Source organism: Leopardus geoffroyi, chromosome A1, assembly GCF_018350155.1.
Source record: "Leopardus geoffroyi isolate Oge1 chromosome A1, O.geoffroyi_Oge1_pat1.0, whole genome shotgun sequence".
NCBI lineage: Eukaryota > Metazoa > Chordata > Mammalia > Carnivora > Felidae > Leopardus > Leopardus geoffroyi.
The window spans coordinates 29396311-29661266 of record NC_059326.1 but is presented as its reverse complement, the minus strand read 5'-3'; the positions used below and the strand labels follow the sequence as shown (position 1 = coordinate 29661266).

At 37.4% G+C, this 264956-nt stretch overlaps 3 protein-coding genes, 1 non-coding gene and 1 pseudogene across 12 annotated transcripts; 1 reads left to right on the top strand and 4 right to left on the bottom strand.

Moving 5' to 3' along the window:
- Positions 1-22315: 22315 nt before the first annotated feature.
- SUGT1 (SGT1 homolog, MIS12 kinetochore complex assembly cochaperone) lies at positions 22316-67990 on the bottom strand. Its single transcript, XM_045478241.1, has 13 exons — positions 67449-67990; positions 67299-67356; positions 59425-59515; positions 58674-58743; positions 57898-57968; positions 53875-53928; positions 53480-53496; positions 50401-50435; positions 48710-48806; positions 47833-47940; positions 37847-37937; positions 33106-33287; positions 22316-22441 (listed from the first exon to the last, which is right to left on the bottom strand). Exons 1-13 carry the CDS (start codon positions 67484-67486, stop codon positions 22340-22342), a joined length of 1014 nt encoding a protein of 337 aa, XP_045334197.1. The 5' UTR covers positions 67487-67990; the 3' UTR covers positions 22316-22339.
- A 7595-nt stretch (positions 67991-75585) lies between these two features.
- ELF1 (E74 like ETS transcription factor 1) lies at positions 75586-184436 on the bottom strand. Of its 8 annotated transcripts, XM_045478152.1 has the most exons (10): positions 159792-159918; positions 138592-138771; positions 128402-128701; positions 107102-107282; positions 94757-94864; positions 92960-93127; positions 87526-87609; positions 86751-86943; positions 84131-84580; positions 75586-77626 (listed from the first exon to the last, which is right to left on the bottom strand). In XM_045478152.1, exons 3-10 carry the CDS (start codon positions 128471-128473, stop codon positions 77023-77025), a joined length of 1860 nt encoding a protein of 619 aa, XP_045334108.1. In that variant the 5' UTR covers positions 128474-128701; positions 138592-138771; positions 159792-159918; the 3' UTR covers positions 75586-77022. The 8 variants fall into 8 exon arrangements, with proteins under 8 accessions (XP_045334108.1, XP_045334099.1, XP_045334132.1 ...); XM_045478143.1 differs by lacking the exons at positions 138592-138771; positions 159792-159918 and adding an exon at positions 184299-184436; XM_045478176.1 differs by lacking the exons at positions 138592-138771; positions 159792-159918 and adding an exon at positions 184299-184436 and having other exon boundaries at positions 87532-87609.
- Positions 121266-123958, bottom strand: LOC123598206 (annotated as a pseudogene).
- Positions 184197-184268, bottom strand: TRNAE-UUC. The gene has a single exon. It is a non-coding gene; the product is annotated as a tRNA-Glu (tRNA).
- Positions 184437-184463: 27 nt separating the features above from the next.
- WBP4 (WW domain binding protein 4) lies at positions 184464-250763 on the top strand. Of its 2 annotated transcripts, none has more exons than XM_045478225.1 (10): positions 184464-184575; positions 186058-186130; positions 188485-188547; positions 188637-188760; positions 192378-192545; positions 196230-196276; positions 196748-196823; positions 198721-198914; positions 203673-203836; positions 250401-250763. In XM_045478225.1, exons 4-10 carry the CDS (start codon positions 188700-188702, stop codon positions 250609-250611), a joined length of 921 nt encoding a protein of 306 aa, XP_045334181.1. In that variant the 5' UTR covers positions 184464-184575; positions 186058-186130; positions 188485-188547; positions 188637-188699; the 3' UTR covers positions 250612-250763. The 2 variants fall into 2 exon arrangements, with proteins under 2 accessions (XP_045334181.1, XP_045334170.1); XM_045478214.1 differs by lacking the exon at positions 184464-184575 and adding an exon at positions 185007-185113.
- Positions 250764-264956: the final 14193 nt, after the last annotated feature.

The following is a 264956-nucleotide window of genomic DNA, read 5'->3' as shown; positions in this document are numbered from 1 at the left end:
TTATCATCAGATAGATAATGGGACCGGAAATAGTATAAGTTATAACTAAGTCCTTACATTAAAATACCAAATTATTAAAAAAACATTTAAGTTCCTTGTATAGGCTTAGTAATAACGCCACAGTTGTTCTGTGTCATAGTCCTGTTGTCTCTGTGCCTACTCCTTTACAAAAATTCTCTTCCCATCAAATTCCTGCAATTAGAATGCTAGAAAGTTCAACCTCTTTTTTTCTCATCTATAGACAGGCTACAAAAATTTTAGCAGCAATGCTTGAAAGAAATAACCCCTAAATACTTTTTTAAAGCTAGTATTGGATTTGCAAATTTACTTGCAATTACTTAAAAAAACAAACAAACATGATATTGGTGGCTTCCTGTCCTTCAGACTTCCAAGGTGTGGATTATTTCCTTGCAAAAAATTCTCTTCCCAACTGTTATATTCCATTAACCGAGACTATTATACATTTTATGTAATGAATTAGCTTTATACTGACATAGCCAAAGACTTGGAATAAACTAGTCAAGTATGAACTTTTAGCAGAACATAATGCTTTTAAAAGCAAGTGGTTTCTTTTCAATTAAAACCACATTCCTGCCTGTTAGTTACGGGGTTAACTATACAACTACACAGTAAAAAAGATCTCCACAGGCTATACCCTAACACACATTCTACTCAACCTATTCAGCCAGCCCAGTAATTTTTAATATTCACTTAGCACCTATGCATAATCAGACAGGCAGCATCTGAGAACATTCCAGTTGCTAAAGAAGAAATAGTGCTTCATTATACACTAGTACTATGCCAGGGCTCTCCATGAATACTGAGCATTCTAATATTCTCTGTTTCAGTTTTAGTAATATCTCAGCAGTGATAAGCTAGCATCTTGTCCAAATAGTCTAAATTTGTTTCAGTTTGAAACACATTTTCTTTCATCATGTGCAATAACACACAGTTACATAGATTCCATTAGTTTACCATAATGACCCTAAGTTCTAATGACAGAGGAACAAAAATAATCAGTGAGCTTCTCTCCTGTGCCTTTACATCCATGTAAGAGGGAAAAAATTCTTCAAAGGAACAACCCAAGTAGCTTTTTATTCTTTTCTGAAACTTACAGGAAATAAGGCATTAGAGATTAGTATTAACATCACTTCTTTAGTTTCTCCTTTACCCCTTGAAATAGGTGTTTTTTTAAAGGCAGTGCCCCAGGTCACACACTTCAGAATCACCAGGTCATTAAAAACACAGATTTTCCCAGCCCTATTCCAAACCTACTGATCCAAAATCTCAGGAGGGTAGCCAAGAAAGCCTACATATGAAAAAACAAGCCTCCCAGGTGAGGCATATTCAACATTAAGTTTGAGAACCACTACCCAATACATTATACAGAATATCTGACTAATGCTCTAATTTTTAGTTGCCTGATATTTGGGGTCAGTACATGTTAGGGGAAATAAAGTTTTAGGTGAGTTAGAATCTGATTCTTTCACCAACTATGTATGGGAGTTTATGTTCAAGAAAGGTTATGAAGAAAACAGTATTATGAGTGTACTCTAGAAAAAATGCACCTGTAAAACCAAAAATTTGGACTAGATAGCATTTAAGATTCATTCTAGCTCTAAAATTCTGATTTTATTTTTGTTTTGTCTCCTCATATTGACAGGGGAGTAAAATGCAAATACATGTTTAAGGGAGTAATAGGTACCAAAGCTATTTCTAGTCTTGGCAGATGGGCCATAAAAACATGCCCTGCTGATATGATTTTTACAATTCTATTAAACATAAAACCCCATATCACACTTATTCTTAAGTCCCTGTTCACAACCAGTCATTCTATTTAATTCAATTTTGACTCCGTATCTCTTCTGCTATAAACTGTACTTATATTCCAGACAAGAAATAGCTTTGCTAAACAAAGACTACACTAAAATGTGATACTCCTGTAATTTAATGTGTGAGGAGGAAAGGGCAGACGTAAGGCGAGAACTGAGACTGAGGGCTTCCCATTTACCCATGAAGTCCTGTACCAGAAATGAAATTCATTCACCTCAATACTTTCAGGTATTCAGAGTAAAACTCCATAACAATCCGTATTAGATTTATAAAGTAAATTTGACTTGACTGTATATATATTTGATAAAAATTAGAAAATTTTCAAAAAGACTGACAACTGATAGAATTTTGAGTGAGGACAACAGGGTTTTATATTCAGCTACAACAAGCTCTAGCCTGGCAACCATGATCTCATCTGTATTCCCTGAAGGCCCTACATGATCCAGACTCCCCCACTCTCCTCTCCCACCAGTAATCTCAACCCCTCCCACATCAGGGCTTCACATTCACCATTCCTTCTGTGGGGAGCACTCTTTCTCAAGTATCTGCACCATTCCCTTCTTTGCTTCCTTCAAGTCTGTATTCAAATGTCACCTGCTGTCTGAGGTCTTACTTGATCTTCTATCTCAAATCTGTCCTCTTCAAACATTTAGTTTTCTTCCTTAGCACTAACATCATTTAACATACACTTTGATTATTTCTCTCATGAGCTAATATCTATAAAGGCAGGCAGTTTTTGGTTGCTCACCAGTGTATTCCTAGTGTTTAAAACAGTGTCTGGCACATACTTAGCACTCAATAAATGAATGAATGGGTGTATCATGAATTACGTATTTTTCACTCACCTATATTTTTCTAATATCTATATTAAAGTGAAAACTCAAAAAAAAAAGTACATAGCTTTTGGCAGAAAGACCTCAAGGATGTTCACACTGCTAAAAAAATAAAGTACGCAACCCTCACCAAAGAGGATCATGGGGTATTCAAAATCTCAAAACTTCTTGGGAGGTTTTTAAAAAAAGGTACTAGAAAGTAGTTCAAATTTTTGCATCCAAAGATTAGTATGATTATTATTTTTAGAAATCGGTATGCTTATAAACGAAAATGCTGGACTCACCCACTCTTGGTTTCCAAACCTTTCCATATGTCCAAACCAATTCCATTCCTGGCTTTTTAAATCTCTGGCCTCTTTCACTCTCCCCAAGTTCCCTGGGCTCAAGAATTCTTCTGGAAGAATCACTATGCTAGTTAGAAAGTAAACTTTAGTCCCTTCTTTATGAAAACACACACATTTTGGTTTTAAAACAATTAGGACAAAAGAAAGAAATCTGAAAATTAAATAACAGAACAAAAAAACACTTGGATATCACAATGGTTTCGATTACTTATATAACTGCTATTCCCTCTAGTAATGTAGATAAATTAAGAACAAATCAGATTTAGCTCTCAAGGCCATGGGTTACAAATACTGATGAATAAATGAACAATTTCAGGGGCATGATAGAAAAAACAAAGTAAACTTTAAAAAAACTAGTTTGGGAAAAGTAACCCAACTCTTCCAATACTTGAATATCTATGTGAAAGGCACAGAGCTCTGCATAAAAAATCCAAAGCTAAGTAATCAACACTGTAACTGAGAAGGACCCACAAGGTAAAAAAGAGAACTGCAGCTAACCCTACACCCAGTGAAACTGTAAGAGGTGTCATAAGAGGCCTGAACAAGGCACTTCCACATCACAGCTGGAGTGGCAAGGAATTCCTGTAGAGAACATGGAATGGAGGGGTTCATTAAGAGTCCTAATATTCTCAATGGGCTCACTTAAAGAATACACGGAAGCAAATAAAGACATTCTATGCAGCAGTAAGCCCACAAGCAAATGCAACCATCATCAAACAAATTCTGTGGGCCTATTCCCTACATACCAGGTACTGCAGATACAAAGTTGGAAGCTACCACCCACATCCCCTAACCCAAGCAACTGTCACATGGGGGATGAAATGGGTCATTTGTAGCCACTTGATAAAGAAAGAACAGAGCTGATTCAAACATATTTGTGAGACAGTCGAATGGAGTAAGACTGAGGCCTATATAAAGAAGCCAAATAAACCCATGCATGATTACTGCAGCCAATTCCAAACTGTTTTTAGAGAAAATTCTAGTCTTCCTTTAAGTGCTGAATTCATCTGGGTAGCCTTTAATTCTGTTCATTAATGGACTGAACCAGGATCTTCCTCTTCTAGTTAAAAGGACCAGGACGGAATGGGAAACTATGTCCACTCCAGATTTAGTTAATTTAGTAAGCCAGCTCCCTTGCACCCTAGATCATTCAACTAAAAGGAACACCACTAAAATCCCTGACTTTCAGCTCCAACAAATGGAGGCCCCTAAACAAACAAACAAACCCACAACTCCTGGTCTCTGCCATTATTGTAAAAAGCCAGGACACTGGAAGAAAGACTGTTGCAGACTTCAGGGCTCCAGGCACTTTCATCTCTCTAACCATCCTTTCCAGTGCCCTGCCAATCCCTAATGTCAGAACTGCAAGGAACGACAGACGTTTTTCCCAATCCTTCCCTTTAACCGGCTTAGAGAAACCACTCTCCAGATTGGGAACGAATGCCTCTCTATCCTAATGGACACTGAAGTTATACTCAGTGCTCAACCCCACCATTATTAAACAGCGCCTGCTGTAGAGTATTAAAACAATTAAAATAGTATGGGTCTCCAATAAAACTCAACAGGTTCCTAGCTCTAAACCTGTTCTCTTTTGGTTAGGCCAAGAGATATCCACCCTTTTCCCTGTAGCTCTTTCATCCCTATTGACTGGACTGACATTTCTTGGAAAAATATGTTGGAATTTCTTTCTCCTGAAAGGGGAAAATAATTCTAGAATTTGAAAACAGCAACCAAAATAGCCAAATAAGTGAATTGAATGATCTTCAATAGGTTTTATTTGTTCTGTCTCTGATGGCACTAGAGCTAATTACAAGGACATTGATCATTTGTCTCTATTGAACCAGCTACCACTCTTCTTATGGGCAGAACCTTGAACTGTTATTGGCAGAATCCACAGTGTACCTCCTATTAAGATACAACAAGGTCTCTCAAAGCCTCTCCCTAGAATTAATCAATACCCTACAAATGAGGAGGCCCTTCTGGGCATTAAGCCCACAACGGAAGACTATAAGGCCTAAGACCTCCTTATCCCCTGTACCAGTCCCTGCAACAGCCCTAACTTTACCAGATAAAAACAAACAAACAAACAAAATGAAAAACAAAACAGCTACAGACCTCCCAAGTCATAAACAGCATTGTCATCTTTCACAGCTCCATTGTTCCCAATCTCCATACTTTGTTGGCCTCTATCCCTACTGAAAGCAAATTTTTCACCATGGTTGCTCTATGTATATAGAGTGTCTTCCTTAGTATTCCAGTGGATAAGGCAAGACACTATCTCTTTGCCTTCACTTGGGAAGGACAATACACCTGGACTGGACTGCCCCGAAGTGCTACCGTAAATCCTTCATACTTTCCACAAATCTTAAAAGCGGATCTAGATCATATAAAATTTCCTAGAAGTTCTATTCTATTACAATATGGAGATGACTTGCTTCCCTGCTCCTTTTTCAAGCCTCTTCACAAGAAGACAGCATCCACCTATTAAAACTTTTAGCCTTACAGGGACATAAAGCCTCCAAGGAAAAATTGCAGTTCGTTCAAACTCAGTTTGCTATTTAGAGCACCTAATTTTGGAACAAGGTTTATGTTTCAATCTAAACAGGCATCATGGCATCCTCAACTTTTCAAAAAGCACATCTAAGCATCAATTAACAAGGTTCTCTTCGGCTGCCTCATTATTAAAATTCTATTCCAAGCTTCTCATTTTTTGAGAGAAAGCACACACATGTGAGCAGGGGAAGAGTAGACAAGAAGGGAAAGAGAAACCTTACATTGGTTCCACACCCAGCCTAGAACCCAACGCAAGGCACGATCTCATGACTGGGAGATCATGACCTGAGCTGAAATCACGAGTTGGACGCGCAACCAACGGAGCCACCCACGTGCCCCCTCAAACTCTTCTCCTATGGCCCAATCTCTGTATGCTTACTAAAAATCAACAAACCTGAAACCCTGTTATTTACTAAGATCAAGACAACTTAGTCTTTAAAGTCTTAAATGAAAATCGAATAAATCCCCCTGGTCTTGAACATCTCAATTATCAACTTCCCATTTTCCTTTGTGTGTAATGAAAAAGAGAAGAATGCCCTTGGGGTACTCACTCCCAAACCTGGGAACCATCATTGGCCCATAGGGTATTATAGCCAACATCTAGACCCTGTGGCACAAGAGCACTCCCCACCCTCTGCCTCAGAGCCATTCCTGCCACTGTTCTTTGAGACAAGGTGCCTGAAGAAATAACCATGGGAATCCCTTCTAACTTATACCTTATTCAGTAGAAACCTTTCTAAACTCTCATCATATTCAACTCCTGTCAGTTATTTGCCTCACCTCCTATGAAATCTTCTTGCTAACCAATCCTCATACAGTACTGCCCCTTACCCATGGTTTCACTTCCAGTAGAACTGAAGTTGATTTAAAGAGACAAGATACTATCCAAAGCCAAGTCTTCTACTGCAATGAAACTGGGCTCTTCTGAAAGAAGATATCCAATAGAACCTACATGAATAAAAGTGCAAAGGAAGCACCACAGCATAACACATGTTACAATAATGCAGGGCATATGATAAATAAAGCCTGGTATAGTGTACAGAGCAAAGAATCCAAGTGCTTGCAAAAACAAAAAGAAATGATCTGCCTGCATTCTGGTAACATAATCAGAAAGCATGGGTGATACTCATCTTGTTTATGGGAAAGTTCCACCAATGCTTCATCTCCAAAGAGAAAAAATATTCAAGAGTAAGGGTTGAAATTTAAAGTCCTATTAGTAATAGACAATGCACTTAACCATCCTGAGTCTGTTTGCTATGTACAAGAAAATGTTGGGGTTGTAGTCTTATAACCTCACCGCTTCAGCCTCTTGACCAGGGCATCATTTGGTTTGTCAAGGTGACATACATGTGCCTTGTATTTGATCACATTCAATCGGCAATTGATACAGACACTAATCTGGACAAAATGCAGTGCTGGAAATCATTCGCTACTACTGATGTAATAACATTCATCAAAGCTGCAATGAATGAATTAAAACGAGAATCTGTACATGACTGCTGGAAGAACTTATAGAGTGAAGACATGAATGATTTTAAAGGCTTCCCAGGGATTGATGGAGAAGAAATTCTTCACACAGCAAGATAAGTTAGTGGATATGGACTGGCCAAGCTTTTTGATGAGTAAATTGAAGAATATACTGAAGAACACCTAAAGTGTTAACAAGTGAGGAACCGAAAGAACTTGAGTCATTTACAAAGGAAGAAGATGAAAAAGAAACAAACAGAAAATAAAGCAGAACCAGCAAAGTGGACATTAGCAAAATTTGCGAAAGTGTTTTGAACCGCACAGACATTAAGGGGCAAAATTGTGGAATATGATCCTCAAATGGAACACAGGATTAAAGTCACCTATATAATCCCTGAAGGATTACAACCTCTGCAGCAACACTCTGTTAAAAAGAAAGAGACAACAAATTCCAATTACCATGTTTTTCCAAAGTTTTAGGGAAAAAAAACCTTCAACATTCAAGGATCCCCAATTATTGACACTGTCATGGGCTTAATGATCCAGGATCACCTGAAGCAGAAGATTATCCTTCTGGATTTGTCGGAAAGTCTGCCACAAGGTCAACAGTGCCTAACACTGTCACAATACCTACATCACTCATTTCATCTCATCACATAGGCATCATATCGTCTCATCTCACATCATCACAAGAAGTAGTACAGTATACAGTACAGATATTGTGAAAGAGAAAAAACAATCACGTAACATTTATCACAGTATAGCATTGTAAGTAGTATTATTGCCATTAGCTTTATATATTTTCAACTTTATCACAGGTATGTATACACAGAAAAAACATAGTATAGATAGGCTTCAGTACTATCTGCTGTTTCAGGCAACCACTGGTGGTCCTGGAAAGTATCCGATGTGGATAAGGGATGGGGCGGGGCAGGAAGCAACTACTACATAAATCTTTCTCACTGTAACAACCTTAACTACTGCTAACTCTTCTCCCCTCTACTGATAAACTTCTCATGACTGCTTACTATGAATGGACTCCCTCCATGAGGACTGATAGCAAAATCCTTTAGATAACGCTGACTTCCAGGGTTTACTGATGGTTCTAATTTAAAAGTGAAAATGGTAAATACTGTGCCGGCTATGTATTTCCAACTTCCCTTGAAGTTATTGAGGTGGCACTTTTACCTTTGGCTACCTGAGCCCAATAGGCTAAACTGTATGGTCTTACTCAGGCCTGCATTTTAGCCACGGAAAAACTGCAAATATAAGTAGACCTCGTTTTACTGCACTTCACAGATACTAGAGAGTTTGTGGCAAGCCGGCATCCAGTAGTAAGTCTACAGGTTCCAGTATTTTTCCAACAGCATTTGTTCATTTTGTGTCTCTGTGTCACATTTTGGAAATTCCCACAATATTTCAAACTTTTACATTACTACTGTACTTGTTACAATGATGTGTGACCAGTTACCTTTAATATTACTAGTATAGTTTTGGGGTGCCACAGACCACACCCAAGTAAGACAGCAAACTTAACTGCTAACTGCATATTCTGACTGCTCCACTGGCCACTCCCCCAAACTCTTTTTCTTCAGGCCTCCCTATTCCCTGAGATACAACAACATTGAAATTAGACCAATGGCCTCTAAATGTTCAGGTGAAAGAAAGAGTCACATATCTTACTTTAAATAAAAAGCTAGAAATTATTAAGCCTAGTAAGAAAGGCATGTTAAAAGCCAAGACAGGCTGAAAGTTAGACTTGTGCCAGTCAACCAAGTTGTGAATACAAATGAAAAGTTCTTGAAGGAAATTAAAAGTGCTATTCCAGTGAACACGTAAATGATGAGAAAGTAAAACAGCCTTACTAATGATGTAAAAAGAATTTAAGTGATCTGGATAGATGATCAAACCTGCCACAACATTCCCTTAAGCTAAAGCCTAATCCAGAGCAAGACCCTAACTCTCTTGAATTCTATGAATGCTGATGAGGGTGAGGAAACTGAAGAAAAGTTCAGAGGCCGGTTCAGGAGATTTAAGGAAACAAGCCATCCTCACAACTTAAAAGTGCAAGGTGAAGCAGCAAGTACCGATGTAAAAGTTGGATCAAGTTATCCAGAAGATCCAGCTAAGATAATTAATGAAGGTGGCTACACCAAGCGAAGCACTTTTTTTTCCCTTAATTTTAAGTAGTCTGCTCAGTGTGGGGCCTGAACTCATGACCCTCAGACCAGGAGTCATATGCTGTATTGACTGAGCCAGCCAGGTGCCCCACAAAGCATTTTCAATGTACATTTCATCCTTGAACAACACAGATTTGAACTGTGTGGGTCCACTTATACTCACATTTTTTTTCAATAAATATAGTGGAAAATCTGGGGGGGGGGGGGGGGGGGGGGAGGGGATTTGCAACAATTTGAAAAAAATGTCCAAATTGCACAGCCTAGAGATACTGAAAAGATTAAAAGGTCTATCATGAATGCATAAACTATACATAGTTACTAATTTATCATTTACTATCATAAAATATACACAAATTATAAAAAGTTAAAATTTATTGAAATGTATGTAGCATATGCTAAACAGCATGCTACTAAGCAATGAATGGATCAACCAAGAAAGCAAAGATGAAATAAAACACATGAAGACAGGGGTGGCTGGGTGACTCAGTCGGCTGGGTGCCCAGCTCTTGATTTCAGCTCAGGTCGTCATCTCATGGTTTATAAGTTCAAGCCCTGCAACGGGCTCTGTGTTGACAAGCATGCAGCCTGCTTGGGATATCCATCCATCCTCTCTCTCTCTCTCCCTCCCTCCCTCTATCCCACCCTCCCTCACTCCCCCTGCTCATACTCTATCTCAAAAATAAACAAATATTTTAAAAAATACATGAAGACAAATGAAAATAAAAACACAAATCCAAAATATCTAGGACACAAGGAAAGCAGTTCTAAAGGAAAAGTTTTAACAATACAGGTCTCCCTCAAGAAAAAAAAAAACTCAAACAATCTAACCTCACACCTAAAGGAACTAGAAAAAGAATAAGCAAAGCCCAAAGTTAATAGAAGGAAATAAATAATAAAGATCAAAGCAGATACAAATGAAATAGAGATAGAAAAAAAGAACCCAAAAGATCAATAAAACCAAGAGCTGGTTCTTTGAGAAGATAAACAAAATTAATAACCCTTTAGCCTGACTCCTCAAGAAAAAGAGAGAGGATCCAAATAATAAAAAACGAAACATGAAAAGTAACATTCGACACCACAGGAACACAAAAGATTATAAAATATTATTAAAAGTTATATGCCAACAAACTGGACAACCTAGAAGAAATGGGATAAATTCTTAAAAACATTAAATCTTCCAACACTTAAGAAGAAACAAAAACTGAACAGACCAATTACTAGTAACAAAACTGAACTGGTAATCAAAAACTCCCAACAAATAAAAGTCCAGGACCAAAAGGATTCACAGGTGAATTCTAACAAATATTTAAAGAAGAGTTAATACCTACTCTCTTCAAGCTATTCCAAAAAATGGAAAAGAAAACTTCCAAATTCATTCTATGAGGCTAACATTACCCAACACCACAACCAAACACATCACAAAAAAACTAACTACAAGCCAATAACCCTGATGAATATGTAAAAATTCTCAACCATTATTAGCAAAATGATTCAACAATACACTAAAAGGATCATGTATACCATTCAAGGAGGACTTATTTTAGAGATGGTTCAATGCTGCAAGGATGGTTCAATATTCACAATGTGATACACCACATTAACAAAATGAAAAATAAAAATCACATGGTCATTTCAACACAGAAAAAACATCTGAAAGAATTCAACTTCAGTTCATGATCAAAATTCTCAACAAAATGGATTTAAAGGGAACATACGTCAACATAATAAAGGCCATATATGAAAAACCAGGAGCTAACATTATATTTAATGGTGAAAAACTGAAAGTTTTCCCTCCAAGATCAGGAACAAGATGACTGCCCACTCTCAACGCTTTTTAAGAAGTTGTTTTTTTTTAATGTTTATTTATTTTTTAAAAGAGAGAGAGAGACAGAGTGTGAGCAGGGGAGGGGCAGAGAGGGAGGGAAACACAGAATCCAAAGCAGTTACTGCCAAGTGTGGAAATCCCTGCGATTCTGTACTTGTGCTATACTGATATGATGAAGTTAAACCTCATTATAGTTGGAGCTTTTAAGCTGGTCCTTCCTTCCAGAAGCTTTAAAGGTTTGGTTAAGAATATTGCCCAGGGCACAGAGATACTGAAGAAATTGATGACAACATATAAGATTCAGAGTAGCATTTACATGTGATTCCAGAGGTTGTTTTGTATGGTGTATTATTACCCACCCATTCCTTTAAGGGGAACAGAGTGTCCCATCCCGCCTGCTCCTTTAAGGGGAGCAGTGTGTCCCATTTTGTTGGTTCCTTTTTTTCCAAGGGGGTCATTTGAGTGTTCAAACAGAATAAACTTATTTTAAATTCATTGTAGAAAAAAAAAAAAAAAAAAACAAAACAAAAAACCTGTCAACACAGAACCTGACACAGGGCTCAAACTCATGGACTGCAAGATCATGACCCAAGCCAAAGTCAGACGCTTAACCAACTGAGCCACCCAGGCACCCCCACTCTCAACACTTTTATTCAACATGCTACTGGAAGTTCCAGCCACAGTAATAAGACAAGAAAATGGAATAAAAGGCATCCAAATTAGTAAGGAAAAAGTTGAACCAACACTATTTGCAGATGACATAATATTATACACAGAAAACTCTAAAAACTCTACCAAAAAACTACAAGAATAATAAATCCAGTAAAGTTACAGAATATAAAATCAATACCCAGAAACTGGTTACATTTCCATAAACAAATAATGAAGTAGCAGAAAGAGAAATTAAGAAAGCAAGTCCATTTACAACTGCACCATAAAGAAATGCAATACCTAGGAATAAACTTAACCAAGCAGGTGAAAAGACTCATACTCTGAAAACTATAAAACACTGGTGAAAGAAACTAAAGATGACACAAATAAAAAGACATCACATTCATGGATTGGAAAAATATTGCTAAAATGTCTATACTACCCACAGCAATCCACATATTTAATGCTATCCCTATCAAAATACCAACCACATTTTCCACAGAACTAAAACAAACAATACTACAAGTTATATGAAACCACAAAACACCCCAGGCAGCCAAAGAAATACTGAAAAAGAACAGGGGCACCTTGGTGGCTCAGTCCTCAGACTTCGGCTCAGGTCATGATCTCACAGTTTATGAGTTCAAGCCCCGTGTTGGGGTCTGTGCTAACCCCTTGGAGCCTGAAGCCTGCTTCAGATTCTGGGTCTCCCTCTCTCTGTCCCTTCCCTGCTCACAACTCTGTCTCTCTAAAATAAACATTTAAAAAAAAAAAAAAAAAGAACAAAGCTGGAGACACCACAATCCCAGATTTCAATACATACTACAAAACTGCAGTAATAAAAACAGTATGGTATCAGCACCAAAAACAGACACATAGATCAATGAGAACACAATAGACAGCTCAGAAATTAACTAATGCTTCTATGGTCAATTAATCTATGATAAAGGAGGCAAGAATACACAACAGGGAAAAGACGATCTCTTCAATAAATGGTGCTAGGTAACACTGAACAGCTATAGGCAAAAGAATGAAACTGAACCACTGCTTTTTTGTACTATACACAAAAACAAACTCAAGATGGATTAAAGACCTAAATGTGAGACCTGAAACCATAAAGCTCCTACAAGAAACATAGGTAGTGATTTCTTTGACATCAGCCTTAGCAGCATTTTTCTAGATGTCTCCTCAGGCAAGGGAAACAAAAGCAATATTAAACTAGGAATTATATCAAAATAAAAAGCTTTTGCACAGCGAAGGAAACCATCAAGAAAAGGAAAAGGCAACCTCCTAAATAGGAGAAAGTATCTGGAAACAATATATTCAATAAAGGGTTAATATCCAAATATATAAAGAACTTATACAACACAATATCCATTCTACACTTCATAGATCAAGGCATAATTTTGACTTTCAAGTCTTATCATTTAAGAAATGTATTTCATAAGGCTATCGATGCCATCTATAGATAGTAATTCCTTTGATGGATCTGGGAAAAGTAAGTTGAAAACCTTCTGGAAAGGATTCACCATTTTAGATGCCAGTAAGAACATCTGTGATTCATGGGAAGAGGTCAAAATATCACCATTAACAGGAGTTTGGGAAAAGTCAATTCCAACCCTCATGGAAGACTCTTGAGTGGTTCAAAATTTCAATGCAGAAAGTAACTGCAGATTTGATGGAAATAACAAGAGAGCTAGAATTAGAAGTGGAGCCAGATGTGACTGAATTGTTGCAATCTCATGATGAAACTTTAATGAATAAAGACGTGCTCCTTACAGTTGAGCAAAGAAAGTGGCTTCCTGAGATGAAATCTACTTCTGGTGAAGACGCTGTTAAGAATGTTGAAATGACAACAAAGGACTTACAACATTATATAAACGTAGCTGACAAAGCAGCACCAGGGTTCGAGAGGACTGAATCCAATTCTGAAAGAAGTTCTGGGTGTAACAAAACAGCATCACGATACAGAGAAATCGTTTACAAGTCAATTCACACAGCAAACTTCACTGCTGTCTTAAGAAATTGCCACAACCACCTGACCTTCAGCAACCACCACCCTGATGGGTCAGCAGCCATCAACATCGAGGCAAAACCCTTCACCAGCAAAAAGATGGACTTGCTGAAAGCTCAGAAAATGGTTATTAGTATTTTCAGCGATAAAGTACTTTTTAATTAAGATATATGTATATAGTTGCAGACATAATGCTATTACACACTTAACTGCCTACAATATAGTGTAAACATAAATTTTATATGCACTGGGAAACCTCTATAATGTTTCTCCCAAATGATAATATAGAAAAATTAACTAGCAATACTCAACAATTGACCCCAGAAAAGGAAAACTAAAATCAGATATCTAATAACTGTCAGTTCAATAAAAGAACTGTGGTTTGGCCAAACAGTACAAACCCAGTCATACCAGAGGCCTTAAAATTTGCATACTGTATATGCTTTCAAATATAGCTCTTCTGATGAAATAACTTTTATGAACCAGTACTGGTAGGGAACTATCAATACAGATGCAAAAAGTACCTACTTTGCCTGTTCCACTTGCTCCAAATACAAACCAAGGAAAGTGACCTGTACTGTTCCTGGATACTTTAAATTGCCTAATGGACAATTCAAAGTCTGGCAAATGGATTTCAATCAACCTCTCCCCTACCCCCAGTTTCATAGATAGAAATGTGTTTTAGTCATGGTTTGTATGTTTTCTCACTGGACTGAAGCTTTCCCTTATTAGGCAAGCTACTGCCTTTTCTGTGGCTAAAATACCATTAGAGGGGCACCTGGGTGGCGCAGTCGGTTAAGCGTCCGACTTCAGCCAGGTCACGATCTTGCAGTCTGTGAGTTCGAGCCCCGCATCGGGCTCTGGGCTGATGGCTCAGAGCCTGGAGCCTGTTTCCGATTCTGTGTCTCCCTCTCTCTCTGCCCCTCCCCCGTTCATGCTCTGTCTCTCTCTGTCCCAAAAATAAATAAACGTTGAAAAAAAAAAAATTTAAAATACCATTAGAAAAGACTGTCTCTACCTGGGGAATCCCCTTGAACTTCATAATGACCAGGGAACTTAGTTCCCTGGTCAAGGGTTTTAAAGACCTGTGCTTATTAGCCATTCTACAACACTTGCATTGTGCTGACCATCCTCAATCCTCAGCTAATCAAATACACACTAATGGCATCATTAAGGCTCAAGTGGCAAAATTTGTAGAGACCCTTTTAAATACTCAGGCCAAGGGGCACCTGGGTGGCTCAGTCAGTTAAGCATCTGACTTCAGCTCAGGTCATGATCTCATGATTCATGAGCACAAGTCCTGCATGGGGTGAGCTCAAGCCCCGTGCTGACAGGACGGAGCCTATGTGGGATTCTCTCTCCGTCTCTCTCTGCCCCTCATGGGATTCACTTTCCCTGTCTGCCCCTCACTCACTTGTGCCCACTCTCTAAAAAATAAAGTCGTAAGATGTCATTAACACTGCATTTTTAGAATACATACATACATACATACCCAGGCCAAAAGCACCGCCATTAGTCTTTCAGAATCCAGAAACTCTCCCTCAAGGCATCCAATCCATATGGCTCCTGCTTCTTTGATTCACAGTCAAGAAAAGGAAATATACTTTAATACTGTAAAGGTCTAATTACTTCTGTTGAAAATAACCATGCTCTGGTAGAACAGTCTTTCAACAGTGCACTCCTGGGAGACAAAGACCTCAAGGATCACTTCTTGTAACTCAGATTTAATCTATTGGAAATGACATCTCTAGAAAGATTCTTCAACTCTGTTAGAAAGGCTCAATTTTTCTACCAAAGAGATTTTTGGATCCATGTATCACTTCCAAACAAAGCACCAAACCCGAACTGGACTTGTGCACCAACAGGTGACCTGAAAGAAAGTATTTCCCAAGCAGGTGGCTTTCTGGGATGACTGCACCTATATACCTTCTTTCCCTTGCTTGTTCTCCCGTTTTCTTCTCCCTTTTTCATGGAAGGGTAATACTTCTGTCATCATTTCCCAGTATCTTGCAAAAAGGGTAAGCTGCTCCAATTACTGGATTTGTTATCAGAAACCACTATCTGTCCATGACCCCTTAGTTTACCATGTAAGTAATTCTGTTGGAATCCCAGATGTAACTGTATGCCTGAATTGTTCCACAGGTTCTTTTCACAAAATTGAAATACTAAATCCACATACCACCAATCCCTGCCTCAATTTAATCCAACCCTAGGATGGGAGAATGTGATCCATCAAATACAGATTTGAAAGATACTGCACAGCAGTCACCATAAATCAGACCATTGCAGATTTGCTGTCAAACCCATGTATCTGGGTGGTCTTTCAATATAGAATACAGCATTTGAGTCTTGGCTGAATGATGCAAACACCTCTATATGGACCAAAGGGTCCATAACTACTACTACTTATGAGGAAATCATATATATACACATTCCAGCTACTCCTTCACATGTGGTGGTTTTGGCAAATTGCCCCTATGCTTAGGTAACTTATCATCTTAATTAAGCTGGACAATGAAAGGGCAGTGTGCTCTTACTGTAATTACTGTTCTGTCGTCATAACAATGAGAATCCTCCTACAAAGTCCAGCCCATTAAGCCTCCACAGTCACCTTGAACAGGAACTTCCTTGAGGCAAATAGGACTCCGGGTTTGCTTCCATAGAGATAGCCTTTCTCTCTTAGGCCAGAATAAGTGCTAATGACTGCATGATCAGAAAGCTAGCCAACTTTGTAGCCAAGGCAACAAGCAGCGTACCAACAATGACTTGACTCACTGGCTAGAGCAGTTCTAGCTAATTGTATAGCCCTTGATTGTATACTTAATGAACAAGGAGGTATCTGTGTGACTGCCAATACTTCCTGTTGCACATGGATAAATTCCTCTGGGAAAGCAGAAATTCAACTGCACAAAATTAGGAAATTAGCACATTTCACCTAACAATCCATGGTCCTTTGATCACTTCAGCTGGTTACCTTCAGGTCTGGCCTTCTGGTTTAGAATCATTGAACTGGACTTGTCATTATTACTTTTAATTTTGCTTTGTAGAACTGTTATTAAGCTTTGTACCCATGGCCACCAACCCTTTGTAAAAAACAATATGCCCAACAGGGTAATCTTAGCTCAACATTTTGAACTGATCTCCCCACCCTTACAACACTTACAAGATATAGACTTCAAGTGGGAAATGCCCGAATTCCCCCTCCTACCCTTCCTTTTTACTCAAATGTGGCCTAAACGGTTTCCAACCTGGGTACTTTCTCTCCACTGTGAGACGTGACAACCAAAAAAGGTCCTTCCTGGTACTGAGGAACAAAATCACTAAATGCAGAAAACCTGAGTCCTGGTCATCCAATGAGAAACCGCCACATCTCAGCCAATGAGAAGTAACCACAAGCCTGAATTCTTCTCCTCCTCCAAACTTCCCTTCAAACTCTCCCTCCCAACCTCTTCCTTTCCTCTATAAAAGCAAGCCCCTCTCCTTCATTCCTAGAGTTGCCTATGGTTTGCCATAGTTTTCATGTTTCAAATTGCATTTCTTCTGCTATTCCCAAATTAACTCATTTTGGTGGTAAAATAACTCTTTTATTTTTAAGGCTGACATTCCCCATTCTTTGGTGAGAAAATAGGATTGATGAACTCTTGTAAAAACGTCAGCTTCTCTACACTCATGGAACTAATGGGACAGAATTCATAGTTTATAAGTGGCGTGATTTTGCAACTTGTTTTTATAAATCCTAACAGTTTTACTCCGTTTTGACATTTAAATTAAAATGGAATTAAAACTACAAAACTTCTGAAAAGAAGTCCCTTAACATTCTACAAGTCTTTTAAAAATACTGCTGACAACGTCTACATATTTAAGCTCTGCTTAATTAAAATAACTACCCATTCAAATTAAAGACTCTTTCTATGAACTCTTATGCTTCGAAAGTATGAAGTTTAAAAATTATACTAACAATTTTCAATTAACTGATACTTTCCTCAGACAGAATCTTGAATTTTACAGGACTGAACTTGTAACAAAAAGGCTTTCTATAGGATTTAAGCCTCTCAGCCTAAACGCGTATAAAATAATCTGACATTATCTATAATATTAAGCACTGCGCTTTGCACTTTATATATACAGGTACATAATTCTTTCAAAACCCTTGGAGTCAGATGTGTTTCTCAATTCAGAATTTTGGGTTTTAGAATACAATACAGATACAGCATTTATTTTTTAACATCAGCAGGATTTGTGCTAGTATTCTGTAATTAAACATATTAATATTTCTACATCAAAATAGGACTTCATATTGTAAGTTCACACACAAATTTAGTTTTTAGAGCCCTCTGGATTAAAATAAACTCCTTTAACTCCTAACAGCCTACAAGGTGCATATCATTATTATCCCAAGAAGTGATCAGCATGAGGTGCCAGTCTTCCTATACTTGTAATAGTTGTTAAGTGTATCTCATTTGTCTGTAATTGCTGGATTTAAAAAAAAAACAACACAGCACCTTCAACACAAATCAAGACAACCTGCTTACAATACCTTCTATTAAGAAGAGGTCTGTATTCCCAATAGGCTTTCCTACTTAAGAAATTGTTAATATTCTGACCTTTTTAAGAATATGCTTTCCCGGCCCACATACAAGTAGAATCAAACAGTTCAACAACTTGCACATTTTCTGCTTGTCAGACAGGTGATTAATAAAAATCACTCACTGCACACCCAACTCATAAACCTGAAGAGGCAGTTACAGCATGGCAGTGGAGTCTCACAGGCCTAGGTTCAAATCCCTGCTCTGTCACTTATCAGTGGAGTAAATTTGGGCAAGGAACTTAACTTTGACTTCATTTTTCTGAGATATAGTAAGATGTTATCACTACTTCACAAGGCTGTTACAAATGAGGTAGTGTATGTATAACAGTGACACCTGGCCACATTTGTGTGGCCACATTTGTGTACCACAAAATGTACAGAATGGCTACCACTGTTACTGCCCTAATGGATTGGCAACATATATAGGATTTTAGCTGATTTGGGGGGCAGGAAGTAGGTAGGCAGAGGTAGGAAGAGAGGCTAAGAGTTAATTTCAGAAACAATTTACAAGGATGGTCCAAACAGTAACAGTTGTGCGTAAATCAGTATTTCCAATTTGCCCACAAGTTCCCAGACATTTCCAAGATCACATCTCTTGGTGTAAAATGAATCCACAATAGAATATGCATAGTTGCAGACAAAGGAACCAGATCAATGCTGATGATCTCTTACATACAACTACTTATAACTCTTTCTGGCACAGACACCATTATTTTGTCCTTTTAAGCTCTTACTATCTTCTCTCCTTGGTTCCTCTGAGCGACGGATAACTGAAATCCATATTCTTATGAGACTATGTAAGAGCAGGTATGAATGGCTAAAGGTAAACTTCTTTAGAACTGGTTACAATGAAAAGTAGCTCTCCTAACAAACCACTCAGCCATCCAGAAATTTTCTGAATTATTTTTGGAAATGTCAGTAATAGCTACAAGTCAGAGAGATGCACACTAATCTGGACAAGGAAGATACCAATACAATTAGATCTGCATTAGGCAGATCAGATGGTAAATAGGCAATACTGCTCTGAATCAGTGATATATCACAGAGATCAATGACGTAATCTGATATGTAGATAACTGGGGAAGGAGAAAAGGAAAGTAAAATGGGTAAGGGTAGTCAAACAATATTTAGGTTATTGAACTAAATTAAAATTTCTACGTATTCACGTTAACATAGTAACATATCCTCATTTTAAATATTTGAAATTTATAAAACTTATAGATACATTTTTATAAGACAGTCCAATTTTCTCCCTTGTTCTACATAGTTAGCCTCAGGAAAACAGTATCATTCAATATTCTGAAGTTAGTGAATACCATATGTTTTTAAAAATGTAGTTATCAATGCAAACCATCCTTTCTCTCCATTTCCATATAAAGAAAAAGAAAACCAATTATTTTTTAAAGTGGCCTGTAATTACCATGTTGAAGACTGAACTTTGTTATAGCTGGCAACCAAATCTGAAGGAGTTAGGACACAGACAGAAAATTATCAAAATTGACTCTGATGTTTAAACTGTGGTACAGCCATCTAAAGAGATTACTTGATAGAAGAGTTCAAAGGAGTAGATTATCCCATTCAAAATTCTTTGAGGATAATGTGAGAATTCTGGGAAGTCATCAAGGTGCAAATGATTATAAAAATCAGGAGAACAGATGAAGAATCTAAGGTTAAGAAAAATATGTATTCCAGGACTAATCCTTAGAAAAGAAAATAAGAAATACTAAGAGAAAAAAAAAATGTATCTTCTGAACAAAAAGTTAACCAGAAAACTAAGAAAACCAAATTTAAGAACTGAAAATGGAAATCTAGAAAGAAAGCGAGACCAATTAATAGCTGAGAATATAGAGGATAAGGATAAAGAGATTTTTAATTGAAATGGAGGGTTGCTGTTGTTTTTTAACTTCCTGGAGGCTTATAAATTCTCATTATCTAGAATGGTGAAAGAGAAACAGTACTCCAGAGTGGTACCTTATGCAGCAGTCTAATCCACTTCTCAAAAGTCCCTTCTTTACCCATAAATCTAGTGTACTTGTTTGAACCACATCCATTTTATAATATAGTCATGTATATTAGGAACTCCATTTGGCTCAGCAAAATCCTGAATCCCAAACATTAAGCAAATCTAGTCAATAGACAAGCATACTTTAGATACAGTCAGTATACCGTTTTAAAGTACAAGCAAAACTAGTACTAGAATTCTATTTTAAAACAGCCTCTATTACAACAGTGTCCTTGCTAAGAAAGAAAAAAGTTGCCCTTTAGTGGCAAAAATGTTTCTTATTTAGAATCATGGACTTTTAACTCTAAGACGCTAAAGATTATTTACAAATAATGAAGACAAAGACAGGCTAAACCTATTGAAGATTATAAAGCGACTTGACAGAGATTTGCTGGAGCTAGGATTCTTGTCTCTGGTGTAGTGCTGTATGGCCAACTTACGACATCCGTAGCAAAGCCTCCCTACCCCTTAGAACTAATGGTATACTGAGAAACTCTGACATACAGAATACTAAAACTACTATCAAGTTTCCTCAAGATGAAAATGTTATAAATTCATGCAAGCAAGAACTTAATTTTACCTTTCCTTCAATATTGAAGAACAAAAAAAGTAGTCTGTAGCTGTAAGTGGGCTGAAGGACAAGTAAAAATTCCCAGGTGCTTACATAAGCTTGTGTAAGGTTTGGGCAAGGCTGGTTTATCACACCACCACCGTCCTCATGAATCCCGCTACATTTCAGGTCAAACAATTAGATGGAAGGGACTGAATTCCCCCTCTTCTGAAAGTTGAACCAGTGGTTGATTTGCCTCCTGTTCACCCTATCCTCAGCTATGAGGGCCCAGTAATGCCTTGTGCCACACTGTGAGACCTGAGAGACACCAACCTCTATGGCATTATAGTTAACAATTATGGTCAGAAAGCAAAGTTAGACCTACATGTCACCAATGGCCTACACTCTGTAACAGCTTAGACTGCAAAGTATTTTAATCATAAAACACTATTTTTCTGTCTCAAAACTATTTATAATGAGTTCCATAATTCTTTCATCAATAATTTTCTCTGTGCTAGATTATAAGCTCTTTGAAGTTAATGATCATGTCTTTACCTTTTGTATTCTCATGGTATCTATTTACTCTAGAAACAGAGTACATACTAAATGTATACCTGTTAATTTACTCTCTCAGCAGCTACCCTAAACCACAGAAACCAAAGTAACCATGGGGACATGAGAAAGACTAATAAAGAAAAAAACTACACAAAAACAAAAAAAACAAAACCCCAAACCAAACCAAACTACCAGTTATTTCAGGACTCCTGATGTGGCAGGAAAAAAAAAAAAAAAAACCAGCAAGAAGGTAAGTTGGGCTTTCCTAAATCACTATTTGGCCCAATTTCACAGATTATCCTTCAACACAGATAAATTCGCAGCATGTTAAACTCAGGTGTCTATGTTTTAGACAGGAATTTGGAAAGTAAGGACCAAAATCCCAGTGTAATTACAAATATTTCGCATATAACCAAACAGGAATTCCCTGTGATAATTTCTCAAAGTTCTCATTAAAAAAACTTAAGAAAAAGGTAAATAAACCAAACAACTTCATAGAAAAATTGTATTTACAACTCCATCCAAAAGCAGTTTTTAAAAGCAAACAATGTAACACTTGAAAAAAATCTATGCTCACCCAAAATTGCCAAGTCTAATAAATATTAACGTAATACTTCATCAAAAATAAGGCAATAACCCAAGATATTCATTAATGATTTCTCCACCTTCCATAACTAGGTAGAACTACTCTATCTAGTAGCAAATGATACTTCATTCCATTTCAGCATGTCTGAAATCCTTAAGGACAAAAGTGATAAAATAGGATCTTCATTCTTCATTAGACTCTTAGAACACTTGAAGGAAAATAATTTCTAAAGCACAAAGAGGTAAAGAGGTAAAACCTTTCAAAAAGATACTCAGTGTTCAAAATTCAAGAATGCAATATTAATACACAATGGGCATTAGGTGAATATATGCAATACAGTGATAGCAAATTAATTTATTTAGTACTTTTTCCATTCCATATCATCAGGAGGATTGATTTCAACTTTCCTTTTACCTACATCAGACCAGTTGGTACTCAAAACTGTACCACCAGACTCCATCTGCAATAAGAAATAAAAATAGATTAATCTCTGGACCATATAATCAAAATAGTATTTTTCTAAAAATGTTCCAAGCATAGAGTTCCAAATATAAGCTATGTTTGTCTCAATATAAACACAAGATATCATTTTGATTTAATCTTATGCTTTTCAGAGAAGTTAACCATGTTCTCTACAACCTAGGAAGGAAACTCTAGAGTAAGGTAGAAGCCATCATGTTCATACACACTGTCTTATTTCCTTCTGCTAATCAGCACTGAGGCGTAATGTGGAAAATCTACCTTCTGATGAAAATACAATTGGCTCCCAAAGAAAATTCTTAATCTCTTTCATTAAAGATAGTAGAGACCAGGAAAAGTAAACTCTTTCGATAGTAGCTGAACAGAACTTTAAGAGACCCTTCTTAAAGCTCTGTGACAATATATACCAGGGAACATGGAATTTTTTTCAAATCACACACAGGTACTTAATATCAGTATCTCAGTAGAGGACCAGTTATCGATTTACCATCTACAGAATATACCTCCTAACAACCCTAGCATATTCATAAATACATTTTAAAAAACTTCTAGACATTTGATATCTTAATGGAATAAAAATTCATCGACTTGGATCATAGCAAAAAACGTGAATTATTAAAATCTAAACATTTTTACAAAATCAGCTGTGTTGCTAGCAAATGTATAAAGTTATACAATTACACTGGAACCTTGATATAACCCCATGCCCCACACTCTCTGTCAAGCTCTCTTACATGGGTTCCTTTGCATGGGATATTCTCCATGCCAGTTTTCTTTCTATTCTTTAGTTACCCTCTAAACATGACCTATCACCATTTCTCTGTGGCCTCATTTGACCCTAATCAGGACTCTACCCTTGTAGGTTTTGTACTCTGCATGAAAATAGTTACCATTAATATAATACACATCCCACTACTGTTAGAATTTTAAGGATCTGATTTCTTTTATACCTGCTTCCCACCCTTGGTTCCAACTAAAGATGAGAGCTCCTACAAAGCAAGAAAACTATCTTACCAACACTTATATACTAGATCTAAGCACAATCGTTGAGCACATGGTAGGCTTCAAATAAAATACTGATACCTATGTTTGTAAATGGTATGTTTGTAAATGGTCTGCATGTGGGAACAGACCTATACTTGAATCAAACTACATGGTGTATAATGCGTATTTCAAATAATGCCTTCTTTCATTAAAATGTAAGTGCTTGTAAACATATGTTAGCAGCATATGGGAAGAGCCCTGTGCTTATCTCACTAAACTACACTGTGTATAAACTGTTGTTCAAGTAACATCTTCTCTCATTAACACAAACTCACTAACACCCTAAATCCCAATCCTAACCCCTAAACCTAACCCTAAAACCCAAACCCTAAACCTAACTCTAACCCTAAATCAAACCCTCTGGAGAGTTCTCTAAACTTCAGGATATAAGGAACATACTCTCACACTGCCATAAACCCTAACCTAACCCTACATCTGAGGAAAAAAAAAAAAGAGAAAGTAGTGGTATATATACAATGGAGTATTACTAAGCCATAAAAAAAAGAATGAAATCTTGCCATTAACAATGACACGATGGAGCTAGAGAGTAATATGCTAACTGAAATAAGTCAGAGACAAATACCACATGATTTCACTCATTATGTGAAATTTAAGAAACGAACCAAAGAGCAAAGGGGAGAAGAAGAAAAAAAAAGAGAGAGAGAGGCAAACCAAGAAAACAGCCCCTTAACTATAGAGAACTAACGGTTACCAGAGGGAGGTGGGTGGGGGCATGTGTTAAACGGGTGGTAAGGATTAAGGAAGGCACTTGTGATGAGTACCAGGTGTTGAACAGAAGTGCTGAATCTCTATTTTGTAAACCTGAAATTAATATTGCATGTATGGTAACTGAAATTTAAATAAAAACTTAAAAAAATAAATACAAACTTTATTTTATTTTTTTTTTTATTTTTGAGACAGAGAGAGACAGAGCATGAATGGGGGGAGGGTCAGACAGAGAGGGAGACACAGAATCGGAAGCAGGCTCCAGGCTCAAAGCTGTCAGCACGAGCCCGATGCGGGGCTCGAACTCGTGAACCATGAGATCATGACCTGAGCCGAAGTCGGACACTTAACTGACTGAGCCACCCAGGCACCCCGTTAAATACAAACTTTAAAAAGAAACAAACTACTCCTAAAAAGACTACAGAAAGATTTAATTTGAAATTTGATATTTACTCAAGACATCTGTTTCCCCAATTTAGCATTTCCCTCTGAGTATTTTATACATGTTGGTCTTTTTGTCCCAATTAGACTGGGAGATCAGAGTCTATTTTGTTTGTTTTCCCACAGCACGTGGTATGTTCTAGGTCAATGCTGACAAAGGGTGGCTTGTTTTATGGGTGTAGATGGTTCAATTACTACTAGCAAAGCCTCTGTATGAAAATGGACGCAGATTCTATAATCTTTGAAATTTTACACACTATTCTGTCCAGCACACTCTTAAAAAAGTCAATATTGAAACTGACTTCTCTTCCTGGGGACACAAGGTAGATGTACTTTAGCCAACTCTTCCCATAAAGTACTATTAAAAATCTGTGACATTATACATATGTAAACAGACATAAGAAAACTCTAAAAGATGAAGGGAAGTAAACAAATCAGCTAGCGACCTTGGGAGCCAGGGAACAACATAATATGGTGGTAAGTCTCTGGGTTTTCTTTTTTGTCTCATGTCTTACAGTTGCTGCCGAAGAAGCTGGAAACACCTAAGAGGCACAAATAAAGCTCCAACAAAAACCTGATTTCTCTAGCAAAAAAATTAGACAAAAAGACCACTTAGGAAGACAGAAAAGTTTTAGACTATAATCACTCCACTGCAGCTAAACACCACAGATAAAAACTATGGTTCCATTCCCACCCAAGGCCACCAAAGGCTGAGTGGGAAGCCTAGACTTCCATCCATGCTGGGCTACCATGAACCCACCTCCTCTGCCACCTGTGGTGCCAGTGCAAATCACATAGATATAGTATCTATCCCATTGCCAACAGTAACAAGGGGATGCCTGAGATGTATAAGGAGGCTGATTAGGGTATCTGGATTTCTACTTCCATCTAGCAATAATGAAGGAATGCCCTCCCTTCCTCTTGCAGAGCGGCTGGGCAAGAAAGCCAACTGAGATGGAGGGGTGAAATAAGATCCAGTCGCACAGCAGAACATGAAAATGTCCAGGTTTCAAATGAAAATCACTTGTTGTTGGTAAAAAAAAAACACCAAGAACCAGGAAACTTTCATACTTTTTTTTCTAAAGACAATCAATAGATGCTAATGTTGAGATGACAGAAATGTTAAAATTATCTGATAAAGATTTTAAAGTAGTCATAGTAAAAATGCTTTAACTGAGAATTATGAAGTTACTTGAAAAAAATAGATAGAAAAACTCAGCAAAGAAAAAAAGACACAAAAAACAGTCAAACGGGGGGCGCCTGGGTGGCTCAGTCGGTTAAGCGTCCGACTTCGGCTCAGGTCATGATCTCACGGTCCGTGAGTTCGAGCCCCGCGTCGGGCTCTGTGCTGACAGCTCAGAGCCTGGAGCCTGTTTCAGTCTGTGTCTCCCTCTCTCTCTCTGACCCTCCCCCGTTCATGCTCTATCTGTCCCTGTCTCAAAAATAAATAAAATGTTAAAAAAAAAAATTAAAAAAAAAAAAACAAACAGTCAAACGGAAAGTTTTAGAATTAAAACTACAATTGAAATAAAAAGGTAAGCAGGTAGGCTAAAGAACAGATAGGCTAAAGAATACAAGGGATAGGGAAAAGAATCAGTGATCTTGAAACCAGGACAATACAGATCACTTAATCTGCACAACAAAGAGAGAAAAGAGATAAAATGAAGATAGTCCCAGGGATGTGCAAAAATTGTAACAAAGTATTTAACATTTATATCATCAGGTTCCAGGAAGGAGACAAAGGAGGCAGAACTGAAAAATTACTCAACAAAATAATGGCTGAAAATTTCCCAAATTTGTCAAGACACCTAAACCTACAGATTCAACAAACCCCAATCAGCATAAACCCAAAGAAATCCTTGCTGACAGAAAATCTGTCATGAGCAGATCTAAAAGAATGATTAAAGAAAGTTCTCTAAAGTAAGGAAGAACAAATGACAGAATCTTAAAACATTACAAATGAAAAAAGGTTAACAATATAGGTAAATATAATAGAATTTGTTTTTTCTCTTGAGCTTTCTAAACTACGTTTGATGGTTAAGTGAAAATATAACACTGTATGATGTGGTTCTAAATGTACGTAGAGGAAATATTTGTGAAAATTATAAAGGGTAAAGAACATAGAGGGAGGTCTGGTTTCTATACTTCACTCAAACTGACAAGAAAAATGACACCAGTAAACTATGATAAGCTATATATAATATGGCTACTATAATATCCAGAGCTACCACTAAAAATGCTATACAAGTAAGACACACTAAAAAATACACATAAATCAGAATGAAATTAAAAAATAATCAAAAGTACTCACAGGAAGATAGGAAAAACAAAATCAAAATACAGAACAAAAATAAAATGGTACACTTAAACTCCTAACATACCAAAATTAAATGTAAATGATCTAAATACATCAATTAAAAGACAGTGACTGACAGAAGAGATTAAAAAACATAACCCAACCATTTGCTGTCTCCAAGAAATTCCCTTTAAAATAGTAGGAATCAATCAATTTAAACATGATATATAGATAGGTTGGAAATAAAAGAATGGACAAGATACATCATGCAAACAATCAAAAAACAGAAGAATTGACTATATTAATATCAGAGCAAAGAAAATTACCAGAGCTAAAGAATGACATATACATATGTTAAAAAAGGCCAATCCACCATGAAGATACAGCAATCCTAAATGCATATGCACCAAACAGAGCTGCAAAATATGTGAAGCAAAAATTGACAGTTCAATAAGACAAAATCAGCAAGGATACAGATTTCACAAGAATATCAAGATAAACCAAAAATTAAAAGATCCAAAAAACTGCTAGAATTGATCCATGAATTCAGCAAAGTTTCAGGAAATAAAATCAACGCACAGAAATCGGTTGCATTCCTATATACCAACAATAAAGCAACAGAAAGAGAAATCAAGGAATTGATCCCATTTACAGTTACACCAAAAACCATAAAATACCTAGGAATAAATCTAACCAAAGAGGTGAAAAATCTATATACTGAAAACTACAGAAAGCTTATGAAAGAAATTGAAGAAAACACAAAAAAATGGAAAGATTCCATGCTCCTGGAAATGAAAAATACTGTTAAAATGTCGATACTCCCCAAAGCAATCTACATAGTCAATGCAATCCCTATCAAAGTAACACCAGCATTCTTCACAGAGCTAGAACAAACAATCCTAAAACATGTATGGAACCAGAAAAGACCCCGAATACCCAAAGCGATCTTGAAAAAGAAAACCAAAGCTGGAGGCATCACAATCCTGGACTTTAAGATGTATTAGAAAGCTGTAATCATCAAGACAGTATGGTACTGGCGCAAGACCAGACACTCAGACCAATGGAACAGAATAGAGAACCCAGAAATAGACCCACAAACGTATGGCCAACTCATCTTTGACAAAGCAGGAAAGAATATCCAATGGAATAAAGATAGTCTCTTCACCAAGTGGTGCTGGGAAAACTGGACAGCGACATGCAGAAGAATGAACATAGACCACTTTCTTACACCATACACAAAAATAAACTCAAAATGGATGAAAGACCTCAACATAAGACAGGAAGCCATCAAAATCCTCGAGGAGAAAGCAGGCAAAAACCTCTTTGACCTTGGCCACAGCAATTTCTTACTCAACACATCTCCGGAGGCAAGGGAAACAAAAGCAAAAATGAACTACTGGGACCTCATCAAAATAAAAAGCTTCTTTCTGCACAGCAAAGGAAACAACCAGCAAAACTAAAAGGCAACCGACAGAATGGGAGAAGATACTTGCAAATGACATGCCAGATAAAGGGTTAATATACAAAATCTATAAAGAACTTATCAAACTCAACACCCAAAAAACAAATAATCCAGTGAAGAAATGGACAAAAGACATGAATAGACACTTCTCCAAAGAAGACATCCAGATGGCCAACCGACACATGAAAAAATGCTCACCATCACTCATCACCAGGGAAATACAAATCAAAACCACAATGAGATACCACCTCACACCTGTCAGAATGGCTAACATTAACAACTCAGGCAACAACAGATGTTGGCAAGGATGTGGAGAAAGAGGATCTTTTTTGCACTGTTGGTGGCAATGCAAGCTGGTGCAGCCACTCTGGAAAACAGTATGGAGGTTCCTCAAAAAACTAAAAATAGTGGGGCGCGTGGGTGGCTCAGTCGGTTAAGCGGCTGACTTCGGCTCAGGTCATGATCTCGCAGTCCGTGAGTTCGAGACCCACGTCGAGCTCTGTGCTGACAGCTCAGAGCCTGGAGCCTGTTTCAGATTCTGTGTCTCCCTCTCTCTGACCCTCCCCCATTCATGCTCTGTCTCTCTCTGTCTCAAAAATAAATAAACGTTAAAAAAAAAAACTAAAAACTAAAAATAGAACTACCCTATGATCCAGCAATTGCACTATTAGGCATTTCTCCATGGGACACAGGTGTGCTGTTTCGAAGGGACACATGCACCCCCATGTTTATAGCAGCACTACCAACAATAGCCAAAGTATGGAAAGAGCCCAAATGTCCACTGATGGATGAATGGATAAAGAAGATGTGGTATATACATACAATGGAGTATTACTCGGCAATCAAAAAGAATGAAATCTTGCCATTTGCAGCTACGTGGATGGAACTGGAGGGTTATTATACTAAGTGAAATTAGTCAGAGAAACACAAAAATCATGACTTCACTCATATGAGGACTTTAAGAGACAAAACAGATGAACATAAGGGAAGGGAAACAAAACTAATATAAAAACAGGGAGGGGGACAAAACATAAGTGACTCATAAATATGGCGAACAAACTGAGGGTCACTGGAGGGGTTGTGGGAGAGGGGATGGGCTAAATGGGTAAGGGGCACTAAGGAATCTACTCCTGAAATCATTGTTGCACTATATGCTAACTAATTTGGATGTAAGTTTTAAAAAATAAAATTAAAAAATAGAAAAAATAAAAATAAAAAGATAAAATTGATACTTCTACAACACTCCTCCCAACAACAAAATATACCTTCTTTTCAAGTGAAACATACACTTGAAATAGACTGAACGCTGGGCAATAAAACAAAGAATGTAAATCATAAAGTACATGGTCTCAAATCACGATGGAATAAAATTAGAAACCAGTAATAATATGATAACATGGAAATCTCCAAACACTTGGAAACTGAACAACATACTTCTAAACAACCCATGTGATCATGTCTCAAATGAAATCAAAATACATATAAAACTGAATGAAAATATAACATTAGAATTTGTGAGAGAGCTAAAACCCTAAGAAGGAAGTTTACAGCATAAACACACACAAAAGAAAACACAGTATCAAATCAATAATCTAAACTCACATCTGAACAACCTAAAAAAAAATAGCAAAATAAACCCAGAGCAAGCAGATAGGAGAAAATAGCAGAAATGAATGATATTTATAATAAAAAGTTGAAAAAACATGAAGTAAACAAAGAGTTGATTCTTTGAAAAAAATTCACTAACATTGACAAACCTCTACATCAAGACTGGGGGGAGAAAAAAAGACAAATTCCCATCACAGGAATGAAATGGAGTATCACTAAAGACTCCGCACATATCACTACAGCTTAGATAAAACAGAATAAATGCTCAAAAACACAAACTGCCACAAGACACTCAATATGAAATAGATAATCTGAACAGTCCTATTAACTATTAAATTGTATTGTAATTTAAAATCACACCAAAAGAAGAAATGCGCAGGCCTACATGGTTTCACTAAAGAAAAAATTAACACCAATTCTACACAATCTCTTCTAAAACACCGAAGAGGATAGAGCACTTTCTAATTCATTTATGAAGTTGGTATTACACTGATACCAAAACCAGACAAAGGCAGTATAAAAAAAGAATACTACAGACCAATATCCCTCATGATACAGATACAAAAATCCTTAACAAGGTATCTGAAAATAGAATTGAACAACACATAAAAGGAATTACACACTATGACCAGGTGAGGCTTATCCAAAGGATGCAAGGCTGGTTCTAGTTGAAATCAGTCACATTAATCATACAAAATCACCACTGTTAACAGGTTAAAGAAGAAAAATTACATAATCATATTGATCATTGCAGAAAAAAAAGCATTCAAATTCAAAAAGCCAACAGCCAACAGCTGTGCAGTGTTGGTGGTATAGTGGTGAGCCTAACTGCTACCTTCCAAAAAGTCAACAGCCACTCACGATAAAAATCTCACACAAGGAATACAGAACTTTTAACCTGATATAGCATCTACAAAAAACCTACTGCTAACCTACTTAATGGTGAAGGAATGAATGGTTTTCCCTTAAGCTGGGGAACAAAGCATAAATATCCACTCTCACCACTCTTACTCAACACAGTGCCGCAAATTCTAGCCACTGCAATATGGAGAGAAAAGGAGAGAAAAGCCACAAATATCGGGAGGGGAAAAAAAAGTCCCTATTTGAAAATATGACTGTCTACCTAGAAAACTGCAAGCAATTTACCAAAAAATCTCCCAGAATAAGTGAGTTCAACAAGGTCAGAATATAAGATAAACCAAAAAAAAAAAACAAACAAACCTGTATTTCTAAATACTAGCACATAGACACCAAAGTTAAATCTACAATACCATTTACAATCACTCAAAACAAGAATTAAATATTTAGGTATATCTTGCAAAACATGTACAGGATGTGCTGAAAATTGCACAATACTGATGAAGAAATCAAAGATTGGACTGGAAAATTCAACACAGTAAAAATGTCAATCTCTCCAAATTTATATACTGTTCAACAGGATTTTTTGGTACCTACAGACAAAACATTCTAAAGCTTATGTGGAAACACAAAGGAACTAGAATACCTAAAACAATTTTGAAAATGAAGAATAAAGTAGAAGGAATGACTTCCTGGTTTCAAAAGTTACATAGCTAAAATAATCAAGACTAGTATTAACAGAGGGATAGACATGCAGATCAATGAAACAGAGAATCCAGAAATAAACTGAGACAAATATGCTCAACTGATTTTCGAGCAACACAAAAACAGTTCAAGGGAAGAAAGACAGCTTTTTCAACAAGCAGTCTAGAGCAAATGAACACACATACCAAAAACAACCCCCCCCCCCCTCCAAAAACCTCAACCTACATCTCTGCTTTATATAAAAATTACCTCAAAATAGATCATGGACTTCAATGTAATAAGTGAAAGTATAAAAGTTTTATTGAAAGGAAAAACACAGCAGAAATCTTTCAGATCTAGAACCAGGCAAAGAGTTCTTACACTTGATACTAAAAGCATGATCCAAAGAAGAAAAAACTGATAAACTGGATTTCATCGAAATTAAATACTTTAGCTCTGCAAAAGACCATCAAGAAAATAAGAAGACAAACTACAGGCTGAGAGAAAATATTTGCAAACTATGTATCTCCCAAAGACTTGCCAAATTAGTAGTGGTACAGTTTAAAGAGGGGAATGGGTGGAAGGAAGTGGGTATGGCTATAAAATGACACGAACAAAGGAATCCTATGGCAGTGGAAATGTTCTCTGTCCTATCAATAACATGGTTGTGATACTGTACTGTAGTTTTACAAGGAGATTCCACTAGGGGTAACTATGTAAAGGATACAAGGGACCTCTCTATATTATTTCTTATAACTGCATATGAATCCACAATTATCTCAAAGTAAGAAATTTAATTAAAAGAAAACCTTTTTAAGTCAACAGTGAAAAGCTGAATCATGACAAGTTATGACATAGTAACTTATGTGGAATATCTGAGTTTCTAAGACATTAACTAAATGCTAATTTGAATATCCCTTGAAGAGTGACATTTCCAAAGCTACTGGTAAAAGTCAAAGGATTACATCTTCAAGCAAAATAATCAATACAGTTCTACAGTGAGGACTTGTCATTAAAATTCCAAATTCCAAATTAAAATTCCACTTGAGGCCTAATTAGGTGGTATCTGTAGTCTGGCAAAGGCTTAAATTTTCTTATTCAATAGACAAAATTATTAACAAACCAATGAATAATTAACATGCACCTTCTACTTGCCAAACACTGTTCTGGAAGTTTCCCCTCTATGTTCTTCATCTCTGACACTGAGGCTATACATGGTTCTAATGGAAGCGCCTTCAGCTACCGTGATAAATCCAACTACCATAATTAGAGTATTTCTTAAGCTTTCCAAGTTCTAACTTAATGACTAAAACATATTTATTTGGAATAAACCACTTACTTCTCAACTACCCCACAAGTTTCCAACTTCCTCAATAATTAGTCTAAGTTTAGAGCGGGAAGAAATGTTCAGATGAAGCCTATTCAAAACCACAGTACATGCAATTTTGTTTAAAATTGCCTAATTTCTTTTAAATTTTCTGAAATTTACTACTAAAGTATGCTTTTTTCAAGCGTATGTTCTTACAAATGATTTGTTCATGGCACGTTTCACTTCATCAGAACCATCTGAATAGATCTGCTGAAATAATTTGTTTAAAGCTGCATCTCCCTCCAACTTCTCATTTTTTTCTTCTTCTTTGATCTCACCGACCAATTTATCCCAATTTCTTGTATAATGAGATGATGATGGATATAAGTTCTTTACATCTATGGAGTAAAAAAGATAGAAGTGATTAATCAACACGTGATGACTATGTCAAAAATATGTAAACTTTGTGACCGTGGTATAAAGAATATTGTAACAGTTTATAGTTCACTGAATTTCATATTTATAACAAATGTCTTTTTGGATAAAGTTTATTAATTTTCAGGGGGGGAGAGACAGTGTTTTATTTATCTATTTATTTATGAGAGGCCTGGGGAGGGGCACAGAGAGCAAGAGAGACAGAATCCCAAGCAGGATTGTCACGCTGTCACGCTGTCAGCATCGAGCCTGACGCGGGCTCTATCTCGCAAAATGTGAGATCATGATCTGAGCTGAAATCAAGAATCAAGACACTTAACTAAGCCACCCAGGCACCCCTCTAATAAATATCTTTCTGATATATACATCAACAATCAGACTTACACTTATCAAAACTGAATCAGTTAGTATAATGTAAAATCTGGGAATGTTTTTTGAGCAAAATAAAGTGTACATTTTTGGTACATTATCCAAGATTAGATTAAAAACAGACTCTTTGTGTTAATAATGGGGGGGACTGGGTGAGAAGTGTACTGGAATTTTTATATTTATAGAAAAGTTGCAAAAATAGTACAAATAATAAAAGATAATAAATAATAATAGTGTTTGTATTTATTTTTTTATTATGAAATTTATTGTCAAATTGGTTTCCATACAACACCCAGTGCTCATCCCAACAGGTGCCCTCCTCAATGCCCATCACCCACTTTCCCCTCCCTCCCATCCCCCTAAATAGTGTTTTTTAAAATGATGCTTAAGAAATTTCTCTTATTAAGATTTTAATAAATGTTAAAAATGTGGCTTTTCCTTGGGGTGCTTGGATGGCTCAGTTGGTTAAGCATCTCTCTTGATTTTGGCTGAAATCATAATTTCATGGCTTCATGAGTTTGAGCCCTGTGTCAGGATCCGCAAACTGATCATGCAGAGCCTGTTTGGGATTCTGTCTCTCTCTCTCTGCCCTTCACCTGCTCATGTGCTCTCTCAAAACAAATAAACTTTAAATAAAAAATGTGGCTTAGTTTTTCTGAGGTACTCCCGTATCTTTCAGAGTAAGTATAAACTGAAAATATAATTGTCCATACAATTAGACAGTGAGTTAAGACTCCATCCTCTCCCCACGTTAAAATGTTTGATTACTTCGATAGGAAATAATTCTTCTTCTTGAATGATGAAAAATACACCAGGCAATAATCCAGAGCTCAATGTCCACTAACGCACACATAGAAAACATTAGTATCTGTACGGCGCGTTGAAGTTAATGGAAGCTGCTTGCAGCCAGACAGGCTACTGACTAGCCCAGGGGCTCAGGGCACTGCCAAGACTACCCTAAAGACTAATGGAATCAAGAGCCCCCCCACCCCACCCCCACACACACAAATAATTAAAAACTAATCTACATAGTAGCTATAAGAGCAGTGCTGTTTACTCTCCAATGGAAATACAATGCAGGCACAAATGTGAGCCACATACATAATTTAAAAATTTCTAGTAGCCACATTACTAAAAAGAATCAGATGAAATGCATTTTAATATTTAACCTAATATATTCAAAACTGTATCAACCTCAACACAAAATCAATATAAATATATTAAGATATGTTGTAATTTTCCTTTCATAAGATCTTCAAAATCTGTATTTTATACTTCCAGCATAACTCAATCCAGACTAGTCATTTCAAATGCTCAGTACGTACAGTGGCGACTATACTGGAAAGTGTAGCTACAAAGCTTTAAAAAACACCCGATTCAAAGTTTCTCTATTAATATATTACGACACACTAAAAAAAACTATATAGGGGTGCCTGGGTGGCGCAGTTGGTTAAGGGTCCGACATGATCTCATGGCTTGTGAGTTCGAGCCCTAGGTCAGGCTCTGTGCTGACAGCTCAGAGCCTGGAGCCTGCTTCAGATTCTGTGTCCCTCCCTGGCTCTGCCCCTCCCTCGCTCATGCACTCTCTCAAAAATAAATGTTAAAAAAATATATATATATATTTATTATTTATTATAAATATATTAGGACACACTGAATGTCCCTTTTCCACTACTGCCTCTCTATCTCCCATTCCTCAAAATAGTTCAGAAATGAGAAACCACTAACTGTTCATTTTGTTGTTCCATCCTTTCTCTTCGCCTATAAACCAACTTTCTCCCTATCTATCTCCCAGCAAAACTAAACCAAACCATAATACCTCACACAGTTTTATTTAGGTTAAGCATATGGTTTTCCAACCTACTCTTCCTCTACCAGTAATCCCCTCTTGATCTATGTACATTTTCACTAGTAGCCAAAGAAAACAAACAAACAAAACAATGCAGGTTACAGTAAATTAAGAGCCTAAAAAAACATGGGTTTAATTAATCCTAATGCTGACTCCCCAGAGAATGAAAACACAGATTCTAACTTCCACTTTACACACAAGAAAACTGGCTCAAACGTGTTAAGCAACTTGCCCTTATCTGCAGTCTCCAGCTTGCAGGACACAGGAATCTGACAAGCATATTAATTCCTTACAAAAATATACCAGGACAGGAGGAATAACATCTGAAATATCCAAGGCACTGTGTTTAGAAAAACTCTGCAACTGTAACACTAAAAATCTTTAGATTTAATCTCAGAAAAATTTTAACACCTGTAGATGAAAGATAAACTACTGAGGGATGGTAACCTAACTTCCTTGCTCATTCATTATAATATCAAACAATTGCAAAGATACTCATGTCAGCAGATTTTCCACTGTTAGAAGATGCAGCAACAACCAGTATCACATACAGAGTTTATGTAAGAACCAGACCCAGATCCTGAAGACCAGGGTTTAGTCCCCGACAATGAAAATTGCCAGGTGATCTTAAGCAATCTGCTTCTTCTCTGAGCCTATAAAACAGGGCTGCCTAATTCAGAGGGCTGTTGTTAGAATTCAGTGATATACGACATTTAAAGTGTTTCTTTAAAAAAAATACTTGAACTATATATATAAACCTCAGCCCCCAAATCCCAGAGTCAGCCCCAAAAGAACTACATAGCATCTTTCCTATGTCTTTCAAATAAAGTGTGAAAGCAGAAGCTTAAGAGCTTAAATACCAACTTCAAATACTTCAATATAAAAACTATCTGTTGGTGTCAATTTCCTGGTTTTGCTAATTACACTATAGACTAGTTATGATGCTCTCATGCAGGGAAGCCAGGTGAAGGGCACATGAAAACTCTTAGTATTTCTGCAACTTTCAAAATAAAACTAAAATAAAATAAATGATCTATTGGCTAACTCAGGGTTTTCTAAAAGGTGCCACAAGGAAATGTGTTTTCTGTTACAGAAGAAGGCAGTGAAAAATCTAAAAGTGGCTGAAACACAATGTTAGCTCATTTTGGTCATCAAATTGGAACATTAATCAAAAAGAAATTTTTCTCCTCCCATTAATGAGGCCAATGCTGTAAAATACACTCGTAGACTGTAGTTCTAGGAGTGTCTAGCAGATTAAATATTCCATTAGAAAAATACCTGTCTATTGCATATACTTAAAACTGACCCAATGTAATATATATATAATGGAGTATTACTCAGCAATCAAAAAGAATGAAATCTTGCCATTTGCAACTACATGGATGGAACTAGAGGGTATTACACTAAGCGAAATTAGTCAGAGAGATAAATATAGGACTTCGCTCATATGAGGACTTTAAGACACAGAACAGATGAACACAAGGGAAGGGAAGCAAAAATAATATAAACAGGGAGGGGGACAAAACATAAAAGACTCTTAAATATGGAGAACAAACAGAGGGTTACTGGAGGGGTTGTGGGAGGGGGGATGGGCTAAATGGGTAAATCACTGTTGCACTAAATGCTAACTAACTTGGATGTAAATTTAAAAAATTAAATTACATTTAAAAAATTTTTTAAAAATAGAAAGAAAAAAAAATTGACCCAATATAAAGTAGCCTGTCCCTTAAAGGGTTAAAAACAATAGACCCTAGTTTTCTACTCTTCTCCTGGGTTTTTCTGTCTTCATGACCTATTTATGAGCACTTGTACTAAAAGAGCAATATAGTGAAATGGGTTAGATACTTTATACTGTCAAGCCCTGAAATTCCAGGAAATTAGAGTTGACGATATATTCTATATTATTCTATAAGAAGAAAGAGAAAGAAAAGAAATAAAAGGGAAAGGGAAGAAGAGAGACTATTTCAGGAGAATAAACCACTAATTCACTTGCAACCCAAAAAGAAGTAATAGGAAAGGGCAACACACAAAAACAACCCCCAAATGATATCCTACATTAACTTGGTAAACAATAAATCCCAACTCCCTCAGGGTTTTTGTCCCCATTCATTTGTATTGAGTTTAAGAAGTTAGAACCTTCACATGAAAAGCTAGTTTGTATTCATTACAGAGCAATCTTCTTACACTCATTGTATTTTACCTTGGGAACATAAATAATGTAGGCAGAAAGAAAGTCCATTACTATTTAACTTCAACTATATAACACGATATGAATTTAAAGCTCATCAAGGCCAGAAAACAAACCTGCTACAAACTGTTTTGGAGTAGGCACATTTCCTTGCCCCTCTAGTTTTTCCCATCTCACAGCTTCTGTCTTTTTCATTTTAATTTCAATCTGGAAGAAAACACCAAACAAAATTTATTATTCAATGTAAAATGTACAAAACATTAAAAAAATGCAATTTCCTCAAGTCATAAACTTTTATAAGAATTAATAGAACCCTTGAGATCATTTCCTTAAATTATTCAAGGTTAAATTTCAAGAACTTGGAAACATTTATTTTTCTACTTAAAAGCCACCCTTCAAAAACAACATACATACACACTATAAGCTACAATTAAGAAGAGTCTTGGGGCACCTGGGTGGCTCAATCGGTAAAGATCTGACTTCAGCTCAGGTCATGATCTCATTGTTCATAAGTTCAAGCCCTGCATAGGGCTCCACGCTGGCGGTGCAGAGCCTGCCTGGGATTCTCACGCTCTCCTCTCTCTGCCCTCCCTGATTCATGCTTTCTCTCTCAGAAATAAATATGTAAACTTAAAAAAAAAAAAAAAAGTCTTGAAATCCATGTTTTTTTCTTCCAATGCAGTGTTCTCAACCAGAGGTGATTCTGCCTCCCAGTGGAATTTGGCAATGTTTATGGATATTGTTGGTCATCACACCCGGGGTGGGGGTTAGGGATGCATAAAGGGCAACCTTCCCAAAACAAAGATTTATACAGCCCCAAATGTCAACAGTGCCCCCTTTGAGAAACCCTGTTCTAATAGAATCACTACATTTGCGTGCACATTAACCTGTTTGAGAGTGGAAAACACTACCATTATATAAACATATTACAACTGGGGCACCCGGGTGGCTCAGCTGGTTGAGCATTTAACTCTTGATTTCAGCTTGCACTGTGATCTCATGGTTTGTGGGATCAAGCCTCACATCGGGCTCTGCACTAACAGCACAGAGCCTGCTGGGGATTTTTTCTCCCTCGCTTTCTGTCCGTTCCCTGCTCACTTGTGCACACATGCTCTCTCAAAATAAATAAACATTAAAAAATACAACTAATGCTACCATTTTTATAATCATTCACTAATTATTAAACATACAATATGAACAAGCTGTAATTCTCACAGATGTGGTGGACTTTTTTAAATAGTAAAAACAAGTTCCTGACCATCTTGAAGTATGTGAGATACAAGATACTACAATAAAGTTGACCATGAGGCAAATAAATGTTCTAATAGCTCAGCAGAGATCACACCTGGGTGTAAAAACAAAGAGTTTTAGCACACCTTGCAGAGCTTTGAGGGGTAGGAGCATTTACAATGGTGGAAAGAGGAGGTCTCTGGAGACAAAAGGAACTGCCTAAAACGAGCCCTGAGGTTTGAAAGGACACAAAGCATCAGGGAGTATGGACAAGACCAATTTGCCACAAGTCCAAGATTTATGTTAGAAAAGTAAAAAACTACAGATGGAAAAGGTGTAAGGCAAATTATGAAGAGCTTATGAATGCTAGACTAGCTTCACTTATTAAAATGAAATTTACTGGGGCGCCTGGGTGGCTCAGTCGGCTGAGCGTCCGACTTCAGCTCAGGTCATGATCTCGTGGTTTGTTACTTCGAGCCCCGCATCGGGCCCTGTGATGAAAGTTTGGAGCCTGCAGCCTGCTTCGGATTCTGTGTCTCCCTCTCTCTCTGCCCCTCCCCTCCTCATGCTCTGTCTCTCCCTCTCTCTCAAAAATAAATAAACATAAAAAAAAATTTTTTTTCAAATGAAATTTATCTTTAATCCTCTAATCAAGGTCGATCCCCTAGGGTCTATTCTTAACCCTAACATACACTCACATAACACTTTCATCTATCTTGTTTTCCTTATATTTTAATTTTTTTCTAAGAAAAGAATTACTACTTTTGTAAATATGAAAAAAAATTATACAAAGTTTAACAAAAAGAAAAGCCTATTCACACTGGTTCTTTGACTCCTTTAGATCCGATAAATCATTTAAACTAGCAATTACTGGTAATCTTTCTACCATCTGCACTTAGTGATAGAATCCTTAAAATCTGCATTTCATAATAACTTAAAACACTGAGAAATCTGCCAATATTTTTAACGAGACATGAAGTGATGGTATGGAAAGGGTTGTGGTCTCTGAGGATTTGTACTTTCTTTAGGACAGAAATGTAACCAAAAACTATTTTTATAATGAGAAAAACATGAAATGTCACTGGGAAAGAGACCAAAAGTGCACTATCTAAAAAAAAAAATTTTTTAAGTTTATTTATTTTGAGAGACAGAGAGAGAGAGCATGAGTGGGGAAGGGACAGCGAAAGGGAGAGAGAACACAGCACAGAGCCTAACACTGGGCTTGAAGCCATGAACTGTGAGATTATGACCTCAAAAATCAAAGAGGCAAAATCAAGAGTCGGACACCCAACTGACTGAGCCACCCAGGCAACCCAAAAGTACAGTATTTTTAACATAATTTATGTGTTTAAATTCTACATAAATAGGGGCGCCTGGGTGGCGCAGACGGTTAAGCGTCCGACTTCAGCCAAGTCACGATCTCGCGGTCCGTGAGTTCGAGCCCCGCATCAGGCTCTGGGTTGATGGCTCGGAGCCTGGAGCCTGTTTCCAATTCTGTGTCTCCCTCTCTCTCTGCACCTCCCCCGTTCATGCTCTGTCTCTCTCCGTCCCAAAAATAAAAATAATAAAACGTTGAAAAAAAAAAAATTTTTAAATAAATAAATAAATAAATTCTACATAAAAAAATAAACTCTACATAAATAAAAACAATTTTATAAGAATCTCTACAGTTCTCTAAAATGATGACTAATTTTTATAAAGTAAAATGCTATCAATATTTTCTCATATACAATATTAAGTGACAGTAATATTAGTGACAGTATTTTAAAAGTTATCACTGCTGGAATAATTATCAAAAAGGGGCAAAAATCTAGTAGCTGGCAATGACACAGCAATAGTTACTGAAAAGAGCTATTATCCTAAAATTTAAAAAGTCATTTTGCTTCTTTAATTTTCAACTCATCTGGAAGTGAAGACCTGGCAAGCAGTGTATACATCAACACTACTATACTTAACTAACCTCTGCCACAGAGCACCCTATATTCACACCTCACGTTCCTGCACTTACGCAGGGTCTATAAAAAAGTTCCTCGTTTCACCTAAAGAGCAGCACACACTACCATTCACGTCTACTAAAAACAACCATAACCTGAGGAATTGTGTAGTATGAACAAAGAGGCCTTTATAAGGCCAAAGTCAAAGCCCTTAGTAACAACCTGTATCAAGTAAGACATGCTGACCTGAACTTGAAACTGTACTTAATCCATTCACCAAAATAGCTGCACATAATAAACCACTTAAAGCAGCTTTTTGAAAAGACAAAAGTGAGGAGGAATACTAATTTTCTGTGAATTCTTTTTTACACGTATTTCACTTTCAATGTTTATATATGCTTTTTAAATTGAAGTGTTAAGGGGCGCCTGGGTGGCGCAGTCGGTTAAGCGTCCGACTTCAGCCAGGTCACGATCTCACGGTCCGTGAGTTCGAGCCCCGCGTCAGGCTCTGGGCTGATGGCTCATGATGGCTCAGAGCCTGGAGCCTGTTTCCGATTCTGTGTCTCCCTCTCTCTCTCTCTGACCCTCCCCCGTTCATGCTCTGTCTCTCTCTGTCCCAAAAATAAACGTTGAAAAAAAAAAAAAAAAAAATTGAAGTGTTAAGTCTTAATGATTCTGGCAGGTACCTCCAGAGTTACCACCAGCCCAACTTCAGGTACTTTTACTGTGACTATTAAGAAGCTATTCTATTTTCATTTAAGTCAAAAATAATTTAAAAGTTAACTTAAAACTTTGGTAGTGTGCTTGAATGCTGCTCTCATATGCACAAGGAAGGCTTTCAAGAATGTCCCAAAGCAGTATTCACAGATTACTAATGAGAATCCCTGCTGTTCCAAACTGTCAGTTCTCAAGATTTTGTATACTATCACCCACCTCTAAAGTCTTCTCTGCACAGTTTAATTTTTTCCAATGAAAGGACTTCAGATTTAAAGGGAAGCCATTACTTCAAAAGGGTCATGACATCCAGATACCACCTTAAGAGGAGGTTAAGCTCCTACTTCCTGCTAAAGAGGGACAGTGAAGGCATCTTTCTCAGACACTATGAGTTGTGGCAGTTTACTGCTGAACTTTCTTTTTCTGGTAGTTTTGACAACCACCTGTTTCAAGGCTGTAGTCATTAAATAATTGTTCCCGACCTTCAGAATGTAATTTTTCCCAACATTCTATTAAACATTTAATTGCTGTATCTAACCCCTTCATCTGATAATAAACTCAAGTCTTCCTGAAGTCATACTGCACAACTACCATCTTTATTTTTACACTCAAATCATTTTTTTTAAGTTTATTATTTCAGAGAGAAAGAGGAAGAGAGAGAAAGGGGGCGCACAAGCAGGGGAGGGGCAGAGAGAGAGGGAGACACAGAATCTGAAGCAGGCTCCAGGCTCTGAGCTGTCAGCACAGAACCTGATGCGGGACTCAAACCCATGAACTGTGAGATCATGACCTAAGCCAAAGTCACATGCTTAACTGACTGAGCCACCTAGGTGCCCCTACATTCAAATCATTTTATAATCATTTTTTTAAATGCAAAGAACAGTAATTAATGACAAGAAACTGAAAAATCTTCTCCAAAGTTCAACAAGTTTTTTTAAATGTTTTTATTTTTGAGAGAGTGCGTACGAGTACTGAGTTGGGGAGGGGCAGAGAGAGACGGGGACAGGGGATCCAAAAAGGGCCCTGTGCTCGATGCGATGCGGTGCTTGAGCTTGAGATCATGACCTGAGTTTGAAGTGGGACGCTTAACCTACTGAGCCACCCATGCGTTCCTCTTCCTCAAAGTTCTAATCGCACAATTCAAATATCTGCTTTGTGTCTACTCGGGCCAGGCACTGTATTAGTACAAAAGGTCACAGTCTCTATTCTCCTTGAAGAAATTATTCAAGAAGCGATATTCCCATAAAAAAAAATTCCAGCAGGTATCACCTCTAGTGAAAGATCTAAATATAGGGAAATAGTCCAGTTTCCTGGAAAGAAGTATGCCAAAATATCATCAACAGTGAGACTGAGTAATTACTTTCTCTGCTCCTTTACGTTTTTCCAAATTTCCTATGATACACATTTATTGCTTTTACAATCTGAATAAAAATCTAAATAATCTGGATAAAATAACTATAGCAGTAACATTTCTTGAGCACTATTACATACCGTGTGTTTCATATATATCATCTCAGTTAAAAGAACAACCCTATAAAAGGAGATTACCATCCATATTTTAGAGATGAGGCAACCAAGATAGACAACTTGCTGGAAGTGTCTTCTGCTAGAAGTTTTACTTACTTCCTCACAAATAAACAGAGGTTGAAAATAAGACAACTATCAGTTTTAGAGAAGAGTCATAGATAGATACTACCTGCTGGAAATATGGCCATGAGCAAGTAACTAATCTCACTGAGCCTCAGCTTCTCCTGTAAAAAGGGATTAATAGGGTCTACCTCATTTAGGGTTCTTATGGGGATTAAATGAGCCCATGCATGAAAAGAATAGAGCACTGTATCTGGCAAATAACTGAATGTTCTTATCATTATCTTTATCATCATTATAATCAGCTAAAAAATCTGTGCAAAGTATTTAACATCTCTGGATTCAGTTTATACCTGTAAATAGGTGATAAAAATACCTATATCATACAGTAATTGTTAGGATTCCATGTGTAGATAATACACAGCATTCAAAATAGTTACCTACTATAATTCTACACAGGTCAAACAGATAGGACTGACTAAATAAGCTACAATAGATGCACGCAATGAAATACTTTCCTGTAAAACATTTAAGGGCATGAAAAAAATATCCATAATATATGGCTAAATTTAAAAAGATAGCTACAGACAGTATTTACAGTAAAGTCCTTTTCTTTTGAAAATACATGAATATGCATTAGAAAAGGTGGAAAGAATACACTTCAAAAACAATTTGTGCATTATCAGCAACTAATTATTTAAAAACATAATTACCACCACCACTGTTAACAAAAAGACATAAAACAACAATCCAAAAGTCTCTACATCCTGCCCAGACATCCCCAACTCCATCACATCATCATTAGGATTCTTCTATGAATATTAAGAAAAGGAATTCACTCTGAAACTTCTCAAATTTTAGTAAGTTAAGGGAGCCATGGTCTGTCTCAAAATAAAGACCCACATTTTTACCTCCCACAATTCCAGTCAAAAGCCTTCATATTTTATAGACATAATACAAAAAATTGCTCTGACTAGAAATAGGAATAGAATTTTTTTAAAAAAATTTTATTTTTAAGTAATCTCTACACCCAATGCGGGACTCGAACCCACAACCCCAAGATCAAAGGTCTCACACTTCACTGAATGAGACAGCCAGGTACCCCAAAGAATATTTCTACAAAGCATTTTGAAAATTCTCACTTTTTTAGGAGGAGTGAATATTAACCTTTAATATGAGTATTTCACAGCACAGCTGACACTTAAGTTATAAGCCTGTGATTGTGAGCAGAGAATACTGTCATGAAATTAGTAAGATGGAACAAAAGAAACACTACAGTTTCTTAATAAATAAAATGAATTAATAGGCAGATAGGAAAGCTTGGATTCAATAAAAGGGAGAAATAACTGTCAGAGGTACTGAAAAAAATGAATTCTGACTTGGAAAAATCTAGGTAGGACACTGTAAAATATTTAGTTAAAAATGCTATTTCACTGATTGAAGGGTGCTACCTCTCTTATTTTCATTGCAAATTATATTTCCCTTGAATTAATAACACTTAACCAAAGATTATACAAGAATATGCAACATTTCTTCACCCTTGAAGGTGGAAAAGAAAAAAACCGAATTCCCAAAGAAATCACCCCTTTAAAGTACCCATTTTACAGAATCTCTAATTTTAAGCAGTTTCTTGTGACCAGAAGCATTCTTTTCTCAACTCACATAAACGATTCAAGATACCTGAATTCATATGAAAACCATGTGATTTCATTATTGTCTTCGTGTCATCACTAAATAAACCTCAGTAACCCACAGAAAGATTTGATTTTCGGTATTTAACAGTCTCCCTCTGCTGTATGAAAAAAGATTCTATATTTTCATTTCCCTTAAGATATAATTAAGTACAATTATTTCAATTTGTTTCCCATAATATACAGCTTAAAAGTTGGTGGTCTAACAAAACTAATATATGTTACTTTTGGCTAGGAAAAGAAAAGTCATCTTCTTTACACATCTTTAGAATGGTAATTCTTTAATCTAGAACTTAGAAAAACCTAAGCAAAGAAGCACTAGCTTTCCAGAAATGAAAGTATTTCCCCTGGGCCAAGATGGATAATTTAGTAACTATGTAAACTTGGGGAAAGCTTTTAAAGTCCATGAACCTCGGTTTCATCCATAAAACTAAGAATAAAAATAATCTAACAACTTCAAAGGGTTAACATCAGAATCCATTTTATTTTATTTTTTTATTTTTTTTTTCAACGTTTATTTATTTTTGGGACAGAGAGAGACAGAGCATGAACGGGGGAGGGGCAGAGAGAGAGGGAGACACAGAATCGGAAACAGGCTCCAGGCTCTGAGCCATCAGCCCAGAGCCCGACGCGGGGCTCAAACTCACGGACCGCGAGATCGTGACCTGGCTGAAGTCGGACGCTTAACCGACTGCGCCACCCAGGCGCCCCTCAAGATCCATTTTAAATTAATTCACTGAGGGGCATCTGGGTGGCTCAGCTGGTTAAGCATCTGACTCTTAGAGTTTGGGCTCAGGTCATGATCTCACAGTTCATGAGTTCGAGCCCCATGTCAGGCTCCCTACTGCTGGTGGAGAACCTCCTTAGGATTTTCTCTCTCTCCCTTTCTGCCCTGTCCCCTCCCCCTTCTTTCTACCCCATCTAACCCCCTGCCCAAAATAAATAAACTTTAAAAAATTAAATGAATGTATTCACTGAACAATTATTGAGCAGCCCTATATACAACACATAGGGCTAGGGTTGACAAATTTAGCAAATGGAATATACTTACACTAAAAAATTATTCAGTTTGTAAAATTAATGGGGCATCCTATACTTTATGAGCCAATCTTACCTGGAGCATATACAAAGACATAAATATGACATGCTTCTTATGCTCACAGACTAAATGCAAGGGAAATAAAACGTATACATAAACTACTGCACAAAAAAGAAAAATAGTTATGTAGCATTTAAAGAAAGAGGAAAGGCACAAAAAAGGTAACTGGGAACACAGCAGGAGCACTGCAAAATGGTCAGATTCAAGAAGTACTCAAGACTCAAAGGAAAATAAAGAATAAGAGATGACGGTGCTTCATTAACATCCTCAATTCTAGCCACACAGACTTCTGTGTTTATTATCACAAATACTATTCTTCCATAAGTTACATGAGGTGACCCACTAACACAAGTTTTTAAGTCATTTACGCCATCTATTCACACAAGTCAGCTTCCATTTAAACTACTTCAAAAGAATATGCATTAACAACCTGTTGATAAAAATACCATATGTAGGAAAATGCCTAATTCGTAATTTTCTCAACTGTCCCCCTCCCAAATCTAGCCATAGTTTTGTGGTTGATTACTTACCCACCTTTTACTAAACAAATTCTACACTATGTGGATAGGGTCAATAGGACTACAATCTTGGTAAGATTTCATTCCTTTTTCCCACCTACTTTCTATCTTCCAAACAACTGTTTCTTCTCTCCCCCTCATAATTTAACAGCTTTGTACTTTGTAATCTTTAAATAAATTAGTGGGTAAATCATTTCTAACTAGATGCAAAAAATGACCACTTCTTTATTTTGCACTTTTGCTCAAATGCTCGGCAGATACCCTCTTCTTTCCGCAAAGCCAGTTACCATATTCTCCCTGACACTAGCTGACCTGATTCTACTCTAGGATATGAAAATTCACCCAGCCTTAGAACTTAAACTCAATAATTAACAACACAGCATGTTGCAGGACATGTTTGTAAAGAAGGTGTAGCAATGGAAAAAATCTACTTCTATCATTTATTGTCATTAACTCATTACATATCTCCATACAATTTTATAGATGAAAAAATTTCAACACTCATTGAGTCCATATCTCTCATTTATACAGTGAAAATTTACACCTACAATAATTTTGTGACAATGTAAATTCACAGAGCAAAGAACCAGAGTCAGATTTTTTTGATTTTTCAGTTCAGTACCTGTCCTGTTAAATTATACTACCTACATCTTTTGATTGATATCTAAAACAATATATGAATTTTAATTCCATTGCATACTTTTTGAAAATATAAAGAAATCTAAAAATTACATAATTACTCAAACCACAGTTTGAATTACTCAGTATTCGCTTGTTAACAAAGTATTCTAAAATTCAACTTAATTAAAAAACAGGAAAAAAACCAGGCAGATTCATCTTCACAGTAGTATTTTTAACTGCATAAAACAGGGTGAGAAAGTATTTGTACATCAAAACAGACAAGTTCAAGAGAAGAGATACTCACTGTCAGTATCAAATCTTAAATAGAGGCTGATAATTGCTTTTTAAAAAACCTCTTTAAGAACTATTATACCAATCTTAATAAATATATAAACACTACTGAGGTTAAATTGATTTTTACATTCCACTGTCCTAGAATTTTGGGAGGGGAAAATTGTTACTCAAAAATTATTGTTTTTAATTGGAAGACATGTGCCTGAAAGGATCTATAAACTTAAAATCACATGGGTGAGTAGTTGACCAATATTTCTAGATTTTGAAAACATCACTACTGACAACTATTTTATTTTTAAGTAATATCTACACCCAATGTGGGGTTTGAACTCACAACCCCAAGATCAAGAGTTGCATGCTCTTCTGACAGCTAGCCAGGTGCTCCCACTAACAACCCTTTTAAAATTGTCTTACCTTTGTTGAAAGTACTTTAAATGTGCTCTGTTCTGGTATTATAAGATGAAGAAGTCTCAGTTTCAAATTATAATCCTCTCCAGAAGGAAGTTTCACCAAAGCAGACAACTAATGAATACAAAATTAGCAGTACATTTTATAATTTATATAATGAAGGATCACTTAAACTGAATATAAGAACAGAATTTCAATGCTGCTACAGATTGTTTTAAATAATTTATATAGAGTACCAGATTTAAGAAACTCAAAATAATCCTTTTTTTCTATCGGGTACCCTTTACATGGATTCTCACATACATCATTAAATAACAGAAAATAGTATGTTTCAAACAAATATTTAACATTTAAATCTCCAGAAAACTCAAGAGCAAAATATAGTATGAAACAAAAGTATTCATATGCAAGACATCTACTTCTACCACTAACTTAAATATCATTAAAGTTTTCTAGTAAATGCTAGCAAACCAAATGATTAGAGGCCATACTAATTTCACGTGGTTAGCAAATTCTAAGACATATAAATCACCCAACAAATAAGTAGATCTTTTTCACAAAAGTGTATCACACAAATGTACCAAATCACATCTTACTAATTAATGTCTTTTATTATTTGTCAACCAGATTCTACTGTGAATTTCAAATCTAAAGGAAAATTATGTACATCTAGCTGTACCCTACAGTATAAACACTTTTGTCTCAAAATTTAAAACCACTCAAACTGAGAAGCAATGCTTTAGATTTTTATCAGCATTTTCCACATCTCAGGAAGAAATGACGTATCTGATAAACTGCTATAGGTTATTCTGCAATATACTATTTTGCAAATAAAAGTACATTGTAATCTCAAAATAAAAGATAGTTCAAGGACAGTAATAACCTCTTTTTCTGAAAATTCCACATTTACATTATTCTTCTGAACATTCTTGATCATGAGTGTAATGATTACTTGAGATTCTGTTTGATACCAGTCATACCTATTAAAAGAGAAAAAAAAACCTCAGAACATCTAATATTCTCAAAGTTGTTGCTTCTTTATTGTTTTGTCAAGATAAAAACTACAATATGATAAACAAGAGCTCCACCTTGAGGAAGAAAATAGAAAAGCAGCTGGTGATTCACAAACAATTTTATATAACTGCTTTTCCTTTGATCTGTACTAATGAACAGTGAGGTATAATCCCTAAAACGTTTCCAGGAGACTTAAACACTTACATGATTTTCGGGGTTCTGACGTACATCTGTATTACTGTTATGCTTAATCTAATGTTGAAAACAAAACTGATTCTAAACAACAAACCATTATTACATACCATCAATAGTTTTACACTTCCGTTTCAATCTAATACGAAGAAAAAGCACTCTATCCCTATTTTACAGATGAAAAAATATAAGCCCAGAAGGGTGAAGCAATAAGCCAGTCAGTGGTAGGTGTTACACTGGACCCACATCAACCTGACTTCATACTCCAAAATCTCTTAACTGAAGCTGGGGGCAACAGCCCTGAACACAATGAGCAGAAGCAAATGAGCTAAAAATTAAAATAACTTAAAAGTTTAACCCATCCTACCAAACACAACATTAAATACAGTATCTTCCTTCAGTCTCAAGGTACATGGGAAAACTAGTGGGCCTAGAAATTCTAATTATGTGTATCTTTCCCACAGAAGGCTCTAAAACTGTAGGGATCCTCACTTTCAAATTAGATTAGATTAGATTATAAACTCCATGAGGGCAGAGCTATTTATCTATCCTGCCACTATTATATTCCTAAGACTGAGCACAGTGCCTGGTAATATGAAATCAATGTCAGATTATCTTACATTCTAACATCATAGTTATTATTCGATGTTTGTGTTATACTCTTGATGCTGCCACCAAGCTAGTCAAATTTCCCTGTCTACTTGGTACTTGGAGACTCATCCTAAATCTCACCAGAAAGAACATGAATTGTTTTAACATTTTCAAGCAATTTTAGGTAATTAAAATGCACCTTGATTAAAGACATATACTTTAAAAGTCTCAGTTTCCTGCTGAAATTCAGTGAGGATGCAAGGCTCCAGATCAATGCCTTGTGTTTCTGTTACAGTCCTAAGAATACGAGTTGTACACATGGCTAACGAATAATTAAAAATAAATTCAAATACTTGCTAGATGCTTAATTCATCATTGTAACTGTTGCCCTGAGCAACAGTAACTTTCAACTCATGCAGAATTATCCTATGAAAAATATACTCTAAAATATAAAAGGCACAATTCTGTCAAGCCTACTAACTTATTTACCTGTGTAATAACACCTAAAGAGGCTCTTGTCATCTCAAGGTGACATAATATGGAACCAGAAAAAGCAAGTTTAAAGTGAAGTGATTTTAATTTGCCCTTAATCATAAAGACTAACAGGAATCAGCAAACAGCTCGAGAATTTGTTTTCTCGGGCTAAGCACTATTTCTAAAAAAACTAAAAAATACTTAAATTCACAAAGTAAGGACTTGCTCATTACTATTAAACAATAGGATTTTTCCCTTTAGACATATATATCATGCATTATTTCATGAAAAAGAAACACTTACTTGATTTTTGACTGATGAGTCCTCTGGGATGCAGACTGATTTTGGCAAGTCGAAAGAGAAAAATTTTTAAAAACTGGTTTAGCAACTGTATATTAAAACGCACATATTATTAATTTACCCAGTGCTACGGTTACTTTGATATGGAGTAACTACATGAAAACGTCCTCAAAGACAAAGCATAATATTCATAATTGTTAAGTAACACTAGTCATCTCAAAAAATTAGAATATTCAGTATTTTTATAATTTTAAGATTTTTTTTTCTAAAATAAAAGCATAGGGGCGCCTGGGTGGCGCAGTCGGTTAAGCGTCCGACTTCAGCCAGGTCACGATCTCGCGGTCCGTGAGTTTGAGCCCCGCGTCGGGCTCTGGGCTGATGGCTCAGAGCCTGGAGCCTGTTTCCGATTCTGTGTCTCCCTCTCTCTCTGCCCCTCCCCCGTTCATGCTCTGTCTCTCTCTGTCCCAAAAAAAATAAATAAACGTTGAAAAAAAAAAATTTAAAAAAAAATAAAATAAAATAAAAGCATAAAACCCAAAATACTTTCTAAAGGTATGATTGGAAAAGCTTACATCTAAAATGTTCAGTACTAACTCTTTAAAATGAAAATAACAGGGGCGCCTGGGTGGCTCAGTCGGTTAAGCGTCCGACTTCGGCTCAGGTCATGATCTCACGGTCCGTGAGTTCGAGCCCCGCGTCGGGCTCTGTGTTGACCGCTCAGAGCCTGGAGCCTGTTTCAGATTCTGTGTCTCCCTCTCTCTCTGCCCCTCCCCTGTTCATGCTGTCTCTCTCTGTCTCAAAAATAAATAAACGTTAAAAAAAAAAAATTTTTTAAATAAAATGAAAATAACAATGACATTTAAAAAACCATTTTTCAGAAATAGTGTAACTTGGGTCGCCTGGGTGGCTCAGTCGGTTAGGCATTGGACTTGGGCTCAGGTCACTATCTTACGGTTTGGGAGTTTGAGCCCCTCACAGGGCTCTGCATTGATGTTACAGAGCCTGCCTGGGATTCTCTGTCTCCCTCTCTCTCTGCCCCTCCCCAACTTGCGCATGCACTTCTCTCTCAAAATAAATAAACTTTAAAAATTAAAAAAAAAACAACAAAAAAAAAAGAAATTAGTATAAACTTCATGCTTAACAATGGCATCAAACATGGCTCTGGAACATATGAAGGGAACATTTTCATGGTACCTTCCAGATAACAGCTTACTCCATTTATGGTCTCTCAATAACAAACATTCTAAACTGCCCATCAAAAAACAAAGTGACTCTTGATCAATCCATACTTTCCTAAACTACATGTGTGCCAGTTAAAACTATGTAAATCTGAAAAACTTGCCCTGGGTCGTAAGTGACCTCTAAGTTGCCCCTAAATGATAAGCGAAGTGATGGGGTTTGAAGGAAGAAAATAAAACCCCTCTACAGATCTGAGTCTAACTCAGAATTACCCTCCAGCATTAACTATTGACAAATACTCAATCTAGATATCAGATGGAGATAATGACTAGAACAGATGATTCCAGTTCACCTCGGTATAAAGATAAAACTACACTGGTGTCAACTACAGCAGCGACAAAATGCACTGTGACTATACAGCAATTTGTGTTACCAGACGAAGTATTATCCAAATGCTACTCTGTTGTTTTCAGGACTAGTTCCAATCCCCAAAATAGTAAGCCATAAACAAAAATACCAGCGGTGTGAAAGAAGCCAACTTTTAAATACTTCCCTCACCTATCATACTTAGGAATATACACAAGCCTTGGGGGTATAGGGATAACCAGACAGGGTTCACTTTTGGTGATGTTCAAAACTCCAGTCACTACATATGCACATACCTGGCCTCATGCTCACAACCTGTCTAAAGCAGATTAACTCTAGCAGACCCGGTTTACAAATGAAGAAAACCCAGAGAATAAAATATTTTCTCAGTGTCACAATGTAATTCTGGAAGACAAAGATGTACATTTTCATTCAGATTTGAAGAAAGAGACCCAAAAAGGTTAAGTAACTGCCCTTAGAGTTAAGACCACACACGTTTCCTAAATCCTTGTCATTTTATTGCCTAAATTGTAGATGATCACTGCTAAAAAACCACTAGCCGTAATTTATGCGTGTTATTTATAAACATTGTAGTTAAAAAAAGTCAAATAATTTTCAACTCCACCACAATTTTAATTTTTTTTAAATGTTTATTTTTGAAAGAGGGACAGAGTGCGAGCTGGTGGAGGGGCAGAGACACACAACCCAAAGCAGGTTCCAGGCTCTGAGGTGTCAGTACAGAGCCAGACATGGGCTCAGACTCACAAACCGTGAGATCATGACCTGAGCCGAAGTCGGACACCTAACCAACTGAGCCACCCAGGCATCTCTCAACTCCATCATAATTTTTAATTTTTCAGTTTTAAAAGACTTGAAAGTCTTCATGTCCAAACACCAAATATGAAACTAAATTAGACAGATAAACATTTCCAAATTCTAGTTAACTTTTGTGTGGGGGGTTTTTTTTTAATATTTATTTTGTGAGAGAGGGCAAGCGAGCGAGCATGTGCACATGAGGGACGAAGAGAGAGAGAGTATATATATCCCAAGCAGGTTCCGTGCTCTCAGTGCAGAGCTGGATGCAGGGCTCAAACTCACAAACTATGACACCATGACCTGAGCTGAAACCAAGAGTTGGACGCTCAACCAACTAAGCCATCCAGGCGCCTCTGACTTTTGTGCTCCTATTACACCACCATAAACCCTGCAAGTGCTTCCAAGGCAGCAGCTGTTCAACCTAAATGTGAGGATGTTTCAGCAAGGAAAAGAAAAAAAAATAACCACCCTGACCATACTAAAACATACCAAATCAACTTGACTCATTACATTAAATGAGCCCAATAATTTTCATGGCTACAAACCTCTATATTTATTTCATCAAACCAAAATGTATTATTTCAGTTACTAAAGGAAAAAGTATTTGCATCAAATTGCTTAAGATATAACTAAAAGAAAGATCGGTCTGAGTCCTGTCTCAAATATGCATGGCAAAATTATAATTAAGTAAAAACACGAAGGAGAAAAACTTTGTACTTACCACCTCAGATTGTGATCCTATTAAAAACATAAAAACATCTCCGGTTAACAATACACTTATAGACAAAGTTATACACATAATTTCTATGGTGCAAACATACTGACTGATTGCATAAATCAATTTACCATACATCCCAAATAAAAGAAAGTGGTTTAATTTTGCATTCTGGAGTCACTTTAGACTTCTTAGTAATTTCTTACCGGTAATATAATGATACAAATCTATCTAAATCATCCTTTCAATATAACAGTACCTTAGAAATCCCTATCTGAGGGAACTAGTTAAATTTATGATGTATAAAGTTATAAAGTTACAAATAAATTTGTTTAAATCCAAAAATGTCAAACATTTACTTCTTTGTAAACTGAAAGACCTTTAGAAACCTACATGCTTACCATCCTGAGCTTCTTGACACCTTTTAATCCAGACAGTGAAATCAGGATCTGCACCTAGAAAAAAACAGAGTGTAACATCACTCATCTGCACCATCTAACATATCCATTCAACAAATACTTACTGAATATCTACTATGTTCCAAGCAGTGCTTTAGGCACTTGGGGATTCAGCAGTAAATTAGACAGAAACCCTTGTAGTACCACAGTTTATAGCAAGCGTAAAATTACAGCTACAAATATACCAATAGGTTTAACATCTAGACATTCATCCTGAAGAATTTAAAAAAAAAAATTGCTTTTAACCAGTCAACCTTACTGGTTCCCAGATACACAGAATCTCTATTTCCCCTCACCCTCTTCTGTTAAAGGAGCTTCCTCTAGCACAACGAAATCAGATCTGAATTAGAGTCCCTACACACCATCATTTAGTGTGGAGTGGAAGCCTAGTAACAGACAGCTGGACCGGGATCTAAAGGCCTCTCCTGACCCAGGTTTGTTCTCCAAAGCAGCTACCTACCTATCCTGTCTACTATTCTCTCAGTGGCCTTCTTGTTACCATGCCATTCCTACCAAGGGCAAAAAAACACCTCTGGGGCGCCTGCGTGGCTCAGTTAAGCGGCCAACCTCAGTTCAGGTCATGATCTCACAGTTCATGGGTTTGAGGCCCGCGTTGGGCTCTGTGCTGACAGCTCAGAGCTTGGAGCCTGCTTCAGATTTGGTGTCTCCCTCTCTCTCTCTCTCAAAAATGAATAAACATTTAAAAAAAATTTTTAAAAATCCACTTCTGTACTTTGTGTAGTTGTCGAATCTCCAGATTCCACGGGAGCCAACAGATGACAGATGGTGAACTATACACTTAAAAGACGGCAATGCAAACGTGTATGTAAGCAAATTATTACAAGACTTAGAACAATGATGATATCTAAACAGTACAGGGTCTAATGAAATATAATGTTTAAAATTATTAAATGTATTCTAAATAAAAGTTTACACACTCAATCTAATTACAAGCAAGATTATTTTGAAAAATAAAAATTTCTTAAAATGGGGTGCCTGAGTGGCTCAGTTGGTTAAGCATCCAATATGGGCTCAGGTCATGATCTCGCGGTTTGTGGGTTCAAGCCGTGCATTGGGCTCTGTGCTGACAGCTCAGAGACTGGAGCCTGCTTTGGATTCTGTGTCTCCCTCTCTGTCTCTCCCCCACTTGTGTTTTCTTTCTCTCAAAATTAAACATCAAAAAAATTGTTTTAATTTCTTAATATGAAATTTCCTAATACATTAATTTATAAGTGAAATTCAACTACACAGGCCTTAACTAATACCTACATACACGTACATACATATTCATTTTAGTGGGCGAAACAATTACATCAAAATCTTTGATTTGAATAACCTATTATTCAAATTAATCAGTAAATAAAAACCAAGCTTTCTACCATACCAAAGGAAAAAAAAAGTAATATTCTGAGTTATAAATTTTTTACCTTGTCTAATAAGGGAACCCTAACAATTTAACATAAATTTTCCCTAAAATTAAAAAAGCAAATCTGTTTTTAAATTAAATATCCTCAACAGCAATTTTACCAAAAACCAGACACCTTCATTTGAGGCAGACTGAAGTAATTCTAAGATAAAAGTCCATGGCAAGAAGGTATTAAAAAAGAAAAATTTTAGATGGGGAACTTTTGCTCTAAAAAAAGAAATAAAATAGGGCTTTGAAGTCTAGAAAGGGGAATGATTCATGTCTCTTCAGGATTTTCATATATGTATCATACAAGAAAACTGGACTCTAGAATTTGCTAGGAGTGGTGGTACACTGGCTTGCTAAGCGAGTAACCTAATGGTTCACATACTACCACTCTTTCCTAATTTGTAGGTTCCGATTGCAAAGTTGGGCGCGCTGTTCTCTCCTGAGCAGGTATACAGAAGAATAGCAAATAATCAAAACAATACAACAGTAAATTTTTAGAAATATAAAAACACAGTCATGCAATACTTTAAAGTAGAGATTCACAACCTCAACACTACTGATATTTTGGACGAGATACTTCTCTCTGTTCTGGGAAATAATCCTGTAAAACATAGAATGTTTACCAGTATCCCTGGCCTCTACTCACTAGATGTCAATAGCACATCCCCCATCCATCAGTCATGGTCATCAAAAATCTCTTCAGACATTATCAAATGTCCCCAAGGGAGTAAAATCATCCCTAGTTAGGAACCACTGCTCTAGAGAACTGTGAAAAGACTCTATCATTAGAGGAAGATAAAATGACAGTACACAATACACAATAAGAATTCTGTAGTCTACGATTATCTATGAGATTACTTACAACTTTTGTCTGCCAGTATTTTGCAGACTTTTCTGGTTTTTTTGGCTCTTACAATTTCTATACATGTGCACAGATATCCATACTACTAATTTTCACATACTTCTCTGAAGCTGACATTAAAAACTCACAGTACTTTCAAAGCTCCAAGTTTCTTCCTATCACAATTTACCCAAACTGACACTACACTTCCCTATAAAAATCTCTGCTGTAAGGGAATTAAAAGCAAAAGTGAATTACTGGGACCTTATGAAGATAAAAAGCTTCTGCACAGCAAAGAAAACAACCAACAAAACTAAAAGGCAACCAACGGAATGGGAAAAGATATTTGCAAATGACATATCGGACAAAGGGCTAGTATCCAAAATCTATAAAGAGCTCACCAAACTCCACACCCAAAAAACAAATAACCCAGTGAAGAAATGGGCAGAAAACATGAATAGACACTTCTCTAAAGAAGACATCCGGATGGCCAACAGGCACATGAAAAGATGTTCAACGTCGCTCCTTATCAGGGAAATACAAATCAAAACCACACTCAGATACCACCTTACGCCAGTCAGAGTGGCCAAAATGAACAAATCAGGAGACTATAGATGCTGGAGAGGATGTGGAAAAACGGGAACCCTCTTGCACTGTTGGTGGGAATGCAAATTGGTGCAGCCGCTCTGGAAAGCAGTGTGGAGGTTCCTCAGAAAATTAAAAATAGACCTACCCTATGACCCAGCAAAAGCACTGCTAGGAATTTACCCAAGGGATACAGGAATGCTGATGCATAGGGGCACTTGTACCCCAAAGTTTATAGCAGCACTCTCAACAATAGCCATATTGTGGAAAGAGCCTAAATGTCCATCAACTGATGAATGGATAAAGAAATTGTGGTTTATATACACAATGGAATACTACGTGGCAATGAGAAAGAATGAAATATGGCCTTTTGTAGCAACGTGGATGGAACTGGAGAGTGTGATGCTAAGTAAAATAAGCCATACAGAGAAAGACAGATACCATATGGTTTCACTCTTATGTGGATCTTGAGAAACTTAACAGAAACCCATGGGGGAGGGGAAGGAAAAAAAAAAAAAAGAGGTTAGAGTGGGAGAGAGCCAAAGCATGAGAGACTGTTAAAAACTGAGAACAAACTGAGGGTTGATGGGGGGTGGGAGGGAGGGGAGGGTGGGTAATGGGTATTGAGGAGGGCACCTTTTGGGATGAGCACTGGGTGTTGTATGGAAACCAATTTGACAATAAATTTCATATATTGAAAAAAAAAAAAGAAAAAAAAAGAAAAAAAAAATCTCTGCTGTGAAACTTCCCATCTCAGCTACCTGAATAATAACTTAAACTGAATAGACTTCTGAAAAAAGAGCAAATGAAACTTTCACTTGTCTATCAGAAAAATATAAAGCCAGGCTAAGTAAAGGGAGCACAGTGAGTCTTTATATACAGTTTTTAACTTCTAATGGCAAAGTTTACCTGTGATTTAAATGCTAAAGAAAGGACAATTTAATCAATTTTAAGTAAACTCAAATTTTGCAAACAACAGGAAATGTCAGTAAGAAAAGAAAAAAAGATGTTGGGTTTCTACAATGAACTTGAGATGAATTTGAGATTACACTAACAAAATTGAGCTGTGGTATTTAAAATACAGAAATAGTGGGTTAGTTTATTAACATACAATTCCAATACTTACTATCTAATTTCTGTCCTCCTACAAAAGTTTCTAGAGCAGCAGCAAAGTTTTTTTCATGGTATTCACATATCCTGCATGAGCATATTAAAAACAAATACCACACACACGTGAGATCATGAAAAAAGGCTTTCTTTCTAATTAAATATCTTAGCATGCTCTACTGGTAAAAGAAATATTTTAAGTATATGTTAATAAGCCAAGAAGTTTTCTAATATACTGTAACATTAAGTATATCTCCCATTAAAACCCTATTTTGGAACTCATTTCAGAAGGAATTTCTTGATTTTAATTATGTACACTTGCTTATTCCAAAATATAGTTACACTAAGAAATTAAAGAAGTTTCTTAAGAATAAAGTTACACTTAACAGAAACAAGCTGGGATATAAAGTACACAGATACAGCGCTTTCACAGCATTAAATGTAGCCTGTCTAGCTTGGTTGAGAAATATATTCTCTAGTCACTTAAATATAGTAAATCCCAAACAATGAACAAAAACGGATATGAAATCCATCAGTTTCATCTATACCTTCCAATTACTCCAATCATTGCTATTTTAAAAAACACTAGTTATATATCTCCTATCACATACTAACTAGTTATGGAAGTATAAAATTATATTTAAAATTAAATCCTATTTCAGCTGTAAAATGTATTAATAAAATGTATAAATACAGAATTTACTATTTACATAAAACTTAAAATTAATTCATTCAACAAACTAAACACCTACTATCTATAGTCCAGATTCAATAAGAAGAGTGGTTATTGCATACCCTTTTCTCAGCATAGCAATGGAATTATTTGGATTAAGTTCAAGAGATTTCCTTGCATCAGCAACAGCATCTATATACAAAAAAAAAAAAAAAAAAATGGGGTTTTCAGTCAGTTATTTGTGGATCCTAACAAGTTACATACAGAACTTGAATCAGCCTTAGATTTTTAAGTTTTCAAGTTTGAAAATGGACAAATGCTTCTAAATTAGGAAAAGCTAATCCAAGATATAATTCAAAAAACTTTACCCTCATACCTTATGAGCCTAATATTTAGCTTCCTTTTTAAAGCTATTCAGTCTATGAATAAAGCTCTGTGATAAAGTTCATCTAATTTTCTCATTAACATCATTTATGTAATTTGTCTCAAGGTATTTAATTTTTCCCTACCCAGATTCTCTATCCAGAATAAAGTTACACAATACAGAAAGGTATTCTTTTTTATAAAAATTGCAAATAAGAACATTTCATTTAAATACTCTGTGAAATAGTAAATGTAATGCTATTTTTTGTTAGCATATAAAATAACTACAAATGAAATCCATATAAATTGTCCACCCACTGAAGGAAGAAAAGACACCCAGAACATCTGTTTGGGTGTTGCTCAACAAGTTTGTCATGTTTCAGCTACTTTACACCTTGTATGAAAGACCAATTTAAAAATCCTCAAAGATAATCTCTACTGTGTATGATTCACTGTATCTTTGGCAAAATTTACAACTTAAGAAAAAATACAGTCAGTAAGAAAAGTTACCACAGTAATTCCCAAGAAGAATGTAACAATAAGCTCTTTGACAATAATATTCCGCATCATCTGGTTTCTGTTCCAAAGCCTTAGTCAGCTCCTAAAATATAAACATGTTGACTGTTAGTACATGTTTTTTTATTTTTTTTATTTTTTATTTTTTATTTTTTTATTTTTTTTTTCAACGTTTATTTATTTTTGGGACAGAGAGAGACAGAGCATGAACGGGGGAAGGGCAGAGAGAGAGGGAGACACAGAATCGGAAGCAGGCTCCAGGCTCTGAGCCATCAGCCCAGAGCCTGACGCGGGGCTTGAACTCACGGACCGCGAGATCGTGACCTGGCTGAAGTCGGACGCTTAACCGACTGCGCCACCCAGGCGCCCCAGTACATGTTTTTTTAAAAGCAACTGAATTCTAATTAAACATGATTTTTAATCAAATAACCTATTATCATAAGCTATTTGGAGAAAAGATAACAGGGAATTAAAATAAGTCTGGAGCTTTTCTTTGCAAGAGAGTCGGTATCTCCCCTTCTCCGCTCTCCCCCACCAAACCCACAATCTAATGTAGTATCTTAGCACAATTCCTGGCCTACAGTAGAAACTCAATAAATGTTAATTATTATCACCTCATTTATTCTGAACAATTTAGATGATATACATTGACCATCACAGATTTTCTCCTAATTTGGAAAAGACTCAAAGATCATGTAGAAGTTGACATGCTTAGAAAATGCAAAGCTGTCCAATAAAAACAAAGAAACAAACACAAAACCTAGAGGTTAAATCTAGAGTTCAGGGAAGTTAACAGAATCAATAAAGACACAATCAAGCCCATCCTGTCAATGGCAGGCAACCCTAAGAAATTACAGCATTCTGTTTAAAACCCAGATACAATATCTCATAGAAAGCTACTATCAATTGATCAAGATTTAACATCAGATTAAAAGTTTGCCACCCTGGGCAGTCAAAAAAGTATGTTAGGTGGTAGCTGAAACAATGATGCAAGAAGACACAACACGATCACAATTGGCCAACGACAAATATAGGCCAACAGGAATGCTTTCATTCTCTACCCAGTGCTCCCACATCCTAGGGATTTGGTAGTGTTCTTAAAAGGTAAAATCATTTCAAAAGCCACACATCATTAATTTTGCTTTAACCCAGTAGTGTGGTTCTCACAAAGCAATGTATACTATACATGGTAATCATTTACCCAAAATCCAACACACCTAAGATCCACACCATTTTTTACTATCTTCACCTCTACCATCCTGATTCAAGCAATAATGAAAATCAAGATCTGGTTTACATCAATAGGCATAAAATGCTCCAATGTCTTTCACTGACTCAGGACAAAGGCCCAAGTTCGCCCAGTGACCTGCAAGGCCCTCCCTGATACTACCCTCTGCTAGCTTTTCAACCTCCTCTCTTACTACTCTTCCCCTTGTTCGTCTACCCTAAGCAAATTGGCCTCCTTGCTGTTCTTCAAACACCTTAGGACTCTGCACCTGCTGTTTCTCTCACTGGAAAGCTCTTTCCCCCAGACATGCACAGAAGATCCATTCCTTTACTTTCTAGTTAGTGATGAGGCTGTGCCAGAGACAGGATTCAAATCCAGTCTGCCTGACTCCAAATATGGTTTTAAACACTGCCTCTTGGTAATGTTGTTCCAAGTATCTTTCACACACCAATGACATTTTATTAATGTGTTTTCCTAACACTTTAAAATTCCTAAGTTAAATGATACCATCTTGCACTAAACTTTCAACAATTTTGAGAAGAGCTAATAGCTTCTTACCTATCTACTCAAATATATCTTCAAACCAAATTTCTAGCCTCTCCTAAGCAAGAAAACAGGTACATTTCAGGTCAAAAAAGCTACTATAAATTATATTAATATCTGGATCATCTAATTGTTTTATTTTTAACGCTTATTTAAGAGTGCGAGAGAGGGGGGAGAGGCAGAGAGATAAGGAGAGAGAGAATCCCAAGCAGGCTCCAGGCTGTCAGTGCAGAGCCCGACACAGGGCTTGATCTCACAAACCATGAGATCATGACCTAAGCCGAAATCAAGAGTCAGACGCTTAACCGACTGAGCCACCCAGGCACCCCGGGATTATTAACTTAGAAAGCATTTTTAAACATATGTTACATAACAAATCCAGGCCAGACACTGGGGGTACAAAGATAATTAAAATTAAAATGGAGTCAAGTAAAAACTTCTGAATTTCAAAGAACCAACTTGCAAATAACCTTTAAAAGCACAAACTAGGGGCGCCTGGGTGGCGCAGTCGGTTAAGCGTCCGACTTCAGCCAGGTCACGATCTCGCGGTCCGTGAGTTCGAGCCCCGCGTCAGGCTCTGGGCTGATGGCTCAGAGCCCGGAGCCTGTTTCCGATTCTGTGTCTCCCTCTCTCTCTGCCCCTCCCCCGTTCATGCTCTGTCTCTCTCTGTCCCAAAAATAAATAAACGTTAAATTCCCCTTTAAAAAAAAATAAATAAATAAAAGCACAAACTAACTGGTTAAGGAGAAACAGTTACGTGATTCAGTTAAATAAAGCAACTTACTTGTTAGGCTGTTATCTTTGAAAAGTTACCAAGGGACAGAGCACAAACTGAACATTATGACACAAATTTAAATCATAAACTACAATAACCAATTTACTTTGAATAAGCAATACACAGTATAATAAAACCAGAAAAAGTGAAGTTAAAACAATAATTTGTGGTTGTATGAACTACAACAGACTTGTGGCATGTTTTGAGAGTTCTACTGTTTCCGTGACAACAGTTGTTCACTGCTGGAGTACAAAGGGACTGAAGAAAGGTATCTCAGAAGGCAAGGACTTTAGTGCCAACATTTGAATCACAGTGGCAAAAGGCCATTATGTAATGCAGACCAATGGGAAACATACTGTGAACATGTCCAAAGATATATACTTCCATAAAATGGGTTATGCTATGGTCAAGCAATTTATAGTTCTAAAAATAAAGAAACTCAGTGAACTCTAAAGTATAATTACACTGAAATCTTTACCAAGATAATGACAAAGGAAATACCCTGATAATCCAGAAAAAATAAGGGGAAAAAAACTCCTTTTAAGGCATTAAAATTGTTTAAAATTTGGACCTGAGAAAATGAATTTCTAAATCTTTCCAGTTTTAGGCTTTGTAAAAATGCTACTCAACAAGATAACTTGTTGTTAAGGTTAAAAGCTAAAGCAGACTGCTCAGAGGGACCTAACTGCTGAAGGTATGTAGCTCTAGGTATCTCAATTTGACTCCATTTCCCTTTTTCTTCTAGCCACGCTAATCCCCAATCACAGATAATAAACAAGAGTGTCAACCCTTCTCCTTTCCTAAACTATCTAGCACTGCTGAAAACAAAAACCACACAACCATGCACAACTGGTAACATTGCACATTTATGCTAACCAGCTACACTCTCAACAAAGCTATCAATGGTCAGCATCTTTAAAGTCAGCTACCAAACCTCTAATTACATTATACATCCCTAGACCTACCTCCTCCTCCAGAGGATGACCTTGATGCCTTGAACCCAGAGACTTATCACTTCTCAACTATATAACCTTGAGCAAGTTAATCTCTTTGGCCTCAGCTTCCTTGTGAGTAAAATGCAAATACCCACCTCAACTGTTCGAAGAATTATGGGGGGGGGGGGGTGCGCAGAGGGTGCCTGGTGGCTCAGTTAAGCATCTGACTTCGGCTCAGGTCATGATCTCATGGCTCGTGGGTTCGAGCACCGCATTGGGCTCTGTGCTGACAGCTCAGAGCCTGGAGCCTGCTTCAGATTCTGTGTCTCCCTCTCTCTCTGCCCCTCACCTGCTCATGCTTTGTCTCTCCTAAAAATGAATAAACGTTTAAAAAAAAAAAAGATGCACAAAACCCCTGCCACCTTAAAGTTTACAATGGGGCCCACTTTAGATAGGATGGTCTTGGAAAAAAAGCTGAGATGACATTTCAGCTGAAATCTCAATAGGTCTTATCTAGTCCCACTTCACAGGAAACCTGATCCAGAGTGACAAGAGGAATTTTCCTGAGGTTATGGATTTATTATGAAACCAGGATTTTGGATCCAAGCACTCTAATTCCAGAGCCTTTGCTTTTTTCTTTTTTTTTTTTTTTTTTTTTTTTAATTAAACTTTACCCCCAGTGTGGAGCTCAAACTCATGACCTGAAGATCAAGAGTCACGTGTTCTACCAACTAAGCCAGCCAGGCACCCCCAAAGCCCATGCTCTTAACTGTTTATACTGGGTCTCAAAAGATCTCATAATCCATACATATGTTTTCTCTCCCTAGTGAGCTGAGACATCCTGTTCAAGTGTTTGACTACCCTAGTTAGTCTCTGCTATGTTCTCAGTGTACTTCATACACCACTCCATTAGAATATTTACCTTATATTTTACTAATCTGTTGATTTGTCTCTGTCTCCACTACAATGCAAACTTCCTCAATGCAGTCTTTTCATCTTTAGATACCTGACTCCCAGCACAAAATTCACCAGTAATGTATATTGTATACCGAATGAATGAAAAAGGTGAATCAGCTTGATACATTTCCCCTTTAATCCTAATTGGATAGTCTTATATAAAAATGTAACATTTTAGGGGCTCCAGGGTGGCTCAATTGAACATCGGGCTCTTAATCTCAACTCAAGTCATGATCTTGCAGTTTGTGAAATCAAGCCCCACATAGGGTTCTGTGCTGACAGCTTGGAGCCTGGGGATTCTACCTCTCCCTCTGCCTCTGCCCCTCCCCCACTGGTTCCTGCACTCTCTCTCAAAATAAACGTAAAAAAAAAAGTTAACATTTTAATTGATATAACATCAAGTGTCCTGAATTTCAAAATGACTAGTTGACTCTTGAACAATGAGGTGTGTTAGGGGCACTGAGCCTCACACAGTCAAAAATCCAATCTAACTTTTAACTCCCCAAAAACTTAATCCATAGATTTCTATTGACCAGAAGCCTGACTAATAACATAAACAGTCAACTGACACATATCCTGAATGTTGTATGTATTATATACTATATTCCTACAATAAAGCTAGAGGAAAAAAATTAAGAAAATCACAAGGGAAAAGCATTTACAGAATGGTATGTGCTGGGACACATCCATGTATAAGTGGGCCAATGCAAACCCATGTTGTTCAGGGGTCAACGGTACTGCTAAACCAGCCCTTGAGAAAGTCTAGAGAGAAACAGCCTCTCATCAAGGTTCCAGGCTTACTTATCATTACCAATTACTTAGTAACTAACATTTACCTGTTCATCTTTATGAGAAGGTCTTCTCAAGCTTTAAAAAGAACACTTCCTCTTAAAACAACTGGTTCTCCCCACTCCCAGTTTCTGACTCAGGTAGGTGGAGTGGGTCCTGAGAATGTGCATTTCTAGCAAGTTCCCAGGTAATGCTGCTACAGGTGGTCTGGGGAGGATACTTTTGAGAATTACTTTCTACAACACTAGACTCAGTGTGGAAATTTGTGTCCTGAGGGCCCCATTCTGCCTCTAATTGGCTATATACATCTTTGTGACAGATCATTTGGATTTCTTTGGGTCTGTTTTCTTCTGTAAAATGGAAGGGTAAGTACTAGACCACATGAGGTGTAAGAACTTTGAGTCCATCTGAGGTGGGGCCCGAGCATGTGCATTTCTAATAAATTCCCAAGTGACGCTGATGCTTCTGGTTCAAAAGCCACAGTTTAAGAACCAAGGTACTAAAGCTAACCACATGCCTATTCTATGCAATTTCGTTCTTAGGTATATACCCCCAAAACAAAGTGCACGTGTTCACCAAGGTACACGTACAAGGAAATTCACAGTGGCTTTACTCATACTAGCTAATAACTGGAAATAACCTAAACATCTACTGTTAGTATAAACTGTTTTTGTTTTTTTGTTTTTTTTGAGAGCACACATGTGCGTGAGTGGGGGAGAGCCAGAGGGAGAGGGAGAGGGAGAAAGACTCTTAAGCAGACTCCATGCTGAGCACGGAGCTGGAGGTGGGACTCAATCCCATGACCCTGGGATCATGACCTGAATCAACCGAGCCACGCACGTGCCCCTGTGCTGTATTTTTAAACAATGTAATACTACACAACAGTGAAAAAAATAACTACTTCACACAATATGGACATATCTCACATGTTTAAAGCAAGACACAGTACCAAACTCAACTGGGTAACTAGTCTATTATTCCGTTTATAGGAAGTACAAGAGAAAGCAAAATTAATGGTGACAGAGGTCAAAATGGGAGTTTTCCTGGTGGGTAAGGGGAATTATTGGCTGGGAAGAAGGATGAGGGAGCTCTCAGGATGGAAGTGTTCTCCATCTTGATCTGGGGGGTATACGCATGTGTAAAACTACAACTTCAGTAGCTGCAGACTTACGATGTTATACACACAACCTCAAAAAAATGTTCTTAAATAAAACAAGGGAGATGAGAAGTGACAACGAAATTCATTGCAACAATATCCTTTAAAAGCAACCCATATAAGCTATATTTCCAATGAAGGCAGTGGGGCTAAGACGACCACAACAAATGTAGCTTCTGAAATGAACAGTTGTCTAGATGACCTACTGAATTATGGAGAAAAATGCTCAGTGCCTCCTGTAACACTATTCTAATCCTGATCCCAGAAGCTTCGCTGGGAAACAGAGCACAACAGATGAACCAACCATTTTATCCGAGGGCCTTCATATCTAGACCCAAAAAAACACACCCCAACTTAAAAGGCTCTAAAGGACCTGGCCCCTGGCTTCCTCCTGGCACCATCACTCACTCCTCTTTCATCCCCCTCTAGTGAAATGGGCCTTTTTGTTGCTCCTTGAGTTGGACAGCCTCATGACTTTGCATTGGCTCTTTTCCTGCCTGGAATGCTCTTTCCCCAGAGCTTCACATCACCCTCTCTCAGGTCTCTGTTCAAACATCACCTCTTCAGAGAGACTCTACTACCCATGTGGCAAATTTCGTTTAGCAGTCCTAGCTAGAAAAAAAAAAACATCTTTTGCCTCAAACTGCTAACCTTACCTGTATTAGATATAACAACTGGACAAGGTTTGGTTTCCTCTTTCCCTCCTACTTCAAACCAAGAAAGCCCTTGCTGTATTTTGCGACCAATTGCATCATGTATCCCTCGCTTGGGCTCTCTTTATTATTTTTAATTATTACTTAAATCTTGCTCTTTGGACTTCTATTTCTACCTTTATAGTCTTTCACTTCACACAAATACAAAGTGTCCTGTAAATACAAATGCAAGACATAATACAAGACTTTAATCCATAGCGATCACTGACTTGTACAAAGCAACTCCAAAAAAAAGTTCTGATATATGAGTGGATAATGAACAGTGACAGGACATCTGGAAATATTTAGGAACACGGTAAAAGGTTTTTGTTCCAGCAGTCTGCACTTTTTAGCACAGCACCTGGTATGTACGGATGGCAAGAATTATCATCAAGTGGAAAACCGAATTAACAAATATAATCAAGCCTAGATTTCACTTTTTCTCCTACTCACAAATGCCATTAAAAAAAAAACAAAAACAAAAACAAAACTGTTTCCAGGCCAACTATGAAGGTTAACTACGCCCCCAAGAAATAAAGAAGGCATTCCTAAGCAGCTACAAGGATGCAGTAACGGTCTACAACTGGGAGGGGACATGAACAAGGGTCTGGAGTAACTGGGCCACTGTGGAACCGAGGACAGACGGACACTGTCAGGATTAAGGATGATACACAACATCAACAGTAACCCCGATCCCAGGAAGGCAGTGCTGAGAAAAGGCGGGGTCCGCTGGAACCCGTGGGGGCCGCGCTCTCCCAAGAAGAGTGGAGGAAGCGGAGACTGATTCTCTCACCTCTAACGCCGCCTGGGGGTCCTCGTCGATCAGAGCATCTGAGAAGCTCCGGAAAAACCTGCCAGCGAAAACAACGACATGCTCACTAAGGAGAGGGTGAGTGGGAGGGGGAGATAAAAAATAATTAGCGAAAAGAATAAAAACACGCACTTCTGGGCTGTTGCAGGTTCTGCTGCAGCTGCCGCCATCCCTAATAATCGCTGTTGCTGTTAGAGCTGCTACCACCGAGGTTACGAGCTGCGCCGCCGCCCAAGGGGGAAACTTCTGGAGAAACACAAACTGAGCTTCCGTCCTAAGTAGCCAACGAGCAGCCACGCAGCGTGCGGCGGGGGGAGGGGAAACGAAAAGCGAGCGCAGGGCGGGCTGGGACCGTGGAGGACTGAGTCTCGGGGCCGGCCGCGTCCCGTGACCAACACTCCCAGTCCCCGCCCTTCGCAGCCATGGTTACGGACGCGTGGGCTATTCACGTCTCCGCACTCCAACAGAGCCTTCGGGGATAGTAGTTCAAAAGCATTTTTGTACCATACTGTTATTCCCCAGGAGCGTGTGACGCTTGGGAAAGTTTTGCACGTCTATTAATAATAAGCCACATCGCGCTCCATTTTCACCACAGCTCACCATAATTCTTATCATGGCTCCCCGAGGCAGCCGAGGCTTTCATGACCTGTGACGTCATTCTGCACTACGTGTCTTTTCCGGGAGCGTAGTTCCGGCCTGTGCGTAGTTCCTGGGATTTATGCGCTGGGAATCCTAACGGACAAGGACTTGCCGGAAATCGTCCTGCCCTTGCAGATGCCAGACTGAAGGATGCACTTTGGTTCCGGTTCCCGTGTACTATTCCATTACCCAGGACTCCACAGCCGCAGGCTTTTTTCCTAGCTGGCTTCCCCGAGTGAGAAGAAAACTTGTTACATCTAAAGGCACCAAAGGGAGGAAGGTGGCCTAATATTGTGTCAGTACTGTTTTACTTTTCCAATCTAGTCAGGTCCTGTCCTCTCTCACCGCCCTTTGACACACGAAGATCTGATGGAAGCTTCTAGCAAGTTCCATGGACTAGGGGTGGAGAAAGGAGGAGGAAGTGGGAGCGAGCTGCCCAGTCAGTAGACGTTAAACAAGTAAATAAACTTGAGTGTCTACTACCTCCAAAATCTAAACTAAGCCCTGGGATTCAAAGATGTTAATATCCTCTCCAGAAATTTAAACTCATTGTTTTAAATGCTAACGTGAATGGGAATAGCCATAATAGCAAGGACAGGCACTCAGCCCAAAAAAAGGTATAAGGATGGATTTCTCAAAGGTGTGATACCCGAGCCCCAGCCTCAAAAGCTAAATTATAATTAGGACAGACAAGAACATGTGTTAGAAAAACGATGCTATGAACTCTAAAATTGGTAGAGCCAAAATTCAAGTCAGGTGAAATGCCAGGTCATAAACGGCTAGATGTGGTCTTCTGAGGAGCTTGGATGTGATGCTCTTAACGATGCTAACCCATTACAGGATTTCTAACTTAAACAGGCCTTAACAGTCACATTTGCATTTTTAAAAGTATGTTATTGTCTCTGTGCTATGGAAGAATGGTTAAAGGGAAAAGAACAGTTGTTGGGCACAACTGCTGTGTTTCAAGCCAAAGTGACCCTCTTACATAGGTCAGTAATTGTAGGGATGGACAGAAAGGTAAGAGCAGAAATATGTGAGGTAAAACTGGCTGGGTTTGCTGATCTTTTAGGATCAGTGCTTTTTGTGTCATATTAATAAGGCTTCACCTACTCCAAGGGCATGAGGCTATTCTGTGTTCTCTTCTAGATGCTTTATTAATTTAGGTTTGACATCCAAGACTATGATTTATCTCGTTAATTTTTGAGGAAGGTATGAGCCTGAGATCAAAGCTCTTTTCCCCCAATACGGATATCTGAGTGACCCAGCCCTACTTACTGAAAATGCTGTCATTTATTATTTCGCCCATTAAATTCTTTTTTTTTAATGTTTTATTTATATATTTTGAGAGATAGAAAGCACGTGCACACGTGGGGAAGGGGCATAAAGAGAGGTGGGGGGAGAGAGAATCCCAGGCAGTTTCCATGCTGTCTGTGCACAGCCTGATGCGGGCTTGATCCTGTGAATTGTGAGATCATGACCTGAGCAGAAATCCAGAGTTGAACCCTCAGTTACCACCCAAGTGCCCCCACCCCCACCCCACTAAATTCTTAAGGTACTTTTGTTGTCAAGTAGAAGACCATGTGTATGTGCGTCTATGTGTCTAACCTTGTACCAGTACCACACTATCATAATTAATGTAGCTTTATAATGGATCTTGAGGTCCTAGAACTTTTCAAGTTTGCCTTGGCTATTCCAAATCCTCTGTATTGCCATTATTTTATACATCTTATACAATTTATTTCCACTTAGTTACAAATTTTAGAATGAGATTGTCAACTTAAAAAAAAAAAAAAAAAAGCCTGCTGGGATTTTAATTGGACTTGCATTGGATCTGTAGATCTGTTTGGAGAAAACGGACTTCTTAATATTGAGACATAAGTATCATTCATACACCCTCCATTTGTTTAAGTGCTCTTTAATTTCCCTCAGCAGTTTTGTAAATTTCAGTGTAGAGGTATCACATATCTTTCATTAGATTTATACTTGGGTATTCGGCTTTAAAACAAAACTTTTATTTATTTATTTTGAGAGAGAGAGAGACAGGTTGGGGGAAGAGTGAGCAAGGGAGAGGCAGAGAGGGAGAGAATTCCAGGTGGGCTCCACGCTGTCAGCACAGAGCCCTGTGTAGAGCTCAAGAACTGTGAGATCATAACCTGAGCCAAAATCAAGAGTCAGACACTTAACCAACTGAGCCACCCAGGCCCTCCAGTTATTTGTTTTTTTTAATGCTATTTTAAATGACATTTTAAAAGTTTTATATTTAGGGATGACTGGGTGGCTCAGTCGGTTAAGCATCCAACTTCAGCTCAGGTCAAGATCTTGCGATCCATGAATTCAAGCCCTGCATCTGGCTCTGTGCTGACAGCTCAGAGCTTGGAGCCTGCCTCATTCTGTGTCTCCCTTTCTCTCTGCCCCTCTCCAGCTTGCACTCTGTCTCTCTCACTCTCTCTCAAAAAATAAATAAACGTTAAAAAAGATAAAAGTCTTATATTCTACTTCTTTGTTTTTAATACGTAGAAACAGTATTTTTACATATTGACCTTCTATTTCTTTTTTTTTTTTTAACATTTATTATTGAGAGACAGAGCATGAGCAGGGGAGGGGCCAAGAGATGGGGAGACACAGAATCCGAAGCAGGCTCCAGGCACTGAGCGAGATCATGACCTGAGCTGAAGTCGGACGCTTAACCGACGGAGCCACCCAGGCGCCCCTTGACCTTACATTTCTAATACCTTGTAGGTTCTTTTAGAATTTCTATGATTACAATTTTTCATCTGTGAATAAAGATTGTTTAAGGTCTCGTGAAATGACTATACCTTTCATTTCTTTTTCTTGCTTTCACTGGCTGGTACATCTCATATAGTGTTGAATGGAATAGTGATAATGGGCTTCCTCTTTTGGCTATAACATCAGAGGGGAAGGCATTCAATAGCAAATGCTTTTTCTGTCCTTACTGAAATGTTCATATCTATTTTTTCTTTAAAGTGAATTACTTTGATTTTCAAGTGTTCTCTAAATGGCCAATATGCATAGGAAAAGAAGTTCTACATCAATAGCTATTTTAGGGACATTAAAGTCATACTTTGCTACTAAACACTCATCAGAATTGTTTAAAAGGAATTCCAATACCAAGCCTAGGCAGGGATATGGGGCACCTATAACTGGTGTATGTTGCTAGTGGGAGTATAAATTGGTGTCATAACTTTAGAAAACTTTTTTTTTTTTTTTAAGATTTAAAAAAATAATCTCTACACCCTAACATGGGACTCAAATTACAACTCCAAGAGTTACATGCTCCACAGCCAGGCACCCCTAGAAAACTTTTGACACTATCTATTAAAGCTAGTCATACATATACCCTGTTACCCAAAAATTCTACCACTGGGCATATCCCCAAGAGAAAAGAGTACTTAGTTTGTGTACACGAATATTGATTACAGCATTATGCACAGGAAAAACTGGAAATAAATATCCTTTGATAGGAGAAAAATACTATAGAGCAATGATTAAGAATAAATTGCCAATACACACAACAAAATGTAGGAACCTCACATACATACCTCACATACATAATGTTGAGTTAAAGAAGCCAGACAGGGTACATCTCGATTGATTCCATTTATATGAAGATAAAAACTATTGTGAGGGATACCAGAAAGTGATCTCCTAGCTGAGAAGAGCCATGAAGGAATCTTCTTGGATGCAGGAAATGTTACATATCTTGAACCAGGTGGCAATTACGCCAATATATTCAGATGTAAAATTTTATTGAGTTGTACACATAAGATTTGTACCCTTCATGACTCCATAAATAGGAGGTAAAGATTTAAAACAAAACCAGCAACAGAATTTGAAATTTATGACATTTACAATAGCATCAAAAATATTAAATACTGAAAAATAAACCTGACAAAGAATACACAAAAAGTATACATTGAGATTTATGAAACATTGCTGAGAGAAATTAAAGAACACCTAAACAAATGGAGATGCAGCTATGGAGACTTAATATTAAAATGTCAGTTCTTCCCAAATTGATCTATGGATTCAACATGATCCCAATCAAAATCCCAAAGGTTTTTTCTGTTTCAGTTGAGAAACTGATTCTGCAAATTCAGGTGGAAATACATAATTAGAATAGTCAAATCAACTTTGAAAAATAACAAAGCTGGAGAACTAACACTACTGATTTCAACACACCAACCTTTGTATGTATTGGCACAAAGATCAATAGAACAGAATAGAGTCCATAAATTCACCTGTACGTATACGACAAGTGATTTTCAACAAAGGTCCAAAGATAACTCAGGGAAGATAGTTGAAAAGGATAGTCTTTTGATACTTTTTAATTGAAAGGGGCAGTGTTTTCAACAAATTGAATATACAAAAGCAAAAAAAGTGAACATCCAATACATACCTTGCATCATCTATAAAAATTAACTCAAAATGGATCATGGGCCCAAATGTAAAATTTAAAACTATAAAACGTCTAGAAGGAAGAAAACCTTAGTGACCTGGGATTAGGCGAAGATTTCTTAAACATGACACTAACAGCATGACCCTTAAGAAGTTGATAAATCAGACTTTACCAAAATTAAAAGGTTTCTGCACTTTAAAAATACTTGCGAATCATATAGCTGATGAAGAACTTGCATCCAGAGTACATAAAGAGTTCTCAAAAATCAGTAATAAGAAAGCAACAGAATTTTTGATGGACAACAAATTTTAACAATCATTTCATCAAAGAAAATATATGGATGTCACATGAGCACATCAAAAGATGCTCAAAATCAGGGGCACCTGGATGCAGGAGCACTTGTATCGCAACCAAACTCCTGGGGCAGCAGAGACAGTGATACAAAGCCTAGTGTTTAGTGCTTGGCAACAGTGGCTACAATTTCTCCACAAAATCACTTGTGCAGTTTTTTCCTAGCTGTTTGACTCAGATTGACCCCGATTCTCTAGTCCTTTTGTCTATTTTATGAACTATACAATATTATAATAAAATTTCTTTATGCTGAAAACCAGAATCCATCTCTATTGCTAAGGACCCAGAACTCAAACTGGAAGACAATTTGGTATTTGGAAGTGGAATTCTCCAAAACTGACCCTGGTATGTTGTATAACTGACCGGGTATGTATAAAAGGCAGGATGAAAGGTACTGAGGACAGAACTATTCCAGGATGGGAAAATGGTGACCCTGGGACAGGGCATCAAACTTATATCATCAAATGGTTGGTGTGTTCTAAAGCTGACTCTGGAAAGAGTATCCTGAGTGCTCATACTGGATGTGGCTGTGGAGGACAAGAAACCAGGGGGACACAGCTGATCTGAAAAAGACGACTGCGTATGATCTCAAACATCCCGGGCATGAAACTGGATCGGGCAACAGGATGGGACTTTGATCTCTTTTGGGAGAGAAATACATGTTTTATGTAGGCATGAGCGTTTTTGAAAGTGTCTGTAAAGAAAGATGCGTGTGGGTGATGGTAGGCCACACCATTCTCCCTCATTTCTTGCTGGAGAGCCCCGATTTTGTTTGGCACCATACACATCTAAGTCATTCATGGTAACCCTACTTCCTTGGCTAGCAATTTGTTTAGGAAGGGGTATATGACAAATCTAGCCAATGAGCTCTGAAGAGACGGCTGTTCAGGGTATTCTGGGAAAGATCTTCTGACAAACAGAAACCTAGAAGGAACTACTGCAGCTATCTGCAAGTATGGCAGAAGCCATCCTGGAAACTAAAGCAAAATGCTGAGGATGGGAAAGCAGAGAGGGAAGAAACCTGGTTACTATCACTCCTGAGTTCCTGAATTAACTAACCTGGAAACCTAACTCCAGACGTCTTATTTTGTACTATTTAATAATTTTAAATTGGGTTTTTGTTTCATGCAACTGAAAGCACCCCAATCCGAACTGACAGGATTTGGAGAGTAATATTTGAAGATAAGGCTGGTGGGACCAAGAAGAGGTAAGACCATGCAGGACATCAACTCTGAGGACAGTGAGGAAGGGCTTGACACTAAAGGATTTGACATAATGAAATTGGAATAAACATTAAAAAAAATGTTTTTAATAAAAAATAAAAATTAAAAAAAGTGAAAGCAATAAATTGAGAACTTAAAGTAACAGTGAGTTGGGGCACCTGGCTGGCTCAGCTAGTTGAGCATCCAGCTCTTGATTTGGGTTCAGGTCATAATCCCAGGGTTGTAAGATCAAGCCCTGCATTGGGTTCCATACTGAGCGTGCAGCCTGCTTAAAATTCTTTCTCTCCCTCTGCCCCTCTCCCCTGCTCACACACACTCTCTCTCTAAAATAAAAAAAAAAAAAAAAAAATTGTTTCTTGAAAAAAAAATAAAGTTCAGGGTGAGTTATAAAAGGTTAAATGTTGGAAAGGTCAAGGAAGGACAGAAATCTGGCATATGGAAATTAACTACTAGTTAGTGACCTTTGCAACAGTAATTTCAGGGTAATAGGGCAAATGCAATACTATAGAAGGTTAAAGAATGAATGGGAACTGAGAAAACATCAGGTTTTTAGGTTAGGACAGTGAGAGTAACATCACAGGCCAGAGAGCTAGCTATGCTCCTGTTCAGGAGTTCAATATGAGGAGATTATGTTAGGGGATGCATGGCTAGCCAGAGTTCTAGAGGAGAAAGAACTTTCCCATGACTCTCTTAGGGTGCTTAGCTGGGCCTAAAAATCAAACTGACAGTTTAAAGAAGGAAAGCATACCTATTTATTTTAATGTTTTACATGATGTGGGAGCCTTCATATGGAAATGAAGATTCAAAGAAATGTTAAGCCTAAGTGTTTTTATACTAGGTTTGATAAAGAATGGGAAGTCATGAAAAATGACAGAAGAAAAGGGTATGAACTAAGGGTAGTAAACTGAGGGAAATTTAGCAAGGCCTATTTGTTCAGATTCTTTTCTGCATTCCTCTGACTTCAGAGATTAAAATGCTCCTTTTAAAATCCCATTTTTTAAGAATATTAACTGACATGACAAAATGAGTAAGTGTGTAAGTTACTACTAGGTACAGGGGTATTGCATTGAGATTTTAATTTTCTTCTCTTTTTCTGGTTCTATGTTTTCTAAGTTTAACAATTAACTGATCTGATTTCTAATTAGAAAACTTGTTTTTTATTTATTATTTTTAATTTTTTAATGTTTATTTATTTTTGAGAGACAGAGTGTGAGTGGGGGAATAGCAGAGAGACAGGGAAACACAGAATCTGAAGCAGGCTCCAGGCTCTGAGCTGTCAGCACAGAGCCCAATGCGGGGTTCGAACTCACGAACCATGAGATCATGACCTGAGCTGAAGTCAGACGCTTACCAACTGAGCCACCAGGCGCCCCAGAAAACTTGTTTTTTAGAGTGTGTTGAATATTATTGCTAAGAAAATTTTATTGTTTTCTAATTTATAGAGCTTGGCAATCCACGTGTGCCATGTAGAAGCTGCCATCTGGCATAGCAGAAAGGAAAAGTGAGAGGAGGAACTGCATTCAGCAATTCTAATCTGACCGATGGAGCTTATTATACGAATACTTAATAGCATTGCAAATACCAACAACATTTTCTGTATACTTCTTCTTAAGAAATAATTGCTTGAAAACACAAACACTGAGAATTTTTACATGATTTATTTAATAATAAACCAATTAAAGATACAAAAACGTTTAGAGGCTTCCAAAATTTAAATTTTTGCTTAAATACAAATTCACTCTGTAATATGAAAACATAGAACAAGAGACCTCTAAACATGATTTTTTTCATCTACAAAAGTTTCTCCTTTGCTGTACTAGAAAATTTGCAGAAAACAATTTTTCTTGTGAAATTAAATGTACATTATTTACAGTTGAAAAGTAATCTAAAAACTATTTCATTTCCGAGACTCAGATATATATGTATATTATCTTTGTACGCAACCCCCCCCCAACTCCCAATAAAAAAATGATCCAAAATATAAAGCAATTATGCTTTTATAGCAACTGACTACTCAGCCAGATGAGCCCAAGGTGTGGTTGCTTTCTGGGCCCTTAAGAAAGAGCCTTGACTCTTTCAGAATGGCAGTACATCATTTAGCACTCAGCAATGTAAGTTTACTGATGGGCCACGGTACACAGTGGCCTAAAAAGTTAATGAACACAGTATTTAGGAAGAATTCAGATTCATAGCAGATCTTATAGATAACAGAAGAATGAATTTTGTAGGTTGTAGGGCCAGTTATTTTTCTGCAATATGTTAGCCATATTTACATTAAGAAATAAGCTGATAATGTTTTAGTTGATATAACTTTAAAATATAGGAGCTAGAATCATTAAATTTAGAACCAGAAAGGAGCCTGAAGATCATCTCGTCTAATCCAACATATCCCTTCCTTTTATGGGAGAACTGAGGCCCCAAAAGATCCAGTGGCTTTGCCCAACATCACACAACTAATTAGCAGAAAAGCCACTCTCAGGCTGACGCTTTTATACTATCCTGCTTCTGAAACAGGTTCAGCCGTATCATGGGCAACTTTCAATTTTTAATGTTGTTTTCTACATCTTCATAGTTCCTTACACAGTGCAACCAACTAAAGTCAATCTAACTGAAATCATAATTTTAACAAAGTATAAAATAGGTGTCTTGCATTTGAAAGGGTCAAGACTTTAACTTACGCAAGTGGAATGAAAATGGTTCCTATATAAATCTCCTGTTGCCTTGTATTTAAGTACTGTATTTACAAAAGAATCAGAAAAACTAATACCATGTAAAATTAAAAAAGAAACTTAAAAAATGCTTATGGTATAGCAACTGAAAAAAATCTGAAAAGAATGTCTTCATAGTATAAAATGCCTGTTCCTTCACAATTGAATTCTGAAACATTTGCACAACAAAGAGAAACACTTGGGTACCCTCCCTCATCTAACAAAGTCAAAATTAACTCTAAATTAATATTTTTAACAATTAACTACAAAATTAGGAACATCTGTAGAATTTATCTTAGAATCAGTCTGAATACAACTGGAAATGTTCAATTAAAAAACAATCATCAATAATTCCTTTGGTATATTAATTAAAAAGAGTTGGGTTCCAGCAATTCATTTTGTTTCACAGCTACCTGAGAGGCAAATCCATTGGAATTGGATACCACCATCACATAAGGCTGTGGCTGTTGCTCAGTCTTCTCAATGTCTTCTTTCAAATGATCTTCAACTTCCTTTTTCTCTACTTCCTGTATAAGAGTTTTTGTTTCTTGAGCTTTGATAACCGAAGTGATTACAGTGCCAGGTGGGTGAGCAACAAGTTGTGAACTTCGAGGAGAAAAGGTCACCACAGGAGTAGTAGCACTGAAGGACGGAGATGAAGCCATACTGACGGTTCCGTTGCAAATGGATTGAACATTGCTAGTAAGTACCTGCTGTACATGGGCAGGGCTCAAGACAATCGAAGGAGGGGAGCCTGGCTTCTGTGACTGCAGCATGACATTTTCTTTCAGTACTGTCATGGGCTGTGAGGATGGAATGGCTTGTAAAATAAATTTCTGAGATCCAGCACCTGATGATGGATCTGTGCTGGCTATCACTGTTGTGATTGGCACTGTCTGGAGTGTTACTGTATGCAAATGCTGATTCCCAGGAGACACAACCACTGGAACTTGGGTTGGAGCCTGTATAGTCCTATTGAGATTATGAAATAAAAGAAAATCAGCATATTCTACACAACTGAAAACTTTTTTAACATTTGAAGTCATTTTGACAAAATATGAGTTATACATTTCAAATGCTACTCCCTGTATTTTCAACACAACATAAACATCATACCAGACCCTGTATTATAATGGAATGTCCAACACAAAACTCTCAGGCCATTAACTATGATACCATCTGCTGTACAAGGTGCCACATTAACACAAATGGGGAAGCAATTTTGTTGGGGAAGGAGGAGGATATCAAAATGCTTGGCAAAGAAGTTATTATGAACTGCCTGAAAGAAAATTAGAAATTTTATTATTTTTTTTAAGTTTATTTTTGGAGAAAGCGAGCAAGAGCACAAGCATGAGCAGGGGAGGGGCAGAGACAGAGGGAGACAGAGAATCCCAAGCAGGCTCCATACTGCTAGTGCAGAGCCACATGCAGGACTCGAACTCAAACCATGAGATCATGACCTGAGCTGAAATCAAGAATCAGATGGTTAACCAACTGAGCCACCCAAGCACCCCAAGAAAATTAGGTATTTTCAAACAAATGTATTAGATTCACTCTCATTATTTTTAATACTTGAGGGATAATATCATCCACATGTTCATCCACAATTACCAGATTTCGTATGATTGTAATTGTTTTCAACCTGTTTCTCTATATATAAAGGGAAAATGTTCAATTTAAAAAAAAACAACTCAGTCTTAAATGTATATTGAACAGAACTATAAGAAGAAATTTAATAGTTCACAGTTCATATTGTATTACATAAAACGAGTCATGAATATAATGAACTCATGGGGGTTCTTTAGGTTGGCATAGAGAGCAAACAATAAGGGCAAGCTTTGGCAAAAATAAATGGAAGCATGTTTCAGCAGTTTTCTCAGCTCAAATAATCTTTAACATAAAATCCTTTAATGTACATCAAGCTTACATAAGGTTGTTAATGATATTGTGAGTCAATCCAATTTTAAAAGTTCACTGGTGTGAAAATTATTGTTATGGCCTTTGTTAATATAAAACAAGCACAGCTGAAAACACTCAGCATCTGATCTCAACTGTTTCGTCTTAATTCTATGAAGCTATTATACAGAAGATAGATGACTGCTACTTCAAATGGTCAACAGCTAGGCTGGTGCCCACCACCCAAATGTTAATCATTGCACACAGACTATTATAGGCAAATTTTATATGTTACAGTTATGTGGCTTGTTACATACGTGAGAAATAAAATTCTGGAGAAAACAAATGGGTTAGCTAGGTAGACATATGAAAAGAAAACTCAGTGGAGCTTAAGAGAAGTTCAAAGCAAGTGGAAAGACACAGGATGACTAGATCCTACCCACTGTGGTAGGATTCTGATTTCCAAGTTCAGATTCCAACCAAGCCGCCTCTGTGACAATCAGCCTAGAGCAGGATGTTAGCAGCTCTTTTGAAGGATGGAGTTAGAAGAGAGTATGAGCCGGGTAATGAAGATTTAATAGGTGGACAGCCTATGACCAGAAATAAAGGCCAGATATGCTGATAATATTGGGCAGGCAAGAAAAGAGTTGGAAGGATACAGAATAACTTTGGGATCCAGGCAGCTTTTCCAAAATACACTGTTCTTCCTTCTTCCCCTTGCCTACCTGAATCAGGGTATCTTGGGTGGAATCTGAGCCTGGGTATGTTAACTGATCCTATAGCCAGATATCATTTCTTAAATAAAGGGCTCCCCATGACAAGAGTTCATGGCCATGTACATGTAAATAAGATAGTACATAGCATATAGTAAGCACACAGATAGTATCTATAAATATGTACAGCCTTGCCACCCTGCAAGTTCTATTATCCCCATTTTACATATAAAAAATTAACGCACAAAGAGAGTGAACAGCTTGCATAAGGTGACCAGCTATATAAGAAGAGGCCAACTGCTGCAAGACCTTTGTGCTTGACCGTTACAACACACTGCCACTTCTTCAGTCCCAAATAAATTCAGCTAAAGATGAATACTGTCTTTTCTATCTTTAAACTGTGGGTAGTTACACACCTTTAATACACAACTCCTTTTTCCTCTTTTCCTCATTCAGGTGTGGCACAAGCAATAACGTACTTGGAAATTTTCCATATTGCTAACCAGGGCTACCACTAGACTTTCAATGCTTTTGTTCAAACTAGAAAAAAGACATCCTTTTCTCCAAACACCTGACTGTCCTCTGCCGGAAAATATATATACTCATTTATATATATATAATGTAAATATACTGGCTTATTTGAACAAATTCTAAAATAAGTGATTTTCACTAATACAAAAATTCAGAGATTAAAGGTAAAATATCATGCAGCCTTTTCCCAACCACAGAAAATTTTAATTATTTTTTTCTTAGTTAATGATTAAACTGTCAGTTGTGTCTGGTTATATTATATAACAAAGGTTATGTTACAGTTAACTACTTTATAAAATTTCCTACACTGCTTGTAACCACTGGTATATACTGGTAATTTAAAATTCCTCAAACTTTCTGAGACTAAGAAAGGTATACAATGTAACATTTAGTTCTTATTGCATATCTACTTAGACGTCAAGGAAATGTCATTTAATTGTTATGATCACCTGTAACACCATTAACTGTTAAGATCACCTTTATTTTAGAGATGAGGAAACAGACTCAGAATAGTTAATTAATCCAATTCAATGTCACATCTAATAACTGACAAGGTTGAAGGGCTGGAAAGTTACGTCTATAGTCTTCCTACTCCATTACTTTGCTTTTAAGATAATTTGCACATTATACATTTTTTGAGGCTAAGTGATTTAAAAGACCCTAAGACAAACTACTGGTGCTTGAATAAATATTACAGAGAAAAAAATTATGTTAGGTTGGTATGTGGACTTGCAAATTTATCAAGGGACAATTTCAGGAAAATATTTTACCAGAGGTTTACTTTTGTTATAGCTTCTTTAAATAACATGAAGCCAGAGTCAAAATTAAAGCACATATAAAATTAAAGCAGAGTAAAAACTGAGCACATATACCATAAATCATTTAGAAAAGCTTAATAGATTTCAACAGACATACATGAAATTATGTGAGAGAAAAAGATATGAGCAAAGGAAAAACTGAGAAAAGAAAAAACATGTTGTTACTTCATTGTAAATGACTGGTAATTCACGAGAATCATGTGACTCAACAGGCAGGGTGGCAAATCATGAGCTCACTGCTTTGGACTAAACTTCTTGCATTAAAACACTGTCTTCACCACTTACTAGATGTGACCAGGTTCCTTGGCCTCTCCTGGCCTTGGCCTCCTCATCTGTAAAATAGGAATAATACTACCTATATCTCATTGATAAGTTAGGATATTAGACATTAATATATGGAAAGCGTATAAAATACAGAGAGTGCTTTGAAAATGTCAGTTCTTATTGATATATTCACTGAATATTCTAAGTCCTATAAATTTTTTTTTAATGTTTATTTTCATTTTTGAGAGAGAGACAGAGCATGAGTGGGGGAGGGGCAGAGAGAAAGGGAGACACAGAATCTGAAGCAGGCTCCAGGCTCTGAGCTGTCAGCACAGAGCCCGATGTGGGGCTCGAACTCACTAACCGTGAGATCATGACCTGAGCTGAAGTTGGACGCTTAACCAACTGAGCCACCCAGATGCCCCCCCCTTTTTATTTAATTTTTAATAATTTTAAGTCCTATATATTCCATTTTCTCTTAGCTGCAGATCTTTAAGTGGTCTTTGTTTTTATTAATAAGTAGTTATAAAATTAAGAAAAATGTAGCCAAATTACTGCTATTTTACTTAGGAGTAATAATACGACAGTTATTTAGGAAAACCTCTCTATTCTTAAGAACTGTATGTTGAAATGTTTAGAAATAAAATGTCATAATGATGTCCACTTACTTGACAAATAACCAAGCATGAAAAAGGGTAGAAATAGAGAGAAAACAAATAAAGCAAAATGCTATCAACTGTGAATCCAGGAGGATTTAAATAGGTGTTCATTGTACTATTTCAGCCTGTTAATATTGTGAAATTTTTCATGATGAAAAGTTCAGGTAATTATAAAAAATACAAATAAAAAATAAAGAAATCACTAAATAAGGAAATAATCTAATGAAAAATGATTCTAATAATGCATTAAAATTTCAGAGTAATATGTACAATTTGCTTGAAATTTACTTAACACCTTTTCTTTCTTTCTATATAATGGAAAAGAACAATAGCAAAACCGGAGTAATTATATTCATTATTCATTAACTTTGGCCTTAACACATCCAGTAATTTCAGGGAATAAAATGCATTCCATTAGAGGCTTAACTGCTTTAAAATAAGTAGGATTTTTGAGAGATACAAATAAAAGATACAACCAAATGTGGGAACAATTTTTTTTTAAAGTCAAAGGAATGATTACGAATGTGTGTATATATATAAAAAAAGAAAGTGTGTATATACATACATATAAATAGAAAATGATTTATTCAATAAGGAAGTATGTTTTAAACTCTGAAAAGTTAAAGTTTTTAATTTCTTCATTATATAAGCAGTACACTTAGAGAACTCATTATTCCGAGAGGAAATAAGAATGAATATATACACTATTTCAAAATAAAATCTATAAATCTGAAGGGGTGTTATGTGATAGAGACTATGTTAAGCAGAAGGACAATGAATAAAATGTGGCTCCTGCAGGGTTACATGTATAGGAGGAGACGACCATTAAAGCCAACTGAAACACCTGGTTCAAGTCCCAGATTGAGCCGCACTGCACACAAGCAGTCAGCTTTAACTGTGGAAGGCAAGGAAGGAATCATGAGCAGAGAAGTGAGAGCTGGTAGCGGAGCTCCAGAAATTTAACTGCAGTCTGTGTGCAACATGAATCTAACAAAAGTTGCAAGAAAGTAGCATAGCAAAGCTGTGACTAGTAGTCTTATATAACAGGTTGGACTCCAGAGAAAAAATACTGGAGGCAGGAAGCAGGCAGGGAGTCCACAGAACAATCAGGGACCTTAGAAATGAAAATTCTGAAAAGTACACCAAAAGACAGTTTGCAATCATGGATAAGGAGTGTAATTATAGCATTTTAATATCTAGCACTGAGTATTATTCAGAAATTGACATTCAGAGTAATAAAGTATCCAATACAGTATCACAATTTAATATCCATCAGAGCTAGAGTTCTGTGGACTTTTTTTATTGCAAGGTGGGGGGATTTGTTTTTATTCTCAAGGTGTAAAAAAAGATGCTAAAAAAATAACTGAATCACTCCACGAAGGGGGTCCTAGTGATTAGCTTATGACTATTGGATGTTTCCTATTAACACGAATACACACAATGATAAGACGACAGAGCCTAGAAACCAATGGGAGGAATCACGTACTTCCAACTAGATACTCAGTTATCACACAAAACCAATAGGACGTAGAGGAAAATAAAACATTAAAAAGAAAATAGATAAATAAGTACTCCTTTAATAACAGTGAAAGACTGATCCTTCCTGTCCAATTAAAATGGGACAAATGTAACCTTTCTACTCCTTGCAAGTCAATTTTCACGATGCCACAAGTTTAAATGGACCACACAAGGAAGACTAAACCATCTAACTCGGTCTTGATTCTGGGTAATGCTTCTTACCTCAAGATCAACTGAACAAAAATCCAGCATTTATATTCAGGAATATACAAATGTTAAGACTGAAGTCAGCTAATAAAAATAATCAAAGAATCATTTTTATTGTATTTGGACGGGCTCCTATATTTTATTGTAATTCACATTCTGGAAATTCATGACGGTAGAAAAAGAGAATGTTACAAATGTCCATCTAATTTTCTGCCTTTCCTCTTTTTCCCCATTATACATCAATGAGACCAGTCCCAAATGCTGCAAAAGACCAGTTTAAAGCAGACAGGGTTTTCTTGATCAATTTGTTGTTTCATCTTTCCCAGGGTTATGAGATAAATTTGATTTTATTGCTATAAAACTATTTTTCCAACTTCTGCTACTCTAAAAGCCCGAAAAATTTGATTCTTGGCCTCTTTGAACTTTAAAACTGCTCCGTGATAAGATCTTCTCAAGGAGTAATGTTGTTTCTTCGAACTCACTATATTCCAGAAGGTCATGATTGTCAATTTATGTTAAATTTTTACAGCTTCTGACTTTGAAAGGAAGGTCTGAAACCATTCTCTGGAGTTTCTAATATGTGGATTGCTTCTTGTATGGATCAATCCAATCGTACAAAGGTACAGTAGACTAAACTTAATAGAATAACATCAAGTAATGTCAAAGTTTAAAAACAAGGAATCACTGATAGAATCAGGATTGATGTCATATACACTGCTGCTGAAAACAATCTGTTGAATAAGATTTCTAGCTTGAAATCAATACAATTTTTATTCTCACTTCTGAATCCTAACGTATTTAACTAATAATGGCTCTCTGGTCAGAAACATCACATAATGAAATGTATCAATAACTTTATAGTTTTCTCACCTAATACTCTGAACAGAAGAATTTAATGTTTCTTCCTGCATGCTACTGGTTACGGTTGCTTCTCCTTCTGGGACAGCTTGTACTGGCTGTACTACATGAATAGTCCGGAAGAGCTGGGTAGGATATGGAGACTGTGTGGGCTGCACTGTCCTCAGAACTTCTGATGGCTGTGCAGCTTCTGCAGGATCTTTGGGTTTTGTAGCTTTAGAATTTCCCGGCTTTAGAACTGTAGTGGCTCCTCCTTTTATCCCTGGACTTGAGGATACTCTCGATCTGCTTGCTTGGCTCCTACTTGAAGTAGTTGTTGAAGACAGTGATGGATCTGAAGACTCTATGCTGGAACCTGGATCCTCATCATCTATATAAATAAGATCTTTTGGCATTTCCTTGAACTGATACACCAAGCGCTGACCTTCTACTTTTGCCAGAATACCCCTTTGGTAATAGTACCTATTCAAAGCAGACAATTTTATCAATATTTTATTCAATTAAACATAAATTAAAATGATATTCAACAACATTAAAAATTCCCTAATAACAGAAGTCTCAAGTTGGAAACAAGTGGGAGGAGAATTTCAAAATGAAGGGTAGTTACTTTATATAAGATAGTATAATTAAACATATTGTTTTCTTTAAAAAAAATTGTTTTTAATGTTTTTATATTTGAGAGAGAGAGAGAGCACAAGTAGGGGAGGGGAAGAGAGACAGAGACAGAATCTAAAGCAGGCTCCAGGCTCCAAGCTGCCAGCACAGAGCCTGATGCAGGACTCAAACCCACGAACCATGAGATCATGACCTGAGCCAAAGTCTGACACTTAACCAACTGAGCTACCCAGGGGCCCCTTCTCTTTTTTTTTTTTTTAAGTGTTTATTTATTTTTGAGAGAGAGACATAAAGAGAGAACACAAGCAGGCAGGGGAAGAGAGAGAGGGAGACAGAGAATCCAAAGTAGGCTCCAGGTTCCAAGTCGTCGGCACAGTGTCCAACATGGGGCTTGAACTCATGAAATAGCAAGGTCATGACCTGAGCCGATGTTGGACGCCCTGCTGACTGAGCCACCCGGGTGCCCCAAACACATTCTTTTCTAAATATATATAAAACACACATACTTACATAGAAAAACCCTTATTGCCAACTAAACCTAAAACCAGTTCTGATGAGGATATTGTTGATAAAGTATATGGATTATACAGTGAACTATCTAGTTCACTTTTCTTCATCTCCCCTTCTTCCAACTTGCCGGAATACTCAAATCTACTACAAACCTCAAGAATTTAGGGGCTTTGTGTGGCTCAGTTGGCTAAGTGTCTGACTTTTGGTTTCAGTAAAGGTCATGATCTCATGGTTCACGGGCTGGAGCCCTGCGTTGGGCTCTGTACTGCCTTGTGGAGCCTGCTTGGGATTCCGTCTCCATCTCAGAGAGCAGGAATTAGAGCAGGGAAGGAGCACAGAGGGAGAGAGAGGACCCAAAGTGAGCTCTGTGCTGACAGCAGACAGCCCAAAGTGGGGCTTGAACCCATGAACCCTGAGATCATGACATGAGCCAAAGTCTGACACTTAACCAACCGAGCCACCCAGGCACCACGATGATTGCTACTTCTAGTAAATCTTTCTCAAATAGATATGTATCTTGAGAGAGAGACAGCACAGAAAAAACAAACTAATAGTGAGCTTAAGAATAAAATGATACCCTAGTTCAAAATTTCACAGTATCTAACATTATTCTTGAAGCATTTATTCAGGTATATAGATCATATCTGAGATTTACATTTAAAATCTTGGGGCGCCTGGGTGGCTCACTCAGTTAAGCATCTAACTTTGGCTCAGGTCATGATCTCACGGTTTGTGGGTTTAAGCCCCACATCAAGCTCTGTGCTGACACTCAGAGCCTGGAGCCTGCTTCGGATTCTGTGTTTCCCTCTCTCTCTACCCTCCCCCACTTACACTCTGTCTCTCTCTCAACTAAACGTTAAAAAAAAAAATTAAAGAAAATAAATAAAAATGCACCCTCTTATTAAGTACCTGCATTACCATTATTTGTTAACTTTGTGCTGAATTCAAGTTTAATGGCTCCAAACATATGACTCCTGTGGTCAGTTTAAATTTCTGTTGATGGTTTGCATTTTTTAGTCCCTTTATAAGGAAACTGTCTGTTATTTGCACGAAAAATTTTTTTTGAAGGAAAAAATTTTCCTAGATTGGAGTCAGATTTCAATTTAAATACATACTGATTTTTTTTTTTTTGAGAGAGAGAGAGACAGAGAGGGAGGGAGGGAGGGAGAGAATGAATGCATGCACAAGGGGGAGGGGCAGAGAGAGGGAGACAGAGAATCCCAAGCAGGTTCGAGGTTCCGCACTGTCAGCACAGAGCCTGACCTGGGCCTCAAACTCAGGAACTGTGAGATCACGACCTGAGCTGAAACCACAAGTCAGATGCTTAAGCAACTGAGCCACCCAGGCACCCCTAAATACATACTGATTTCTGTAAGTTGTGTGGTTTTAGTAATTCAATGATAAAATTCACCATTTTTGTAATCCTCTAACTTTTTAGAAGTTACCTACTTTGTAGTATTTAGGAAATAATATTCTTAACACAACGAACTACAAAAGCTTCATGTACCTGAGAGCTCTTCCCATGGTCTCGTAATTCATGTCAGGTTTATTTTTGTGCTTTCCCCACAACCTGGATACTGCTTTGGAATCTACCAGTTTAAAAATGCCTTTTTCTCGCTGGGTCCATTTGATATATTTAGGACAAGTAGCTTTGTCCTGGAGCAGTGCCAGTAAAAACTCCCAAAGATAAATTGTGTTTCCTGAAACAAAAGCAATTTCTGTTGAACTGATTACAATTTCATTTGAAAGAGCAAAATTAAACACAATTAAAAGTCTTATGTAAGATGTCTGGACAGAGCAATCTTGGCAATTAGATTTGTGATAACTTAGGGAGAAAAAAAAACACTTTGAGAGGAATTTTTTCTTACCTCTTTAAGAACCATTACCTAAGAAAAACAGTGAAAAAGAGTTGTACAAAACATTCAATAGTTGTTCTTTTTATATCAGAGCAAATGGATTGACCTTAATTTTTTTCATATTTGGGCAGCAGTTATGAAAATATGAGAACTTCAAAACAGTATTATAAAGTGTCTATGAACTGAAAGGCTAACCTGGCTGAACTCTCCCAAGAGACTCATTATTAAATGAAAGGACACACAGGTACATAAAAAAATCTCTTGAATGGAAAAGTGCCAACTGTACTTTATAAGCATGTGGCAGCAATAAGATCCATTTCAATAAGTCAAGAGAGCTGGTAGTTTTTCCTTACAAAATGCAGATATTTTAAAGCAATCTAACTGTTACTTGACCTATAAGTATTACAAGGAAATTATAGTACTTACCCTTACCATCTTTATTTTTCTTCTTCACAGATATGTTCGGCGTAGTGGCTGGGGAATCTGGTCGTGGAGGTTTTGTTTTTCTCCCTGAAAACAGAACAGCTCTGTGTAAGTATCTGCCCTCAAAAGTGAAAGAGAATGAACAATTTAGCTGTTTATAAATGCTATTTGGTCATTTATCTTAAATTTTAATGCTTTATACATGGATCACACATAATGGTCTCCTAAATGCTATTTACTCAAAAGGAAAGTAACTTCAGTGAAATTTTATCATTAGCATAGGTTAGAGCACAAACACTTTATGTATATATCAGCTCATTTATAAAAATGAGGTTAAGTTTAAAACATTATATCTTGTCTTCAAGGGAACAAAACTGACAGTGCTTTCTTAAAATTTGGGGGAACATTCTTTTTTTTTTTTTTTTTTTAATTTTTTTTTTTTTCAACGTTTATTTATTTTTGGGACAGAGAGAGACAGAGCATGAACGGGGGAGGGGCAGAGAGAGAGGGAGACACAGAATCGGAAACAGGCTCCAGGCTCTGAGCCATCAGCCCAGAGCCCGACGCGGGGCTCGAACTCACGGACCACGAGATCGTGACCTGGCTGAAGTTGGACGCTTAACCGACTGCGCCACCCAGGCGCCCCATGGGGGAACATTCTTGACGTTGATAAGACTGGGGCTCAAAAAATAAGCCATACAAGTTTGTCTATTGGTTACATAAGCTTTTTATGGTAGGAGAAGTTGACTTTTAGCTTTTCTCACATCTGCATACACGTAATTCTCAAATACTAGAAACGTCCCAAAACTTTAGAGATAGAAAAATATGTGAGGCAAAATTTTGGTGAACCACATAGTCTATTTTTATTTTCCTATGTATCTTTAATCATCTTATTTTTCTGTATTTCTTTTAATTCACACAAAACAGTTTTGCACATTATATAAATTATAGTGATGCTTCATTCAATCTCTAAACAAGTCCATTCCAACAGTGTTAAATGTAGTTTGTGCAACCTTAGTCTGGCTCAACCAACTATTCTAAAGCCTTGTTTGTGATCTTCTTTTGCCATTTCTCTAGGAACACAACTTGGTGGCAATGTTGCCTGAGATTTAGGTTGAGATGATCATACTGTCCGAATAGACTACCATTCTATACATAAGAAACCAATGAAGATTAAGCATAAATGGACACCTTAGTGAGCATATTTTGTCCCAACATTCTTCAGGCTCTATCTGGTCTAGGTCACAAGGGTAAATTCTGGATTAGTGCAATGTAGAGCAAGAACTTAGACGAACAGAATTCTAGAGATAAAGTCATTAGGTTAGTTAAGAACACATCCCCAAGCTGAGTAGGAAAAATTTCTAAAGATGCATAAGAGGACCAAAAACATCACTTTTGAGGAGCCTGGGTGGTTCAGTTGGTTAAGCATCCAACTTCCCTGCTCTCACAAAGTCACTCTTCAGGCCCCTCTCAATGCATAAATATAAAACCTAGTCAGCCAGGTATCGTGACTTCCATCACTGCAGGAATCTGCAGAGAACAATTCATGAGGCAGACACCTCTGGGTGACCACGTTAATGATAACAAATACTAGAAGTGAAGATATTAGAAATATTAGTTAGCTCCTATCCCTCCTACCCTCTTATTTTATGCTTTCTATTTACCTACCTTTTCTGATATCATTTTCTTCTTCCCACCGTTTTCACCACTAGTTTCAGTCAAGACAGAGACCATTAGTAAACCTATCCAATACCCATCCTTCCCATTGGCTTCCTTACTATTCAAGATGGCAATGTGCACAGCTTCATGTGAGTTATACATTAGTTGGGTATAGAATTTTTGGTTGACAGTTATTTCTTCTTAATACTTTGAAGACAGCCAACACTCCCATCCTCTACTGGGAGCTTCTAAGCTGCCAATCTAAAAATCAATCCTCTTCAAGTTTCTCCTCTGGTTAGCTCGTTGTTTCTTCTTCTTCTTCTTCTTCTTCTTCTTCTTCTTCTTCTTCCTCTTCCTCTTCTTCCTCTTTGTTTTTTGGGCGGGGCGAGGGGAGTGCTGTGTTTTGCATTTTTTTCTATAATGTATTTAGATCTGGACTTCTTTTAGTTATGCTACTCAGGATTCACCATGCTGGGATGTCACTTTGGAAAACTCTCAGTCATTACCTTTGAATACTGCCTCCTCCTGCTCTACATATTCTCTTTTTCTGGACCTTTGATCAAACATGTAGACCTTTTCATTCAATCCTCACATCTCTGACTCTCATGTTTTTTATTCTACATCAGATCTATATTGGAACTCATTAATGCTTTTAAACAGTGACTAATCTGCTGTTTAACCTATATATTATGTGTTCTACTTGGTTCCTTATGACATCAGTCTTCCACTATTAATTAGGATGTTAGTCTTTCACGTTAAAAATAGCTTTACAAAGTATAACAGATATACAATAAATTGCATATGCTTAAAGTCTATAAGTCAGTATCTTCCAACATGTTTTTACCTGTGAAATCATCACTATGTTCAAAACAGTGAGCATATCCTTCCCTCCCAGAAGTACTTTGTACCCCTCTGTAAGCCTTACATCTTACCTCTCCCACTCTGCCCAATCCAAAGGTAACCAACTACTCACATATTTTCTGTCATTATATATTAGTTTGCAGTTTGCACAATTTTATATAAATAGAAACATATATATTAAAAAATCTGGCTTCTTTCCAAATTGGCATAATTATGCTGAGATTCATCCATTTTTGTTGTATGTATCAATAGTATACTCTATTTTATTGCTGAGTGTCACTTCATTGTACAGGTATACCACAAATTTGTTTATTTAATCAGCAGTTGATAGACATTTGGGTTGTTTCAAGTTTGGAGCTATTATTGCAAAGAAAATTGCTAAGAACATTCATTCATGCATATGTTTTTCTATAAATGTATGGCTTCATTTATTTTGGGTAAACACTCAGTAGAAGAATGGCTGGGTCACATGTTAAGCATGCATTAAATGTTTTAAGAAATTGCCAAACTGAAAAAAGAAAGACAGAAAGACAGAAAGAAAGGAAGGGAAAAAAGAAAGAGAAAAAGAGGAAACAAAGAGCAAGCCAAACAAAAAAATTCTCTATGCAGTAAGGTGGGGTAATCATAGGGCTCACCCTCATTTGTTTCCTGTTTCTCAGAGATCACTTGCTTTTGTTGACTGATACCCACTTTTAATAGCACTTTTTCATACATTTTGTCTGTATTTTCAAGTTGTTTAAATAGGAAAGTAAATCCAGATTCTGGAGATTTTTTAATTAAAATTTTTTTCCAGCTTTATTGAGATATAATGACATATAATTGTGTATCTTTAAGATGTACAATGCAATGTTGTGATACACTTCTATGTTGTAAAATGATTACCACAGTAGGGTCAGTTAATATACCATCACCTCACATAATAATTACTTGGTTTTGGGGGTGTGAACATTTAAGATGTTAGCAACTTTCTCTATTAGCAACTTTTAAATATACAATACATATTGTACTGTTAACCAAAGTCACCACGCTGTACATTAGGTCCCCATACTCATTTTATACCTGGAAGCTTATATCCTTCATTGACATCTCCCCATTTCCTCCTCCTAGCAACCACCGTTTTTCTCTCTGCTTCTAGGAGTTCGGCTATTTCAGATTCCACATGTGAGAGCACACAATATTTGTCTTTCTCTGACTTATTTCACTTAGCATACTCTCAAGGTCCACCTATGTTTTTTAATGTGCAATGAACATGGGAATGCAGGTATTGCTTTGATATCTTATTTTCATTTCTTTTGAATATATGTATCCAGGTGTAAGATTGCTAGGTCATATGGTTATTTGTAGTTTTAACATTTTGAGGAACCTCTGTGCTGTTTTCCATAGTGGCTGTACCAATTTACATTCCTACCAACAGTGCACAAGGGTTCCTTTTTCTCCACATCCCTGCCAACACTCATTATCTCTTGCCTTTTTGATGACAATCACTGTGACAGGTGTGAGGTGACAGCTTATTGTGGTTTTGATTTGCAGTTTTCTGACAATTAGTGATGTTGAGCATCTTTTCACGTACCTGTTGGCCATCTGTATGTCTTCTTTAGTCTATTCAATGTCTATTCAAGGCCCTCTGGCCATTTTTTAATCAGTTTTTTTTTTTTTTTTTGCTATTGAGTTGTAGGAGTTCTTTATGTGTTTCTGAATATTAACCCCTTATCAGATATATGGCTTGCAAATATTTTCTCCAATTCTGTAGGCTGTCTTTCATTTTTTTGATGGTTTCTTTTGCTGTGAAGAAGCTTTTTAGTTTAATGTAGTCCCACTTACAATTTTTTCTTTTGTTGTCCCCAAATCATTGCCAAACCAGGTTCTGTCATTCCATGTTGTCTGGAAGAAGACACTCCACCCGGTATTTTTTAACAGTCTCATTCTTTGACTTTTTCATTCTTTTGCCTTAATAATTGCAGTCATACTCACTGAAAGTTTGTATTTGATAATTCGACTGTCTTAAGTTCTTAGAGAAGTAATCCTAGACTCATTCTATGTCTTCTGCTTCTCATTCAGGAATTATCTTCCTTATGTATTCCTTAATACTGCAATGTGAGCTCACCTCAACTTTATTTGTTTTATTTGCTTTATTTGAGGAAATTCTGTGCAGCTCAGGTTAAATGTAGGACTTGCCAGAGCAGTTTTACAAGAGCTTTTGCCTGGTACCCCAAAGTTATTACCAGCCTGGGTACACTTTTATGTTAATTATGTTAAGTATGGCTGGGAATGCACAAGTGCCTTGGACATCAAGACTGACATAACGTCTCAGCCCTTCAGTGTCAGTTCCTTCTTAGTGTTTCTATTTCCCTCTTCAGTTTTGGCTCTTGGATTTACCCTTACTTTTATGTGAAGTTAAGTTACTGGGTGGTTGGTGATTAACCAAGATATTAAACTCAAAATATTATACAAGCTGGAGTAAAATCAGAAGGCAATAAAATGGAAAGAGTGTCAGACTTTAGTATGCAGATATGGTCCTAAATTCGTGAAAAGTTAAAAACTCCCTTTAAAATTTAAATCTAATTAAAATCTAAAATTTTCCTCTTCAATTACTTACCTGTTGATTTCCAATTCATTATTTTTCCCACAGGAATCTTATATTGGAATCTATGCTAGTGATTTTTCTAACTATGTCCTTTGGAAGGAAGCTAACTTCCCTTACACCAACCTCTTTCTGAGTTTGGATAAAAGGGTTTAGATAAAAGGTTGAGGCTTTAATTTTTTATTGAATCCAATATGGAGATATACCTTTTATGTTTTGTACCCTCATTTTTTATTATGTGAGTTTTAATTGCTGTAGAAATATCCTTGAATAAACATTATGTTTAGATTCCACTTCAAGACTTGACTGTTTGCCCTAAACAAATTAACCACCCACCTTTCTTTCTCTTAGGTTGTTCTGGCGACGATGTTCCTGGTGAGTGTGCATATGTCTCTTGAACCTGCTGAGTTTCCACCACTTCAGGAATCCCATCTAATGTGACGGATACATGGGTGATTGGGGCAACAACAATGTCATCTTCAGATGAACTAAATATATTATTATCTAATGGAAATAAAATAACTAATTATAATCAACTTTGTATTATCAAAATAATTTCATCACATAATTTCCTGTTTCTATGAAGATTAAAGTAGAAATAAAATCATGAAATCTAGTCTCTTTTTATTTCTTCTGTCCTAAATCAGACCCTCTAAGTCAGACCAGGCTTGACAGGACTAATTCAATGCCTTCTCTGACTTCCTATCACCAGTCAATCTTGTTTCTCTTCTCCATTCTTCTCATTGCTGCTAAAGTTATTCTCTGAAACCCAAGTCTGGTTTGACCATATTATTCATTCTATAAAACTTTATATGCTGAAAATTAGAAGAAGAATAAAATTGACTTATTTTCCCATAGTTTACAGGGGAAAAAAGATAAGAAAACCCAAACTCCACAGCATGCCATGTGAAGCTTGTACAATTTGGATCAAACCTACTTTTCCAATCTCATCTCCTGCCTACCAAGAAGGCAGCTATACCAAAGCTATACTTCAGCTAAACCAAAGCATTTTTATCCAAACATTTCTCTCTTTTTTACAGGTCTGTGTCTCTGGCTCAACCCATTCTACCTTGAATGCCCTTCCCTATCCTCTCTAGCCACTAAAAGTTTATCTTTTATATCCCAGGTTAGAAAATTCCTTCCATAAAGCCTGTCTCTGATATTTCCATCCAGAGTCCTCTTTCCTTGCAGAACATGCTGCTATCCCTCCCATGGCCTTTATTTTTGGCTTTTACAGTTATTTACATAAATATCTTCAAAATTAATCTGTGAACTGGAGGAAAAAATAGTATCTGTTCATTCGTGTATCACATTATTGCCTAATGCATTGTCATGCATACAGAAAATATTCAACATCTTAAACTGATTTAGCAATAATTGACTTAAATTAATAAATTAATGAGTTTGACTACTTTCTTGTCAGAAGAGCTCAAAGGAGAACATGGATTTATAAATAGATGAATAGGGGCACCTGGGTGGAACAGTTGGTTAAGTGTCTAACTCTTGATTTAGGTTCAGGTCATGATCTCAAGGTTCAAGATCGAGAGAGGAATCAAGCCCCGTGTCAGGCTCTGAGCTGACAGAGTGGGGTCTGCTTGGGATTCTCTTTTTCCCCTCTGTCTCTGCCCCTCCCCTGCTCACATGTGCACACACACTCTCTCTCTCAAAATAAATAAATAAAATTTTAAAAAACGTTTAACAGCAGATCAATAATGTAGCAGTGAATTTTCTGCCATAAGGTGTTAGAAAATTTTTCAATGAATTTTTGCCTATTCACTAGTGAATACCTATTGAGATCATTAAATTATAATAGTCTGGGCCAGTCTGGACCCTAATACTTCTACCAATGAGGTTAAGAGAATAAATTCTGCAAAATCTGCTGACGACTAAATACTTTTTTATTCCTGAAGATCTCACTCTCCAATTTTTTTTTTTTTAAAAAGTCTTGTTTACCTGAATACTTTAGTGAAGGTGTCTCAACTAATACTGTACCCTAAAATGTGCTTGGGACACAAAAAATATAAAAACCTAATCTCTGGTCTCTTGGTATTTACCATCTCTAATAACAAGCAATGGCAAGAACAAGTTTTCAAAGTATATTCACATGAACAAACCAAACACATGAACACTCACTTATTCGTTTTTCATCCAACATAGGGCCAGGAGAATCCATATTGAGGAGCGCCTCAGCAGCCTCGATTGTTTCAATCGTCTCATCCCCATTATGACAGGAGGCTTCAACTACAATACATTTAAAGAAAACACAAGTTAGCTATAAGACATCTATTGCTCTAAAACACAAAGATGTCTTGAACCTGGATACATCACTTAATACTTCAGTTTATGTATACACTTTGTATCAACAAATAAAATCTGTACTGAATATGACTTTTAAGTATTTATCTACTTCTTTTTCTTTAAAAAAAAATCACACAAGGGGTGCCTGGTTGGTTCAGTTGGTAGATCATTAGACTCTTGATCTCGGGGTCGTGAGTTCAAGGCCCCATGTTGGGCTCAGAGATTATTTGAAAAAAATAAAAATTAAAAAACTATAAAATAGAAATAAAAAAACTATGCAAGATATGGGGTTTTTATTACCAAACAAAAACCTTTTGCAAGATGCTGAGAGGTAAAGAATAAGCAAAATAGAGCTCACATTCTGGAGGGAAAGCACTAGTTGTTTCTGTGATAATTCTTATTTCAAGAATAAATAAGATAGGCACGGACTTCAGTAGAAAGGGTCCAGGAATAATAGCCAGAAATCTCAGATATGCCACTGAACTAGTATGTCACTGGGCAAGTCATTTTGTGCCCACAGATTTCATATTAGAACATGACTGAGTTGGTATTCTTAGGTCCCTTTCAGCTCTACCACTGACTTCAATACTCTTAGTTAACTAACAGGAATGAACACGGGTCTGTTAATCTCCAACTCTTTTCCCATTCTTCTATGACTGAATTGCTACCATCTCTAAAAAGTTTTAGTCATAGTCACATTATTAGGATCTAACCACCCTTTGATAATTAGTATTCTGGCACCATTCTCCTCTAGTGTGTACTGTAGAACACTAATTCCCCGACTGTGGATTTGACCTAGACCAAGTATTTGAATGTTCTTAAAAAACATTAATATGTAAATGAAAATTTAATCCAGGGACATGCTAGATACTTGACACATCTCTGAATCCCAGAAAGAAGTCCAAAATAGTTTCACAGTGAATTCCTGGATGGCTTTTAGTCACTTAGCTCTAGCATTAGCATCAAGAAAATACATAAAGAGCTATAAATGCCTTCTTTTCATGGATAAATTCAAGATTCTTGAATGTGATATTCATCATCCAACATCTCTTATACCTCCTCCTTGCTATTATTCCCCCCTCAATATCTGTGGGAAAAATCACACATCACTTTTAAGTTTGTATGTGTATGTATGTATGTGTGAATATATAATCATGACTTTCAGATTCAGGGTTGGATTGAGAGTATGTAACTTGATTAATAAAAGCCCTTTAATTTTACACAAGATTAAACAGTAAATATTAAACAGTAAATCTAAACACAGTACTTGAAGTAAAAGTTCTTTGTTCTCAAATGAATGAAAGTGATTACTTACACACTGTACTACTCTATTCCTATTCAATTCAGAGAAGCAACAAAATCATCTTCTTTTTTATTAATGCTATAAACAGATTTTTAAGAAACTGATATGTCTTTGAAATTTAGCTTAACTTTGCATTAGAATATTATATCGCTTATTATCCTAAATATATCCTAAATATTTCTGAACCAGTTCATTGTATCTTTAGATCAAAGATCTTCAAGAACCTACAAAATTCTTAACTGACTCCAAGTGCCTAATTGGCAATACTGAATGCCTATCTCTCTTGAACAACTGTACTTGGAAATGTGGAAGATGCAATAGTATCAGACATGACCTTTTTCCTTGTCTACTGGTAACGGTACTCAGGTACTATCTAAGAAAATAACAAACTGATTAATTTTGTGGTACAGAATAGACTGACTAGAGGCATATACACTTATAGGCAACATATATCCTTGTAAGTTAGGAAAGTTTTCTGAAGAGATGGCCCTAAGCTGAGTCATTTAAGACAGGATTTAAATATTTTGAGAGGAAAAGACACAAATTAAAGCAAGAATAAAGTAGAAGCAAGGGCATTAGAATAAGTATTACACATTCAAAGAAAATGAGAGAACTAGTTAATGCCATTATAAAAGAAAATGTGCAACTGCTAAACACTGTTATAACAACAGCAGATTAGTTAACTTGCTTTTATACATTAATTTGGTTGACTGCCTTCCCAAGGAGGAATGGGAATGGAAGGGAAAAACTGCTTGAAGAAGCAAAGAGCTGGGACAATTCCTCAAAGATGAATACAAAACAAAGAAGTTCAGGGTCATAAACTAGTCAGCTCCTCTCAATATAGGAAGAAACTCCTAACAAAGAATATTTTGTCTCATAAGATAATGGTTAACACTGGGAGTCCCCACAATCTGCCAAGCCAGAAGAGAAAATATGGAAGATGTATCTGCAGAATTCCAAATTTCAGCTAGTATCCTTAAAACCAAACATCTATAGGTCACATGGAAGTCAAGGAACAAGAAGATAGCCAAAATAAAAAGAGGCAGGATTTTAAAACAGCTTTAAAAAGCTGTTTTCAAAGGCTTTAAATTTCCCAAGTGGTCACATTTCTGAATTACTACAAAAAGGATCCAAGAGAATCTGAATAGATTGTTGGCTAGTTTTTTAATTCTAAAAGTATATGTCCTTTTTACTTTCATGTCAAGATGCACATAACTTCATTAGGAGACTAACGATAGATAGAGACTATACTCTTCATTAGGAGACTATTTCCCCTGATTGTAATGAAAAATAAATCAATTAAATTTTACTGCCATATTCTATAAATAGAAATGCTTAAAAGTCCAATTCCTCCGTAGTAGTTAAAATCAGAAAAGATAAATACCTCACAAACTCTAGCAAAGTGATTAAAAGCAGAGCACTGTAACACCTCTTATTAAAAACTTAAGTGTCAGGGCACCTGGGGGACTCAGTAGGTTGAGAGCCTGACTCTCGGTTTTGGCCCCAGGGATGTGGGCCAAAGATCAAGCCCAGCTTGAGGCTTTGTGCTGAGGTGTGGGGCCTGCTTAGGATTTGCTCGCTCTCTCCCTCTGCCCCTCTCCTGTGTGCTCCCCCCAAGTACTGTCATGCATGTGTGAAAAGCTGTCTCTCTAAAAACAAAACAAAACAAAACAAAACAAAACAAAACAAAACAAAACACCTCAAGCCTTCTGAGGGCACCTGGCTGGCTCAGTCAGTAGAACACATGACTCTTCATCTCAGGGTTGTGAGGTTGAGCCCCATGTTAGGTACACAGATTACTTTAAAAAATAATAATAAATATAAAAACGTAAGCCTCCTATTTAAAATCTTGTAAATTTAAAGCTTAATAAAAAGCATATTATGGGTGCCTGGGTGACTCAGGCGTCCGACTCTTGATTTCAGCTCAGGTTATGATCTCAACAGTGAGTTCAAGCCCTCCCTCCCTTTACCCCTCCCCCCCATTCAGGGCGCTATGCTGACAGCCCAAAGCCTGCTTGGGATTCTCTCCCCCTCTTTCTCCGTGCCTCCCTTGCTTGGTTGCACTCTCTCTCTCTCAAAATAAATAAATTTAAAAGAAAAAAGAAAAGAAAAAGCATATTACTCCCTTTGTCAAGGCTTTGAAATTCTATGAATTGAGGAAAATGAACTACTAAAAGTAAATTTTTAAAAAATCCAGCAAATAAGGCACAATTAACTCCATAATTAATTACCATCTTCCAAATATTTATATAACTAGATATTTAATTACACAAACAAGTATAAAACAAGTTTGCTGGGTAGATGAAAATGATATAATTAGTTTGTATAATAATTTAATTGCCTATTAAGAAAAAAACAAGAAGAATTTCAAACCCTTTGTTAAGCTTTTTCTAATAAAAAAAATCAAAACATATACAAAATAGAGAAAGTCATATAATGAACCCATGTATCAAGAGCCCAGCTTCAATACTTAATAGCCAATCTTCCTTCACCCATACCCCCCAGCCTAAAACACACACACTGGATTATTTTATTTTTTTCTTAAAAATTTTTTTAATGTTTATTCATTTCTTGAGAGACAGAGAGCATGAGTGGGGAAGGGGCAGAGAGAGGGTGGGGGACACAGAATCCAAATCAAGCTCCAGGCTCTGAACTGACAGCAGAGTCTGACGCGGGGCTCGAACTCACAAACCGCGAGACCGTGACCTGAGCTGAAGTCAGATGCTTAACTGACTGAGCCACCCAGGCACCCCTATTTTATTGTATTCTTTTAAAGTAGGCTCCATTGGGGCGCCTGGGTGGCGCAGTCGGTTAAGCGTCCGACTTCAGCCAGGTCACGATCTCGCGGTCTGTGAGTTCGAGCCCCGCGTCGGGCTCTGGGCTGATGGCTCAGAGCCTGGAGCCTGTTTCCGATTCTGTGTCTCCCTCTCTCTCTGCCCCTCCCCCGTTCATGCTCTGTCTCTCTCTGTCCCAAAAATAAATAAACCTTGAAAAAAAAAATTAAAAAAAAAAAAAAAAAAAAAAGTAGGCTCCATGCCCAACGTGGGGCTTGAATACACAACCCTGAGATTGATAGTTGCATGCTCTACCAACTGAGCCAGCCAGACACCCCTCACACTGGATTATTTTATTATTTTATTCTTTAATGTTTATTTTTGAGAGAGAGAGTGTGAGCAGGGGAGGGGCAGAGAGAGCAAGGCACAGAGGATCCAAAGCAAGCTCTGTGCTGACAGTAGCAAGCCTGATGTGGGGCTCAAACTCATGAACCATGTGTTCATGACCTGAGCTGAAGTCAGACGCTCAACCACTGAGCCACCCAGGTGCCCTTCACACTCGATTATTTTAAAGTGAAGCCCCGCCTATCGTTCAATTGTAAATATGACAGTATATATCTCTAAAAGACAATACCATGATCATACCTGTTAAAAATTGTATTGTATTTTTTTTTTAACGTTTATTTATTTTTGAGACAGAGAGAGAGACACAGCATGAACGCGGGAGGGTCAGAGAGAGGGAGACACAGAATCTGAAACAGGCTCCAGGCTCTGAGCTGTCAGCACAGAGCCTGACGCGGGGCTCGAACTCACGGACCGCGAGATCACGACCTGAGCCAAAGTCGGCCGCTTAACCGACTGAGCCACCCAGGCGCCCCTAAAAATTGTATTTTAAATCAGTTATCCAGTTAATACTGAAATTTCTTTAATGCCTCAGTTTTCTAAAAAAATTTATTCAAATCAGGATCCAAACAAAGCTCATGCATTACATTTGGTGATACGTACCTCCTCCCTTTTTATTTTTCCTTTTTGACATATATCTTTGAAGAAACAGAGTTATCTGTCTGTAGTTTCCCAGGTTTATGATTTTGCACACACCCCTGTGGTGCCACTCAGTATGTTCCTCCCTGGCCCATGTATTTCCTGTAAACTGGTAGCTATATCTAGAAGCTTGATTAGATTCAATTTTTTTTTTTTTTTTTTTTTTTTTTTTGCAAAACTGATTCTATGTGCCTCTTGAAGCAGCGCTATAAAATCTGGTAGTTTTCATTCAGTACTGTTAAGATTGAGAACCAGGTTCAGGTGTTATCAGCCTGATCTTTCCATTATAAAATTCTCCATCAGCCTTAAATAACTGACTTTAGCAGTTACTGATGATATCTGCCTAAATCCATTGTTCACAAGGGATTCCAAAATGGTGATAATTCTAATCCTACCATTCCTCCAGTATTTGTTAGCTAGAATTCTCTATAAAGAACAACTTTCCTTCATCAACTAGTTATCTTGAACCACAGTTCATACAATAAAGGTAAATTAAATACTTGATATTTTTTACATTATTTACTGATTTTCGGAATAATAAATGGGCTTTCTAGCATCTTTATAGAAGATAGAAGTGGCCATTTAAAGAAGTGGCCATTCAGTTACTTTTTAGCATCATTGAAAATATAAAGGTTTTAACATATTATATTCTTCAATCCTTTGCAGTTGTAATTTTTTAAAAAGTTTACTTATTTATTTTGAGAGAGGGAAGAAGGAGTATAGAGGCAGAGAGGGGGAAGAGAAAGAATCCCAAGCAGGCTCTGCACTGTCAGCACAGAGCCTGATGCAGGACTCAAACTCATGAACCGTGAGATCACGACCTGAGCCAAAACCAAGAGCTGAATGCTTTAGTCAACTGAGACACCCATGTGCCCCTGCAGCTGTAATTCTTTTTTTTTTTTTTTTTAATTTTTAAATGCTTATTTTTGAGGGGGGGGGGTGCGGGTAAGGTCAGAGAAAGGGAGACACAGAATCCGAAGCAGGCTCCAGGCTCTGAGCTGTCAGCACAGAGCCTGACGCAAGGCTTGAACTCACGAACTGTGAGACAGTGACCTGAGAAGTCAGACCCTTAACTGAGTGAGCCACCCAGGTGCACCTTAATTCTTAATCAACCTCCAAACGTCCCATCTTCAGCCACTGGGAACTAAAGCTGGGGCCTGGGTCTTTCAGACAAGACCCAAGTAATAGTTTTGTGCCTTCTGGGAAAAGATATATTACAGGCTATTCTTGTACATTTCCCATCCCAAACCCAGAAGCAGTAGTTTCTCCTGGCTATCCTGGTATTGTTAGTGAAAAGTTTATTCAGAGACCATAATTTATACACTAATTTGAGGAACTTAAAACATATACATTTTGAAGGATTTAAAATTATTCTGAAGAATTTTAAACATTCGAACATAAACAGAATAATACAACGAACTTCTGTGTCTTCATCACCCAGCTTTAACAATTATTGACTCATGGCCAATCTTGTTTTATCTATATCTCCATGCTCTCCTCTTCCTTATTATTTTGATGTAAATTCTAAACATCCTAATATTCCGGTAGTAAATATTTTATAATATCTAAAAGATAAGGGTTCTGCTTTGAAAACGTAAAAATACCATTATCAAACACTTTTTAAAAATCTGTATTTCCTTACTATCAAATAGCATACAAATGTCCAACTGTCTGAAATATCATATATGGCAGATGGTGGGAGGAGGGTTGATAGTTGTTGTTTGAATCAGGATCCAAATAAGGTCCTCACAGTGCAACTGACTGATAAGTTTCTGAAGTTTCTTTTCATTACTATGTCACCTTCCATCTCTCTTTTTTCCTTGCAATTAAACCAAGAAAGTAGACTGCTTGTCCTGCAGAGTTTCCCCGTCTAGATTTTGCTAATTCTACTCCTATTGTATAGTTTAACATGTTTTTTCTACATTTGCTTTAAACTGGTAATCAGTTCCGAAGGCTCAATCAAATTCTGGTTAAATTTGGGGGGCAGGGAAGGCTATTTTTTATATGTGATAATTACCTGGAATACCACAATAAAAAGAAACTTCTCATTTAATAATCTAGTTACTCAGTATATAGTTGAAACAGGGAAAGGAGAATAAATGTGTGATTCTTAACAGTTTTCAAAACAGCTTTTAGCATCACCTATTGGTGACCATTTTTTTTTGTGTGTAGCATTATGAGATCATGGATTTAAACATATTAGATATGTTTCAACTACTGGTTATTGTCCGTATTAATACTCAAGTTGTCCTATGTTTGGCTAAAAATATTTGTCTTTGTTTTTTTAGAGAAGAAAATCGATCCTGAGTTCATACTAATATTTTCAATTCAAATGTAGCATTATAGAATTTAGTTTTGGAATTATGTATTTATACTGTGTGTTTATATAGAATTTATAGGATGATAGAATTTTTATTTAACTTTGCAATTTAACATTTGTATATCTTATTTACTCTCTAAATCTTGGCTTCTTATGACATTAACTTCATTATTTATTTGATTTGACCCTAATATCTCTCACACACACACACTCACACAAGCTTTTAAGTAACAATAAAAATATTATTGAAAACAATTTAAGATTCCTAAGCAGCTTTATTTTTATTTTTGCTTTTTAGGCTACATCTCATTAGGAAATGCACGACCTTAAAAATCACATCTCAGGGGCGCCTGGGTGGCGCAGTCGGTTAAGCGTCCGACTTCAGCCAGGTCACGATCTCGCCGTCCGTGAGTTCGAGCCCCGCGTCGGGCTCTGGGCTGATGGCTCAGAGCCTGGAGCCTGTTTCCGATTCTGTGTCTCCCTCTCTCTCTGCCCCTCCCCCGTTCATGCTCTGTCTCTCTCTGTTCCAAAAATAAATAAACGTTGAAAAAAAAAATTAAAAAAAAAAAAATCACATCTCAATAGCTTAATGAGGTTCATCTGTTTTAGTGTGCTTCAATTTTTAGATACTGCTAATTTTTCCTCTTTTGGACTTAGTGTTGTTTTATAATTATGTGAACATTTACATGGTTCCAAAGTAAAAATGACAAAACAAAGTATGTTTAAAGAATCTATCTTTCATCCCTGTCCCTTCTTTTTCCCTGAAAGAAACCATTCCTATTGGTTTTGTGACTTATCTTTTTTTTTTTTTTTAAGTTTTATTTATTTATTTTGTAAGAGAGAGTACAAGTAGGGAGGATGCAGAGAGAGAAGGGAACAGAGGATCTGAAGCAGGCTCTGTGATGACAGCAGAAAGCCCAATGTGGGGTTTGAACTCACAAACCACGAGATCACAACCTGAGCTGAAATCAGATGCTTAACCAACAGAGCCACCCAGGCGCCCCAGGGGGTTATCAATTTTTTAAATATAAGTAAAGACACATACCATTTATATTCTTTGTTCTCCCTTAAATAAAAAATAGTATACTATTTGTGCTACCTGACCATTGCTTTTTTAACTTACTATACAGTAGAAATCATCCCACCGTTACATATAGAAATCACATCACCTTTTGTATTTCAAAAATGTGAGTCAAGCTAAATATGTTTAGTATCAATGTTAATTTAATAAACTTTGTTTATTCCATTCAGTTTCAGTGCTTAGATTGAGAAAAGCAAAATAAACGGGTACGTCCTACATGAAACAGGACAGAAAACCAAAAAAGTGCATCCAGCTTTTAAAAATATTTTTAAAATGTTAGCCCTTCATTAAATGGATAACAAAAATTTCTTCTGGCAATAATAAAACCCGCTAAGCTATTAATGCATGCATTTTAAACCTTCTTCATAACAGATTAGCTGTGATCTAGCAACTAGCTAAAATCTATACCAAAGACAGAAGGCATGGATACTATGATAATTTAGGGAATAATTTATTAAATACATTTGAACTTACTAGAAATTACTAAAAATTGTTTGACCTTGTAAAAACAGAAAAGAATCCATATGAAAGAAGAGACACTTAACGGTATTATTTAATAAGAGAAGATTTATTAATGGATATAGTCATCACTGGTTACCTTTTATTTGGAAAAAATATAATTTGTACCATCTCCACTAGTAATTTTACTTTTAGAATTTCAAAGGCTGGCAACGGAAGAAGAATCTCCACATACGTAAGAACTAATGGTCAAATGACTTTCAAAAAACCTTAACACCATGGGGCATCTGGGTGGCTCAGTTGGTTAGGCAACTGACTTTGACTCAGGTCATGATCTCACAGTTGGTGAGTTTGAGCCCTGCATCGGGCTCTGTGCTGACAGCTCAGAGCCTGGAGCCTGCTTCAGACTCTGTCTTCCCCTCTCTCTACCCCTCCTCTGCTCACATGCTGTGTCTCTCTCAGTAATAAATAAATGTTAAAAAAAAAATTAAAAAAAAAACTTTAACACCATAACTTTTTTTTTTTAACATATATTCATTTTTGAGAGAGAGAGAGAGAGAGAGAGAGAGAGACAAGAGCATGAACAGGGGAGGGGCAGAGAGAGAGGGAGACACAGAATCTGAAGCAGGCTCCAGGTCTGAACTGTCAGCACAGAGCCCAACGTGGGGCTCGAACTCACGGACTGCAAGATCATGACCTGAGCTGAAGTCAGATGCTTAACCAACTGAGCCACCCAGGCACCCCACACCATAACCTTTTTCTAAATGAAACTTTAGGTGGAACTCCAACATATGAGCACATAAAAGTGGTAGTTTACCACTATACATTTCTTTTATAGGTTCAGATATATATCAAATTTGATAGGAGATCAACCAATGATAAAATTGAAAGTATTTTGGTTAACATGAAAATCTGCAATCAGGGCACACAGATGATACCTGCAGTCTCATATAAGCCTCAAATGCATAAAAATAGTTCAACCTTTTTATTATTGAAAATTTCAAACAAAATCAAAATTATGGAACACAGTATAATGAATTCTCACATATCCATTTTCAGCATTAACCACTATCAACACATGGTCAATCTTCTTTCACCCATACTCCAATCACTGCCTCCAAGGCCCCCTCACACACATCACACCCACAACCCCAGGATTACTTTAAAGGAATCCAAGAACCATATTTTATCTCTAAAAATTTCAGCATGTGTATGGTATGTTACTGGCATACCTAAAAACATTAACAATAATTCCTTAGTATCATCTGAAGTGCTACCTGGGACTCACATGGACAGTTTATAAACTCTTCTTTCTCCATCTCTTTCTTTTCCCGTAGTTTCTGCAAAGCACAACATTCTTCCCTCCCTCACTTTGAACTTAGGAGGGCTACAGGGTTCTTTGCTTTCTTATGACATTGCTCAAATAAGGATGGAAGAGTTAAATAAAAGCTCAGGTTGGGAGATTGAAAAGGGAGAAGAAATATGCAAACAGCAAATGTGGTTTTTAAAACATGGCTTATTTTCTGGACCCATTCAATATCAGTTCTATTCTCTAGGAAGCATGGATCCTGTTTGTATCTTGTTATTGGCTATCTTCAAGTCTAAGCCCAAGATGAAAAGAAAGAAGTAATTCTTTCTCCTAAAGATCCAAGAGCCGCTTTCCTAGTCGGAATTTCTTCTCCAAGGACCAATGTCTTCCTTGATGACTAAAACCAGGAATAAATACTCTTTCAGGGGAGACCCTTATTCCCAACCTACAGAGACAGCTGTAGCTTTTCACTAAGGCATCAAGAAATTACAACTGAATATACTAGAAAAACCCACTAGCTACACAACAGATATAGGTACAGCAATAGTCATTCTGTTATACAAAACACACAACTCAGTCAGTAATGAATAAAAACCTCTAACATAATTTAATTCCCCAATTGATAAGGAAAGATTTATCAAAAAACTTTCATTGGGTTCCTCTGAACAAAAAATGTGAATACTGGAGAACATGCTTTATAAAAAACATATACAAAAAGGACAATATAAAAATTAAGAGTTGTTTGTCAATGTTATCAGTGGGGACTCAGTCACTTGGTGTATAATCTTAGGCTAATCATTTCATTATACCTAATTTCAGTTTTCTTTTTCTGTTGTGAGACATGAGATAATGAACTTTTTAAAATTTACTATGTTAAAAAAATAAAATAAAATCTACTATGTTAATATGATGCACTGAGGAGACAATGCTATTTTGGTGGTATTCTTTGTCCAAATTACATGATCTCATTCCAGTCATGAGAAAATATTACACAAATAAAATTGAAGGACATACTATCATGTCTGATCAGTACTCTTCAAAAGTCTCAAGGTTACTGAGAGACAAAGAAAGACAGAGGAACTGTTATAGACTGGAAGAGACCAAGAAGAAATAACTAAATGCAAAGTAAGATTCTAGACAGGATCTTGAAACGAAAAAGAACATTAGTTTGAAATGGTTGGCATGCAATAAAGTGTAAGTTTAGTTAATGACATTGTGACTAATGCTAATATCCTATTATTTTCAAATTTAAGAATAAATATTCAAATAGCCTTTGCTTCCAAATAATTAATTTTCTCAAACATCTCCAACACCTACCTCTGGCCAAGACAGATGAACATAAATGTATACAAATACAAATGCATGCACCAATTTCTAAAACTGATGAAAACAGCATTACCACCAGGTCACACTTCACAGTGAACTCTTCACATTTCTAATAGGCTACTAGTTCTGACTGAACCAGAAGAGAAGTCTTTTTTAAACCCTAGTACCTTATCCTACATTTGGTTCATGGCCTCCTATTTTGCCTCCTGTGACAGCAGTAAAAGAAGAACCTTCCAATATTTTTCCCTACAAACAACTTCCTATTGTTACTGAGAATATAGAGCATGGCATATTAAGTGCTCAGTGAATGCCTGACAAATCAGGTTGGCTTGGTTCTCCTTACATACCTCTATTTTGCCACATTCATCCCAATATATTTAGGAAAAAAGGAAGAGGAGGTGAGAAAGCACTACGAAACTCAGGTAGATGAGAAAGAAAATATGATTTCCCACTCCCTACAGGGCTCTAGCCTCTTGAAACCAAGTTAGGGACTCTTATGCCCCAAAAATCACAGGACTGAGAAACTGCCCCAAACTATGCTAAAGTACGGTGCTGCTGGGGACACACCTGTGAGCGTGATGTCATCGTCATCTTCATCTATGATTTCTTCCTCAGCAACATCCAGGGAGCTCTCAGTAATCATGTCATTGGGCTCTTCCACACAGGCTAGACCCGCATAACTATTGAGAATATCAGCACCAGGAACATGTTCCACAATTACAGCAGGAAAAATAGCTGGATCACCAAGCTGTGAAGAGTGAGGGGAAAAAAAGAGGATTAACAAAGTGTTTGCTTTTGTTAAATACAACCAAAAAACATTTTCTGTTGGACATCAATTTAGTTTTTGTATCATCAGTTACTGAAATCTTGCCAATCTTTCTGGGCTGCAGAGAATGTGTATCTATTAAGGATAAACTTTTCTTATCAATCTTGAGGCTTAACCAAATTTTCATTGGAAAATCCTACAACATACTTTTAAACCACATTAAATAAAAAAACCTAGTATCATTAATTCATAAAAAGTGGCATGCCAATGAAATGTACAATTAAATACAATCTCAACAGAAGTTTGACAGGAAAAAAACCCACATAAACTTAATAAATGTTACATTGTCACTGGCACACATGCTGTGTTTAACAACAGCTTTTCACTCAAATGGGGAAATTAACTTTCATTTTCTATTTGGTCATACATCATGTAATTTTAGATCATGTCTATCACGATCTTTCTGTATTAAGAGTGGTAGAACCACTCTGGTTTAAGAGTGGTAGAACCTCCTCCCTTAACCCGAGATAATTCATGTATATTTCCAGATACATGAATATTACCTTATATACAGAGTACAATTATCAAAACACTAATATAGTACTAAATTTAATCTATGGAGTCTATTCAAATTTCCCCAATTGTCTCACATTCTTTTAGTTATTTATTTTTAAATTTATTTACTTATTTATTTAGAGTGTATACACACAAGCATGTGACCAGGGAGGAACAGAGAGAGAATCTGAAGCAGTCTCCATACTGTCAGCACAGAGCCCAACACGGGACTCGATCTCACAAACTGTGAGATCAAGACCTGAGCCGAAATCAAGAGTTGGATGCTTAATCAACTGAGCTACCCCGGTGCCCCCCACTTAACGTCTTTAAAACACACATACACACACACACACACACACACACACACACACACACACACGAAAAAGGGGCACCTGGGTGGCTGAGTTAAGCATACAGCTCTTGACTTCGGCTCAGGTCACGATTTCATGGCTTGTGAGTTCAAGCCCCACATCCGGCTCTACACTGGCAGTGCAGAACCTGCTTCGGATTATCTTTCTCTCCTTCTCTGCACCTCCCCGACTCATGTGCTCTGTCTCTCTCTCTCTCAAAATAAATAAGTAAACTTAAAAAAAAATGGGAAAAAAATTCTAGTTCAGGATCCAATCTAGGATCATACATTTCATTCAGCAAATAATTGTATTTCTCCATGGCAACTCCTTTAATACAAATAATTTCTTTAATCTGAATCAGTTCTTCAGCTTTTCTTTCTCTTTTTATGATTTTGACACTTTTGAAGAGTACAGGCCATTTGTTTTATAAACGTCTCCCCCATCCCAATTTGGATATGCATGGTATTTTCTCATGATTAGATCAACTTGCATTTTTGGCAAAAACACCAAAGAAGTAATGCTGTGTCCTCATTAAGAGGTCCAAAATATGTACATATTTGTCCTATTACTAGTGATACTAACTTTGATCACTTAGTTAAGATGGTATCTACCAGGTAACTAACTATAAAGTTACTATTTTTCCTTGCATAATTAGTAAGTATCTTATGGGAAGACAGCTCAAGACCATGTAAATATCCTGTTTCTTGAACATATTCCCATAAAATACTATCTTCTTCTGTTTTTTAATGTTTATTTATTTATTTTGAGAGAGAGAGCGTGCGCACACAAGCATGAACAGGGGAAGGGCAGAGACAGAATCTCAAACAGGCTCTGCACTCTCAGTGTGCAGAGCCCAATGTGGAGCTGGAACTCACAAACCAGGAGATCATGACCTGAGCTGAAGTCGGACGCTTAACCAACTGAGTCACTGAGGCGCCCCCAAGTATTATCTTTTAAAATGTAGGAAACTGAGGGTCGATGGGGGGTAGGAGGGAGGGGAGGGTGGGTGAAGGGTATTGAGGAGGGCACCTTTTGGGATGAGCACTGGGTGTTGTATGGAAACCAATTTGACAATAAATTTCAAAAAAAAATATTTAAAAATTTTTAAAAAATGTAGGAAAAAGTTCCTGCCAATATGTCATAATGTCAGGTGTTTTGTAATTTTCCTTGAGTAAATTTACTGTGTTGAAATTATTATTTATGATTTCATTATAACTTACCAGCCTCAATCTTTTAAAATTAACATGTTTGTAGCACTGCCCATGGAGGTTAAATGCTACTTCTATCGTAAGAATTTAACTTCTATCATAAACATCACAGGTGCTAACCTGTGAATTAAGGTGCTAACCTGATGAATTAAGACATCACAGGTGCTAACCATATTAACTGTGCTCTGAAATTTATGGCTAATAACCCTAAAACATATTTGGATCATTTTATTTCAAAATGTTTCTTCCTATTTCAAAAAAGAGGAAGTTAGAAGTAACTGGCTCTCTGTAAGTTTTAAAACACCAAGTAGGAGACTCAGACATTGTACCATAAAACCCAGACACATGAGAGAAAGTATATAAAATGGCCAAAGCATAGTCATTTGGCTTTCCCTTCCTCTTTTTTAAGAGGTGAATGCTGCACATTCAACCTAGCATGAACATTTGCTCATTGAAACATCTCTTCTCTCTTAAGAGCTCAAGTTAAGCTCCTAGTCTTCTAATGAGGCTGAGCCCATGAATGATTTAATTTTCACATGATTTCATTTTATGCTGCAGCAGCTTTCTGTACCAGGTAAGAACAGGGCTTATCACCTCCATCCATTGGCAGAGGAAGAATCAGATTAAGAAACTTACCCAAGGTCACCCACGAAGTCAGAGACAGAGACATGTCAAGGCAATTCACAGGAGCAGTCCTCACCCAAATGAAACCAAAGTTTTACTGCCTATTCAAAAAATACTTGGCTTCTGAAATTTGGGGTAGTGAGTGTTAAGCGCAACAGTAAAGCAAGGAAATTAGTTTCCTTTGAAGCAAAAGCTTAATTAAGAATGAAAAGGGACACATGGTTCTGTGATTTAGAAGGCAGCAACATGTGAAAAAGAAAGACTATGAACCATGAGAGCTCAGGCATTCTCCATCCGACTTTAAATTTTCCTCACTTTAAATGAAAGAGGAGCACTAGCTGATTCTAAGGGCACTTCCAGGTTTTGTTTTGTTAAGGCATGGATCCTAAAGTTAAGGAGCTGTGCTGTGTTTAACGTATGACTTTCAATATCATCTTTTGCAGGGCCTCTCCAATCTGAGTCTATTATGGACTTTGTCGTGGGCCACAGCCAGGTACTTCCCAGGATCCTTCCCAATTTAGCTACGCTGTCTTCCTCTAAGGTAGTTGAAAAGCATGGGCAATTCTTTTCTAGTCCCCTGAAATGGAGATGTATATTCAAAGTGTTCTTCTCTTATTTCCCCTGGGTGCTATTAACTCATATAGAACAAACTGACCAACTCCAAATGTCATGTAACAGGCCTGAATCTATATACACAAAATACACATAGGAACTCCCTCTCAGGTGACTGGGGAGAATCTCCCCCTTGATTACCACGTAATACACACTCCAGAAACTAGCTGCTGGTCTGAGCTCATGATAAATTCCTGCCTTTTACACTGCTTGACTAACAACTGACTCAAGTCTGAGTTACCAGGAACCTAAAAATTTTATGACTACACATTCGAAAATTCCTTATAGAGAAATGGTTCCCAACCTCTTAAATGAAGGTGTGGCAAAATTTCAAATGTTGAATTTTCCTAGATTTAAATTTTAAAAATGAATACAATACTGGGACTTGTATTAGGTTGCTAGGGTCTGTGGAATTACCACAGACCTGGTGGTACCATAGGACCACAGACAGAAATCTGTTGTCTCACAGCTCTGGAGGCTGGAAATTTGAAATCAAGGTGTTGGCAGGCTTATTTCTCCTGAGGTCTGTGAGGGACGGATCTGTACAGGCCTGTCTCCTTGGCTTACAGATGACTGTCTTCATGTTCACATGCTGTTCTCTCCTGTACGTGTCTGTGTCCAAATTCTCTCTTTTCGTAAGGACACTGATCATAGTGAATTAGGGGCCTACTCTACTCCAGTATAACTTCATCTTAACTAATTACATCTGTAACATCCCTGTTCCCAAATAAGGTCACATTCTGAGATATCAGGAGTTAGCATTTCAACACATGAATTTGGGGAGATGGGGTACAGAGACCAATTCAACACCTAACAGGACCCAATTTAATTTAGCTTTAAGTCTTATCACAGGACAGCTGGCTCCCTCTACCCTAAACAGCTTCTCTAGCTTATGGCAATTAAAATTATATATTCTTATATATATTCTAAATTGAGATTAGACATTATTCTTCAAGCTTATGTGCTGAAGACCACCAAACCTTATGCACCTCAGTTTTTCCCACATCACTTCAACCAGACCCTTTCCCAAGATTTATTTAAAGAAGAACCTCAGGGGCACCTGGGTGGCTCAGTCGGTTGAGCCTCCGACTTCGGCTCAGGTCATGATCTCAGTTTGTGGGTTCCAGCCCCGCATCAGGCTCTGTGCTGACTGCTTGCTCAGAGCCTGGAGCCTGCTTCAGATTCTGTGTCTCCTTCTCTCTCTGCCCCTCCACTGCTCACGCTTTGTCTCACTCTGTTTCTCAAAGATAAATAAATGTAAAAAAAAAAAAAAAAAAAGAACCTCAGGAAGGTCAGAGCTCTTCATAAAATGGCCACATTCCTAACAGTCAGCAATAAGCTCTGTTACCTCCTTTTAAGAAATTAAGGTGTCAACACTTTGTTGATGTCCTAACAAAAATATTATGTTTCATTTGGCTGCCTACTTAAAAAAAACCAAATCTCCAAGTATCCCTAAAACCTCTCTTTGTTTAAATAATTAATCATCTACTCTTCAGTCCCTTTAACTGAATCAGGGAACCTCAGTCAACTCTACCAGTGGATATCAACACTGATATTCACTGGGAAACACCTAAAAATATCAATACCTGACCCTACGTGGGAGCAAACAAATCAGAACGTCTGGGGATGTGACCAAGGCATGTTATTAAATTTCCTTGTGTGGTTCTAATGTGCATGCAGGGTTTAGAACACTGCTCTAAAGAATTACAAAATTCAAAACTGCATCCCCTAACCTGAGTCAACTTGATTTACGCCAATGTCTGACATACTAGTAATCCAAAACAACAAAGTTGTATTACTTTATTATGACATGTTTTGGCACTTGCAGACTGTTTTCCCATTTGTTTTTGTAACAGAACCAAAACAAATCACAAAATGATGGGTGGGAAGAGAGATGGAAGACTTCTTGGGATTATTACACTCTGTCAAAGATCAGAGTTTTCAAAGCCTCAGTTTCTATGAGCAAATTAAACTGCACTGATAAGCTTTCAACTGTTGTGTGACTTTATTGAGTGTCTTAACAACTCTGGAATGAAAAATACATACCAGTTTTCCTTTCTATTAATTTCAGGTAAATTAAACACATGTGTTGAAAGCGAAACTTCAACAAATTTTTTTAGCATCCATAATAAAAATCAAACCAACTTTTGGCAGGAAGGAGAGTTCCCCAAATTTCAACACTGTCCACTATGGACTTGCCATTTGTTGTGGCTGATGACATATGTGGCAATACCATCAAGTTGAAAAGAGGAGGGAAGTGACCAATCTGTAAACAGCAATGTTACTCTCACCAGGCTTGCTTTTCCCTCAATATACCACAACCCAAGGCCCTAGGAGGATATTTAAGAAAGTATGGACCATTATTCCAACCATATGAAGTAAAGCTAATTCAACAAGTCTTTGGATACAAAAAGACAAAAGAACTTTCAAATAACTTGTTTGTCAAGCTTCCCTGACAGCAGAGCTCAATCTGGTACGCGGTTGTTGTGAAACATCCTGCCCAGATCCTCTATGAAATAGCTTAAAATGAAACAGCTATCAAATGTTTTCCTGAAAGAAAAGCAAGTTAAAAACAGTCTTTCAAAACTTCCCCAACGTACATACTCGTTTTTAAGATAGGTGCAAAATGAGCACATTTTCAAGTAGTTTTTACTATCACTTTGCCTCAAAACAAGCCAAAACCAAGAGTGGGGTGGGCCTCACTCGAGCAGTAATCTTCAACAGCTTCTTCACTCGGAGGCCACTCCAATAAACACACAAACACAGTTCATTTGCCATGAAAACACATCTTTAAGACACACTCCTGTGCCTTCTCTTCAAACCAGAATGCTGCCCCAAAGCTTCATCCTATGAAGCCACAGCTTTGAAAGTATTTCCTTCACCTATGATTTAAAAAACCAAAACACAAAAACAAAAACCCAATACCTCAGTCTATCAGGACACAATCAGACAATATTTGCCATGCAGCAAATGCACTAGAAACACACCTGGTGAAAACAGGATGCAACAGTAAGTGCTCAAGCTCTAGAGTTAGAATGATCCTATTTAAGGCCAAACTGTACCATGCCCTGGGTGTTTGAACTCCATCAAAATTTTCAGCCTCTCTAGTTTTAGTTTTCGTGTGTATCAAAAATGAGAATAACTTCTAGAGTTGTTGTAAGAATTCAAGAACATGTAAATATATCATTTGTTATACTGCATGGCATAGAGTAACCGTTCAACAAAATAACTGGATGATTAAGTACTTCAATACTGGATTTAGATAGAAATAAACACTCTTAAAACTTGGCTAACTTAGGGGCGCCTGGGTGGCGCAGTCGGTTAAGCGTCCGACTTCAGCCAGGTCACGATCTCGCCGTCCGTGGGTTCGAGCCCCGCGTCAGGCTCTGGGCTGATGGCTCAGAGCCTGGAGCCTGTTTCCGATTCTGTGTCTCCCTCTCTCTCTGCCCCTCCCCCGTTCATGCTCTGTCTCTCTCTGTCCCAAAAATAAATAAACGTTGAAAAAAAAAAAACTTGGCTAACTTATATATGTATATCAAATCATCACATTGTACACTTAAAAATGTTATATATAAATTACATCTCAATAAAACTTGGGGGGAAAACTTGGCTTACTATAATCTTACATTAACAGGCATGGTTTTTTGTTTTTGTTTTATTTGAATAAGAATAGCCCTTTCAGGAAAGTAATGAATGCAACCAGAAAAGTAGTGAACACAACCATCTCATCTCAGCAACAACCATTTAAGCTTCAAGGTAAAGCAAAAGCTGAAACATACATGTTTACTTTGTGACAATTTATCAAACTATACATTTAACGATTTGTGCATATTTTTTGTTTATGTAACACTTCAATAAAAAGTCTAAAAAGCAGAGGTCAATCTGATAGAAGAAATAGAACTTTAAAATGTCTCCAGTTCTCTCTGACCATTACTTTGAGACAGAGGTAAGGCAGAGCATTTGCAGGGAGAGGAGACTTGAACCAGATCAAACAAACACTATGGCGATATTTTATTCCCTTTTATAAACCATAAAATTAAAGGAAACCTCTAGACATGGCACATCTAGATAGATATAATTAGGGTGAGTGGTGAACAAAATGAATTTAAATTAAAATTCCTTTAAACAAGTTCCCATGGTGCATTTAAAAAAAAAATTAATAGATTTTTGGGGTGCCTGGGCAGCTCAGTCAGTTAGCTATCCGACTTCAGCTCACGTCACGCATGATCTTACGGTTAGTGAGTTTGAGCTCTGCATCAGGCTCTGCACTGATGGCTCAGAGCCTGGACCCTGCTTCAGATTATGTGTTTCCCTGTCTCTCTCTCTCTGCCACTCCCCTGCTTGTACTCTCTTTCTCTCTCAACAATAAAAACTTAAATAAAAATAAAAAACTTAATAGATTTTTAAAAAGATGTATTTTGGGGAATAGAGTAATACATGAACACATTTGTATTCCAAGAGTTTAAAATATTGTCCCTTTTCCATATAGTTCCCCTCCCTAATAACTACCACTGTTACCAATACATTTTGAATGATTTTAGGAATTGATCTATTACACAAAACAAGCCAGAATTGTGCAATACATCTCCAAGGCTCAGCATAAAGTCCTGTGAAGGCTTCTTCACAGCCAAATTCTCTGCACACTTTAAAAACCCTGTCATTAAAACAGCTTCATTATCTGCAAATAAGAATACTTCTGTTGATTAACTCAAGCTCCCCATTACACGAGCTTATCCGTCTTTATTTTAAAAGAAAATGAAAAAGAGTTTTAGCAAACAGGCAGAAAAATTTATGTACCTATAGTACACACTGCCCAACACATTGGTCTAAATATAGTTTTCCTTACTAGAGTGTAGTACATGAATCTAGTGTTTAAAATTTTTAGTATGCAAATGTATTTGGGAGAATGTGAAAATTTTACTTATTTATAATCGCTATAAAAGAGGTTTTACTTAATATTCTTCCAGATTCTCTTTTTCCTTCAGGGTTCTTTTTTCTCTCTTAAGGTTAAGAGTTTGGCCTTTCTCAATCAAAAAGACTCAATTCCAATGCAGGCACTGTCACATTCTACAGTGGTGTTTCTGGGCAACATTCATTTCCTCATTCAACCTCTAGGAGATTTCTCTTTACAGGCGGTTTCCTTATTCATAAAATAAGGATAACAATAGTTGCCACACCATACAGGGTTATTATGCTGAGGATCGAAAGAAAATATGTGAGAGCACTCTCTGCTTTGTGAAGACTGTGTATCCCAGGCAGCTGTCCTAACTTGGGCTCGAATAATACTTTCTTCCTTTCTTCTAGAAATTCTAAAAGAAATTTTGTTCATTTTGTGTTGACCCATCCTCTAGAGAAAATATCCTGCACTAGTCAGAATGACTAAAAATAAAATAATTAGAAGAAAAAGCAAGAAGTAAAACATTTTTAAGTCAACTGCATCCAAGTGTGACACAACCAAAAACCAGTTGAAAAGTAGATCATTCAAAATAGACTCTTTGGAAGTTGAAGGAACAAAAACGTTATTTTTTAAAGAAAATCTAGAGAAACAGGTTTATTGATCTGGACTTTCTAGTCTGGAGAATCACTTGTCTTTCTTTTATAAATTATAGATACAGTGTTTTAGCTGATGCTCAGGAGTCTCATTTCAAAAAAATCTCAGATGGTGAGGTGCCTGGCTGGAGGCTCAGTTGGAAAAACAAGCGACTCTTGATCTCAGGGCTGTGATTTTGAACCCTATGTTGGGTGTAGAGATTACTTAAATAAATAAACTTAAAAAAATAAAAATAAAAATCTCAGATGGCTTTTTAGACACCACTGTGGACCCTACCTCCTCAAGTATGTAAAGAAAAGTGTGTGATTAATTATCAAGCCTCACAGAATAAAGGAACCTCACATGGAGATAATATTCCATCTTTTAGGAGTAACCTTTGGATAAACTTGTAAGAATTCTGTTTTTTTAACCAATATTATATAATTTAATAAGATCAATTAAAAAGGAAAAAATGCATATTGCCCACAGGATCCGGCAAATGTAAGAGACAATAAATATTAGCTATTATATTAAAATATGTATCCATTTTGGGATTAGCCTACTAATGTGTATGTGCACACATTCCTCCAGGTTTTGGTATCAGTGTTATGTTGACTTTGTAAAAATGACTTAGGAAACTTCTCTCTCTGAACTGAAACTATTTAAATGATTCATTAAAGTTTAAAATAACTTACCCATGAAACTCTTTGGGACTACCAGTTTTATGCATGTGGCAATTATTCCCTGGCAATTTCCTCAGGGCTTTTTTTTCATTGTTTCTAGTGCATTTTCATTTTAAACAAAACACCAAATATTCATTACTACCTTTCTAAAAACTTAGAAATACTTCAATGCACTAGCTCAAATGATACATCAAATCCCCATACAGTTCTGTGTTTTTTCTTTTTCAAATTTTTATTTAAATTCTAATTACTTAACATATAGTTTCATATTGGTTTCAGGAGAATTCAGTGATTCATCACAGGTGCCCTCCTTAATCGCCATCACCTATCCAGCCCATCCCCCACCCACCTGCCTCCATCAACCCTCAGTTTGTTCTCTATCATTAAGAGTCTCTTATGGTTTGTTTCTGTTTCCCCCCCCCCCACACACACACATGTTCATCTGTTTTGTTTCTTAAATTGTACATGCGTGAAATCATATTGTATTTGTCTTTCTCAGACTGACTTATTTCACTTAGCATCATACACTCTAGTTCCACCTATGTCATTGCAAATGGCAAGATTTCTTTTTTTCTGATGGTTGAGTAATATTCCATTGTGTTTCCATTGTATACACACACACACACACACACACACACACACACACACACACATCTTTAAGGACATTTGTTCTGCATTATGTCTTAACAGAAATATAAAGAAACCAAGTACTGTCAAAATTGGTGAGTCAATAAACAGCTAATAAGACCAATTACCCACTGATACTCTCAAACAATGTTATTAAATCAGAACTGGGATCCAGATATCTTTAGTAAATAGGCTACGTAATTTTGAACAGTGCCCTGAATGCCTTTGCAACTCTGCCCTAGGAATCTATTGTAAGATTCTAATATAGTTATTCTAGCTATCCAGTAATAAATGTGAGAGAATACAATAGGAAATGTAAAGAAATATTAACTCTGTCACAGAATCATTTGTGGGAATCAAAGTGTATATGAAATAGACACTGTAAACTATAAAGTGCTCCACAAAATGTTAGGAAATATTTTTACACTTCACTCAAGACTAGAGCAGGCAGTGTATTTCTGGCATGGAAATCAACTTGCAAAGCAGCAGCAGGGCACACAACTGAATATATAGGCTTCTGTCAGTCCCTTCACTTCCCAATGGCTCTCTTTCTTCAATATCCTAGGTTTTTATAGATTGTGGATTTTTTATAAACATCATGATGCAGATATTACACTGTAGCCAGTGGCTTGGTATAAGAGAAAAAATATTCAAATCTCTGGAAATTAACATAAGCAAAGCGCTTTCTTAATCTGATTAAAAAGAAACTCACTACAGTGCTATGTAAAAAGTTCTCTTCCAATCTGTCTTCGAGAGTTCAATAAAATGATCAATATAACAGAATAAAATTAAAATTAAGTGGTATTCCTAACGTGGTGGTGGTGGTGAAGCAGCTACTACGTTAAGTACTTTATATGGCTTATCCCTGTCAATCCCCACAGCACTATGCAGTTTTATTGACATCGGGCAACCAGCTAGGAAGAGGCAGAACTGAAACCTGAACCCAGACAATCTAACTCCGAAGTCCACAAGATTAACCATTAGGATAGACTCTAAGAGTACAGGATCCGATAAGTAGATTATGGTCTAACAAAAGTTTCATCTCAGTTAAAGCTTATATATATGTATGTATGTTTTATTTCTGTTGGCCCCAGCAGAGATGAGTGTTTCTGAAGAAGCTTAGCTTCTCTCTTGCACGGCACCATAAAAAATAGTGAGGTCTAAGTAAAATGGTCTTTTCTCCAGAATTCCCCTATTAGATAATGTTCAAAATTCCACTGTAAATCCCTATGGAGTTGATTTGGCTAACTCTAATCCCAGTTTAGGTCTTTTGTGACTATTGGCTGCCTTTAGTCTTTGCCCAGATTTTTCCTTTTCTCAGCCAGGATAAATTACAACTTACTTGGCCATGCATCTCGAAAAGTAAAATGGTCACTGAAAACAAACTTGGTTTTCCTATTAGAGTGCTCACTTTAAAAGTTCAATACATTGGTAGGTTAAGGGTATGTGGGGGGTGGGAGAAACGTAAATTTGGGGAAGTATGCTAAATTTTAACCAGGTTTAAATGTTTAGTTACAAGCCAACTAGATAATACCTTAGCGGTCACTATCAGATTGAGGTTTTAACCATGCAGATTCTACATAACTCAAAAAATTTAAAATCATAATTAAGGAGGCAATTCCTACTTCTAAAAGATGGGACTTTGACAAGAATCTTATATAAATATGTATGAATCATAGAATAAAATGAGGCAGACATTCCTGAATACAGACAGTTTAGCTACAAAGCCTTTTCCAGAATGGAAAAGTGACACTAGCCAATCCTAGGCAATAAAAGAAATTAGAGTCACTCCAAAAAAACTGAACAACTCCCGGTCAAACTATATTCAAAGAAACTTAACATGCTTTAATGTTAAAGGACAGTGCTCCCCCACAGAATTAATCTGCCAGATTTTTCAAATCCTGAGTGATAAATTTGTTGGCTTATTCTAGAACAAAGCCAGCAAAGAAAAAATAAGGGGGGAAAAAAAAGCTGAATGAATTTGTCTAAATGATATTCAAATTATAAAAATTGACTTCATTACCTAATTTATCCCAAACAATTAACAGAGTATGCAGTGGTACACACAAACTTTTAATACTTTTTTTTAATTTAATTCAGGTCATTCACAACAGCAACTGCCACATTTATTGACCACTAGGCTTTTGTTAAATACTTTACATAAACACTGAATACTCATAACCTTGGGAGGTAATTCTTTCATTTTTGGTGAAGGAAATCAAAGCTCAGAGAAATTTAAAAACTTGTCTGAAGTCACACGTCTAGTAAGTGGTGGCTCCTGGTTCCCAGGCTGATACTCTGCTACATGTCACAGATTCGTAATTGACAGGAATTACCAATCTGCAGAATTCAATATTATACTGAAGTTGCAGGCAGTTGATCTTAATGCACATAAACGAGTCACTTTTCAATAAATCATTTCCCAGGTAAATCTTCAATACCAAATTATTTCTGAATGTGCTCACGCGTTGGGGCAGGGGAGGGGAGAGGAAGTGCCAGTTACTTGAGCTTCCCTGTAGTTGCTTTCCTAAAGGTAAATCGCAGTTTTTCCTAAATACTCTTTGTTTTTTCCATACCAGAAAATAAAGTGGAATGAGAGAAGTGCAGAGTCAAATAAAACCATAAAAATATAACAAATCTTTAAACTGTCACCTAAAATATCACCTTTCAGGAGAGGAAAATTCTTTCCTCACACTCCAATCCCTACAACTCCAGGTAAATTCCCGAATCCCTCCTCACATGCTCAGTGCTCTTTTTCTCAATGTCTCAATAGGTGAGAACAGATGAAACAGGTAAGCTCACAAATGTATTACTAGTCATTACAACATAATTCTTCTTTCCAAAAAGATAGAACTGCCCTAATACTGAGAATTTTGGTTACTGTATCAAAAACAAAACAAAACAAAACCCAAAAATTTTGCCCATATTCTAACATCTTTAACATTCAGCATATCAGATTTATGAACATTATTTAAGGACATCACTTTGTTAAATTCACACTCTAACAAATCATTCATGACCGGTTTTCTTTTTACTTTAGTAAATCAAAGGACATTATCTTCATCATTATTCTCAAAATAATGTTGAAAGTGACTTTGGCTTAGGGGGCAAAAAAAAAGGCCAGTAACCCTATCTGTTCACATAATGACTTATCCTTCCCTTTATGTGTTACATGCTAAGTAAAACGAAAGGAGGCAAAATTTTCAAGATCATGTGGCTAAACTGAGCTACATCAAAGAGGTACTAATTTTCTTATTCACCCAGCAAGGCTGCTCTAGGTGACTGAGCACTTTCTGGGAGAAGGGAGATGGCCAATGCCACCCCCAACAAAAAACTGACCAACACGAACTTTAAAAAAAAAAAAAAAAAAAAAAAAGCATTTTTTTGAAAAATATACAGAATGGATAAGTACAAAGTGATATACCCAGACAATGGAATATTATTTAGCAATAAAAAGAATGAAGTACTGATACATGCTACAACATGGGTGAACCTTGGACACATTGTTTAAGTAAAAGAAGTTAGTCACAAGAGACCACATACTGCATGGTCTCTTGTGCATACCACATTCAATGTATACAAAATGTCCCACGACAGGCAAATCTATAGAGACAAAAAGTAGACTAGTGGCTGCCACAGTGTGGGAATCCGGGAGAATGGGACATGACTGCTAATGGGTACAGGTTTCTTTTGGGGATAACAAAAATGTTCCAATATTGACTATGGTGATGGATGCAAAACTCTATTTACATAGTAAAAATCGTTGAATTGCACAGTTTAAATAGGTGAATTGTACGGTATGTAAATTACATCTCAATAAAGCTGCCATTTTTTTTTTTTTTTTTAAAGGTAGTACTCAGGTCTATCAGGTCACAAAGACTATCAACCTCAATTACATTAACAGATTAACTAGAATACATAACATTTTCTTTTTGCAAATTTTCTTTCTAAATGCAAAGTATAATTCTTCCACATTTAAAACCACTTTTTAACTACTTGCATGCATTGGTGGCTGACATTATTCAAGGCACAAGCTGGGTGACAGTTCCCAGTTTTATCATTCCAAGTCAGTTGCTTCCCCTCTCTAAGCCTCAATTGACTCTTCTGGATAGTAGGAATTAAAGTACCTACTTCATAAGATTGTCAAATAGGATAATCCCTGTAAAGTACATAACACAATGCACAGGACAAAATGGTCAGTAAACACTAATTACTAAAGTTTATCACTGGATGTTTCTGGAACTCTTCTAGTCCATATCCTATCCTATGCGACGACCTCACCCATATTCATTTTTCACCTCTTTTAATTGGTCTCCTGCTCCCCAAAGGGTAACCTGCTTCTATTCTGCTGCCTCAACACCTCAGAACTTCAGTGTCATTGGTCTCAGACACCACTCTGCCATCCATAATCCTGCGTGTGGTGGTCTTCTGGACAATGTGCAAGGAGCTACTGCTGTCCAGGGTGTCACCGAGACTGAAATCCTCCCTGTCTTCCAGCAGGTGATGGTAGGCGGTGATCTCAGCCTCCAGCTTGACCTTGATACTCAGCAAGGCCTCATGCTCCTAGGTCTGGTGCTGCCCCTCTGTCCAGGTCTGTGACAGCTCTGACTCCCGGTGCAGCAGGACCCCACTGAGTTGCTCCATCTGCATCATGTAGTGGGCCTCCACCTCCCCCAGGCTATTCTCCAAGCTGGCCTTCAGGTTTCTCATCAAGTCCAGGTTGATCTCCAAGTACTCAGCTCTGGGAGGGTCATCTCAGCTGTTCCTATCTCAGTGGTCTATGAGGTGGCCACTGTGGGGCTCTCCTCAATCTGCTGGAACCAGTACTTGTCCAGCTCCTCTTGGTTCTTCTGAGCCAGCTTGTCATAGGGCTTGGATGCCTCCCATGATCTTGCTGAGGTCCTGAGATTTGGGGGCATCCGACTCCACGGTCAACCCAGAGTTGACACTTTGGTTTTTTGGACCCCTTACTTCCTCCTCATGGTTTCTTTTTCATGAGGAACAGCTCCTTGAGAGCCTTGATCTCTTACCTCCAGCTTCAGTCAAGTGACACGGCTGTCATCAATGATTCTGTGGAGCTCAGGGAGAGCATTCTCCACAGAATGGCACATGGCCAGCTCCATCTCATATGGACTCTGAAGTCGCCAGCAACAAGATGGGCACTGTCAATATGCAGAATGATGCAGGCACTGTCCATAGATTTTGCAAAGATCTGCGCCCTCAGCAAAATGCTGTTAAAAGTATTGCCCCCAGTCTCTGACCTGGGGTCCCTTCCTCTCCAGGTGTTCCCAGATTTTGAACTCCAATCACTGATTATCAGCCTTGAGGCTCCTCACCTCCTCCAGGCAGGAGGCCAGGTGGTCACTCAGGTCTTGCATGGTCTCCTTCTTCCTGAGGATGCCCCCTATGCCTGCCAGACCCCTAGCCATCCTGGTGGCCAGGCCTGGGCCCCCCACCACCCTATTAGCTGGTGGAGCAGAACACAGAGATCTGAGAGGCTGAGCCCCTGGTGCCTGCATAGACTCTGGCATCCGCAATGCTGACTGGCAGGACCAAGTGGTTGGGCGACAGCATGGAGCCCTGGGACCAATAGTTGGAGGAGAAGTCGGAGTGGGTGGTGAAGTTCATGCTATTTGAGAAGGAACATGAGAGGCCAGGACTCAGGCTCGGGCCACTCATCCATATTCATTTTAAAGACCTTGTCATGGGGCCTGATGAAATCACTGGGGGGACAGTTAAGGGAAAATTGCGAAAGAGAGTAATAATAATCTCCTACTGCCCTCACCTACTTCTCCTTCATAATAACCATCAGCTTCCTAATAGTTGGCAGGGAGATAAGCCTGGTCAAACACTAGATCATAGGAAGGTTTGTCCCTTCACATAACCTGAAGAGTGCCTCAGGGTGATTCAAAGTCAGACTTTCCAAAATGTAAGCAGACTTATACTATGGGCTCTGTGGCAGAACTCCTTTGATGAGGGTTCCAAATGTACACAAAAGAAACAAGCAACCTCTGGTGTTAGTTGTACAGAAGGTTAAGCTTTTAATGGGTCTGATAAGTCTGATCTGCCAAGACTACAAAAGAAGGCCACAAGAACAGGTAGATTCATCTATATAACCTGGAATTACATGTAAATAAAATTCCTTATGTCCATGTACAGGTTAGTTATCACCATCCCAACTTCTTGTCCTCCTGGTGCTGGTGCTGAATAAGTTACACATAGAACACTTCAACTCATCCCTTCTATTTTAATTTTAAGGTACACTTAATCCCTGACCTAACAGAATTTTTCCTAACACAATTCCTTAAAAATGGCCCGTTGGTGTGATCTATATTCTCTACAAAATACAACCTCATTCTCAAGATACAACCATGTCAATGGGGCGCCTAGGTAGCTCAGTAGGTTACGCATCTAACTTTAGCTCAAGTCATGATCTCACAGTTCATGAGCTGGGCCTCTAACTCTGGGCTCTGTGCTGACAGCTCAGAGCCTAGAGCCTGGAGCCTGCTTTGGATTCTGTGTCTCCCTCTCTGCCGCTCCCCTGTCCATGCTGTGTCTCTTTCAAAAATGAATAAACATTAAAAAAATGGGGGGAGGGAGTTGGAGGGACTGCCTGGGTGGCTCAGTCGGTTAAGCGTCTGACTTAGTTTCAGGTCATGATCTCACGGTTTGGGAGTTCGAGCCCCACATCAGGCTCTGTGCTGACAGCTTAGAGCCTGGAGTCTGCTTCTGATTCTCTGTCTCCCTCTCTCTCTCTCTACCCCTCCCCCGCTCACACTCTGTTTCTGTCTCAAAAATAAACATTTAAAAAAAAACTAAAAAAATTTTTTTAAGTAAATTTAAAAAGATACATGTCAAAAACTCCCTTTGTAACTTGAAGGAGTCTCCTGAGAAACAGAAAAATCTATATGGGGGCAACTGAGTGGCTTAGTCGGTTGAGTGTCTGACTCCTGATTTGGGCTCAGGTAATGATCCCAGGATTATGAGATTGAGTTCTGCATCAGGCTCTTCACTAAGTGTGGAGCCTGGTTAAGATTCCTTCTCTCTCTCTCCCTCTGCTCCTCTCCCCTGTTCATGCTCTAAATAAATAAGTAAATAAATAGAAAAACTCTGTATGGATATTTACTTATTTATAATTTCAGTGATAAGTTTTGAAAGTTATTTGACATGGTGTTGACTAAACACATACAACAGAACAGTTCTAAATACATAACAGAAAAAAGACTCCATGAGGATTTCTTTCTGGTCTTACAATTGTGCTGATATGGCAAAACTGCCCATGCACTGAAAATGTGGATAAATAGGGTCCTAGAAAATATATATACTGTAGTCAAGAGAGTTTGGGGAACATTACCTCTCATTCAAAAGTCTTCTGATGTGATAATGTACATATGAAAATGTAATGTGGCAAACAGTAGAACAATGACAGTAAGTGATATAGAAATGACAGGATAAAATTTGTTAATTCCTGAAGGAATAATTTTAGGATAAATTTCTAGAATAAGCAGGTTTTGTCCTAAGATTTTGAAAGAGATTAGAACTTCAATAGGCAGCAGGTATGAATGTGGGAGATCAAGCAGGAAAGCACTGGACATTATACAGTAGGCTGACAAAATTAACATAGTACAAGAAACAAAAAAACATGAAACAGTTACACTATGAAAAGCTTCTAACCATAAATTAAGGTGGTTAGACTGATTATGTAGTCAAGGAATCCGTTAAAAGTTTCAGTACTTTCTACTGTTCCAGAACACTTCTGCTCATTCATTTGTTGGATAAACTGGATCTTTCTACAAGATCCAGTTCTAATGTAACTTTCACAGTGAAGGTTTCCCAAAGTTGCAATGCCGTGTTTCTCAAACACTGCATGGAGAATTACTGGGTATCTTGTTAAAAAGGCAGCAAGGCACTTTTTATCATTTAGCGTCAAGGAATCAATATTCAGAGCAAACCAATTTATACCCAAAGAAGGAATGTTGTTAAGACCACCTTCTTATATTGTGATAGGATTCTACAAAAATATTTGTTTCACTTTCCCATGCATGTCACCAAGCTTCTCCCTAGTGAGCTAAGTCTGTTAAGTATAAATAACTATGATTTATTAGGTTCTACTTTTAGAACCAACAACTGAAAAAGTATAAAATGTAATGACATGTCAAAATTATAAAATGCATTAAACTATCAACTGTTTTTCATTAAATTAACTTCTGGATTATTTGAGCCTATAAGTCAAGTTTTTCTCTTTAGAAACTTGTATCCACAACCTTCAGATTTCTTATTCTCATAAATTCCCCAGGCAAACACACCTGTTTAATAAGGTCAAATCAAGGCACCTCCAAATAAAAGTACATACTGCAATTCAGCACTGATGGTGTTGGCTCTCCCACAGAAGTGCTTCACTCTCTGCTACAAATATTCACAGTTTGGAACAGATAGCAAGAAAAGACTTTTAAAAGTGGCTCGTCAGAACCAACAATGTTGGTGTTTCCTTTCCAACATTACCAGCCCCCCAAGCAATTGTGAAAAGAGTATCATACAAGGAAAAATGATCAAGGTGGTGGCAACCAGACATTAACGGTGTCAGTTGCTTTAGATGACATTTATAACCACAGACCATAACTCAAAACAGGAAATGTCTTCTAATCTGGTGCCTTCAAACAGTGATTTTATAAAGAATCAACCAAACCAATATAGGATCATAAAACAATTGTTTTAAAAGATACAAATATTTGGGGCACCTGGGTGGCTCAGTCGGTTAAGCGTTTGACTTCAGCTCAGGTCATGATCTCAGTTTCTGACTATGAGCCCCGCGTCAGGCTCTGTGCTGACAGCTCAGAGCCTGGAGCCTGCTTCAGATTCTGTGTCTCCCTCTCTCTTTGACCCTCCTCCACCCACACTCTGTCTCCATCTGTCTCTCTCTCAAGAATAAACATTACAAAAAATTTTTTTTTGAAAAATAAAAGATACAAATATTGTATAACTTTGAAAAGTTACAATCCCAACAGAGTTTTATGTAACTTAAGGAGTTAATTCTAAAATTCATTCAAAACTCTATACCAATATTTTTAGGCAGGGGAGGGGGAATATCTTATCAGATGTCAAATCTATAAAATGATACTAATGAAAGTAATGTGGTATTGGCATAATACAAAACAGTTAAATGGAATAAAATAATAAAATACACCAGAAAGGTCAAAACTAAAGTATTATGTGGTAATTTAGTATATAAGAGAGGTGGCACTCTTAGTGTGGAAATCATAAAATATTCAATAAATCTGAAAGGTCAACATCCTCACTCGTGGGAGAAAATAGTTGTCAGATCCCTATACCTCACATTCTATTAAAAAAATATATTCCATATGTACTGGGGAGTTAAACACATAAAACAGAAGAAAATATAAACAGAGTATTTCATAATTTGGGGGTGAGGTAGTTTTTGTTCATTTCTATTTAGAAACTCATAAACTAAAAATGTGTAAGAAAGCTCTTGAATGATTTTATTGGCCTAATTAGGCCTCTGACACTCCGTCTTCTCTCTTTTCTACTCCTTCTTCTCAGTAGTTGCATAGCCTATGGCACCAAGATGGTCTTGGGAAGAAATTTTCCAGTTCCAGATCCACAGGTACCACCCATACATATTGGAAATAAATAAGAGAGCCCCACTGCATCAAAATTTTTTTGGTAGGTAAAAGATGAGACTGAACATCTAGATCAATGATTCAGTTTCTCATGAGTAATTTTCCATGTAACTATTAATACATTTTTAATTGGGACCAAGCAATCCTCTCCCTCAAACTTTTTCCCTTCCTAACCAAAGCTCGTCTGGATTTTAAGGCACCTCAATCCAAATTCTCTTTTATAGGTTATTTATAAATTTTTAGATCTGTCACCTCAATAGACAATACAAACAGCAAAAAAATTATAATTCCCTGTCAAAAGTAAGAATCAATTTTATTACCTGTAGTAACTATGTTTCTAGATTAAAAGTATGATACATTATAATTGGCCAATTAATGTGAAATATTTGGGATTAGGCTTTTTTCAGTATCTAAATCAACTTACTGGGCATATTTTAAACCTGCAGGTCCTCAAAATATTTTTGCCAGTATAGTGAGTCTAACACAGCATCTCTCTCACATCATGTCTTAATTAAATTCCTACATAACCTGTTTGAAACAAAGTAAAATATAAAGTCCCAAGAACCCCTAGCATCTCCCCCACCCTGCAGTGGGAGGTGAGGCAGGGCAGGGAGACTAGAATTAACTTAGATCCTTTTCTCAATGCCTCTTGGATCTTCTTCACATTCTAGAAACAGTAATTTGAACATCACTGAACATAAACTAAGTGAAAGCCAGTTTGAAATTATTCAGTTTAATCCCTTCATTCAACAGATGATGCAATCTGGATCTAGAGAAGCGAAGGGACTTCCTCAGAATCACGTGCTTTGCACTGAAGTGATGTATGATTATGGGACTACTAACATCTTTCCTTCCACTTAAAAAACAGCCCAGGATTACAAATACTAACTAAGCAACTATTACAACCACCAGTCCTATATTACAAAAAAAAAAAAAAATGTACATGTCTTGTTGTTATGTCCTCTAGAAACTTTTCAAACTACTTTGAAATAATTACTTAAGGTATTTTATTTAAAGTCTCATTAAAAAAAAAAAAAAAAACAAAATTACTACTTCCATGCTCCACACCAAAACTAAGGATTAAATTATTTCTCAACAAATTAACTAATACTTAAAACATCACAATTGCCTCCAAAATTTTAACATCTACATTTTTACATTAATAAGGTTTCTCCTATGGTCTTTTAAAGTAAATAATTTTCTGTCTCAAATGGAAGAACCGTAACAATAAATTTATTAAAATCCAATTTCCTCTGGGTCTCTGGGTCTCATACCTGTTGTTCATCCTCCATGACGTTACTAGCAAATTCAAACACTAGGTCGTTCTGTTGGACAACAGCAGCCATAATAAAACATTCCCCTTAGATCCACATGAGAAAAATTCCAAGCAGGTTCAAGTATGAGGCAGCAGAATCCAGTGACCAATTTGGGTAAAAAACCCTCAGCTAAGTCTGTTAAGTTACTGTAGACCAGGTTTTCTTTCAGGACGGCACTACAGGTTTCCTTGGTTCACTGATATTCCACTCAAACAGAGGCAATTTTTCTGAAATTTTTCTTCTTTAGAACTTCTTGGCCTGAAAAACAAAAGCTTAAGTTAGTTATGAAAAAGTAATCGTGCCCATTCAGAATTAACAATTAGTACCAAGGGCAGTGTCTCCAAAGTATTTTTTGTTAATGTTTTTAAACAAAATCAACATGACTGATGAATACAGGCTTTTTTTTTCTTAAGTTAGATATATATTTTCTTTGAAGATTTCATTCTTGCTAAGATAAAATCACCTCTCATTTCTGAAAGTGAAGCCATTCTCCCCTCCCCCCAGTTAAACTACAGTTAAAGTGCCGAATACTTAAAAAAAAAAAAAAAAAAAAAAAAAAGTCCACACAGCAATAACTAGGTTTGTAACTGCAATAAAGGACATATAAACAATTTCCTTCTTGCCAGTAACCCAGCAAACCACACAGGAATTGTTCCTCCATGAGTAATTTCATCTGTATATTTTTGCCCTAGCAGAAACATTCATACAGTGTCCCTGTTATACTTAATATATATAAGAATTTAAAGTCTGTCTCATACATTTAAAATTCAGTAAGCACTATTTTAAAAGCCTTTAAAAATAAGCAGAAATTAAAGTCCACTTTTTCTGTTCTTTTGAAAGGTTTCTGTTAAGAAGAATGTTTTACCATGCTTAAGCCTGTCTTCAGTGGCTTCTTTTTTAATGCACTGAAATGTATCCTTATCTCTAGCACAGGCTTGCAAGCAACAGGAAGGAAACGGCACTTGACCACGTCATGGCAAATTAGAACATGCAAAGAACTGCACTTTACAATAGCAGAAAAACAGAAACGCAACTTAAGAGTGAAAACAATTTCAGTGGAGGGAGAAATGCTTAAAAAGTGCCTGCCAATGATGTTTGCCTACTTAAAAAAAAAAGCTACCACTATTAACAAAAGGAAAACATTTTAAGTTTATCACAATTTTATGAAATACTGCATCATAGGATTATGACTGTGTGATATGAAAAGACAAAGATTATAAAAATAATCACATTAAATAACATTTGAAATAGCACTTACAATTTTAATTTTAAAGAGACAAGTTAGAGAATGAAGCTGAGCTGGTGAATCAGTTTCCCTGAAAACAGCATGTGCCAGCTGAAACAGATACTCAATTTCCTAATTTCAGTAAAGTCAATATATACCCTGGACTCTGGGGGTCATCATGGCTAACTGTAATTTTCCTAACTGGGAATCAAAATAAAGTAAGGGTTAAGAATTTAATTCAGGTAATACTTCTACTCACTAAACTGAATTCTAACCCAGCAGTGCCCCACACCCACTCTATACCCCACCTCTTTCAATAATGAGTTCAACCCCGACACTGGGAAAGCGTTTTTATTTTTAGCACATTCAGGTCGTTTTTGAGCAATTCACCATACCTGGAGGGGAAAAAAATGCTTTCACCTAAATTGATCACAGACAGACATATAAACATAAGACACACGTGTGGCTTTGGTCAAATGTTACTTATAATCTTGTCCCTTAAATTACTACCCAACCTAATTCTTCTGCACTGGGCTTGCCTTCTTATGGTCCGCCACACAAACTACATTCCTTCTTGCCTCCCTGCTCAAAATCTACTTATTCGCCATTTCCAGAATACTGCTCTCACCTCAGCACCCATTCACATCTCTCGCAGTCTTCAATACTCAAGTTCCATTTGTTTCACAAACCCCCCAAACCTCTCGGCCTCCACCTATCTGGATCGCTCCCTTCAGAAATATGACACTTATTGCCCGTCATGTTAGCACTAACTATACACTGTCTCACATGGGAAAATCATGTCCCCCTAATTCAAGTCAATAAATCTTTGAGTGTCTATGATATCTAAAGCAATATGCCAGGAAGCAAGATAGAGCAAAACTTCTCTAGGTGAATAACCATTGTCTAAAATTCCTTCTGTACCTACCATACCTGGGTGCCCATAGAAATAGTAAAAAGGATTATATTAAAGACAGATACTGCTTAAAAATCTATCATTAGATATTTATTTATTTATTTATTTATTTATTTATTTATTTTTTAAATCTGTTGGAATTTTTTTTTTAAATTTTTTTTTCAACGTTTTTATTTATTTTTGGGACAGAGAGAGACAGAGCATGAACGGGGGAGGGGCAGAGAGAGAGGGAGACACAGAATCGGAAACAGGCTCCAGGCTCTGAGCCATCAGCCCAGAGCCCGACGCGGGGCTCGAACTCACGGACCGCGAGATCGTGACCTGGCTGAAGTCGGACGCTTAACCGACTGCGCCACCCAGGCGCCCCTCATTAGATATTTAAACTATGTCTACATATATTATTTATAAAGAATGATTGTAGTACTTTTGATAAAGAGGAAACCATTATCCCAAACTTGAAAAACCACAGTAAGAAGTCAAGTAACCAGAATCAAGGGATGTTTCCTGATAACAAAAGTTTCTCTGTAAAAGGTTAGATTCCAAAAGGCCTATTCCAAATCCATTTATTTGGGTTTTTTTAAATGTTTATTATTTTTAGTTTTGAGAGAGAGAGACAGAGTGCGAGCGGAGGAGGGGTAGAGACAGAGGAAGGCACAGAATCTGAAGCAGGCTCCAGGCTCTGAGCTGTCTGCACAGAGCCCAATGCGGAGCTGGAACTGGGAGATCATGACCTGAGCTGAAGTCAGATGCTTAACTGACTGAGCCACCCAGGAACCCTCCAAATCCATTTATTTGTAAATACAAAGTGACACTCTACCAGTGACCAATGTGAACACATCTGTGTAAAGTTTAAGTTTCCTTTCTTTTCCATTGCAATGAGGTACCTTTTCTTACTAACATTTCCACACTATTATGCTTTAATAAATGTTTTTCAAAAGTATAAGCAATCAACATACCCACACCTTCAGGTACACACTGACAACCAAGAATAATAAACCAAAACTGAAATGACTGCCCATGATCACTAGGCCACTTGTTGGGATGGAGACACCTTCACTCTGGTGAGGTAGCTTTGGTACATTTCTATATAGAAGCTCATCAACTAAAAATGTGTAAGAAAAGCTCCTGAATAATTTTATTGGCCTAATAAGGCCTCTGATCCTGTCTTCTCTCTTTCCCACTCCTTCTTCTCAGTAGTTGCATAGCCTATGTCACCAAGATAGGTCTTGGGAAGAAATTTTCTGATTCTGGATACAGAGGTTATCACCTGTACATGTTAGAGATACTTAAATAGGAAAACCCCATTGCATCAAAATCTCTTCAGTTAGCAGATGAGACTGAACATCTAGATCCATGATTCAGTTTCTCATGAGTACACTGAGTCCCTGTGCCCAAGGTCTCACAATCTGAAAGTGTCACATAAGTACAATGAGATTCCTTACCTCAATTCAGGACTCTGTCCAGAGCAACAGTACAGAGCCTTCCCTCTAAATCTACCTGACACAGATTGTGTACACACACACACACACACACACACACACACACACACAACAAATTGGAAAAAAAAAAAAAGTCTCCATCTTGAGTTCAGCTCATCTCCAAATCCACGCACTCAACTTTTAAGTCCACATCAGTGCCCCCTCAAAGTCAATGTGTCTAAAACATGTCCCAAACTGAACTTATTTTATTCCTCAAAGTTGCACTAGTATGAAAAAGACATGGGTACTCAGACTGAGGAGAAAAAGCATTTTTTGCCCTCTCCTAACAAATTATAAGGTCTTTGGTTAACTCTATGTATTATATTCAGGAACATTCTACTGCATAAGTAATTCTCAAACCTATTTCATTTTCAAAGTGTCACTTAGTCTTTATAAAATACCAAGAAAAAATATATGTGAAAACTGTTTATCTAACATAGACATAAACAGTTAACTTATTTGCACAACTTTGAGAGGTCATCTAGTTGAACATCCACCAAATAGTAAAAACTCCCCAAGTTGGTTCTCATGTCTTTCAACTGGGTCAGGATCATATTCTTATTCTCCAAGAAGACACACACCACAGAAGGGTCTCAACAATAAGGTAGTCCTAGTATCTTATCGCCAAAATAAGCTGCAGATTTAAAGTCAAATAATAAAGCAAGCAAAAACAGTTAAAAGAGCAGTTAAAACCTGTGGAGTTGGACCACCTGAGTTTGAATCTTCTGTACTGTGACCTTGGACAAGTTACTTACTGTCAGTCTCCCTTTTCTGTGAAACAGGTACAAAATGTAACACCAAAATCTAGAGTTGCTGTAAACATGCTATGCAAAACCCATATACAGAATGCTGGCCACATGAGTTTTGCTCCATACACAACAGCTTCATTATTGTCTCAGTACAATGCAAGGGACATGTAACAGGTGAATGCCACTTAACTGATTACTCCTTAAGTCTCATTTCCATACTCCCTGGGAGTCTCCTTGACCACAGAGATTTGCTAGACTCCAACAAAGAATACTATAGCCCATTATCAACAAAAGTATAATTCTATTCCAGTGCCTGAAAATTTGGCACCTATCTGATAAATCCAGCTGCTTCTAGGCTAAGACCTCACCCTGTCTGGCAAGCTTCCCTTAACACAGAGTTCCATTATGCCCCTGTTCCAAACAACATGAATTTACTGATTGTAAACACAAAACCCTCAGCCACATAGATAGCTACTACAACCAACTCAGTTTGTCTCATTTATTATAAAATATTTCAGGTATTCTAAAAACATGACAGTCAAAATCAGTTAATACTTCTCACACCTGCTTTCTTGATCCCTGATTGAATGCAAAGTTAAGTTTCCTTAGAAAGGGCTTTAAACACAAGAGTCTACAAACCTATTAATTCATAATGGCATTTAAAAACACATCATTGCTACCCTTTGGAAGGTGCCAGGTCACTAACTCATATACTCAAAATGAAAATTAATAAATAAAAGTAATGACAAAAACATTTCAGATTAAATCATTCTAGCCCCAAGGAGGTAAAATTCACTAGCTTAGAGCAATGGGGTGCATGAATGACTACCTTTAATAAAACATTCAGACAGTGCTTGTATGTTTATGTATGTATGAGTATCTAAAGAATTGGAATTCTGTAGTAATGCCAGATGCCAAGTATCTGAAAAGAAAGAATTTTTTATGAAGTAGTAAACTAATACAAGGCCCTTTTCAACAAACAGACATACCCATCATAAGAAAAGTGAGTATATTTGGAAAAACCATTAGCTTAGAAGAAATACAATAAAAATGAAATAGAATAAGAGAAAAGAAAAAAGCTCTGCAAATTAAAATGAGAAGCAAGCAATAAACCCATATACTGTAATGGCTGGAATTTTTGTGTAATATAAGACAGGGCTTTTCATGTGTTTTCTAACACACAGAATGTTTTACATTAGCTTCCAGAAGACATGAAAATAATAAATCAGCAGTACCAAGATAAGTTCTGTACAATCGTCCCAGGGCCTGCCCATTCTCAATCTAAAAAGAGTGGAATCACACAATTTTAAAGCTGAAAAATACCTAAGGATTACCTAAAACAATGCATTCATTGACCAGCTAAAGAATTTGAGCCTAGCAAAATCTGACTTGTCCAAGGTCACAAAGACAGTGGAAAAGAAAGCAAAAGAGGCCCAAATTCCCAGCCCAATTCTCTACTCATGTCCCTAAATCTGCATTAATAGAACTTCATCAGTATTGTTCTTTGGCAGAAAGACCTGGAAAATAAGAAATCTCTGCCACAAATATTTATAGCAAAGGTCTCTACACTATTCCATACAACTTATTGATATATGGTAAGTCATTTTTGTTCATATTTTTAACCGGAACAACTTTAAGTAGAGGAGTTTGTGGACTTTTCTATCATTGTTTTAAATCTTCAAGTTTTACTCTTATTGCTCTTTCCCATCATATTAGTTTTACCTTCACTCACCCTAAAAAGTGAGAACATTTTTATAAAGCTTTTTATAAAGCTACCACACTTAAAATTTATTCTAAACTATTTTTATGAGTTAATAACTGACATTATGCTTGCTAGTTCTTTGAATACAGTATTTCTACAGCTTTACAATTCTAAAAATGTGAATCTGGAAAAAGTATTTAAAAAATACACCAAAATGTAGTTACAGTTAAGGACCCAGATTTGAACTTCCTCAAACAAGGGTGGTTGGTCTCTCAGTTCCTACTGAGTGAGAAAGAAAGAAAGAAGGAAGGAAGGAAGGAAGGAAGGAAGGAAGGAAGGAAGGAAGGAAGGAAGAAAGAAAGAAAGAAAGAAAAGAAAAGAAAAGAAAAGAAAAGAAAAGAAAAGAAAAGAAAAGAAAAGAAAAGAAAAGAAAAGAAAGAAAAGGGGGGGCACCAATTGTAAAAGAAATCTCACTCTATAGCCCTGTCTAAATCATGTGCTGTACACACAACACAAAAGTTAAAACAAAAATACAAATTAATGTCACAAGAGGAATAAATCATTCCCCACTGCGTTCAGGGTTCTCATATTATTTCAAACATTCACAGAATTTAAGAAAATTTAGAAAAAGTTTAGAAATATGTCCTTGAAATCTATATAAGTGCCATATACATATATTACCACCAATATCTTCTAAATAGCTATCCTGCCTTAAGCATCTTTCATTCCAACTTGGGGAGAAGGCAAGGGGAACGGAAGTACCTAAAACTTTTCCTAAAGTACAATTTTATTTTCATGTAAATGAAGCACAAATTGGTGTTTTTTTGTATAGAAAGCCTGGGTCAGGCTTCCAGCGACATATGCAAAGCTAAAGCAGGGCATGGAAACATGAATATGTTCACCTCACCCCAAGCCATGTTAAGGTAATCTCTCTCTCTCTCTCTCTCTCTCTCTCTCACACACACACACACACACACACACACACACACACACACACTCTCACACTCATTCACTCACTCAATATGATCAAGTCAAGCAGGATGACTTCTCTATGTTTTCGCCTTTTTTGCTGACACCCGGATGGACAGTTCCAGGACTCTGAGGGCAGGCTGCAATTACTCACTGCCTAGACCTGAAATTCTGGTTCTTTCACATTGTTCTCCACTTTCCATCCTTGGCCACTTGGGCCTACCTGGTGTCAGGTTACACTCAGGCAGCATTTATAGCACCTTGCAAAACAGCCAAACAGATCACATACCTAGACCTGTCAATACCTGCGATCTCAAGATTAACCCTTTTTCTGAGCATTTTCTGAGAACAAGAGAATTTAAAACCAAGGGGAAATATCCAACAGTAACCTGATATTGTTTTAACTTTGGTCACAAAAAAAAGAATTTAACTGCTTTCCCATCTCAAAATGGTTGAAAGTGATAATTATCAACCAAAATGCCATTAATTGATGATTTTCATTATGCAAATGAACTAAAGGAACTTTCTTCCCTTCGGCACCCCAAACCTGAAATCTCACAGAAACACACTTATCCAATGAACACAAAGATGCTAAAATGTGCTTATCTGCAGAACCAGTTCAGCAGTTTAAAATTCTTCTCTCTGTAACAAACAAGAATCAACTTGCAAGGAAATTCTATTTCATTTCTGTGTTGGTTCATTCCCCTGGTTAATAGATTCATCCTCTTAGAAAATGCTCACTGGCGCAATCGTTCCCCTATCTGCGCACACGACGGGTTCTCATCGGGAAGCGTTTCACTCTGGCCCAGACTGCAGGGGAAAAGCCAGGGGTAGGTTGTTTAAAGGTCCCCCAGGAGATTTTGCAGCATGCCACACCTCCCCACACCTCCAACTCCTACATGACACAACACTCTTCTAGAATAAGCTGTATTTGTCATATGAAGTTTTATGGAGAGACACACTGTCCCTCCAGTGTACCACTCTTACTTTAGCTCCCCTGGAGCTGTTCTTCAGCAACAGAAGCAACTTAGCAAAGATAAAAATATCAGCAACTTACTTCTCTACTGCCTCCACTGCCTATAGGAAAAACTTCAGATCCATTAACAGGGATTAAGCAAAAGGCATGAGAAAATGTGGTCAGATTTGTAAAACAGAATAATCTCAACAGGATAAGGACTGAAAAGAGTGAACAGGAATATTCCATGGAGCAAGTTTAAAACTATACCTCTGTCACAATTTTACTACTCTTTACTCTCATCTCAGAAAAGGTATTCCACCACTTCTGCACTTTATTGTCCTCACAGTCCCCCAACCCCACACTAGTATTAAAGAAGCCAAAGTCAGGGGTGCCTGAGTGGCTCAGTCAAATCACCGTCAGACTCTTTGGCTCAGGTCATGATCACATGGTTTGTGAGTGAGAGCCCAGGGTAGGGCTCTGCAGACAGCTCAGAGCCTGAAGCCTGCTTCGGATTCTGTGTCTCTCTCTCTCTCTGCCCTCCCCTGCTTGCACTCTGTCTCTCTCTCAAAAATAAACATTAAAAAAATTAAAAAGAAATAAAAAATAAAGAAGCAAAGTCAGTGCTGCCCCATCCCCCCACCCCAACACAGTAGGTACCACTCTTTTCCAGGCTTCTGTCTGTGCTCACTGTCATGCTCAATCCAGATCTCTCCATGCATTCTTTGCTGGTCACAATCTTTTATACCTGTGGCATTTTAGGGTCCTCTTCAAAATCATAGTGGGACCAGACTTAACATTAACTCCAGGGGTGTCTGGTGGCTCAGTTGGTTAAGCAACCAACTCTTGCTTTCTGCTCAGGTCATGATCTCAGTTTGTGGGACTGAGCCTCACGTTGGGTTCTGTGCTGACAGCGCAGAGCCCGTTTGGGATATTGTCTTTCTCTCTCTCTGCCCCTCCCCTGCTCTGGCTCATGTTCCTTCTCAAAATAAATAAACATTAAAAAAAAAAAGTAAAGAAAAATAGTATCAACTCCAGAGAAGCAAAACTGTTTTCACCTTTTTCCAAGTTACCAAGGTTGATGGATTTTAAGATTCCTTGGGCACAAAATTTCCCCCTCACACATATGAGAAGACCCCTAATGACCTGGTGGTTTCATAATATTACCCCCTTTCTTCTTTAAATGATAAAAATCTATCTTAAATAAGTCTGGATTTAATCAAACAATTCTGGTGTCCCATGTCAAGATCCTTAAAATGGAATTCTTCCTATAATTGTTCTCACAACTGTCTGGCAATCAGCTAAGATTCTAAACTCAGTGGCACCAAAACACTAGACCCAAATAAAACCGCAAGGCGAGAGGTAAGAAGGTAGAAGGGCAAGGGCTTAATACTGTAACACACATACTTAAAATATACACATGCAACATTTATAAATTATACATGTAGCTTTTTATCTTCCTACTGTACAAATTTTAGATAGAAGCAAACTTCTATTACTACTCATAAGAAATATGCAAATTTATAATACAGAATAATTAAAATATTAGGCCTTCCACCTTTCATAATATAATTGCTCACTCAAATTTTCAATCATATGAATCCATTTTGGTTACTGTTAATTGAAGTGCATCAACATCTTGCATTAGGTCTTCTCTGAGAGGAAACAGTTTTGTTACACTTATCTTATATCCAGAACTAATCAGAAGATCCCATAGCATTCATTTTTAAAAGAAAGAATGCTTCTACTGATTGACTTAGTGGTAAAAAGCTGATGAATATTTACTGATCTTCCCCTAAACTCAGTACCATGGTAAATACAAAAAGATAATGCATGGCCTTGTTCCCATGACATGTACAATTTAGTTCAGGAAACAAGAGACAATAACTGAACACCAAAAGGTAGTATAAAATTAAATGCTCATAAAGCTGGTCAGTACTACAGCATTTCAGAAGAGGGAATGGTCAAACAGGTCAAGGAGCACTCACAGACAACAAAGGACTTAAAATCAATCTTTTAAAGGAAGGTAATAGAATGTGGAGACACTAAGGGAAAGGATAAGATAAAGTATAGCATGTGTGTGCATTTGCATGTATGCTGAAACACAGAAGAATGCAGAGAATCAAAACTGACCAAAGTAAACCTGAAGACACTTACCAGCTTGACAACAGCTAAGGAGGCGTCAACAGGAAATGGTAGAACACGTGGTTAAATAAGCAAAGTAAAACCAAATTATGGAGTCTTGAAAATCAGGCAGTAGTATTTAGGCTTGATTTGGGAAGAGGCATAAAGTCCCTGGAGATTTTCAAATCAAATGGCAACAACAGAGTGTAGTCCCTATGAACACAAAGCCCAATGCAAGTCACATGCGTGGGATCTGGTAACTACTATCCAAAAATGATGGGAACAGCTTAAACAAACATTCCACAACTTGACTGCTACACCAATAGCTTCCAGGCACCAATGTGGACACTGCCCTCCTTAAATTCTTCATTAATTACTTATAGAGATTCTCAACAATGGTTTTTTTTTTTTTTTTTTTTTTAAAGTTTATTTATTTTTGAGAGACAGGGAGAGAGCATGAGCAGGGGAGGGGCAGAGAAAGAGGGAGATACAGAATCCAAGCAGGCTCCAGGCTCTGAGCTGTCAGCACAGAGCCGGATGCCGGGTTCAAATCCATGAACCGTTGAGATCATGACCTGAACCTAAGTCTGACGCTTAACCGACTGAGCCACCCAGGCGCCCCTCAACAATGGTTTTTAAACTGCCTAGAGTGTTGGAAAATTGTTTAAAACAAAATTCACTTAACTAATTTACTTAAGTTTTTGTTCTCTGCCTAAGAACTGGAAGAGAGGGGAAACAAGAAAATAAAATTTTCAAAAGATATTAACATTACCACATAACCTTTCTTGTAAGTTACTCATTTGAACATCAAAACTGCCTTATGTCCATTCGAATAAGAATGGAACTTTGAAATATGTGAACTAGTTGAATGTAGAGAGGTTGTATCCTGTCATTTAGTATTAAGTATTTTGAATAGATGATGCTGATTTAGTTACTCAATGAAGAAAGATGTCATATTCATGACAGATGCAAATTTCTTAGTCACTTAACAGAGACTGCTATCACCAGCATTCAAGGAGTCTCTACTTTCTTCCAGATAGATGGCCAGAAGACAGGTGGTCCTGTGAACACGTGTAGTTGACCAAGTAAGGGCACATTAAACCTACTCTTTAGTAGAGGTATGTTCTGCTTTATGGCTTTGCCTTACTCTTGCAAAGTTCAAGAATTCCAAGTCACCTTAGTAGATGTAATAGGCACTTACTAAATTTTTAAAATATACCTTTGCATAAAGACACATCCAGAAATTGTACAAGAGCACAGTAAGGTTTGTTGATAATTTTTAGTAATACCTAATGTCTAAAAAGTGCTTTATAATTTTCAAGGCAAAACATATATACTACCTTTACTTAAGTCTTAAACATTGATAACAAGCACTGGATTTTTAAAAAAAGACACAAAGAACCATGACACTTATCCTCAAGGAGCTTGAGAAAGAAATGGTAACAACTTGGAAAATAAGTATGTGGAAGAAAGTAATAGATAAACCATTTGTGTGTGCCAGGCCCTATGCTAAGTACTTTACTGTATCTGTCATTTAATCTTCATATCAGTAATATCCACCTCACTTTATTTACATAAAGATACAAGGATTGAGAGAGCCAACCAAATAAGGGCAGGGACATGGTCAGGGTCACCACCATACTCCCCCATCTAACACAGATGCTTCATGATAAATATCTGCCAAATGAACGCTCAAGCTGTTCGGAGAGTTTGAGCACATGTCTCAATTCAGCTCACACTCATCTACCTATTTATGCATTCAACAAATATCCACTTAGCACCTACAATATCTCAAGGCTCTGTTCTGTGTTAAACAAGTAACAGCAGTGAACAAAACAGACCAAAACTTCTACTTTCATCGGGATTCTAATCTAGTTACCTTTTTTTTTTCCTTTCTATTTCATCCATCAGCCCACCCACCTCCCCTTTGGTAACCATCAGTTTTACTTTACGGAGTCTGTTTTGGTTTGTTTCCTTTTTTTCCCCTTGTTTGCGGTTTTGTTTCTTAAATTCTACATATGAGTGAAATCATATGGTATTTGTCATTCTCTGACTCACTTATTTCACTTAGCATTTATACTCTCTAGCTCCATGTTGTTGCAAATGGCAAGATTTCATTCATTTTTATAGCTGAATCATATTCCATTGTATCTGTATTTCTATGTACACACCACATTTACTTTATCCATTTGTTTATGAATGAACACTTCGGCTGCTTCCATAATATAGCCATTGTAAATAATGCTGCAATAAACATAGGGGTACATGTATCCCTCTGAATTAGTGTTTCTGTATTTGGGGGGTAAATACCCAGTAGTGTGACTACTGGATAAGAAGGCAGTTCTGTTTTTAACTTTTCGAGGAATCTCTGTTTTCCAAGTGGCTGCACCAGTATATCTGTATTCCCACCAACAGTGAACAAGAGTTCCTTTTTCTCCACATCCTTACCAACACTTGTTGTTTCTTGATCTAATTAGTGATTTTAATGAGGACAATTATGTTTCCCCTCAAAATATTCTGAGTTAAAAATGTGGGACATTAAAAATGTCAGGCAATACAAGTTGCTATTTTACACCATGAGTAGAAACTTCTGCCACTCTCCTTCCATGTCTATCTCCCACTATCTCTGACCCCCCCCCAACAATTGGGCACAGAAAATGTGACCTCTCCTACTCCAAGAGGAGAGTAAGAGTTGTGGGAGAGGTGCTGCATCTTTAAGACAATTTGGAAGTACCTATGAAGAGGGAAAGGGAAAAACATGAGATGGGAATGTAGACAGGGGAGAGATACAGCTAAATCCAAAGGCAGGTTTCTTCCAGGCAAAGCTGATTAATAACCTAGATGTAGATTCCTAAAGGCCTCTATTTCACTTTAATTTTTATTTTGACTTTAAGTGAACTGAAATTTAACCACAATAAGGTTTATTAGAATTTTAAAAAGCATTCTCTTTACAAATATAAACATTTCAAGGAAGAGACCATTCTCCCTGTATTGTCTCTTCTTATACTCTAGATGGCCTTCAGAAATCATATCAGTACTATCTATATTTTTTATTTATTTAACAAGCACTCATAGGGACCTATCTGCCAGATGCTGGTGGGTGAGGGAGAAGGACAGGGAACAGACAGTGGCTAAGACCCAGTCTTGCCCTATGGGCAATCACAGTCTGCCAGCTAAGACAAATGCTAATCACAATAATACTCATGATATAGCAGGGGTCAACACAAATTTTATTTTCCCATGTTATCCCGTAATTATTTACTATGTCCCATTTCTTAAGGTTATAAGCTACTTGAGAATAAGACATATAATTTTTTTCTGTATGTTCCTTATTAACATAATTTAAAAGCATATTAAAAGTATACGGTGTTGGAGCGCCTGGGTGGCTCAGTTGATTAAGTGTCCAACTTTGGGTCAGGTCACGATCTCACAGTTTGTGAGTAAAGCCCCACATAGGGCTCTGTGCTGACAGCACAGAACCTGCTTTGGATTCTCTGTCTCCTTTTCTCCCTCTGCCCCTCCTCCACTTGCTCCCTCTTTCTCTCTCTAAAATAAATAAAAACAATTAAAAAAAAACATTAAAAAAGAAAAAAGTACATTGTGTTGAGAGTCAAAATTAGGCCACAAGACCAAAGGACATTGCCTTTTGTTAATAAAAAAGACTTACTGAAATCCTCCATTAAAATGATAAAAGATTAGTGTTTCCATTTGTCTGCTTTAGCATTTCACAGAATTTTACATGATGTCCTCACCTGCCAGAACCAACTGGTGGTATGCCAGACTTTGCTATGCTCAAAGTGACATCTATACATGTATTTTCTGATTCAAACACAGAAAAACACAAATACAGAAATACCACCAGCAAATGGTGCAATAATGGGAAGCCCTACTCAACAACCCTATGAACTATTCTCCACATGTCTAGCCTTTGTCAGGTGTTTTTGTTTTGTTTTTTAAATCAGGTTTTAAGAACTACTTCACTGGTTCTTCTGAAACTCCTTAAAAAATGAAATTCATATACTTTATAATTTTTTCTTTAATCTTTAAAAAGCAGATCTGAATCCTAAGATTTGACTTAATGTTTTTTCCTTGATCATTTAAATTTGATTTTTAAAAATAAGATAGAGGGGTGGCTCAGTCAGTTAAGTATCCAACTTCGGCTCAGGTCATAATCTCACGGTTCATGAGTTTGAGCCCCTCATCAAACTCTCTGCTGTCAGCACAGAGCCCGTTTCACGGTTCATGAGTTTGAGCCCCTCCTCAAACTCTCTGCTGTCAGCACAGAGCCCGTTTCAGATCTTCTCTCCCTCTCTGTCTGCCTATCCCCCTGCTTGCACGTGCTCCCTCAAAAACAATAAACATTTTAAAAGTAATAATCAGGGGCGCCTGGGTGGCGCAGTCGGTTAAGCGCCCGACTTCAGCCAGGTCACGATCTCGCGGTCCGTGAGTTCGAGCCCCGCATCGGGCTCTGGGCTGATGGCTCGGAGCCTGGAGCCTGTTTCCGAGTCTGTGTCTCCCTCTCTCTCTCTGCCCCTCCCCCGTTCATGCTCTGTCTCTCTCTGTCCCAAAAATAAATAAACATTGGAAAAAAAAAATTTAAAAAGTAATAATCAAAAATAAATAAAAAATAACATAGGAACCTGTATCAATTTTCAGCTGGAAAAAATACATGAACTTTTTAAAAACATTCCTAGAATAGAGAGATCTAAACTAAAGTCCTACTTGCAAAGAATCTTGCTCTGTTGATAATAAGGCTAATTTAGAGGCTCCAAATCACTGAAGTACAAAACACTTTGAGACAAGAACAGAAAATAACATAGGGAAAAGAAGTAGTAGTAAAGGGAATTATTCCTTTCAGTGGAGAAATCAGGAAAATTGTAATGAAGAGCTAGACATTTTCACCAGATTAATCTAAAGACAAAAATAAAAGATTTTTTAAAAATGTTTATTTATTTTGAGAGAGAGAGGGAGGGAGAGAGAGAATTCCAAGTACGCTTCTTGCTGTCAGTACAGAGCCCAATGCAGGGCTCGACCTCACAAAGTGTGAGATCATGAGCTGAGCTGAAACCAAAAGTTGGATGCTTAACCTACTGAGCCACCCAGGCACCCCAAAAGTTAAAGATTTTTGACACTCAACAATCAGTGATAACTAAGGTATTCTCAGCTACATTTCTGAGTGAACCAATAAACAATCACCACTGTTAATATACTGCAAACACTAACAATTTCATTAAGAATACTTGATTTCTATAAAAAGCAAAAAACAAACAAGTGGAGGGCAAAAGTAGGAAAGAAACCTTATAATGAAATTGTTTTTACAAATAAACCATAAAGGAATATTGTAGAAAAGAGTCACATTGTAGTTCTTTAATCAGCTTTTTGTTTCTAGAATGGAAGAAAAGAAGAATCAAGCATGCATTTATTCCTCCAAAAAGTAATCTATTATAGGCTAGGTACTGGGTATACAAAAATAAAGAAGTAGCTAGTTCACTGCCTAAAGAAAGAAAAAAGCATATAAACAGATAACTATAAAACAATGTAAATAAATAAGTTAACCAAGTGTTAAGGGAATAGAGAGAAAGAGATAAATACCTGTGAGAACTTGAGAAACTTCACAAGGAAGTGACATGTGGGTCATTTCTTTAGGGGTAGCGTTATCTTTTTCCAAAGTAGAGATAATGTAAGGGGGGAAGGGACATTCCAGGTAGAACAGACAAAGGTAAACTCAAATATTTTAATCATGGAATAATAACTAAATAGCAATGTAATGAAAACAAACTTTTTCCTAAAAGGACATAGGATGTAGCATCAGAAGATATACATTCAAATCCTAGTTCTTCCATCTACTATATTGTCTCGAATAAGCCAAGCTCTATGACCTCCCTTTTGTCATTTTAAAGTTGTACCATAAAATGCTTTAAATATTTTAAAGAATCTGGATATGCCAAAATACAAAAGTAAATTAACACTTTAATACTAAAATTCTGAGATAAAAATATTAGCTTATCATTTCATACTGAATGTATATCATATACACAAATTTGAAAGCCAATCTCTTATGACCTATAAAAATTTTACAAAAGGGGGCACCAGATGGCTTAGTCAATTAAGCGTCCAATTCTTGATTTCGGCTCTGCCGGGTTCCATGCTGGGAATGCAGAGCCTGCTTGGGATTCTCTCTCTCTCCCCCTCTCTCTCATCCCCTCCCCAACCACATTTTCTCTCTCAAAATAAATAAAAATTTTTTCCACAAAAATAAACACATTTTAAATTATGTAAAAGTTATATTTTCTATATCAAACATCTAATTGTAATCCATAGTCCTTATAATAGAAAACAAGGCTACAACATAACTAGAATTAACAAGTGACACAAGTTTAATGAAACAAGTCTTATACTTAACTGGTCTCCCTAATGGGAAATTAAAGCAGCAATTGTACATCTGTGTCTCTGTTCCTCTCATCGTGGTTTAACTGACAGGAAGCAGACAACAAGATATGGCATACAAACGTCAAGTATTTCCTGCCTTCTCTGCTACATTTTTATGTCTTGTTTTATAAATAGTCCAATAGTTTACGTGAAAATGTATTAAAGCACAGTCAAATATACCATACAAATGGTGAAGAGTGTTTATGAAAACAGAGCAAGTAAAAAGGTATTTTGAGGTTGGGATCTAAGTTGCACACAAAAACTCATTATTACAGTTTTCTAAAAAAGTATTCTTAGGAGTTAACATCTTACAAATTAAGACTTAACCACAATGACTGAGTAAAACATCAAGTGTCTAAACAACAGAACAAGCCCTCAAACTGGTTAGATAAGTAACACTTGACCACCTAGATAAGTAAATGATAAGTACCACCTTAAAAAAAAATTAATCTTCAAGCAATTGTCTCACAACAAAGCAGGACAGATTACTTGCCTCTCTGATCTTTGGTCACTTTGGCTTCTTGTCAGCACTCTTCCCAAATTATAATTTGTGTCCCCACCCCCTGCAACCAAGCTATCTCTACTCCCTTGCCCAAATTGGCTAATATTACTTACTCATTTATGTTCAACTCTCAACTATTACATAAACTAAATAAAACTCTATTCTCAAAAAGTGAATTCTTACTGCTCTAAGTCATGTTAAGCAAACTTCCAATTAATTACAACTAAAACAGAGATGCTTAATTTTCATCATGCCAAACTGCCTTCCAAACCAATAATTCTTTTTTTTTTTTTTTAATTTTTTTTTTTCAACGTTTATTTATTTTTGGGACAGAGAGAGACAGAGCATGAACGGGGGAGGGGCAGAGAGAGAGGGAGACACAGAATCGGAAACAGGCTCCAGGCTCTGAGCCATCAGCCCAGAGCCTGACGCGGGGCTCGAACTCACGGAGCGCGAGATCGTGACCTGGCTGAAGTCGGACGCTCAACCGACTGCGCCACCCAGGCGCCCCCAAACCAATAATTCTTAAGAACCACCTCAATTCATCACTCATATGCCTCAATCTATAAAGTTCTGGGTGCAATGCAGCCATCTTCTCCATTCATATTGGTCAATTCTTACCTTACCACAACTATATTTCACCAAGATTCAGTGCTATTCCTTTCTAGGTCAATGTTCAAAATGACTCAGTATTTTACTGCACATAAACCCATCCTGAGCTTCCTGTGACCTCTCTTTCCTAAACAAAGCTTAGTATGCACTTAATAGTAAACTTCAAGCATGGAACCATGTTCTTGAAGTAACATTTATTAAATGACTGGCTTGGAAAACAATTTCTTTCTTACCCAGTATTTTTCAGTGGAAGGATGTAGTTCATGCTTCTCAAGAGTGTACGAGTTATTAGTGTCTTCTTAGCATGTCTTTAGTACATTGCTGCTCTTACTTATAAATAAATGTATTACCTCAACCGTCCCCAGTATTTAGGAATAAATGCTCTCGGAACCGCAAGGGAAGTATCCATTTCCTTACACATTAGTTCCTTTCCCACAGCCTGTGACTCTGTCTGATGCTTGGTCAATCACCCTAAATGGTGGGAAGTCTCATAGCATCTAAGAACCTATCATCCACCACCTTCTCAAAAATCAAATATGCTAACGATGGTGTGCAACTGTTTGACTGTAACAAGGGCAAGAACGTGTTACGCTTTCCCTTTCAGTTTATTCCTCAGACTAAGAGGCTGTAAATTATTCTATAATACACAAATTTGTCTCTGATCCACAGATTAAAGGATCAAACAGAACACCTAGTGTAGAAAGTTCATATCATAAAACATTTTCAGTAAGGTTATTTACAAAATATATCATCTGTTTCTAAATGCAAACTGTTTCAAACTGTCTCTCAAATTAAAACACACATAACATTAATTTTAATTACTCTAATTTAAATCTAAAATGTTTACATTAATTTTCTTTAGGCTTTAATATGTAAGCGTTTTGTGTGGTATATTTTAAACTTTACATAGATAGTACCATATCATATATATTCTCCTAGTATACTTTAATAGATGTAAGATACAAATTTCTGAATAAACACAAAGATTATTTGAAAGAAATTTTAAACATTAAACAGTCTTGACTTCGTGCTTAGAAAAGTATTATTACTGAAGACAAGTCATGGTTATTAGGCTTCCATTATAACAAAGAGAAAGATCTAAGATCTACAAAGCAGCCTACCTTCAATGATGCCTCTCATGAAAAGTGTTCTTTCTGCAGAACACAGGTCACCATAAGACAACCATGTGTGGAGATCTTAAACAAGAAGCCTGGGGCCGGGGGGCGGGGGGAGGGGGGCATCTAACAGTAACAGTTTCTGACAGCTTAAAGGCTACACCCTCCACTACTGACAGTGATGGTTCCACCGGCATGAATATGTTATATCAACTGCAATGAGAAAATCTCTGGCTATGTTTGTTTTCAAAAACTTACATCTTTAATTCACTCTGAAGCTGAATAATACACAGCAACTCAAAGTTCTCCCAATTAAGAACACATTAAGAAAACGTAAATCAGAAAATGCCAATGAGGAAGTGAATCTACATGAAGAAGTGAATTTGAAGGCATATTTCACCTCTTTCCATAAACCATATAAAAATGATTGATACTGATATTGATCCTTTTATATTGAAAATTAAACTCAGAGTTACTACACAGAAACCCCTTGGACAGAAGAGAAGCCAGCAACTGCCTTCTTGGCCTTTTAATTTCCCCTTTATTAATCACAAAATCACCAATTAAAGGAAAATGTTGCGGGTCAGGATCAATACTTTCACTTTCTTCAAGAAATGTTGATTTCCTCATTAGAGAAGTACCCAACATGGAAAAATACTGTATAATCGGCTTTTATTTGACATAAACTTTCACAAATTTAAATTCTATCATAGAACTGTGTAGAAGAATCATCCCTTAGTTAACTAATCCCCATTTTTGGACTCTTGGACTATTTCTAAAGTTGCCATATTACAGCGATTCCCAAAATGTACTTCTCAGAGCCACAGACGATTCATAAACCTTTTCAGAGAGTTCATGAGGTCAAAACTATTTTCAGACTAACACTAGGGTATTATATGCCTTTTTGCACCATGTTCACATTTACAACTAATAGTGCAAAAGCAAAGGTGGATGTAACTGTTAGTGCCTTAGCATGAAGCAGGGCTAGGTTACCAAACCACACTAGTCATTATAAAAGAAGGCAGTTTCACTTAAGAATATCCTTGACAAAGAGTAAAAATAATTTCTTAAATCTCAAACATTAAATACATGCCTTTTTATTTTTTATTTTTTTTTAATTTTTTTTTTTAACGTTTTTATTTATTTTTGAGACAGAGAGAGACAGAGCATGAACGGTGGAGGGTCAGAGAGAGAGGGAGATACAGAATCGGAAGCAGGCTCCAGGCTCTGAGCCATCAGCCCAGAGCCTGACGCGGGGCTCGAACTCACGGACATCGAGATCGTGACCTGGCTGAAGTCGGACGCTTAACCGGCTGCGCCACCCAGGCGTCCCAATACATGCCTTTTTAATGAAAAAATAGGAAGTATGCATAAAGTGCTGTCAAATTCTAAATAGAATGGTTGTCTTGAGAAAAAATACTAATTATTTGAGTTGTGAGCTAAACTAGCTGCTTTTTTTCATGGAATGCCATTTTTACTTGAAAGAATTACTCATTATTCATAATTGGATATTTGGCAGACATGTTCCCCAAAATGAATAAAGTGACCCTGTCACTTCAAGGAAAACAACAGCATTTGTCACCAATGATAACATGTGAGCTTTCAGAAGTGCCTAGATGGCTCAGTCAGTTAAGCGTCCGATTTTGGCTCAGGTCAAGATCTCTCCGGGTTTGTGACTTTGAGCCCCGCACCAGCTCACTCTGCTGTCAGCACAGAACCTGCTTCTCATCCTCTGTCCCTCCATGTCTTTGCACCTCCCCGACCTGTGCTCTCTCAAAAATAAAACGTTAAAAAAAAAAAAAAACATGAGCTTTGAACTGAAAATCAGAATTTTGGAAAATTTATATCCACTACTTTGGGTTTATTAGCTTTTCCAATACTTAAAAAGACTTTTTGATAAGATTGGTTGTTTTTTTTTTTTTAATTTTTTTAATGTTTACTTTTGAGAGAGACAGAGCAGGAGAGGGCAGAAAGAGAGGGAGACACAGAATCCCAAACAGGCTCCAGGCTCAGAAATGTCAGCACACAGCCCAATGCAGGACTCGAACTCACAAACAGTGAAATCATGACCTGAACCAAAGTCGGACGCATAGACCAACTGAGCCACACAAGTGCCCCTGGTATTTTTTTTTTTATGTTTATTTTTCAAAGAGAGGGAGAGACAGTATGAGTTGGGGAGGGGCAGAGAGAGAAGGAAATATAGAATCTGAAGCAGGATCCAGGCTCCAAGCTGTAAGCACAGAGCTCCACACTGTCCACACAGAGCCTCATAAGGGGCTCGAACTCAAGAACCATGAGATGATAACCTGAGCTGAAGTTGGATGCTTAACCAACTCAGCCACCCAGGCACCCCATAACATTGGTACAGTATTAAAGAACATGATTCTTAGGGGTACCTGAGTGGCTCACTCAGTTAAGCATCCCACTCTTGATTTTGGCTCAGCTCATGATCTTACAGTTCATTAGTTTGAGCCCTGTGACGAGCTCTGCATTAACAGTGCACAGCCTACTTGGGATTCTCACCCTCCCTCTCTCTCTGTCCCTCCCCTGCTTGTGCTCAAAATAAACATTAAAAAAATATTATGTCAACATTTGGAATACTCAGTTGACCAATGAATGTTACAAAATCTTGCTTAGGAAAATATTAATTCATTCAAAGTGCAAGGCAGACAAATGGACTTCAATGTTACAGAGGACAAAAAGTTCATTGATAGGGTTTCAGAGTCCCTTGCACCTTTAGGAGACTAGCATTTGTTGAGTTTTAGTGTAGTATCCACTACACAGTAGTGTAGTAGAAGAAATCCACAATCATCTGAAGCAGCTATAAAATACATCTCCCTTTTCCAAGCAGACATCTAAAGTAGGCCAAATTTTCTGCACATTGTTCAACCAAAGGAACATACTGCAACAGATTTAATGTAGAAGCAGATATGAAAATCTAGCTGTCTTCTGTTAGGCCAAAGATTAAAGATTTGCATTTCTTCCCATACAGTTTTTGTTTTTGAAAACATAGTTGTCTTTTATAAAAATAATTAAGTTAACATGTAATGAGTTTATTATTTTAAGAAATTAATGGGGGCGCCTGGGTGGCGCAGTCGGTTGAGCGTCCGACTTCAGCCAGGTCACGATCTCGCGGTCTGTGAGTTCGAGCCCCGCGTCAGGCTCTGGGCTGATGGCTCAGAGCCTGGAGCCTGTTTCCGATTCTGTGTCTCCCTCTCTCTCTGCCCCTCCCCCGTTCATGCTCTGTCTCTCTCTGTCCCAAAAATAAATAAACGTTGAAAAAAAAAGAAATTAATGTACCAATATTTTAAAAATTGCTTAATGTTTATTGAATTTTGGAAGAGAGAGATAGAGACAGAGTGTGAGCAGAGGAAGGGCAGAGAGAGAGAGGGAGACACAGAATCTGAAGCAGGCTCCAAGCTCCGAGCTGTCAGCACAGAGCTCAGTGTGGGGCTTGAACTTCCAAACTGTGAGATCATGACTTGAGCCAAAGTTGGACACTCAACCAACTGAGCTACCCAGGCACCCCAATATATCGATATTTTTAAATTGTGCTTTAATTTCTTTTTAAAAATTGTTTTTCTTTAATGTGTATTTACCTTTGAGAGACAGAGAGAGAGAGTATGTGTGTGTGTGTGTGAGCAGGGGAGGGAGGGAGAGGGAGAGGGAGAGGGAGGGAGGGAGGGAGGGAGGGAGAGGGAGAGAGAGAGAGAGAGAGAGAGAGAGAGAGAGAGAGAGAGAGAGAGTCTGAAGCAGGCTCCAAGCTCTGAGCTGTCAGCGCAGAGCATGACATGGGGCTCAAACTCCCAAACTGCAAGTCATGACTTGAGCCAAAGTTGGATGCTTAACCGACTGAGGCACCCAGGTGCCCTGTGTTTTAATTTCTAATACTGGTAAATACTGATGAATATAACTCACATGAATAAGAACTCTTTGTGATCCTCCATTATTTTTAAGAGTATAAAGAAGACAAATTTTGAGAAGATATAAAGTATAAAACTTGTAAACTGCTACACTATTAAAACCAGTGGTTCAAATATCTTCAGAGCTTACTCTGTGTTCCCATCCTTAAATTTTCTTTAAGACAGAGTCCTACAACTGAGATCATTATGTCAAAACATTTGATATACGTCAATTGCTCTCCAGAAGGTTTTTCAGTTAATACTTCTATCACTAGAATACACGCAAACACATTTCATGGTGTTCTCACTATTCTGCAATACTTTAATTTTTTGTCAGTATGATAGGCAAAAAAGGTAATTTCATTTAATTTGCATTCCTTTACTACAATGTAATATTTTAACATTAAACATAATATTTAAACATAAGTGTAAGTAATTATATTAAATATACATTACATATTTATATAATCACTATAATTAATACCTTCTAATGTATTACATATAAGTAACTTAATACCCCAATTTTAGTAACTTTTGCTGTCGTTGTAAAAAGAACTTGGAGGGGCACAAATAAATATATGGTAAAAGTGATCACCTAAGATCTTCATCATTGGGGAAAAAACCTACAAACTGATGTTTTTATTTTAGTTCTGGTCTAGAACACTTGTGATTTTTTTTTAACTCTGATTTAATTTATGTAAAACTCTCCTTTATTATTAATAGGAAAAAGGACTAAATCAAATGCTGTAAGCATCAGTGACCTATTAAATTACTCACTCTTAGGCAAGTTACTTAACCATAGTTTCCTAAATTAAATTTAAGAATGGAAGGAAAAATCTGTAAGAATGGTATTTAAACCACCGGTTGCAATCATGCAACATTCTTTTAGTGTCAAGATCCATTTATACTCTTAAAAGTTACTGAGGACCACAAAGAGCTTTTGTTTCCATGGGTTATATCTGTCAATATACAAATTCTTTACAAGGATGGGCTATTATTTATTAAATGCCTTTTACAGAGATCCTGTCTCAGAAGAATACTATATTGAAAAGAAAACTCTGAGATACAGTTTTTCCCCAGTAAAATAAAGCTTTTGAAAATTAAGTTCTAGTATGCTTTCTTCATCTCTGTATATCCCAAAAAACACTTTGAGGACCACTAATCTAATCTATTTGTAACTTTTCTAATCTTTGTATACATTAGAATACATCTTAAATGGGTGTTAATTAATAGAACATAATTTATGAATAAATTTTCTGTTTTATTCATGGATATATTCCGTAGCATCAAGAATAATGCCTGAGTTGCTTAGTCGGTTGAGAGTCTAACTTTGACTCAGGTCATGATCTCATGGTTCATGAGTTTGAGCCCTGCACGGGGCTCTCTGCTGTCAGTGTAGAGCATGCTTCAGATCCCCCATCCCCTTCCCTTTACCACCCCCCCCCCCCACTCTCTTTTTCAACACTAAATAATTAAAAAAAAAAAAAATCCTTCTGAACCATAAAATCCTGTGACTTCTAATTTCATTTGTTCTTTTTTTTGTCCCTGCCACTACTTATACATACACTGTGGGAAATATCTTAGAAAAGAGAGCCAAGAGATGATTATGAAAGCAAAAACCTGGATTAAGATCTATGCTTCCACTTTTTTATAGCAATTCCTATAATTATATTATTAAATTTCAGAACCCTTACGTAGAGAATCCACGTCAATTTTATAACAACAACAAAAAAACCCCACTAAAGATACAGGAAATGCTACCATTATAATAAGGATTTTAAGGAAGCCAGATGAAACATCCATTATGTCAATAAATCTGGCTAGATGCAAAAGTCTAATTTAGGGTATTAGTTCATCAGTGTCAATTAGTACTCTACCAACTGTGTGTTTTATGAATCTTTTCGTTCTGAAATGTGTTTTTGAATATTTGAATGTGGGATGGTTCTAAATATTAAATTATTTCTGGCAAACTATAGTTCCAACTTGTTAATGGATCTCAGCTGGAAGTTATCCATGAGAAGTATGTCTAGGGCCATCTTGTTAGTTGTATGGGATAGACACAGTCTTATGTAACTTAGTTCTGAATCTAGCTAATCATTCAGTGAAGCAGGAAGTTAATATTTTTTATGATGTAGATAGAGCTTATTCACCATTTTTAAAAATTACCTTCTAAAAATAAAAAAAATCTAAAAAATTAAAAAATAAAAATTGACTTCTCATCAAATGAACATTATTTCTCAGTTATTTATAAATGTGGGACAAAAATAACTACCTCTTAGACAGGAAAATTTATTATGAAATAGCTTTATACTAATATCTTACCATATTCTGCTTCAGATTCTTAAGAGAAAAAAAGGCCACATATAGCTAAAGACTCCTATATATCCCCTCTCTAATCTCATTTTATCCCTCCCAACTATCCTAAATTTGATGTTGTCCCTATCTGTCCAATTTTTATACCTTTAATACATATGTATCAATAATCATATTGTTTTTATGTATATAACTGGGACCATATTATATCTATTGTGTTAAAATTTTAATTCAAAATTGTTTGAAATAACTCCAGTTAATAAATGACAGGCATGGTAAACTGTTTAGTGGTCAAATATATTGATGTCTGCAACATACTCTGAAATGCATCAATTGCCCATCTGTTTAGGGTCCTCAAGGATTTTATCCCCCAGGACAATACACCATAGTAAGTAAGATGCTGAATGGGTAAGAAGGCATCAATGGCAGGCATCTGTTCCTAGGAAAGATAATGAAGAACTCTAAATGATCTTAAACTATCCATTCTCTCCATACTTTTTGTAAACTTCTCTCATACCTCAATGTGATGGTACCGCCTTAAAGAACTCTTGCACATATGTTCCACAAACCATGTCCAAGAATGTTTCCAAACTAGAAATAATCTGATGTCATCAATAAGAAAGAGTGAATACATTCTGGTCTGGACAGACAATGGAATATAACATGGCAATTAAAATTAATCAAAATAATCTCACAGAGTTGAATGAAAGAAGCAAGTCACTAGAGAATATATATGGTGTGATTCCATTTACATGCAGTTCAAAGGGGTAAAAGTATAATGAAAAAAGTCAGGACAGTAATCATTTTTAAGGAGAAACAAACATGAGACAGGAGTGGGGGACTTCTAACATAATGAGCCCATTTCTTAACCTAGGTTGTGATATGGGTAAACACTTTGCAATTATATTTAAACAGTACATGTTTTATACATTCTCCTACATGCACATTTCAGTTTAAAAAAAAAAAAAAGAACATTAATCACCCCATTACAATACTAAGCTTCCATTTAGTATTTTGATATAAAAAAATAAGATTCACACAAACTAACAGTTATTAATTCAATACCTCATATTTATAGTTTTACTGTAAAATTTGTTTCACTGTTCATATGACTGTTTTTTCTAAAACACAGAAAATAACCAATTTCCTTTAATTTAAATGTTTTAAAGTATACAATTCTGCATAAACACAAGGCCCTATATGACTGGGCATCCATCAGATAATGAACTTCACATGATGTTTTACCTTGTAAAATCATACTAGTTCCTGCTACCTTGAAGAACTTCTACTATAAGAGTAAAAGGCTGGACAAGGATAGATCCAAGAAAATAAATTTTTTAAAAAACCCCAAAACTTCTCTAAGAAGTGGCTGCCTCTGAGGAGCAGGACTGAGAATGGTAAGGGGGAGAGGAGGGAGGCTGCTTTTCATTACAGGCTCGCTGTAAAACATGGACACGAAAAAGAGCTGACACTCTACTATTCATCAATTAAAAAAGCAAATGAAAGAAAAGATAGCTGAATTCCTATAGCAGGGAGAGAATGAAAGTGAAAACAGAAGTTTAGGAAGAGTCTTCTCACGATAATGGTGTTAATTCAGATATTTATAACTGGAAGAGAGGAAATCAAAATGCTTCTGCGGAGAAATTTATACGACCAAAGATCTGCTGCGTAATTTCTTTCTATCCACCAACAGAGCAATTAGCAAATGAGTTACATTTTTGTAAAGGGTGAAATGCCTAGACACTTGTAGTATAGATCAAGAGCTACTTTTACTATGGTATACCGACCATCTGAGAAAACACAAAGATAGATATGAGATGAAAAACTTTCTCTTAAGTAGGTTCTTATACTAATGGGAGAAAGAGATTACTCCAACAGTTGAAAACTGCCGTAATCATTTCAGTTGACTCAATGAAATTACTAATTCAATTTCTACCATCCAAGTGAAGCAGCTGCTAAGCAAAGGAACAAAATATTCTAGCCAAACAATGGAAGCAATAATTATTTTCACACCATTCAACTAATGGACTATTCTTCACAACTTTACAAGAGTCTGTGAATACCTTTGTCCCATTAGATGGGATGTAATGTAAGATAAAGCCTACAAATATGCAATCAGTGATAGAGTTAAATGTCCAAAGAAACCTCGATCATGTCCAAGCATCACACGGTATTAAAAATAAATAAATAGGGGCGCCTGGGTGGCTCAGTCGGCTAAGTGTCCGACTTCAGCTCAGGTCACGATCTCGCGGTCCGTGAGTTCGAGCCCCACGTCAGGCTCTGGGCTGATGGCTCAGAGCCTGGAGCCTGCTTCCGATTCTGTGTCTCCCTCTCTCTCTCTGTCCCTCCCCTGTTCATGCTCTGTCTCTCTCTGTCTCAAAAATAAATAAACGTTAAAAAAAAATTTTTTTTAATAAATAAATAAATAAATAAACAAACAAACCTCCTTCCCAGACTCAAACAACTGTAAGTAATAATAGTGTATTTCCCAGGACAGAAAGATTTTCAAGCGCTGTGAATGCTACCCTAAATCAGGAAGGGATGTTTTGCCTAGAACCCCAAGGATCAGGGAATGGAGATGCCATGAAACACCAAATGGAACTAAAAAAAACTAACATTGAGAAAGCAATGGTTTACTGAGATAAAAAATAGGTTAATTACATCTGAAAAAAAATAGTTTAATTATTTACTGTGGTCAATATAGCAGTGGGTTTGGGAGCAGAAGGAGAAGCAGAATTAGAGAAGCAGAAAAAGGGAAAGCCACAAAGTTGACAGACACAGAACAGCAAAAAATGGAACAAAGAAAGAAAAAACTGGGTGAGGGAAAAGAGGGTCAATAAGTTATAATACTGATAATAAACTACTCCAGCCACTTTCTTTACTTAGCAGAGGCTGTGGCCTTCAAAATATCACTGGTGCTTGAAAATTCAAATATTAAAATGCTAAGTAACTGCTCTTCCTAAACATGTACTTTTTCTGAAAGTGTGGCCTACAAGCACTTGCACCGCAATCATTTAGGGTAATTATTACAAATGCAAACTGATAAGCCAAACCCTAGGCCTAATGAATCAGAATCTCAGGAGTTGAAGCCAGGTGATTCTCTATTACACCAAAGGTTGAAATTACTGCTTTAAAACATATACTACCAAGTAGATTTTCATTTTTTTCTTTGGTTAGGAAGTGCTGACACCAGACAGACTACGCTGAGGGCCACATGACTTTTAAAGATTTGCCACCCCTAACTTTAGCAGAATTTGCCCAACTGAGTAGCTAAGGGTTTGATGCAGCAAATAGTAACTGTTTACTAGTATGTGCTTGGTAGTTTTGTCAAAGGTTCCAAAAGACAAAAAAATAAAACATTTCTCACCTCAAAGAGCTTACATTCTCATTCTTATTGGTGAAGGCACTCCCCTTAAGCTAGTCAAATGCTACTCAGTCTTCAATACTAACAATTCCTAAAGATCCATATACTTCCCTATTTTAAGTTGCAGTCATGTTTTCACCTTTAGGCAGTCCGAACCTGAATTTAACTTCTTGGTGGCTTGGTTCCATTCTTATTTTACTGATGTTACCACACCCTGTTTTTCCAGTAAGAATCTAAGTTTGTGAGGAGAGAGCCTATATTTTCTGGCTGTTTCTGTGCTCTGTTGCTTAGGACAATGAAAACCACCTTGTGGAGGGTCTGATATCGAACTGGGTTAGAGGACTTGGAGACGTAGGAGATGCAACAGTTACGTGCAAAGTGATTTAAAAAACCAAATTTCAGACCTAAAGAAAGGCAGATCGAAAGTAAATTTCAACCACTCCAATAAAATACATCAAAAAGTTAACAAAGATTTTGTATTCCCCATTAGTTTCTTAATGTGCCTAGTATGTATAGTCAACTCTCAAAGGAGGAGAGAAGATATGACAAACAAATGGAATGAGATTACTAATTCTGGAAAGGTTCAGTTCAAGAGGAGTGTAATGTTAAAGTTTAGAGACTTGTAGACTTTGTAAACTTATATGCAGGGTTTCACACACACATACACTTTAATATAACAAGGCATCATATTAAACAGTATTTGCCCTCCTAAAAGAACAAGAGATAAAACTAAAGCAGAAATAAACCTGTCTGGCTCTGAAGTTCAAAGTAAATTCCCAACTCCTCATAATTCCATCCCCCTGGATTCATCTTAAATAAGCAATGACACAAACAATGCTTCAACTATGAAAAAATGCTAATAATGAAAAAAAAAAGCTGTCGTAGAAATTAAACAAATGCATCATCTTCTCTCTGATGAAAAAACAAACTAGTTGGAACACATTTTCAAGATCATTGGTTAATTCATTTGGTACATCTTATTACCAAACTTATCACCAAGCAACTTAATTAAGGTTTTATTTACTCTTAAGGAAACACAGATCATTTCAAACAAAGCATCACTTGTTAGTGTGGACTAGCATGAGCAGCTCTGGGCTGGAAGCCCTGCCATTAGGCACTGCACAACCTTGAGCAAGTCACAAGACCTCTTCGGGACACTGTTTCTTCATCTATACAAGTGAGGCAGCTGAATGATCTTCAGTGTTTTTCAGTGCTTAAGTTCTTTAAATGGGTAATTCTAAGTTTCATTCTGATGACTCGATCTACACTTATATTCAACCTTATGAAAGGAAAACAGTGGGAAGAAGACTGCTAAGTAAGTCTTTCTGGCCTTCCCTTGCTTTCATGTTGTTTTTTTTTTCCTTCCCTTGTCCCTGAAGCCCCACTTCAGTCTTCTTCACATAATAAGAAACTGAAATATATGATCAGTATCTATTTTATTTATACCAGCTGCTTAATTTTAAGAAACTAAATCTTTCTACTTCCCTTTAATAAATAAAATCTTATTTAGTTGTTTGTCCCTAGATTTTTCTCTCATGGGTCACTGGCTTTTAAAAACTTAAAAGAAAAGAAAAAAAAAAGCCAAAAGTTTCCTTAGATTTTTCACACAGATCAGACTAGAAGTAAATACAGGCTCAACTTACTCAAAGGCTGACTAAACCAGCAAGATGCAAACAAAGATGATAGCAAATGGCTCAGAGCTGAATTGGTAAAATGTCTGCTATGTCTTTCCTGCAAAACCACAAAACTGAGACCTGTTAATATAAAAATCCTTTCCAAGAGTATGAAGTAGTAACTAACTGCCTTTCTATCTTCCCTTTCAGCGGATAGGCCTGTAAGCACTTAGAAAGTCAGTAACAGCAAATTTCCAAAGAACTAGCTAAACATCATTATAGTCAATAATATATGACTTAAGTTTTATTTCCAAATATTTTATTCATAATCCCTGCATATTCAAATTTTACTTGCATTCAAGTTTTAATTTCATAAATAACTTTCGTAAGTAAAATACTACTTCACTCAGCTTCTCAGAGGACCTAGAACTTGAAGGCACACCAGAATATACACTAGCCAAAATTTCGTAATTTCAATGATGATAAATATTCCAGGAAAAGACTAAGCAATCTTTTCTTTCACACAAAAGGTATTACTTTTTTTCTTCAAAACAAGCAAATTTTAACAACAACAGTATAGAGGGAAGGCCAATATTCTTTACTTTTTCTTTACACACAAATTGAAATACTACATGCTTCCTCAGAAGCCAGCCATGCATCTAAGGTTGTTTCTCAGAATAAGTTTCCAGTGTGAATTATAAAACTTTATTATTTTTTTCTGATACTAAATGAACTGGTCTACTCTTTCTTCCTCTTTATTTAATACTCACTTTTACTTACTATCTATCTAAATGGCTTCATTTTCCTTAAACTTCTATTTAGTTTTCAAAAATTAATGTTATAATTTCATTAATTCAAGAAAAAAGAGGAAAGAACAGTCAATGAGCAATACCTATGACCGACTTGTCTCCAAACCTCCCTTTAACTAAAATGCCAAAACACCACCACTGCCTCGGAATTTTTTTCTTAACATCCGTATCACACATGCATAGTACATGAATTTACTTAATTGTAACTTTCTAGCTATCCCACAAATACAACTGGATTTTTTTTTAAATGAAAACTTGACTGGTTTGTTTTGTAGTATGAAAAAGAAAGAAAAATCTCCTTTATTCTCAAGTCATACAGGGGGCAAACAAAGAAAACAAATTATGTAAAATATAAAAAAAATGCTTTTCTAAGAAGATCTAAAACTTTCCAGAATTTGAATGCTTTGTTTCCCCCTAGCAGTTAAGTGCAATCAGGCATGTGACTGACTACACACATTTTTTTCAGAGAGTTAAAGAACACATTCAGCCATGTTCTTCGACAGGTAAGAACCACCCTCCGTTTATCAGCTCAGGAAACAGACAGAAGCAAACACACAAACTCATAACAAGTTACCTTCAAATATTCTCGTTCTCTTTTTGTCCTTTGGGCTTGAAAATAAAAAGCAATCCGGCAAGTTTTATGCTGTTAAAATGGCTCCTGTAGATTGGGGAAGTGGTGTCTGTGCTTCAGCCTATGAGTCATACATGAAACTAAGTGTTTCTAAGGGAGGCACGCCCATGTTGCTGTGGACCCAATTATTCTGCTAGGTCAAACATGCAAATCTACAGGTAAAAACAGAGGAGAAGTACAGAAAAAGGAGAGACAGAGAGCCAAGGAGCAAGATCTACCTTGATTAAACCATTATTCAGCTCATGTTAATTACCATAATTTAACATTAACAATAAAATAGAACTCAGGATCTACACAGAAAAAAAATTAAAACTGTATGTTGTTTCACAAAATAAAATCTCAACTTTTAAAAATTATATTAATATATCAAGTAAATAAAACTATGAGAAGAAAAAAAATGTGGGAGGGAATGGAAGGGAGACAGCAAATTTTCTGGCTTTTAGTGTGACAATGGACTGGTGAGTCTAACCAGGCTACTCATTAACCCTTACATGAAAGGGGTACATTGCTATGTAATCTGGAAAAGCTAGCAAACTGCAGTATCAGATGCAGATTTACAAGTCCACTAAACATAAAATCTAGAAAATTCAAAGTTCAGTATAAAAATAAGTGTGAATTAACCTGGTTTATAAATTTTTTTAAGAATTCAGAGTTAGAAAGGAGCTAAAGTCTAATATAGCATAATGATTTTAAATAGTATCGCAAGCTTGATAAAACTCTATTTTAAACAGATTACCAATGCAATCACGGTTCATGATTCTATGCTCCCAATTGATAGCCACCGTTTTCTTTACCAAAATATTCCACAAATAAAAACGTACCATGTGCCAGGCACCCTGCTGCACCATACATGGTGACTCTAAGGTGCCAACAAACAATGTGGACAGTGAAGTTTTGCTCTCCAAGTCATCGTACATCTGACAAGGTGCCCAAGCAGCTGAGATGTTACTGCACTACTTACCCTGTCCCCTGGATGAGTATTAATTTATTCTAAGAGCGTAAATTGATCAAAATGGCTTGAAAGCATTAAGCACTCTCAAAAGTGCTTTACATGACAAAGTACTACTCACTAGACTTCATCTTAATATTTTACAAAAAGTAAATAGGATTTGGCAAAGTTTTCTGCCTCAGTTAATTACTTGGAAGTAATCATTTTGTCTTACTAGAGGCGCAGCTGAGAGGACAAGCTGTCGCTGACTTAGACAGGAACTTCACAAACTGCAACAGAACAGAATGGTTGTGAACCAACTTTCTGCCCGTTAAGTGCCTATTTATTCCATTCTACTGAACACTGTTTGGTTTACCTTTTTACTAAGATAATCCCCATGGTTTAACAAATTATTAATAAAAAATTATGCTAAAAAGAAAAACACATCACTTCTTCTGCCGTCAAATATCATATTTATCTTACGTTAGAGCTCATTTATTTAGAATGACTGTTTGGAGCCCCAAAACCAAGAAAAAAGGCCCTCTGAGCAGTCACAGGAGATGTTCACTGGAAAACCCCTAAGTCGTTTCCTAAAGCTGAAATTTATTTTAGACCATATCCATGTAAGCCCAATAATTTGATAACCTTTTACCTAATTAGAAATGAAGTTATAGGGGTGTGAAAGAGGGAATAGTGAAAGGATGATGTCACAACAAACAAATGACAGAGTGGAAAGTGGAAAGTGAGAGAAGACTAAAACAAAAACCTATAAAAATCACAAATAAATATAACTTTAAAAGTCCTGGCATCTAAAGCCATCATATAAGGTCAGTAAGTTCTACACACTCCTTGAGTGTATCACCAAACAGTAAATGCCTTGAAGTCAACATTATTATAAAAGACAAAGTGAGAAAAATGTGTGTGTGTGTGTGTGTGTGTGTGTGTGTGAGAGAGAGAGAGAGAGAGAGAGAGAAATCTTTTATGGTGTATAGATACCTAAAAGGAGAAGCTTCTGCTATTGAGAACATCCATTTATATAAAGCACTTCATTACTTGATAATGGCAGACATGTGGAAAGTAATTTAAAAGAAGTGCTTTTCACCACCGGTATGTAGAAGTAAGAGACATAAAGTGAAAATAAGTACCCTTCCTCAATAGCAACAAATATCTGAGCTATTCCTAGGGAGAAGATTCCAGAGTTGCTGCTACAAATATATTGCCCCTTTGCTCAAGGGTGTCCCTATAAGCATTGTTTTACCACCTATAGAAACTAGATCCTGGTTATATTCACAACCCCAAGAAATCAATCACCACAGAAAAAACAAGTTGGCAAACAGTTCAGCACAGGTTCTAGAGTCACTCTGCTTGGGTGCAAATCCCAGCTATGCTACCTATCTGCTGTGTGATCCTGGGCAATATTTAACAGTACTGTGCCTAACTTTTTTGTTTGTGATTTAGGCTAATAGCACCTACCTCAGAGGACTATAATGAGCATTAAAACCAATGAATGTACTACTACGCTTAATATAAAAAATTTTTACAACTTAAAAATAAGAAAACAAACTAGTCTTTAAAATTGTCAAACAGGTCTGAATAGACATTTCACCAAAAAGAGATACAGATGGCAGAGAAAGACAGCAAAAAATCTCAACATCCTTACTCAACAGGAAAATGCAAATTAAAGCCACAGTACCCGTGCACATCAACAGAATAACTTAAAAAAAAAAAAAAAAACAACAACAACAACTGAAAATACCAAGTGCTAGGGAGGATGTACAGCAACTTCAACTTTCACATGCAAAGTTGGGAATGTAAAATGGTACAGCCTACTTGGAAAACCATTTAGCAGTTTCTTGTAAACATATACTTATTATACAATCCAGCAGACTCAATCCTAAATATATGCCTAAGAGAAAGGAAAATATATGTCTATTAAAAACAAAAACAGGGGCGCCTGGGTGGCGCAGTCGGTTAAGTGTCTGACTTCAGCCAGGTCACGATCTCGCGGTCCGTGAGTTCGAGCCCCGCGTCGGGCTCTGGGCTGATGGCTCAGAGCCTGGAGCCTGTTTCCGATTCTGTGTCTCCCTCTCTCTCTGCCCCTCCCCCGTTCATGCTCTGTCTCTCTCTGTCCCAAAACTAAAAAAAATAAACGTTGAAAAAAAAAATTAAAAAAAAAAAAACAAAAAAACAAAAACAAAAACAAAAACAAAACCTTCTACTGGGGTGCCTCAGTAGAAGGCATCTGACTCAGTTAAGCATCTGACTCTTGATTTCAGCTCGGGTCATAATATCACAGTTGGTGGGATTGAGCCCCACATTAGACTCTCTCCCTCTCTCAAAAATAAATGAACATTTAAAATAACAACAAAAACTTCTACTTAAATATTTATATAAATTTTATTCAGAATTACCAAATCCTGGAAACCCAAATGTCCATCAACTGGAGAACGGTTAAACACATAGTGGTACATCCATACAACGGGATATTATTAGCAGTAACTTTCAAAATACAGCTACCACATGGATAAATCTAAAAGCATTAGGGAGTGAAATAAGCCAAACTCAAAATATATACTATATGACTCCACTTACACGATGTTCTGGAAAAGGCAAAACAAAAAGGGCAGAATTCCTATCAGTGGCTGCCAGGGGCTAGGAATGAGGGGGGGAGACTGACTACAAAGGGGAACAAGGAAACCGTTTGGAGTGATGGAAGCATTCTGTATAGGGATTGTGGTATTGGTTCTATGACCTATATATGTTGTCAAAATTCATAGAACTGTACAACTAAATAGGGCAAATTGCACTGTGCATAAAAAATAGTTCAATAAACCTGACTTCAAAAAGAAACTAGTTCATGTGTAATACAGTTATTAATATTGAACTGAGCACTAAGTAAACACTTTATAAACATTAACTTATTATTATGCTTCTTAGTAGAAGCAATCAGTATCATATAGTTCAGGATGAGAAAGGTTAAGTCTTTAAACTTTTATATAAATAAAATGTGGCATCTTAGGCTTGTGATGCAAATATATTATACTTGTACATACAGTTGGATGTCTATTTCTATAATTAGATCTCTATCAAGTCAGTATATACCTTAATATAAAGCTGTCATGGCTACTTGGAGGAATTTTCAGCATTTATATTTGAACTATTAGTTTAGCAAGATTAGGTCAATTAAATGAATTGAATGCAGCTAAAGTTAGGACACTGTAAATTTCTTTCTTTAAAATACAACTTATAAAAAGAATTTACAATGCAAGCAAGGACTCTCTTCTTTCCTTTCATTGTTACTGCTTCTCTTTGAACTCAAATGTGAAAAATCCCAGTATCTGAAAATATTAAACAGTCTCATGCTCATATCTAGAATACCTGGGCTTTAAAAAAAGGCTTGCTCTGAATCTGTCCCCTCGTTCAGGAGCCAACAGGAGAGATGGAAGAAGCATGCAAAGATCAAATCATTAAAATGATAAATGACCAAAATCACTATTCTCTACTACTTATTTTTTTATTTATTTTGCGAGTGAGAGAGAGCACAAGTGGGGAGGGGCGCAGAGACAGAGAGAGAGAGAGAGAGAGAGAGAGAGAGAGAGAATCCCAGGTAGGCTCCAAACTGTCAGTGCAGAGCCTGAGGCAGGGCTGAAATTCACAAACTGTGAGATCATGACTTGAGCCAAAGTCAGATGCTTAACTGAGCACCCCAGGCACCTGTCTCCAGTATTTAAATATAAAAAAAAATTTTTTTTTTTAAGACTGGGATTCAGTGTTCTAAATATTTCAGTGGGAAAGGATTCTCAAAGTATAATCCCAGGTTCTGAACAACATGCAGCATTTCCAAATGTGACCTTAAATGTCAAACATAGTTAATTCTCTATCATCTATCACTAGTGGGTTAAAACAAGGCCTCCTTTCCTGTTTCTGCACCCATTATTAAGTAGGACACATCCATAAGGAACATTCTCCTGGACAAGCGTCTGTGTGTTTTAAAAGGCACACCAAAGTCAAAAGGGGCCATCGCAGTGCCTGGGTGGCTCAGTGGATCGAAGGCTGACTTCAGCTCAGGTCATGATCTCACGGTTAGTGAGTTCAAGCCCACTGTCAGGCTCTGTGCTTATAGCTCAGAGCCTGGAGCCTGCTTCGGATTCTGTGTCTCCCTCTTTCTCTGCTCCTCCCCTACTTATACTCTGTCTCTGTCTCTGAAAAATAAACAGTAAAAAAAATTTTTTTAAGAAGGGACCAGGCTTTGGCTGGTTTTGTTTACTAATGTGTTCCTATCATCAAGACAGGGCCCAACACACAGCAGAAACTCAGAGACATGAATAAATAACTTTTCTAAAACAGTTCATTAAAGGAAAATTATAGCATATCAGGATTTTACTGCGCATTCAAATATTTTTTAAAGACATGATTTGGCCCATAATTTGATACTGCAAAATTCATGTACCTACCTGTGTTATAAGATTCCATCGTAGGTACTATTTTGGATGTTGTTCTTTCCCTTCTTGTCAAAAACAACCCAAGAATTGATTGTACAATTATATTTTTTATGATGCTCCCAGGTAATATTCTGACTGCAATCTCAAATTTCATATAGATGTATCTTTTATACATGATGTGATATATCTTTTAATCTCTTTTGATTAAATTTTAAATTCAATGTTAAAGACAATGTGTCCTTTACTTCAGTGGATTGTAACCAGGGATGTACCTGTGAATTACCTAAAGGAGCTTCATGCCTACTGTTGGAAACAGACTGAATAAGGTGGGTAGAAGCCATGCTTCTGAGCACCTCTGCTCTACTGCTCTGCAGTCTTACAATCTAATGTAGTTAGTGGTCTTCACATAGCAGTCACTCAAAAAGATGCTTGTTCCCTTACTATTCAATAATTTCTAAATGTTGTGGAGAGGAAATCCTCTATTTTTTACATTGAGTTTAGAGTGAAACTTAAGATCCTCCTTTGCTACCGCATCATACTGTAGGAAAAATAATATCGCAACAACATCCTAACTGTCCCTTTTCCTACCACCAACTACCTATTTCCAATTCACCTTTCACTCTGCTATCACAGAATCTTCCTTTAAAAAACACTATGTGAATTGATGTGATTATCAACTCATGACTGAAAAAAAAGAAACTAACAAACTTTGATTCCCCCGAAATAAAATAACCTAGACTACCTACCATGGTTTTCAAACTTTTGTTACACAGTTGAATTCTTACAAAAATCTTCAAGGAACTGAGATACTACATACATTTAAGTCTTTGTTGTTTTCAGAAAGTCTAAAAATACCAATCCTATCCAAACTCATTTTAAAAATAGGGAAAGGAGGGGTGCCTGGGTGGCTCAGTTGGTTAAGCCTGACTTTGGCTCAGGTGATGATCTTGTGGTTTGTATGTCCAAGCCCTGTGTCAGGCTCTGTGCTGACAGCTTGGAGTCTGCTTCAGATTCTGTGTCTCCCTCTCTCTCTGCCCCTCCCCCACTTGTACTCTCTGTCCCTCTCTCAAAAATAAATAAACATTAAAAATTTTTTAATTAAAAAAATAAAAATCAGGAAAGGAGATAACTGACTTGCCCAATGTCAAGTTCATGACTGATCTGAGGTACTCCTAGGTATCCACTCATTTAACATTTACTGAGCATCTACTATGTGCCAGGCACTCTTCCAGGCCCTTGCTACATAGCAGTGAACAAAGAAGACACACTGTTGGTAAATGATCCCTCCCCACATGGCACTTATATTCTAGTAAGGGACAAACATTATGGACTAAATACAGAGCATGTCAATTATAAATAAAAGATAAAATACACATATGCTAGTGATAAGGACAAAGAAGGAAAAAAACATAATAGCAAAGAGGAGAATAGAACATTTTAGACTAGCTAGGGAGGATTTACTTTTGCCATGTCACCTTTGCATAAAGACCTCCAGCCATGTAGACATATCTAATAAAGAACATTCTAGACAGAGAAAGCCTGTACAAAGACTCTAACAGGGAGCTTAACTGATACATTTAAGGAAAGCAAGGAGGCCAGTGTGGGTCAAGTAGAGAAAATAAGAAGAGTAAGAGGAGGAGAAGAGTACTAGGAACTAGTGGAGAGCCTCACTGTTTAGAGACTTAATAGTTGGAGAGTTTTCAGCATATGAGTCATAAGATTTGACCTCTGTGATGAAAACACACTGCAAAGGGGCAAGGAAAGAAGCGAGGAGAAGCTAATGCAATAATCCAAAGAGGATAATGACTAAAACAAAGGAGGTAGCATAAGAGGAAGATCTGACTCAATTATGGATGTTTTTGAGGAATACCCAATGAAATTTCTGAATGGACGGAAATAGTTGGTGGGGAAAGAAAGGCTTCAAAACTCCATTTCTGGCAACTGAAAGACTGCTGTTGCCCAAACTGAGCCAGGAAAGACTACAGATGATGACGGTTTGGGGTATGGAAACATCAGGAGCTCAGTTTTAAACTCATTAAGTTTGAGATGTTCATCAGCTCTCCAAGTGGACATGTCAAATTGGACAGATTGCCTTGGAGTTGCAGACATAGTCCTAAGGTCAAGGGAAGGGATATGGGCTAGGTATAGAAATTGTAGTCATTAACATATATACAATAATAAAGCTATAGGTAGAAAAGGTAAGGACCACAGACCTCTGGGACACTCCAATATTGAGAGGTAGAGGAGAGGAGGTAAAGTTAGCAGAGAAGGCTGAGAAGGAGTATCCAAAAATATCGCAGGAAAACAAGGCAAATATGGTATTACCCTGGAATTTGAGTAAAAGTGTTTCCAAAAGAAGGGATTGAGCAACTGTGCCAAATGCTGATGACATATCAAATAAAATGATGTCTGAGAAAAAAATGGTAGTTGAATTTAGCAACATGAACGTCACTGTTAATTTTTTTTTTTTTTTGATGTTTTAATTTATTTTTTAAGACAGAGAAAGCATGAGCTGGGGAGGGGCAGAGAGAGAGGGAGACAGGAATCGAAGCAGGTTCTGCACTGACAGCAGAGAGCTTGATGCGGGGCTCAAACCCATGAGTTGTGAGATCATGACCTGAGCTGAAGTCAAGATGCTTAGCTAACTGAGCCACCCAGGCACCCCACATCACTGTTAACTTTGTTTTCATGCTATGATAGAGAAAAAAAAAAAAAAAGATAAGTAAAACATCAGATTACAGGGAATTTAACAGAGATTGAAAGGTGAGAAACTGTTGTGAATGAGTCAAGAACAGATTTGAGAGGGGAAGGGAGGGCTTCTTTAAGAAAGGCAGTGCCATTTCTATTGCCAAGAACATTCCATTTTGTATTGCAGTTAATTTTGTACAAGTCTATCTATACATCGATAAACTGGTAACCCATTCAAGAGCAGGAACCATACCCTGCAGCTTGTATGACCGACTGTGACTGTGGACAGAAGTTTGAAGAGTGGAGAACAAAAATCACAACCAGGCTACATTTAAGAAATAAGTCTCCTGGGGTGCCCGGGTGGCTCAGTCGGTTGAGCATCCAACTCTTGATTTTGTCTCAGGTGAGGATCTCACCGTTCGTGGGATGGAGCCCAACACCAAGCTCTGCGCTGGCACACAGTCTGCTTGAGATTCTCTCTCTCCCTCTCTCTGCCCCTCTCCTGCTCTCTCAAATATAAATAAATAAATTTAAAAAAATAAAGAAGTCTCCTCACCAAAATTTTACTTAACTGAATACATAAAATTAACAGATATTCAGAATAACTGGAAATTTTTATAATTACCCCCAAAATTCAATTACATTTATGTCAGTTCACTAATAAGATATTTTTAAAAACACAAGAAACCTGATACCAATATTTTGGAAACTTTTTTTTTTTAATCCTATGGCAGGAGAATATTTAAGCAAATGGGCTTTTAGCACAAATTCAAAAAACTTATCTCTAATACCCCAAACCTCCATGCTCTTTAAAAAGAGAAAAGAAAAAGACATCTTTTGCCATTAGTAAAGTTTAAGATTATGGTAGAAAGCAAACCTCTTGGGGTGCCTGGGTGGCTCAGTCGGTTGAGTGTCCAACTTCAGTTCAGATCATGATCTCACTGTTTGTGGCCTCGAGCCCTGTGTCGGGCTCTGTGCTGACAGCTCAGAGCCTGGAGCCTGCTTCGGATTCTGTGTCTCCCTCTCTCTCTGCCCCTCCCCCACTCATGCTCTGTCTCTCTGTCTCAAAAATAAACATTAAAAAAAATAAAGCAAGCTTCTTATTTTAAAATAGCCTGATTTACACTATTTAGACTCTGTCTATTTTTATATAATATTTATTATCTAACACAAATTAAAGATCCTGTTTACAAAGAGACTAAGAAAAAGCTTAGTGTTACGGCTTTAATTCTCATAAACAGATGAACTCAAAGTTAATTCATAATTGCTTGTGGACTGATGACTTACTTGGCATGACTTTCTGCTTAGGACTAAATCACAGAATGCTTAGCCCTAAATATTATAACCCACCAATGTGAAAAAAAAATTACATTCTATCATTTTTGCTCTTTAATAAAAATAACTATACACAAAAAAGGGGAACTTTAGGATATGTTAAAGGAACACGAACTTCAATTTCTAATTGTACTGCTGGTCAAAATAGAGAAATGAAAAAACCGACAGTAGCAACTAGCCATGTAGTCCAAAGCATGGGCTTTAGAGTAGGTGACCTGGGTTCGGTCCCAGCTCCACTATTAACTAATTGCATGACCTAGGGCTATTTAAACTCTCTGTGCCTATGTTTTTACTTCTGTAAAAAGGATCATGCTAATCCCTATTTCACAAAAAAACTCACTTAAATTGCTTATTGTAATACCAGGAGGACACATGATGTGTTCTCAATTATTTATCAAAAAACAGAGGAGGAGAGGAGGTAACATACTAGAAGTACATTTATAATCAGCAATAAAATGGAATGAACTATTGATAAACACAACTTGGATGACTCTCAAAAACATTATGAGGAGTCAAAGAAGCCATTGTCAAAAGGTTACATACTCTAGGATTCCAAATATATGACATTCTCTGAAATATCAAAGTATAATGTTGGAGAACTTATCAGTGGTTGCAGGGGCATTGATTAGGGGTAGGATGTGACTATAATGAGAGAGCATGAGGGAGTTTTGAGGGGGGATGGAATTGTTCTACATCCTGATTTAAAAAAAAAAAAAAAGGTGGGGGGGCACCTGGGTGGCTCAGTAGGTTAAGTGTCTAACTAGATTTCAGCTCAGGTCACGAACTCACAGCTCATGAGTTTGCCTCATATCAGGGTGCTGTGAGCACAGAGCCTGCTTGAGATTCTCTCTCTCTCTCTGCCCCTCCCCCACACTCACTCTATCAAAATAAATAAACTTAAAAAAAAAAAACAACAAGACCTGATATATGTTGCTCCCAAAAAATAATTTTTAAAGGCCAATTTTACTCTATAATTTTAAAAATGCAACAATTGGGTCACCTGGGTGGCTCATTCAGTTAAGCGTCTGACTTTGCCTCAGGTCATGATCTCACAGGTTCAGGGGTTTGAGCCCTGCATCAGGCTCTGTGCTGATAGCTCACAGCCTGGAGCCTACTTCAGATTCTGTGTTTCCCTCCCTCTCTCTCTCTCTCTGCCCTTCTGCTTGTGCATGCTCTCACTCTCTCTCTCAAAAATAAATAAAAATAAATATAAAAAAAAGTAAAATTAAACAATTTGTTTAAAACCCCAAAGTCCAAAAAGTTATTACTCCAGTCCCTGACCATGAGAGAATAGAAGACAAAAGACAAAATCAAACTGAGGGACATTCTACAAAATAGCTGCCTGATAGTCTGAAAATGTCAGAGTCCAAAAAAAAAAAAAAAAAAAAAAAAAAAAAAAAAAAAAAAAAAGACAAGAAACCATCAGAGATTTGAGAGAATTAAGAAGAAACAACAATTAAATGCAGGGCAGCTGGGTGGCTCAGTCATTAAGCATCTGACTTCGGCTCAGGTCATGATCTCACAGTGAGTTCAAGTACCACATAGGGTGAGCTTGAGCCCTGCTTCGCGTGAGCCCCGCTTCGGGGTGAGCCCCCGCTTCTCCCCTTTCTCCCCACACCGCACGCTCACTTGCACCCCCTCTCTCAAAAAAACAAAGACAACTAAGTGCAACACATCCTGGAACAGAAAAAAGACATCAGTAGAAAAACTATGAACAATCCTAATAAGGTTTATAGTATTCTACCAATCTTAGTTTCTTAAGTTTCTGGGTTTTGTTTTGTTTTGAGAGCAAACATAGGGGAGGGGCAGATGGAGAGGGGGAGAGACAGAATCTTAAGCAGGCTCCACACTCAGCAAGTATTCTGACTCCTAGCTGGATCTCTCAACCATAAGATCATGACCTTAGCCGAAATCAAGAGTTGGATGCTCAACCATCTGAGCCACTCAGTCGCCCCTTGATTTCTTAGTTTTGATAGCTGTAATGTGATTGTGTATGACATTAACATTAGTAGAAGCTGGATGAAGAACATAGAGAAGCTCTGTACTATTTATGCAATTCTTCTGTAAGCCTAGAATCACTTCAAAATAGGTTTAAAAAGATTAAATACCAGAAAAAGTAAGGTTTGCAATAATTTCATGAAGCAAAAATAGGTTATTTCTCTTCCAGAAACCAACCAATGCCATCCTGCATATTTTCATTCCCTCGGTGTAAGTTTAACTACCTAGCCTAGTTTGTACCTACATTAAGATAATACATGTTATCTGAAAGGGATAAAACAGATTGTACCATAAATGATAGAACTTATTAGCTATGCTCACTTCCAGTATATATGTTTATACCTTTAAAAATTGTTATCAACATTTGATTTCCCAATTCAAGAATGATGCTTTTTAAAAAAGGAATTTCTCATAAATCCTACCTCTTAATATTCCTATTAAAAAAAACAAAACTTTCAATAGCCTACTAGTGCCCACAGAATAAATTCTAATATAAGATATTTTTGCATCTTGACTTTGGTCTACCTTATTGTAGCCTCACTTGTGGCCTTTCCACCTCCCAACAAACACCCACAATCCAGCTTTGCTGAGCTTAATTCAGAGCATGTCATGCTTTCTACCTCCATATTTGCTGGCCTTCCCCACCAAGTAAATCTCCTGCAAAGCCCCTCTCTCCATCACTACAAGAAAGAATTGGTCCCTTTGAGCCTCACTCTGTATTTTAAAAATTGTCTGATAGATGCATGCATCACATTGTTTATGTATTCACGTAAACATTTACGTACTGTTGTACAAAGCACTCTGACAGGTTTTGGGACTTAAAGATGAACTGATTTTCTTCATAACTCTTCCTGACTACTCTGCTGGAATAACTGGTGAAGAACATATCGTTGTTGTTGTTGTTTTTAAATCACTTGTTTACATGTCTCACTGGTCACATATTTTAGCCTGATAGCATTCCTGACCCACAATACTTCTGTAATAAATATTTGCTGAATGAAAACATTTGGAAGTCACCTAAATATTGGCTCAATGATAAATCTATTTTTTCTCTTCCACACAAAACAAACCATTCTCAGGTCATTTCTGTAGAAGTCTAAATTACACAAAAAGCAAGGCCTTTTCCTCACTTTCCTGAATGGACTGATATCTCTGAATAGGTTGGTTAAGGCTGGGTCTGGCAGCCCTATATGGGGATCAAGGCAAGAACAGTAAACTTTATATTCGTTAAGAAATCACAGTTTCTGGGTTAGTCCCCATGCTCACACCTGAACATCTCATTGTGTTAATAGACAATGAATACAATTAAACAGAGAGAGAGGCATGGAGAGAGAGGGAGAGAAAAAAGAAAAACTCCCAATAGAGTAGAACTGATTATCCAAATAGGGCCCTTTCCCTCAACTTTTGGTCTTCTGTCCCTCTCAGGCTTTTACTTACACAACCTTCTGTCAATAAGCTAATTCTAAATAATTAGAAACAAACTGGTAACTATTTCAGTAAAAAGGAATATTCAAATGAGATACTTAGCCTACAGGGTTTATATTTCACAATACTGTACACATGGAACAATTAGTGACTTCTTTTAACTCTTATTTTACTACCATCACAAAGGATACACTTTAGCTGTAGCTAAACTGCTCTGCTGCTCTTCTTCCCTACTTGAAACCATATCACTGGTACAAATGAAAACTTTAAAACTTAAAAGTATTTTAGATCTACGATCATTTCAGAAAATATTTCTTGGACTCACACAACGCTCTCAGTATTTCAATGTTCTCAAATTTCTATCTCCAGGTCTTGCTCTTGAACTCCAGATTCTTCTATCCAACTTGACAACTCCATTCAAATGTCTAATAGACTTTTCAAACTTACCTCATCCAAATCTGAATTCCTGATCTTCCCTCCAAAACCTACTCTACCCAGTTGTCTCCAGTCGTCTTGGTAGAGATTCAACACTTCTAGCTGCTCACAACAAAAACCTTGGCCACTGACTCTTCTTTCAGTCCTCTAGTCATATCCAACCTGTCGAAAAAATCCTGTTGGTTCAATCTTCAAAACATATACAAAATCCGAAAATCATTCAACCTCATTGCTACTCTCACGCTGCAAACCACCTTCCGCTCTCATCTGCATCACTTCAGAGTCTTCCTGCTTCTATTCTTCTTTCCCTACAACATACTATCAAAGCAGCAGCCAGAAGTAACCTATTTAAAAAGACAAGTCAGGTTATATCACTCTCCTGCTTCAAAACCCTCCTGTAGTTCTTCTTTTCACACACAAAAATAGAAGTCTTCATAACAACTTCAAGGATAAGATCCTACTCTGGCCCCAATCTCTATGATTGTATCTCTTACCACTTCCTGCTTGCTTGCTCTCTTCTCATCATACTGACCTCTCCTTGCTATCCCAGGAACATACCAAGCATTCTTCCCCTCCAGGTCTATGCACTGCCTGTTCTCACCGCCAGGGAGCCTTTTCTGTTAGATATCCAGGTAGCTAACCTCCTCTACTTCTTACAGTAAACCACTGAAGTAATAGGTACTAAACTGTTCAGACTTCTCAGTGTGAAATATGACTCTGCCTCTTCTCTATCCTTTAAATATGGAATTGGCCAAGTGATTTGCTTTGGCCAATGACATAATAACAAAACACAAGCACAGGCCTACCAAGTATAGGTACACGGGAGCTTAACCTCTCTATTGCTGCTTGGGATCCCTCCAGCCACCACTAAGGTATGAGAGCCACACAGAGAGCCCCTCAGCCATGTGAGCAAAGCCACTCTAGATTAAGTATATAGCCCCAGCCGAGCCAGTTCTGATCTGAAGAATCACCCAATCATAAAAAATAACAATATACAGGATACACATAGTTGCTAAAAAATCATGATGTGCTCATTTAAAGCCAGGATTAAAAACCATTCTCACTGTAGAATCCTATGTCATTTCTATAACATCCCAAACTTTTTAAAAACCTCCTATTTTGAACTTTAGAATTTAGTGTGAACCATCTCAACAGACATTTCCCAAATTTAAAGATACTAAAATGAGCGTGTATAACCTGCTACATATTAAGAATTCAGATAATTACAAATTAGAGAAATAAGTCCCCAGGACTTACCAACCTGTCTCTGCTTTTATTTTTGCTACTGTTTCCCACTATCCTTTCTCCCCATTCTTCAAGACTCTGCTAAAGTTGAGCTGAGAGAATATATAAGAAAAGTGATGAAACTTTAAAAAAAAAAAAAAAAAAAAAGGATATGCCTTAAATTATCTCAAGTATCTAAATGTAGGTAGGGGCGCCTGGGTGGCGCAGTCGGTTAAGCGTCCGACTTCAGCCAGGTCACGATCTCGCGGTCCGTGAGTTCGAGCCCCGCGTCGGGCTCTGGGCTGATGGCTCAGAGCCTGGAGCCTGTTTCCGATTCTGTGTCTCCCTCTCTGTCTGCCCTTCCCCCGTTCATGCTCTGTCTCTCTCTGTCCCAAAAGTAAATAAACGTTGAAAAAAAAAAAAAAAATCTAAATGTAGGTAAAGACAGGGACACCTGGGCGGCTCAGTGAGTTAAGTGTCCGACTCTTGATTTTGGCTCAGGTCATGATTGCAGGGTCGTGGAATCAAGCCCTGTGTCAGGAACCATGCTGGGTGTGGAGCCTGCTTGGGATTCTCTCTCTCTGCCCCTGCTTGTGCTTGCTCTCTCTAAACAAAACAAAACAAACAACAACAACAACAACAAAAAACCCAACCCCAATTTTGACAACCTCAAACCTATCTACCATTCCTTCTCATTCCCTTCACAGCTAAACTTGCTCAAATATTTATCTGTATTCCATTTCTTCATTTCCCACTCATTCTTAGACTCATACTAATCTAATCTAATCCTACCACTATTATGCCACTAAATCTGTTCTAACTAAAGTCAATGACCAGACAGGTAAAACCAATTAACGCTTTCAGAACTTGTTTTGTTGGACCTGATAAATGTTCTGTCCTGGTTTTTCCCCAATTCTGGACTACTTTCCCTTAGTCGTCTCTGCCCCGCCTCCATGTACCTCCCCACTGGAGGTTCTAAAGATTCCACTGAAAGCCGCCTTCTCTCTCTACACTCTCCCTGGGCAAATTCATCCATTTCTAGGGTTTCAACTACCAAGTTAGAGTATAAAGGTGAAAATCACCTCTGTTCAATTACCCTTGATATTCCCCTGAAATTTGTTAAGTTCATGTCACCACATCAACAGGCCACATTGACAATATATCATCTGAATAAATACAAATGAACCATTTTTCCCTCTGACATTCAAGCACCAGATTGAGTAGGTAATTCATATTTAAAAGCCACATTGTAGGAAAAGATACATAGTTTTTCTCCTTACTTCCACTCCATTCCACCAACATACTTTTTGGTTTAAAACTCATCAATGTCTGTCATCTTTGCATAAGATAATATTCAAACCCCTTAACATGGCCTACAATGCCTTACATAATCTGATATGTGCCACTGTCACCTCCCACCACTTTTCACACATCACAGCCCTCAGGGCCTTCTTTCATCTCCCAAAGGATACCCTTTCTTTCCCAGCTTTGGAGCATTTGCAAAATGCTACTCCCTCAAGTCTTACTTCCCTTTCTGTTTGTTCCCTGCTTTTTCCCAGCCACTGCTTACTCATCCTTGAGGTCTCTATTTAAATGTCATTTTCTTAGAGAAGCTTTTTCAGTATAGCCTTTCCACCTACTCTGTCAGGGGTCTGTCTCCCTGGTGTGTGTGTAACACTCAAGCACACTTTTTTACTTGTTCAGTCGGTATCTGTCTCCCACACTAAACTGTAAGCTTCTTGAGGATCTTGTCTGCTTTTCTCATGGTTCTGTCCTCAGCACCTAATACCTGAATATCGACCAGATTAGTAACTTCAACCTCATTACAGAGGTTTTTATAACCTTACATTCTGCATATCCAAATATAAATTCAAATTTCCCTTTACAAAAAACTACAGTAAAATATACATAAAATTTACCATCTTAACTATTTTTAAGTGTGCAGTTTAGTGGCAATAGGTACATTCACACTGTTGTGCAACTGATCTCCATAACTCTTCATCTTGTAAAACTGAAACTCTCTACCCATTAAACAAATCCCAATTCCCCCTTCCCCCAGACTCTGGCAATCATCATTCTACTTTGTCTCTATGATTTTGATTACACTTTGATACCACAAATAAGTGGAATCGTGCAGTATGTGTCTTTTTGTGACTAGCTTATTTCACTTAGCATGTCCTGCAGGTTCATCCACGTTGTAGCAAATTGCAGAATTTCCTTCCTTTTTAAGACTGAAAAATATTCTACTGTATGTACATACCACATTTTGTTTATCCGTTTATCCACTGAAGAACACTTAGGTAATTTCCATCTTTCACCTATTGTGAATAATGTTGCTGTGAACATGGATGCACAGGGTCTCTTTGAAACTCTGCTTTTAATTCTTTGGGCAGATAGCCATAAATGGGAATGCTGGATCATATAGTAATTCTATTTCTAACTTTTCGAGGAACCACCATAAAACTTTCCAAAGTAGCTGTGCCATTTTACATTCCTATGAACAGTACACTAGAGCTCCAATTTCTCCATATTCTCTCCAACACTTGTTATTTCCTGTCTTTTTTTTTAATAGCAGGCATTCTAATGAGTATGTAGTTTTGCTTTTATGTAAAATGTATGTGCTTTCTTTTTCCTACAAACCTGTGGTAAAAAGCCCCCTTAAAATATTCCCCATAAACTAACCTAAGACATTCTAGAAGGTATTGAAAACAGAAACGAGACAATCTTTGACAGCAGGATTTTAAGGAACAGTAAAATTGTGGTTCATGTGCAATGGCAAAAAAAACGGGAAAACGAAAAAAGAAATGGCATTCCTACTCATATCTGAAATTCCCTGATGTGAACTGCCCACTTGGCATTTTGAATTCCTTACGCCTATGTTCTGCCTTCCATCAGGAAGGCACCTTCCTGTGTTTCTGTGCACCTCTGTACCTTCCCACAGTGCTAGGAGTCCGCCTGAGGGCAATCTCTTTCTGTCACACTCTTCCTTTCTACTTCAGCTCTTACAACTGACATGACTGCCTGCCTTACTCAGGGGGTGATTGAGTAGCAAGTCCCCATCCTTCCCAGTTAATAGGGTCATCTGTGTTTCTTGGCATAAGGGAGAGTCAGTGATAAACACAGATGTCAGGAAAGTCATAGTAAAACAAATCCCATTAGAATTTTGAAAGTTTGAATTATATAATTAAATCTGGAAACAAATAAAAAGCTTCACACAAAGCAATATATCAACACATCCTAAACCAGAAATGCATCCTGGTCTTGGGATTTTAAGTCCAAAAGAAACTTTAACTAAATTAAAAGATTAAACTACAAATAAAGATTTAAGACTATAAGGACTGTCTGAATGTAGAAGTCACTACATGTCTGAATAGAGAAGTCGCTCTGTCTCTCTAAACAATGAATAACATTAAAAAAATTTTTTTTAAATCATTAACACTCAATTTGAAAATCTCTTCATTACCAAAATGTAAGGTCCCTAAGATGAAGTATCAGGTAACTTAAGGGGCTGGGGGTCCAGATGATACTTCTTCATTCTTCTCCTCAGACTGGGTATCACATTCAGAAAGCATGCACAATTGCTGACCTCAGAATTCTGCTTCAGCTCAATTCTGCTTTACTGCTAACACAAATTTCAAGCGCTAAATGGCCACTCCACCCCTCCTGACACCTCAGGGAATACAAGCCATTTACAACATTAGGCTTGTAAACAGCTCTTCTGCTGGGAAAGTTTTATTTTGTAGAGTTCTAGACAGAACCATTTCCTGAGTTGCAGAGAGCAAATAAGTCTTTCACAATCATGATTTCATTTTGATGCAAACTAGCTCACCAGTTTAATTTGTGAGCAGACTGCCCTTCTACATAAGTAACACAGAACAAAATCCAAATTGTTTACATAAATACAACTAAGGCAATTCATCAAAGCACGAAGAACTTCTAACAATAAAATCCAACTCTACAAAAAATGAGAAGGGAAGGTCACTTTCACTTAGCCAAAGAAAAGGGGGAGGGTGGGGAGTTTCACATATTTCTCAAGAAACAGAACTCTCAAAATCTACCATGTTATAACACAGGATGAAAAAATTAGTACAATAGAAAAAAAGACTATTTTACAACATGCCATAATGTTTTAAAAAACACACTCTTTGATAGGAAATTTCTGGAGCAAAGAGGTATCTAAACAGCATTCTTTAATTTCTTTGTAACTTTAAACAACTGATTGTATTTTAAACTCCTCTTCTCTAAAAGCCTCTGAAAAAGCTCAGAAAACTAATTTTACTTTTCAATTACCATAACCCACAAATACAGATGTGGAAGAACCATAATCAGCTCTAAAATAGTGAATTTCAAATGAATGAAGTTTTATCACAATTCATACTGTCCACAGGGTGGCAGTCTGACAGCCTTAAATTTGTCTCTGGACTTAATGTACAATTTTAGTATTCAAAAAGACACATGCACATACAGGTGGGCAATAATAGTTTCCTGTCTGACCAACCCTAGGAGCAAAAAAAAAGTCTATGCTTTTTAACTGCTCTATTTCTTTTAGGAATGCTTACTTCCTGACACCTTCAATTTTTCCTTCAATGTGCCTTTTTTAAAAATCTGATCCTTTGTATTCTCCCGCCACCACCCTAGTTAAGGCCTGACCAAAGGGTGAGTGAGAGCAAGAAGAGGAATAGGAAGACACAATCTTTCCATCCTCCAGTTTATCCTGCACACTACTACCAAATTAATTTCATCAAAACACTTAACAAGAAATCTCTTCTCCCAGCTAATTCCTTATCCCAAATTCAAAGACCTGCACAATCAGAACCTTCCAAAATCTATCTAAATGTTCTGGAAGAGTCAAGGGGATCTGTAAAATAAATTTTACTTTGAACAGACCTCCCAACATCCTGGTTTTCATTCATTCATTCAAACACTTCTAAATGTTCTCCAAGTGCCAAGCACTGTTCCAGGTGCTGATGATACAGAAGAGAATAAGTCAAAGTTCCTGCTTCAAAGTTATTCTCTTTACTGGACAGTTTTGAGTTCAAAGTTGTTAGGGGTAAGGGGATAAGCCCCCAAGCACTTCCAGTTCTCCACAAGTATAGGCCACTGGAAACACACTAGTGGTTGAGGGGGATGATAAAGATACCAGAGATCTGCCAGCACTGACATTGTCTGCTACAAGCCCTAATCTATTTTTGCAGCCTTATTTCCTATTCCTATCCTACATGTACCCTCAGTTCAGCCAAAATGTGCTACAAACTGTTAATGTGTCTCTGCTCCTGCTTGCTTCCTTCTTAATGCTTTGCCTTTCACCGTATCATCTCCATGAGCAAAAGCCTAACCAGACTTCAAAGCCCATCTCAAATGTTGCCTCCTAGAAGAGGCCTCTCCCCATTCACTTCACGTGAATCCAGATGTGATATTTTAGAGACCTTCAAACCCATGGCTTTTATGGGCATTTATCTGAGCATTTATCACACTATACATTGCATCATAATTATCTGTATACTTTAACCCTCTTTCATCAGTTATTTATTGAACACTTGATACGTTCCTGGACTAACTAGGAGCTAGAATTGCAGTGTTAAATTATTCCATTAACATTTTAAAAATACTATCCAAATGCTAAATGTAAAATGTAATATTACGTTTTTTGCTTCAATCTTTTAACAATTTTGTTGATATAATCTACATACCATCACAAAGTTCACCCGTTCAAAGAGTAGAGCTGAATGATTTTTAGTTTACAGTTGTGCAACCATTATCATTATTAGATGATTAAATGATTTTAAGACCTTTCAACCACTCTAAAAAGAAACCTTATACCTACATTAGCAGTTACTCCTCATGTCCTTTTAACCACTGTGTCCCCTGCCCTCAATCCTCGGCAACCATAAACTATACTCTTTCTCTTCTAGATTTACCTATTCTGGACAGTTTGTATAAATGGAATCATAGAAAATGGGGTCTTTTGAGCCTAGCTTCTTTCACTTAGCATATGGTCTTGAGATTGATCCATACTGTGTCATGTACCAGTTCATTCCCTTTTATTGCCAAATAATATTTGACTGTATGGATACATTCTCATTTTATTTATTCAGTTGATAGACATTTGGGTTGTTTCTACTTTCTGCTTATGAATAATGTTGTTATAAACATGTGTACATATTTTTTTGTGGACATGTGTTAATTTATCTTCGGTATATACCTAGGAATGGAACTGTTGGGTCGTATTGTAATTCTATGTTTAACATTTTGAGGGAACTGCCATCCTGTTTTCCAGAGTGACTGTACCATTTTACATGTCTACCAGCACTATATGAGGGTTCTAATTTATTCACTTTTGCTCGAATCTTAAAGAATAAGAATGATCTCACTCTGTGATATCCTTACCCTCCTGGAACTTACATTCTAGTGGAAAAAGAAATAAATAGAAACAAATACGCTAATTTCAGATAACTAAGAAAAAGGAGAAAACAAGAGAGTAATGTAACCAAAAGAAAAGGGTGGTCAAAAAGACCTCACTGAGAAAGTAAGGTTGACCTGAAATATGAATAGCTGGAGGAGAAATATTCCAGGCAGTGGAAACAGCTAGAAATAAAAGTGATAAAAGAAGAAGTTTGGCACGTTCAAGGAACAAAAAGGAAGCCAGTGTGGCTGATGCATAATGAAGAGGCAGAGAAAGCAGGAGATGAAGTTGGGGAGGTAAGCAGACGCCAGATGATACTGGGCCTCAGAGACCACAGTAACGTCTTTGGATTTTAAAATGCCACCACCCCTTGTATTTCTTTTCAATCCTTTGTATTTCTTTAAAGATAGGTGTTCATCTGTGAAAATATTTATTAAACTGTCACATATCTTCTGATTGCATCTAACAGTACCAAAGATTAAAGAGACCATTTGGGTAAATAAATGCGATTCAAGGGGCATCTGGGTGGCTCAGTCGGTTAAGCAGCTGACTTCGGCCCATGTCATGATATCACGCTTCATGAGTTTGAGCCCCATATCAGGCTCTGTACTGACAGCCCAGAGCCTGGAGCCTGCTTCAGAATCTGTGTCCTCCCTCTCTCTGACGCTCCCCTGCTTGCACTCTATGTCTCTCTCTCTCTCAAAAATAAATAAACATTAAAAAAAAAAATAAAAATAAATGCAGTTCAATTAGTATCACTTTATTCTGTGGTCCAGGAGAGAACACCTAAAATGTGACTACCAATGGCCTTTTAGTAACAAGGCAAGAGCACAAATTTATCACCTAGTCTTAACCTATTTAAGGTGTATGCCTTACTGACAGTAACTAGCACCTCAGTCTTAGAATATTAAGGTCATTTTCAATAAAGCAAGCTAGTAAGAATATAATTGCAAATAATTCTCATGATTTAAACTTAGATTTCATTTTTTCGAATTGAATTGACTGCTTTTCTCATTCTATTAAAAGTTAATATTCAACTAGTAAATAAAACCTATGGGCACATGTTTATATTACTTGAATTTTTTAAAACAGTAAGTTTTCACATGTTACTTCTCTACTTGGTTTTTTCAAAGGAAAGGGGTTGTTAAAACCCTGGTCACATAAACACCACTCCTTTGATAAAAGAACCTCTCACCTCGTCAAAATTTATTAAGGTGAAATTCTCTTCCACATGCCTCTCACTCCAAGCACTGTGTCCAGACTATTTGCCAACTTCATACTTGTTGATCCCAACTCTCCCCAGCTCCCCCACCCTCAACTCCCCTCAGCTTTAAGAGACACATTCTCCACCAGGAGAAATCCAACCAGTTCTCCAAGGTCCAGGGCAAATACTCTCCCTTGTACCTCTCCTTTCCAGTCCTCTTTCCTGAACAGAACTGACATCTCACCTCTGGGTTCCTGTAGCACTCACTTCTGCAACTCAGATACCTTGTTTGGCCTGGTCTATAACAATACATGAATCTGAGAAATACCGTCACCAAACTCTTGCCCTCAGCATACCTTCAAGTATACATAAAGCTATTTGCAATTCCTGGGTGCTAAACTGAAAATCACATCCATTTTAGCACCGTTAGGTACAGTATGATACCAAATCATCACAAAATGTAAAGTCAAGAGTTAAGCCCTCACTGGACACGAGGAAGGGGGCTTCGTTCCACCCAAATTCAGACCAAAGTCTTCAGTAGTTTCTCAATAATGACATGATCCCATTCTTCATTTTAAATGAAACTTTTCCAAAAAAAAAAAAAAAATTAAAAAATGAACCTTTCCCACTCACATTACCTATTCAAGAATGCTCAACAATCCTTGCCATTCTATCTAAAGTTTTGGAGTGATATGTATTATCAGGAATTTATGGCTGTAAACCCAGAGTACAGAGAAGGTGAAAGATCCACAAAAAGTCAATCGCAAGCTAATGACAGGAGCCAAAACACAATTACATTCAGTGTTGTACCCACAACTTACACCAACGTCAACAACAGTAACTTTCAAAAGCATGTGATGGTACTTGGTGTAAACATTTGAATTAAAAAACATATAAAATACTTCTAGTTCTGGGAGTTTATTTACAATATAAAAGTGATTAATCCTTAATCATGCGGATCACGTTAACAGATTGTTTCAAAACTCATTGTGCCGGCAAAATATAAAAGTTTGGGAATGCGCACACTAACCACCCAATCATCTGCTCTTTTAGTAATGGCACTGACCAGAAACCCATCCACAAGAGCCACTTTTTCCTTCTCTATTTGTTCCCAGAAGCCCAATGGACTAAACATTATAGTTCACCCCCTTTTCTAATCTCAGCTTGCATTTAAGATAACGCTTTTGTTTCATTTACAGCTCACATGCTGCTGACACAGCTGCCCCTTCTTTGTAATAAACACAGGGCTTCTATACTTAAAAATACAGTGAAACTTTGTTGGAACATCCCCTCCCCAGTCTTCAGCCAATTTTCTCTCTTCCAAGCCCCACCTCCACCCCAAGATTTTCTATCAGAGGCGCTCAAAACGTTAGACCTTTTGGAAACTTAAATTTCTTCTTGAAAGGCATCTCATCGTAGTGGTGTTTTTTTTTTTCCTCTGCAACATGTGCGCGCGCGCGCTTTAAAGCGGGGTTGGGGGGGGGGGGGAACGCGCATTCCCTTCCCCAGAGGCCTTCCCAGGCAGAGACAGGCACTCAAGCCTGTGGCTCTGGAGTCCGCGGTACTTTTCTGAGCTGAGACCAGCGCCCCCGAGGTCAAGCTGGGACGAGCTGGCCGCTGCGGGAGAGCCGGGTGGACACGCGGCCGGTCGGGCGGTGACGGGCAGCTGCGCGGACGGGAAAGCGCGCCCGCGGGCACCGAAGCACGCCAGACCGCCTCGCCGCCGCGTGCCCCGCGACAGGAGGCTTTGTGCCGGGGGCCGAGGTGGGGGGGTTCCCGTGAACAACAGCCGGCGGAATGAGAACGAGGACTCCGAAAGGGGCGCGGGCTCGCGGCGGGCAGGGGACGAACACACCCCCGCGTCGCCTGGGACCGTCGGAAAACTGCGGCCGCGGAGGGTGTGGGCCCCAGGGGGGCGCTGGGAGGAGATAAGGCGAGACCAGAGTTAATCATCACCTCCCCAGCGTCTGGGAAAGGACGACTCGGGGCGAAGGAGCGGGCGGGCAGCCCCTGGGAAAGTGAAACTCCTTCCTCGCGGCTCAGCCCCGCCAGCCAGAGGAGGGAAGCGAGGGGACCCTGAGCGCACTCGCTCCTCCAGCCAGCCCGGCGCAGCACGGGTCACGGAGTCGCTAACAACTACACTAATTCTCGTTTTTCACAAACTCATCATGAGAAGGAGACAAGTAGAAAGCCAGAGCTACTGAAAATAAAATAAGTGAGATCCCTCATTCGGTTTAAAAAAAAAAAAAAAAAAAAAGCTACGACATTCCCATACCGGGAGTCGAACCCGGGCCGCCTGGGTGAAAACCAGGAATCCTAACCGCTAGACCATATGGGAAGTGCTGGTAGGGACACTGCCGTGACTCACCTGACAGACGCAGGCGCTACCGCTGCCTCTGCTCCACTTGCCCGCGCCGCCGCTCCCTCCTGTAGCCTTTGCGCCGCTGGAGCCGCCGCAGCCGCTGCCCACGCGCTCTCGGAGCGAAGAAACTAGCACAGCCCGTGCGCGCGGGCGTCGCGGGGGCGGGGCGGGGCCACTCCGCCGCCTCCGGAAAGTTCTGAGGCAAAGCCCAGCAACTCGCGGCCCCGAAACCAGCTGTTTCACCTTTCTTTTTTTAACTCCGCCAACGGCCCCCAGCCTACAGGTCCGGGTTGCTCCGCTGGTCAAAGGGCGTGCGGACTAGTTGGCAAAGTTGAGGGCGGCGACGTCTCGGGGAACAGCTGTTTGCGCTCGGGGCGGAGGCGGCGCGCGAGCTCCTTGGCCACGAGCCAGCGAGCCTAGAAGAAGGGTGGAGGTTCTGGATCCCAGGGTAAGAGAGAGAGTGAAGTCGGGATGATTCGGGAACTTGAGGCGTGAGGTTCCCGTCCTTCGGCTCAGGTCCCGTCGCGCTTTCACCCTGTCTCGGTGACCTCAACCCCTTTATACCGACCCCACCTCTCAGGATCCCGGAGTACCGCCCCTGTAGGGGGAGGGGAAGAGGAGGAAATTTCGAACGCGGGTTGAGTCGCCTGGGCACCCGTAGTTGGGAACCGTGGAACACTGGTCCCGGGGAAAGAGGGAGGTGTCCGGGCTTGGAGGCTCGGGTGGGCCTCGCGGCGGGCCGGGCCTCACCTCGCCCCGCGCGGGGAACACGAGCTCGAGCCGGACCCGGGGGCGGCGCGCGGAGCGGCTGGTCCAGTCATGTGAGTCGGGTCTCAGGCTCTAAACAACGAAGTGTTGTTTCTCTGGGCGGCCCTTTCCCCGCGGGTCTCGCACTCCACCACCATCCCTCCCCACCTCCTCCTTTCGGCTGGAGGCGTGACGGAGGTGTTCTTAACTCGCTCGGGACTGTCACCAGACAGGCCGGGCCGGTTCTCTGGGCGGGTAGAAATGCTACCCTGCGGAGCGCCTTGGGGGCCTGAAGCACGGGCTTGGGGAGAGAGGCTGGCGGCCAGTTGGGGTTAGGCTGCCTCCCGGGAAGCAACCGGGTGCTCACTTGCACTGTTGGGAGTCGCTAGCACCCTGTTCGATGCCGTAGCACTTGAACGTGGGGTGTTGTGAAACTTTAGGGTTGGACTTCGGCCACGGCTGCCCTCCTCCGCCTGGTAGAAACGGCCAGTCTTGGCTAGCGTGCTGACTTTTTTTTAAGTCTTGCCGGCTGAGAGGTCTCGGCTTTTCCAACTCTCTCTTGCCCTGAGGCTCGAGAACAAATTGTATTAACTGATAGTCTCGGAGGAACCACAGTCTCTCACCTGAGGAGTCTTGTTCTTTGCTCTTTTGATGGAAAGAACTTGATTTAAAGCAAACTTTGAGTTTTTTCAGGCCTCCCATTACAACAGCTTCCCAAAATGCCAGAAAGACGTAAAGAAGGTAAATCTTTTCCAAGATGTTTCTTATTTCTGATGGCAAATGAAAAAAAAAAAGTTTTTTAAAACAGTTTTATGTAAGGGAGTTTTAAATCCGGTGCAGACTTTTTTCCTTTTTACTGGCAACAGTTTCGACTAACTGCTGCAGTGAGATAAATAATAAAATAAGACAACATTCAGTAGCAGGGGCTTATGATTGAAACTCTAAGACAATGTAAAGCATGCACAATTTTACCTTTTTATATTATAAATAACCTTAGACTTGTTTTTACCTTTTTCAGGGCAGACTACTGGAAGTCGCAACCAAAGAAATTCTGTGATTACTGCAAGTGTTGGATAGCGGACAATAGGCCTGTATGATAATTACACTATAAGAGAATCTAATAATATTTTATTCACGTGTTCCTTTTTGTCTAAACTCAGCATTTACAAAGTACCTTCATATATATTGCCCTTGTTTTTCAAAGTTGAAGGATTTCTGTTGTCTTTTCATTTCTTGTAGGAGAGCTGTGAGCTTCCTTCTTTTTCATCAGCTTAAATTTGATTATATAGTAAGCCAAATTATTTCTCTATGGTCCTTCAGTGACATTCAGGAAATGGACATTGAGTGGGTAATCTCATCCGTGTTTAGCCACACGATGTTTGTAATACTATCTGTAATACTATCTACTATCGTGTACAAAGAAACATAAAAGGACAAAGCCCTTAATGTGTAAAAAGGAGCAATTATTGTAGTTATCTTGTATCTTTTCTATTCTAATTAAATATATTTGCAGAATTTTATAGCTATAAATGGTTACATTTTAAAGAATATCATTACCGGGGCGCCTGGGTGGCGCAGTCGGTTAAGCGTCCGACTTCAGCCAGGTCACGATCTCGCGGTCCGGGAGTTCGAGCCCCGCGTCGGGCTCTGGGCTGATGGCTCAGAGCCTGGAGCCTGTTTCCGATTCTGTGTCTCCCTCTCTCTCTGCCCCTCCCCCGTTCATGCTCTGTCTCTGTCTCAAAAATAAATAAACGTTAAAAAAAAAAAATTAAAAAAAAAAAAAAGAGTATCATTACCTCTTTCATGGGATATGAAAATAGCTTTGTTAAGCACTTTACTACCATATCTCTTAATCTAGATTAAGCTTTTAAGACATGAAACAAAAGCATCACTGATTTCCCCCCCTTCAAATACATGTCATAGCAATATGTACGTAGTACCTAAATACTAGTGTATCTTTGAAATATATATTCATCTCCTTTTTACTTGAGAGAGTTGCATGCACAAAAAAATAGTAGTCCCATCTTTAGTAGTGTTATATTTCTTTGGTAGATATTTATTATTGTCTACAAGGAGTTTGGGGATGTTTTTCTTCAGGGTTTTGTCTGGGTATTTGGTCTTTTGAGTAGTTGCTGAAGTTTTCAACTATCTTGTTTAACTTAGGCCTTCCTTACACATGAATGCCAGAAATTTTGAAATCTATGCATGTTACTGGTAGTTTCTCTTCTCTTCAGCTACCCAAGCAGTTCAATGAATTTTAGGAGTCACAAAGGGTAAATAATCCATTCTAGGATGTCTTTCTTATCCTTGGATTGTTAATATACATTGATTTGCCCTTTAATTAGAAGCAAAATTAATGTCTTTTGAATGGGCCTTTAATATTCTTTGTGTGGTATAATTTAGGAAAACCAGTATATGAAAAACAGAAGATGAACATTTGTTTTACAGTGTTACCATTTAAAGAGGAATTCACTTTAGTGAATTGTAGAAAATTTACCCAAACTTCCTTACTGTATACAACCAGACATTTGTAATTTAGGGAGCATTCCTGGCTGTTTTAAATAGGTAATAACATTCACTCACTCCACTGTCCCATCCAGTTACCATCATTCTTTGTAGGTTGCCACTTTTCATTTTCTTGTCTAATTTTTCCATTGTTTCTGTATGTATATAGAGGCTTCTATTCCAACGTACATAAAATGTAGGATACCATATACACTATCCTTCATAGTTTAGTGTGGTTTTTGTTTGTTAGTTTTTTTAATTGAACAGTAGATCCTGGAGCTTTCTCCATAGAGGGAGCTTTATTCTTTATGCCAGCAGCCAAATTTTGGTAGATAGTGCCAAATTGTCTTTCACAGGAGTTTTACATTTTGTATCATTACCACATTCTATAAAAGTATTTGTTTACAATTTAGGAGGAATCCTTTACTGTCTACTTTTCTCCCAACTTGGAGGAATAAGGTTCTAAGGATTATTGTTTATTCTCTATGTCCCTTGCCTAATGTGGCAAATAGCAGTACAAATTCTAGGGACTTAACTGGTTTTGACTTTTTATGTTGAGAGGTGTTTCTTGAAGTTTTTTTTCCACTCCTCTTTTGGCTTCCTGTTTTGTTTGAGCCCTCATTACAATCATATTCACTGGATTAGTCATCAAGGGTATCTTGTATTTTTCTTCATTGATATGGTCATCATAGTTTATTTTAAGCACCAAAGAAAACCTGGTCAGAGGGTATGATAATAAATAACATGGTTCAGTTCCCTAGCATCATTTGATAAAAAAAGGTCTAATTTGCTTTAAAATTATTCTTCTTTTTCCTGTCAATCATTTTTTATTTCAATCTTGTTATGTTACATTCCCAAATTTACTGTTACTTATTTAGCATGAACATTATGATATTTTACGTAGCTTTCCTTTGCATTTTCTCTTTTATTCATTTTCAAGAGTGTTGAATTTCACGAAAGAGGAAAGAATCATAAGGAAAATGTGGCAAAGAGGATCAGTGAGGTAATTTAGTTTATTTCTTTCTTTGCTAATTTTTCTGTGTAAATATCAGTCCTTCACCTGGCTTTCACTTTTATATGTGTCTTCCGTAGATTAAACAGAAAAGCCTGGATAAGGCAAAGGAAGAAGAAAAGGCATCAAAGGAGTTTGCCGCAATGGAGGCAGCTGCCCTGAAAGCCTACCAAGAGGATTTGAAAAGACTTGGCTTAGAGTCAGGTAAAAAAGCAGCCAGCATGTTTTAAAACTAACATCAGAGGTCATGCTAAGTGAGCTTTTATTGTTTCCATAAAGAGGTTATACACTCAGGGTATACGCTTAGTGCTTTTCCTATGCATCATAGCTGTATTTAGACTGTGGGACTTTACTCCTGCACTTTGTTTTACTTTAAAGCTTCATCTTTTAACACCTTCATTCACAACCATACCATTTTGGTAGTTAGCTAGTTCCTAGTTCTGTTTTAGATCAGTGTTCATTTCAGAGACAATTGAGTGTTTTAGGTATTTGGCTAAAAGGAACTATTCATTAAAAAATAGGCCTTTCATTATACCCACTATTCACTTTATCCATATGGTCAAAACTATAAATTATGTTTGTTTATGTAGTTGAGTTATAATGAATTAGCCTTTTGTGGACAAATTTACTGATTTTACCACTAGAAGGTAGATAATCTTTTTAAATTTTTTTTTTTTTTTTCAACGTTTATTTATTTTTGGGACAGAGAGAGAGCATGAACGGGGGAGGGGCAGAGAGAGAGGGAGACACAGAATTGGAAACAGGCTCCAGGCTCTGAGCCATCGCCCAGAGCCCGACGCGGGGCTCGAACTCACGGACCGCGAGATCGTGACCTGGCTGAAGTCGGACGCTTAACCGACTGCGCCACCCAGGCGCCCCTGGATAATCTTTTTAATTGGATAAATTTGACATGTAAATTTGACATGTATAAGTTTAACGTATGCAGGTGTTATTCTGATACATTTATATATAATGTGATTGCTGCTTTAGCAGTATTTATCACATTACCTAATGACAGTATTTGTTGTTTATATTCATTATACTGTGTATTAAATCTCTATGGCTTATATACTTACTACTTCTTGCCAGTTTGTACCCTTAAACAATATCAGCCTTAACCCTTCCGATCCCCTATTCCCTGGTAACAATTTTGCTTTCTGGTTTTTAGGAGTTTGACTTTTTTTAGATTCTACTTATAGGTGATATCATACAGTATGCTTGTCTTTTCTTTGACTTGTCTCATGTATTAGCATATTATGCTCAGGGTCCATCCATGTTGTTGCAAATGACAGGATATCCTCCTTTCTCGTGCCTGCATAGTATTCCTTTATATATATGTACTACATCTTTTTTGTCCATTCATCTGTTGATGGGCATTTAGGTATGGCCATACTTTGGCTCTTGTGAGTAATGCTGCAGTAAGTGTGGGAGTGCATATATCTTTTTGAAATCCTATTTACATTTCCTTTGGATATATACCCAGAAATGGAACTGGTGGGTCAGATCATAGATCTATTTTTATTTTTTTGAGGAACCTCCATATGTTCTCCATAGTGGTTAGACCAGTTTACATATAATTCTTATATAAGGATACCTTTTTTTACCACATAGTCACCAAGAAGGTAAATAATCTGAAGGTTTGAGGAGAACTCAGTTCCAGATAAAAGGCATTTATTTAAGTACAGTGTATGTATCTTGTTGATGAGTTTAGGCTTTAATTCGGGAACATTCCTGTCATCATTTCTTCCATGACAAATCCACTGTCCTTAAACCAGGCAGATAAGCAGTCCCAGTTGTTGATCTTGCATAATAGTTGAGATAGTCAACCTGGAATGGTATTGTTTATTCTCTGAAAACTTCTTTCCGTGAAGTTTTTAAGCAGAATAAGAAGTTAATTGGCATTGCCCTCATCAGATAAGGACAGTTGTAACCAGAGTTTGAAAATATTATCCTAGGGGCACCTGGGTGGCTCAGTCGGTTGAGCATCCAACTCTTGGTTTAGGCTCAGGTCATGATCTCACGGTTCGCGGGTTCAAGCCCCACATCAGGCTGCATGGAGCCTGTTTAGGATTCTCTCTCTCTCCCTCTATCTATCCCTCCCCAACTCATGCTGTCTCTCTCAAAATAAATAAAAAGAAAAAAACTTTATAAAAAAAATACGTGTTAAAAATATTAACCTAGACATTGTTAATTAAAAGGAAGGGGTCGGGGCTGTATTTCCAATAATGGATAAAACTGTATGTTTAAAGGAGAAAAAGGATGAAGGTGTTCCTGCAGAATTAAAGAGGAGTAGTTGAAAATTGATCTCGCCAATTACATGGATTGGGAAGTTTTGTTATGCTGCCCTGCGAGCAAATAAATCTTAGCATTTTGTATTTAAATGTGTTTAAATAGAATTTTTTCTATTAAATATTTTTCATAGCCTTGTTTGCCTAAATAGGGTATACATTTCTCTAAAAGTATAATAATGCAGTACAAAGAAAAAAGAGTTTTAAAAACTAACTGCTTTTAAGATTTTCCCAAACATCTTTAGAATTTTCTTTCTTAAGTTATACTCCAAATTTTATGTTACAGTTTTTTGGAGGTTGTCTCATTTTTTCCTTCAATGATATGTCAAGTACTTCTTTTCCTTTAAACAATTAAGGATGTACATTATTTTTAGTGGCTACAGAGTGGTTAGGAGCACAGGCTTTGGAATCCACCAGAATTGCCATTTGCTAGCTATACAACCTTTGATTTTCATAAAAACTAAATAATGTAATGGTATAAACTGTTTATTATAGACCATTTGTAGCAAGTGTTTAATAAAGGGTATAAAATGCCATAAAAGTGGGATTTCTCTTCCTAACATTTAGGTTGCTTAGAGTTTTCACTGTTAGAAAGAATGCTTCAGTGAGTACCCGTATGCAGGCATGTTTTCACATTTATTTTTGTAGGTTTAAGCTCTAGAGGTAAGACTGCAGAATTGAAGTATGAATATATTTTATATGTTGATAGCTGATACCAAGCTGTCTCCAGAAATGTTGGGCTAATTTATACTTTTGTAGAAATAACTTATTAAGTTATTTGGTAATAACTGGCTAATGTTTTTACAAAAAATTAAAGCCATTAAAACTACTCTTATCCCGCCCGTGTAAATACCTAATGGATTAGATTAACTGTATTTGATTATTCTTTTCAGTACTTACTGATGTAATGCAGAAGAAAATTACATTTATTTATGTTTCTTTGAATATTGGTGAATGTATGTATTGTCTTGATTATCTTTGTACTTTTTGTCCATCTTCTGTTAGAATGTTGGATTTGTTTATAAGGGATCTTTGCTATGAACATTAACCCTGTGTCATATTTGTTGTAAATGTTTATTATTTTTCTTTTTTTTTTTTAATCTTAACTCCATTATAATTAACATAGTATATTCTTTTATTTTTTTTAATTTTTGCTATACAGAATATTTGGATTCGTATCTAGTTAAGTTTAACATTATTTTACTTCATGTTTTTTTTTTCATGTGTTTCTTTGATGTGAAAGATTATTATTAAGACATGGGAGGGACCATGGATTGGGGAATAGCTTTACTTTTTTCCAAGTAATTAACCAGAGTAAGTTTTAATATCTGGTAGAAGAGCTTCCCCTTAGCATTTCTCTTTTATAATTATGGGTATTTGTACATATTTGGTTTTCCAGATGAGCTTTATAATAACCTATGAAGTTCCCAAAAGAATCTTCTTGTCAAGCTTTTGATTGAAATAACAGTATTGTCTTATACCAGAAAAAAAGGTTGCATTGGTACTTCACCTTTCTTATGTCTTTTTCTTTAGAAATTTCAGAGCCAAGCATATCACCAATAACAAGTACTGTCCCACCAACCTCTGCATCAAATCAGCAGAAGGAAAAGAAGAAGAGGAAAAAAGACCCTTCAAAGGGAAGATGGGTAGAAGGCATAACCTCTGAGGGTTACCATTACTATTATGATCTCATCACAGGAGGTAGGTCATTTAGGCATAGAAATAGTAAGGAATAATAACTGACAGTTGATTTTGTGTTAATATTAGCACATTTAAGCAGTAGAAGAGTGTAGCTTTACATCTTTGCCACAATAGTAAAAAAGTTATGTGCCCTTTAAATACCTTTTTTGGGGCACCTCGGTGGCTCAGTTGGTTAAGTATCTGACTCTTGATTTCGGTTTAGGTCGTGATCTCATGGTTCCCGAGATTGAGTCTGGCAAGCTTTTTGGGATTCTCTCTCTCCCTCTTTCTTTGTCCCTTTCCTGCTCACTCCCCCCTGCTCCTCCCCCCCTCACATAAATGAATAAATAAATAAGTATACAAATAAGTATATAGTTATAGATATATATATATTATCCTCTTAGAATGACTTAACATCATACTTCATTAAAGCCTTAAGAATGGATTCCTTACAGATAAGTTAAAACTATATTTTTCTCAAAACTTTCCAAAACTATGAACTAAATGGAAATAAAATAAAACATTTTACATAGAAGTAAGGTGTTTCAGATGCACTTTGCAAATTGCAGGGGTTCTTAAAATACTCTGTCAGAATGATTTTTCTATCCAAAAGTGGACTGGGAACCAGAAGCCATTTTCTTTTTTTATGTAGCTGTCTTGATTACCTAGTAAAGAACTACCCCCTCCACCCCAGATTAATGCTTTGGGTATCACTTTCTAATAAAATACATAATGGTATTTTCAAGTGAGAATATCAAAAACATTTTTTTGTTTTCCTTTAAAACTAAATGTATTGGGGATTTTTGTTCCATATAAATTCTGAGATAAATACATTTTTTGTACATTTATGAAGCATCTTACTCTCAGAAACATAAAATTTAAGGTTAGAAATAAGCATGATAAAAGGAGGAATTTTAAAGTGTTACAGTATAGAGATATAAGTAAGATTATAAAGGAAGTCAGTATACTGAGGTATTAATTGTGATTATGTGGATCTGACAGATCATCACAGAAATTGCTTTTGAGCTGATGTGTAAGATGAGAGGAGCAGGGGGGCCCTGGGTGGCTCAGGCAGTTAAGTATCTGACTTGGGCTCAGGTCATGATCTCACAGTTTGTGAGTTCGAGCCTTGCATCAGGCTCTCTGCTGTCAGCAGCAGAGCTGGCTTTGGGTCTCTGTCTCCCTCTGTCTGTCTTTCATCCACACATTCTCTCTCTCTCAAAAATAAATAAATATTAAAAAAAAACAAACAGATGAGAGCATCAGGAATGATGTCTTATTCACTATTTGCATCCCTAGCACCAAACACAGGGCCTAGCATGGTACAGACAATTTATAGATACTGATTGAAAAAAGATTATATACTAGGTTGTTATAAGGGTAAAGCAAGCTTTCTAAACAGGTGTGATATGAAGCTTTAAAAAGTTTGAAAGTTTAGGGAATAGTCATCTGGTGGAGGTAAAACACACAGTTCTTTGAAGATGTCCTAGCAGAAGAAAGAGGCTGGAAAAATAGATTGGTGCCATATCATGGAGGATTAGGAGGATAATGCTGCCATTTACTGAGGTATGGAATGCAGAAAGAGTAAGTGAAAGTGGGACATAATGAATTCAGTTTTTGGTATGTTGAGGTTCAAGGTACCTCTAGAACATTCACGTGGTAACATTCAGTAGCTGATTAGAGTCTGGAATTAGAGAAATTGAGTCTACAAATGGAGATAATATATTAACTTCTAGGAGTATATGAGATCACAAGGAGAAAGGAGAGAACAAGAAATACTAAGAGTGGGTAGTACATATATTAAAGGAATGGAAAGAAGGAAAGCCAGAAAAAAGTTAAGTAAGAATGATCAGAAAGGAAATGAGATCAGAGTTAACCATGAAGAAAACCTTGGGTTACAAGTATTATTGTAATTGTTATGATTTATAGAATCACAGTATTGGACTACATAGGAATAGTATTAATCACTCACCGTTTGCACTGAGCCTTAAGAGAAGTGCATGTGGGATAGTTCAGCAGTGAACCATGATTGTATGCTAGAGATCATCAGTCTTGCTCAAATTTACATTGAAACTACTAATTATGTGTTCCTTCTAAATCCTATTGTCTGCTTCCTTTGTCTGCCATCCTACTGTATATACTCTTGTTCTCAGCAAGACCCTTGAACAACACAGGTATTAGGGGCACTGAAAATCTCCTTATAACTTTTTTTAAACTACAGCTGACATGCAATGTTATATTAGTTTCAAATGTACAAAACAGTGATTTGACAATTCTGTACATTAACCGATGCTCTCCACAAGTGTAGTCACCATACAGCATTATTGCAGTATTATTGGTTGTATTCCCTTTGCTGTACTTTTCTTCATCTCTATGGCTTATTTATTTTATAACTGGAACTCTAAACCTGTTAATCCCCTTCACTTGTTTTATCTATCCTCCTTCTCCCCGCTTCTGTAACCACCAGTTCTCAGTATTTAAGAGTCTAATTTGTTTTGTTGTTTTTTTTAGACTACACATGTAAATGAAATTATATGGTATTTGTCTTTCTCTGTCTGACCTACTTCACTTAGCATAATATTCTCTAGGTTCATCCATGCTGTCACAAATGGCAAAATTTTATTTTATTTTTTTATGGTGAAGTAATATTCCATTGTGTGTGTGTGCATGTGTGTGTGAGAGAGAGAGTTGTGAGACAGCTATGTATCTCACATTTTTATCCATTCATCTATCAGTGAACACTTAGGTTGCTTCTGTATCCTGGCTATTATAAATAAATGCTGCAATAAACATAGGGTACGTATATCTTTTCGAGTTAGTGTTTCATTTTCTTTGGATATATATCTGTAGTGGAAATACAGGATCATAGCGTATTTTATAACTTTTGACTCCCCAAAAACTTAACTACTAATAGCCTATTGTTGACTGGAAGCCTTACAGATAACACAGTCAATTGACACATATTTTGTGTATGTGTTGTATACTGTATTCTTACAGTAATACCTTTTTCTTAATTTTTTCATTTCTAAACTACATGGTTCATCTAATTTTTTCAAATTGTCACAAATCTCTAAAAAAATTTCTCAGTTTATATATTGAAAAAAATTTGCTTATAAGTGGACCCATGCAGTTCAAACTCCTGTTGTTCAAGGGTCACCTGTACTTATTTTTTCCTGCATCCTTCATCTTGTTCCTCTTCTGAGTCCTTCTTTCTGTCCCTCACTTTCCCCTCCCCAGGATGTTAAACTGCCATCTCATACCTTCAAAACTTACTAAGCCTGGGGTGCCTGCCTGGCTCAGTCTGAAGACCATGTGACTCTTGATCTCTGGGTTGTGAATTCAAGCCCCAAACTGGGTGTAGAGATTACTAACAAAAAAATAAATAAAAAACTTAAAAACTTTTCAAGCCTGAATTCCATGAAGTCTTTAGGAGAAGTCCTACCTGGCTCTAATAATTCCTTTGAAAGTACCAGTAATTTCTAATCCTTCATTCAGTTCTTCCTTCTTGGTTAAATATTATTCACATGTGTTCTATACAGTATTACTGGGATATATGTTCCTTTTATTTTTCAATTATATTTTTAATTATAGATCTTGCAGTGTTTTGTACACATTGAATATCTTGTAAATTTTTGTCAAATTTTTTGAAGTTTTTCTTCTTTTTAAGCGAAAAAATTTTGTAAATGCAATATATTTTGCTTTAAGCATCCCAGTGGGAGAGACCTGAAGGATTTCAAGGAAACTTAAAAAAGGTAACTGAAGCACATTGATAGTGTCTTTGCTTTATTCTTTAAACTGATTGGTTCCCGGGGTTTTTATAGAGTTATCATAAGCTAATTTTCTTCTAAATAAGCCCTTTCTACACACTTTGTTCCTTTATTTCTTTAATTCTCTTGTGAGAAGGCTGGGTGGAAGAAGAAAAGTGGTATCTACCTAAAAACTCCATGTAGGGCAAATATCAGTTGATTGACAGTCAGTTGCCATTCAGATGTGCCTGCCCGTCTGCAAAGAATTGTTCCTGGCTTTCAGAGGTGAGATAGTCTCTCCCTGATAGTTGGCTCAGTATTAACACAAACCAAGCTTCCTGACCATAGTCAGTACTGTCACCCCTAACTCCTGGTGTCAAGAGAAAAGGAAAGGTAGTTGACTCTGCCTTAGTTATTTAACATAGTAAAACTACATCATTGTCTTCAGTTTATGCTTTTTTTTTCCCCTCCCAATAGACAGCAGGGAAGACTGTTTGGGTAGAAGGTTTAAGTGAAGATGGTTATACCTACTATTATAATACAGAAACAGGAGGTAAGTATTACCTTTGATTATTCTAACTATATAGAATTGTACTTGAAACTGCTTAGTAGCCTGCTGATAAAAGGAACTTGGGGGTTTTAGTATAGTGATAAACATGTTTCTATAGCAAGTATGTATTACTTTTTGTTGTTTGAAAACAATACAATAGAAAAGCAGAAAGATTCTCATTTATAATATATTGTACTGCTTATTATTCTCAATTGATACCCCATTCACAAATTTTAAAAATCATTTTTACTTTCACTGCCATTATTGATTTTTATTGTGACTGTTATAGGAGTATAATCATTAACTTGGAAGGTACCTTAGAAATCATCTAATTCAACTTGCCTTTTTTCCTTTTCTAAAAATCAAAACAAGCTATTTTAGCAGTGGCTGAGATTGTCAAATTTTCATTTTTACTAATTCAATAACGTTTTGGTTAATATGAATATAAAATATAACTACTGTTACCTAGTTATTATGTAGGTTTTTCAAATTAAGATTTTATCTAATTTAATTTTATAAAATGGGTTATCAAGTAATTGTACTTAGTTTCTACTATAATTAAATTTACCAGGATGTGTATAGTATCAATATAACTTTAGGAGACTTTATTAATTAAATTTCTACTATCGAAAACCCTCTACATACCATTAAATCTTTTAGGGGGAAGAGGCCTTCTTAGCCTCCAAGTAGATACCTAGCCTGCCCAGTGATAGTAATCATTCTATCTCAGTAAGATTGCAGTACTGAGTCTTTCTAAAGATAAAATAATACAGTGATACAGCTAGAGAGTTGGATCTGAGTTTAATGCATAGCTTCTTCCCTTAGCAGCTATATGATTGTGGGCAAGTCACTAAACCTATAGCTGCTCTTATGTAAAGTAGAAGTGATTATATGTACTGTCTTTGGTCATGAGGGTCAAGTATCTATAGTTCTCAGAACAGTACCTGATACATAGTAGGTGCTTAAGTTATTTACTTCCTGAAAGTTTTTTTATTTATGTGAAATATAGATAAGGAAATAATGTTTTTATTAATGTTGGAAAGCATCCTTTTTTTTTTTTTTTTTTTGTAAGATTTTATTTTTAAGTAATCTCTACACCCAACATGGGGCTCAAACTAACTCATAATCCCCAGATCAAGAGTTGCACACTCCACCAACTGAGCCAGCCAGGTGCCCCGGAAACCATCCTCTTTAATAAGAGACAAATTGATTTGCCCTCAAACAGTTCCAGTTTATGTCTAGATGAGTATAATTATTAATAGAGCCCCTTTCACTCTTAAAAACTGTCTCAGTTGGGCAGTAAATCTTAGAATCCCTTTTCCTTTTATTAAATGAAAAATAGAGAATAACTGCAAGATAATTAGAAATGCTATCATTTCTAGACCACTGGATGGCAGTAGAATTCAGTGGAGATTATTTTCTTCCTAGTATAAAAATGACAAATTATATTCATTCAGATTTTCACTGTATGATTTCACTTTGTGAGAATCCCAGGAAATCTTTGTGATAAATAAAGATTTATAAATTCTAGGAAATCTGATATGTGTTCAATATCACATATTGGTGTAAGTTATGAGAGTCTTTAGAAGGTATTGCGCAATTCTTAGGTCTCTTTCCTTTGGGGCTGTAGTTATACATCTAGAGAACCCAGATTGAAATCAGCTTCTAAAAGGTAAAAGAGCAAGAGCTTTGGAAACTCTTATTTTAAGTTATCTTCTTAAGTGAATGATGGTGGGAAATAGATGCAATGTTGTTATTTAATACTGTATTGTAAAAAAAAAAAAAAAAAAGGTTAAAAAAAGTAACGTATTTTAAGTGACAGGGAATGTTATATCGGGAGTTATTTCTGAATAGAATTGGTAATAAGTAAATAACACGACTATTAAAATATGTTGAATAGAATCCAGATGGGAAAAACCTGATGATTTCATTCCACATTCTGGCGGCCTGCTTTCTAGTAAAGTCAATGAAAAGTCACTTGATACCCTAGAAGAGTCCAAATCATCAGATTCTCATAGTGATTCTGATGGGGAGCAGGAAGCAGAAAAAGGAGAGGCCTCTACAGAAACACAAAAGCCAAAAATAAAGTTTAAGGTAGGTTCTTGTTTTATTCTTTACAAAACTGTAACAATTTAAAGCTTGACAGACTTACCTCGTTTTCTGGTGGAAGATAGAAATAAAACCAAGACATGTATTTTTAGCAAATGGATAGATGGTTATTATCATTTATTAGTATCCGTTTGGTAGCAAGACAATCAGTTAATTGTTCTCATTAACTGTCCTCTCCTCATTAGGAGTTAGACCTCCTAAGTTTGAAATATCTCTAACATCCAGAGAGCTGTCTGAACATACAAGGTTGAGTATTTAGGCTCGAACTACTAATTTGAGTATTATCAGCTTACTAGTAGTAATTTAAATCTCAGATTGGGTGAGATAACCTAGGAAAATGATTTTGGGTAACATTAAACGTCTCAGTGACTAGCAGGGAAAGAGGAGCCCACAATGAAAAGAGTGGCCAGAAAGTTATACAGAGAAGCAAAATCTAATATCCAAGAAGCCAAAGGAATAGAGAACATCAAGGATTAATTAGGTCTAGGAAAAGAAAAACGTCCATTGAATTTTACAATAAAGAAGGCCTTAAGCCCTTCCTGCAGTTTTACCAGAGTTTGGGGTGGTGGAACTCAGATTGTATTGTATAGCTGAAACTAGTATTATACTATATATTAACTAACTGGAATTTGAATAAAAATTAAAAAAAAAAAGATTTTAGAGGAAGGACAACTGTTTCACGGTGTATATGTAGTTTGGATATGAAATGAAAAGTAGAAATTAGTTGACAGGCTGATGGCTGCACATTGACTCTTAATCATGAGAGGTTTATGGTGGTGATGTGTTAAGAGGGACTCCACAAAGGAGATAGAAAGGGGATACCAACAAGGGTAGGCAGGCTGGTCATGGAGCAAGGAATAAACTCATTTTCGGTAAGAAGGTAAGGTTTTCCTTTAAGAAGTAGGACTATGGATGAGTTGGTATCAGGGAAGAAATTGAGAGTCATACCCTTTTAGCCTTAGTTTACTCATTCATAAAGAAATTAAGATTGCTTGCTGAGAGTGAGGAGCTTTGAAGAGCTTGACAACACTAATGGATTGAAACAGTCACTCAGCTGGGGTGTGAGACGAATTGAACCAAGTAATAGGATTCACAGGTGGTAGTGAGTCCCCAGCCATAGCCGGAAAGTAAAATCAGTCATTTCTGTAGTATTGTTAGTCCTCCTTTTGTGATCTTTCCAGCAGGAGCTCAGGTGGCAAGGCAAAAATGACACATAGCATTGATTCATGGTTGACATTACTGACCTGAGAAGTGAAGAAAATTCAGGGATGCTGGAGAGAGGGTATTTTGAGACCACATATAGGATCTCATCATAGTTTCGATTTGTATTTCCATGATGATGAGTGATGCTGAGCATCTTTTCATGTGTCTATTGGCCATCTGGATGTCTTCTTTGCAGAAATATCTGTTCATGTCTTCTGCCCATTTTTTCAATTATTTATTTGTTTTTTGGATGTTTGTATAAGTTCTTTATGTATTTTAGATATTAACCATTTATGGGATGTGTCATCTTCAAATATTTTCTCCCATTAAGTAGGCTACCTTTTAGTTTTGTTGATTGTTTGCTTTGCTATGCAGAAACTATTTATTTTGATATAGTCCCAGTAGTTTATTTTTGGTATTTTTTCCCTTCCCTCAGAAGACATATCTAGAAAATGTTGCTACAGCCCATATCAGAAACATTACCACCTATGTTCTTTTCTAGGATTTTTATGGTTTTAAGTCTCACATTTAGGCTTTTAATCCATTTTGAATTTTTTTGTGTGTGTATGGTTTAAGAAAATGGTCCAGTTTCATTTTTTTGCATGTAGCTGACCGGTTTTCCCAACACCATTTATTGTAAAGTCTTTTTCCCATTGTATAGTCTTTCCTGCTTTGTCAAAGATTAGTTGACCATATAATTGTGGGTTCATTTCCGGCTTTTCTGTTTTGTTCCGTGGATCCAAGTGTCTATTTCTGTGCCAGTACCATACTCTTTTGATCACTACAGCTTTGTAATACAACTTGAAGTCTGTGATTTTTTTTTTCCCCTCTTAGTAACACTTGACACACCAATGATTGGATAAGTCTGTGTTGAAATTTTTTAGGTCCTATACAATAGACAGTCATGGGAACAAAGATATTTAAGGGTGCAGGCAAAAATATATATTTATAAAATGATTCCCTGTGGACATGGAGCTCTGTAATGAAGGATGTAAAATCTGTCAGCATCACTGATCATCAGGGAAATGCAAATAAAAAGTATAAGGAGCAGGGCACCTGGGTGACTCAGTCAGTTGAGTGTCCCACTTCGGCTCAGGTCATGATCTTGTAGCTCACGAGTTCGAGCCCCGCATCAGTCTCTGTGCTCACAGCTTGGAGCCTGGAGCCTACTTTGGATTCTGTTGTCTCCCTGTCTCTCTGCCCCTCCCCCACTTACACTCTGTCTCTCTCTCTCTCTCAAACATAAACAAACATTAAACAAAAAAATTTTTTTAAATAAAAAGTACAAGGAGATACCACTTCACAGCTTCCAGAATAGCTAAAATCAAAAACAATAAACAGGTGTTGGCAAGGATGTAGAGAAAAAGGAACCCCCTCACACTGTTGTTAGGAATGCAAACTGGTGGAGCCATTGTGGAAAACAGTATGGAGGTTCCTCAAAAAAATTAAAAATAAAACTACCCTAGGATCCAGTAATCACACTACTGGGTATTTATCCAAAAAATACACAAACTCAGAGGGTTACATGCACCTGTATGTTTATTACAACATTATTTACAATAGCCAAACTATGGAAGCACCTCAAGTGCTCATAAAGAAGATGTGTATATATAGTGTATATATACACAATGGAATATTATTTGGCCATAAAAAAGGAGTGAAATGTTGCCATTTGCAAAGAAATGGATGGAGCTAGAAAGTATAATGGTAAGCAAAATAAGTCAGTCACAGGAAGACGAATGCTATATTATTTCATTTGTATGTAGAATTTAAGAAACAACGCAAATGGGCAAAGGAAAAAAAGACAAACCAGGAAACTGAACCTTAACTATAGAGAATAAGCTGATAGTTACCAGAGGGAAGGTGGGTGGGGGGATGGGTAGTTTATGGGGATTAAAGAATACACTTCCAATGTTTTAAAGAATGATCAAAAATAAATAAAATGATTCACTATGGATGTGGATCTCTGTAATGATGAGGTCAGCAAACTAAGGACACAAAGAGAAGTTAAGGCATTAGAGATGGTAATGAGGTTATAGACAGGAGGTAAGGAAGGGAGGAAGCCAGAAGAATAACTTACTATAGTTAGAAGGGGGGACTTTTAGAGTTTAAAATTTCACAAGTGGGACATTTTTGAGTGATGACATAATTCAAATTAAAAAGGAATATAGATGTGAGGATTTACTATTTGAATACTACCTATGTACTAGGCGCTATGTATGATGGAAAATATATAACGTTAGGTGACTGAAATGTAGCGAAAGGCACAGTCCTTGATTTTGGGGCTCACAAAACAGGCTAGGGAATTTTTAAGGTCCAAAATGATGAGTTGAATAGAAAGAACATGGTAGAAAACAACAAAAAATATGGTAAAGACATCAGTGTATATGGGATAGTGGCCAAAGGTCATTAGCTCATGTAAGGAAGCATGGAAGACAACTCTATAGGAGGTGATATACGCTCCAGAGGAGGAGGCATTTATTACATTGCATTAGAATCAAAGCATAAATTATGATCTCTAAAAATCTGTTATTAAAAAGAAGTCAGAGCTTGGAAACAGTGAAGAGAATGCTAAAAGCAGATGCTGCTTCCTATCTTTATGATGGAACAGCATGAGGGAATGAGTTAATATCCACTTAAAGAATTACAGAACAGTGTCCTAGGATCACCACACATGGTTGTGCATTTTGAAAAGAGGCTGAAATCTAGTGCACGGTCCCTTTGCCAAACTGGATCGTAGGGCTTTGTTATTCCAGATGAAGGGGTGCCATAAGAATACCAACCCTAGCCAGGGGCTCCCATAGGACCTGCTTCTCCCTCAAGGGTGTGTCTTTTCTTTCTCATTTCATAGTTAGCAGTTATTGACTCCACTGAGGCTTTGGCACTGTCCTCAATGTAAAGACAGATTTCAGTTAAGACTGATAGGTTGAGGGAGTTCTTTACAAAGACAATGAGTATAGAAAGGTTTAATGACATGGCATTAAATTCAGAAAAGGTTCAGTGTAAGGGGAGATGACTGTAGAATATGTAAGTAAGGAGAGAAGGCAGAAAAGAGTATTAAAAAGGCCAGTGTATGTCTTTAATGGTGGAATGTTAATACAATTGTTTTTAAAAGCCAGCCTTAGTAGCACCTGTGCGGCTCAGTTGTTTGAGCGTCCAGCTCTTAGTTTTGGCTCAGATCATGATCTCACGATTAGTGAGTTCGAGCCCCGAGTCAGTGCTTGAGATTCTCTGTCTCCTTCTCTCTCTGCCCCTCCCTGACTCGCTCTGTCTCTGTCTCTCTCAAAATAAATAACCTTTAAATAAATATATGCATACATACATATATACATAACAGCCTTGACCATGATGTCTTATCATTTTAGACATAATAAAAAATCTAATCAAGCATTAAAATTCTTTTATGTATATTTGTTGTTATGTGCAAATTAAAAATACTGAGGTAATGTACTATTTAAATCAATAATAAGACTATGTTAAAGAAATTGCATCCTCATAATTTTGCTTAAAATATGTTTTTTCTTGACTTTGGCATTTCAGGAAAAAAATAAAAATAGTGACAAAGGAACTGAACCAGAAACACAGAAAGAAAAAACTACCCAAGAGCAAAATTCATCAGGTCCAAATGAAGAAAAATCCAAAGCTCCTAAAAAATCAAACCCATATGGAGAATGGCAAGAAATTAAACAAGAAGTTGAGTCTCAGTAAGTACCTGAAACTTAACCCACTCTTCCTACAAATTGTATTGTATATCTCAGTACTTCCTTCCATACATTTCAGTAACTCATTTCAAGGATAAGGTGCTCTTGGAAAGTGTGGCTCATTTCTTTTATTTCTAGAATGGTTTTATTTCTTCTAACTAAGTATTCTTAAATATTTTAAAATGTAAACTGTGGTTATTTAAAAAAAAATTTTTTTTAATGTTTATTTTTGAGACAGAGAGAGAGCATGAACGGGGGAGGGTCAGAGAGAGGGAGACACAGAATCTGAAGCAGGCTCCAGGCTCAAGCTGTCAGCACAGAGCCTGACATGGGGCTCGAACTCACAGACTGTGAGATCATAACCTGAGCCGAAGTTGGATGCTTAACCGACTGAGCCACCCAGGCGACCCAAAAATATGGTTATTTTAAAAAGTAAGCTAATGATTGGGTTTTTTAATAGAGATGCCAATATATGTTTATTTTAATTCCAGTATAGTCAACATACAGTGTTATATTTGTTTCAGGTATACAATATAGTGATTTAACGATTCTGTATATTACTCAGTGCAGGCTAATGATTATTTTGATTCCTACCCAAACATATCATTTCTTTTTTTTTTTTTTGAATGTTAAATATTTTGTAGTTTCATTGAGTTTAATTGAATCGGAGTACAAAACTTATGCATATTAATTTGTAGCTCATTAACATATTATGTACATATTACAAACAAAACCATTCTAGACAATACTGGGTTTCCAAAGAATTTTTTTTTTATATATTTTTTAAATTTAAATTTTAGTTTTTTAATTTACATCCATATTAATTAGCATATACTGCAACAGTGATTTCAGGAGTAGATTCCTTAATGCCCCTTACCCACTTAGCCCATCCCTCCTCCCACAACCCCTCAAGTAACCCTCTGTTCTCCATATTTAAGAGTCTCTTACGTCTTGTCCCCCTCCCTGTTTTTATATTATTTTTGCTTCCCTTCACCTGTTTTGTATCTTAAAGTCCTCATATGAGTGAAGTCATATGATATGTGTCTTTCTCTGACTAATTTCGCTTAGCAAAATATCCTCTAGTTCCATCCACGTAGTTGAAAATGGCAAGATCATTCTTTTTGATTGCTGAGTAATACTCCATTGTATATATACATATACCACATCTTCTTCATCCATTCATCCATTGATGGACATTTGGGCTCTTTCCATATTTTGGCTATTGTTGACAGTGCTGCTATAAACATTGGGGTGCATGTGTCCCTTCAAAACAGCATACCTGTATTCCTCGGATAAATACCTAGTAGTGCAATTGCTAGATCGTAGGGTAGTTCTATTTTTAAGTTTTTGAAGAACCTCCATACTGTTTACCAGAGTGGCTGCACCAGTTTGCATTCCCACCAGCAGTGCAAAAGAGATCCTCTCTCTCCGCCTGCTCGCCAACATCTGTTGTTGCCAGAGTTCTTAATGTTAGCCATTCTGACAGGTGTGAGGTAGTATCTCATTGTGGTTTTGTGTTTCCCTGATGATGAGTGATGTTGAGCATTTTGTCATGTGTTGGTTGGCCATCTGGATGTCTTCTTTGGAGAAGTGTCTATTCGTGTCTTTTGCCCATTTCTTCACTGGATTATTTGTTTTTTGGGTGTTGAGTTTGATAAGTTCTTTATAGATTTTGGATACTAACCCTTTATCTGATATGTCATTTGCAAATATCTTCTCCCATTCTGTCAATTGCCTTTTAGTTTTGCTGATTATTCCCTTCACTGTGCAGCTTTTCCTTTTGATGACATCCCAATAGTTCATTTTTGCCATAGCATTTCTTGTGACCACAGATTCAGACACTAACTCATACCATTTATATATGAACATTGTCACACTCACCATCCTTATTCTGTCAGAGAAACAAATACCTGCATATTTAATGAAGGCTTCCATAGATCTGAAGAGCAGAAAAAAAGCTTATTTTGTTACTGTCTTGAAAATGGTTTATTGCAGTTCAGCAAAGTTTTAAAGCCAGTATTCAAGAAACAGAACAGTTTTATCAATTAAACCAGTATCATGGTAGGGATGTTACCTGATTTGTATTACTAGGTTTGTATTACTAGCTCACATGTTTGAATTACTGTCTTGAGAGTATTTACACAGTAAAAGGAAGACTTCACTCCCAGCTCCACAAATCAGTGTTTCTTAAATGTTTAAATCTTCAGGTGAATAAAAAAAAGTACGAGTTAGCAGTGTTTCTTCAAAATATTAATGCTTTGAGATGAGAGTTTAGATGACTACTCTGTGGATACTTTTACAGTGAAATTATTTATAGTTAAAACTGTACTTTAATGAAAAGATTGTATTTTTTCATAAGATAGAGTAACACAAGTTTTGGCCAGCTTTGTACCGGTGGTTTGACTTACGATTTTTCAACTTTAAGATGGTGCAAAAGCAATAGGCATTCAGAAACCACACTTCAAATTTTGAACTTTTTCCTCGGCCTAGCAGTACCCTGCCATACAATACTCTGTACACTGTCAGGCACCCATGCAATCATGAGGGTAAACAGCCAGTATACTTAGAACCATTCTGTTTTTCACCATCAGTATGGTATTCAATTAATTATATGAGATATTCAATACTTTATATAAAATAGGTTTTGTGGTGAATGATTTTCCCCAATTTAGGCTACTGTACATGTTCTGAGCTCATTTAAGGTAGGCTAGGTTATGATGGTAAGTAGACTAGGTGTGTACTAAATGCATTTTCAGTTTACAATATTTTCCGTTTACAGTGGATTTATCAGGGCACATAACCCCATCATAAGGGAAGATCTATATGCAATTCTAATAAAAATTAATTCTGTAGGGGGCACCTAGGGTGGCTCAGTCAGTTAAGCGTCCAACTCTTGATTTTGGCTCAGGCATGATCTCACGGTTCATGAATTCAAGCCCTGCATTGGGCTGTGTGTTGACAATGCAGAGCCTGCTTGAAATTTTCTCTCTCCCTCTCTCTGTACCCCTTCCCTGTTCCCACGCTCTCTCTACTTCAAATAAATGAACTTTGAAAAAACAATTAATTTTGTAGGGATAACGTACCATAGTATAGATTAGAACTGCTGTCAAAATGTTACTATTGTTATGAGAGTTTAGGTTGTATTTGTGATAATAGATAAAATGCGTTCAATGCAGCATACTGCCAAGCACCATGATAAGCATACTGACTGTATCTACTGAGATTGCAGAAATAACAGGCTGCATTACTTCAGCCCCTGAATGATTTTTTAAGTGACTTACAATAGGAAAGTGGTCTTACTATACCAACATTTCTTAAAGTTAAGATTTCTTGAAATTTGACTATTTGGTTTTCTGTGTGGTAAGTGTACTGTATGTAAAACCATGCTTGTTAAATTTTAACATTGTCAGTCATTTTAACATGTGATGGATTATGTCTGACTTCGCAAGTAGGTAAGCCTAATTTCTTAAGAGGTTCCCCCCTAAAAATAACCAATATATTTTGATTATGGAAAATTTTTGAAATTGAAGAAAAGTTTAAGAATAACTGTTTAGTTACCCAGAGATAATAATAACATTTTGGAGTATCTTCCTCAGCTTTTATCTTTTTCTCTACTTAGTATTGTATTATTAATATCCTTGTACTTTGTTAAAGTTTTGTAAATGTTATTTTTTTTTTAAGTTTATGTATTTATTTTGAGTCGGGAGGGTCAGAGAGGAAAGAGAATCCCAAGCAGGGTTCACACTCCCAGCATGGAGCCCAGTGCAGAGCTTGAACCCACGAACTGTGAGATCATAACTTGAGCTGAAACCAAGATTTGGATGCTCAACCAACTGAACCACCCAGGCGCCCCTATAAGTGTTATTTTTAACTGCTATATAATATTAATCTTTTAAGATGTGCTTTCATTTTACTCAGCCATTCTCTGTTAGGCAGTTAGATTATTTTTGCACATTTTGTTGTCATAACATTCTGTTTACTGTATAGATATATCACTCTGTACACATTCCTGACAATTTCTAGAAATGGAATACCTGTTGAAAGGATGTGAACATGTTGAAAATCTTGATTCACAGTGGCCAATTACTTTCCAGAAAGAGCATACCAATCTATACTCCATCAGCAGTTTCTGAAAATGTCTGTCCCATTGGACCCTTTCAGCATTAGCTATTTCTAAATTTTTAAGTATTTTCTATTCAGCAAAAAATATCTCATTTTAGTTTTCTTTGATTTACTCATATAAATTTTTTTCGTATATTAGTGTTTTGTATTTACTCTTCTGTAAATTATTGGTAGTCCCTGTAAATTTTTCCATTGAATTATTAGTCTTATTTCTGTAAGTTCCTTTTGTAGTACAGATGCTAACCATTGATTAGTTGTAGGTATTGTGGATTTTCCACATCTCTAGTTTGACTGTTAATTGTGTTTATAATGGTTTTAGATGTGCACAATTTCATCAGGTTTAACTAGTCCAATTGTTTTTCCTTTTGTGATCTATTTTATTGATGTCATTTTCCATCCAGAAGTCAAATATGTACTTGTATTTCCTTCTGGTTTGTGTGGTCTGTCAACTATTTAATGCATCATATGAGATGAGATTCTAAAGTAGTTATTTATCTTACCTGCCCAACTAGTTTTGCCAGTACCATTCTTCCCCAGTTTTATGTACCATTCTTTCCCCCCACTTTTTTAAGTGACACTTATTTTTTAATCTTGTCTTTTTTTTAAGTTTATTTATTTATTTTGAAAGAGAGGGCACGCGCACAAGTGGGGGCAGAGCTTAGAGAGAGGGAGAGAGAGAATCCCAAGGAGACTCCACACTGGCAGTGCAGAGCATGAGGCAGGACTTGAACTCACAAATCCACGAGATCATGACCTGAGCCGAAGTTGTATACTTAACAGATGCTTAACTGACTGAGCCACCCATATGCCCCTAGTCTTGTGTTTAATTCTCGAGTTTACCAGTTTGTTTCTAGCTGCTTTTTTTGTTCAATTAGCCTATCTATTCTTGTGATAGTACTGTAAAGATATCATTATTGTAATTTAATTATATGCTTTTATACGATATGTTCTGACATCTGGTGGTATGTCCTTTATTTTTTTAAATTTTCTTAAGTAGTTCCTTCCTGTTTTTCTTTTTTTTTTTTAATTTTTTTAATATTTATTTATTATTGAGAGTCAGAGACAGAGAGTGAGCATGGGAGGGGCAGAGAGAGGGGGAGACACAGAATCTGAAGCAGGCTCCAGGCTCTTGAGTTGTCAGCACAGAGCCTGATGCGGGGCTTGAACTCACAAACTGCGAGACCATGACCTGAGCCAAAGTCGGACACCCAACCGGCTGAGCCACCCAGGCGCCCCATCCTGTTTTGTTTTTCTTTTTATTCTTTTCCAGACAAATTAAATCCTTTTGTAAATGTTCAACAGCTACAATCTAATTTTAGTCAAAATGATTGAAATTATATTTTACTTGTTGAATTTGATTTTTAAAAAATTGACGTTTTCAGTATTTTATGTTTTCACCCAAAAACGTCGCATATCTGTTTTTACTCAAATCATCAGGTATGATTCTCTACACAACTTTTGTAGCCTCTTTGTGAGTCTCATACTTGCATTCTTGAATATAGGCAAGGTAGCCATTTAGTCTACCTTAGTTCACTTCTGCACCCAAAAAAGTAAAAACAGTGCCTGGCACATAGTAAATGCTTAGTAAATGTTAAGTACGTGAATTTTTACATGTTTAGCTTTTTTTAAATTGTGGATTTAACCCATGTTTTCTACTATTTTTTTAACCAGTAATTATAGTATGAAGAAGCTTGAGTCCAATTGTGGTGCTGAATTATTGTATTATTTATAAAACTTATTTTTTTGAATCTTGGGTTTTTCATGAAGAAATTTGTCTGCAAATATTTTGTAATCCTTTTTCTGCTGATTTTACTTCCCATTTATTTCATGTTCTATTTTAGTTAGATTTTCATACTCTGTGGTATAGTGATGAAAGTGAGCATTTATGTTTTCTGATTTCAGTGGAAATGTCTCTAAAATTTATATTAAGGATTATATTGACTATTGGCTTAAGATAGATAATTTTTTTTATGTTGAGGAAGCATGCTTTATTTCCAGATTTTTAAAGGATTATTAACAGGGACACCTGGGTGGCTCAGTTGGTTAAGCTCCCGACTTCAGCTCAGGTCATGATCTTGCTATTTGTGAGTTGGAGCCCCGCATCGGGCTTTGTGCTAACAGCTCAGAACCTGGAGCTGCTTCAGATTCTGTGTTTCCCTCTTGCTCTGTCCGTCCCCTGCTTCCGTTCTGTCTCTCTTTTTCTCTCAAAAATAACGATTAAAAAAAAGGACTATTAAGTAGCTTTTGATGAATTTCACTGGTGATAGCTTTAATGGTGGTCTATAGTTTAATTGTGTTTTTGTTAGATGTGTGATATCGTTATCAGATTTTTGTATACAACTTATGCTAAATAAAGTGAATTAGGTAGTTTTCCATTTTTATTTATGCTTTTTTTCCCCCCAGTAACTTTGCAGTATCTTTTTTTTTCCAGTAACTTTCCATTCGTTCATATTCTAGAATACAAATTTCTCAGCAATTAGAAAGTTTGAAAGAAAATACTAGTATAGTCCTCTGGTCCTGGAATTCTAGGGGAGTTAATTTTTTTATAACTTACTGGTTTCTTGCTTACTATCTTCGTGACTGTGGGCAAATTGCCTAATGTACCTAAGCCTCGATTTCTTCATCTGTAAAATGCCATAATAATAGTTCTAATTTCTAATTTATTGTGAGGAATAAATTAAAAAGACAAAGGCACCTGAGTGGCTCAATTGGTTTAGCAACCAACTCTTGATTTCAGCTCAAGTCATGATCTCATGATTCATGGGATTGAGCCCCACATCCAGCTCCATGCTGACAGTGCAGAGTCTGCTTGTAGTTTCCCTTCTCCCTCTCTCTGCTCCTTCCCCACTTATGCTCCCCCCCCAAAATAAATACAAAGTAAAAAATAAAAAGCAACACAGCATCACTATGCAGTTGGTCTCTAGAACATCTAAATACTCAATAACTTACACGCTTGCAGCTGTTCTTGGGGAGTGGAGGATTCTTGAGTACTAGTTTTGGTAATTTATATTTTTCCCTAGAATCTTTTTTTTTTTTTTTAATGTTTATTTTTGAAAGAACGTGAATGGGGAAGGGTCAGAGAGAGAGAGAATCTGAAGCAGGCTCCAGTGTCTGAGCTGTCAGCACTGAGCTCAACATGGGGCTTCAGCTCATGAACTGCAAGATCATGACCTGAGCCAAAGTCAGACGAGCCGCACAGGCGCCACTCCCTAAGATCCCATCAAAGCTTAAATTTTAAAACATATGGTAATACATTGAACTTTCTGTATAGCTTGAGTTTTTCAGGTGTTAATGCCTCCTTTTGTTTTTATTTTTTTGTTTATTTTTTTAATTATTTATTTTTTAATTTACATCCAAGTTAGCATATGGTGCAACAATGATTTCAGGAGTAGATTCCTTAACCCCCTTAACCCATTTAGCCCATCCCCCCTCCCACAACCCCTTCAACAACCCTCTGTTCTCTATTTATAAGAGTCTCTTATGATTTGTCCCCCTCCCTGTTTTTATATTATTTTTGCTTCCCTTCCCTTGTGTTCATCTGTTTTGTATCTTAATTAAAGTCCTCATATGAGTGAAGTCATACGATATTTGTCTTTCTCTAATTTCGCTTAGCATAATACCCCCTAGTTCCATCCATGTGGTTGCAAATGGCAAAATTTCATTCTTTTTAATTGCCGAGTAATACTCTATTGTATATATACCAACTGAGCCAACCTTCAGGGTGCTCCATTGTATGTATATATACCACATCTTCATGATAGCCATTGAATTTATGGATGGCTTTGAGCAGCATGGACATTTTAACAGTATTCATTCATCTGATTCTTGAACATGTACTATCTTTACATTTGTGTCGTTTTCAGTTTTTTCATCAGTGCCTTATACTTTTCAGTGTACAGATCTTCCACCTCTTTCGTTAAATTTATCACTGAGTATTTTACTGTTTACGATGATATTGTAAATGGGTTTTTATTTTTTTTAGATATTTTGTTGTTAAGTGCATGCAAACAACTGATTTCTGGGTGTTGATTTTGTGTCATTCAACTTTACTGAACTCACTGATTAGTTCTAACAGTTTTTTGGTGGAGTCTTTAGGATTTTCTATGTATAATATGTATCATCTACAAACAGAGACACTTTTCCTTCTTCCTTTGTAATTTGGATGTCTTTTATTTATTTATTTCTTCTTGGCTTGATTGCTTTGGCTAGGACTTCTGGTACTATGTTGAATGGGAGTGGTAAGAGTGGGTATCCTTGTCTTGTTTTTCATATTACAGGAAAGCTTTCCATCTTTCGCCATTCAGTATGATGTTGGCTGTGGGTTTATCATATATAGCCTTTGTGATTTTGAAATATGTTCATTCTACATCCAGTTCATTGAATGTTTTTTATCATGAAAAGATGTACTTCGTTAGTTTTCCTGCCTGTTGAAATTATCTTTCATTCTATTAATGGTATATCACAATTCATTTGCGAATGTTGAACCATCCTTGTATCCTGGGGATGAATCCCACTTGGTCATGCTGTATGATTCTTTTAATGTGCTGTTGAATTCAGTTCACAAGTAATTTGTTGAAAATTTTTGCCATCTATATTCATCAGGGATATTCGTCTGTAGTTTTCTTTTCTTGTGGTGTCCTGCTCTGGCTTTGGTATCGAGTAATACATGCCTGCTGTAATGAGTTTAGGAGTGTCCCCTTCTCTTCAATATTTTGTTAATTACTGTTAGTTCTTCTATAAATAGTTGGTAGAATTCACCAGTGCATCTGGTCTTGGGCTCTTTGCGTTGGCATTTTTTGATTACTGGTTCAATATCCTTATTACTGGTCTGTTCAGATTTTCAGTTTTATCATGATTCAGCCTTAGTAGGTTGTGTGTTTCTAGGAATGTATCCATTTCTTCTAGGTTATCCAATTTGTTGGTGTACAGTTGTTCATGGTAGTTTCTTATGACAGTTTGTAGTTCTGTGGTGTCTATTGAAATGTCTCCTCTTTCATTTCTTCTGATTTATTTGGATCTTTTTTTTTTTCCCTCAGTCTAGCTAAAGGTTCGTTAATTCTGTTTTTCTTTTCAATGAACCATCTCATAGGTTTCTTAATGTGTTCTATTCTGGCTTCTGTTTCTGCTGTGATCCCTGTTATTTCCTTCTTTTTGCTAACTTTGGGCTTAGTTTGTACTTTTTTCTAGTTTTAAGTTGTTTGAGATATTTCTTTTTTCTTAACATAGGCATTTATTGCATAAACCTCCCTCTTAGAACAACTTCTGCAGCATCCTATAGTTTTGTATATGTTGTGTTTCCTTTTATATTTCAACATTTTTTTTTTTTAATCTCCCTTTCCTTCTTGGCCTTGTTAGCTGTTAAGCAGTTTATTTCCACATTTTTGTGAATTTTCTAGATTTTTTCCTGTTGACTTCTAGTTTCTTGTCGTTTGGTCAGAAAAGATACTTGGTATTATTTCAGTCTTAAACTTGCTAAGATTTGTTTTCTGACATATGATCTGTCCTAAGGAATGTTCCATGTGTGCTTGAGAAGAATGTGTAGTCTGCTGTTACATAGAATGTTCTGTAGATTATATTAGATCCACTTAGTCTAAAAAGTATGATCAAGTCCAGTGTTTCCTTGCTGATTTTCTGTCTGTGTGATCTATCCATTATTGGAAGTATCATACTGCTATTTATTGGAGTCTGTTTTTCCCTTCCAATCTATGAATATTTGCTTAATTTATTTAGGTTCTGCAATTTGGGGTACATACATTTGTACCTTGATGACAATGATATAATTGTTATGTCTTTTTGATGGAATGACCCCTTTTCATTATATAATGGCTTTTTTTTTTTTTTTTTTTTTTGGTGTCTTGATACCATTTTTGGCTTAAAGTCTGTTTTGTCTGCTATAACTATAGTTATCCTTGCTTTCTTTTGGTTTCCATTCTCATGGAATACTTTTTTCTGTCCCTTCACTTTGAGCCTGTGTGTGTCTTTAAATCAGATGCAAATCTCTTACAGGCAGCATATGGTTGGTTCTGGTTTTTTGTTGGTTTTTTTTTTTGTTTGTTTTTAATCCACCTAAGCATTCTGTGTGTGTGTGTGTGTGTGTGTGTGTGTGTGTATATATATATATATTTTTTTTTTTACGTTTATTTAGTTTTGAGAGAGAGACAGAGTATGAGCAGGGAAGGGACAGAGAGAGGGAAACACAGAATCCCAAGCAGCTCCCAACCTCTGAGCTGTTAGCACAGAGCCCACATGGGGCTCGAACCCACAAGTTATGAGATCATGACCTGAGCCGAAGTTGGACAGTCACCTGACGGAGCCTCCCAGTTACCTCTTTTCTATATATCTTTTTAAGATTGTATTTTTAAGTACTCTCTACACCCAATATGGGGCTTAAACTCACACCCCCAAGATCAAGAGTCATATGCTCCACCACCTAAGCCAGCCAGGCGCCCTAGCATTCTTAATCTTTGATTGGAGAATTTAATATATAATTGTTTTTTGGCTATTTTGTTTTTCCTTTTCCCACCCCCACTCTTGCTGCTTTTCTTTCTGAATTCATAGTAATATGCCTTGCTTCCCTTCTCTTTATCTTTTGTGAATCTACTTTAGGTTTTTGCTTTGTAATTACTATGGTGCTTTTATTAAAAATTTTATACATATTATAGAGTACTTTACACTGATAAAAACTTCAATCACATACAAAAAGTATCTTTTTATTCATACCCTCCTTTTATGGTTTTTGATGTTACAATTTACATCTTTATGTGTTGTGTATCCATTAACAATTGTTTACACTATAACTGGGGTTTTGTTTTGTTTTGTTTTGTTTTGTTTTTATTGGAGAGAAAGAGACAGAATCCCAAACAGACTCCAGGCTCAGTGCAGAGCCCAGCGTGGGACTCAATCCCACAACCCTGAGATTATGACCTGAGCTGAAATCAAAAGTCAGTCGGCTTTACCGACTGAGACACCCAGGCACTATTTTTAATTGTATTTGTCCTTTAACCCTTATACTAGAGCTGAGTTTAACACACCATCATATTATGATATTAGAGTATGCTGAATCTGACTATATGCTTACCTTTACCATTGTTTTGTATGTTTTCATATATTTTCATGTTAGTAATTAGTAGCTTAAGCTTTTATTTAAGTTTAAAGAACTGCTTACAGCACAGCACCACTTTAGTGCTGATAAATATCCTGAGTTTTGGTTGTGTTTTGTTTTTTAATTAAAGACAGTATTTATCTCACCTTCATTTCTGAAGGAGAGTTTAGCTGGGTATTCTTGTTTTCCAGTTTCTTTCTTTCAGCAGTTTGAATATACCATCTCTTTTCTGGCTTACAAGGTTTCTGCTGAGATCTACTGATAGCCTTATGGAATTCCCTTATATGAGAGAAATTTTTTTTCTTGTTGTTTTTAAAATTCTCTCTTCATTTTTGATTTTACGTTTATTAAAGTGTGTCTTAGAGAAGATCTTTTTGGATTGAAATTTTTAGGTGACAGTCGGTTAGCTTCAACTTAGATGTACAGATCTTTCCCCACATTTGGTAAGTTTTCACCCATTATTTTTTAACTTATTTCTGATAATACCCCTTCATTTATTTTTCTTTAACTCCAATACAGTTAATATACAGTGTTATATTAGTTTCAGGTTTACAATATAGTGATTCAGTAATTAATCTATACATTACTCAGTGCTCACATGATCAATGTACTCTTAATCCCCTTCACCTGTTTCACCCATCCCCCCCACTCCTCTCCTCTGTAATCATCAGGTTCTCTGTAGTTAAGAGTGTTTTTTCCTTTGTCTTTTTTGTTCTTTGTTCATTTGTTTTGATTCCACGTATAAGTGAAATCATGTGCTATTTGTCTTTCTCTAATTCATTTATTCTACTCCCCCCCAATTCCCTCACATTCAAGATATATGGTGTCATACTTTATTTACATGCTTTTATTTTGTGAATCCCTTGACTGGTTTATATAGATATACTTAATCTTACTGCTTTTGTGCTTCCTGCTTTTCTTACTCCTACTTATGGTCTTTCCACTCAAAAAATTCCCTTTAACACTTCTTTGTTTGTTTGTTTGTTTGTTTGTTTGTTTTAAGTAGGCTCCACACCTACTTGGGGCTCAAGCTCACAACCTTCAGATCGCATGCTCTATCAACTGAGCCATCCAGGCACCTCCCCACCTTAACATTTCTTGTAGGGATAGTGATGAATTCCTTAATGGTGATGAATTCAATGGTGGTGGTGAATTCCTTAACTTTGGGAAATGCTTTATCTCTCCTGTTCTGAATGATAGCATTTCTGAATAGAATATTGATTGCAGGGTGTTTTTCTTTCAGCATTTTGAATATATTGTGCCACTCCATCCCATCCTGCAAAGTTTCTACTGAAAAATTTGCTGAAAGCCTTATTTTGTTTCCCTTGTATGTAACTGTTTTCTCTTGCTACCTTTAAAATTCTCTATCACTACTTTTTGCTATTTTAATTACTGTGTGTCTGGGTGTGGACCTTCTCGGGTTGATTTTGTTGGGGGCTCTTTGTGCCTCTTGGATCTGGATTTCTGTTTCCTTCCCCAAATTCAGGGAAGTTTTCAGCTATTATTTCTTCAAATAAATTTTCTGCCCCCCTTTCTCTCTCCTCATCTTCAGGAATCCCTATAATGTGAATGTTATACTTGATAGTGTCACCAAGTTCCTTAAGTCTATTTACGTTTTGTTTTCCCCCCTCTCTCTCCTGTTCAGCTTGATTGCTTTCTGTTATGTCTTCCAGGTCACTGATCTATTCTTCTGCTTCCTCTACTATTTATTCCCTTTAGTGTTTTTTTAATTTTATTTATTGAATTCTTCATTTCCCATTGGTTCTTTTTTATGATTTCAATCTTTTTTTCAAGGGTCTCATTGAGGTCCTCCACTCTTTTCTCAAGTCCAGTACCTTTATGACAATTACGTTTAAGTTCTCTGTGAGGCATATTATCCATTTTATTTACCTCTCTTGTTATTTTGTCCTCTACTTTCATTTGGGACATATTTGTCTGTCTACTCATTTTCTCTAACTCTCTCTGTTTATTTCTGTATGTTAGGACAGTCAGCTACATCTCCTGCTCTTGAAAGTAGTGGCCTTAAGAAAAGGTTCTGTAGTACCCTGCAGTGCAGTGGCCTCCTGTTCACCAGAAACTGACACTTCAAGAGTGTCTCTTATGTGTGTTGTGTGCACCCTACTGCTGTGGCTGAGCAGTTTGCCTTCAGAACAGTCACCTGCAGTGGCTCCGTTTGCCTGTTGGAGGCAGGGTTTCATTCATATGTCATAAGTAAGCCAGTCTGGGGCTGCCTTGGGCCTGAGTTGAGTCAGACCAGACATTTGCTAGAGGTTGGGTAGCAGCAAAATGCAGGGTACTTTCCCTGTGTTGTCATCTGAGAAGCTTTCGTTGATGGGCGGGGCCTGCAGTCAGACCTAGTGTCTGCCCCCAGCCTGCTGCTAGGGCTGCCTTGGGGCTGGTGTGTCTGGTTATCTTATCCTCAGGGCAGGTGAGGAGTGGTGCTGGTCCCTGTCAAGAGCTGCTTGCTTACTGTCAGGCTTGAGGCACTACTTTGGATGTACTTAAGCCAAGGGCATATTGGAGGGGGCTCGGTCTTTGAGAGAATACAGGGGCAGGGGCGCAGTGTTAACAAGGTTTTGTAGGTCTGTTGTGGTAGGAGACCTGGAGCCACTTTAGGAAACTATTACCACAGGGCTGGAGGGGACCAGTCCTCAGGAGAGAGCAGTGGTGGGGCTCAGTGCCAGCAAAATTTATACTGATCCGCTACAGGAGGAGCCCTGCTGGGTCAGGGGGCAGGTCGTAGAAGGAGGAAAGTATCAGCACCACACTGATTCCCACAGTATCCATGTGGGTAGGCTGGGGGTGTAAGGGAGGGAAATGGTACCTGCCACCTTCTTTGTTCCTAGAAAAGTCTCCTAAAGATCCCTGCCCCACCAAAAGATCCCTAGTCCTCTAGCACATGCTCTAAAACTAGTAAATAAGGCTCTTTCCTATATATGCCACACATTTTTCCATCTGTTGCTTCTGTGCTTTTTCTTGGTGCAGTGCTATTTGTTGTGCTGTCTCTTTAAAGGTGGGGGCTCAGTTTTCCTGTTGACCTCCACCTCTCCCACAGCCAGGCTTGCTGATTTTTAAAGTTCCAGATGTTAAGCCCACTGATTGTAAGAACTTGTGAAATTAGGCCCCCCTGGTTTTCAAAAGCCAAATGTTACAGGGATTCATCTTCCCAGGGCAGGTTCCCTATGCCTGGAGTGAGTGTCTCTCTACCTTCTCCACGCCCACAGCATCCCTCCCTTCCGTAGTCTTGCCAGTCTGACCGTGTCTCTCTGTCCTTCCTACTCTGTTTGATGTGGCCTCTTCTCTACATTTAACTGTGGAGAGTCTGTTCTGCCAGGCTTTGGGTCATTTTCTGGGTTGTTTACACTGATGTGGATGTTATCTACTTGTATGGGACAAGGTAAGCTAAGAATCATCCTACTCTGCCATATTCCCCTAAGTCCTCCAGCCATTATTGCTTTAAATAAGCTTTGTAATCCTTTCTCCCTCCCTTTTCCTTCTGAGATTCTAATGATGCATACGTTATACATATACATATACACTGCAGTGGAAGCTGGTGTCAGGGGTTGGGCTAGGGTATACAGGTGTGCAGCTAGAGGAACTGGCTACAGATGAGCATGATCAAGCAGGCCAGTGACAGAAGATATGGCTTGATTCAGATCCAGAAGCAGCTTCAGGGGACCTAGCTGTTAGCATGATCTCCTGTGCTGTAGTGCCTTCACCTGTCCCTGATGTGCACATTTCAGTAGAGACTGGTAATGGGTGTTAGGGTGGCCCCATTTTTTTTTTTAATTTTTTAAAATTATTTTTGAGAGAGAGAGAGCATGCAGGGAAGGGGAGGGAGAGGAGACACAGAATCCTAAGCAGGCTTCATGCTGTCAGTACAGAGCCCGATGCGGGGCTCGAACTCACAAACTGTGAGATCATGACCCGAACCAAAATCAAGAGTCAGATGCTTAACTTAGACACCCAGGCGCCCCAGGGTGGCAACATTTAAATGCACAGCTAGCCCTAAGTGTACAAATAGCAGTGGGGGGGTCAGCCACAGATGTCTACACTGGCATCTTGCACTTGCACAGAGGCCTGAGCTGGCAGTTAGTGTGGTTCCAGGCTCTGGCAGAGGCAGGGGTGGAGGGACTCAGGCAGTTGGCATCAGGGAAAGCTAATACCTCTTGGGTGAAATACCTGGTGAAAGTCTGGAGTAGTTGTGCTATTTAGTTAGAAGTAGGAGCCATTGGTTCGTTCTTCAGTGGCAAAAGCTGCTGAGTTTGTAAAGCAGGTCACCGTGAACCACAGTCACTCCTGCTGCATGACTGCTCTTGGTAGACCCTGCCTTTTTTCCTTGTTCCTATCCATCTCAGTACATCTCAGCTTTGAGAGTCTGAAGTGAAACTGAAGTACTTCCTGCAGTACCCCAAAAGGCTAGATAAGGTGGTCACTCACTCCTCTCTTGAAATCCTGGTGAAAGGAACTTTCTAGCTGGGAAGTTTCCTCTTGACTCTGATCAATGTCACCTTGGCAAATGAAATGATACAGGCAACATGAAGAGAAAGAACCTTCTCTTTTGCAATTCTCAAGTTTTTTTTTTTGTGCTGCTAAAATATCTTAAGAGGACTCCAGAGTTCTCCCAGAGCTGTTTTTGTTTACGTATAGCTCTCTAATTGTTGATCATTTTATGGGGGAGCAGAAGCTTAGGTCTCCACTAAAGGATTTTTTAAAATACATTTTTACTTAATGAATCAGCTCTTGTTTTTAATTGTCTATTTTATTATGCTTCTAGTTGTTAATGGATTTTCTGTTTATCCATTTTTACTTTTTCTAATTTTGTTAACCTGACTTTTCTTAAGTTTCTTTATTTTTGTTCTTCAGATAAACACTTAGACTGTTGACAGGGCATGAGAAAGGGATGTTTTTGTTTCTTAACCAAAACAGTTAAAGTTGTTCGATCTCTGAATATAGTTATGCCCATATATTGCATAAACTTTGAATGAAGGTTCCGTGATTTCATGGTTTATGGAATAGTTTAGTATTGTATTTTTGCTCAGTTTTTGATTTGGTGGTTTTCCAGGAGAGTATTTGTTTTTGTTAACCTTAAAAATAAAACTGCCAGTTATTTTACCAACAAAAATGGGTTTATTTGGGAATAGCAGAGAATTGCATTCCAGGACTAGCAAACTATGGCAAAACCGTAGGCAAGTCCACAGAACAAAAGAGAGAAATGCTCTTTTGTAGAAGAAAGATACTGGGAAGGCTGTTACAAACAAACAAAAAAAAATCCATTAGAATAAAGTGGGAACTTGGAAGTATAGTGGCTTTTCATTGACTGGGTTGTGATGGTCTCTCATTGGCTGGACTGTTGTTGCAGGGGTGGGGATAGAGAAAGAAAGCCTTCCTCCTACTGGGATACTAAAGTGGTATCCTTGTTCTCTTCCTGTAGGGTACCACTCCCTGGGGAGTGGGAGGGTGTGAAAGTTCCCCCTGCTGGCCTCCTGACTCCATTCTAAATGAAGCGTCCTTTTATTAATTGTCATATCCTTCTCCCCACTTTTTTTTTTTTTGACTCAAATAAGACAGAAGTATATTTTTCTCTGTAATATGCAGAGATCAAAGGTGATTCAGAGCAGGTAAGTATCTATATTCCATAAAATCATTCAGTGATGCAGGTTCTTTCCATCTTGTTGTTCTGCCATTCTCCAAGATGTTGTCTGTTGGATTGTCAAAACTGGGTCACCACCATATCCATGTTTCTCCCCTGAGAAAGGAAAAAGAGTGGTGGAAGACACATCCAGTGTTTTAAGGCCAAGACTCTGAAGACCCATGAATTGAACTTAGTTTACATGGCTGGGCATACCTAACTGCAGGAAAGGCTCCAAAATGTAGTCTTGAGAAGCCATGTGTCCAGCTAATGCCCTAATACTAGGGAATAAAGGGAGAATGGATTTAAGGGATTACTGGATCCTAGGGTAGTTCTATTTTTTTTTGAGGAATCTCCATACTGTTTTCCCATAGTGGCTGTGCCACTTTGCATTCCCACCAGCAGTGCACAAGGGTTCCTTTTCTCCACATCCTTGCCAACACTTGTTGTTTCTTATATTTCTAATTTTAGACATTCTGACAGATGTGAGGTGATGTCTCTTTGTTGCTTTAATTTGCATTTCCCTGTTGATCAGTGATGTTGAGCATTCTTTCTTATGTCCACTGGCCATCTGGATGTCTTCAGAGAGATGTCTTATGCCCATTTTTTAATTGGATTATTTCTTTTTTTGGGTGTTGAGTTGTGTCAGTTCTTTATATATTTTGGATATACTGACCGTTTATTGGATATATCATTTGCAAATATCTTCTCCCATTTGGTAGGTTGTCTTCCTGTTGTGTTGATTGTTTCCTTCACTGTGCAGAAACATTTTATTTTGATGTAGTCCCAGTAGTTTATTTTTGCTTTTGTTTCCCTTCCTTCTTTTAGGAGATATATCTAGAAAAATGTTCCTATGGCTGATGTCAAAGACCGTACTGCCTATGCTCTCTTCAAGGATTTTTATGGTTTCGTGTCTCACATTTAGGTCTTTAATCCATTTTGAATTTATTTCTGTGTATGGTGTAAGAAAGTGGTCCAGTTTCATTCTTTTGCATGTAGCTATCCAGTTCTTCCAACACCATTTATTGAAGAGACTTTTTTCCATTGTATATTCATTCCTCCTTTGTCGAAGATTAATTGACCATGTAATTGTGGGTTCATTTCTGGCTTTTCTATTCTATTGATCTCTGTGTCTGTTTTTATACCAGTACCATTACTGTTTTAATTACTGCCACTTCATAATGTAACTTGAAATCAGGAATTGTGATACCTCCAGTTTTGTTTTTCTTTTTCAAGACTGCTTTGGCTATTTAAGGTCTTTTGTGGTTCCATACAAATTTTAAGATTGTTCGTTCTAGTTCTGTGAAAAATGCTATTGGTATTTTGATAGGGATTGCATTAAATCTGTAGATTGCTTTAAGTGATAAAGACATATTCTCACTAAAGACAACAGTATTTGTTCCTCCAACCCATGAACATAGAATGTCTTTCCATTTTGCATTGTCACGAATTTCTTTCTTCAGTGTTTCATAGTTTTCAGAGTATAGGTATTTCACCTCTTCAGTTAAGCAGATATTTTATTGTTTGGGGTATAATTATAACTGGGATTGTTGTCTTAATTTCACTTTCTGCTACTTCATTATTAGTGTGTTGGAATGCAGCAGATTCTATACAGTGATTTATATCCTGCAACTTTACTGAGTTAATTTATCAGTCTTTAGGCTAGTTTTGTATGTATAGTATATTGTCTCCACATAATGACAGTTTTACTTCTTCCTTCCCAATTTGGATGCCTTTTATTTCTTTGTTGTCTAATTGCTTTGGCTAGGACTTTCAGTACTGTGCTGAATAAAAGTTGTGACATCCTTGTCATGTTGTTGACCTTAGGGGAAAAGCTCTCAGTTTTTTGTTGAGTATGATGTCGGCTAAGGGTTTTTCATATAAGGCTTTTGTTAAATTGAGTTATATTCCCTCTACACCTGTATTGCAAAGGATTTTGTATACATACATAGATGTTGTACTTAGTCATATGTTTTTTATCCTTTATCTTTTGAAGTGACATGTCACGTTGATTGTTTTACAAATATTAAACCACTTTTTCATTCCGAGAATAAATCCCACTTGATTGTGGTGTATGATTGTTAATATGTTGTTGGATTCAGTTTGCTAATACTTTGCAGAAAATTTTTGCATGTATGTTCATGAGAGATACTGGTCTGTAGTTCTCTTTTTTTGTGGTGTCTTTATTGGTTCTGGTATTACAGTGAATGAATTTGAAAGTTTTCCTTCTTGTATTTTTTGAAGTAGTTTGAAATGAATAGGTATTAACTCTTTTTTATACAGTTGGTAGAATTCACCCGTGAAGCCATCTGGTTCTAGACTTTTTGTTTTTTGGAAGTTTTCTGATTACTGATTCAATTTCGTACCTTGTAACTGGTCTGCTCAGTTTTTTTTTTTTATTTTTCTTCATTTAATTTTAATAGCTTATATGTTTCTGTGAATTATCCATTTCTTCTAAGTTGATTTGTTGGTATGTAGGTTTTCATAGTATTGTTACAATTGTTTGTATTTCTGTGGTGTTGGTTATTTCTCCTATTATTGATTTTGTTTATTTAGGTCCTCTCTTTTCTGATGAGTCTAGCTAGAGATTTATCAATTTCCTTGATCTCTTTCAAAGAACCAGTTCCTGGTTTCATTCACCTGTTATTTTTTTAGTTTCCATATTATTTATGTCTGTTCTGAGCTTTGTTATTTACTTTCTTTGCTGTTTGGGGGTTTTGTTCTTTTTCTAGTTCTTTAGGTATAGGCATAAGATTAAGTTGTTTGAGACTTCTCTTGCTTCTTCACATAGGCCTGTTTTGCTGTAATCTTCCCTCATAGGACAGCTCATTTCATCCCAAAGATTTGGGGTGATTATGTTCTCATTTTCATTTATGTCCATGTAATTTATTATTTCCTCTTTGGTTTCTTGTTTGACCCATTCATTGTTTAGTAGCATGATATTTGACCTCCATATATTTGCCCTATTTCCAGATTTTTTCTTGTGGTTGATTTCTCGTTTCATACCATTGTGTTCAGGAAAGATAACCTGGTATGACATCGATCTATTAATGTATTACCTTCAATTATTTCCTTTTTGTTTGCTATTAACTATTTTATGCATTTTGGTGCTTCTATTTTGGGTGCATAAATATTTACAGCTGTTACTGGATTTTCCCCTTTATTATTATATAGTGTTCTTTGTCTCTTGTTACAGTCTTTGTTTTAAAGTCTGTTATGCCTGATATAAGTATTGCTACCTCGGCTTTCTTTTGACATCCATTTACATGATAGATGTTTCTCCATCCCTCACTTTCATTCTTGAGGTGTCTTTAGGTCTAAAGTGAGTCTCCTATAGGCAGCATATAAATGGGTCTTGGTTTTTTATCCACTCTGTTACCAATGTCTTTTAATTGAGGCATTTAGTCCGTTACGTTCAAATACATCAGTATGTATTTATTGCCATCTTTTACTTGTTTTCTGGTTATTTCTATAGATTATTCTCTGATCCTTTCTTGTCCTATCATGGTTTGTTTGCTTTCTTAGAAATACATTTGGATTTCTTTCTCTTTATTCTTTGCATATCTATTACTGGTTTTTGAGTTGTGGTTATCATTAGGTTTATATCTTCTGCATATATTCTGTATTAACTTGATGGTCACTTAAATTTGAACCCCTTCTTTACTCCTCTACCCCATTTAAGTATATGATGTTATATTTTACATCTTTTTATTTTATGATTCCTTTGATTTTTTTTTTTTTTACAGAAATATTTTACTGCTTTTGTGTTTTTTACTTTTCATACTATGATTTATGGTCTTTAATTCCCAGAGAGGCTCCTTTAATACTTCTTAAGGGGTTGGTTTAGTGGCCATGAACTTTGTTAGTTTTTGTTTGTCTGAAAAACTCTGGGGGCGCCTGAGTGGCTCAAAGTGTCTGATTCTTGGTTTTGGCTCAGGTCATCATCTCACGGTTTGTGAGTTCAAGCCCCGTGTTGGGCTCTACGCCACTGATACAGAGCCTGATTAGGATTATCTTTCTCTCTCCATCTCTCTCTGCCCTTCCCCCCCTTACTCACACTCTTTCTCTCAAAATAAATAAATAAACTTAAAAAAAAGAAAAGCAAAGCTATGTCCCTGCCTCTATTCCAAATGATAGCCTTACTGATTAGAATATTCTTGGCTGCAGATATTGCCCTTGCAGCACTGAATATTTCATATCACTCCCTTCTGACCTGGAAAGTGTCTGCTAAAAATCCACTGATCGCCTTATGGGTTTTCTCTTTTATGTAACTGTTTTCTTTTCTCTTGCTGCTTTTAATTTTTTTTTCTTTATTGCTACTCTTTGCCATTTCAATTATTATGTATCTTGCTGTGAACCTCATTGGATTCAATTTTTGGGGAGATCTCTGTGCCTCTTGGATCTGGATATCTGTTTCCTTCCCCAGATGAGGCAACTTTTCAGCCATTATTCTTCAAATAAATTTTCTACCCCCTTTTCTCTGTCTTCTTCTGAGATCCCTATAATATAAATGTTATTACATTTGATGGAGTCACTGAGTCCGCTAAGACTGTTCTTAATTTGCATAATTCTCTTTCCTCTCCTTTGCTCAGTTTAGTTACTTTCCATTACTCTATTTTCCAGGTCATTAATTTGTTACTCTGCTTCATCTAGCCTGCTATTTATTCCTTCAGGTGTATTTTTAATTATGTTTGTACCCTTAACCTCTGGTTCTTTAGCTCTGTGTTGAGGGTCTCATTGATGTTCTCCACTCTTCTCAAGTCCATTGAGTATCTTTATGATTTTTTTTTAACATTGATTCATTTTTGAAAGAGACAGTATAAGCAGGGGAGGGACAGAGAGAGAGAGAGAGACACAGAATCCGAAGTAGGCTTCAGGCTCTGAGCTGTCAGCACAGAGCCTGATGCGGGCCTCGAACCCATGAACCACAAGATCATGACCTGAGCCAAAGTCGGACGCTTAACCGACTGAGCCACCCATGCGCCCCATCTGATGATTTTTTTAAAGTGTATTTTGAGAGAGACAGAGACTGCATGAGTGGCAAAGGGGTAGAAAGAGGGAATTCCAAGCAGGCTCCACACTGTCAGCGCAGAGACCAACGTGGGGCTCGAAGTCATGAAACCGTGAGATCATGACCTGAGCTGAAGGCAAGAGTCAGATGCTTGACCGACTGAACCACCCAGGCCAACCCAATCATTATTTTTTTAATGTTTATTTATTTATTTTGAAAGAGAGGGGGTGCACACATGAGCTCAGGAGGGGCAGAGAGAGAATCCGAAGCAGGCTCCATGCTGTCAGTGCAGAGCCATATGTGGGGCTCAAACTCACAAACTATGAGATCATGACTTGAGCCGAAATCAAGAGTCAGACACTTAGCTGACTGAGACACTCAGATGTCCCCTGTGATCATTATTTTAAATTCTCTATCAGGCATATTACTTCTGTCCATTTGACTTAGCTCTCTTGCTGTGGTTTGGTTCTATTCTTTAATGTGAGAGATGTTTCTCTGCTTCCTCATTCTGTCTTTCTGTGTTGTTTCCGTGTGTTGGGAAGGTCAGCTACTTCTCTTCTTCTTAACAATAATAGTCTTATGAAGAAGAGGTCCTGTAGTGCCCTGTAGTGCAGTGTCTCCTGTTCCCCAGGGCCTAGCACTTCAGAGAGTGTTTCCTTTATGTGTGTTTTCTGTGTTGTCTTGACCTCTTTTGCCCTCAGTCCAGTTGTTTGCCGAGTCTGTCTTTGCCTGTTGTGGGCAGCATTTGGTTCCCAGCCTTTTAAAGCGTACAGTGGTCTGCTTGCAAAATGAGACCTGCCCCCCCCCCCCCAGGAACTGAGGTTTCGCAAAACCTGTGGGTTCTGGAGATGTGGAGTTGGCACGATTTGCACCAGACTTCTCAGGGAGAGGGGCTGTAGCTCTGGGATTGAGGCAAATGTGACTGGGAAGGGAAGATCCACTAAAGTGCAGAGGTGGGTGCAGCGGGGCTTGGTATAAGCAAAGTAGGTAATGACTGCCAGCATCACTGGTTCCCACAGGTGGCCATTGTTTATGCTGGCGGACAGGGGAGGGAAATGGTGCCTGCCAGCTTCTTTGCTCCTGGAGTTTCCTCGCAAGCCCCGAGTCTCAGGGCCATGTTGTGAAATGAGCAAATCACTTTCTCTCTTGTCTGTTCCCGGTGTTTTTCAAACTACTGGTTCTATGCTGTATCTGCCTATGTTGTTTGCTGTGCTGTCTCTTTAAGGGCACAAACTCAGCTTCCTAATGCCCTCGGGGTTCTCCCAGAACTGAGCCCTCTTATCTTTAAAATTCTAGGCTTTAAGCCTCACTGGTTGTTAGAACTCACAAAATTCAATCCCTCTCACTTTAAAAGACAAACGTTATGAGGATTCATCCTCCGCATTTATGGCCTCCTGGCATAAATGTCTAGTTTTTGCCCTTCTCCACACCTACTGACTTTCTCCCCACCACAGATGGCCACAGTCCATTCTACTCTCAGACCACATCTTTGCCTTTCCTGCTTTCTTCAGTGTGGCCTCCTCTCTGCCTTTAGTTGTGGAATTTGTTCTGCCCGTTTTTGAATCGCCTGGTTATTTACACTGACGTTATTATCTGGTTGTATCCATGGGACAAGGCAAGCTGAAGGTCTTCCTACCCCGCCATCTTCCCAGCCAGCCCTCCACATTTCTTCCTTTTGATCAAGTTTCTTTGAAAGTATCACTGATAAGGGTGCTTGGTTGTCTCATTCAGTTAAGCATCCAGATTCTTGATCTCAGCTCAGGTCTTGATCTCAGAGTCATGAGTTCAAGCCCCATGTTGGGCTCCACACTGGGTATGAAGCCTACTTTAAAAAAAAAAAAATATCACTGATCAAGTCAGGTTTTCCATATTCAGTGTGTTTATCCCTCAGAGTCTGGAAGAACCTTTCCAGGTTGTCATGTGTAATATCAGAAAGAAAGTGTATAACAGTTGGAAACTACTTAAAGCCACATTTGATTAACTAGGAAAGTTAAGAGGAAGAAACTCTGAGGTACTCCCACTTAAAGTCCCAGTCTTCTTCAGGTTCTAAGTGTTGGAGGTCATCTTAAAGTGTTGGGCCAACATCACTTTATTGGGTACACTTTTTTTTTAGTTCAATAGGCAAAAAATATATAAAACATAAAACAGAAGTAACAATTCAAAATCATATAATGGTTCCAAACCAGATTCCGAACCGGGACTCTTGGTCTGAAAGTAGCCAGGTGAAATATTTTTTGGCACTTATTCCAACTTAGGAGAGAATGGTTCTCCCTGTGAAGGCAAACCTGGGCTTGTGTATGCCTCCTTTCCAGAAGTCCCCACTTAAAGCAACCATGAAAACACAATAGTAGATACTCGCACACTGAAAGAATTAGCCAAATGCATTTTGGAAGATACAGTGCAGGTATAATCATGAAGCAAAAGCTGGTGAGCTTTTTGCAAAATAGCAAAACTTGAAATTTCGACTTTTTTGAAGTGTTATCTCAGAGGAAGTATCTAGAACCAAATGTGTTATTAATAATACAGTCAGTAAGTTTGCAAAATTAGAGACCCATTATTTTGGATAAGAATCTAATGTCAGTTAATGGTTTAGATGAAATAAAACTTCTGTGAATTCTGAAACTTCTGACCCTTTAAAAAAGCAAGTAAAAAATTAATTTTCCTAGGATCATGATAAGGCTTTTTCCTAAAAGCCATAATCAAAAGAAGGGGGTTTTTTGCAAGGGCTTGAGAAATGCAGATGAGTACCTTGTCTTTCCATGAGAGAGAAGAAAGTGAGAAAAAGGTATTCAGCCTGGTCCAGACATAGGGAAAAGTATGTCATCAGATGTCATCTGCTTCAGTTTCAGCAAATCTGTACTTTCAGGTCACCAGGTGATGTACAGATCCAGTCAGGGTTTGGTTCCTTCCTTCCTTCCTTCCTTCCTTCCTTCCTTCCTTCCTTCCTTCCTTCCTTTCTTCCTTCCTTCCTTCCTTCCTTCCTTCTTCCCTCCCTCCCTTCCTCTCTCTTTAATGTTTGTTTATGTTTGAGAAAGAGAGACAGAACACAACCAGGGGAGGGGCAGAGAGAAAGGGAGACACAGAATCAGAAGCAGGCTCCAGGCTCCCAGGTGTCAGCACAGAGCCTGATGCGGGACTCAAATTCATGACCCATGAGATCATGACCTGAGCCAAAGTCAGACACTTAACTGACTGAGCCACCTAGGCGCCCCAGGTGCTTTCTTTACATGAACCAAAAGTCTATTCCCTGGAGTTTGGAGGCATAAGGATTGGTTTGTAGTTCCCGATAAGAGCCTTTCTAGCAAGGTAGAAGAGTATGTGGAGGTGCATTTTCCAGCAGACAAAATCCTCAGTTTGCAAGATGTGATACTTAAGGTCTTTGTCTCCTCCAAAGTGCACTGTGAAAAACATGTACCAAAACATGGTTATTTTTGATAGAAGCAATTAGGTCTTTACAGTGTTGAAATATATTTTCTTTCTTTTTTAATGTCTATTTATTTTGAGAGAGCACGTGTGAGCAGGGGAAGGGCAGAGAGAGAGGGAGAGAGGGATCGCAAGCAAGCTCCCTGCTCAGCTCAGAGCTCACAACTGTGAGATCATGACCTGAGCCAAAATCAAGAGTTGGATGCTTAAATGACTGAGCCACCCAGGCGCCCCTATGTTCTTTTATTAACTGTGCGTCAGAGGAGGCAAGAGCCAAGTGTATTGGAAATCCTGTGACTGTCCCAGAGAGTGAGAGGTTTTGGTCAGGGTTTTTGGAGGGTCTCTACAAATTGTACCAGTTGAGTCTTAATAGTGCTGTTACTGCATGTGAGTAACTCTGAGGATTAAGGATGGTATGCACAATGAAAGTGTTCTAAAACTGGCCAAACAGCATAGATTTGTCAAAGCACCTGGCCAGTAAAAAGGATTCCCCACTCACTGTGAAATTTGAGAGGGGTTCCCAGGTAGAGATAATCTCAGAATTTTAGCCACAGAAGCATTATTGGCTTGTCTACAAAGGAAAGCTTTGATTCAGTGAGAAAACATGCAAACCATGACTAAAACATTTACCCATGAGAGGGACAAGTTGTATGAAATCATTTTTACAAACAGGTTTTCCTGGAATGTACTTTGGAAAAGTGGGACAAGTGATTTAGGCACTTTTTGCTGCCTTATTAACTTTCCTCACCAGTATTGGTTGAGGAATGCTAGTATTTTATCAGTAAACCACAGGTTTAAAGCATATACAGAGCTAAGTATTAGGAATCTTAGAACTACTGGTAAGACTAGATTGTTATTTAGTCCAAACCAAAGTTGTCTTTTTATCAAGCCAATGATTATTACATTTCAAATAGTGTTCCTGCTTGCCTGGGGCCAATTGTTAGATATCATTTGTCAGTTTTTCCAGATTATCATTTGGGATAATATCCCTGTGGACTTGATAGAGGTTTGGCTATTGGTCTCCTTGAGTGCAGCATTTTTGGCAGAGGTATCAACGAGGTGGTTTCCTTTGGCCTATAAGAGAATTAAGTCTAGAATGCCTAGGAACCTTAATAATAACTAGAGTTATTGACAAAAGTACAACATCTGATAGATTTTGGACATAAGCCATTTTTAGTTTCATTAGAGGTAAGGACACCTTGTTTCTATAATATTCCAAAGTCATTAGCTCTCCCAGAGGTATGCCAACTGTCAGCTTAAACATTTATAGTTTTACCATTGATTAAGGTACAAGCTCAAGTAAGGATGTGTACCTCAGCTTCTTGGGTTGAAGTAGTCAAAGGTTAAAGGTGCCACCTCAATGACTTCAAAAGGAGTATGCAGTAATATACCAAGCACAATATTTACCATTTTTATCCTTTGAATAAGAACCATCAGTAAACCATGAAAAATCTGCATTGGTTTAAGGAATTTCCTGTAAATGGTCACAGGGAATCAAAAGGTGAGCTGTCAGCATTAAGTAGTCATGAGGGATTTCATCCATGAAGGAGGGGAGAATAAGAGGGTTAAGGTTATTGCAATGAGAAAGAGTTATATCAGGAGCAGTTAGAAGGATTTCATATGAGGTGAGCAAGAGTGTGAAGAGAATTCAGGAGGGCTTCTGCACGGGCACGAGGACACATGAAGAGAATCCCCTATTTCATGAGTGGCCTTAACTAAAAAAGCAGTGGCAGAAATGGCTCTGAGGCAAGGGGGGGGATATCTCTGTGCCACAGGGTCTAGTTGGCTTTAATAGCATGTGGGTCCATGATGGTCCTCATGTTTTGGGATGAGTACTCCAAGGGCATTCCCTTCCCTCTCATATATGAAGGAAAAAGGGGAAGTTGATAATTAGGATGTCCGAGAGCAAGGGGCTTTATTAGGCTTTAAGTTCTCAAAGGCCATGTCATCTTTCCAAATAACAGGGTTATGTTTGTCACTTTTTAATAAAGCGTGTAAAGGTTGAGCCATTATAGAGAAGTTAGGAATTCAGTTTTGACAGTAGCCAGCCAGTGCAAGAAAGCCTTGTAATTACTGCTTAGTTTTAGATTGGGGGAAATTCAGGATGCCTTGAAGGCTACCTGGATCCAAATGTAGTCCTTATTTTGAGATCAGTTGCCCTAAGTGTCTAACCTGAGTTTGAGCAAACTGCAATTTTTCTTTGGAGATTTTATGTCCCTTTAAGGCCAGAGAGGCATATCATCTACATTTTATAAAACAGACCTGCAGAAAACTTGATATCCAAATCAGCTTTTAAGGTTGTGAAAAAGAAGTACCCTGGAGAATTACTGTCCAGGTGTATTTCCATTCTTTCCAGATGAAAGCAAAAAGATACAGGCTATCCCCATCAACTTTAATACTAAAAATGTGCTTTTTAAGTCGATTACAATGAAAAGTTTTCTTTCAGTAAAAATGGCTGCTAGTAGCATATGGGGGTTACCAACAACAGGGTGCCAAGGGATAGCAGTGTTATTTATTGTTCAGAGATTTTGGAAGAACCTCCATCCTTAGCCTTTGGTAAAGTACTTACTACAGGGAATAGGGAAGAGGGATAGTGAGGCCCTGGGCCTCGTAATCTAGTATTACAAGTTTGAATCCTGAAAGGGCTTCTTTACTTATCTGGTATTGATTAATTATAAGATGAGGTTTTGAGAACACTATGTGAATCTTGATGGGAGGTTCACTGTAGATTCTGCCAATATCACTTGGGAATTTTGCCCATAAAGAGGTTGGTAGCTGATTCAATAGGAATAAAAGATGTCAAAGGTCATCTAGATCCTCTGGCTATTTTGATTAATACTGTCAAATTCTAAAATTATTTCTCTCTCTTGGGATAAAGAAGTTCTGACATAATATACTCATCTAAGAAATCTAGGCCCAATAAATGAATAGGGGTGTAATAACTAAGGGGGAAAAAACCTAGACAAAAGGGAATAGATTCAGAGATAGGAACCTGATGACGTTTATTAGAGACCCCCTCTATTTGAACGGTTTTACTACTCCAAGGCAGGGGCTGCCTTGTAGCAGTGGGGTGGATGACAGAGAGTATAGCTCTGCTGTCAATATGAAGAGAGAGATTTTTTCCCAATCTGGAGAGAGGTTTCCCAAAGCTGATTAAGAAGGAAGAGTCCCTGTAGTTCCTCAGAGCCCCATCATTGGGAATTAGGAATTCATTAGAGAGACTGACTAGAACGCTGAAGGTGCCCAGAGAGCTTAAGTTTATAACAACCTTTTTTTTTTTTTTAAACTGCCCTGGCTCTTTGCAGTATAATAGCAGACACTAGGTTTGTTTGGTGCGTGCATGTGTGTGCGTGTGTGCGTGTGTGTGTGTGTGTGTGTGTTTAGGGGCCTTCATTTGCCAGAGTTGAAAATTGGTCATTTTAGCAGTCTTGTAGGTGACTCACCTAGGATGCAAGTGAGCAGGTTTGCCATGTTAACTAAATCTGGGGTGGGCAATTTACCATTTCAACCTAGTCCTTTTTTTTTTTTTTTTTTTTTAATATAATTTATTGTCAAATTGTCTTACATACAATACCCAGTGCTCATCCCAACAAGTTGCCCTCCTCAATGCTCATCACCCATTTCCCCCTCTCCCCCACCACCCCATCCACCTCTGTTTGTTCTCAGTATTTAAGAGTCTCTTGTGGTCTGGCTCCCTCCCTCTGTCTGTAACTATTTTTCCCCCTTCCCTTCCCCCATGGACTTCTGTTAAGTTTCTCAAGATCCACTTGAGTGAAAACATGTGTGTCCTTCTCTGAATGACTGACTTCACTCAGCATAATACCTTCCTGTTTCATCCATGTTGCTGCAGATGGCAGGATTTCATTCTTTCTCATTGCCAAGTAGTAGTCCATTGTATATATAAACCACATCTTCTTTTATCCATTCATCAGTTGATGGACATTTAGGTTCTTTCCATAATTTGGCTATTGTTGAAAGTGCTGCTATAAACATTGGGTTACATGTGTGCCTATGCATCAGCACTCCTGTATCCCTTGGGTAAATTCCTAATAGTGCTATTGCTGGGTCATAGGGTAGTTCTATTTTTAATTTTTTGAGGAACCTCCACACTGTTTCCCAGAGCGGCTGCACCAATTTGCATTCCCACCAACAGTGCAAGAGGGTTCCCATTTCTCCACATCCTCCACAGCATCTATAGTTTCCTGACTTGTTCATTTTAGCCACTCTGACTAGGGTGAGGTGGTATCTCAGTGTGGCTTTGATTTGTATTTCCCTGTTGAAGAGTGACGTTGAGCATCTTTTCATGTGTCAATTGGCCATCTGGATGTCTTCTTTAAAAAAGTGTCTACTCATGTCTTCTGCCCATTTCTTCGCTGGATTATTTGTTTTCAGGTGTGGAGTTTGGTGAGTTCTTTATAGATTCTGGGTACTAGCCGTTTATCTGATATGTCATTTGCAAATATCTTTTCCCATTCCATCGGTTGCCTTTTAGTTTTGTTGATTGTTTCCTTTGCAGTGGAGAAGTTTTTTATCTTAATGGGGTCCCAGCAGTTCATTTTTGCTTTTAATTCCCTTGTCTTTGGAGATAATGTCGAGTAAGAAATTGCTGCAGCTGAGGTCAAAGAGGTTGTTGCCTGCTTTCTCCTCTAGGATTTTGATGGTTTCCTGTCTCACATTTATGTCTTTCATCCATTTTGAGTTTATTTTTGTGTATGGTGTAAGAAAGTGGTCTAGTTTCATTCTTACGCATGTTGCTGTCCAGTTCTCCCAGGACCATTTGTTAAAGAGACTGTCTTTTTTCCATTGGATACTCTTTCCTGCTTTGTCAAAGATTAGTTGGCCATACATTTGTGGGTCCAATTCTGGGGTCTTTATTCTATTCCATTGGTCTATGTGTCTGTTTTTGTGCCAACCAGTACCATACTGTCTTGATGCTTATAGCTTTGTAGTAGAGACTAAAGTCTGGGATTGTGATGCCTCCTGCTTTGGTTTTCTTCTTCAGTATTACTTTGGCTATTCAGGGTCTTTTGTGGTTCCATACAGATTTTAGGATTGCTTGTTCTAGCTTTGAGAAGAATGCTGGAGCAATTTTGATTGGGATTGCATTGAATGTATAGATTACTTTGGGTGGTATTGACATTTTAAGAGTATTTTTCCAGTCCATGAGCATGGAATGTTTTTCCATTTCTTTGTATCTTCTTCAGTTTCCTTCATAAGCTTTCTATAGTTTTCAGGATATAGATCTTTTACATCTTTGGTTAGGTTTATTCCTAGGTATTTTATGATTCTTGGTGTAATTGTGAATGGGATCAATTTCTTTATTTCTCTTTCTGTTGCTTCATTATTGGTGTATAAAAATGCAACCGATTTCTGTATATTAATTTTGTACCTTGTGACATTGCTGAATTCATGTATTAGTTCCAGCAGACTTTTGGTGGAGTCTGTTGGGTTCTCCATGTAGAGTCTCATGTCGTCTGCAAAAAGTGAAAGTTTGACTTCTTCTTTGCCAATTTGGATGCCTGTGATTTCATTTTGTTGTCTGATTGCTGATGGTAGGACTTGCAACACTATGTTAAACAACAGTGGTGAGAGTACACATCCCTGTTGTGTTCCTGATCTCGGGGGGGGGGGGGGGAAGCTCTCAGTTTTTCCCCATTGAGGATATTAGCTGTGGGCTTTTCATAAATGGCTTTTATGATGTTTAAGTATGTTCCTCAGCTTTCTCGTGGGTTTTCATTAAGAAAGGATGCTGTATTTTGTCAAATGCTTTTTCTGCATCTATTAACAGGATCGTATGGTTCTTTTCTTTTATTAATGTGATGTATCACATTGAATGATTTGCAAATATTGAACCAGCCCTGCAGCCCAGGAATGAATCCCACTTGATCATGGTAAATAATTTTTTTTATATGCTATTGAATTCAATTTTCTATTATCTTGAGAATTTCTGCATCCATGTTCATCAGGGATATTGGCCTGTAGTTCTCCTTTTTTGTGGGATCTCTGTCTGGTTTGGGAATCAAGGTAGTGCTGGCTTCATAAAATGAGTCTGGAAGTTTTCCTTCCCTTTCTATTTTTTGGAACAGCTTGAGAAGGATAGGTATTATCTCTGCTTTAAATGTCTGGTAGAGTTCCCCAGGGAAGCCATCTGGTCCTGGACTCTTACTTGTTGGGAGATTTTTGATAACTGATTCAATTTCTTCACTAGTTATGGGTCTGTTCAAATTTTCTATTTCTTCCCATTTGAGTTTGGAAAGTGTATGGGGGTTTAAGAATTTATCCATCTCTTCCAGGTAGTCCAGTTTGTTGGCATATAATTTTCCATATTCCCTGATAATTGCTTGTATTTCTAAGGGATTGGTTGTAATAATTCCATTTTCATTCATGATTTTATCTATTTGGGTCCTCTCTCTTTTCTTTTTGAGAAGCCGGGCTAGAGATTTATCAATTTTGTTTATTTTTTCAAAAAACCAACTCTTGCTTTTGTTGATATGCTCTACTGTTTTGTTTTGGGTTTTTTTTTTTATTCTATATTGTTTATTTCTGCTCTGATCTTTATTATTTCTCTTCTTCTTCTGGGTTTAGGGTGTCTTTACTGTTCTGCTTCTAGTTCTTTTAGCTGTGCTGTTAGATTTTGTATATGGGATTTTTCTTGTGTCTTGAGTTAGGCCTGGATCGCAATGTATTTTCCTCTTACGACTGTCTCTGCTGTTTTTGCTGTCCTCTTAGGACTGTCAAATCCCAAAGGGTTTGAACTGTTGTGTTTTCATTTTCATTTGTTTCCACATATTTTTTAATTTCTTCTCTAATGGCCTGGTTGACCCATTCATTCTTTAGTAGGATGTTCTTTAACCTCCATGCTTTTAGAGGTTTTCCAGACTTTTTCCTGTGGTTGATTTCAAGTTTCATAGCATTGTGATCTGAAAGTGTGCATGGTATGATCTCAATTCTTTTATATTTATTGAGGGCTGTTTTGTGACCCAGTTTCTGATCTTTCTTGGAGAATGTTCCATGTGCACTCCAGAAGAAAGTATCTTCTGTTGCTTTGGGATGCAGAGTTCTAAACATACCTGTCAAGTCCATCTGGTCCAATGTATCATTCAGGGCCTTTGTTTACTGATTTTCTGTCTAGATGGCGTGTCTAGATGATGTGTTGTAAGTGGAGTATTAAAGTCCTCTGCAATTACCACATTCTTACCAATAAGATTGCTTATGTTTGTGATTGTTTTATATATTTGGGTTCTCCCAAATTCAGTGCATAGACATTTATAATGGTTAGCTCCTCTTGATGGATAGACCCCGTAACTATTATATAATGCCCTCCTTCATCTCTTGTTACAGCCTTTAGTTTAAAATCTAGTTTGTCTGATGTAAGTATGACTACTCCAGCTTTGACTTCAGTAGCATGATAAATGGTTCTGCATTCCCTCACTTTGAATCTGAAGGTGTTCTCAAGTCTAAAATGGGTCTTTTGTAGAGAGCAAATAGATGGGTCTTGTTTTTTTTATCCATTCTGATACCCTGTGTCTTTTGATTAGAGCATTTAGTCCATTTACATTCAGTGTTACTATTGAAAGATATGGGTTTAGAGTCATTGTGTTATTCGTAGGTTTCATGCTTGTGGTGATGTCTCTGGTCCTTTGTGGTCCTAGCAACATTTCACTCACAGAGTCCCCCTTAGGATCTCTTGTAGGGCTGGTTTAGTGGTGATGAATTCCTTCAGTTTTTGTTTGGGAAAACTTTTATCTCTTCTTCTATTTTGAATGACATGCTTGCTGGATAAAGGATTCTTAGCTGCATAGTTTTCCTGTTCATCACATAGAAAATTTCCTGCTACTCCTTTTTGGCCTGCCAAGTTTCAGTAGATAGGTCTGCTACTACCCTTATGTGTCTACTCTTGTTTGTTGAGGCCCGCTTATCCATGGCTGCTTTCAGAATTCTCTTTATCTTTGTATTTTTCCAGTTTCACTATGATATGTCATGCAGAAGATCGATTCAGGTTATGTCTAAAGGGAGTTCTCTGTGCCTCCTGGATTTCAATGTCTTTCTCTTTCCCCAGATTGGGGAAGTTCTCAGCTATGATTTGTTCAAGTATATCTTTGGCCCCTTTCTCTCTCTCTTCTTCTGGAACTCCTGTGATATGGATATTGTTCCATTTCATTGAATCACTTCTCTAATTCTCCCCTTGTGATCCAGAATTTTTTTATCTATCTTTTTCTCAGCTTCATCTTTTTCCATTATTTTATCTTCTATTTCACCTATTCTCTCCTCTGCCTCTTTAGTCCTCCTTGTGACCACCTCTTTTCTAAATTCTTGTTAAGGTATGTTGTTTATATCTGTTTTGAGCAATTCTTTAGTTGTCATTTCTTCCTGGAATTTCTTTTGAGGAGAATTCTTCTATTTCATCATTTTGGCTAGTTTTCTGCCCCTTATGTGTTTTAAAAGCTTGTTATGTGCCCTGCACCTATGAGCATTCCTATATTAAAGAGGGGTCATATACTTTCCAGGGCCTGGCCCTTCAGGAGGTGTTTTTTAGAGAGTGTGACTTTCTCTCTGTTGTTGTGACTTTGGTTAATTTACCTCCCTACTTGTAGTGATGTTTTGGACCCTCCACCAGCTGTGCTCTGATTTGTTCCTTGAAGTAGCCCTGGAAAGGAACACAAACAAACAAAAAGCAGACAGAAAACATGTAAAGACACTAACAAAAAAAAAAAACAAACCAGAAACACCAACTGCAAGTAAAGAACAGCATGGAGGCAGTGCTGATGAAAGAGTACATACAAAGAGAGAAATGACAGGGGCGGGGCAAAAGAAAAAATAAAAATTGACCAGGCAGAGAAACTGTATGGCTTAATCCAGAGAGAGAGAGAGGAAAATAAAGAAGGAGGTGGGGGAAAAAGAAAAGATAAAGTTGTCCAGACAGACAGACAATATGGCTTATTCTAGAGAGAGAGAAAGGAAAATAAAGGAGGTATAGAGCATGTATGAAGACAGTGGATTAAATATGTCTGCTTAAACAACTCAACAACCAGAGTAACCAGACTAGAGGAGGGAAGAGAGAAGAAGGAGAAACAGAAGGAAGAATGTATCTATATAATAAGAATTGTCGGAGAATTAAACCAGGCAATGCAGCAGCACAGGTCTGGAGGAGGGGCCATCTGGGTCTATACCGCTCCAGTAGATAGGCCTTATCAGGCACGGAGGGGCATGGTTTGGTGTAGACGGGTCACGCCTCCACTATGGCCCCAGGGTCTGATCCCTGAGGCCCCACCTTGGTGGTGGTGGTAAGGAGAAAAATAGCGACACCCCAGTCTCTCCTCCATGGACCAGATGTCCCAAACCACTCTGTTCTAGCCATACTCACTGTGCCGCTGGCCACACAAAGAAGTTTGTCTTGCTCTGCCAATTCCCATGCCCTGGCACTTGGCTGGGATTCAAACTCTCACTCTGTACTGGAGAAGCACCGCTCCGTGCTGCCCAATACATTGTCTCTGGCTGATGGAAGCAGGTGGGGTTTGTCCTGTCCCACAGCACTCCAGGGAGGGGATCGCTTTCTCCTACTGCGGACTGCACCCCAGAGCTGGCTCCCCCCCTCCCCAGGTACATGATCTGGGCAGCTGGCCCCAGTCCGGAGAAAGCCCCTCAGAGATTGGATCTTTCTCCGTCCTGGTCTGAGGTTTTTCTGTTGTCAAGATACAGTCCTATGCTTCCCCAGGCTTTCTTTCTCTGCCCCTTTCTCTGCCACAGAAGGGGATCCCTCCCCTCCATTCTTTTTATCTCTCCCCGTTCACCATGATGTACCTGTGGCCCGTCAGGTTGTCCCAGTGGGTCCCTGGAAGCAACCCTGTCTCTTTGCCTCCCAGACTCTTGGAGTTCAAAGTCCTTTGGCTTCAACACTGCTTTGTTTGAGAGACAAGGGAACTTTGGATCCCCCTACTTCTCCACCATGTTGGCCCCTCTCCTGGTCCTTTTAATTAAAGGAGAAATTCCCACTTTAGAACATTAATAAACATAAAGTTAAATGCTACCTGAGTGAATTTAACATCTAAAGAAAGATCAAAATTTTCTTTAAAGACAGTGTGGAGTCAACTGTAATAGTCATGAACAAGTTCATCAAGCTTTTGTGTGCTAATCTGAGTTTTGTTTCAGTCAACAGGCTTAGGAAGAGCGACTGTAATTGCTTGTTGATTTCCAACAAGTTTTCTAGCATCTTACCACAAGTTAGATGTTTGTTTTTCTAAATACCCTTCAGGATATTCTCCTCTGGCTGGTTCCATCCAGCGTTTGGCCTGGTTCTCACCAACAAGCACATGGAATAATTAGTATAAATCTGAGAAACCAAAGTGGTAAATTTGAATAACTGTTGAATTCTTCAGCAAACTTATTGGGGTCCTCAGTCACTTTAGGGAACTTTTTAACTATGGCTCACAATTCAGCCTTAGTCCAGGGAACAAAGAACTTGAAGTTTATTTAGTTCCTCAGAAAACTTAACTTTAAAGAAGCAGGTTTTAATAGGTTCAGGAGAGGACGAAGCAGAGAGATTAAAAGGCAAGTTCAGCAGAAAGAACAGACAAAAGTGTTGCCAGAGGTGGGTCCTGAGCACAAGATGGGTGCAGATGGAGGGAGGGAAAAAACGGCCTCAGAAGCCATTTTGATGGCTTTTGTTCTGATGGCTTCAGTTGTTTGTTTGCCTCAGTTGATTTGTAAATAGCATCTTGCAAAAAGGCAAACTTAGTATCCTGAAAACATATGGAACCCTCAAGGTACAATTTAAAATAGGCATCCCAGAGATACAGAGTTTGCCGGACAAACACAAGATAAAGGAATTCATGACCACTAAATAGCCCTACAAGAAATGTTAAAGGGGACTCTGCATGGATAAACCATAAGTAGGACTGAGAAAAGTAGGAAACACAAAAGCAGTATAAATAAGCAGTATAAATAAATAAGTATAAATAAGTTTAAAATTCAGTCGGGGCGCCTGGGTGGCGCAGTCGGTGAAGCCTCCGACTTCAGCCAGGTCACGATCTCGCGGTCCGTGAGTTCGAGCCCCGCGTCAGGCTCTGGGCTGATGGCTCAGAGCCTGGAGCCTGTTTCCGATTCTGTGTCTCCCTCTCTCTCTGCCCCTCCCCCGTTCATGCTCTGTCTCTCTCTGTCCCCAAAAAAATAAAAAACGTTGAAAAAAAAATTAAAAAAAATAAAATAAAATTCAGTCAAGGGATTCACAAAATAAATTGTGTAAATAAATTCACAAAATAAACATAAATTATGAACCATATACCTAAAATATGGGCATGGGAGAGAGAAGGGTAAGGAATAGGTTCAAATTTGACCATCAACTTAATATAGAATGTTACATGCAGAAGATATATACACACCCACACATGTATATACACATACACACACAAATTACCATTATATATACATCCATGTATGTATATATATAATGGTAACCATGACTCAAAAACCAGTAATAGATATGCAAAGACTAAAGAGAAAGGAATCCAAGTATATCACTTAGGCCAACTAATCATGAGAAAAAGAAGAAAGGAACAGAGAAGTACAAAAACAACCATAAAACAAGTAACAAAATGGTAATAAACGCATACCTATCAATAATTACTTTGAATGCAAATGAACTAACTCCAGTCAAAAGACATAGAGTGATAGAATGGATAAAAAAGCAAGACCCATCTATATGCTGCCTACAAGAGACTCATTTCAGACCTAAAGACATCAGAATCAAAGTGAAGGGATAGGGAAATGTTTATCATGCAAATGGATGTCAAAAGAAAGCCCAGGTGGCAATACATGTATCAGACAAAATAGGCTTTAAAATAAAGACTGTAACAAGAGACAAAGAAGGACACTATATAATACTAAAGGGGACAGTCCAACAAGAACATATAATAGTTGTAAATATTTATGCACCCAAAATAGGAGCACCCCAATACATAAAACTGTTAATAACAAAAAGAAAGTAATTGAAGGTAATACATTAATAGTAGTGTACTTTAAATTTTTTTTAACGTTTATTTATTTTTGAGAGACAGAGTGTGAACGGGAGGGACAGAGAGAGGGAGACACAGAATCTGAAGCAGGCTCTGAGCTGTCAGCACAGAGCCCAACACAGGGTTTGAACCCTGTGATGAGAGATTCAATGAGAAACAATGAGATAATGAGCTGAAGTCAGACGCTTAACTGACTGAGCTACCTAGGTACACCTAAAGTAGGGTACTTTAACACCCCACATACATCAACAGATAGATCATCCAAACAGAAAATCAACAAGGAAACACTGGCTCTGAATAACACATTGCACCAGGTGGATTTGACACATGTATTCAGAACATTCCATCCTAAAACAGCTGAATACACATTTTTTTCAAGTGTACATACACCATTCCCCAGAATAAATATTATGCCACAAAATAGGTCTCTCATGGAAAAGACTGAAGTCATACCATGCATCTGTTCTGAACACAGTGCTTTAAAACTAAAAGACACAAGAAAAAACCTGGCAAGAGCACAAATACATGGAGATTTAATAACATGCTACTAAACAATGAATTGGTCAGTCAAGAAATTAAAGAGGAAATAAAAAATAACATAGAAATAAAATAAAAATACAATCATCCAAAATCTTTGAGATGCAGCAAAAGCTGTTCTAAGAGGGAGGTTTATAGCAATGCAGACCTACCTCAAGAAGCAAGAAATATCTCAGATAAACAACCTCATACCTATAGGAGCTAGAAAAAGAAGAACAAAATCCAAACCAGTAGACGGAAGAAGTTTTAAGTGTTAGAGCAGAAATGAAATAGTAACTTAAAATACAGTAGAACAGGTCAATGACACCAGGAGCTCATTCTTTGAAAAGATCAACAAAATAAACCTTTTACCATACTTACTCATCAAAAAAAAAAAAAAAAAAAAATCAAAATCAGCAGTGAAAGAGAAGAAATAACCACCAACATCACAGAAATACAAAGAATTATAAGAAAATATTACAAAAAATTATATGCCAGCAAATTGGACAACCTAGAAGAAACACACAAATCTCTAGAAACATATATATAACCTCCCAAACTGTCAGGAAGAAATAGAAAATTTGGACAGACCAATTACCAGAAATGAAATTGAATCAGTAATCGAAATACCTCCCATAAACAAAAGTCCAAGACCAGATGGCTTCACATGTGAATTCTACCAAACATTTAAAGAATTAATACCTAGTCTTCTCAAACTATTCCAAAAATCAGAAGAGGAAGGAAAGGTTGCATATTCATACTATGAGGCCAGGATTACCCTGATACCAAAACCAGATTAAAACACTGCAGAAAAAAGAATGATAGTCCAATGTCTCTGACGAATATAAATGCAGAAGTCCTCAACAAAATATTAGCAAACTGAGTCCTACAATACATTTTAAAAATCATTCACAGTCTAGTGGGATTTATTCTGAGGATGAAAGGGTAGTTTAGTATTCCCAAATTAATCAGCATGACACATCACATCAATAAGGGGAATGATAAAAAGCATGTTATCATCTGCACAGATGCAGAAAAAGCATTTGACAAGGTACAACATTTATTCATGATAACCCTCAACAAAGTAGGTTTAGAGTGAACATAGTTCAACATAATAAAGGCCATATATGAAAACCCCACAGTGAACATCATACTCAGTGGTGAAAACCTGAGCTTTTCCCTTAAGATCAGGAAAATGACAAGGATGTCCCCACTCACCACTTATATTCAACATATTGTTGAAAGTCCTGGACACAACAATTAGACAAAAGCAAAAAGTATTCAAATTGGAAAGGAAGAAGTAAAATGTTCACTGTTTGCAGATAACATGATACTATATGTAGAAAACACTAAAGTTCCACCAAAAAACTAGAACTGGTAAGTGAATTCATTAAGGTCACAGGATACAAAATCAATATATAGAAATACGGGGCACCTAGCTGGCTCAGTCAGTGGAGCATGCAATTCTTGATCTCAGGGTCGTGACTTCAAGCCCCATGTTGGGTGTGGAACCTACTTAAAAGATGTTTTTCAGAAATCTGTTACATTTCTATACACATAATGAGGTAGCAGAAAGAAGTTAAGGGGAAAAACCCCTTTTAGTGTTACACCAAAAAATAGTAGAAACCTAACAGTAAACTTAACCAAAAAAGTAAAAGAACTAAACTCCCAAAAACTATGAAACACTGGAGAAAAAAAAAAAAAAAAAAAGCCTATGAAACGCTGATAAAAGAAATTGAAGAGGACGCACACAAATAGAAAGACATTACAAATATTGTTAAGATGTCCATACAACAAAAAAAAAATCTGTAGATACAATGCAATCCCTATCAAAATACCAACAGAATTTTTCACAGAATTAAAATAAATACTAAACTTTGTATGGAACTACAAAGACCCCAATAGCCAAAGCAGTCTTGAAAAAACAACAAAACTGGAGGTATCACAACCCCAAATTTCAAGATATACCACACACCTGTAGTAATCAAAACAGTATGGAATTGTCACAAATATAGACACATATATCAATAGAACGTTATAGAAACCCAGAAATGAACCCACAATTATATGGTCAATTAATCTTTGACAAAGGAGGAATGAATATACAATGGAAAAAAAGTCTCTTTTTTTTCAATAAATGGTGTTGGGAGAACTAGATAGCTACATGCAAAAGAATGAAACTGGACCACTTTCTTACACCATACACAGAAATAAATTCAAAATGGATTAAAGACCTAAATGTGAGACATGAAACCATAAAAATCCTAGAAGAGAGCACAGACAGTAATTTCCTTGACATTAGCTGTAACAATTTCTAGATAGGTCTACGAAGGCAAGTGAAACAAAAAATAAACTACACCAAAATAAAAGCTTCTGTACTGCAAAGTAAACAACGAAGAAACATGAAAGCCTGCTGAATGGGAGAAGATATTTGCAAATTACATATATGATAAAGGATATCCAAATATACAAAGAATGTATACAACTCAACAAAACAAATATTCCAGTTAAAAAATGGGCAGAAGACATGAACTGACTTTTCTCCAGAAGAGACCAACAGATGGCCAATAGACATATGAAAAGATACTCAATATCACTTATTATCAGGGAATTGCAGATCAAAACCACAATGAGAAATCTCTCACATCTGTCAGTATGGCTAAAAACTAAAATACAAACAGTAACTGTTGGTGAGTATGTGGAGAAAAACTGTTGATTCCTGCAAACTGGTACAGCCACAGTAGAATATAGTATGGAGATTCCTCAAAAAATTAAAAATAAAACTACCATATGATCCGCTGATTTCACTACTGGATGTTACCCAAAGAATACAAAAACACTAATTTGAAAAGATATATGCACCTCTATATTTATTGCAGCACTTCTTACAATAACCAAACTATGAAAGCAATGCAAGTGTCCATCAGTAGATGAATGGATAAAGAAGAGGTTGTGTATACATACAACGGAATAGTATTCAGTCATTTAAAAAATGAAATCTTGCCATTTGCAGCATCGTGGGTAGATCTACAGGATATAATGCTAAGTGAAATAAGTCAGAGAAAGACACATACTGTATGATTTCACTCATATGTGAAATTTAAGAAACAAAACAAATGAACAAGGAATAAAAGACAATCCAAAAAAAACCCAGACTCTGAACTAGAGAGCAAAGTGATGGTTATCAGAGAGGAGATGGGCAGGAGGGGCGGTGCATGACACAGGTAAAGGGGGTTAAGAGTCCACTTATCTCAATGAGCACTAACATACAGAATTCTTGAATCACTGTATTGTACACCTGAAACTAATACTATATGTAATAAAAATTTTAATAAAAAATAAAATAGGCATCCCAGTCAGTTGTGTTTTTGTTTTTCTGCAAGTCACAGCTTTCTAATTTAATTTTGAGTAAAACAAGTTTGTGAAGATTAAAAGTTTCCCATAATAGCCATTGAGGTTCAAAATTACTTTTGGCTAAGTTGATCCATTTAGTTATAAATATACATGCATGAAGACGATAGATTTTTTTTTTTTTTTTTTTTTTTTTTGAGAAGAGAGGGAAACAGAATCCCAAGCAGCCTCTTCCCTGCCAGCACAGAGTCCGACGTGGGAATCTAACCCACAAACCGCAAGATCATAACCTGAGCTGAAGTCAAGAATCACTTAACTGACTGAGCCACCCAGGCACCCCAATAAGAGACCCTTTTTTTTTTATGTTTAGTTTTGAGAGAGAGGGCGAGCATGAATGGGGGAGGGACAGAGAGAGAGAGAGGGAGACACAGAACTTGAAATGGGTCCCACGCTCTGTACTATCAGCACAGAGCCCAGCGTGGGATTTTTTTGTTCTTATTTTAGAGAATGAGTGAATTGGGGAGAGGGGTAGAAGGAGAGAGAGAATTTTAAGCAGGCTCCATGCTCAGTGCAGAGCCCAATGCAGGGCTTGATCCCACCACCCTGGGATCATGACCAGAGCTGAAATCAGGAGTAAGATGCTCAAGTGGGCCACAGGCACTCCAGGACGTTAAATTTTAAACATAAAACCAGCCAGAGTCCCAGACACATGAGGAGAAGGGTACCCTCAAGCATTTTGATAACTGTTCTCCCATTTCTTAGAGGCTTTTCTCTAGAGCAGAAAGAAATTTCTAAACAGCACAGTTTCAGGGCGCATGGATGGCTGTCAGTTAAGCGTCCAACTTTGGCTCAGGTCATGATCCTGCAGTTTGTGAGTTCGAGCCCCACATCAGGCTCTGTGCTGACAGCTCAGAACCTAAACCTGCTTTGGGTTCTGTGTCTTCCTCTCTCTTCCCCTCCTCCGCTTGTTCGTTTTCTCTCTCTCTCTCCCAAAAAATAAAATAAACAGCACAGTTCCAACAGGAACAGTCTGGTTCTAAAAAGGAGTCAGACCAAAGGCTAGAACAGTTTCAGTAGGCACAGTCTGGTTCCAGGCAGGAGTCAAGCCAGAGACCAGCATGGTTTCATCATGAAGAGTCTCGTGTCCTAAAAGGAGTCAGACCGAAGGCCACACAAGTACTCTCAGAGATTGAAAAAACAAAAACACAAGGCCTGAAAACAGATTGCAAATGAAGCCTGGAGGCTTAAACACAAAGCAGGGCACTCAAAATCCAGGAGAAAACTTACCTTCAAACTCTGTAGGTGGTGAGAAGACAGCGTACCCAGTTGGCTCTGTAGATACCGTCATCTCTTCGCTCATCAGCCTTAGAGTTGTTGAAGGTCTTCACTAGATCTCATTTTTGATCATCAAGTAATGCTGACTTTAAAAATAAAACTGCCAGGGGCACCTGGGTGGCTCAGTTGGTTAAGCCTCTGTCTCTTGATTTTGGCTCAGATCATGATCTCATGGTTCATTAGTCTGAGCCCCATGTGGGGCTTCATGCTGATGACACAGAGCCTGATTGGGATTCTCTCTTTCCTGTTCTGTCTACCCCTCCCCCATACTCACTCTCTCAAAATAAACTTTTAAAAATAAATAAGATTGCCAGTTATTTTACCAGCAAAAAAAAACAAAAAAAAAAAACAAAACAAAACAGGTTTATTCAGTAATACTAGAGAATTGCAGTCCAGGACAAACAAGATAGGGCAAAACCATAGGCAAGAATTCAGAAGGAAGGAGAGGAATGCCCTTTAATAAAGAGGAAAACAGGATGTTGAGAAAGCTGTTATAAACAAAAAAGTCCATTAGAGTAAATTGGGAACTGGAAGTATAGTGGGTTTTCACTGGCTGAGGTGTCAGTGTCTCATTGGCTGGATTGTTGCTTGGGGGAGGAGGAAAGCCTTTCTTCCTCCTGTTGGGATAGCAAAATAGTATCCTTGTGCAAAGTCCCTCTCTTCCCCTTAGGTCTGGAATTGAGAAGTGAGAAGTTGTGAGAGCTTGCCCTGCTGGCCTGATTCCATTCCAAATGAGATTTCCTTTAAAAAAAAAAAAAAAAAAAAAAAAGGTTTCCTTTAATTTTCACATTTTAAAATATGCATGTGGCAGGGGTGTTTATTTTTTCACCTTTATTATGTTGTGTTCAAATACTATGACCTTTACAGTTCTTGCATTTTGAATTTGGAAATGAGTATGGTTTTGTGGAAGTGCTTGTATAATTATTTTTTGTAACTGTTCCAAAGTTATTTGAATAGACATTTCTCTGTAATAGATTTACTTGCAGTCTCTTACCTTTTCTTTCAAATACAAACTTCTTTTAAATCTGTCATAAGGATATATATCCTACTTTACTGCCACTTCTGTTAACCTCCACTTAGGAACTTCGTAGAACCATCTTCAAAGATGGAACCCTTCTCTATTTTATCTTTCCCATAATTCCCCTTAAGAAATGCTAGGGGCGCCTGGGTGGTTCAGTAGGTTAAGTGCCCAACTTGATTTCGGCTCAGGTCATGATATACAGTTCCTGGATTCAAGCCCCGCATCAAGCTCGGCACTGGCAGTGCAGAGCCTGCTTGAGATTTTCTCTCTCTTCCCTCTTCTCTGCCTCTACCCAGCTCTCTTTCTCAAAATAAATAAACTTAAAAAAGAAGACTGTTACAGCTTGATCACTCTAACAAAATATAATATGAAGCACCAAGATTCAAATGAAATAAATGAATCTCACATCAAATTTTCTTGGATACAGATTCATTTTTCCAGTGACCAAACCCTGCTACACTTCATTCCTCAAATGTTTCTCTCCTTGGCTAATAGAATTTCTTAGTTTCACCTGGAAGCAGAGTGGTCTAGGGGAAAAAAAGACAGATTTTAGGTAAGAAAGGCCTGGGTTTTAATCCAAGCTCTACGTACATAACAGTTTGATCAAGTTATTTAACCTCTTTAAACCTTAGTTTCCTCTCCTGTAATAAAAGAATAAAAGCCAAGAATTAATACTGTATCAACTACAGGGGCTACTAACCTTAGAAAAAGCACCATCGTTGGCAGTCTAAGAGAAAATAGGGAAGTAGTAAAAATAAATAAAAATGGCATTTATTATATATGTATATAATAATTCTATATGTATATAATCAATTATATATAATTATTATATTCATATAGCATTAATATATAATAAAACATTTTATATAATATATACATTATGTGTGTATATATATATATATATATATATTTTTTTTTTTTTTTTTTAAGTATTTGTTCTTTTGAGAGAGAGAGGCAGAGAGAGAGAGAATTCCAGGCAAGCTGTATACTGTCAGTACAAAGCCCAATGCAGGGCTCAAACTCATGAACCATGAGATCATGACCTGAGCTTAAACCGAGAGCCAGCCACTTAACCAGCTGAGCCACCCAGGAGCCCCTAACATATATTTTTAATACAGTAAAGAAAAGTTTTGGAAGGCATGTTTTCAAAACAAATCAGATTTAAGACCAGTTCCAATGAGAATCCCTATTTGCTGCATCCCCTCATCAGATTTTGAGGAAATGTTTATCACATTATGATCTAAGATAGATTCTTTCTCAAGTGTTTGTTATGTGGAAAAGTTTTGTTTTAGTTTTGAACTAGCCATTACTAGCCTGAAATTTTATTTTTATACTTATATTCTCTGTTTTTGTTTTATTGTAAGACTAACAAATTTCCAAACTGTTTTTACATTTTAAAAAAATTAGTGGTGCCTGGCTGGCTCATTTGGTAGAGCATGTGACTTGTTATCAGGGTTGTGAGTTTGAGCTCCACAGTAGGTGTAGAGATTACTTAAAATCTTAAAAAATATTTATTACAATGCCTAGACACCTATTTTTTTAAACCTGTTTTTATTCATGTGTATATAGGATGGGACATGAAAAGATTTTGTAAAACTATTTTTACAGGCCTTTCTACAGAGTCTTTCTGAGAGGGAAGCAAATTTGTTTTCATGTACTTTTAAGATAATTGACCTGATAGCATATATTTTTAGCCAACACAAACAAATGGAAAGATATTCCATGCTCATGGGTTAGGAGAATTGATATTGTTAAAATGTCCATACTATTAAAGCAATCTACAGATACAATATAATCCCTATCAAAATACCAACAGCATTTTACACAGAACTAGAACAAATAATAAAATTTGTATGGAACCCTAAAAGACCCCAAATAGCCAAAGCAGTCTTAAAAAAAAGAATATAGCCAGAGATATCACAACCCCAAATTTCGAGATATACTACAAAGCTGTAGTAATCAAAACAATATGGTATTGGCACAAAAATAGACACACAGATCACTGGAACAAAATAGAGAACTCAGACATAAACCCGTGTTTATATGGTCAATTTATAACAAATATTAACCAGTTAATCTTTTGGTTTCAAGTGATAGAAACTCAAGTTACCTTAAATAAAAAATAGGTTGTTAGTTCAAAGATTCCCAGGAAGGTTCTGCCTACCAGGCTGTGAGAAGGGCAGGAATTGGACTCAGCCTGAGGGGTTACTAGAGCAAGTCTTGAAACATTGGCAGGATTCTCTTTCCCCCTGCTGCTCATTGCTCCTTTTCCCTATAAGCCACCTTTATTCTCAACCATTGCAGGATTCCTTTAAATAGGAAGATATATAGTTCCCCACAGGTTTTACACTCTTAGCCACTAAACAGTTAAACATAATGGTCTTTCTGGGCCATGTTCAAAAAGCTCATGGGTGGGACTGATGAGTGTGGCATGACTTAGTTGCTCTTTCAGGGGCCAGTTGACTGTGTGGAGGGTGGAATACTGTGATAGGTTCATGTCAGTCAGGTACCAATCTGTAGACTAGTCAACCGATTGCTTTCACTAATCATGTGGGTGGCTAGATCTTAGATAGAAAAGGAGTGCTAGGCAAACAGCCATGTAGAGTCTCCTACCCTAGGACAGTGGGATTCCATGGTTTTCATCATGTTCTCTGTAAGCCCCCAGAGCCCTTGTCAGTTCATGGCAAAACCAGTTTTCCATAAATAACTGTCACATATCCACCTTTGCAACTTGTACTGCTAGTTCTGTATAAGCACAAGCATTTCCTTTGGTGATACATGCTTTGTGCAGAAGGAATAAAAGAACAGAATTTAAAAGAATAGAATAAAAAGAATTTTCCAGACACGTATCCCCCTAAATAGGTACTCTGTATTTTAAATAATATTTTTCAAGTATTCAAATAGTATTTTTCAAGTTTCCTACTTTGAAATGACTTTTAACTTCTATCATTAGAAAGATGATCCTGGGCTTTTGGTGGCCTCAGAAGTTAGGTAAAGGTTTGTCTTAGTCTAGTAAATAATGGTTTTATTCTTTCTGTTTCAGTGAGGAGGTAGATTTTGAACTTCCATGCACTAAAAATGAGTGTGTATCAACTTCAGAACCTGATATTGGTGGACAATCTAAAATGGTATTTAAAGAAAAAACAGTCACTTCTCTTGGAATCGTGGCAGATGGAGTGGCCCCAGTCTTTAAAAAGAGAAGAATTGAAAATGGAAAATCTAGAAATTTAAGGCAACGAGGTGATGATCAGTGATTGCAAAAGAGCTTTTTGTACCTGCCTTTCAGACCGCATGGAGACTATACATCTTGAAGCTCCTCTGTGTTTGTTTAAATGCTAAAAATTTAGATTTATTCTAAATGTATTTTCTGTGAATCTAAAATAAATCTTTTTTCATGTGAAACTTATTTTTGCTCCTAAAATGGAAGCCTACCACCACATTTCATTGTAATACAGTGTATTATATTGAGTGTCTAAAAATGCTAATTATGTCGTAATATAAGATGCTATGTATCTGTTACTTAAAACATGGAAAAACAAGGCCTTTATTCCATTCTTACTCATAAGCACATTCTTATCCTGCACCGAAAATGCATTACTTTTGCACACTGATACTAACTTATCCAAGAAATAAGAATCAGACCACATAAGAGAAGATTCACAGGCCCGTGATGGTTCAGTTCTAAGGATTCTGGCAAAAGGCTGATACAGAATGTTTATGTGTGTTGGCCTACCATACCCAGTTTAAGGCTAAGGGCCAAGAACCAGGACTGCAACTCAGGAACTTTAAATGTAGTGCTTAATATGGAATGAAATTTGGACCAAAGGTAGAAATGTGTATTTCCCCAGTTTGGTTCAAAGCAGCAAGCATTGTTTAAACATTATTACTTACCTTGAGCTAGGCATTATGCTAGGAGCTGAGGATATAAAGATGAATAAGATATATCCCTGTTCTTCATGATTTCACATGCTAGCATAGTCCTTCTCTCAGTCATGCACTCTGTTTCAAACAGCCTTATACTAGAAAGTAGTTTTTCAGGCTTATTTAAAGCTATGTAGATAAAGGCTTGAACAAAAATAGTATGATCTCTGACTTCAGTAAAGTTTTAGTATTCCCTTAGACAAATTGGAAATATCTTTTCTGGTTACATTTCTTAACAAGTAGGATTTTCTTATTTTATCCATTTGAAGATGGTTTCTTCCCTTTATTACTCCAAATTCTTAAAATTATATTTTTTATAAATTGTACAGTATTTAACGTTTGGTAGTAAATATTTGTCTTTTTAAGTTTACTAGTGTACATGTAAGAAAATGATAGCTTATTAAAAACTTTATGAACGAGTTAATTAATATTGGATTGGATTTTTTTTTCGGATTCTGATCAGAGTTAACAGCATTGGTGAAACAGTATTTGGAGATTTGACTATATTTGATCAGTCTACTTGTTTAGGTATTTCATGAATACATAGCGTATGAAGAAATATTTTAGGTTGTCAATAGTGCATTTGTCATCTACCTAAGCAGTACATTTTGGTGCTTGACTGCCCTTAATTGGAGAAAGTAATAAGACCATAAATGGAATGCTACTTTATTTTACCCCCACGTAGCTCATACAAAATATGCAAAAAACATACCTTATCATCAGGAGCTTGGGAAGATGGTGGATTAAGAGGACCCCAAGCTCACCCTGTCCCACATTTACAACTAGATACCATCCATATCCAGGTCAATAAACCAGAGAATGATCTGAAGACTGGCAGAACAAACCACAGCTAAATATAGACATGGAGCTGCCTCTCAAAGGTCAGGACGGTCAGCTAGGCAGAGGGAGGCTGCCAGCAGGAGAGAGGGAGCTCTCCTGTATGGAGAGAGCAGACATACAGGCCATCGCACGCAAGGAAAGCTAATCCCCATAAGGTTGGCTTTAAAAACCAACCTGTGTTTGTAAAACCAGTGGGACTTGGATCCTGGAGTCAGCCAACTCTGCACTGGGCAAGCGATAGCTGTGTCTCCGCTCTTACAGAGCAGCTGGCTTGGAGAGGCAACATAAAAATGGCAGCTTACACAACGCCAGGGATAAATCGGAGAGCTGTTCCTACCGAGTATGGAGCATGTTAAGGGATTTGGAAAATGAGGGAGCTGGCAGGTACTGTTTTCCTCCCTCACCCACCAGCATAAACAGAGCCACCTGCAGGAGGTGGTACTGCACAGACACTTGCTACCGAATGTACTACCAATATACCATCCCCACAAGTTCTCCAGAGCACTTTCCCCCTCCAAGCCTGGAGGCCTCGTCCCTGGGCTCAGTGCAAATTTTGCTAAAGCTATGCTTACACCCTGCCTAGCCACCCGGTATTGCCTGCCACTGTGCAAATCACCCAGCGCTGCCCCATGCCCAACCTTGAACACCCACCACTTGGCCCCAATGCACAAGTTCCCAGCTGCCACAATATTTTGCGAAATCTAGCATAGGACTAGGGTCCCAAAACAAATTTTGCTAACACTGCTTCCCACTCCCAAGTTCCCCTGTGGGCACAGGCCATCAGAGCTGGCCTGCCAGAGTCCCACTAACACCACAGAGAACAATCACAGCCCACAACATGCAGAGAGTGCAGACAACTGCACTGAAAGGAAAAGTGACACAACAGCAGGGTGTCAACACACATAGGTACTCTCCTGCAATGCCAGGTTCTGATGAACAGGGGATACTGCACTGCAGGGCACTCCAGGACCTCCTCTTTATAATCGCTACTTTTAAGAACAGAATACCTAGCTGACAACACACAGAAACACACAGAGAAGCAGACAAAATGAGAGAAAATTTTCCCAGCTCAAAGAACAAGTCCATGGCTAGAGATCTAAGCAAAACAGATACATCTAACACACCAGTTTAAAGCAATGACCACAAGATACTCACTGGACTTGAGAAAACTGGACATGAGACACTTAACTCAGAGATAAGGAATAACATAGCAGAGATAAAGAGCTCAATAAATGAAATAAAGAAACATGCATGACAGAATGAATAGTGGGATGGAAGAAGCAGAGGAACAAATTAGTGACCTAGAAGATGGAGTAATGGAACATAATCAAGTTGAACAAAAGAGAGTAAAAACAATTACATGAAACAAGAACAGACAGGAAATTTAGCAACTCCATCAAATGTAATAATTTCATATTATAGGACACCCAGAAGAAGAGAGAGAAAAACGGGGGTAGAAAATTAATCTGAAGAAATAGCTGAAAGGTTCCCTAATCTCGGAAGGAAACACATCCAGGTACAGGAGGCACAGAGATTTCCCATCAAAATCTACAAAAGCAGACCCACACCAAGATACATTGTAACTAAATTGAAAAAATGTGGTGATAAATCTTAAAAGCAAGACCGGGCGCCTGGGTGGCTCCATTAGTTGAGCATCCAACTCGGTTTTGGCTCAGGTCACGAGCTCATGGTTTCTGAGTTCAAGCCCTGTGTCAGGCTCTACGTGCTGAAAGCTTGGGATTCTCTCTTTCTCTCAATAAGTAAATTAAATAAATAAGAAAGCAAAACAAAAGAAATATCTTACAAGGGAAACCCCATAAGTGGCATGACATATTCAAAGTGCTGAATAGGAAAAATCTGCAGGCAAGAATACTTTATTCAGCAAGGTTATCATTCAGAATAGAAGGAGAGATTAAGAGTTTCCCAGACAAAAACTAAAGTTCATGACCACTTATCAACCCTGTAAGAAATATTAAATGGGACTCTTGGAGTAGAAAGGGTGGCCTGGCTAGCTCAATCAGTAGAGCATGTGACTTTGAGCCCCACAGTGGGTGCAGAGATTATATAAATAAATAACTTTTAAAAAATAAAAAAAAACAAATTGGTATATATATATATATATATATATATATATATATATATATATATATATAAAGGAGAGACCAAAACTGACAGTAAAAAGGTAGGAAATACAAAATCAGTATAAATGAATATTTCTCTATAAAATCAGTCAAGGAACTACCCCCAAAAAGGATATAATATATACCTAAAACATGCAGAGGAAAGAAGAATGAGTTCAAACTTAAATGATCATCAACTTAATATAGACTGCTAATGCAGAAGAATTTATATACAAACCTAATAGTAACCATATATCAAAAACTACTAATAAACATGTGAAGAATAAAGAGAAAGAAATCCAAATAAATTTCTAAAGAAAATCAGCAAAACTTGAAAGAGAGAATGACAAGAAAGGGTCAGAGAAAATCTTCAGAAACAACCACAAAACAAGTAACAAAATGGCAATAAATAATATCTGTCAATGATTACTTTTTAAAAATCTTTTCTTTGAAAGGGAGAGGGACAGAGAGAGAAAGAATCCCAAGCAAGCTCCACACCCAGCACGGAGCCCAAAGCAGGGCTCGATCTCACAACCATGAGATCATGACCTGAGTGGAGCCACCCAGGTATCGTAATAATTACTTTGAATGTAAATAGACTAAATGGTCCAATCAACAGACATAAGGTGACAGAATGGAAAAGAAAAGTAAGACCCGTCTATATGCTGCCCACAAGAGACTTATTTTAGATATAAAGGCACCTAAAGATTGAAAGTGAGGGATGGAAAAATATCTATCATGCAAATGGATGTCAAAAAAGCTGGAGTAGCAGTACTTCTATTAGACAAAAGAGACTTTAAAACAAAGACTGTAACAAGAGACAAAGAAGGACACTATATAATAATAAAGGGGATGATCCAACAAGAAGATATAACAATTATAAATATTTAGGCAGCCATCATAGGAACACCCCAAAACATAAAATAGTTCATAACAAATATAAAGGAACTAATCGATAGTAGTACAATAATTATAAAGGACATGGAGTGCCTGGGTGGCTCAGTCAGTTGGGTGTCTGACTTCAACTCATGTCATGATCTCATGGTTCGTGTGTGCGAGCCCCATGTTGGGCTCTGTGCTGACAGTTCAGAGGCTGGGGCTGCTTCAGATTCTGTGTCCCTCTCTCTCTGCCCCTCCCCAACTTGCACTCTGTCTCTCTCTCTCAAAAATAAACATTAATTATAAAGGACGTTAGCTCCCCACTTACATCAATGGAGAGACCATCTAAACAGAAAATCAACAAGAAAACAATACCTTTGAGTGACACACTGGAACAGATGGATTTAACAGATATATTATGAACATTCCATCCTAAAACAGAATACACATTCTTTTCAAGTGCACATAGAACATTCTCCAGAAACAGTAACATTTTAGGCCACAAAACAAGTTTCACAAATTGAAAAAGATTGAAATCATACCATGCATCTTTTCTGAACACAATGCTATGAAACTAAAAATGAACCACAAGAAAAAAATCTGGAAAGAACACAAATACATGGAGTTTAAATAACATGCTGCTAAACAACAAATGGATCAACCAAATAAAAGAAGAAATTAAAAATACATGGAAACAAATAAAAACGAAAGCACAATGATCCAAAACCTCTGGGATGCAACAAAAGCAGTTCTAAGAGGGAAGTTTATAAAAGCAGTATAGGTCTAACTTAAGTAGTAAGATAAATCTCATATAAACAATCTACCCTTACACCTAAAAGAGCTACAGAAAGAACAATAAAACCTAAAACCAGCAGAAGGAAGGAAATAATAAAGATTAGAGCAGAAACAAATGATATAGAAACTAAAAACAAAAACAAAAACAAAAACAAAAACAAAAACAGAACAGGGACACCTGGGTGGCTCAGTCATTTAAGCACCTCACCTTGGCTCAGGTCATAATCTCACAGTTCATGGGTTCGAGTACTGAGTCAGGCTCTGTGTGCTGACAGCGCAGAGCCTGGAGCCTGCTTCAGATTCTGTGTTTCCCTCTCTCTTTCTGCTCCTCCCCTGTTTGTGTTCTGTCTCTCTCTCTCTCTCTCTCTCTCTCTCTCAAAAATAAAAAAAGAATGATAACAAAAAAACATTAAAAAAAAAAAAACAATGGAACAGATCAACGAATCCAGGAGTTGGTTATTTGAAAAAAATTAACAAAACTGATAAACCTCTAGCCAGGCTTATCAAGAAAAAAAGAGAAAGGACTCAAATAAAATCACAAATGAGAGAGCAGAAATAACAGCCAACACCAACAGAAATACAAATAATCATAATATTATGAAAAACTATATGCCAACAAACTGGACAACTTAGAAGAAATGAATAAATTTCTAGAAATATATAAACTACCAAAACTGAAAAAGAAAGAAATAGAAAATATGAACAGACAGATAAGCAACAAAGATATTGAATCAGTAATCAAAAAACTCTTAGCAAAAGTCCATGACTAGATGGCTTCACAGGCAAATTCTATCAAATATTTATAAAAGAGTTAATACTTATTTTTTTCAAACTATTCCAAAAATTAGAAAAGGAAGGAAAACTTCCAAATTCATTCTATGATGCCATTACCCTGATATCAAAACTGGATAAAGATACCACTAAAAAAGAAAACTACAGGCCAATATCCCTGATAAAAATAGATGCAAAAATTCTCAATAAAATACTACTAAAGTGAATTCAATAATACATTCAAAAACCATCCCACGATCTAGTGGGAATTATTCTGGGGTTCTGAGAATGGTTCAGTATTCGCAAGTCAATCAACACGATACATCACATCAATAAAAAATAAGGATAAAAACCATATGATCATTTCAATAGGTACAGAAAAAGCATTTGACAAAGTACAACATTCATGATAAAAACCGTCAACAAAGAAGGTTTAGAGGAAACATACTTCAACATAATAAAGGCCACATATTGAAAACCCACAGCAAAATCAAATTCAATGGGGGAAAGCCTGAGAGCTTTTCCCCTAAGGTCAGGGACAAAACAAGGATGTCTATTCTCACCACTTTTATTCAACATAGTACTGGAAGTCCTAACCACAGCAGTCATAGAAGAAAAAGAAATAAAAGGCATCCACATGGGTAAGGAAGAAGTAAAACTTTTATTATTTACAGATGACATGATACTATATACAGGTAACCCAAAAGACTCCACCAAAAAAATCCTGTAACTGATAAATGAATTCAGTAAAGTCCCTGGATAAAAAAAATCAAGGTACAGAAAGCTGTTGCATTTCTATATACCAATAATGAAGCATCAGAAAATAAAATCAAGAAAACAATCCCATTTACAATTGTACCAAAAATAAGAAACCTAGGAATAAATCTAACCTAACCGAAGAGATGAAGAACCTGTACTCAGAAAACTATAAAACACCGATGAAAGAAATTGAAGAAGACACAAAGAAATGGAAAAATATTCCATGCTCATGGATTAGAAGAATATTATTAAAATGTTTATACTATCCAAAGCAATCTCCACATTTATTGCAATCCTTATCAAAATACCAACAGTACTTCTCACAAAACTAGAACAAACAATCCTAACATTTGTATGGAACCACAAAAGACCCTGAATAGCCAAAGCAATCTTGAAAAAGAAAAGAAAAGCAAAACTGGAGGTATCACAATATTGGACTTCAAGTTATATTACAAAGCTGTAGTAATCCAAACATTATGGTACTGGCCGAATAGACACACATGTCAATAGAACAGAATAGAAAACCCCAAAATAAACCCACAATTATATGGTCAATCTTCGACAAAGCAGGAAAGAATATACAATGGGAAAAAGACAGTCTCTTCAGCAAACGGAGTTGGGAAAACTGGTCAGCTACAAGCAAAAGAAAGAAACTTGGCCACTTTTTTACAAAATAATAAATTCAAATGGATTAAAGACCTAAATGTGAGACCTGAAACCATAAAAATCCTAGAAGAGAACACAGCCAGTAACTTCTTTGACATGGACCGTAGAAACTTCTTTTGAGACATGTCTCCTGAGGCAAAAGAAACAAAAGCAAAAATAAACTATTGGGATTACCTCAAAATAAAAACTTTCTGCACAGCAAAGGAAACAATCAACAAAACTAAAAGGCAGCCTATGGAATGGGAGAAGATATTTGCAAATTACATATCCAATAAAGTCCTAGTATCCAAAATATATAAAGAACTTATAAAACTCAACACTGAAAAAACAACTAATCAATTTAAAAATGGGCAGAAAATATGAACAGACACTTCTCCAGAAAAGACATACAGATGGCCAACAGACACATGAAAATATGCTCATTATCCCTGATCATCAGGGAAATGCAAATCAAAATGAGAATGAGATATCATCTCTCATGTGTCAGAATGGCTAAAATCAAAAACACAAGAAACAACAGGTGTTGACAAGGTTGTGGAGAAAGAGGAACCCTTGTGTGCTATTGGTGGAAATGCAAACTGGTGCAGCCACTGTGGAAAACAGTATGGAGATTCCTCAAAAAGTTAAAAATAGTGGAGTGCTTGGCCGGTTCAGATAGAGCATGCACCTCTTGATCTCAGGGTCTTGGATTCAAGTGCCACATTGGGCACAGAGCTTACTTTAAAAAAAAAAAAAAAAGTTAAAAATGGAACTATCTTATGATCCAGCAATGGCGCTACTGGGTATTTACCCCCAAAATACAAGAACATTAATTCAAACAGGTATGTGCACCCCTATGTTTACTACAGCATTTTTTTACAATAGCCAAGTTATGGAGGCAACCCAAGTATCCATCAATTGATAAATGGATAAAGAAGATGGATGTGTGTGTGTGTGTGTGTGTGTGTGTGTGTATCATTATTATTCAGTTATATTACGGAATTATTATGGAATATTATTCAGTCATAAAAAAAGAATGAAATCTTTCCATTTGCAGAGACATGGATGAAGCTAGAGAATGTTATGCCAAGTGAAATAAGTCAGAGAAAGACAAATACCGTATGATTTCATTTATATATAAAATTTAAGAAAAAAAAAAACAAGCAAGGGGGAAAAAAAGAGAAACAATAAAGGGACTCTGTTTTTTAATTAAGTTTATTCATTTGTTTTGAGAGAGAGAACACAGGTGGGAGAAGGGCAGAGAGAGAGAGAGAGAGAGAGAGAGAGAGAGAGAGAGAATCCCAAGCAGGCTCCACGCTGCCAGTGCAGAACCCGACACAGGACGTGAACCCATGAACCGCAAGATCATGACTTGAGCCCAAATCAAGAGGCAAACATTTAACTGATTGAGCCACCCAGGTGCCCCAAGAAAGGGACTCAATTATAGAGAACAAACTGATGGTTACCAGAGGGGAGGGGTGGGAGTCTTTTAAATAAGTAATCAGGATTAAGAAGTGCCCTTGTCCAGATGAGCACAGGGTGAAGTATGGAAAGGTTGAATCACTACACTGTACACCTGAAACTAATATATCACTGTATGTTAACAATACTGGAATTAAAATAAAAACTTGAAATAAAAAAATAAATATAAAACCACACTTCATCATATAGTAGTTCTCTCTGATGCATTCTTTAAATTATTTCCTTTACCTTTGGAATAAGAAGGATTCTCCAGGTGCCCGGCTGGCTCAGTCAGTAGAACATATGACTCTTAATCTTGGGGTCATGAGTTCAAACCCCATGTTAAGTGTAAAAAAAAGAAAATAAAAAAGACCGTATTCTCAGAAGTTTGGAAGTAAATCTCCTTACGTTGAACTAGTTTTAAGAATTGCTCAGGGAATGGGCTATGGGCTAAATGGGTAAGGAGCATTAAGGAATCTACTCCTGAAATCATTGTTGCACCATATGTTAACTAACTTGAATGTAAATTAAAGAATGAATTATTAATTAAAAAATAATAAAATAAAATAAAATTTCAGAGAAATGCACAAGGTACATTCTAGTTCAGCTAATTTGTTAACAAAAACATTCAGATAAATTTTTAAAAATAAAATTCAGATAAAACATTATAAAAAAAAAACAAAACAAAAACAAATTGCTCAGAAAACACTGTTGTCAAAAATGTAAGGAATCGGGGCGCCTGGGTGGCGCAGTCGGTTAAGCGTCCGACTTCAGCCAGGTCACGATCTCGCGGTCCGTGAGTTCGAGCCCCGTGTCGGGCTCTGGGCTGATGGCTCAGAGCCTGGAGCCTGTTTCCGATTCTGTGTCTCCCTCTCTCTCTGCCCCTCCCCCGTTCATGCTCTGTCTCTCTCTGTCCCAAAAATAATAAACGTTGAAAAAAAAAATTAAAAAAAAAAAAAAATGTAAGGAATCAAATCGGTAAAAACAGTACTTTGCTATTTGCTTTGAAAGATTAGAAGGGCACCTGGGTGGCTCAGTTGGTTAAATGTCTGACTCTTGATCTCAGCTCAGGTCATGATCTCACAGTTTGTGAATTCAAGCCCTATGTAGGACTCTGTGCTGACAGTGTGGAGCCTGCTTGGGATTCTCTCTCTCCCTCTCCCTTTGTGCCTCTTCCACTTGTGTGTGCATTTACTCTATCTCTCTCTCAAAATAAATAAACATAAAAATTTGTTTTAAAAAAAGAAAGATTAGAGAACATACGAGCTTTAAATTACCTGGATTTTTCAAGAAGTTAAATATTTCATATCATCATTTCTACCATCACCGATTATTTCATATTTTTAATATGTGTGTACATTGATCGTAAATAATATATATTATTATGAATATAAAACCCCAAATAATAAAGAAGTAAAAAAAAAAAAAAAAAAAGTCCCGATAATCTCTCACTGCTCTGCAATGATCACTGTGGGCTTTTTTTCCTGAGCATGTCAAGACTGTGGATACAGTGGGTAACCTTTATGACGTTTGGCTCCACGAGGTCCATTCTGGAGGAATCTTATACACTGCTAGTTAAAATATATACATTAATTTTTTCTGTATTTCACGGATGTTTTGAGGTCTTAAAAGCTTGCTGGCCCCTCCTTTCTTAGAGATAGCAAAGGGCTTGCCCTGGAGCACATCCTTCACATACAAATTAACTCATCCCAAACCCACCCTCCAGCCACCTCCTTATCTAATTCTCACACACCATACCAATATTCTCTCTGCCCGAAATCATCCCAGGGCCAGATAGCCCAGCAACTAGAGACCACTCGATAGCCCATCACCCCCTGCATTATTCAAACCTGCCAATCCTATTTACTTTGCCCTACCTTGCCTTGTTTTTCCCACAAACACTTCAATAAAGACTTTGGCCTAGACTTTTCCCTTACTCCTGTCTTCTGCCAAAACCTAGTAGTGTCCCTGTGGCCCAGTGTGGCATGCAGTGACCTTCTCTGATATAATAAACTTTCTCCTTCCAAGCCCCAGTCTTATCTTTTCTTGTGGCCACACCTACTTCACGATGCCATATCCAACAGGTGCATTTGTATGACACTATGTCAATACAACATTTATAGAGAAAAATATATAAAAATGTACAAGTATGTATCTGTCAAGCTGGTGAGTCCATGTTCAGGAATGCTATAGGTATAAGTACTCTCACACATATGGGAAGGAATGCTTCTCTGAAGGCCCGATAGATGAGGGAAGCCATTTTAGATTTCTTAGTCAACATGACTGTATATTAACTTTGTTCAAATCAAAAGCCTGATTTATGGCCCACCACACGTGCATTGTACATCTACTTCGTGAATGAGTAGCCAAAGGAAAACCATTTTGCCCTTGAGATATTGATCAAGGCTCCTACTCTCCCTATTCCTTGATAAAACTCGTGACTCCTGCCTATCTGCTAATTTATCATCTTTTGAGCTTTTACAATATGTAAAAAAGCACGTAACTGTGTGAAACCTGTTCATTCTCTGGAGCACTTTGTTCCCTGTGAAGAGTGTGTTTCCCGGGCAACTGTCCTAACTTGGGCTCGAATAAAACTGTCTTACTTTTAGAGATTCTACAAGGTCTATCCAATTTGCATTGACATTTCTTGTCATCGTTGGCAGGATATCAGAGCGCCTCACCTGACAACACCTGGGGGTTATCTGGAACTCTGTGCTTGGTCCCAACATGGGCCCCTTTGTGCCCTTCCTACTTCTCAGCACCTCACAGGTATGTCAGTGAGTTCTCCTGATATCTGATCCTCCTCAATTTGAGTTGATGGTCCTGATTTTTACTTGAGCTGTTCAGGGTTATCAGTAATGATCTCTAGGTGGGAATAACCTAGAGAGGTTGGAGGTGATGGGTTGGTTGTTTTAATTTGGCATTATACTAATTGATGTTTTTTGTATAAGGCCTGAGTAAATTTTCTGGCTAGAAATAGGAGAGACTGAATGATTCAACTCCGAAGAGGAGTGACACTTGCTTCTTCAAGCTGAACAGTACTTTTGGGTGACTGAAAGCACAGCGGATGTACTCAGAACCCATAGTGGTCCCATAGGAATTTCCCATCTCATAAGGTAATTGATGATGGGCTTGTCCAAAGACACACATGTGAGAACTAATTATCCAATGCTCCGAGGCCCCTTGATAGTCTCAGGTCTTACTGAGAGAAACGAAGGCACATCAGAGAATGCGTCACGGCTGTGAGGAAGGGACACTCACAAACGGCACCCTCTCAATCCACCATACTCACCATCCTTAGATTTTGCTCAAACCTTATTCCAAAACTGAAACTAAAATGAATAGGGAGACAATTGAGCTTTAAAGGCCAAACAGCTCCCAGGAAACCAACAACAATTCACAGGGACTCTGGCGGGTATACACACAACACACATAGAGTCTCTACGTGCAAGTGCTTACCTAAGGGGGAAATTTTAACTAATAGCTTGAGTCTCAGATGGCCCAAAGAGGGTTCTTTTGACATGTCTGCATTCGTTTTCTTGCATGCACAATTAGAGAAAACTGGCCATAAGACCAAGCAACCAGAAACTAGGAAGCCATTTGGTTCAGTCAGTGAAGCCCCTGGCTTCTGGGAGGAACCAATGCTCACAGAGGCACTCCGGGCTTCATTTGGTTTATTTGTTTCTGCAACTTTTGGCAACTTTGGACAAAACCAGCCATGTTAGATTGGAAAATGGGAAAACACTAATAAATGGATCCATAAATTATAATGCTATCTTATGATTAGATTTGCTTTAATAAAAGACAGATATACGGTAGAATATTATTCAGCCATTAAAATGAATGAAATCTTGCCATTTGCAATAACATGGATGAAGTTAGAGAGTATAATTAACACTAAGATTTAAATCAGTCAGAGAGAGACAAATATCATATGATTTCACTCATATGTGGAATTTAAGAAACAAAGGAACAAGGGCGGGGGGGAAGGGGAGAGAGACAAATCAAGAAACAGACTCTTAACTATAGAGAACTGATGGTCACTAGAGGGGTGGTATGTGGGGGGATGGGTGAAATAGGTAATAGGGATTAAAAAGTGCACTTACGGTGAGCACTGACTAATGTACACAGTGGTTAAATCACTATGTTGTATACATGAAATTAATACACCAAAGCTGGGGGCATCACAATGCTGGACTTCAAGCTGTATTACAAAGCTGTAATCATCAGGACAGTCTGGTACTGACACAAAAGCAGACACATAGATCAATAGAAGAAAATAGAAAACCCAGAAATGGACCCACAAATCTATGGCCAACTAGTATTTGACAAAGCAGTAAAGAATATCCAATGGAAAAAAGACAGTTTCTTTAGCAAATGGTGCTGGGAAAACTGGACAGCGACATGCAGAAGAATGAACCTGGACCACTTTCTTACCCCTTACAGAGAAATCAACTCAAAATGGATGAAAGACCTAAATGTAAGACAGGAAACCATCAAAATCCTAGGGGAGAAAACAGGCAGCAACCTCTTTCACCTTAGCCACAGCAACTTCTTAAGAAGATAAAAAGCTTCTGCACAGTGAAGGAAATAATCAACAATACTAAAAGGCAACAAATGGAATGGGAAAAGAATTTGCAAATGACATATCAGATAAAGGGTTAGTATCCAAAATCTATAAAGAACTCACCAAACTTAACACCCCAAAAAACAAATAATCCAGTGAAGAAACGGGCAAAAGAATGTGAACACTTTTCCAAAGAAGACATCCAGATGCCTAACAGACACATGAAAAGATGCTCAACATCACTCATCATCAGGAAAATACAAATCAAAACCACAATGAGATACCACCTCAGAATGATTAAAATTAACAACTCAGAAAATAACAGATGTTGGCAAGGATGCGGAGAAAGAGGATATCTTTTGCACTGCTGGGAATGCAAATTAGGGCAGCCACTCTGGAAAGTAGTATGGAGGCTCCTCAAAAAATTGAAAATATAACTACCCTACAACCCAGCAATTGCATTAATAGGTATTTATCCAAAGGATACAAAAATATTGATTCAAAGGGACTCATGCACCCCCATGTTTACAGCAGAACTATCACCAATAGCCAAAGTTTGGAAACAGCCTAAATGTCCATCAATGGATGAATGGATAAAGAAGATATGGAATATATACACAATGGAATATTACTCAGCGACCAAAAAGAATGAAATTTTGCCATTTGCAACATTGTGGATGGAACTAGAGTGTATGCAAAGCGAAATAAGTCAAAGAAATGTATCATGTGATTACGCTCATAAGTAGAATATAAGAAACAAAACCGATGAACATAAGGGAAGGGAAGGAAAAGTAAGATAAAAACAGAGGGAGGCAAACCATAAGAACTCATAAATACAGAG

Bases quoted from the DNA above. Each gene is read 5' to 3' on its own strand.
- SUGT1 (XM_045478241.1), bottom strand. From the start codon at position 67,486: ATGGCGGCAGCTGCAGCAGAACCTGCAACAGCCCAGAA. The intron at 33,288-37,846 runs GTTTGTTTTCTG...TTTACTCCATAG, and splicing joins TCCAAAACAGTTTGTAGCAG to ATGTAAAGAACTTATATCCA. The intron at 22,442-33,105 runs GTAAGAACATAC...TTCTTATTGCAG, and splicing joins GTGCCATGAACAAATCATTT to ATGGAGTCTGGTGGTACAGT.
- ELF1 (XM_045478143.1), bottom strand. From the start codon at position 128,473: ATGGCTGCTGTTGTCCAACAGAACGACCTAGTGTTTGAATTTGCTAGT. The intron at 94,865-107,101 runs GTGTGTCCCCAG...AATGTATTGTAG, and splicing joins CGATGACATCACGCTCACAG to TTGAAGCCTCCTGTCATAAT. The intron at 86,944-87,525 runs GTAAGTACTATA...CTTTTGTTTCAG, and splicing joins GAAAAATAAAGATGGTAAGG to GAAACACAATTTATCTTTGG.
- WBP4 (XM_045478214.1), top strand. The intron at 188,548-188,636 runs GTAATTTAGTTT...TGTCTTCCGTAG, and splicing joins TGGCAAAGAGGATCAGTGAG to ATTAAACAGAAAAGCCTGGA. The intron at 196,277-196,747 runs GTAACTGAAGCA...CCCTCCCAATAG, and splicing joins TTCAAGGAAACTTAAAAAAG to ACAGCAGGGAAGACTGTTTG.